The following is a 243793-nucleotide window of genomic DNA, read 5'->3' as shown; positions in this document are numbered from 1 at the left end:
CAGACACCACTAATTACATTATTTCCTGACTGTAAAGCAAGAGGATGGGCTCTCCTCTACTGCCTCCTGTCATGCTTTTAAACCATTTGTGAGCAGGGATTTTATTTTTCTTCCTGTGTGTAGTAAACTGAGGTTGAACTCTCGTGGTGTCCTTGCTCAGATTTGAACAGGTCCCCCCAGATTCACTGCTAGGGTAATTATTTGTCCAGGTCCCAAGCAGAGACCTGCACGACGAGCTTTGGCAAGGCTCTGTGCACCAGCTTGTGCTGAGAAAGTGCTTGTGGTGCCCAGGTGCTGTGGGCCAGGAGGAGCCCCACAAACCCACAGCCATCACCCCATGGCCTTTGCTGGGAGCCAGGCCCCACAGGGGTGCATGTGCAGGGCCACAGGCAGCAGCTCGAGCGCTGGGTGCGCGCCTTCCCTCTTGTACACTGAGATTTCACACAAGCCAGTGAAGACATACTTCAGTTTTATTGTTGTTTAGGCATGGATAGAAACATTAATTCTTTTGCACTCTTGGTTCTTGAAACTTGCCTATAGTGAACTCGGAGCAGTGAAAAACCCAGCTCCTCGGACTGACGATTTAAAGTGCATAGGAGATCAAGCAGAATCCCAAACGGCGAGGAGTTGTTTGTATTCCTTTTTCTGTAGCTGTGAAAGTTGAAGGACTTTGTTTTCTTCTCGTTTGCCCTATATTCCCCTGACAGTGGTATGAAAATTTTCAGCCCTTCCCTATGCTTTCCCTTTGAAGTTTTCCCTATCTTTGGAAGATTCCTCTCCGTATTTAAGCATTATTTGTAGTGTTATAAACAAAGAGAGGCAGTAGATGCAGACTCCTTCACAGGACTCTGGTACAATGTTTCCCGTTCAGAGTCATGCCCACTGAATTTGTTTTTACTTTTACAAAACAAGTGTATCACTTGGCAGTGTTCTTGCACCAAAAGAAAAAGATATATTTATATATAAAGTAACTTTTTTGTGTGTTCACGTTTTATTTTCGAAAAACAGGTGTTTAAAAATTTTAGAATTTTTTTAACAAAATTCTAAAAAGAAAAAAATCACAATATTTACAGAGATAACAGAATGGCTTAGCCATGCAAAACAAATTACTTTGGTTTTTCCCCCATTTTACTTTGGTTTAAATATTGACCAAGATTATAATTTTTTTCTTTTTGCCAAATAAAACAGTAACAAATTAAAGTTTAGAGGCATATAACAGGATTTCCCTCTAATATTTTATACAGCATAGAGTTTATAGGACATCTTATGTATTTAATCCATGCCAATGCACTACAGGAAGCTTTTATTAAGACATCAGTCACTACTGCCCAGACATTTAACATTTTACAAATTTACAAGTAACAGTGTTTTCTGCCCCCTAAATAATGCAAAAGTGGCAAAATACATTTCCTAACGTCCATCTTTTTCTTTTATTTATTTATTTATTTTTGCCTACCAGTCTATAAAAACTTACTTTTTCCCTGGATATTTGTAAATGGAAACCTGATGTTCTGCTTACTTCCACTGTTCCTCTCCATCAAAGCTGCTTGTTACCTTCTTCCAGAAACTAACTTTCCAGATAAGATGAAACTTATCTCCCTTAAGTACAACTTTCTATTGGCCATTCACCCTAAAACCTTTTCTTATCAAGTACCATTCTAAAAATTCCCTCAAGCAAAAAACATGTTTATAAAGTTACAAACTTGAATGTAACTAAAGATACATAGACATTTCATTGTTACAATTATATGTACTGTTTGATAAATTATGTACCAGTTAAAAACACTAAAATTATCTCAAGGTGCATTCAATATCTGTAGCATAGTTAACAAAAACACACAAAAAATATATATATATATATATATTCTATTTTTGTGGGAAAAAATGCAGCTTTGATATGACCACTTTTTAAAAAAAGTTTCCAATTCTGACTGGTATCTCTCTGAAAAGAAGAAAAGGTACAGTACTTTAAGGCAGCGAATAACATAAAGGAATCAAAATTAATCCAGAATTCCAGTTCCTTATCCTAATGCTAACATGAAAGACGACTGATAACCATCAATAAAATGCACGTCTTGCTCTAGAAGAAAAGGATTTTTCAGCCACCAGCTGTATGTAGGCTAGGAATTTTTCATAGTGTTCCTTACTCAATACCCAGACTTCTTCAGGGAAACTCTTTATTCCCCTTCTAGCTTGTTTAGCTTTGCATGGTTTTTTAAATGTTCACTTTCATTAACAATTTAGTTTATTCTTGTCACAGCTGTCACCCTTCTGCTTTACCATGATTTCAAAGAATGAAAAAGGAGTTTGACATTTTCTTTAAGACAATCTTACACTCTAGGTACTTGCTACAAAGCAGAGGCTTCACTGATTACAACCAGAATCAGACATGTACCTGCTCAAAGGGTGTCATAAAAACAATTGAAATAAAACCATTACACTATACATCAGATTAACAGCAACTCCCAGAACAAAGCCTTACAGTGTATAAAAATAGCTACGTAAAAAATTTACATAAAGGCAAACAAAAAGAAATCTTCAGTGCAGACATTTACAAAAAAATATTTCAAACAGAACACAACATGGTGACCTATTATCATGGCTGTTGCCAAAATTAGTTTGTGGGGTTTTTTTAGCTTGAGATAATTGTGTCTAAAATCCTTTGAAAACCTGGTAGTATGATCTGCTTAATACTTGAACCATGAATAGCTGTCACTTCTTTGTATATGTTTAAATACAATCCACGTTCATGCTTCAATTGGTCTATATGTATTCTCTGAAAATATGAAAGATAAAGCCAGTTAAACATTTTAAAATATGTTAACCATCAAAACTACTCAGTATCTATGCTGTAAATAAACAGCTACATGAAAAGTACTTTCTTCTGCAGCTCAGTAAGGTAAACACTTTCTTTCATGACAAGAATCACTGTTGCAGTATTGTTCCCAGTAAATCCAGTAAGTTTATCTGGTAAGCAATGGATTTATGTTCATTTCAGTTATGCAGATCTATTGATCTGAAGGAATACAGAGTGGAAGATTAGACCAAAGGTACAGCGTGTTTATGCTGCAACTTTTTCAAAATGCAAACTGACTTGTTTTCCATCTTTAAATCCTTCCTAGGACATCATTTTGGTATTCTCAATTCTCTTTTCCAAACTAGTAAAACAGTGATATTGCTGGTAAAGTGCCTACAACAATGCTGCATCTCCTTATATACTGTGTAACTCCTCTATATAATCCATTACATTCTAAATGCTTCACACAAAACTTGTGGTTTGTATTAGAAAATTTCAGACAATACTGACATATTGAAATTATTGACAGTTGCATTCATTTAAAGAAGAAACCTTGTTATATAAATACGAAATATCATAATTTCACATAATTCCATATGCCTTAAACCCCTGCTACCCCAAGAAGGTAACCAGTGCTATTTACTAAGATCACTGGAAATCAGGGCTGTCTACAGCTTTCCTGTGAAGGAGCTTACAATGCAAGCACCCCTGAATATGTAATACTATCATTTTTAAGACTATTTGATGACTAACTAAACAAACCTCTATGGTTAGCTGGTTTCCAGACTTTTGTGTTCATTTTAAATGACCTAAACTGGCCAGAAAAATGGTCTGACCCCCTCCCTTGGGTACCAGGAGGAGAGGTGCTGAGTGGTGTATGTATGTGTGAGCACAGGGTGGTGCTCTTGGTGCTCTGCAGTGCTCCTGTAATTCCCCACAGAGCTTGGGCATCTGCCAGACCATTTGTAAACAGTTTACTCCATACAGATCCCAGCGGGGGAAACTTTCAAACCTGTTCCTAATGTAAAGGGACACACAGTGTCTCCTTCCAGGATAAAACTGATCATCGTACAGGTGTGTGAAATCTAGACTAAGAGAATTGTTTTGTTCTAAGGGAAGGAAGTTGCATGACTTTACATTAATGATGGAAAAAGTGACCAAGGACTTGGAAACTGTTGCTTTCACTAAGGGAAGAAGTTCCTGTAAATATTTCAATTCAGAACTTGAAATCTTCTGAACTCTGTCTAAACATACTCTTCATATAAACACACACATACACATGAACAGTGGTACAGTATAAAATCTGCATTTTCCTTTCCTCAAGCACATGCAATAGGCTAAAGCCAAGTAGCAAGTTCCATCTGAATGTCAGATTTCTTTTTATATTTGTATATGAATCTCTGAATTCTTAACTGGCCAAAAGTTTGAGTCTGTCTGTCCTAAAACTACACCACAAAATGACCCCACTCTGGAAGGTGAGCACCAGACCAAGCTAGAGCTTTGATGACCGGAGAGGAATGGTGAACAAAGAGATTTTAATGCTGTAATATGAAACACTTACCTGGAATGATGACTGACACATTTTCTTTAAGTTTCAGATTTATGATTGTTTTCCTCTAGTTTTTTGTTTTCTTCTATATTTCCAAGATCTTTGTCTACATGTTTTGACGCTGTCCTACAATGTAAAGGAAGGTCATTTTTTTGCATGTCTACAGCATTTTTTTCCATACTCATATAAATGACACTGCCTCCTCCCCTCACAGTGAACAGAAAATTTTGACAGTTCTGTTCTGAGCAGAGCAACAGGTTTGCATATGTCTGTAAATAGACCAGTGACACCAGATCTCCCACTGCTGTACCACAGGAAATATTGCAGCCGGGCTCTGTGTGTTGAGCTACATCTTGAGGAATTCAGAATTATTCTGAGCTAGCAGACATTTAGTAAGGTTAAACCAGTTGTGGAGATTCATGTTTCTTGACAAAGTAACTGTGCAGCTTGTTTCAATAAACATGAGTCTGCTTTAAGGCATACTAAAGCGTTACAAGTGTGGCTAAAATATCTTGATCAACACAGCAATCTTTTGTGTATTTGTAGTAAATGACTTCAGAGCCCATGCCAAACGGAAGCTCTTCAAATGTGAAGAAATTCATGAAAATTCTGGCACCGCTGAAAAGAAAAATCTCACTCTGGCTTGTAGGTCTGTGTTAGCTATGACTGACAAGCTTTGGGTAAAGATGAGATTAAATGTTTGAGGGAGGGGAAAAACATGTAAATGTTTGAGGGAGGGGAAAAAAAGAGGTATGCCTCATTTAAAATAGCAGGTCTTAATGCAAGTAGTGGTGATGAATTAATGAGTTAAGTGCTTAGTTTAGCTTAGCACAATAAAACCACTATGCCATTCATTTAATCTGTGAGAAGCCTCACTGTCTGCCAAGGTGAAAGATTCCTGCAGTGCTGTGATAACATTTTGAAGGCCCCAATTTTTAAAATGTAAATGGGCAAGTACATTTGAGTGGGACAAAGTAAATCCCTTGTGTCAAAGCAGATTATCGCGTCCGCATTTTCTCGGCAGATAATTTGCTTCCCCTACAGAAACGTACGGTCTGCTGTGACAGACTGGTGCACATGCTCACCCTTGCTGCAGGGCACAGACCCGAGTGACGCTGACTGGCAGAGCACCATGCAGACACAGGCTGGGAGCGGGACGTGGCACGCTGACACCATGCAGGAGCGCACGGGATCGCTGCTGGAGGGGCACCCGAGCACATCCTCCATCTGAGCAAAGGCTGCACCCACCCCTGCCCTGGGCAAGGACCCTGAGCAGCTGCCGGGGCAGGGAAGCTTCCTTCTTGTCTCTGAAGGGAAGGGAAGCTTCCTTCTTGTCTCTGAAGGGCTCCTGGGGCACTGCACATGCACCCAATCTCCGGGAGCAATGCTGAAATGCTGCTCTCCTGATCGGGGAGGATGGGATTCTGCATCCCAAATCCCACAGGCTGCACTGAAAGGGACCTCTCTGAAATCTTTTCCTGAGGGGCCACAAGTTTTAATATTTTAAAGCTGCATTATCTTTTGCTGTTGGTTTAGGGTGCCTCTGTTATACCTGTGTGACTGACAGGAAGGTATCATGCTGACAACCCATTTACTGCAAAGATCTGAGCTCTTCTTCATTACAGGCAAATTTAATTTTAAAAGTGCTGAGATAGTATTACAAAGTTACTTGTTCTACAGTGGTAAATTTCTATTGCACAGTAACACTATTTTTCCTGGTATTCAAAACCTGAAACACATGACATGAATTAAAGGGAAGGACATGAAATGCAATGAAGAAAATTCAATGCTTTGGTAGGGACTGACCTTCTGTGGGCTTAACAACCTTTCACAAATCTCTTTAATCCTAACAAAAAAGAAACAACCCTTCAAAAAATCCCTTGAAAATTAGAAAAGTTTATAATTTAAAACATGTTTGGTTTAGGTTGAGCACATAATTTGGCTTGTCATGTGGCTAATGAGTCTTTTCCATAAATAGGTCTCACAAAATTGGAGACAATAGGGGAAAAGATGAAAAACTGAAAGAATCTGGACTCAGGCAATTACCTGAGCTGAAGTGAGTTGGATGTGAGAAAGCAGTACTGTGCACATCTGTCCTCATATAACTGCTAATGTCTGCTCATGGAGCCTGGATAGACTACTGGCATGGCTCACTGGGATCCTTTTTTTTGGCCTCTTATCATCAGTTTTACAGTGCCCAAATCAGACTGAATCTCATATGGCCTGACACTTAACAGCAGAGAGAACTGTCTCATCTTTGATTAGCTTAAAAGTATTCAATGACTAACATCAGGAGATCCTGCAACGAGATCAGGTTTTGATTTTTAAAGTAATCTATTTTAATTTTATATGCCGTCAAATCAAATGTCACCTTTATTTCCCTAAAGCCACCCTGGGCAAAAATGGGAGACTTCAAGGGCAACACTAACTTTGAAAGAGGCAGGTGCTCCAGAACTCTTTTGGAGGATGTTACAAACCACTTGCTTGAAATGAGAGCAGCAGTTTTTCATGTCTGACAATCAGATGGATTTTGATTCTCAATGCCTGAGACTGAAATGCAGCCATTTATTTATGATGGTTCAGTGATCCTGCTGACCTGTTTTTTTTGTTCCCCAAATGCCATTATCGAGGCAGAATCACCACCTCAGCACAAAGAATGCTGCAGCCTTTTTTAGTGCTATCTAAACAGTGCCACTGAGAGAGGCAGGAGTTATTTTGCTGGGAGGTGGGGTCCCCAGGCAGGGCTCTGCCAACAGCAGAGGAGCAGCAGCACCAGTCCCAGGGCTCGACAGATGTGCCTGGGTTTGTAACAGAAGTGTCTCAAAACATGGGTTCCATCACTTCCTGAGGTGACCTCAGGCACAGGACAAGTGGTCCTTGTCCAGCTAAACATTCAACAGCAGTTGTTCCTTTTAATGGACTTTTTCTGTGCATTAACTCTTGCCAGCTTGCTCCATCTGCAACTCAAGATCGACCTCCTCATAATATTTGAGTAGCTGGGCAATGGAGTCTGAACATATAGAAATATTCCCAAGGGTTTGCCCAAAAGGGAAGACAGCTCACTTTACCCAGACCTGGAGCACTCTCACACTGTCATTATCTACAGCTCCATAAAAAAAGCCCACACCTTTGATAGTGCTGTTCTGAAGAGTGAGAAGTTAGTTGTATAAATATGAGTTTACTCACTCTTCTTTTTTTTTTTTTCCCTTTAAACTAATTTGTAAATCATGGATCATTCTGAGCTCTTACTAAAATTATGACTTGTAGTTAATATTTATCTATGCTTGCTCTTCAGGAAAATAATTATCCTCAGGGAATCCTAATCAAAATCTCCCTGTAAGTAATACCAAAGTGAGATTTTTAGCATTCTTTGGAGTGTGTGTGCTGTGAGGCCACTATTTTCATGGCTCTTGTTCAGATACTTTCATAGCATTATTTGTAATATGAAGACCATTTTCCATGATAACTATTTTGCCTGTTGCAGTGTAAATACAGACTACATATAGGTGACTCAAAATTGCTGTATGGTTTTAATTTCTGATCTCTTTTAATCTCACAAGTCTAGGCCTTGCCCTCAACACTATTTTAGGAAGAAAGTGTGCAGTGCTGTTTGTCCCTGTTAACCAACCTTGTGATAATGACAGGTAAGATGATACACATCTGTGTAGTTCTGGGTGCTGAACCAAGGGCCATGAATTTCCTTAAAGCTACACTCAACTGCACTGTTGCACATTATTTTCTAGGAGCAAATGGTTTTACACACCCCAATCTGGACTGGCTGCAACCTCCTTACTTACTCCAATCTTGCCTTCCACTTCCTCCAATTATTTTTAAACATCCATCAGTAGGAAAAACCACAGAGATATTAGAAAAATATTCCAGCCATCGAGAAATGGGTGACCGTTTTTAATTTGTGTCACTTTTATATTAGATTTGTATTATGAGCTGACACTTTCAGAGATGTTTGGTAACTATGTCTTTTCTCTGAAAGGGAACTGAGTGAAAACTAGTACAAATGCTGAGTCTTGTTGAAAACATACTGAGTTTCTTACATCTTTGGCCCATCACATCTGACTCATATGCTTGTTTGCTATAAAATATCAGAAAAGCAGAACTTTTAAGGTTCAAGTGTTCACTTTCAGAGATGCCAGCAACCTTTGTCATTACTGTGACCTAAGAAACATTCTAAGAGCTTGATGTGCTCTGAGTGTGAACAACTTTAAGACTGCTGCTCTGATTCAGCTGGCCCAGCAGAAATGATGTCCATTGGATGTTGAACCACTTTAACCCTGATCTAGCCTTATGTGACTTGAGATTTGGGCACCTCCCAACCACAGGGATAAAAATGGGGCCAAGGTCCAACTACAAGCCAACTTCCATGACTAGAGAGCAGGGCACAGGTTGCTGAGTGCACTATTTCCTTTCTGAATCTTTCATTTCTGCCGTACTCTCAGCTGTTTCTGGCAAGGTGAAAATTTCATTTACCTAACGTGGGTGTCCTGCAATCTCTCAACTGACACTTGACACCAAAATATTACAAATATTCTAAAGTGCTGAGTTATATTCTATTCAGTACAGATTATTTTACAACATCCTTTTTGGAAGAAGGAGAAATCTGCTGAGAACAACTGTTTGGCCTTCTGCTCAGATGAAGGAGAAACAAGGCATGCTGGGGTAGGTAGCCTCAACTCTTTATTCAAGAGGAGGTTGGATGCAAGATGTGGAATACAGATGAGTCTCTGATTTATGGGATAATATTCACACTGAAAAGAATATGTGGCAATAATCAGCTTTTCCATCAAGTGAAGCTGGGGCAGTGAGTAACTGTACAAGTGATTTATTGTGAATATACTCCAAGGCTACAAGTATAATTCCTACTTAGTGTGGATGACAAGACAAGAGAAGATTATACAAACCACAACACCAATAACAGAAAAAAAGTAATGTTTTTCTTGCCTCGGCAGACTTGGAAAGTTCTGTGCTGCTGCCTTCTCAGACTTTCCTTTGGCGTCACTTTGGGGATAGAGATTAGGTGAGTTACTGGTCAAGGGTGGGTTCAAAAAAATACCTGCTACCTGCTGGCCTGGATGGAGGGGGGAATTGTGTCCGGAGGTGTAAGTTGCTTTTTGCAAGGTCTACTTTGATTGCTAGGCTATGATTCATAATGAAAACTTTGTCAGAATAGGTACTGACATTCTGCTTGCTCCTGCAAATATGGTGTGCAGAAAGCAGGGAGGATAGAAACAGATCAATTTAAAAATATACAGAGAACAGGAGATTGTCAATGATGATACATCAATTAAGGGGGTTGCAAGCCAGCAACCATGTGTCAAATAAAGAGACTATTGTTTAACTATAAAGGCATTTTTGTTTCCAGTGAACCTGTCTAATCAATTCTAGGTCTAATTTTTCCTCTAAGCTTTAGGAAGAGAAGCTGAGCATGAGGAAAAGAATTGGTGTCCATTTAGATTAAGCCATATCCTATCTTTGAAGCAGAAAACATTGTTGTAATTCATAAATTCATCTCATGCTATATTCTAAGACTCCTGTCAGCTCTCCCCACACTACTCAATGGTGCAAGAAGAGATATTTTACCTTCTCTGCCCTCAAACCACCTCATCCAAAGAAACCCAAAGCAACGTACCACAGTTTCATGACTCCACATTCACACATTCGAAAAGGAATGACAAAGTTATCTTAGACATTATTGCAACAGTAGCAAAGTGTGGGAGGAAGAGCACTATGTTGTTATTTTTAACATTTCACAAAAAAACCCGTAAGCTTTGGGAAAAAACCAAAAAACCCCTCTATAGTATCTGAGTGCGGTTCTGTGCATGGGTAATTTATAACAATTCTATATTTGGAAAACTTCAAAAACCTGATCAGTTATGGTTGAGCCAAAGTCTTTATGTATTATCCAAAAAAAAAAGAGCATTTCTTAGCAGATGGAGAATTCCTTGTTGTACTTTCACATCAGTGAAAACACATTTGTTCACAGTAAAATCCCACTGGTATATTTTAGATTTCATCTGATTCAATTTTAATGGAAGATCATACTAAAGCCAAGTGAACTTTAAGGCTGCTTTTACACCTGCACTGATTGGAGCAGGTTATGCACAGCCACTTCACCTCCCCTGCCCAGAAGCAGCTGTGAGAGCTGTCAGAAAGCAAGGCTGCTCCTGACTGCCCCAGCTCTCCCTGGAGATAAAGGTAAGGGGGCAAGACCAGATGGGACACACAGCAACAGCCAGCCTCAAAAGCATGGAGCAACACGGTCACTTCTTGACACCTTCCCATCTATTTTCAGAAGTCAGCCTCTGTGACAAGGAAGAAAGTTGAAAATGGAAAATGCTGTTCTATGCCTATGATGTGTAAAACCTGGACTGGGATGAGAGCTCCTAGATTTTTTCAGCAACAGAAGCTCTATTTTTAAAAATTTTATTTAAGAAACGTCAAAGAAAAATTTAGGGATCTCTCTTCTCCCTGAGATGGTTGAGTCTTATTCTGCATGTTATTCCATTTTCAAAGGAAACAAGGTAGCCAATTTCTAAATGAAGGCAGTTTCTGGCCCCAGTACAGCCAGACAGACTTCCACACATCAAGTTCCACAATTAAGTACTATATCTAAATGCAAGAGCCAGCACAGACTTGGCTGTCAGGAAACAGGACCTCACTACTACTATGATCTATGAAATCTCAGAACCCCACCTCCAGGAGATGAGTCCCATTAAGAATTAGGACAAGCCAACCAGAGGTACCAAGCTTCCTTTTGCTATCAAGTGCACCTTCTGTAATTGCTTTTCCCCACTCCAGAAAACTGGAATGCTCTAGAGGAAGGAAAACAAGTAAACACACATCTCTTCTTATCACAGTTCTTTTCCCAGCTTAGTATAAAGTTTTCAAAAACTTCTTACTTTGATTTCTTCACATAGAGCCAGTAGACAACACCTGCAATCAGAGCAACCAGCAGAAGACCGACCACAATTCCCACTATTAGCTTTGCCTGGTCATTAACCTTTTCACTATTGTCATCTGAAGCAAAGAAGAAAAGTTAATGAGATGACCTATGAAAAAGTAAAGCATTGCAACATTTCTAAAGAATTTTCACCAGAAACAGAAAAAGGGATTAGAAAGTTAAAAAAAGGAATAAAAAAAAGAGAGAGGAAACCATACATACCACTTCTGTCCTCTGGCTCATCATATTCTGGAATACTTACTGAAATGAAAAATGTTAAAATTGAATTAAAGACAACACAGACTTAAAAATCACCTTCAATTACCTATCTACAGCAATGACAGAGACTGGAACAGTGTTTTCCAAACAAGATATTTAATCCCATCTTTAAATAGAAGCCTTTCCTTTGTAATTATACTATATACATTAGAAGAATCCTACTCTAAACCTGTAATATTCAAGTCAGAAATATTTCTGACCGAGAATTTCTATCCTACCTTTCCATAGCTTCTCACTACCTTTCATCATTATATATTATTGAAGCCCAGTATGGCTGATTTCTCTTGGGACTCAAGTCATACCAATAAACTGTAATTTATAGACTAAGAGATACTGTTAATTTTGTAATAAATAAATATCTCTGTCTTGTAAATGAAGTATTACTTTGCAGTATTCTGCACTATTATGCTGTACTATTATTTTGTAATATTGTTTACTTTTGTAGCTAGCCAAGAAAGTCATGAAGACTAAGTGACTTATTGTAGAAAGCTATCAATAAATTTTATGTACTACTGATCCACAGTGGATTTACAATTGCTTGACTTAAGACAAAAAGGTTAAATATCTTAGTGTTAACATTACTATGCAGTCCTACTCTTCATTTGAGTGTGATGTATGGGTACTTTACGAGAAACTGTAACTTTAAGGAAATTATCTTTAGAGGACACTCACTAGCAGAGACGTTCATGGAGGTCACAGTCCTTTCTAGCTCATTTTCTGCAATGCAAGTTAAAGTTACATTTTCCTCAGGAGCAATTACAATTTTACTGGAAAATTTCCCATTAACATATTTTGTCTCCTCTGTCTGAAAAGGTGAAAAATGAAGATTAGTATCATTTAAAAACACAAAGAACAATACACGCATCACTTGTATTACACAGTGAAAATGGTCAGAGGGAAATAACTTTCAACTTATATTTCAGTTTTCCAAACAATAGCAAGAGAAATACTACATTGTTTTATGAAATGATAATGTGAATATTTGAAAGAAAAAGTTAGCCAAAATATCCAGTTATAGATAGTGTGTGCTGTAAGACCAATGATAAAAAAGTTTTTTTTCTGAAAAATTAGCAACATTCTGTATTTGCTTTTAATTCAAGTATTTAAAAAAATATTCCAAGTAAAAAAATTCTTAAAATTTCAAACTTCTAAGGTATAATTTTTTCCATCTTGCTGTTTCTCATTTATGCCACTCTAAGGGGAAGAATTTTTCCAAGTTTTCCAGTTTCCAGTTTTCCAAGCTATTTCCCCATTAAGCATTACTTTGCCAATCCATGTGTGTCTAGTAGCACCTATAGTATCTGTACTGTAATATCAATGTGTTGTTCCTTAAATTTGCTGCACATCATTCTTGGATTAATGCAACACCTAGAGAAAATGATTTGCAATCACTTATATAGCTTCAAGACTGTTCCTGTCCTATATCTACAAGTAAATGGACCAATTTTGTCAGCCACACATAATTTCTGTGGGCTCAAAGCAAAACCTAATGAAATGTAATGGAATCTACAGGAGCACTGTACATTCTCCTTCCAGCCACTGACTGTAGAGAGGTCTCATTTATTTTTCCTGCTAAGGCAAAATCTGGCAATGCTTTTCATGGGATTTGGTAATCCATATAAAAATACTTCAGTTTGCATATTTTCCAGGTATTTTCCCTGCTATATATGAGTTCTTCTTATTTATTCCTCAGGATGAATGCATAATTGTTCTGTTTCCACTGAGAAACAACAGGTATAATCATACAAAAACAACTCCAAATATTAGGATAAAAGCTGGAAAGCACATAAGGAACTATAATGAATGTAACTTCTGATTCACACATGCCAAATTTCATTACATTTCACTCAGTTAATGCCTACATGAAGTACCCATTTGCTTTCTAATGTAAGTTCTACAATTCCATCATTATTTGCAAATTCTTTATGCAATGGCAAAATCAGCACATTACCCAGATAAAACGACTAAGTACCTTCATTTAAAAGATGCATATTTCATTTGTAACCTTTTCTTTTTGCTTCCAGCTTCAGCTTGTAGCCAGCCTTTGCTATCACCTGTTCTACTCAAAAAGGTTTTATCATAAAAAAATCGTTCATGTAAGTACATGTAGCTACAGCTGCCACTTAACCTTCTCCTAAATAAACAAAAAAGACTTTTCTTCAATCTCACTACCTCAAAAATGTTCCTTGATTTTAATTTTCACTTCCTATACAGTACTTTTTGGTGAATAAAGTAATAAGAAAGATACTTGCTTTATTTAGGATGCTTCCGCTGCCCGTAACTGTCCACTGCACTGCTGGCTTGGGGAAACCTTCCACATGGCAGATAATTGTCTTAGACATTTTATTGGTGTTGGTTTTCTTGGTCATTTTGATTTGAGGTTTTCCTACAAGAACAGTATTGCAGTTAAAGATTTTATTTGAAAATAACAATTAGTAATTGCAACTATCTGCTTGCTCACCTTCCACAATAAGTTTAAGTGTTTGTCTTTTCCTCAGCCCTTCGACCTCCTGTAGAGTAGTTTCACAGACATAGTTTCCAGCATCTTGATACTGAAGACTTGAAAATGATGGACTTGTTTGCATTCTGGTATTGTCCTGATAAATTCAGGAGTTAGAAATGACAGAGATGGACTCACAATAAATTAACCCCTAATGACTACTATCAACAGAAATTTTCACATGCTTTGGAAAATTAGAGCCTCACTTTTTTAAGCTGTTTCCCCATTAATAAGTACATTTGAATATACAACATGAAAAGTGGAAACCGATGGAGATTTATAGAAGCCATCTCCTTTCTTCTTGAACAATTTTGCTTTTAAATCAAGAGCAGAGATGCGATCAGTTATTAGCTCTGAGCTTTTCTAGTAGTTTGGCCAAGACCATGAGTGATAAAACATTTGAGACACAAGTAACTCTCCTCTAGGCCAGGCTTATGAGATCAATATATGCTCATAAACAACCATTAAGCATCATTACTATAAGTTTCAAGCACTACAGGTTTTGTATAAAGCCAACTCTTCAATAGCTACATTTTTCACCATTTAACCTTTCAACCCTTGCCCTTTTGTTATGTTTATCAGAACTAAGATCAAACAAACCTCCAAAAAAATGCACCAAAATTCTTCCAAATGGGCTTTTCTTCTTAGAAGAACCTTATTCTCAAAGGGCCTTGTATGAACCATTTCACAGAAGTTGTATTTGTGTTACAATATGACTTAATTCTCCCCATTTGGAAGCTGAGCTGATAATTACAGTAACTGATTTTCAGTCATCAATGTGAGTAGATCCCATTTTAACCACATGCGTAAGACCCATTTTAACAATATTCTTTAAAAAGCCCAATGAACAACTTCCTTCCTTCCTTCCTTCCAAAACACTGAAGTAGCAGCAGTAACATAAAGAGGTGAACACCCAGATGGAGTGTGAAATAGATGAATTACTGACCTTTATCCAAAACACAGTTGCATTTCTGCTAGAAGAAATTGTGCATGACACAGGCAGGGCCTCTCCAATCTGTTTTGTGACTTCTCCACTAGGAGTGAGCTGCAAATCCAGATCTGGGATAGAAGGAACATTTGTAAAAAGTTAATCTCAGAAAGCCTGGCCCATTTCAGAGGCTTATCAAGAAAAGAAAATGTGACTAATTGCACTCATTAAATTCAAGATTTCATTTCTTCAATAAAATTCAAGTCAATTTTACAAGGAAGGGAGATGAGAGAATTATTCTAAAAACAGGCATTGCAGAACATTCATATTTTTGCTGTAATTATAGGCTAAAAGGAAAAGCAAAACCTCACTAATCACTAGACAAATGGATACATTTTTTTCACCTTGCTCTGCTGAAAGAATGGCAGAGTAGGCAGAAGAAGCTGAAGAAGTACCTCACATAACAATATGTGCATCTCAGAAAGGGATGCACAGAATGCTGTGAGGGTAGCTTACTATGGGCCAGAAATGCATCTTCAGGGGAGGACTAGTGCAGGTGGGGACAGGTTATCCTACACAGTAATTGTGGGGAGAGCAGCAAGGGTCAAGGGATGCCTTTCTTTGGTGTGGTAAAACTAGAGGATTTTCACCCTCAGAATCTGAAGGGGATGAAGAAGGTCAAAGAGGGTGTATGAGACATGATACTGACTGAAGGGGTGAGAAGTCTAAATTACAGGGTTGGGGAACTGCACATGAAGCCCTTTATTTGTTTTCATTTGTGACTTAAAATGCCACTTTTGTGTACCTCGAAAAAGAGTCCAAGCTCTGCCTGACATATTTAAGCTCAAGGGAAATTGTAGTCAGAGACAGCTGTGTTTGACACAAGGCAGGGTGACAGCCAGTGACAGAAACATCAGGGAACACTTCTCTGGATTTTTCTTAGTTTAAGGATTTGGTGGGCTGGTCGTTTTTAAAAAAAAAAATTAATCCTACAGTGAAAGAGAAGCAGAGTTTGCCCATCTTTATTTTGCTTCTCCTCTGACAGTGCCTTGCTTGTGAGCCAAGCTGCCTGAGTGAATGACTATCACAGATGTGTGCACACACACAAACACATGCAGTCAAAAGCACACATGACTTCATCTCAAATACAGTACTTGCTGGAAAGGGGCTGCAAAGCCTCCTTTTGGCTTTTAAGCAGAGTTTAAAAAAAGCTTGAGACAAAAATAACAGTGGAGGAAAGTGAGTTTTCCTTAACAAAACAGTGAACTTCACTACTGGCGTCAGTCAGTGGTTGCCCTGGGAACACCACTGTAATTAAAGGTGGAACTTGAGGGAACAACTAGGGCTCAGCCTGTACTACTGGTCTGCAGCATTATTATCTGTGTTACAAGCCCAATGACTTTTCTGAGAGGTCACAAAAAATGCACTTTCATCTGTGAATGAGTCAAAAATCTTGATGAGATAAAATGGCATCTTGTTTCTGTATTCCTATGGGGATTTCCTATCCTCCCTCCTGAAACCAGTAAATGGAACCCAACTATTCTCCTGTGGCTTCCAGAAGAAAAAAAAAAAAAACAAAAGAAATAAAACAACAAGATTCCTCCAGTGAGCAGTACATAGATTTCAATAGTGTATGGAATATGTTTCTTCTAAAACACATTCCATCAGGGCAGAGGGGTGGTTGAAGACAAGACTATTATTTTTTTCCCCTCAAGAATTTCTTTCTACACATACTTAAAACTTTTTGTTCTTTGAAGCAAGATAGCACCTCAAACCTAAGAGATCACCAAAGGCCATTCAGAAGGCATTCCTCTCATATTTGCCAAAGGAAGCAAAAATTCATGGAAGTTTTTGCCTTCATCTCAGGCAAGACTGACACTGAGCCCAGAGCAATCCTTCAGCCCAGTTTTCCTCCAGGGTAGACTGACTGTGCCCTGCTGGCCCCTTTGTGTGGTGCAGCTGGGACTACAATCCCTCCCACCACAGCAGTTCAGGAAAATGTAGAGGGTATGAGATGAGCTACATAACTCAGAGCAGTATTTGTATGACTTATAAGGCAAGACAGGATTAAGCTGCTGTTTAACATAGGATCCCCTCTAGAAGCTCTATGTGAACAACTTGATTTAGCTTAATTTTCTGCCAGTTTATCTGTAAGGTCCACAAAGTAATGTGATGTAGTTACCTTAACCTCTCTACTTAAAAAATAATCTCACTTTGGTACAGAAGTATGAGGAGAAAACATTTTCTTGCATATAGAAGACTATCAAAACCAAATTATTGTCTCCATTGACAGAAAAACTTTTCCGAGAGAATTTTCTGTACATCTCACATTTGGCTTTGAAATGTTCTTCAGAAACAAGCTCCTCATCAGGCACCATTTTCAATATATGCTAGCTCTTAATGTGGTCTCATTTGAAGTCTTGCATTGATTTCAGTGCTGCCTTTGCATACCAAGTAGGGCAGGGAAGAGACAAACAGTGCATTCTGCACGTATCACCACATCATGTGAGGGAGGTATGGAATTAATGTGGGCAAGACTGGAGCACACATTTCCGTTTGGAAGCTGTGGCACATCTAGGACAGACTCCCAGCATTTAAAGGAGGTCTCTGATGGAATACTGGGCTGCATTTGGGAAAGCTGTGCAGGCACCTCTTTGTTGTCTGAACTCCATAAATAAACTAGCAGACAACTGGAAACTTCTCCTAGTATGTGAGAATAGATTTTTCCATGCAGCATTCAAAAGGTGACTTCCCCTGTATTTTCAGTAGCTTTACTGAAAGACAAGACAAGGCTATAAAAATACCTACAGAGAAATACAAACGCTATACTCCTAAGACCTTAAATTTACTGGATGGTTTGCAGAACACATTTTAGCAGAAAGGAAAGCATCACAAACAGGAAGTTCCACAGACCTACTTACTCCACACTAGGTTTTATGTGCAGAAACAATTACAGAATCATAGAATGTTTGGGCTGGAAGAGATCTAAAAGATCCTCTGCTCCCAACCCCTCTGCCATGGCCAGGAACACCAACACTAGACCAAGGTGCTCAAATCCCCACAGCAACAGATAACGAAAGGGCACTGTGGGTTGGAAGAGTTGCTTCTTTATGGCTGAGGGAAGATACATCTGTCCTCTGCTGCTGGGTGCTTTCCTCGTCTCACTCAGGGTGTTCTTCCACACCTCTGTGAGTGGCTGTAAACAGCTCCTGCCCTGGTCCCCTGCCTGCCAGTTTTGCTCATCTGACCCTGGGCAAACTCACTGAAGGAACAGATCTGGCAGAGAATTTACAGCCTCTGTGAAAAACCACAAATCCACAACATCCATCCTGCTCTGCTGCTGCCTCTGTAGAGGGACAAATCATGCCAACCATGAGCACTCAGCTCTGCTGGACTTTAAATTGGGACCTGGCTGCACAGATCCTGCTCTGAAAGGCAAGAGCTCAGGTTGTAGAGTCTGTCTTTTATGTTCCATGGATAAGGCAGGGAATCTTTCATCCCCCCTCAATTTCCTTCATGAATAATTTCCCTAAGCATTATGGGTAACTCTGATGCTTTAATGTCAATTTTCAGCATTCTCTAAGTCTCATAATTCACAGTCAACTTGGAAAAATGGAGCTTGGTATTCTCTACAAAAAATATTTGAGGATTATGGCATAATAATGTTTTTTGATACCAGCAAGAAGCTTTCCCTACCTGGTCACCAAAAGAAATCAGTGACATTATAATGCTCATTAAAATTCATTTGAGAAAAGACACTACAGTTGAAATTTAACAAATTACTATAAATAGTTTCTCTAATTTAAATTAATTTTAAATTAATTTAAATATAATAATTAATTATCTTAAATTTATTTTAATTAATATTATTATATTGCCTGCTTTTTGTTGTGCTTGTGATTGGGTTTTTTTAAAAGAAAATAAAAAAATCTAAAATGCTGAGATTGGATGTGAAGAAATGAAAAGCCCTGACTCCTAACCAATGTTTTTTTAGTGTGCCACCACAGAGAGGAATATTTATCCATATAAAAGGTGAGCAATAGAACAAAAGAGGGAGAAAAAGTAGGATTTGATAAGCATTAGTAAGTAGTATCTGAAGGACAAACTGCAGAAATGCTTTAGACCAGCATCAGAGAAGACAATGAAGTACCTTAAGGATGGTGCATGGTCTGGACATTCAGGAATTACAGAACTATTCCAAGCCACTGCACCTCTTTTAAAAAAAAGGCTTTATTGCAGATAGAGGTGTTTTGGAAAAAAACAAAATGAACCCTAAGTAAAGTGAAGGAGTAGGGTACTGGAGTGCAGCTCTGAGTTCTGAGTAGCTGCATTAGCTGCCAGCACTGGGAAGATTCATGTCTAGAAATTACATGTTTCTCTGGCATAGCAAAGCTCTTTGAATGTGCAGACAAAATAGAAGACACAGGAAAATTGGCTTGTTAAAAATAAGTTGGAGCTGAGAAAGCCATTTTTAGAGTAATTATTTATGAAAGCAAAAGTAGACATGCAATAGACTCGGAGAAAAATCAAAGGGTCGGTTATACCAGAGCAAAGGAACCTTTGCTATCCAGCAGTGAAGAGGCAGCAGCACAGAGCCCTTTTCAGGTTTTACATGCCCAACTCTTGGCAAACAGAACAGGTGGGCAGGGTAACAATGGATGATCTTATTAAAGGCAAAATATTAATGAAATATAATAGCGTAATTAATCACGTGTAGTGTAATTAATCAATAATCACCGATATATTATGCATGTACCTCTTCCAAGACAAAAAAAAATTCAAAACCAAGTATAGAAACATGAAGTTTATTTTAATGTAAAATATAACTACAGTGGAAGCCTTTAAACTTCATTATCCTTCAGATCCCTCTGAACCTGTCAACTACTGATGATACTGTGAAGACAACAGACAATCAATGTTTTTAGGGGAAAACTTCTACCCCTGGTGTGAGCCCCATTTAACAGCCTGTGATAGTATAGCAGAGTTTGAAAGAGTTCTTGCTCTTGACTTCTGCATAAACAGATCAAAAGCAACTATTGCTTCAATGGTTCAATCAGTTCAATGGCTGTTTTGGAAGTGTTGCTGATAGTGTGACTAAACAGAATCCAGCTAAAGAAAAATTACTGAGCTCTGTAGCTCTCACGATGCTGGAAAAAGTAAAAAACCCCAACCTTTCCAATGTGAACATAACAACTTCCTAAGTTTCTTTTCTAGGCTCCTTACACATTAACCTCATTGAGGGAATGGGAAGTTTACCATGAAGAACGACCTTCAGTAATATTCTTGTGGATTAGCTTCCATGTTTGTCTACATTCTAAGGCACAGCTGGAAGAAAGTAATTTGCCCTAGATACATTCACACGAGCAAAAGATAAAATAACAAAATTTTCACCGTATGTGACAGTGTAATAGAACCAAACACTATCCAAAATTATGGGAAGTGAAACTATCCAGCCAATGAATTGAGAAAGTCAAGATTTTCAAACAGAAATACATTAGAATAAATAGAAATGTCTGGACACCCCTTCAAACCAACACTTCACCTGTAGGTAACTGCACTAAGCTGCATACACAAAGCAGAGAAACCATCCCAGGAGGTCCAAGATCAGTTTGAATCCTGCCTAGGAGTGAAAAATGCAATTACTTACAGTGCACAGTGATGGTGGTCGAGTCCATCATGCTTTTGTCAGTCAGAGAGCACTTGTATTCTCCTGTTGCATTTCGTCTCACATCTGTCATTATATAAGTATCTGAGCTTCTTATACCTTCTGTTTCTCCCTGCGAGTGAAAAACAAGACATTTACTGTACATGGGCCTGCTAAACCCACTGATTTTTGTTGAGGATTTTTTTTAATTATAAGGATGGTGAAATACTCCAAAGCACGTATAGACACAGCATCATTCAACTGTAATTACCTATTAGTTAAAGTAACATTTACTTCCTGCATGATAACATTATTTTAAAAAACATTTTTAAAAATGAAGAGCTTACTCTTTTAATTGAATGACTAACTCATTTTAAGAGGATGTTACAATACAAAATTTAAAAGTTTAGCCAAAAAAAACCAGTCTACTAACAGTAATTGCAGAAATCAGAACACAAAACAAATTATGTTTCTAAGTCTGGTTCTGATATATGCAGTTTAGGACAAATCACGAACTGAATTGTACTGCTTTGCATGTTTTCGAACAGCACAAGCACACTGGTGTTTTGAATTAGCCAGCAAATGCTGCTTTATGGCTGTCCAGTTCCCCAATTTCCCCCTGATTACTGACTTAGATCAGCTTTGAAACAAGCATAGAATGATACCCTAATTCCTATCTCTGAATCCAGAAAGAGATTTATAATACCTGTGAGCCTTTCAAAGAGATCACCCACTGCAACTCTCCTTGAGAGGAAAGAGCAGTATCAGGCAGCAGGGAGCCCACAGATAAGACAAACTCGGGTGTTTAGCTCACTCACTGTGATAGCAGAGCAAGGAGAGATACCAGACACTTTTTCACTGGCATTTAGTGACTTTCTAGGATGACTCACTGAATCTAAATGGCTGTTCTGAGATAAGGACTTCAGCTCCTAGCTCCCCTTGCTCTCTCCAACAATTCAAACATGCCAGGAGTCCAGAGTAGTGACGATTGTGTTCAGAGGGTGACATGCTGGGTTTGAAATATCTGAAAGGACACCACTTCTTTTGGCTTCTCGCAAGAGCAGCTCTGCTCAGAGCTGCAGCAGGAACAAATAAGGCATATAAAACAGGAGTGGGAAGCAGGACATGGGAACAAGGACCAGGAGTCTTAGAATATAAAGCCACATCTGTCTGTGGATTTCACCAGCACTAAGAAGATTAATGGTAACAAAGCCTTTATTTTTCTCAGTCTCTGTCTTAAGCAATTTACAGATTTGTTGTTCTGTGCTGTCACACACATTATTTTTTGTGTTGTTATGCCACCAAACAATTAACTGAAGAAAAGAAATTGCACAAAGAGTAATGTGTGAAAGTCCAAAAAATAGCTGAATTAATTTGATGTACTTTCACTGCTGGATCTGTGTTATGACAACAGATGAGATGGTTTTCTTCAAGATCAAAACTGCTGTAATCAAAACTGTTTAATAAAATACCTGATGATGAGAAGTAAAACCTTGTAATTTTTAGTAGGTCTAAACTCCTGAAAAATGTGGGTGGGCTGGGGGGAAGGAGAGTTTTTTCAAAAATATTTTGGCAACTGAGGTGAGGTGTTCTCAGAGTGTGATATAATGGCCAATGTCTATCTTCAGTGTTTGTCATCAAATTCCTTTCTTCATTTGTTGCAAAACCACATAGACACTGACATGTAGCAATGTCTGCAGGAAGGAACGATACAGAATATTTCACTAGGCAGCGACAGCAAGGCAGAACTTACTGGAATGTAAAACAGGAACTCCTGTGGAGGAGGGTTGCCATTTCCTGAGCACTTCAGGGTGATGTTATCGCCCTCTTTAATGGTACTGCTTTGTGGCAGCACTTGAATAGTCACCTTCTCTGTTGGGTCTGTGAAAATAATGTACATATTTAATAGCTTCAGCGTAATCATACAGCAGCACTATGCATATGATATTCATTGCCCAAGAAAATGCAATTTTATCATCCTGCAGCTGAAAATATTTGCATGTGTAGATCTTTTTATAAAAGAACTTGAAGCTAATCACACTTTCTATATTCTTGCCAATTAAGTGCAAAGAACTCATATGACATAAAATTAATTTTTATTCTCCAAAATACCTGTAACTGAAACAGCAATGATTACAACTATGTCGTGTGCTTTAAAGCAAAAGAAATCCTGATTAGTATGAACCATTTCATGGTGTGATTTCATTATGACAGATTAACTTGTCCTCTGTGAAATTCCCTATTTGGGGGACCGCAGCAATCAGAAAAACAACTGAAGCTCTCAACGCTGTGTATTAGTACTAGATAATAGCCTTCTGGCATTAAAAAGAAATAAATATGAACTAAGCAACTATGTTCAGCCTATTCTATATGCTGATCACTACAGGCTTTCAGAAAGATAAATCTGGTGAACATAATAGGGCCCTTAGCATAGTCAACAGAACACTAAATGTAACATACTTCTGTCATGTTCACTGAAGTTGAACTATAACTTACATTTTACTTTCATAATTTTTTTAAAGCAGAGTTTTCTTTAGCAGATGCTATTATTTCTAAGCAGAGGCCTAAACATAATTTGTAGAAAACAAAGTAAAATGAATGAAATTAAAATAATATGGGCAGATAACTCTCACTATTTTAATGTCAAAGCATAAATAAAATTCCATCAAAGATGCCAGTCGTGCATTAAGATACAGCACAGCACAACTTATTAGACACTAAAAAAGCCTCCCCAGCAGAGAAAGCCCTGGCTGACAGGTGATTTTGTGCGCTTAGTGAAGCGTGTGCTGTACAGCCCTCCCACCCTGCAGGCACTCCTCACGTCTGTCTCCTGCAGTGGGGCTCCTCAGCACCAGGAGCTGCCTTCCACTGCAGCCCTGTGTTGCAGTGTGTTGCATTTTCTGGTTTTAGACTTCCCAGGCCCTTCCCAGGTGTGGCAATACCTCTCTCTCCCTTCCCCCTCGCCCCCTGCTGGGCTGTCAATCAGTTTTAACATTCCACACATCCAGTGTGGTTGGTCACATTCAAAGGATGCCCTTCAGGCCTGGGGTCATTGGCCTGTCTATGTGTCCCTTGTCCCCCGAGACCCTGCCCCTCCCACCTGCTTGGTGCTCACCTGTCCCTTTCCCTCCCCCTGTCCCTGGGCTTAAATTCAGCCAGAACCATGTGCTCAGCATTCTGTTGGAGCTGTTACCAAGATTCAGACCTCTGTGACCATGGAATAAAACTCTGGATATTAACCCTCTGACGGAATCCGTCTCCTTTTCCTCTTCACCCTGGCCTGAAGCCTTCCCACCTGAGGTAAACTGAGTTTCTACAAGCCTGGACTTGTTTCAGTGCCCAGCTGCAACATATCCAGCCACCCAAAGGTGTCTCTGAGGTGAAATACCACAGTTGCTGCCTTTGGCCCAGCAGCAAGGGTCAGACGAGCCCAGGCACAATCTACCTGGTAATATTGGGATCTTATTCCAATATTTTGGTGCCCAAGGTGGGGCTGTGCCCTGAGAGCCCTAACACAGCCCAGCCCCTCGCCCTCCCCAGGGCAGGACAGGGCTGGATTCCAACCTGCCACAGCCTCCCTCCTTCCGAGCCTGCCTCCCTCCCCATGGAAGCACCACACGTGACCAAACAAGCTTCCACCTCAGCACCTCCAGAGCTGAAGCACAACTTTGCCTGCTTGGAAAAGGGAAGTCCAGCATCCCTGCTGGTATGGAATACAAGAGATGCAATGAGATAGCTGGCCAGGAATGCCATGCATGCCCCTCTTGGTAGCTGCTGGGCCAAAAAACTCAGTGTCAGGGGCTGCTGCAACATGCTTTTCCTTCTGTCAAGTTTATGTTAAGGTAAAGAATGTCATATCATAAAGATATGACATTAAGGTAAAGAATGTCACATCATAAAGAATATTTAGATATATCCTGGAATTGCTTAGGCTTTGTCTTGAAACTGAAATGGGAGGAATTAATAAAGAGAAAGACTTTAATTTAGAACATTTTTTTTCTCACAGAGATAAACAGAACTGGATTAAAAATGGACACACTTAAACAAAAATTATATTCTTTCAAACCACCAGGCTTTTCTCTAGAAATATCCTATCCTTCTATTTACAGTAATCAACTAAGAGCAAATTTTAATTTAATTTGCTAAACTAAAAAAAAACCCCTAATATACAGAAGTAAAGCCCACTTTAACTGTTGTCTAAGATGAAGAAGCCATTCTTCTGAGGGCAGCCTGAGAACAGGAAGATGGTGCCCAGTGCCATGCAGAGTGGTGCTTGGTGAATAATGTACTCCCCTGCTTTCACTAAGAAACAGGAGCAGCCTGGTGAAGGCACCTCTTGCCTCTCAGAGGCACACATGCCTGACTTGGCCCATCTTACTTGGTGCTTTTGCAATATGAGATTCTGCTTTCTACAACAGCAAAATTGCAGGAGCCAGCACCAAAAGGCAGCCATTTAGTAAATGAATGCTGCTATCCCAAGGCTGCCCCAGCCACTGTGCCATTTCAAGGAAAACTCCAGTGCTGGAAGCAGCCTGAGTGTGAAGTGTCCTTAACTCTAATCTGTTATGTAAAGCAGTTTATCCATAACAAAACAGACACCTAACAGCAGGCCATGACTGGGAAGCCTGCCTGACAAACATTATCTTTTTACACTGATTAATGCTGAGCAGAACCCTACATAACTGGAGCCTAGATGATTAAATATCTGAGATAATATCTAAGTGTCCAGCTCCAAGACTCCTCTCCCAGCACTCCTTGCTTTCAGAAGCTTCTTTGCTTGCAGCTGCAAAAGCAGGCATGTAACTGCTGCTAGCTGAGCTAAATTATCCTAATCCAAGCAACATCCAACAAAGCAAGAGCTAATTCACTCTTCTTCTCATACTAGGTTACAGTGGCTGGCTCCTTTCAGGATATGAACTATTAAACACTTGAGCACTAAAGACTGCACTAACTCAATGCAAAAGATAAAGTAAAAAACCAAAACAAACCAAAACATAAAATATTTCTTAGATCCTGACTGAATAGACAAATCTTTAAAAAAAATCTTCTGAAGGCATAATTTTAATCATGCTCTCCCCATTTCTTTAGGAGAAATGGATAAGTTTCAAGGAATAAGCAGCAGGTCTTTATGATTTGGTTCTGTTACTTTAGGGATGCAAAATATCAGTTTTGACAGTCAATCTAAAATAAAAAAGCTGAAAGACTTCCATCTCTTAAGAGTTGAGTCTTCCATTTCTTAAATCTGTATTATATTTGACTCATTATAAATCTGGATTATATTTGACTCATTAAAAAAATCACAATTATTGAGGAACTAATTAGGAACACTGAACTAAATTAAAAAAGCAAAACCAAATCAGATGGGTCATTATAATCAACTAACAGCAGTCATGAAATGTATCTCTTGAAGCTTGGACATCTATTAATGAAGAATTTCATAAATTAATTAATTTGGAGATGCATTTATGCAGAGTAAAGAACTGAAGTTACAGCAGATGAGAATACTCAGAAAGAAAATTCTGTAACTCAACACTCCAAAGCCAAAGTTCATACCTGAGGCCTCTCCAGTACTGAAGAATGTGCCTGCCTTCCAGTATTTGTTAATTAGCAACACACTGCTGGAATTAATTAAATTCTGTTTTACTAGACCAGAACTAGAAGAGCTAGTTTATCAAATATTAAATCTATATACAGAGGGCACACTACACGTGGCCAGTGACCATCCCAGAGCCACACAGGCTTTTCTTCCCTTCATATTGGCTAATTCTTACTTGCAAGTGCATGTAGTACACGCACCACAGAAATCTGGAACAGCCCTACCCTCAACAGGTGAAGTGCATGAGAGCAGAGGGGAAATGAGGACAGCACAGCATCTCTTGGCAAGTAATAGCAACAAATGCTTTCTGGTCCTTACGTTTCTTTCCTGGGAACATCTGCCACGCACAGCAGGAGTTAGTTATTCATGGTCATGGGGCTCCACAAATGACAGAAAAAACCTTAGTGAAATTAATTTGGTACCCCGTTTTATAAAGCAAAACAAAACAAAAAAAAAACCAAAAAAAACAAAAAAAAAACAAAAAAAAAAAAAAACCCAAAAAAACCAAAAAAAAAAAAAAAAACCAAAAAAAAAAAAGAAATCTCTCTAGCTTCAAATTGATGGGATAGCTGAAATGCCTATGGTATTCCCATGGGTAACAGCTGTCCCAGAGGTTTTCTTCTCCTTTAGTTGTGCTGGTTGTCACTCTGGAGAAAGAGCTGGTAAAAAGACAACTCTGACTTCAAATGAAAGCAAAGACCAGCTGCTCCAAGGTTTGGTTTTATTTGATCAAGGTCAAAAGATCCCCTACCCTGCGGCTCAACAAACTTTACCTGTAGAGGAAAAGCAGCTATTGCCTAGGCAGAACACACATGGCACTTCCAGCCCATGGCTTTTGTTTTCAAGGCAGTGCTGCACCCACACTACTGGGATAAATTGAGTGCCTTATTGTCTTTGTTTGCAGCTGGATTACACAGCTGTTATACAGCACATTGCTAGGACATAGATGCTGGACTGTACACTTAGACCCTATCATTCCCGAAACAGGGACTCATCTTTTACAAGATAAGGTACCAGAAGTGTGCAGAGAGGTAATACTCAACTGTACATACTGTCTGTCTCCTGTTCCTCTACATCCTGCTGTGACCTGCTGCCTTCTACAGTCCTTCAGAAGTGCCATTTTACACGACTTTGAAATGTCTCTTCCCCTGGTCTCTAAGTGCTGCCACCTCCTCTGATCTTTCCTTGCCAACAGCCTGTTTTGTTTATTCAAAGGAACATTATGATTTCCACGTCCGTCAGTAACACAGTAAGGAAGCTGCTTTAGGATTCAGTCCAGTTAGAAGCAATTATTTGCACAAATTCTTTACTTAGAAGTCTACCAATATTCAAATTATACATTTTAAATGTAAAACACTGCATCTTACAGCTGTAGAGAAGCATTTTGTGAAAGGTAGACAGCCAGCATTAACTGCTTGGTGCTGACTCCAAAAAGATGAAAAATATTTGAGTTTACTAAAAACTGTATTGTGTATTTACTGCATATGTCAGGGGGCACAGAATCACTTTTATCAACCACTATAACTTCTCTTATCATTCTCAAAAGCCTATTTCACTGTAGCTTTTTATAGCTATCACTTTTCTCTTGTCAATGAAATCTTGATATTCATTATTCCATTGCTAGGAAAAATGAAATCTCAGGCAAATCTGAAGATAATAAAAATTACCTTGGCCATGTACTCAGGCCTTCTTGATGCAAATCAGTTTTGAATAAACCATTTCAATAGCCAAGCACTCTCTAATTTTGTAAACTGTTTCTGATTTTGCTTTCCCCTGCCCTGGAGGTAGACTTTGTACAGCAAAAGATCCTTTTTGATAACTTACAGTGAACATCGAAGACAACTGGTTCAGACTGTATTGTTTTCTGGCCAGAAGGTCCATAGTAAGTCACAATGCAAGAGAACTTGGCATTTACATCTTCCTTTGTTGGCATGTACTGAAGAGACGATGTCATGGTGAAGAGCCCGGTTGTTCTGTCCACCATCTTTTGCAAATTTATGACTACAACTGAAAAGGAAATAATGTTTCAGTGTCACACACAGAATTTGAAACCTTTTTCCTGTATGTTGTTGCTTGTTCTGCATTTGAGAACAGGCTGCAAACATACATGCTACCCAAGAGATTGTACACCTTTCCTCTAGTACTGCCACTGAAGTGTACCAGGAGCATTTTAACAACAACATACTCCTAACCTACCCAATATTTTAAACCAAATCCAAACAAAAAACTAGTTGCAAAATGGTGGGGTCTTTAATACAAATCAGTCTAATTTGTAAGACAGAAAGAAAGCCTCAAAAATGATGGCAAAAAAATTAGGATGAAATTTATTTTTTAATTATTCTCTAATTTATAAGGAAGGAAAAATATTGTAGCCCTATTGGTCTGTCAAAGTTGAAAAGAAGGGAAAAAAATAGTTATCCTTACATATCCTGCAAAATAATTAGTTGTATAATATGATGGTCTGTGTGGTCCAAAACACAATATTGGACAGGTATGAAAATGAGACAGTTAATACCTTTTAAGAAGCTGGAAATTAGATACAGGTTTCTATTAGTTACATAGGCTCAAAAATAGCTTGGGGATATCATTAATATAGTAAATTCTCCTGCCCATGATGTGTATTTAAAACTGGAACTAAAAGAGAAAGATTACGTGGTGTAGCTTGGCTACTCTGAAAGGCCTGAACATCTCCCTCCAGCTGTATCTTTCCATACGAGCAGCTTTTCTCAAAGCAAGAACACATTAGAATAAGGCAGAGCCACCCTTATAAACACTGCATGCAAACACCCCTGTGTGGGTGCAGGGGCACTGCCATTCCCAGAACATACCACCATCCACGGGCTGCAGAGCTCTCCCGTTCCTGTACCATGTCACGTTGCCCTCGGGATAGCTGTCCCTGGAAACGCACTCCCCGAGCTGCAAAACACACAGCAACCAGCCACCTGCTATCTCACTAGGCTTTGACATAATTCTGGTTTCACTTACACCATTTTGGGTCTAAAGTTCTAGGAAGTTCAAATGCTTATCCTTAACTGCTTTTCTTAAATATGGCACATCGAATCAGTGAGGTACGATTTGGAGGAGGGCAGTGGGTCTAAGATCAGGGTGGCCCTTGATTGCAGATCAGGCAGGAATAAATAGAGTAGTGGCAAGGAACTGCTCTGTGCTCAGCTACAGACTCACAGACAGGTGGTTCATTCACCCCTCTGAGCCATCACCTCTGTCTGGGCTCTAAAGGGACTGCAGGCAGCTGTTGGGAACATAACTGTGAGGGAGAATACTGCTCTTACCATTTGTAGCTTCTCTGTTTCTAAGACTTTTGCTTGATGTAAGATTTCTGGTTGAGAGGGTTGTTCTAAAACATAAATAGGATAAAAGTACTGGTGAAGGGAGCACATACAGCTGTTTGAAAATCAAAAAAATACTAAAAATATGTGGACTTTTGAAATGAAACAGAATAATCTAGCCTGATACAGTCTTAGCTATATTTCCCCATTAAAAGAAGAAAGGGTGAGGTATTTCTACTTCAATATTAGCAAAAAGAACAAGAGCAAACTCTCACTTTAAACGTTTCACACCTTCCAGAATGAATTCCATGTACTCTGACAATACATCTTTTAGCCAGACAGACTAGTTCACCACCCAGGAGGAGAGAACCTGATCTGATTTATTGATTTATAGGACACACATGCTGGAGAAGGAGCCAGTAGTACAGACGCTGTAGTAACAAAAATTACTGTAGCTGAGCTGTCAACGTTATAAAGGAACAAATGCAACCTAATCATTCTTCTAATGTTTATTTTTCCTAAGTGGGATTACTACATTTAAGAAATTCAGATGATAGAGAAAAGTGCAATTATTTTAACAGATTCTAACAGATTCTGTGTTAGTTATGACTCTCTTAAAAAAAAGAAACTTTTTTCCAGTGCCAGTTGGTCTTCTTACTTACTTTTATTATGGTAGATGGATCTCTTAGCTTGCCAAAGTGGGGGATCTATCAGTGTTTCCATCATAAAAGACTACTTTCTAGGGACTATATAACTTGTCTGTTAAAACAGTTTGGCCTGAAGCCCGGAATGCAAATTTTTATCTCCAAAAGAGGCAGTTTTCCCCACAATTTTAAAAGAAGAGGGGAAGAGTGAAGAGAAAAAAATAAATCAATGTCTATACAGTCAAGGAAAGGCTCTACACCCTATCTGTACTGCTTAAACAAGCATACTTTTACAGACTGAAACATTCTTAACCATGCCAGCTTAGAGTACCCTTTCCCCAAATCAAGCTTCCTATCAAATACTGCATGTCTGTTGGCAATCCCAGCCCTAAGTGAACTTCACCACTGTCTTGCCAAAGTCTCTGCACACACTGCTGAAGTACTGAAGTGCAGATGCCCTGCTCCTCTTGTCACACAGGTAGCAAGCCTGTGTGTTTTCCCAATAATCCATTTTGTTTATGTGCGTGTTTATGTGCAAATGCACAAATACTCTTCACTTGAATGACCATCCCAGGATGGAACAAAATCAGATCAAAAGGGAAATGAAAGTGAATAAAAGAAGCTATTCATCTGACATCTTTCAAATAACTTTGCTTGTGGCAAAAAACAAAACCAAACAAAAGACACAGTCAAAGCTATACACTAAGACCGCCATACTTTCTTCAAAGGACTAATAAAGATTTTTATTTTTAGGAGCTATACGCATGTTTATTTCTCTTTTGCTAGCTTTAAAGGAAAAAGGTGGACTTTTTCCACATATGAACCTATCAAGGAAAAATTATTTTCACATCAATTCAAGCAAACATGGTTTTCCAAAACCATTAACAGGCCTTCTGGGTCAGATTTTTCGGTCCCATAAACAGGGGTAGTTGCCTGCCTGTCCCAGTCACCAGCTGATCAAGCCAGGACACCTTCCCCCACCTCAGCCTTGCTTCCTTTTGTCTCTCATCTCCCCCAGGCTGGGTCGGAGAAGACCCTGGTTTTGGTGTGTTGGACGCCCCTGCCCTGCAGTGATCCTGTGAGGGGAAGGGAGGCAGCTCTGCAGCTGCTGAGTGGGGCTCTCCCCATTCTGAGTGCCCTGTGACAGAGCAGGTGTTCCAGCTGAGAGGCTGCCACCACCTGCTCCCTGCGAGCAGCCTCCGAGAGGAAACGCCGCTGCCAGATCCCCGCACGTGCACCAAGGTAATTCACTGTAGAACACTCGCCTGGCATTCACCAGCTCAGCGTCTGCAGCGAGGAAAAAAAATTAAACTTGGCAGCAAACCTCACTTGGGTGGGTTTGCAGCTTCAGCACACTGCTTATCTCTCAGCTTAAGAGCTTGCCAGAGTACTCTGCAACTCTATATAGGCCTTATAATAGAGGGAAAAAAGAGTTCACTGCCTGCAAAAGCCAAGTGCCAGTGCAGCAGGACAGCAGCTCCCGTCTGCTGGGCTGCCCTGCTTTGGAAACTGGCTGTTTAATTCCACAAAAAAGTTGCTGACAGGATCCATCTGGAAAGCTGGTAGTGCTTGTTTGAATAGTCAGTGAGAGAGGCTGGCAGGTGGTACCTGCACACTGAGCCATTTCAGCTCCTCCGTCCTGAGATAATCAGCTGGCACAGCTGAGGACAGAACAAGCACCAGCAAAACCCAGACTCAGTCGTGGCTTCTGAGATGCAGCTGAGTTTCAGGTGCATGAGATTCTGGTTTATGAGGGTCACAGTGCAGCAGCCTAGCTCTGTACCTGTGGCTCCATGAGTTAGAAACTCCTCTCATTAAATAAATGAAGCTTGCCAGCTACACTTAATTCTTCTGCAATTAAAGTGAGCAAGTGAGCAACTAAAAATGAGAACTTAAAAACCAGACTCAAGAAAATTAAATGCAAAGAAAAGTTAAGAGAACCATAAATAAAGTTGTGAATGCAAAGTGAAAAAACACCAAGGTAATTTTTCTTGCAGCGCTAAGTTGGCCATATTACATGCGTGGCATCCTCCCTTCTTATCTTCCTTAGTAAATAGAAGCTTCCTCTATTAGAATTAATGCACAGAATAAACCAGACAAGCTGTGCTCCATGGCTGAGTTAGCATTGTGTTAATGCTTAGTAGAGTACACAGTAATTCAAGCAGTTAGTGTTTCATTTTACCATATACCACTGCTTCATCTACATATTTACTACTGTGCAATAAGTAAACATGATAATTCTTTATCATTTCCTTTGGAGCACTGTGTTTACTATGCGTGCTCTGAGCACACTCCTCCCTGTTGTCATTAATTCAATTGTTTTTGCAGTCAAATTGAAAGTGAAACAAGGGAATTACTATTGGCTCCAAATCTTGCTTTAAACTCATTTATGTGACTGACAGCATAGATATCATTGAGGACACCCTGGCACCTTCTACTCGAGAGAAGCAAAAGGCTGCCTTTCCAAAACATGAGTTTGTGTTCTTCAAGCACAGTGTGATCTCTTTGAAACTGCCCATATCCACAGTCAGCATGTTCCCACAACAGACTTACTCTGACTGTATAAATCTGTGCCTGAAGGGCAACAAAGGCCAAAAGCCATATAAAAACATGAAGCTAAGGAAGATAAGACACTGCAGTCACAGCCCTGTGTCTCTAAAAAGCCACAATGGATACCCCCCTAGGCTGACTGAGGGTTTGAGGGATTACACTCCTGCTCTGAATCAGCACCAGGAAGGGACCAGGCTTGTGTGAGCTCTGAGCTGGGCTGTGCCTCACAGGGCTGGGGTTTGCACTGCAGACCAGCCTTGCCATCGAGCTGTGGTGAGAGCAAACACTCATGGACCTTGCTGTGCTCTAGGAAAGAACAACAGACTGGTACTTCCCCTTCCTACCATCCAGCAGGGGACAAAACTAGCATTTGGGGCTGGTGCATCACTTTACAGCCTCTTGCTCTCTCCCTCACAGTGTGTGCTGTTGCACAGTAGCTGCTCAGAGCCACTTCAAACCTCCCCCCTGAAATAATCCCACAGACTGCACACGGTTAATGTTTCCCTCCTGCAGAAAAATTTGCTCTGAGAACAAATGGAAAATAATCAATGCTAATTTTACATTTTTCATTTCCAAGGCCAAATGACATCACATAAGTGAATCATTATCAAAGCCTAAAATTCTCTTTGAGCCAGCACTTATCATGAATAAACTGCAAGTGCAGGCAGTCCTGTTACATAAATGCCACCAGTAGATTACATTTTTGAAAGCTGCAGAAATTTGCTAGTCTTAGTAATTTACTGAGCCAAACTTACTTTCTTGGCTTTAATCCTGCCTTAAACAAAAGTTTCTGTAATTTATGATTCAGATGCTGATGAATGTTAATGGTAGTAACAACTAGATTTACTTACTGAAAACTTTGACTATCGTCGGCTCTTCGGAAACATCATCTTCTGTAACTAGCATACATACAAATCTCTTTTCATCACTGATTCTTGCATTCTTGATGGATAATGTATAGTTTTCTGAGAGACTCAACCTGTCCTTGTAGTCTGGTACATCATCATACTGTACATTTTTTTTTGTTGATGATCTGAAGGCAATAAATACTGGAGATCCATTTGGCATTTCCTATAATAAAAAGAAAAACACCTCTATTTTGCATAAACACTCATTTAAAAGTTCCTGAAAGTTTGCAATTGGTACAAACCTGTAATTAAAAAAAAACCTGCAAACTATCAGATGGCTTTTTTTTTTCCTGATTAATTTCTGCTCTAAACAGAAGAAATTCAGTGTAATAAGAGCTAGTTTAAGACTGTCACAGTACACATTGAGAATATAATCAGTAGAAGTTATTTCAATCCTTTGGCTCAATCTCAGCATAGCAAAGGGCTTTTTCTGATAAAAGCTGGTGTTTTTGGCAGCACTTGCCAAAAACTTGTCTGTATTAAAAACTATTTGAAATAGAAGCATGTGTGAGCTAGTCTCAACAGCTCCAATTTCCTTTTTTTCATTATTGTTTCACATATTCCCACTGTTTATTTGGGATACTTAGACTTCATTTCAAATGCAGGATTTAGTCAGGCATAACTTTCTATTTTATTCTAAATTAGTTCTTAGCTTTTTTTTTTCCCTTTGTCTTTAAAGGACCCAAGAGCTTGTAGTTGGGAATATACATACAATCAAATATTGCTAATTGCAAAGTATTGTTTTCTAGACATCCTTCTTATGCAGCTGCCATCCCAAGAAGGAATACAAATTTGATAGCCTTGCACAAATTCCTCATATTAAAAAAATAGAATTATTATGAGGGACAAAGTTAGAGGTGCAGTTTTGCAGGATTTGATTCCTTCCTCCTTACACAAACACACGCACAGAGCAGGGACAGACAGTGTCTGCCTTTATTTAAAGAGAGGTGAAGCACTGATTCTATCTTTATGTTCAGTATTGTGCTGGGTGCTGGAGAAGGTTTTAATTCTCTTTTATCCCTTATACCTTGCAGCACTGCTGTTAGTAGTGTTCCCAGCACAACACCTCAGCTAGACTGCAGAGTCCACAAAGCCCAAAAAAATGATGATGCTGTAACAAGATGAGTGGAGTCAGAGCTGAGCAGGGAGCAGGAGGCACCAGCTGCATGTGAAGTTTAAATTCCCTTATAGTCTTTCTCCCTCTCCTACTTTTAACTCTTGGATTTGTCTAATGTTTGTCACACAGAAAACACTGTCTTGACTCGATAGTCCTGACAAGAAGTTGGCTGTCAAGTGCAAGGAGCTCCTAACTCCTGCAGCCCACCCAGCTGCAAGCACACACAGGCAGACATTGAAGTGAGCAGCAACATCCATGGTGCAACTCCCCCCAGTGCCTCCAGGTCCCCACCAAAACCCAAATTGCTCCTCACAAGGCAGTACAGGAGAAAACGGAGTTCTTCCTTCTTCCAGTGAAATAATCACCTGATGAAAAAACCTAATCCAACCCTCTCTGTTGCCATGCTGTGAGCTGCCCTGGGAGAAAAGGTACCATTTCCCTTGGTTGTGTGGGTTGTCAACAATTCATACAACAGCAACTTAGACAGGTTTCTTTGTATGTTAGGTTTCATGTCCCTTTCCATTCAGAAGAAGGTGCAACATCTCCACTTGCTGCTTGGTACTTGTCCAACACAGACAATCCAAGTGGAATGGAAAGAGATAATGCATTTTGTTTTTTTCAAAATATCCTTGCATCTTCAGAGAGATGGACTTGTGTCTTCCCCAGAAAAGTCAGCAGACTGAAAAAGATATTGCAAAATGCAGGCACTCCATCTTCTAATGCTCATGTGAAACAGCTTTAGTGTCACTTTTTGAGGAAACACTCTCCCCAAACTTTTGACATCATTTCCTGAAAAGTGTTTCCAGGAAAAGAATTATTGAGTGGATGTGGGCTACAAAAGCTGCAAACTTGAAGATAAAAAGGAAGGAGCTAGGGGAGAATAGGACACTCCCCAACACTGGCAGATCATTCTCCTGTAAAAAAATAGGCTGGTGGATGCCATTTGCAAAAAGAGAGAGAGCTAGACAATTTTAAATCCACTAGAAATTATCTATTATTGCAGGTACATTTGATTTGAGAAGAGGAAATTTAGATGAACTTCCCAGAGGCAGGAAAACCATTCATCTCAATAGAGTTTGAAAGGCAAAAGGGGTTTGGTATCCCAGCATTTTTATCCAGATATGCTTCCAGGTTTCCTTTACTTCAGTGTACTGATCCTCCTTGTGACCTGGGATAGTGATCATAGACAGGAGAAGCTCATCCTGTGGTGCTCCTACTGCAGGCTGACCAGCACACACCTAGAGAGCACACATCCTTTTGCCCTGTTCCCTGCCAGAAATGGCAGAGTGAAACCAGCAGCAGCGCTCCCAAGGTCAGCTCTGCTCTCTTCTCTGCTGTGCATTGAGCACAACAAAGCCTGAAACAGATCCCAGTGACTGTCAGATGAACCACAGACGGGGACAGTGCTTTTTCCCAGGGATGGAGCACGCTCTGCTCCAGGCAGCCGACTTCCAAAGTGTTCAAATGTACAGCGATGGCTCTGTCAAGTGAGCGAGACACCGCAGCATAACATGCCAGATCCCTAATACAGGTTGGCAGAGAACTCCTGAATAATTATTTCTCTTGAACAATGAGATTAATTCCTCAAACCTCTAATCTACACTTGGCAGAAATTATACAGCTTGGAATCTTGCAGTCTTACAAACACAGGAATAAATGGCTTCATATATGAGGCAGAAATTCTATTGTTTGGAATCTTAAAATCTCTCTCACATGCATACAAAAAATACACATCATCTTATAACGGCTCTAAAAAATATAAAGATAAGATATACTTACATATTTCCATTTTCCAAACATAAGACCATCTGGTACTTCTAGAGGACAAGGCATAGTAATAGTGTCTCCATATATTGCATTTACTGTGTACAATCCCAGAGCTAGAGGAGAAACAGAGGAGAGGAAACAATTTTAAGTGTTTTCTTGAATTCCCATTGCTAGCTAATATTTGGTTTATGCCTATTGTAACAGCAGCTCCTTTGCAAATGGTTATTTTCCAGCATGTAGGATTTATCCTCAAACCTATAACAAAACAGAATTCCTGTCACTAAATTTGTTAAGTGAATGTTATGGCCTTTTTGGACTCATGCTTCCTGCCAGAGTCAATGGGAGCCAAGTGGATTTCCAAACAGGACTGCACATGCTCAATCAGATGAATATCTACACTACAATCAGGATTGTCTCAAACTTAAAATGTACAAAGGGAAAATCCCTAAACCTTTATTTTCTTCATTTGAAAAAATAGCCTGGAGAGGTTGCATTGCAACACAATATTGTGAGGAAGCCAGCAAAGAAATTATACTCTGAGTGCTGCATAACATTTAAAACATAGGAAATGATGACAGCAATGGGAATGATGATATTAAAATATGTTCACTAAAACCTGGAGGGGGGAAGAAAAAACAAGCAAAAAAACCCCAAGAAAAACTAGTCTGCACATTTAGATTTTGGAAAAATGAAGTGAAATGCTTCAATGAATTATTTAAGAACAGCTCTTTTGGAAACCTCAGCACAATGTTATTGTGCTAATGCATATAAATTTACAGAATAAAACCGACCCACTTATTTTCATTGTCCGAAACATGTGAATTGAACAAAAACAACAGACCCTAAAGTGATGAAGTGATGAAATGCAAAGAAGCTTAAAGGGGAAGAGGGTACAACTTGGTGCATTTGCTACAATGCAACTTTGCTCCTCCTTTGCTTAGCTGCCTCTTGTTTGCTGCTCCTTGTCCTGGAGACAGGTTTTGTTTGTAGTGCTTGCCCAGAGAGTGTGCTGGCTGTCTGCTCTCAGCCACACATCTGCAACTTCTGTCAGATTCTTTGCCCAGAGATTCAGGATCTCCCCCTTTGCTGTCTCTCCATTGGCAACTATAGCTTAAAGGCTTGCTGCCAAAGGAGCTGTATTTAAGAGAGTGAAGTAAGATGCTGGTGATGTAGTCAGGTGTTTCTGAGGAAAATCATCCATTCTTCTAGAAACATTAATTTTTGGGAGATTCAGCCCTTCCTTTCCATAGCTAGGAAAAGAAACATGCGCCTCCAAAGACCTGAGCCATAGACCCCTCTGCTTTCCCCAAGTCCTACGGCTGCTGCCTGGAGGACCTGACAATTCTATACAGTGCATAGATGCACACAATAGGGAGGTTTTTCCAAGGGATTGTTTTTTGTTTTACAGAAAATCATGCCTTTTCAAAGAGGCAAACACTGAATTCTTTGCCTGCAATTTAAACTAGAAAGACCCCAGAGCATTTTTCTTGCGTGCGGACTTCAGAGCTCACTGTTAACATCAGCTTGTATTTATCACGTGTATCAGAGTGACAAATGAGGCTGTGGGGCTTGTGCTGTATGATATTGAACAAAGAAACAGTATTGCAAAATCTTTCCTTAGAGAAGCTACAGTCTGGATGGCACCACATCACTAAGGCAGAAAAGCAGGCTGCAGCTTAATGGACTAAAGGAACACAGGAGATAAGAGCCACCAATACCACACTTATCTTAAACTTTCCTTCACTCGCCTCCCTTTCAACTAAAGCACTGGTAATCTTTCTGATATCTTACTTAATTAGTCACAAACATGCTTTAGATACATTTATTCACACAGTAAGGACTGGATGCTCTAATTTTCTATGTGGTTCATGGAGACCAGCTGCTTTTTAAATGACAATAGCAGTCATTCCACTAGGTGGTGCTGAGTAAGAGCAATCTTTAAAAAAAAAATTAAAAATATCAGATAACTTCAATTTCATGGAAACAGAAGCAATGCTTTACAATATCAAGCAATAAATGGAAGTAAAATTCAAAGCTGGAATAAATTGTTCCCTTGGTCCTTCTTGCACTCATCTTCATTCTAATCACCAGGAGGGAGGCAATCCTAATTTTCATTTCTTTGCTAGAGCTAGAAAAAGCTGTCCTTTTTGTCCTTTTTTGGTTCTCTCCCATGGGAGCAAAATTACAACAGACGTGCAAATATATATTCAATTAGTAAACTGGTTAGTACCTGTTCAAATTCCAGCTAAGTGTCATTTAGTAATTGAAATCTGTAATAACATTTGGCATCACATGGATAACCAACAACTGCTCCTCTGATATGAGATACTCTTTGGTATTACGGGAAATACTCCCTGTCATTAGAGGAAAACAAAATGAGCCCCTGGGATCTGAAATGCTGCTCTCTTATAGACACCCATCTAGCCCCTGCAGAATTGCTAAGGTAGCAAGTACACACTACTGAAGTCTCAACAAATAGCCTCATGAGGGTGAATGAAAATTTTTCTGGAGAAACACTATAGCATTCAGAGTAGGTAATTGGTGATTGGCCTGATAAAGGGAAAGACTGACTTCTGATTTTAGCGCTCTTTCAGCTGAAAGGCATTTCATAAATTCTGCCTATACTAAAATCACACATTTTTTTATGAAATTGTTAACACCGAACCAGAAATACAGAGGTTCTGCTTTGAATACAAACAGTCCTTGAAAGAATGAAAAAAGTCCTCGTGCAAAATATTCTCATCCCACGTCAGTAGCAACAGATCTAGCACATTGAAGGAGTGGAAATTAATTGAATAACTGCAAATTTTCACCACGGTAACTGCAGTAATCTCCACAAAATGACCCTACCAACCTACACACTTAAGAAAAAAAACCAAACACTTCAACAGAATTGGAAATTCCTCTCTCTGTTGCTATTAGACATATTTGTAAAATGGTGGGATGAAGAAGAGAAGAAAATGATTGCTCAATGATATAACACTGCTTACCACCAACCATCATATTGTCAGGCATCTTTACATAATTTCCAGCTCACTCTAAGAAAAAGAAAATGAAAGCAGGATCTACAAATACGTAACAAATTGCTGCATGCCCTAACACGGTGCAGGGTCAATGTCAGGGCCCTCATTTCTCATTAACTCTGCGGGAGGGCGCAGAGGCGGCCGCGGGGAATTGCGCTACGTCCCCGGACACCGCGTCCTGCCTCGCTCTATTCCTGGTGCACCTGTCTGCGGCTAATTAGGAGCTCAGCCAGCCTCCCTACGTGATTTTCAGATGTTGCCTTCTAAAACTGAGCTAGTGCTGCGAATAACACCACTAATTCAGAGGCAGGATCTTGTCTCACGTACACCGAGAGCAGCTCTACCTGCTAGGTCTGAACTACACCTTTATCACTTCCCTTCCATTTCTTTACATACATAAGAGGCTTGAGAAGGCTGAGAGTTACTTCATTTCCCTCTCTTTGATCCAGTGCTGAAGAAACTCTGAGCCAGATGAGACCTTTCCACAGAGGTTAGAACATGGGAAGAAAGCAGCAGCTTCATGAGGTATGATGGCTCAGAGACAGATCCCAGCAGGACACTGGTAAATTGAGATGCTTTTAATTGGAGTACTTTCCATGTCCCTGTGGCAGTGCTAACTGCATCCTTCTTTGCCCTGCTCTCTGCCTGTGTTTCACAAGGCAAGAACCAAACAGTACCCACATCTTCAAGGGACAAAACAAAAATCTTGAACAGAAGCTTAAATGGAGAGAAGGTGCTGTTGTTATTTTAGATCCTCACCAAAAGTATGAGGCAGTTCATACTTTAGAGCAATTATTACTTTTACATCAAGAGGATCATATAGGAGGAATGCATAGAAGGTGAGTTAAAAGAAAAAAGAGATTAGGAAGCTGATGTTGCTCCAGGGAAATAACAAAAGCAGCCATGTTTTCTACCTCTACGTTCTGTTCACAATACTAAAACAACTTCTTGCCACAAACACCTCTCCTAAGTGCTTAGGAGTAGTATTTCTGGGACAAATTTAAAAAGAACAAGAGCTGTTCAAAACCCTCTAGATGCAAGCCCCACGTGAGACTACGAGCCTGTATCTGAAAGCTGACTAGCACTGGCACTGCCCAGGACTCTGCACTGCCATGCACAGCAGGGCTACAGAGCAGGGGGAGTCTGGGGAGCTGAACCTCCCTCAGCACCTTGCCATTCACTGATTTTAATGATCTTTTACATCTAATGATCGTTTTACATCTACAAAGATGTCCTGTATGTTCCTTTGCACTTAATTTTTTACTGCTGATGCTTCTGCCCTGGCAGGTTCAGCAGTGCTGCTTTTTATTACACTTTCTGGACCCAAGGAGCAAAGTCTCATTACTGGAGAACAGCAGGACACGTTGGCTGCTCTGGTTCTTTGCAGCAATCAGCAGCATGAAGCAGGGAGGTCAATCAGCAGCCTCTGCAACGGCAGTGTCCAAACTCAAGAGCTATTATGTCCATTTAGCACCTACCTCAGAAACTGTAGTTAACTACTTTGGAAACTCTACATTAGGATTAACACTCCAAATCTTTTCTCCAGGTAGCCCAGACTAGCTGGTACTAAATATAATCTGGGAGGTTATGAAGCTTTGCTTCATTAAATAAATATTTTATTAAGTTGCTATTTTTCTTTCTGCCCTCCACTTCCAAAAGGTATTTCAGCTATATAGGCACACACATAGATCCTACTGGGCACTCACTTAGCTACCAGCATAAATGGCTGGTACTGACCTAATTTATTTATTTTAGGGAACATCAGTGTTTCACAAAACCATTACATGTTCTTAAGATTGGGATGGCACCTTTTAGAATCACAGAGCCACTTAGGTTGGAAAAGACTCTTTAGATCATTGAGTCCAACTGTAAACCTAACGCTGCCAGGCCCACCACTCAGCTATGTCCCTAGGCCTTTTAAAGGCCTCCAGGGATGATGACTCAACCACTTTCCTGGGCAGCCTGGTGCAGGGCATGACAGTCCTCTTGGTAAAGACATTTTTCCTAACAGCCAATCTAAATGTCCCCTGCTGCAACCAAAGGCCATTTCTCGACTCCCATCTCACTGCAATCTACATTTACGTAGCTGTAGAGAGTGATAAGCCTCCTAGTTTCCAGACTAAACAGCTCAGCTCCCTCAACCACTCATCACAGGGCTCATTCTCTATATCCTTCACCAGCTTAATCACTCCTCATTGAACATGCTTTTATTGAAAGTAATTTTTTTTTTGTTTTTAAAGACAAAGCAGTATACAAATGACAGCTGGGTGTTGGTACAATACAAAAATGTATTAGAAAAAAACTCTCCTGCTTTGGAGAAAAAAATAATTTAGGAGAGTTTACAAAATCACAGACTGATTGAGGTTGGAAGGGATGTCTGGAGGCAACTGGTCCAACTACCCTGCTAAAGGAGGGCAATCTACAGCCCTGACCTACAGCTGTCCAGGACCCCATCCAGATGGCTTTTGCACATCTCCAAGGAAGAAGACACCACAGCCTCCCTGGGCAGCCTGTGCCAGTGCTCAGTCACCCTCACAGGAAAAAAGGGTTATCTGATGTTCAGAGTAACAGCCTCTGCTTCAGATTGTGCCCACTGCATCTTGTCTTGTCACTCGGCATCACTGAGAAGATCCTGTCTATGTGTTCTTTGTACCCTCCCTGCAGTGTTTGTACACACTGGGGAGACTCCCCTGTGCCTTCCCCTCTCCAGGCTCAACAGTCCCAGATCTCTCAGCTTTATCCTACACGGGAGGTGATCCAGTGGTCCTTCCTTGGACTCTCTCCAGAATGCCCATGTGTCCTAGGGTGACATTGTGATGCTTGTATCCCCATTTGTGTGTTCTGTTTATGCTGGATATTATGTTCTGTGCCTTTAAGACTGGCTTTGAAGAGTGAAGTTTTGTTTGGGTTTTCTCATCAGCCTGGCAGGACACAGAGACAGGGCTGTAGCTAGTGCAGCTTTTGCTTTTTTGCTTTTGCTTTTTGCTTTGCTCTTTCTCTCTCTCTGGCTCTCGCTTCTGCTTTGCTTCTGCTTGCTTTTGCTTCTGCTCGTTAGCTAGCATAGCTGAACAGTCCAAATTTCTTCCTGGACTGTTTCTCCTCTCCTTTTTTTCAACCATCCCGAACCTGCTCCCGTCTGGGACCCAGGAACACCGACAGTTTGCACCTTGTGGCTGCAGCAGCTGCCCCAGAGCCGGAGGGACTGAGAACAGAGCGACCACCCCTGAGAGAGACTTTCTGAATTTGTCATCTTTTTCAGAGTGGTGCCATCCGGTATTGTTCATTTTGTGTGCTGGGGGTGCTGTGCCTGTCAAATAAACAGGTTCTTTCCACTTCTCTCCAAGGAATTCTTCCCGAACCAGTTGTGGGAAGGGGCCGTGTGGGTTTGCTTTCTGGAGGGGCCCTCCTTTGGAATTTCTCTACCAAATTTGCCCTAAACCAGGACACCATGTCTCTCATACTACAGGGCTCAGAGAGGGACATACTGCTCCAGGTGTGGCCTCACTAGCTCTGAGCAGAGGGAAGGATCACCTCCCACAGCCTGCTGGCAGTACCTCCCTAATGCAGCTCAGAATCTCACAAGCCATCTTTGTGCAATGGTACATCACTGGCTCCCATTCAGCTCTGCGTCTTCCACAGGATCTTCTCTCCAGAGCTGCTTTCCAGGCTGCATGGACTCCTCAGGTAGGGCTCAGCTTTTAACTACTCCTTCTCCCTCTCTTTTCATTGCCTGGCAAAGTCACTTTTCCAGTAAGTCATGTGGTAGACTTTCAAGACTTTCACAATAGCAGAAGAAAACCATGTGTAGCAAACATGTCATGCACCTTTTATTTCACCACCTGTGCCTGATAAAATCAGTTGAAAAACACAACTAAACCTATTTTTTTTTTTTTTTTTTTTGCTGAGCCTCAACAGCTGGGGAGGCAAACAGCACCCAGCTGCCATTTTCTCAACAAGCTCATCCTTGTGATCCAGCCTGCTCTGCTGAGAACAAGAACAAGCCTCTCCACATGAGCTACAACGGGCAGTCCTATGCACAGCTCACACAGTGCTCATTAATTTTCTAACATAGCACAGAAAACACAAGATACACTCCAGGATATCAAAATACTGTTAAAGCAAGCAAAAAAAAAAAAAAAAAAAAAAAAAAAAAGCAGCTCATGTTATCAAAACTCAAACGTAAAACATCCCTCATTTCAGCTAGTTGGGTACAATAATTTGTATGCTGGGCATGAAAATAGGGAAGCAGGGAAAACACTTCCAAGAAAATTCAAACAGTGATTATCTTCACCGTACAAATATGATTAAAAATAAAGGTGCATGTGTTTGCTAATATGTTATCTGATACAGGTTATAGAAACAATGTATTGTGTCTTATCTCAACCTATTCAAATAGAGAAATAAACACACACAAGAGCAACTAGCTCATCAAAAGGACCATTAGTTACAAAGAATCATCAAAAGTATCCAAGGGGGAAACTAATTGTACATAAACATATACATCAGTATTTAATGCACCAAACACTTTTAAAGCAACATAACAGAACTTGCTGAAGGGTTTCTTATACTTTATCACAGTATTCCTTTAATTAGTTTTAACCCTGAATAATATTAGAGGCCAGGCAATTTTAACACCAAAGGAAAAAAATCCTTTTTCAACTTATAAGCACTGATGGAACAGACAGCAATTACCCTTCAGAATAAAGACTGCTAACTTGAGCTCTTTGAAGCTGTGAAGTTAACTTGCACGATGGGGACTGGTTTTGGCCTGTTTAGGGGTTTGTTTTTTTTTTTTTTTTGGGGGGAAGGGGTGGGGAAGGAAAGGGAGAAGATCCAGCTGAAAACCTGGTTGTGACTCTGGAAGATGTTGAGCTGCTTTTGACAAGTTTGTCAGATAAACACTTCCTTAACTCCAGTGACACAAGCAGCCAAACCCACACATAGAGGAGCACTTGTGTACTTAACACTGATTTTGGCAAGTACTTCAGCAGGCTGGAGAAATGGGGCTTGGCACCCAACAACATTAAGGCACTGGACAGTCCACACCATGAAACAGGCAGGCTATTTAAAGCTAAAGAGATACTGAAAGCATCACAGAGCAGGCCAACAGAATTCAGCTATCATTACCCTACACAAGCATTAAGTGTGCTTAAAACATAGTTTTTCTGCATGAATGAGGAAAAAAATCCTGAAGGAAACATGTCAGCTCTTCAGACATCGTCTTTCTTATGAATACTAACAATTATACCTTTCTAATATGATATAAAACATGCGTTTTCCTTATCAGTACAAAGAAATAAGCCATAATTAGAAACTAGCTGAGATAACTTGTCCCATCTGACCAAGGCTACATGGGCTCTACCACCTAAATCAATGAAGAAATGCTCAGCCCACTTTTTCAAGAAGACTGAGGTCATTGCATGCTTCTCACTGGTTCTTTATAGTTCAGCCAGTCTGGAATGGCAGGGATGGACAGGTTTCCTACACATGCATATAATTTGGCTTTCTGCGTAACCTTAAGAGTGAGCTCTAGACTGAGCCTCCATGAGTTTAGGTCCAAAATCTCATGGCGCACTTGAACCACAATTTTAAAAGTCCTACATGGTGACCATACAGAGCTCTGAGTACTGTGTGCGTATTCACAAACCAAACTACTCAACTATTTTTTATTTTATTGAGAGATACTTCTGTTCCACAACCTCAAAATATCCAGCTGTTTCAGTATTTTGGTCACTTTTTTTCCCATTTCCCAAACCAGAAAACAGCTTTCCATCTCTGTGCTCCTTCTCTGTATGATTTTCATGCACCCTGATTTGAAACTACATTAGCAGAAGCTTTTGGGAAGATTGAGGGAAATTTCCCTGCAACACAGAGGTTTTAGAAAGTTATGTCCTTCCAAGAGCAGATGGTTGTGTGGTGGATACTACAATGCATAGTTTACAGGGATTATCATCACTGCAGGCTTTACCCTAGTGAGGTTCACACTGAGCATTTCCCTGAACATCTTCTGCCATCATCATTGCTAAAGCACTATGCTGGAGAACATACAGAAGAAAAGCTTTTCATTTTGAATGTACCCAAACACCTAGATTGCATCTAAATAATGATGAATAATAATCTTTTGTCAGCTTAGTAACTTCAAATATTACATATAAAGCAATAACCATGACATTTTCCAGGTCATAATCACTAAAAGTTTCTAGAATTTTTGATAGGTATGCAAAAGAAATTTGCACATAGTTATACTCCTTTAAAACGTGAATGGCCATCATAAAATGCATTATCATTGTCATTTAAAGTAAAACAGATACTGCTTTCAAGTCAGCACAGCTTTCAAATGACATAAAAGAGCTGTTCCTAGCGTTACCCTCTGCAAAGCTGGAGACTAAATGAGCAGTTCAGAGCTCAGTAACTGATGCAAAATGCTACAGCAAAATGAACTACTTGTGTCAGCACATCAACCTCCCCACCGTGCCACCTCAGCCTCGCTCCAATGCCCAGCTCCATGAAGACAAAGGAAACTGCTAAGTCCAACAGCTCTGAAATGGGACCAGAAAAGCTCCACTTTTTAATCCTCTCCCTTTTAAATCAGGAAGGCTCCAAAATCTGCTAAAGAACTGCAAGGAAAAACCCGTGAAAGCCACCAATGCCTTTGTAGGATGTGGGCTTTGTTACAGCAAGATTTTCCTTCCAAAGAAGAAGACCTAAGCTTCTTTTCCCAAACCACCACTCCAAAACATCACCTGTGATTTCAGTGGCCTTCCAATCACACTATTTTATGGAGGCCCTAGCTTTTGGCTCAGAATTATCTAATGCTGTTTCTGGAATCAGCGCTAATCCCAAATCAGTCATATTTGCGGATTTAAATTTTCAAGTCCTTTGAGTAAATCTCACAGATTTAAAAAAAAGTTACAAATATAGTAATGTTGCTGTAAATAGAAAAAAAAAAAAAAAAAAAAAAGGCAGTGTAATTCCAAGCAAATACTTACAAATTAGACTTAAGGAACACACAACTACCAACTAAGAAATGCTTGAATTAGCATAACACTAAGAAAGACGACATTTCCACAAGAAGACATACCCAAAATTGGCAAATTGGGGTCAGCATCAGAAAACCTAGCTATGACTTTTACGAGCACCATACAGTAGGAAAAAAGTTCTTTCCCACAGCCAATGCTGCAACTGAAAGACCACAGTTAATGATTTACTTTTGTGCAATTTTTAACAAAACATTGCTTAGGATAGTTCTAATAATTCAGAGGAAGAGATAAAATCACTAATGTGTCTTCTTACAAATACTTCTGCTCAAGATGTAGCCATGACTAAAGGAACTATGGCTTTTTTTTTTTTTAACACACTAAACATTTGAGAATAGTTTATTAAAATAGTTACCGACATATGGTGTGATTTTTTACAAGTGGTCAGGCACATCTGCCAGGGAAGTGAGTTACAGCTTACTAAAGTCTGATGATACAAGCTATCTGCCAAGAGATGAGAAGCAAATGTGACTCAGAGAACAGTTTCTGAGTCAATACTGCAAAGAATTTTTACTTTAAAGGGTATACCTAATTAGGCAAAATGGGATCAACAAAGCCTTTGTGGCTTGGTGAAACTTCTCAGTGTTTCTGAGGTTAGCCCCTGGCTGCTCCCGAAGCACACTTCTGATGTGCCTCTCACTTGCACTTCTAAAGCACTTCTCCGTTTGTTAAGACTACTCAAATTGGTTTTTATTTTCTCATTATGCTAGTCAGCAATGCTGATGTGTATCCAATAACTTGAAGGGACTTAAAAGTTTCTACTAAGTACAATAAAACCTGCAGTTCAAAAACAATTGCCTAAAAATCACCATTATATCGTTCCATGAATCTCTTTTTCCCTATTAAAAAAGTCAATAGACAGCATACTAAAAAAAAAGATCTTGTGCCTCTTGTTTCTTCATGATTTAATATTGACAGTATAGAGTATACTGAACTTCTTGCTAGTGAAGCTTAGTAGCAACTTATATTTTAAAAAATATGAACTTTCCAAAACAGGTATGTATTTCATATACTTATTTAAGCTTGAAGAAGTCTCAGGAACAAAATCAAAGTACCATAAAGCAAATAATATTGCAAACTATGAGGGAAGAAAAATATCACTGACCACTCTAGTTAAAAGTAAATAAATGCAGTGGACAAAAAATTAGGAATTAGGGGAAAAAGAAGGCAAGTAACACAAAAATTAGAAAAGGGATATAGTTAAATTAATGCCACCAGAGTCCTCCTATGCAAAGAAAACTCAACAGTAAACAACTTTCTTCCTCTTCTAAGCACATTCTTCCTGTGAGTTGTGTCCTTTCTGCCCAGAGTCAGAAGGAACAAGCACCTTCCACCCTCTAAGGTCTTTACAAGCTGAAAATTAGTGCCTGCCAGGTTCCAGCAATGTAATTTTTTTTTAAATCATCGTTGTTGCCCCTCTACTTCAAATCATGATCTGCTCAATCAAGGAATCCTAAAACAGAGGAAGAGGCCAGATCTCTCCTATTGACTGTTGCAGGTGTGTAAATGTACCCCTCTCCATCATCTGCACTCTGGGTGCACCTGGGCCTCTCTCCACTCATGCAAAACCTCCCTAAGGTGGCCCCAGCCTCTGCCACTATAGGCTCACTATCTGCTGTGTATTCACCTCTGCAAAAACAGCGTTCCCAGCAAGCAGAGAAGACCCCATGGGGAGAAGCCATCATTTCATGTTTCTCTTTATCAGTGCTCTGAAACATTTGCAAAAGATTTAGCTGTATTCCTATATACTCCAATAAGTAAGAAGTAAAATATTTGGTGAATGTAAGTTTGATAGGGGACTCATAGAAGGGCGCAAGGCACTGACACTCTGCCAAAATGGGCATTCAAAATTGCACATCCAATACTGTGTATCACAGAAAAGTGTTTTTCCTCCCTGCTCTTCATCAAGGCTGTAGGGTCACAGCTAATTAACTAACTATGTCCTGCCACACTTGCCTTACTGCAGTCACACTTTTACCAGACCTGCTGCTCGCTGGCAGTATTCATTTCCCAAAGAAATCAGCTAGATTTCATGACAGAGAAAATAACAACCTGCAACCCAAATGCATAGAAAGTGTACAGAATAATTTTTTCAGTAAATGAGCATCATTTATTTGTGGTGAAAACCATACACTAATCACCTCAAAACAAAAAACCCAAACAAACAAAGGCCAAAGCCTTACAGAAGATACAACTTCAGAGGGCACAGATGAAGGACAGATTTATCCTTCCATGACACTAAGTGGGTGAGAAAAGCTGTACATGCTTTCAAGAGAACTTGCTGGACAGACACCCTGCAGCTGACAACAGGCTTTTGGCTGCTCTTTTTTCCAGCTGCTTTCCCTGCTGATAAGGGAGAGGACAGAGCAGAGCAGATGAGATGAACGTAGCCTTGCCAAATCACCCACAGGTCTTTGTTACCTGGAAACGAGAGCTATCATTTCACTGATAGCACAACAACGGAGGTGTGGAAGGGGAAAAGCTCATTGAAAGTATAATGCTATAAATCCTTATGGTTTATGCTAAACTAAGTGACTGAGAGCTCCTCAGTGTGGCTCTCTTTAGATTTAATGGGCTCCTCACAGACAGTTTTTTAAATTTCATGGATGCCTGTAGCCAGCCTTGGTACTGGCAGCCGCCTCCTGCCTTAGGAGGAAGAGCTGAAGCAGATGTGCACTTGCACCAGCGGGAGAAATCAACACCACCTCAATTTCTGAAAGTTTGTCCTTGCCTGCCTTTCTTAACCAGTACACTGAAAACTCACAGGTGTGCCAAGAGCAAAAATTGCAAGCAATATATAAAACCAAATATATAAACGCAAAGTTTATACAGACTCTTATTCAATGGAGAAATGCAGACACATGGATATGGAGGTATCTGAGGCTGGTGTGACTCCAGTGCCCATCATGTCCACCTGTGGATATTCCTGACATGTGTGAGGGTAGGACATGCTGCCAAGTATCATGTTCTGCTTCCACCTCATATGAATTCACATTTCTATGTGCATATACAAACTAGCATCTGATGTGCTATCACTTTTCTGCTTTGCATGAATTGGTTATTTTTCTTACTAAACCCCCCCCCCCCCAAACCATTGCTTAATATAATTCTGCATATAGAAAACAATGCTGGAGAGGAGCACAAAACAGCAGCTCAAATCTGGTGGATGCAGTCACAGCTTACAGTGAATTTCCAATATAATATAACATTGGAAGATATAGGTACTGTCCAGTTATTGAACAACTTGATGTAAGTCTCAGCTGCCCTCTGGAGAAAACCATGAAAGGTTAGAATATGCAAAGCATGATTCCTATTAATGCTTTAAATTAATGTAGGAGCTACTTCCTAGAATTTTAATGCCTAGTTATTGCCTTCTGCAAATACAGTGTTGCTGAAAAGCAGCAGGATGCATTGCAAAGCCTGTATGTTGACCCAAAAAGGGAGTTACTTTCAGTATGTGAAAATAGAAGCCACAAAGAAGTTTAATCTTTCAAATATTTATGCACATATTTATCTTCAAGAACAAGTAGTGCCACAGCATGAGGATGAAGGCACAAGACATCAGCACAGCTACTAGAAATCTGTTATGTTGACTTGGCTTCCCCCATTACTATAATAAATCTTGTGGCAGCATCCTGAGAGTCCAGGACCCCATTTGTAAGACAATACAGAGACACAATCAAATGATTTCCCAGGAATCCAGCCCAGACCAACCTTAGGTAGACCACTTTAGGACCCCCTTGGAGTTACTACTACTTCCAGAGCATAACCCTGGCTCAATAGAACGCCCCAACTCCAGGTTTGTGCCTATGCCACCAATAAAACCTGCTATGTGGTTTGCAGGAAGAGAGAAACTTTGACTGCCTGAGCAATACACTATGCTGGCTTTAGGAAATGTGTTTTCTGCACACAACTCACGTCAGCACAGTTCAGGACACGGAACAGCAGTATCAGAAATGATAGCAACTGCACAGGCTCTGGTGCTTGTAATTTCAGATTTTGATCTGAATGGCCAAGTACACAATTCCTGCAGAGTAGCCCACCTCAGATGCACGGCTTTCAGTGCAGAGTGGCTGCATTTATGCTGTCACTGAAACTCTCTGTAAACACCAATCTTGGTGTGCAAGTCACTGCCTCCCTCTATACACCTGTCAGAAACTCTGCAGAGAAGGCAGCCGTGTTTTAGTCAGCATGACAGCTGCTACAGTGCATCATGCTCCTGTACACTGCCTTAATGCCCAACTGCACTTTTAGTACATTTGAACATCTCTGACCTACACGTGTGGGCCATAATTACCAATTTCCCTGTCCAGGTACTGCTGCTGCTGCCCATATCACCACTTGGCCCTGACCAGGAACACAGAGGATGGGTGTCCTGAGTTATTTTGATTTGTGGCAGGAGCTTTTACCTGTACAGTGCCAGTTATCCATTTTTTGACACTAATTATGTGCTCAGAGAATGACCATTTTGCAGCCATTGTAGACAAGGTGCTTGTTATGTTGGCCATACGTGGGCAAAGCACCCAAGCTACTGCAACCCTTGGCTGAAACAGATCCTGTCCTGAAGAGCAGAGCCTTCATGTGCACCTGCAGTGCTGTGAAGTGAGGTGCTCTCACTTCTCTCCTGAGAGCACTGCTGTGTTTCCTGCAGAGGAACAGCATTCACATGGGGTCTGTGGGTATTGCTTCAGCTCTGGCTCAGCTGAAAGCATCCCTGGGTCAGTCAGTTGCAAGCTGTCCTGCTGTGCTGTGCTGTGGAGATAAAGCCATCATGCCTGACGGGACTCCTAGAGCACCTACTACCTAGAGAGAGCCCTCCCAAACCACCACCAAGAGGAATAAAACCATTCTGGGTACCTGGCAGAAAACATTCCTGAAAGGCAAAGACAATCTTACAGCTACTCCAAGCCATCTCTGACCATCTGGAGGGGTGGTAGGATGGCTCAGAGGGTCAAAAATCTGACCCCCAAAGGAAAAAACTTTGTCTTCTGTGAGGATGCAGAACATCTTTAATCATCTCCAGCTTCTCTAAAAACATGCACTAATTAGCATAAATATTTTAAAAAATGCTCCTATACACAATAATTCTAAAGACAACCTGAAAATTAATTAATAGTTCTGGAGTCCTTTTTTTTCCCCCTCTTTCTGGAGCACCATCTGGTGCCCTTCCTAAAATACCAAGGCTAGAGAATTATTTATGTGAGCTTTGAACACGTCTGAACAGCTCACAGAATGATGTATGTTTTTAATGCCCTGATACTGACAACAAGCCTTTTTTCTCTAAATTAATGGGAAACAAGTGTTGCCCAGTGAAGATAAAAGTGACTTTGTGAAGTTTTTTTTCTTTAGAAGTTGCCTTTTGTAATAGATGAAGGTCTTTGCAGAAATGTCAGTGTCAGCTTGTCTGACCAAGGGGAGGGATGCCATGGCACATGTGCTATGGGTTGTGTGTGCATGGTGGGAATCGATGGGATATCAGGTTGGTCTTGATTAGGTCACAAAAAACAAACACAAACAACCTATGCCAACCCAGCCCCACCACATACAGAAACAAAAGCCTAGATCAACCCAAGTCACCCTCCAGGAAAAGAGTGTCTGCCTTTAGCTTCTCACGGGTACAAATCAGCTTTTTAGGCTGATCAGTTTAACTTTTTTAATGTTTTTCTTTTTCATAAATGCATTTGATATGCAAATTCACACTGAAAAACAGATGTTCACAGCCTAAACCAAGCCACAGAACCACAGAACAGTTTGGGATGGAAGGGACATTCAAGATCTTCTAGTTCCAACCCCCATGCCATAGTAGTGTCACCATCCTCCAGACCAGACTGCTCAAAGTCCTGGCTTTGAACACTTCCAGAGATGGGCAAAGAGGAGTGAAAGGCTGGGTTTGGAGACCCAGTACAGCTGTTGGGAGCACCAGACCCCATGGAGCAGGGCTGCAGTGCAGTCTCTGCTCTCCAGCTGGTTCCCAGCCATTCCCCCTTCTGGAAAGCAGTGTGGGGACCTTTGAGCAGGAACACACAGGGCTGAGAACCTGCACCTTTGGAAACAGGGCTCAGGTACTTGAAAGTACCTGTTAAAAACAGTCAACAAGAAAAGCTAAACTCTCCATTTACATATCCCTGTACTCACTAGCAAATCTCAAAGCACTTTCTCCTGGACAATACTGCATTTCCCCTTGTTTTAGAACAGCACAGAAAATGTCCCCAGACATGCGGTGTGGAGAGCTGCCAGCTGTGGCAGAGCTGGGATGGGGAGAAGCAGTGACAAACAGTTGGCACAAAGCAGCTTTAAACTGGGTGACAGACCACCAGGCTGCAGAGTTGTAAGTGTTTCATTTTAAACCCTCAGCATTATCCTGAAGTACTGTTTAATAAGCATCATGCCTCTGCTTTGAGGGTGAAATACCAGAAAGTCCCTGGGAGAAGCTTCACACCTGAACTCGCCTTCTGTGCACCACCAGCTGCTGCAAGAATTATTTTTCCTCTCTAGATAGTCCATATAAACACCTGAAACTGGCTGCTACAGTATTGAAATTAGTCCAACATAAGATAAATATCCATCATAGACATTAAAAAAAACAACAAATATATTAAGTGCTCTAAAATCAAAACAAGGCACTTTAAATCAAGGTGAATGCATCTGAGTAGGTTTTCATTATCTAGATTTATCTTAGGTACACGTCATTTCTGTCTCATTAAATTGCAATATAAATTGTATGCATAAAAATATTAAACATTTTTTTCTTCTCAAAATGACTAAAATGTGATAAAAGCCCACACAATACTTTCCCTTGCCTTGATGTTTGCAAGAGAGTACCATATGGCTTGTCTGAATCTCTCAACAAGAGTTTTCCTGAATTCAAAACTAATTTGATTTGGCAGCTCCTTCTTTAGAAAAATGTAAATTCCCTTAACATGTTTTAAATTATATTCTAGTTAATAAAGCATTATTTTCTTATTTGAAGTACAAGCAAGATTGTACAGATTTTTCATTTTCACCATAAAGGTAAATTCTTCATCTTTCAGAACTGGCAGTAGTATTTTTTTCCAAACAACCTTCTCTGCACATCAACAATAAAGTAATATTTCACAGCTGCCTCCATCCTCCCCTGTATCTCAACATATTAGGGCATGCCAAAGATCCAGAGTATATGGTAATCTTTTTCTTAAACAACAGAGTAGGCTAAGAAAGAAAATCAAAGGAAAAGAGCTTTGTTGAAACCCATTTTTTTCTATAGGGGAAGGTGCAGCACAAAGTTCTCATGACTGGCAAAGGGCAGGCAGCATTTGACTGGAGGAATATTCTGAGCTGGTATGCTACAAAGTTGGTGTCTTCATCCTTCCTATGACTTGTCTTCCAGAACAACCAAAGTAATTAAATCAGCAACTAAGGGTTTTTCTGAACAGTTCTGCTTACAGGCCATGTGGTATAATAGTCTGGTTTTGTCCTGGATTTCACACCAGGATGAAATCACTTTATTTTTCAGGATAGATGCAACAGCTACAAATAGAAATTGCTATTTAGTTACACTTCAGAGTGCAAAGTAGTTTATCATAGGTTGCTTCTGCGGGCCTAAAGAACCCTGGACTACAGGTTTTAGAAGGATAAAATTTTGTGTGGCTGTGTTACAGGCTTTCTTCACAGCAAAGGAAAATGAAGCTTGAGTGACTGCCGCTCACAGGTACCCCCACAACAAAACCATGAGTTAAGAAGCTGACAATTTCCACTCTGAGTTTCACAGGAATGTAATAAGTACTTCACATCAAAGGTATCAGGAAGACAGGGAAGAGGGGAAAATAAATTAATAAATAAATGAAAGATTGTGGTCAGGTGAGAAAAAGACTGCAAAATAAGCTTAAATTGACAGGTTGCCAGAGCATCCATCCTGTGCAGAAGTTTGCACAGAGAAGACAAATTTCCACAGGACCTTCCACCAACTTTGTGGACACACTGATGGGCATGAAGCCATGGGAAAATAGCCATTATGAGACCTACTGCCCCTCATTTTCTTAATTACATCTCTACACCTTTATATTCAGTCCTTTCTGTGGCTGAGGGTGACCTGCACAGACAGGGCTCAGCAGAAGCAGGCACCTGGGAGCATGAGTCCCAGAATAATGGCAGGAGGACACAAGCAAAAATCAACTCCTTCCCTGCTATGTGAACAAGTAATCAGCTGAAATGATCCTTAACAAGGTGAGCTGTAGTTGTAGACCTGCTTTTCTATCTCCAGCCATTAAGGGATAGAGGTATACCGCTCTAGGAGTAGTCTCACTTCATTAAAAGCATTATTTGAAAAGCAGGAAAACAAGAGGAAAAAAAAGTCTTCATCCCCCAAAACCAAAATTCAGGCAATTCAGAGGATGCAGCAGATTTTCTGTATCAAAGCACAGTCCTAACTAATCTTACAGAAGCAATTCTAATTAGGCAGGAAATGAAGAACAGTTCATTTCAGACTGGCTGAAAGAACAGTAGATTGATTTAAATCAAATCACTGATTTTAATCACGGATTTAAATCAACCAAGCAGGACACCTTGATTTAGCTCATCAACTTTAATCTTGTACTTTTTACTTTTTTCCTAATGAAAGCTCATTCATTTTGTTAAGATAATGTGGGGAATTGTGAAAAGAACACACTTAGTGTTAAAATGGCTTAAAATCTTTATTCTCACTCAACATTAATGACTTGTGACTTCAAAGCTTGAACTGACTATTTTTTAAACAGTTAAAAAGCATAGCTTTTAAAATTCATTCACATTTTAAGGCTCATGAAACACACCGTAAATTATTTTAGAGATTGCAATAAATCTAGATCTTGGTAAATGAAAAGATTTTTGCTTAGGTATCTTCTAAAACTGTCTGGGTAAAGCAACTCCAATTTGAGACACCACAGACTTTAATCCATTTCTGTGAAAGAACATTAGAGCCCAATAGAAGATAACACATTATGTAATTTAGGTACACCTACTAAAAATATAAAACCTGACATTGTGCAACATTATCTTAAAAAATTAAAAGCTGTCAAGATACTTTTGCAACTGTGTTAATACAAAAAATATGAGGAAAATGGTGCTGAGATCACAATGATGAACTGCTCAGAGTACTTTGAATATGAGATAGAAATCCCGATTAAATGCTACGCTAGGAAAAGAAAAAAATAATTTATGAGGGAAAAAATTTTGAAGGTAGTATCAGCAAAAAAGGAAGAGGACATGTAGGGACAATCCTTGTGCTGGAAAAGAGCTGGAGGTGACAGAAGAGCAGAGCAGATTTCATGTGTAGGTACGTGTAATACAATGTGGCAGCAGAATAGAGAACAGCAAAGTGCATTAATAAGAATGAAGAGAGACATTAAAATGAACTAAGGGATGTTTCAGGAGAGTGGACTGGGAGACACATTATTACTAGCACACCTAAATGTTACCAGTGTCCAGCAATGGTGTTTCATTCAATATGGTTTCCTTTTTTTCCCTTTAGAGCCTTGACAGAGAGAAAAGTATTAAGAAAACACACATTTGGTACCAGTGCACACCAAGACATACCTCTCCATACAAAACCCAGCAAACCAAACACAGAATTACAACAGCTAATAAATACAAGACAAAAGCACAGAGAGCTTGCAGCCGAGCAGTATCTCATTTTAATTGTCGATACAATTCTGACTGTTTTTGTTAGGGAAAGCTACAGATGAAAAATATCAACTCCTAATCTTTATGAGCTACTATTTAAATCTCCACCAGGGTGCTGGGGCTCTGCTAAAAATGAGCAATGAAAAAATGGTGATGCTTTATTCATTAGTCCTGCCCCCAGCAGGCACTCAAAGCTGAGGACTCAGAGCTGCCTATTTCCCTGTCAATGTTTTAAGCACCTTTCCTTTCTCTCCTTAGCTCTGCAAAGCTCTGAAAGAAAGATGGGGATGGAGCCCACCTCGAACCATTCTGAGCCAAAGCAGACCTAAACAAAACTTACAATCCCTTCCAAAAAAGATTAAGTATGTTTGATTTGCTTGTATTCTACCTCAGAAATCTCTGAGGATAATTTTTCCACTCTTACTGACAATGTTCCTGAGTAAGAAAAGATTTACATTTGAATTTGAAGTGTTAAGGTACTTTTCCTTACAAGCCATGGGAACCTGCAGCACAAAGTGTCAATCTGCTAGCCGAGGCAGATGCAGTGATTCTGCTTTTAGTTTTCTTTGGCACGGCAAATAAAAGAACTTTTTAAACACCACTTGAGAGCACACAAGTGATAAGAACAGTCAATCCAGAAGGAACATTCAGAAGAAAAACAGACAAAACCAAGCTACCGTGGGCAAATGATGAAGACTTAAGAAAAACTCCAGACTGCTGGTACTTGGCATACATGTCAGATAAATTAAAGTACGGCTTAAACAGCAATGTGGAATTTCCTCTGCTTTATGATTAAGAGCTTCAGCTACTTAGTTGTGTTCATTTGCCTTGGAGGTAATATTTCAAGCTGGCCCAAGCTACATAACCTGTCCACTCTTGGCAATTGAAGTTACCTACCTGCAGCTCCAAGAAGTTAAAAGCAGAACACAGCTGCGGGTGGATTTGCTGGGTACCACAGTCTTGGAGAGCTGACCACTACAAGCACATGCAACAGAGCAGGCCACACCACCTTAAACAGTTACACCATTCACATAACAGCACCTAACTGTGCCAAAAGAAACACTCTGCAAAAGCAAGGACATGATGCCAGTTAAGAGTGAAAGGGCTGGCACCAGGAAATAAAACCAACTGCATTAACTAACAACAGAGCCAGCATATTAGTCTCTAGGCATCAATTGCATGCTGTCTTCTCTCCCTTCTATCCCCTCCATCCCAGCAGGATTACCTAGTGCAGTTTACACCATGGGCCAGACGTGCTTTTGAAAGGTGTATTTGTTAATGTCACCCCATTCTCCAGTGTTATAAACCAAGTTTAGGCAATTTGGTGTGGATTGCTCAACCTTGGCCTCTCTTTCCAGCAGACGGGAGGGAGAGAGGGGGCAGAAAAGCCCTCTCAATGTCAGCACAACTTTCTCCTCTCAAGTTTTCACACCTGCACCTTTTAAATTTACAGATTTTAAGTGAAAGCAATACTCAATGCCCTCAAAATTCTGTAAAACAAAACTCTCTATGCTTAGAGAGCTTCCATAAATCACACTATTAGAGCTGGACAATGAAACTTGTTCAAATGCTATTTCAGGGCACTGAAGATGCCTCATGAGGTACTTTATCATCTATCTCATCTTAAACATAAATTTATCACTCAAAAAGAAAAAATAGTACCCAAATATACACCTACACTGCTTATAACCTTCAGCCTGTACCAGCCCCTCTAACCAGAGGAAAGCTGCACTGTCTTACAGACAATGAATACATCTTTGAACTCATATATATATATTTCAAAAATTACTAAGCTTGTTAAATTTATATATTAAAGAGAAAAAAAACATAAAACTTTTTGGTAATCAGTAGACCCCCCCCAAAGACAGAGAGCATCTATTTAGTAAAATAATAGCTATCCCAGCTGGTTTTGGCCCACCTAGGTGGGCACACCTATGCCAGCTGCTGCAGTCAGATGCAAATCAAGGACAGACTTTTCTCTGTTTTCCATCACAGCCAGAATTGCTATGCTTAGTCACTTATCATAACAGAAACACACGCTTAGGAATAATTACTAAAAAACTCCTTACTCTGTACTTTTCACCAGATTTCACTGTGCAGATTAATCAAAGCATAAAACCTAATGATAGGTTAAACCTCGGACTTAGCTGTTTTCAGAAGGACACTGGCTATGTGCTGACACGCCTGCTTTCTTGCCTCTTCTGTATTTCTCCTATTCATCTATCAAAGAAACAATCCTATTCTTGTCTTGTGGAAACAGCCACTGGAGAGAAGTGAATCATATTTTAACAAGAAGCCTTTTGGCTCTGTTCTATTCAAAGGAGCCATACATTCAAGATAACACTGAGGCAGGTTTCTTTTCTACCTAACTTCGCATTGTCATTTTTGTGAAGAATACATTTAAGCAGGCGTCTTCAGTCCTGTGGCTTTTTGAGCCTGGGTAAATTGTTGGGTTTTTTAAACACTTTATGCATTTTGTATTTTGCATTAAGAAAAAAAACAATCTTTAAAATAATTATTTCCTTAGAATTACAGTCCATCACCTTCACTTGTGGTTTGTCTTCCACTGAACACAGAATGCAGCATTTCTTATTTTCATTGTTTACACAGGACATGCCATCTTAAACAGAGTTTACATTCTTCTGTGATAGCAGTTGCTTTTCAACAAGTGTATAAAATTATTTCCATTAACAACCTGTTTTTCTGGTTTTAAAAAAAATTCAAATGAAATAAGGAGTAAAAATGTGAAATTTTGTTAAAACACTGATTATTCCTAGTTTAAAAAAAAAAAAAAAAACAACAAACAAACCCAAAAGAAAGTTCAACTAGAGATTATTAGCATTACAGTGGGTATTTCAGGCCAAACATTAACATTCTGATAGCTAAATAAAAATATTTCTGATTATAAGATTTACACTTGGAGGTTAAAAATAAGTGCATGTAAAATCTTTTTGAGAAATTGATGTTCTAGCTATCAATTTTTTGAGAGATAATTTTAAAAGTCTATATCTGATATGAGCTGGAGCTAACACATCTGGTTTTAAAGGTACATTGCAAATAATAAGTTCAACATTTTACAGATATATATGATATATTCCTAGATTTTGAATAATTTAAATACATCAAACAGATACTTTCTTCCATGGTTACAAAATTTTAGATGATCACTTTCCTGTTAAAAAAACACAAACAAACAAACAAACAAAAACGCCCCAAACAACAAAATAACCCCCCAAATCTTCAAACTTTAAATTTTGGCACATTTCAGTGTATTCTTGCTTTTGGTACTGTTGAAAAACCACACTTGTGACCAGGTTATGACTTTTCCTCTCCCTGCCACAAGTCTAAAGCAAGAAAAGGGATCCAGTTCAGCTCTTCTAATGCAATCAGTCTGGCAAGTGGAAATTCAAATTTACTAAGAATTTTACACAGTTCTGCAGAACCCTATATATAGCAAAGCGGAAGCCTACAGAGATGTTAAATCTGTCATCTATTAGGATTTCATTTCTGCATTATTCTTCCACCTCCATATTCCTGTATGATACCAATGAAGGACAAATAAAATAATTTGAAATATTCAAGTTAGCAGATTAAGATGGGATTTATCAAAATATTAAGAAACTGTAATATGCACTCAACTAGAAAAGAAATTAGACAAGAGATTTTACATTTCTGGTTTCTGGAAAGAGAAAGTGAGTTACATGTAGGGTATGTATATACTACACACACCAGCTTATGTCTGTGTTCATTCACATTATCAATATGGACAGACTGCTCAAAATCTTCTTCTCAATCTCACACTCATATATTACTTATATTACTGACACATTAAGCAAAAAAAAAAAAAAAAAACACCAAGCCAAGTCAGTGAACTCATTACAGTTTCTGGAGATTTCAGCCTTCAAGTTCCCTTTAAGTGCATGAAGAGAAGATAAAACACAATAGCTGTGGCTTGGGTTCTGATTTCAGCTGCTGCTGCATAGATCACTGAAATTTAAAAGTTGTTCCAGGTTTATACTAGAGCAAATAAGAACTGGCTCTACATTTTTAATGTCATCATGTATATTTTTTAAATCACAGTGGAAAATTTTGTTCTGGCCACCAGAAAAAAACACTGAAAGCTGATTATCTCAAATCTCCATGTCCTTGCTTCCCTCCCTGCTCAAGCTAGTCAACCAGCACAGCATTATCTTTCATGCTGCATCTAAATTTATTCTCTTAAATACACCAGTCAGCTTTCATGTAAAGCAGGGTGCAAGACTTTATGTAAACCAAATACCTTAATTTGAATAATTTACTGCTAGGAAATTATATGTTCTATATCTAGAGTAACAAGCAAAGTATCAATAGAAAGCCACAACCAACCTATGAGCATTAGAGAAAGAAAGGTCTTTTGGCTAAAGCTCTGAATAAAGAACAAGGACACATGTATTCTTGTTCTGCCACCAAAAAATTAAACTTTGTGCATCAGACAAATTGCTTTCAAACCTTTAACCAGCTCTACAGTATTTTGTGATATTACATTGTGTAAAAAAAAAAGATTTTGTGAGTATAGTTAAATGATCCAACACCTGACTACTGATACGCAGTTCAGGTTTTCATGAAATATGTAGTTTTAAACTCTGCTAGGTTAAATGCTGAGAGTACATAACAAATGATGACAAGCTGTTCTGATTTAAAGGCAAACACTTGCATTTCAATAATGCAAAACAATTACTGTATTTTCTATATCATTAGAGTTGCAGTACCCAAGGCACCATAAAGGCTAAATAGGGAGGCAATTCTCAGCAATAACTGCCTTGCTGTGTCTGTCTCCTTTCTTGATTTAAGCACATTCATACTTCACCCAGGTGCCCAAGTAGGCAGATGGAAGTTGGACAGCTGCTCTCTTACCTGATGCTTTCCTCTGATGTATTAAGGGCACACAGATAGTTTGTTAATGAATGTTGGCTTTACCTACAGATCATGAAGCAGGATGAACTTGTCCTGTAACATCCTTGAAGATCAAAATGATCTCTGGAACAGGCTGGGTTTCAAACTTACATAGTAAACAACCTGCTAATGCCCACATCCTTTGGGAACAACAGAAACCTTGACAAAAACACCACAATTTTGCCCAAAAGTTTCTCCTGCCGTCAGTCTTACCCAAGCAACTCCTAGGACCCACTCTGTTGACTCCCTTTCAGGCTAATGAATTCTTTGTTTCACAACAAACTCAGAGAGATCTAAGTGATTTTGCTGACTTTTGCCCAAACAGGCCCACACAATCAGGTTTAAGGCAGAACAGCTCAGGGAGCCCACTGAGGCACACTGAGTTTTACCTAACACTTTGTTACTGGATTGCAGCACAGGTGCTCCCTTGGCCGACCTGCATTTCCACGCTAGGGATGGTACTACAGGAGTAGCTGCCTCTGAAGAAACCACAGAACCTGCTATTTAATCCAGCTTCCACAGGCATTACAAAATAACCCCTCTCAATGCACAGTTAGTATAAAAACACACCAATTTCCACAGAAAAATCGGAAATTAGTCTGATAGCGACACCTTTGTGAGCCTTCTGTGGGGTTTTATGACACACCAGCCTTATATATCTGGGGAATAAGTAAACTGAATAAACACAATAATAATTTTTTAAATGATTCTTTAAGACATTCTATATGTATTGTAAGTAGAAATACAAATTTATAAAGTGCTTCTGAGATTCTAACCTCCAGGTTTAATTGCATGAATAAAAAAAATTGTTATCATTTGGCACCCAACTGTGAAAACAAAACCACCATTTTCTGTTTTGGAAAAACAAAACAGATTTTGCTTTCAGCTTGTTTTTCATGAAATGCAATGTGGGAAGAAGCAGCTTTAGACTGCTGTTTTTAAGTGTCACTTGGAGGCACGGCTACTTAGAAAATTAAACCCATAATACATTGTATTACAAATGCAACTCCAGGTCTCTTGGGCATTAACCTCATGTTCTAAACACAATTTAATTTGGCTCTGCTGCCTGTCAGAAAATTGAGAAGAGAAAGCAAGACTTTTCCAGCACAGCACAGGAATCAGTCCTTCTAAGAACTTGCTATTCCACTATACTCAAAATCACTGTGTGCAAATACCAGAATTACTCCTTTTCACTTTCTATTTTCTGTTCAAAAATTATGTGACAGCAAAAAGCAGTCAGTGCAGAAAGTATTAAAACACACATCTAATCTACTTGATTTCAGAGATGTCAGCATATTTTTATCTGGTGTTACAGATTTGCAATCTTCCATAGTGTTCAGATACCACAGTTTCTCTCTGCATTTCAAATGTTGGCATTGTTAGAGCTCCTATTACCATGGTATGAAGCAACCTGAAGACACAGCCTGCACTGTACCAGGTGCTGCACGTCTCTGGAGGCAGACTGCCACAAACCCTTGCACAACAAGCAAGGCAGAAGCACAAAATGAAAGGCAAAACATTTATTCTTCCACTTTTCCTCCACACTTCCCTGCCCTCAAAGAAGGCACAGGAATAGGATCCGGTGAGCAGACACTGATGCACTTTGGAGGTGAGAAGCTGGACCGTGGAGCTGGGAATGCCACTGCAGAACAGGTCACACCTGCTGCTCACCAGCAGCCTCAGCTGCACACAGAAACCTGGAAACCTCTCTCTTTGAGATGATTTTCTCAAATCCCAGCCTGAAACTGCAGAAAGGGACAGACTCATCTCTAACAAAAGGCCAGAGACTGAAATCAACTTCTTCAGTAAGATTAACCCAGGAATTCAATTGTAAATATGCCATTGCTGTGGTACCTTGGTTGGCCTGTTTTAAATGGTGAAAAGGCAGGAGATGAGAGGGGCTAAGAGGAAAGCACAGCTGGCTTCCTAGGGACAGCACATTTCACAGATTCAAGAGATCTTAAAACCTGTCAAGTCCTGGGCTCGCAGCCACAAGCTCTGTGAGCACAATAAAGGCCAGCTCTGGAGGAGTCCAGACAAAACAGACACTGAGAGAAACAGCTATTTCATGCTTTTCCAGGTCTGGCCTACAAAAATGACATTTCCCTGTAAGTTCCCCTGTTAGCAATTCCCCATGGATGCTGCTACCAAGGGCTGATGGAAAATAAAGCATAAGGAAGGAAGCAGAGTCTGCATCCACTGGTGCAGGATGATCAGCCGTAAGAGATGCACTCTTTGCTCCACAGGCCTCAACACTCACCACTCACCATATAAACTCATGCTTTTCATCTGAAAAGTGTACAGCTCATAAAGCTGCTCCTGGACAGTAACTTTCTTGTTTTTTATAGGGAGGAAGAAATAAAAGTAGCAGAAACTACAGAACAATAAGCCTTGATAAGCAACAGATATTTTACTTCAGTTAAAAATTATTATAGAACATTTATAAATCAGGGTCCTTCTCAAAAAAATTAATCAGAGATATATTTCTGTATGAGCAAGACAGCACAGACACTGGCATGGATTTAGAGAGTCAGGATTGCTTTTTGGGTGATCAAGGTGACATATAATGGAGAAATCTGATTTCCTGAATTGCCCCTTAGTTACACCCTGAGAAGATATCCAGCTTGGCATCCCAAGGCTAAGCACAACCAATTGCATTACTTCTTCAGATTATTATGTCTCTACACAGCATGAGATCCCCCCAAAATTCTATTATTATAAGTGAAATTCTGCAATCTCATACAAATCTATAAAATACTCTATTCATCATATCCGAACTACAATTATGTATTTGGACATTAAAAAAACCCAACAAATCAAACACCTAATATCCCAAATCTACCCCAATTCAGCAAATTCAGAGCTGTAAGCTGTCAAAGAAACAATTTTTTCTTATTATTTGAAGACATCTCCGAATATATCCTAAGAGGATAGCGACCAAAATCCTTCTATACCTTTAGAAATGTAATTTTTTGAATCAAAGGAACAAGGGTTTGTAATAAGGTATCTAAAATTTAAGGTGGCATCAGGAAAATCCCCAACTACAACAGAATCAGCAACACAAGTTGTTGATAGCTGCAATCCCCACACTTCCCTCCCTCTTCTCTTTCCTGCCAAGTTGCAGAGAAGTGTAGAGCACCAAGTGTTCCCTCTTTGTGTATATAAAATAAAAGTTCAGGATGTAACTCAGCCCACATTTCCCCAGCTAGAAACTAACCTGACTTGGACTCGTCTCCATCTGGAAGAAACACGTGACAGGACATTATGGGGGGAAAAACTGCACAGGGACTCATCACAGAGCCAACCCAGGGCCTTTTTCACTAACAACAGTTCTTCCCACATAATCTCATGGCACTCTAAATACTGAGCGCTATAAAGGCACTGTCTAAATACGTTTTGGCTTTTTTTGCTGTTAAACACATCAAATCTTCCATGTCACATTTAAAAGGATCAGTAAACAGTTTTTCAAAGGAAGAAGGTAATAAATGACTTATTTACTCTGCTTAGTGGGATACCCTGTCACCTCTCCAGGACTTCCATTAATGCTCCCAGTCCTCTTCTGGTTTTCCACTCATTACCTGCAGGCCTAAAATGCAAACAGCACTGTGCTCTAAAACACTCACTCTTGCCAAGCACAGGAGCATAACTCCCCCTTTTTCTGGTGTTCATCACTTATAGCTCTGTCTTATATGGGGTTTTTAGGGGAGGTGGGAACACAGACCAGCATGAGCAGAAAGTCACCAAAGATCCATCTTTAGGAATGGCCAGCTCTGGGCAGGTGTGCACCCACCATGGCTCTGAACACCCTGCAGAATCACAGGCTCATAACAAAGTCTGGGTTGAAGGGGGTTTGGGAATCATCCAGGGCAGCCTTCTGTTTAATGGAGAGTCCAGATCTGGTTATGCATGTTATATCCTGTCAAGCCAATTCTTAACTATTTACAGTGAAATACTATGTTTTTATCTAATCCTCTTCAAATCATGTAACAAGGGTAAGAAGAACACTCAAATACCAGACAGGTGTTGACTTTAATGAACAGCTTTCATTTTGACTGATTTTTACATATTAAGTTTTCCCTTCAAGGAATGATCACTTCTAATACAATTTCAAGACAGAAAGCAAATGCAAGATTAAAAGTGGCTCGCAAATCACCAATATCCTCTAGCTCTAATACCCAAATCACCCAATACCCTCTAGAGTTTTTTAATAACATGGAGATAACAAACAGTAAAAATGCAGTTCCAGAGACTTTATCAAAGCATCCTAGAGACCTTCTACTCCAGTTGCCATCTGGTGTAAAACCCAAGCCACAATATTGTTTTCCAGCTGGAGACAGAAAGAAGCTGGTGAGCTGTTTTGTAATTATTGTGTGACAGTACTGGAACACCTTGTTTGTGTTGGACTTGGATCTGTCTAAACCTTGCTGATATCAATCAGCTTCAGTGAGTGCTGGATCAGATCCACACCTGAGAATTTAAGCAATTTAATTAAGGTTTTGTCAATCTCAAAGTTTGTTCAAGAAGCATCTTGCCATTAACAGAAGTGGACAGGTTGTTCTTTTAAACTTGTAAGGATCTCCCTTGAGGACCACAGCAAACATTTTAGGTCCTTGATCTACAGCTAAGGTTAATCTGTTTTAAGAATGCCCTAATGAGCTAAGATGTGCTGGATATTGATGAGAAAGAAAGCAGAAGAGAGCCTTGATTAACTGAAGGGCAAATTAAGTTTTCAGCTGAATCCTGGGACACTGAAAAAAGAACAGGTGGAAGAAGGAGGAAAATTTGTCTCCTGAAGAATAAGGAAAGATCTGAAACTCTAACTCTCTGTGCTGGACAGATAACTACAGGAGAGGCATTTGGACAAAGAAGAATCACAATCAATCAAAACTGGAAGGCTCAAAGGGTGGTTCCATTAAGAAACTCAATATCAGATTAAGACCACAGGGAAGAAAGATCCTCTGAATGTGAGTTTTAATAAAAGGAGCATTTTAAGAAAAAAAGAAGAGAAAGAAATGTGACTTCGAGTTGTGAAAGCAGGCTCCCTGCCTACCCTGAACTCTGCACCTGATTGCTAAAATAGGTGCTATTTGCCCTTTCAGTAGCCATCTCTGTGGATTTTATCAAAGATTTTTCATGGAAAACCAGGATCACCACCTATTTGTTAGGAAGAATTACACCAGTATTGTTAGATATGCCTGAACCACCAGTCTCCAAAAGATGTCAGCAGCTGCTGAGAGGACACTTCATCTCTCGAGGCTGTGATTAACTATCCTGCATCTCATGCTGGGAAGCAAAAGTAACAGACTCTGCAGCCAAAATACAAAATCAAGAACTTAACAGCTGATTATCAAAGAAATCATTCTCTAAAACATATGCAGACAGCTACATGTGGATGGGGAAATGTTAAGAAGTAACATTTCTTGTAACATAAATTGCAACAAATCAAGGGAAACACATCACCAAAAGAATTAGGGGAAAAAATTTGCTGATTTACTACGTAAGTAATGTCACTCTAGATGGTTCTGAAATTTGCTGTTCTTGGTAAAGTTCCTCTCATAAAGTATCACTGAAAGAAGCATAACATTGAGAAAAAAAACAGCACAAAAGGTGACGAAGCAGAAACAACTGAATAACAAGAGGTTAGAAAAAAACTAAACTGAATAATTTTTAACTGAATTGAAACACTGGCAAAATTAACATGGCCCATCAAAATTGTTTTACATGACATAAAAAAAATCAAAGAACATTGAAAAAAATAAGAATCCTAATTTCTTCTGACTCTATTAAATCACAAAATGCTTTGTAGATCTTAAGCTTCCTAATCTGTAAAAAGACTTTTGGTACTATAAGCCTTTAAAAAATTCTTTGTTTTCTTAGAAAGTTATCCAGACCAGTATCTATTGTATATCTCTTCAAACAGTGGTTTGTTTAGTAAGTAGGGCTTTATGAATGTTGTTGCCCATAGCCTTAGTAATGTCAAAATCCTCTTTGTTTTTTAGCATACAAATTTATTTTGATTCATGAACAGTCCTTGAGCTGAGTAAAAATTTGCTTCTACCAGTACCTGAACCATACAGAAAACCTACCAAAAAATGCAGCTGAATACACTACCACTAACATTCCTGGCTTATCTATTCATGCTGTAAAATTTTAATTTCAGCTCCTCAGTAACTCCCACTCTCCTTTTAAAAGTAAGTATTATCAGGGCTAAGTTTGCTTTTCAAAAGTTTGACTAATTTTATTGTATGCTGATGTAAAGCTTAGCAAGCATTGGTTACAAAAACAAAGTCCTAAAGGCATAAACTCGGGATATTTATCTCACTGTATTTTTGTCACCCCCAACGGAACCATCTACAGCCATTCTCTGGCTCTAAGAAAAATTAATAAAGCAGTAAACTCTGGTAAAATTGATTTCACCTAACTGTAATTACATTCAGTGTGGGTTTTTATGCCGCTTCAGCATCACCTTTATGCTCAGAGGAGGGAAAATGGCATTTCTAGGGAACTAACAAAGAATAGTCTTGCTCACAGTGAAACATGCCCTCCTGACCATGAGCAGATGCTGTTTAGACAGCTGACTCAGATGTACACCTGCCCAAGTGGTCAGATAAACTCCTGTGATTACTGTACTCAAAATATTTGGGAAAAAAATTCCAAACAGCCAACAGTATTTTTAAGGAAGTTATTAACAGAAGCTGACAGTCTGATATTCTGAGCATAAGCCTGCAACTGTTCCAGCTCTGCCTTGGAGAGAAACATTTACAAAGCCAAAGCTACCAGCAGTCCTCCCCAGAGAGCAGGGATACCCAGTAAAATCCATGCTGGCCCCTGCTGCAGGTCTACATGGGCAGATATCCCCCCTTAGGTGGGACTTAAGTCACTTAAGTGACTCTGGATACCTCAGGAAGTCCCAACACACAAAACAACTATATAGCATAATAGAGCCTCAAGGACTGTTCAGATATCTATCAAGATTTTTTTTCCATATGGTTGTAAAAAAAAAAAAAAGCATCCTCATTTCTATCACACCGGTACAAATACTCATGATTTTGCAGTGACTGGTTTGCAAGATGAAATGCTGAATAAGCAGTTTCAGTATTTTACAATTTTTGCAGTCAAAAAGTAAAGGTTTTCTACTAAAAATGCTGACATTAACTTGCTCTAAGCGTTACCAATATTTTTTAAGTTAGAGAACCAGAGAAAAAAAACAATATTTGCAAAATCATGTAATAGATCAGTGCTGAGAGCATTACTTTTCACAGATACCATAAGTGATGGATTTTTTTCCCCAAAGATTGGAAGATATTTCCCAGACACTGCATACAGAGAAAACACTGCACAGGCATTTAATATAGTCTCTAGTTATAAAACATTCAAAATGTTTAGAGGATGTAACCATGACACCAATGTATGAAACTTTATTTCATAGAGACATTGATATTGAGCAAAGTACATATAAAGATTCCCTAGATATCTCAATTAAAAACCTACAGAATTTTTAAATGATATCACCATTACCATAAATCACCAAGATTAAAAAACCATGCAATGGTTTATGTTACTTCTTCAAGTTAATTTAATAGCTTCAACTAATAACTAGGATTTGAAGTTTTCTTGTTAGCAACTGGCAAACTGATTGTTTAGCTAGCTTTTTTGACCCATAAAATAAATAAATAAATGTATATGAGAAAAAAAAGCTGTTTATAGTTTTAAGACTGCAACAATTGAAATTGTGAGCTGATTCTTCAAGTCTGTTCCTCTGAGAAAGATAGGTCTTTTTTTGTTAATCCTTTCTTCTACTTTGTACTCTCCAACACAAGAAAAAAAGAGAGGTAGAAAGATACAATAAATTCACAGGATGGACACAGAGCTTCTGTTTCAAGGGAAGAATCCAAAATTTTTCTTATTTACTTTCAGACAAAATTTATCTAGGAATATTGTGTTGAGACTAGCCACAACATAGATAAATATGTATCTATTTATTTCTAGCTACTATCCCAAGCAGCACAGCAATCATTCCCATGCTCTCCCTTAAACATTATAAGCTACTATTCCTTATCTTTCACAGAGCTGTTGGCTCTTTATGATTTCATCATGATCTTCTCTTGATGATCTAAACTCACTTTCTGATACCCATAATTTTTAAAGCTTCCTGGAATTTCTTCAAGAAAGTCTTTGGTCAGAATCACTTAGGATGAGCTTATTTCCCACAGTAATGAAGAGCTGAGGGAATTTTCTTTGAGACACAGCCAAGAAACTTGTAGTTTCAAAGTTTAAACACGCCATCGTTGACTGTAATATGTCCTTTGCTGCAGACTGGGCTACCACACCTGAGCATGTTTGTTTTGCCAGTGAATCAGTATTACTTGAATCCTGTGCACTTGGGGGAGAGATGATGGGGGAAAGGACCTGCAATTTTGACTATCCAGCCATTCTGCCTCCTCAGGATATCAGTATTAGATATTTGGATGGATACCTATCTGCTCCACTGAACAGGGAAATTAGCTGGTATCTACTGATCTGGAGGACATGTACAGGGATTTCATTTTCTCATGTGTCTGCACAGACTGACTGACTGCTGTCACTGTTATTGATAAATACAGACTTTATTAACCACTGTGTGGCCCTTCACAGGGAAGGATAAATGCTGCCATTCTTTTTCTTTGTGAGATCACAAAACTAACAGGTAGAAATTATTATTATCCTCTACAACCATGGATAACTTATGTGGTACCATGTGTTGCTAATTGTAATGGTAAAGAATAATATTGACATGAAAATGGATTTAACACATCCTGACCTATGTCTGCATTTTCTTCCTACAGCAAAAGAAATAACAATTGAGTAGGATTCTTTATAGTATAATCTGTACTTCCATGCAAGAATCAAGGTTGGAAAAGGGCAGAGTTGGTGCAGATTATATCAACATCCTGTATTAAAGTTCTCTGGACACGTACTACCTCCAGTGTTTTATTTCATTCTTCCCTAAATCTTTGCAGTCATTTTGTGAGAATTGTGTGCAAGCCAAGAGCAAACAAATCCTTGTTACAAGCCATGTTTTACATCCCCTCTGCAGTCAGGATAAAAGCTGTCTTTGTAAGGTACATGACAACAGACTGTAAAGGTTTAGCGGTGTGACTTTACCCTGGATTGCTTCCATTGCCATATTCAGACTTTAAATTCAGGAGATGAGGTGAAGCAATAAGAGCAGTGTCTCCCAGAAGGGTTAGATGCACAAAGGAGAGCTGGCTTTTTCTTCTATGCTTTTGGGCAAATCTCTTGAGTACAGAACAGAAGATAATCACAAAGGCTGACAGACTGGGATACAGTGGGTTTGAATAAGCTTTTATTTTTTGTTGTATAGATAACTGTTTTAAGTCAATTCTTCAAGGCCATAAAAATTAAACATTTTATTTAAAACTCAAGGTAACATGCTTTTGAACGTAAAATGAGAGCCAACACACCAGGGGCTACCTCTGCCACTCCCTGCCCTTTAATTCCAGAACCATGGGAAATGCTAAAGGAAATCAGAGGAGGGAAGAGACAGTACTCTACAGAGACTTGGAACACAGCTGTCTTCTCATGTCATAAGAACTCTGGACTAAAAATCATCTAACTTTATGGAGCAACTTAAAAAAATGATTTGGGGGCACTTTTAAATGTACTGGTTGCTCCCTCAGAGATTGCAAAAAAATCAAATTAAGAGTACATACTGGCTCACCAACAGGGAATACTTTTCTCATGCAGGACAATCTGAAGGATCAATGCCCCAAGAGCAGCTGTCAGAAAGCCCTGAAGGTCTCCTGCTGGTGAACTTCAAAAGCATAACTAATCCTGCCTGATTCTGGTAGGAAGTGTTCACCCTCCCAGCTCTGCTGGGGAGGAGATAAAGGAAAAGCAATAGGTCACAGAAGCATCAAGCACTTCAGAGGGAGTCCTGTGTTTCCTGTCTCGTTTTCCAGCCCTTAATAGCATACTGATTTACCTGCTACATCTTCTCTTCAGAGGATCCCAGGCCACACTTCTTCATCATAAAGTTTCCAAGATTAGAGTGGGAAAGGCAAGAAAAAAAACCAAACAGCTCATCTGGCCACCTGCCCTCTTCCTCCTGCACTCTGCCCTCCCCAAGCAACAAACCAGACACTCTGAACAAAATGAAAGCCACTCAGTTTTCTGTGGATGTCTCTGTTCCGCCCACCAAAAGCACATACACACATTCAAAGCAGAGGACAAGGCCAGAGGTTCCACCTGATCTAGAAACTGGCTCTGGAGAGATTCATCTTAATTAATTACATCCTGCTTTATAAATCCAGTAGGCAACGTAACACATGTGCTACGCTGGATTCAACAATGCTGGAGAAAAAGAAGTAGCTGACAAAGGGGAAAAAAACTGCCTTTTCAACCTTTTGCCATTTGAAATTAATTGCAAAACATGTAGCAGTGTACTGTAAAAAGCTGAAGTCAATATAAAAATTTGCAAAATAAGGACCCTCATGTATTTGATATATACTTAATGTGATTTTATTTTGAAATAACAACATATTTTTTAAAATTAACCAGTTTACAGGCATTTTTGCTATGTACACATAGACTACCTAGAAAAGCAGTATTACTATTTCTGTTTTTCAAAATAAAAAGCTGAACAAAATAAAAAGAGAAAGATCAACTGTTTAGATTTGAGCTTAGAGAGCCTGGAGCTCATATCCAGCAGAGTAATGAACGTGGCAACCAAACATGGAACTGGAAAGTCATATCAGCCCTCATTTCAAGGTGGGCTATGTGCAGGGTCTCCAGCCTGACAGATATCTCGGGTCACTGACATCAGTGGGATGAGCAAGCAGGAAGGGAGGCGCAGCTGAAGGACCTTGTGAGGAGTGCCAGGTTCTGCACCAAGAGGAGACAGCAGCTCTTGGCAACCCAGGCATCCCCAGCTCTTCCCATTTCCAAAGCAGCTGGAAGAGGAATGCAAATGGTGACTCTAAGTAATCAGCAAAAAGGAAGTGCTAAGGAAGTTACTTCACAGACTGACATTGTTAAGGTGAATGGGACCTGACCACTCTGCATTAGTTTCAGCAGTTATCAGGTTCTTTAACTTCACACTCTGTTTCAAACAGAGTAACTCAGTCATTGCTTTCTAAAGGGGCCTAATTAGTCAGGCCAGAGTGTGTGAAACTTCATTTCAGAATGGATAAATGACATCCCAGAATACTTAGTTAACCTAAGTTAACTAATCACATACTGCCTAGATCAAAGGCCAGGAACTTGAGAACACAGCTTACATATTCATGATAAACTACAGCTCTCTGAAAGCAAGGCTGCTGGAAGACTCTGGACAATACATGCCCATGTGGCAATAAATCCATTTATGGTGCCAAATTAGCTTTCCAATTTACACTGCAGAGTTCTCAGGAAATCTTGCTCCAGTTGTTCAAAATCATCATGATCCAGCTTGAGCAGATGTTTAGCAATGAAGCAAGACACCTGGTACCTTATTTTGATGTTGAACTCAGATAAGAATGAGATTAAGCAACTGAAGCACAGAATTTCCTCAAATACCCCTGAACAATAAAGTAAAAAATAATGGCATATTTAGAGAATGTTGAGTACTATTGTCTTTAGTGATTATATTTCTAATTGTAATTGTCATCAGCTTCTCAGGAAGATTGTAAATTAACAAAGGTTTCAGGAGTGGAAATTGAACAACCGAAAAACTACAGATTTGTAAATAAAATTTGTAAAGCTTTCTAGCAGACAGACTTTTAAACTATGCCCTCTAAATAATTGTTATCCCAAGACATAGTGCAAGAACAGAAGTCTCTGGCCATGAACCCACAGGGCAAAAAAATCCAGCAAAGAAACCGGCACTTCAGCACACTTTTTCTCCTAGGAAGGCCAAAGCACACAATACCTGCCAACATAATTGCTTGTTTCAATAAAAATACTTAAATTATCTATTTTTCAGTGAAAGTCAAGGTTTTTAAAGATCCCTGCAGACTAAATTTATCAAAAAGACCTTCATGATTTTCCTTATATTGATGTTTTCATACAATGTTGTTGGAGGGAGATTCAAAGAACTCACTGCTGGCTAGGAGCAACATCACAACCGCACATTCATATATAAAACAGAGGCCACACTGAGCAAAGATCAACAATTTGGAGCATTCACCTAACAAAACACAACTGTCTTACCAAAGTATACACAGCATGCACGAGTTGTTCACTTTGTCTGCTGTAAACGATTGAAGCGACCTGGCCCAAGTCACTGCTCTGAAAAATGCACAATTGAGAAATGATTCTTAGCAAATGGAATGGGGGAATGCTGAATGGGAAGTTTTAGTGCTCTGCATGTGTCATTCATACTAAACTGCCTTTTTATGAAAGTGGACTTGTCTGTACTTGAGAATTCAAGAGTCACATTACATGTCTGCACAGAGACCCTGGGAGGTTTGGTTACAAAAGCCAGACATGGTATTGTGTATTCCCTGATGACAAGGAGTCAGCAGAGCCTATTACATCACTTCAAAGTGGCCAAGCAGAGGCAGGAAACCCCCTGACGTTATCTGATAAATTGTTTTGTAAGTTAGTTTGGCACCAGCGTGTCTGGTATCTAATACTTACGATCCACAGCCTACCAAGGACATGCTATTAGATTGCTGCTATTTTGTGTCAACAAGAAATGTATGCTGTGACAAAGGCCTTTGTAGTAAAGTATGGGAGGAGAGAAAAGTCAGAGGGGAACACTACATTTCCCAAATAAGTAAGGAAACCAATGAATTGTGCTAGGATTGACTATTGCTAACAAGCTACCATTAGGGAGAGAACCTCACAGTTCAGAGCAACTCCAAGCATATCACGTTTCATTACTAATACTTAGTTTTTAAACACAATTCACTGTTGGACAAGCCCCCCATCCAGGGTATCAAAAGATCTTTTTTTCTCTTACAATACATTTCAAGCAATCTTCAGGCATATCCAGTATCAAGAGTGTGACTGAAGAAGGGAAGCAAAGGAAAGACAATAATCCAGAGAGTGACCTATTTCACTGAATCATCACAGAGTAATTCAAGTTAAACAGGGTCCCAAGAGGTCTCTAGCCCAGCTCCTCTGCTCAAACCAGAGTCAGCCATAAGATTGCATGAGACTCCTCAAGGCTTTATGTGGGCAGATCACAGAATCATAAAAGCCCCTTCTCTACGGCTGCTCCTCACCACAACTGCTCCAGTTCACCCACATCTGTCTTTTGTCTACAGGCCCAAAATCAGGAGCAGTATTCCTGATGTGGTCCAGGACTACCAGTTCAAGGGAGTAGCTGCTTCACTTGACCTGCTGTTCTTCTCCTGTTAGTGCAGCCCCAGACAGCATCTTCTGCCTGCTTCAAGGGCATGCTGCCAGCTTGGGGGCAGCTCATCTCTTGAGACCTCGGGGAGATCCCAGTGAAAACTCAGGGAAAGAAGGTTCTCCAGGCTTGGGCTGCCTGAGGAGTTTTTATCTGTGTGCACTGCCACTCAATCTGTCCTGCTCAGCAGCAGGCCAGCATTTTCCTTGTTTATTCTTTCACTGCCCATCCAGTGGCAGAAGATTGCCTTGTGGTCCTCAACATCCCTTTCCACTTTCAGCTCCAGGGGAGCTTTGGCTTTCCTAACACAATCACTGTGTGCCATGGCAACAATTCTGAATCTCTCCTTTGCAGCCTGCTGCTGCTCCCACCTCCCCAGTCCTGCCCACTCAAAATGAAGCTCAGTTCTGATCCAGCCACTTTTTTGCTGACTAAGAGGCAGAATGCTCAAGGGAGGGAAGGAAAATATCAGCATGAAGAACTTGCCAGGTAACTTGAAATTCTCTCACAATCCTGAGCTCCATCATTTCATGGTTGATTCAGTCACTAATTACACCACCATTTTCTATTTGTTCATGAGCTACAGATTAGGAAAATATTACCCCTAGCTGGCCAATTAGTGTAAGAGTTAATAAAAAAAAGTAATTCTAAGTCCATTTCAATATCAATTTTAAGGTATTAAGTCTGATATAAATGTGGATTTTGTGAAAAAATACATTTAAACTGCCTCTAGACTTTGAAGTCTCTTAGTACTCAAATTATTTGGTTTGCCTACTTTGCTCAGTCATAAACTTGGGATAGTAAGAATTCAGATGTAGAGCTGCATTTGATACCAGTGGTCACTGTACCCAGACTTATGGCAGTAATAAGCCTTTCAATGTCTGGAGATTATTCTAACTATTAGAAAGATAATGCAATATGAACTTCCAAGCTAAGAAATAGTTCTGTATTGAAGCTTATGGCAAAGCACAGGAAAATAAAGCTTGAGCTGAAAAATACTCTCATCAGTATTTTAGCTCTTTTTACTTAGTTTATCTAAAGCAACCAGATGCGTGCAATGAATAAAAATGTCTATTTTGCAGCATTTCAGCCAGTATTAGAAAAATATACACTTGAGGACACAAATATTGGCAGAAGGAATCCTCTGCCTGAATTTGGATAGATGGTAGTTTTGTGGGTCATGCTAAACTTCAAAGAACAAATATAAAAATTCCCGAATTCTTCTTTTTAATAAACAGCATTTTTGAATGAGAAAGGCTAAAGGAGACAATTTCTTTCACAGTTAAAGCACTCTATAACTACTTCTACTATTAGCAAAAGGCTTCCCCCCACCCCCATGTCTAGACAGCAGTTTTTTATGTGACAGAGACCAAGCAGCCCAACCTAGCTGCCAGGCAGTAGAAGTAGCATCAGTCTTTTTTAGCAGTGTCATCCGTGATACTTTTTTTTGGATGAGGCTTCCATTTAACATATTCAGCTGTATCTGATGTAGATGACTGTCTGCTAGGACGAAGACAGATGACCCCTGTATATTATCCTGTAGGGGAGTTGCATTGATTTTGCAATACCACCTATTCACTGTTTCAGTTCACGGTCTGGCATTTTTGTCAGTACTGGCAGTTATTTCTCATTCTCCCTCTGTGAAGAATCCCCATCTATCATCCTGCTGGATGAAAGCCACGATAGGTTTTGCTCATCTACAATAAACACTGTCATATATGGAGCCTGGTGTCCTATCAAATCAGAGCTTATGTAAACATGGTGAGCTGTGTACGTGTCCATCCATCAGCTGAGCCCTAATTACTTCGGCCTGAAAATATCTTGGAGTTGATACACAGCCACCAGCCTCAAGGTTCTTCAGTACTTACAATTTTCTCATTTAACAGAGATAAGGACTATAAGGAAGCCCATACTTAATTTAATTTCTTCCCCTTCAGATAAATTAATTCTTCTGGCTGATTCTCCTTGGTTGCAGGTCAGGGATAAGGATTCAGGAGTTTGAGAAGGCAGAAGGGAGGTATGAGATAGGCAATACAATGCAATACAATACAGAGACTTTCCTCTACCTGCAGATGAGCATGTGGACTTGGCACTACATGTTAACCACTATGTTCTAACCAACAAGGTCAAGATGAACAGCAGCAAGTCCTGAGCTGTATTTTCCGTGAGACACTGCCCTTGACAAATAGAATCAGAAAATTTTTGTAAGAGAAGTCTGTGGAAAGAGGATGTGATATTTATTTAGCATATCTCCAAGTTAATTCAACCTTCAAATCTATTTTCTCAAAGAATTCATTGACCCACACTCTTGCAATCCCAGATTGTGCCCAAGTGGTCTGGCCAACATACTGATTCCAATGAAACATCCTGTATTGTCATTCTCATGTAAATGATTGAGGTAACACTTGTTATGGCACTGTCCTTTGCTCCCAAGTGTTGCTTACTTCAGCCTTCATAAATCTTGGGACAGGTTGCTGTTGGCTGTCCATTTCTCCTTGTTTGTTTAAAATATGTTTGCTTTTCCTTCATGAGGTCACAGGAAGGAAAAACACATAGATGATACTCAGCAACCCTGTTGTCATCGTCCTGTTGCCAGCAGAAGACACTGTGTTCTGAGTATTCATCTCTGTTGAGGTGTCAGCAGCGGATGAGCCTTCTGGTCTGCACATAAACCATATGTTCTCCAATGTAACTACCAGGAATGGTGTCCTGGGAGCAGTAGTGTCTCAGACTACTCAAACTGTGTCTGCTGTTAGCAAGGCAGGCTTTTCTTACAGTCCTCATCCTGCTCTTTTTGGTGTTCCCACAAAAACACAAACAGGCATAAACAGCTCTTCCACTGATACATCATTCATACAATCTTCATAAATGTAACTAAATTCAAAGTATTAAGACTGAAATGTACAATTTTCCTTTCAAGTTCACATAACTGTTACAAATAACCAAGACTTGCCACTGTTAAAATCAGTGCTTGTTACATTTATGTTATTTTGAGGGTCTGAATAATGTTGTAAGTGAGCCAAGGCTTAACTTTGACAAAGAGCTTCTTTGAAAAATCCCAGATCTCGAACCTGCTTTTTCATGCTCTCCTGAACACCTGTAGAAGAACTTCAAACTCTCCTTCCATCCCTGGAAGTGTTCAAATGATGATTCTTTGAGCAGCATGTCTCTTGGAAAGTTTCCCTGCCCACAGCACGGGGTTGGAATGAGATCATCTTTAAGGTCCCTTCCAACCCAAACCATTTTGAGTCTGAGATACAATCCAATATCCAAAATGCATCAGTACCTGTGCTTATGTTATTATCTGCAGTGCCAAGATGAAACCCCTCCACGCTTACTTGATGGGCTGGTGTTTGGAAAAGGCAAAAAATCAGTCCTCCCATTGTCCTTCTGAATGAAACACACAACTACAAGCAGTACTCACTAGCTACACATAGCTGTATTGGTACACAAACGTGTCATTATCAGTACACTTGAAAAGACTTATGATAATGCTTAAGGCACAAAAACTTCACAGCATTTACATGGTTTCCATGTTTCTAGCCCAGTGTTTACAATTGCCAAAAGAACTTGTACCTAGACCCCAAAAAGCTGATTAGTCCAATTAAGCTAAAAAAAAAAAAAAAAGCATATCTCAACCTTCACTTGACATTAACGAAAGTGTTTACATGGCACAGTTCCTGGCTTTCCAAGCCAGCAGAGCCTCTGCAACACAACTGATTAATTAAAGAGCTCTGAGAAGTTAACACTGAAGGTTACTGATTAATTGTATGTTAGAGCTGCCTAATCAAGTACCCAAGGCAATAAACAAATACAAAGATATATTATACACTGATTAACACAATTATTTATAGTTTTACTTTTAACTGGTTGCCTGCCACACAGCAATCTGGATAAACCTGAATAAACACTGGGGAGGGTGATCAGGATCACTTACTGTATTTTCCCAGCTGGCTATTAGGGCTGTTTTCCCTGGAAGTGAAACATATGATTATAAAACCTTCTTCATGCATGGTCATCACATGGGCAACCACACCGCAATCATTTATCATGTATTTATGAGTGCTACTGGTTGCTATGTGTGTCTCCAAGGGCTGAAATTCAGCATTGCAAACAGCTGCTAACCATCATTAAGAAAAAGTGAGCAAGCTACTCTAAATGCTACAGCCCTATTTGAGGACAAGATTTACACCTAGAGATGATCAACAGCTCTTTCTCTTATTCACATTCAGATCTAACAGCAAATTTCTCATTTCAGAGATCTTTTCCACTATGCATGAATTTCCAGTCCCAGACTGCAATACTACTTCGTCTCATAAGGCTGTTTTCATGGCCTCCTCTAAATCCATCATGTAACTCCTTTCTCCATGTCAAGAGATGAATACTAAAGTGTGTCCTCACTCCATAGTTCCTGTGTTATCTATATATATAACACAAAATAAAATATTTCCTTGCAAGCACTGGACAAGTTTATTCACCGTTAGGGAGGTTTTTTAAACGAAAAGCTGCAGGAAGGGTTCTGAAAGAAGGAAACTCTGCAATGACTCCTTTCCCCTCAAGTCAATGAAAACAACTTTGTCTCCTGCAGAAATGTCATCAGTTCTCCTCCCATATATGCCAATTCTGTCTAGTTCATCAAGAAGCCAATGATCAGACTCTGCCTCTTTTGTGTCCATTGTCCACCTCTCTCCTCTGAAGAAGAAAAGCAAGAATAAAAATGAAAGAAAAATGACCCTCACAAAAGGCAACCATTACTGAGCAAGTAATTCCCTGATACTTCCCCCAGAACTCTCATTATGCCATACAAAGTTTTATTAGCCCCTTTAATGAGCAGAGCCCTTTGTTTGCCTGCTAATAATATAGTCAGCAGTCCAAGTACAAATGTTTATTCTTGTCCTGTACTACCCTTTTGCTATAAGCCCCTTATACCTATCCAGCATGACCACAATCAAATCTGCCATTAAATTACTTCCAGCTATGAGGGACAGATCAAACTTTCCTTCTGTAACTAAACAGCCCCAATTCCCATCTAGATTACACTGGTTTTAAAAACTTCCTAACACAAGACTGGTGTAAGACAAGAGGCTCAAGCCTATTGTGCCAGCTAATTCCATGTCCTCTAATTACACACATTTGACTGCTTGCAACAAGATCCACAGCCAATCATGAAATTCCCTTTTTCCATCAAGTTGGTGTGCATGAGATCTGACAGCTCTGGCACAGTCATCTTCCTACATCCTCAGATAACTACTCTTTGAAGCTGTTCAGGGGAGATGAAAATATAATAGCCTCAGAAAGGGTTGATCAGCATGAAATAAAAGAGAAGGTCAAAAGCTGATTGATGCAACCACTAAAATTTTAATATTAAGATTCAGTCAATTTGCATTGTTAAAAGACACAATTTTCATACTAGTACCATTTATTTTTTTCCATATTAAAATTACCATTAGAATTTCTCTTTAATCTTTTTTTGTTTTTTTGAAATCTGGTTGCAATTACAATCAATCAAGAACAAACCAACCCATTCCTTATCTCCCGAATTATGGATTCTGTGACATAAGTGTAAATTATACATTCAAAAATCTGTCTGTCCTTGTTTCCAAAAGTGGTTAATTACATAATATTTTATAGTTGTCTTTTGGAAGGCTAATTTTCATAAGAATCTTTAAATGTACAACAGGTTTCTTTTTTTCCTTCTGAAACAATTTCTGCCCAGCAAAAAAGAACAGAGGAAAAGTCTTAAGAATATTGAGCTTCATTCACATATTTACCAACCCTGTAAATATTAACTTCATGTATCAACATCATTTCTCCGACCAGGAACTCTTAAACCCACTGTTTAACCCAGGTAAACACAGATCTCTTCAGCACCCTGGGTTTCCAAATGTTAAATGACAGCATGTGTCCCCACATGAAGTTTTAGATCAAACTTGAACCTCAAGCCCCTGTTCTACATGTGCCACACATACAAGCAATATGCCAAAGCAGGCACTGGACCTTCAGTACCTGTTATCATTCACTGAATAAACCAACAGGCAGGCAACAGCTGCTTGTGAAATCTGTTGAGTGGCCATCACTCTTAAAACAGAAACATATCAATCCTCAGCCATTCAAAAAATAGATCCCACTGTATGTTTGCTAAAAGTACAGATTCAGAGATTATATGGGGGCTTTTCCTTATTTTCTCTCATATACTGCTACTTAGTCTCTACTGTATTGCAAGTTTAACTGGTTTCCTTAATTTTGACTGAGAAAAGTAAGCTAATTCCATAGTAAGCAAACACACTTACTTCTTCCTTTAATCATATAACAATTTTAATTCCAGTTATTGTTAATTATCTTCCAGATTTCTGTGATCAATAAAACTCTCTACCAACTTCTTCCACCTTTTCCCTGACACTGTGTTGCCACACAATTTCCTCACATAGCTTTACACCTACTTTGTCCTAGAGTATTTCTAACACTAAAAGCAACTGGAGGCAAACATTCCAACTATTCACACAACCAAAGCTCTTTAGAAAACCTCTATCAGCATGCCCTGTAGCTGACATAAGTTCTCCTAGCATCCATGCCAAATCAATGACATCCCAAAACACTCGGGTAAGAGTAAACAGCTTCAGCAAATTACACCCAGGTACTGCTGAAGGGAACACCTGCAGTCAGGAGACTTAGTTAAGAGAAGAGCTCTTTCCTCTATCACTGCAACCCTGGAAAATGTGTCAGATAGGGCTCATTTCTATTTCAAATGTCCAGTGACACTCAGTTTCAAAGTACTTTTTAAGGGCTCATTTCTTAGAGGTCATTGCACTTCCAGAAAAAAAATGCAGTGAAATAATTCAATGAGTACATTTTATACAGACAACTGCAAATATCCATATATTTTCACTATTTGGGGGTAGAGAATGACCCTGAGCTCTTGAACTGACTTGTTTATTCTGACCTTACACAAGTTCCCCCAGCAAACCTACCTGGACAAACCCTTAACAAGAAACAAATTTGGTGCTCATTTTATGATGCATGGGAGAGAAATGTGCACTAAGTGTTAAGCTGCTCCACATTTAATATCTGGAAAGTTTATTATCCCTGTAGCACATAATCAGAGGGAAAAAAGTAGGTAAAATAATCCCCTGCTTAGAGGTTTGTATTAAGAAGATGGCAATGGTATTTAAGAATCAACACAAGGCACACTGCATAAGTAATCTCAACAATCTTAACAGCACACACAGGCTCCTCACAATCCTCATTTAAGAAACAGCAATGAGGTTGTCACTCTTCTCCAACAAAGCCATACCTTCTTAACAGCCTCCAATGGCAAAGCCCAAATATTACATCTGAGAAACATTCATGATGACATTTACATGCATCAGAGGGAAGAATTTTGTGGAAGGCTGTTTTTGCTAAAGTATTTAGGTTTTGACATTTCCATGCTGAAATTTCAAAAGAGCATATCTGTGGGTGTTTTTGATAAATTATGTATCATAAAGACAAGAGAGTTATTAAGGAAAAAGATACTGGTGAGCAAAAGATTTTTGTTTTTCATTAACCAAAAATGACCTGAAATGTAAAATTATTGAATTCAGTGTACTGTAACCTAGAACAAACCCCATAACCTTCCTCCTGCAACAAAAGATCTAATTATACACCTTGCTATGAAATTTAGTTAAAATACCCTTAGAACACAAAATTAACTTCAGAGTTATGCTTACTGTGTCACTGCTACATCACACCTGTGCAAATGCTAAGTGCTCTAATTACAGGTTTATAGGATGTGTGACTCAGAGAGTAACCACCTGAACTCCATGTAGGTGATCAGGACAATTACTCTTGTGCAAAAGCATTAACACAACACTAAAACCGCACAGAATTTCAGTTGTCTTCTGTCCAAGCAGTGGGGCTACTGTCAGGGAAAACAGAAAATCATCAACCTTCTTCAGCTTTTTTGCTCCCCTCCCATTCTTCTAATGCTGGTGCTAGACCCTCACTACAAGCTAGAAAGCGTTTGCAGTTTGTAAAATAACTTGTAAACAAACAAAGAGTGCAGAAAAATCCAAACAACATGGCATCTGGAACTGAAATCATGACAAAAATCCTCCTGCTGTCAATGTAATTGATTTCATTTTCAATTTTAAACCAAGTGTTAGTGAGTGAGAAACTTCTGTTGATTAAGGAAACTTTTGCAAGCCTCCGAAGTGCCTTAGATAAGAAGCATGTTTGTGAACAAACTGTTGCTTGCACCTCTAGAAATTTCAACTTTGTCTTTTTTCCTTTTCCTTCTTTATGTTCACAGGACTGTATACTGATGGGTTTGTACAAGCCAAAAAACACCCAACAAAAAACCCGAATGTCGCCACTGCAAGCAGATAAACTCATGTCTTTGCATTCAAATGCCTGCCCCAGTGAGCAAAGCAGCACGGGCCAGAGGCTCCCCATTGCCACCGACCCTTGGGCAGCTTCACACGTGCTCCAGCAAAGCACAGGCCCAGTCCAGGCACAGCTCCACCAGCCAGGCACAGCTCCCAGCAGCATGTTTGGCTGGTGGATCTACACTCCATGCTCTACCCCCTGCCCTTTTCCTTGGCTGTATGGATGTGGACATAGAAGGGGGGGCAGGGAGACCACAGAAAACAGCAATAACCCTAATGGGGATCAGGTGGGAAAAGCAGGAACACAGTAGGAAACACCACATCCCTAGCAATAGGAGGTGAATAAATAAGATGAGGAAATGCTGCATGAAAGAGTTCAAATATATAGTCTTTGAGACTAAAAATCATTAAAAGCCTTCCCCCCTTCTCCATGTCTTCACATTAATGCTTTAATCCCATTTGCAGAAAAAAACGAAGATGATGATCTTACAGATTTTTACTCATAAAAGTATGATCCATCTGGGTCTTTGAGTTTTATGAGAACAAGAAATAGCTCCAGCTCTGGTTGGTTCAGACTTGGGATGGGAAGAATTAATAAAGAAAAAAAACTGGGAATTGTAGACATATTGAACTAATTTTTTTTTTTTTTTAATAAACCATAAACTAAACCTGCACAATTTCTTTGCAATTTAAATTGCTGCTTTGTCAGTGCAGCAGTGAACATCTTAGCAGGACCACTTTATCCTTTGTGTATTCCCATAAATTTGACTTATCAAACTTCTAGACTTGGCATAAATTCACGTGGAGCAGATTTACAGGCTTAAGAGACTTTTTCTCCCCAATTTTTAGATACTTGATTACAACTGTACTACACTTTTTGGTACATGACATTTTTATGGGGTTTTTGCATCATAATTAAAAAAGGGGAAAAAAAAGGAAATGCAAAATCTTCTCTGGGCTGAGACTGAAAACTCCTAAGTATCAAAAGAGCTAAGCAACCCAAAATTTAATCTGTAACCCCACATGTTTAGAATTATATAAAATTGCAGCTCATATATTACTGCCTTTACCTGTTTAATGCTTCCAGTTTAATGTTATCTTGCTTGAGTGCTTCTCTTGGTACCTCTCCTAATTACTGCACACTTTTTAACAAGGGAATCACAAAAACAGATTCACAGCCTTATCAAACAGAAGGAATTCTCAGGCCTACTTTAATTTGAATAATGTGGGGTAAGTCTTTCTTAACAAACCACACACTTTTATATACTTGTGATTAGCCAACTGCAATCACACAAAATTATAGTGACTAAATACAAACGTGAAAATTCCAAACTAGCAAAGTTCTCTCCTAGTGCTTGGAGTAGCCCATTATGCAATAATTCTCATTTCTGATATTACATAGAAAAGAACTCAGACTCTGTTCAAAGCAGTAATATGAATATATATTTAAAGTTTTACCATGCTAACTTGCATGAACTCAAATCATTAAGAAGCTGACAGGAATTTCCTGAGCAAGTTCTGCATCACAAAACATACTGCTAACTAGGAATTTTAGTTTTGCTTCAATCTTAAGATTATATTAAACAAATGGCTTAGCCATTTAAAGTTCTATGCCAGGCTTCTTGTGAAGTCAAGTAAAGTTGAATGGCATTTCACTATGGTTACCATGAAAAAGAAAAGATCTATTGTTAGAAACACACAACCAATTCAAAGAGATGGTTACTCACAGCCATTTGTAGCTACAGCAAAAATTCAGAGCTTCTTTTCAGTAAGTCAGACCCTGGTTAAATGGTGGTTTTGCTTCTGTTTTTGTTTTTGTGGAGGGTTCTCAACATGTGGCAGGATCCTAAATTTATTTAGGGCTCACTAAATTAATCTGGAAACTGCTTAGGATAGAAAAGTTAGAGGGGAAAAAGAGTGGCATTTTATTGAGTTGGAAGCCCAGTAACCGTATTTGAGAGTTTGCTTCCCTTTTCTGTGTTACAAGTGCATCCCCCACAGAGCATATTTTACTCCAGCCCTCCTGATTTGAGCCAATAGAGGACAGAAAAGCTGCCAGGTTTTTTGTGCCAGAAAAGCTGCTTCAAAGTAAGAGAAAGTGTTTATCTCCTGGTCTCTACCACAAAATTTGCCAGATTCTAGACACACTCATGTTCAGAGATAAAAAAGAAAAATCCCTGTTATTTACTGCTACCCTGCCCTTCGGAAGGGCTAATGAGTTCTGCAGTCACCATCAGCCACACAGCTGCACATGCTGCAAGGCAGGCAACAATGATGACTACTAAATGAAGACTGATGACATTCTGAGGGGAACATTTCCAAGAAAAATTTCCCTAATCAAATTAAGCGTTGTGCGCAAAGATGAGATTGTATTTTTAATCACTCGTAACTGTTTGCATTCTGAACCCCACATTGCTGCACAGCCTTAGAGAAGTGGAACAACTTGTAGTTACTTGGATACACTGGAAGAATAGGGACAAAGCATGTCAGGTCACAAATGTTCTTCAAGGTTGTCAGAACCACTATTCGCATTACCTCTCTCTACTTTTTAAAAGAAAAACCAACAAAACAAAAATCAAACAAAAAGGCCCAATAAAAACACAAAATATCAAAGAAATACAATAGAATTTTTGTGGCTTTCAGCACATTCTGTCCACAAAAGCCAGCAGGCTCTTTTAATATTTTAAGTCTCAATTTCACTTGTTTATCTTGTGTACGTATGTGCTAATAAAAATACTGGAAATAATGGCAAAAGTAACTAGAATCAGACTGATGTTTCACTGGTGTGTACTTAAAAAAACAAATCAACCCCTTAGGTTCTTTACTGAAATAAAAAGTTTAGGTGGCAACTCAGAATTCCTTTTCTTTGTCCAGGGTTGTGAGTTCATGCTTAGGTGAATCCCCCTGCAAGAGCACAGAAAGATGTGACATCCCCAGACTGAAAACACTCAAGGAACTGCAGAGATACACAAGTATCTCCTTGTCAGCCAGATGTTATGTGAATTTTTTCATGCCTTGATAACTTTAAAGTCATTCACCAGACAGAACTGGCCACTGCAGGCCCTGTCCAGTCTGATATAGACACCAAGGGATCACACCACAAGTGTGCCAGAAGGCTGCCAGTGGATGTCTGTAATCTTCTCCTCCCCCATGATTTTTCACTGACTGATTTTTAAGGTTTGAAGTGCTTTCATTCATAGCACACAGTATACTTGGCATATCCACACACCACTAGCCATTTCCTCTATTAAAATATATATATATGTATATTCTTCTTTTGTAACAAAAGAGGAGAAACTGTCTACTGAGAAAAAGAAATACATTTCACTGTTTTGGCCATTGGTCAGAAAAGATCCATTCTGATTTTACCATGCTAAGATGGTATTAGAGAATTCAAAATGCATTTATAACCTAAGCATACACCATTTTTAGCAAGCTATAAAACTTAACCTTTGTAGAATATGAATAGTGCTTCACAATAGCTTTTAAAAGGGCTATTAAAACTTCACACTTCCGATAAAAAACAGCCTAATGCTCTTGATCCTGACATCGCCTTTATACAATGTATTTCTTCTGCTACTCAACTGTGTGAAAAAAATCCAACCTATATTCTAAAGATTACCTCTTTGGACCTTCAAAAAGCAATCTAAAAAATTTCTGAATCTGAAGTCTGCAAAAAGATTTTAGTGGAGTTTCTGATTTTGTGGAAAGGTTTTTTTGCAACTTTCAGGTGGCAGAGAAAGAAATATCCTCTCATTACTTCAAGGGTTTGTAACAGCATCCAAAAATTAGCTTTTGCATAACCACTGAGAAGAGAACAGAAGAAATTAACAGGCATTCCTTCTGCTACAACTGTGGGCTAGACTTCCAAAAGCTCTTTGTTTATAAAGCAAAGCCAAAAAAAATTCACTGACACTGAACAATAGATCAGAAAACCACAGCAATCTGTTAATCTACCACTGGATACAATGAAATGTTCATTTTTTAGGTCAAACCACATTTCTTTATGGGAACATAAGGGTCCTTGGACTCACCTAGGGGCAATAAAGCCTCCACAATTTATCATCAGTGTAGTGTAGAGAAAAGTAACTTTAAAAAAATAATAATAAAAAAAAAAAAAGACAAAGGGCTCATGTCCCAGCAGAAATCTCATGCCATATTCATGCAAACATGTTGCACACCACAGCCATAATCCACATTTCAGCAACAAGAACAGGATGTGTGCTGGCACAAACAGAAGGTTTAAAAGAGGAGCTATGGCTGGGCAGTAACTGCTTCATGCTTTAATAATTCTTCACACAGAAGCCAGTTCTAGGAGTAAAGACTCTCCCAACAAAATTTACTAAATGAAAGAAAAGGTAAAACACATTAAAAAAAAACCAACAACAACAAAACAAACCAAAGAGAACAACCACCATCAAAAAAAACCACGAAAAACAAAACAAACCCCAAGCAAACCCAAAACAATACTCACTAATTTTTTTTCAGGCTCATTATAAATACCACCAACCAGAATATAGGTACAGGCATGCACTTTTTATTGAGTCCAGCTTCTTTGGCTGACTGCAGCAGTGTCAGCCCATCACAGCAGCAAGCCCAGCTGTGAGACCAGAAAATCACAGAGAGCCATGACCCCCTCAGTCCTTCTTGTTGACAATGCTTCTTCAATATGAAAATTATTTCTTCTGGGGGCTGAGATACTTCCTAGGATTTGACACATGCAAGCTCCACTTCCCCTGCAGTGAACACTTCTGAATATACAGGAATGGGTGCACAGACCTTCCTCCCTACCCTGCAAGCTGGGTACTGGGAAAGGGGATTTAGAGACATCTCCAACTCCACAAAAAACCGGATCACTGCAAACAGCAACCACACTAATTCTGAGCTGAGCATCTTTATCTGCTTTGTGAAGTCACTTATTGTGTATTTGCTCACATTTTATGTCTCATTTGTAGTATATTAAAGTTAATTTTCATGGAAGAGTCTGGTTTTTTTGAGTTTCTGGGTTAGACAGCTGAAGTCCAAAAGTCCTCATCCTCAACACATATATTCCTTTTAGCAGGCTAATCTCTAAGCCATCAGTGTTACATGTGGTCTCTTCCACTTTGACCACTGTATCTCTGTCCTTTCCTTCCATGTTTCTCCCACACAAGGTGGGAGTAGGAAAAAGGCAGTAAGACAGCTCTTTATACTTGTAACAGTCTCTGCCCACACAACCATATCAACACAATTAATAATCTCAGTATTCAAGAAAGACTTCTCAAAAAATTCTTGCAATCATATGAAACACAAAAGATGTCCAGTTTTAGCCCTTCATGATTTAAGCTCCATTTCAGAGATTATTTTAATCCCTGTGATCAGAGGGCTGGAGCAGCTCTCCTACCAAGACAGGCTGAGAGAGCTGGGCCTGTTCAGCTGGGAGGAGAGAAGGCTCTGGGGAGACCTTACAGCACAAGAGAGCTGAGAGGGACCTTTCACAAGGACATGCAGTGATGGGACAAGGGGGAACGGCTTCAAACTGAAGGGGGGAGAGTTGTGTTCTTTACTGGGATGGTGGTGAGGCCCTGGCACAGGTTTCCTGGAGAAGCTGTGGGTGCCCCATCCCTGGAAGTGACCAGCCAGTCTGGATGGGGCTCTGAGCAACCTGGTCTAGTGGAAGATGTGCTGCCCATGGAGGACTTTGAACCAGATCACCTTTAAGGTCCTTTCCAACTCAAACAATTCTATGATTTTAGGATCTTAACATAGTTTTGGAAGTTTGGCACATTAACACTACACTTGCTTTACAGCAATATGTGATTTCACTATATATCCTGCCTTTCCATTATCCCTTGAATATTTACTGCAGTGTAAGAAAATATATTGTAACTAAACTTATCAGCCAGCTCCAAAAACTGAAAAGTCATATAGCTCATATTATAGCCTAATGTCTGAATGTAAAATAGAGAGATTTAGGTTTTTTTTTTTTAATAGCCTAATCTGATCCTTTCTTAAACTGAGGGAAAAACAAAAAACATCCACCCTGCTGTATAATTTTTACTCATGAAGAATGATATTTACCACTCCCCAGGAAAGTTTATATATAAATTTTAAAAATATTTTTACATTTTTCTGATTTATCTTTGGATTTGTCTTTATTATGTAAAAAAGAGAAAACCATAGCAAGCCAGCAAAACCCACTAAATTGAATAAACGAGCTACAATAAACCAGGCCTGCACTTCAAGACCACACATCCTCTGCTTTAAGAGAAATACAAAATGCACAGGGTGTCACTGTCTGCCATTGCAGGAAACTACCTTTCATAAGCAAGGAGGATGAGATTTCAGCAGGACCAATCATCTCTGCCTGCTTTGTATTTTATCATCTTGCCACCAATTTCCTTCTGCTGGGGAGAAATGAATACAAAAGCAAGACCTTCTACTTATCTTTTTTATCTCCCACATTGCTATAGCTTGTGAAAAAACAAGTTTTGATTGCTAACTCCAAAGTCAAACATTAAACTCCAGAGGAGGAAGCCTCACAGTCACCTTGTTACAGAATTGCTTGGGCTTAGCTTAGTTATTTGGGTTGTTTACTTCTTGAGGGTTTGTATTTTGGGTTTTTTGTTGTAAATCCAAAAGAAATAACTTCCTCTGTAATTTATTATGTCACTGAAACAGCCAGAGTCAGCTAGCAGTTAGTAGAAATAATATATGATAACAAACATTTTGCCTAAGTTACAGGCAGGCAAACCTGAAGCTAGCATGAGTCTCATTAAAATGCCATTTTTGGAAGCTAAGTCCAGCTGTGCGTCATTCCAAAGGATTATGCATATTCCTTATTAAAATCTATTAGTGGACAGGATATTTCTTTTCCCTCCTTCATTTTCATTTCACCACTGCATTTACACTGTGTAGGCAGTGGCAAGAGATGATGCATGTTAAGAAACAGAAAACCATTCATTCTGATTTCCTAATTACAAGGGAGTAGACCCTGGCTGTTTTGAACTATCTCTTTGTTTTGGTTCACATGTGCATTAAATGAGCAACCTTTCCTGCAGCTAAGTGAGAAATAGCAGGGCATTGCTTTCCTGGCACTCTGAAAAATGACTGCTTGCTTTCAGTAATGCCGAGGACAAAGCAACTGGTGAATTTACAGAATGTCAGAGCAAAACCATTCAGGATCATTCTACTCACAAAATGCTGGTTGGGAATCTATATTCTTCCAGTGTCTTTTTCTGTCTTTCACTGTCTCAAATACTCCCTCTCCTTGAAAGATAAGCAGATACTGCAATACTTGTAACCTTACATTTATGGAGGAAAAAAACCCCAAAGAAAAACCCGCAACAACAACAAAAAAGAGAGCAGGCAGCCTCTCGGGTCCTGAGCATCCTCCAGTCCAGCCTCCTTCCTGCCAGTCACGCAGCCACCCTCTCTCTCATTATTACTTCACTGCTCCGCTCCCTTAGAGTCCAGTTACTCACCAGCAAAGGCAACAATTTATTTTTCAAGTGTGTGGTGGGGAAAGTTGGATGTGTGAGAAAAGAAGTGCAGGTCTTTTCCCAAAACAGTTACTGACACACTAGAAATACCACTTTTGGTTTCTTCACTCAATTCAGAAGTTTGCAAGGAATCAAACTTTTCTGATTACTCAGATCCTGTCTACCTGTCCTACAAAAATGCTGTGATCTATGCCTGAAATCAGGAGATCTGACATTGATAAGAGAATATAGGAAACCACATCATACTGACTTTTCATGAGGTATTTTTCACCATTCTCACATACCTCTCCTTTTCATCTACCACTTTTGTCTCCCACTACATTACTTTTTCTACTGAGTTTACACTCCATAAAACAGTTATTTAAATCTCTTAATGTCACTGATAATTTATACCATAAAAAATTACTTTTAATAATACAGTCAGAGCAATTAAATTATGGCCTACTTTTGACATGCAATAAAAAGTGGTTACACATTTACCCTCAAAGTTCTTTTATGTTCTATGTCTCAAAAAAATATCCCCGAAATTTGTACCTCCATCTATGTGAATTCTTCAATTTTCAGTGAACAGGAGGTAACAGGGGAAAAAAGCCAAACAAAAAAACAATGAGGGGTGTGGGTCACCTTGGACTCTGCAACATCAAGGACAGTGAGATAAACTGTGTCCTAACTTGTCAGGTATTGATTCTAAGATCCAAGGCATCCTAGTTTGGATTGTTCCTTTCAATCAGCAGTAGATGATGGATATATTCTTGCATGCATGCAAACTAACAGAAAAAGAAAATTCTGATTATGAATAGAATACAAACAGCATCATCTGAACTAGTTCAGTTCTGCACAGCTATTAGAAAAGTCATGTACAAACAGATATGACTAAGTCTTTAGAATGAAAGTCCAATACTTTCATATGCCTTAACAAATATCCATCAAGTTTTCTATCCACATCCATCTTGCTTTATTCACTATATTTTGACAGTTCAGTAATTTTCTCTACTAATATAATGTTTTGTTCCAAAAACCCCACCATATCTGTACTTAGAATCTGATACCAGATGAATAAACTAACCTTCTAAAATTAAGAGGTGGAGAAAACACTGTGTCAATTATCACAACTTTAGTCAAGACAATGACACATTACAGCTCATAACCAAGTCAACAGCTCTGCTCCCTCTGTCACTGTGTTCATTTGCAAAGCAAATTTTGACAAGGATGAACACTGGCAGGCTGAGCAGAGTGGAGAGATGCTATGGTGCTGCCATCAGAACAAAGGAGAACACTGCATGGGAAGATCTGGGATTGCCTTAGGATTAGAATAAGAAAAAATGGGATGAAAGTTATAAAAATCCAAGATCTCCTGAACATCTCACGAGTGCTGCTCAAGTACACCAGCCAGGTATGACAGATAATGACACAGCAACTATGGTCTGACAGCTCAACAGAAACAAAACCCTAAATTATACCTGAGGACAAAGTATTAATGTCACTGTACAACAACCACAGTGAAACCTCAACTCAACAGCTCATTGCTGTTAAAAGTACTTTCAAGACGTGATTTAACTTGAACAAGTAAAAAGATTGTTTACTTGCAAGAAGAAAGAGCCTTTCACATGAGGGAAGACTAAGAGAGACTACTTTATTATCTAAACATACTGGAGAGAGAAGTGTTTGAGCTACAGTTCAAATACTGCCACATGCATTATTACTGCATTCTGACAAGCTGAAGTTTTCTTCCCTTCTGAATGGAAGAAGCAATGACAGAAAACAATTTTTAAAGGGAGGCAGTCAATTCATAAGTAGAATTTATATTATCATCTGCAGCTATGTGGGCACAGACTCAGTGATGCAAGATGCCCTTTCCAGCCTTAAATGTGCACCTCTGTCTTAGTAACATCACTATAAATCTTCCCAAAGGAAATTCTAGTGTGGGCATAGATCACTTTCTTCACCCAAATGTCCCATGCCCTTTAGCCCAAAATTAGCAGTTAACACCTGAACTGGAAATGCAAGACTCCTCTGAGCCTCCCTCAATTTTCCAGTCTGCTGAATTTTTAAACAAATTCCCCTATAATGAGCTTCTAGCTGCCTAACCCCTTATACATTTAATATAGATTTCCCAAGGAATTCCTCTGATCCTCTGCATCCTCCCTGCTCTCCTTGTGTTTTTACCATTTTCTTGCTTCTTGATTTGTCCCTGCTGAAGTTACTGGGCCTTACAACACACTGTAGGCCCAGCACTCGAGGTAGAAGCCCTAGAAGGCTCCAGGAGCACCAGATGTGCCTGGTACCCTCACACTTCTCCATTCAGCACCAGGGATGCACCACCAGCCTGGGAATGTGCAGATGCATCTTTGGTCACTCTTCACACTCTGCCTTCTCCTCCTCCTCTCCTGTCCTTCATTCTTCATCCTCCAATACATTTCTTTCAGAAATGTTTCTGAAGTGATGTTTTAGGAGTGACACACCACAGCTTTTCCAGCATTTAATAAGCTGGTTTAATAGAAAGTACTTATTTGCCTGTGTCTCCCACCTGCAATTTCTTAGCACTAATGCTGATGTTGCCAAGCTCTAAGGTTCCTACACATAAAAGTGGCATTAAATGAACTTCTAAATTACAGATCTTCTCCTACATGTTCTAAATATATACAGAAATACTTCTTTTGCTCAGTTGGAGTAAATTTAAACTAATTGGATTCTGTAGATTTGGGCTTGTCAGTGCCTCAATTCTGTTTAAATCACATCTCTATCACATCTCTTACCAAATACTGCTGTTTTTCAAGACCACCAGCATATCAAAACTGTTACTCTTCAGTGCAAAGAGTACTGGACATCTCCAACACTCCTGAAAAAAAGTCCTAATTAGTCTGGTAATTCTAGATTTTATTTTGGTACAGAAAAGAACTAACACACCCCAACAATATTTTTTAAATTCAAACATAATTTTTAATAAGAAACCTAGAACTTGGACTTGTAAATGTGTGTAGAGGCTACAGTAAGGAAGAATGTACCTGCATACCATCTTGTAATTGAGCATGCAATTCAAAGTTTCTACTTACTCATTCAAATGCAAATTAAAGTAGCTAAAGCACAAATGCCCAGTCTGAGACACAGATTCAATTATAACAAGTCAGTCACTGAATTCTTAACATAGATGCTTTCCTGTACTTATATTTACATTTTAATCTAGACAGAAGAAAGAACAACGACCCTGGTGAGGTATATGCAGATTAAACTTCATGGTTAGGTATATGACAAATTAAAACAAGGCAAATCAAATAGACTAATAGGAGCTCTGGGATTTGTTTTTAAGAGACAGATATGACAATTTTAATCACTTCTTGCGAAGACTTTTCCTCTGAGTGAAAGAACCACAGACATCAACCCAGAGATTTGATCTCAGACTGGTATTCCTGGCATGACCACAGGTAAATTAAAGGATAGAAGAGATTATTCATCTGAACCATGACACCGTATACTCGACTTAAAAGCACTTTTGCTTCTATAAACCTTTCACGTTTCAACTAATTAAGAGTTGAGGCTATTTGAATAATTACTCCTGCAGACACCCAAGTCAAAAGACTTTGGGAGGCTTGTTCCACACACAGGACTGAGCAGCTTCCAGCAATTCCACACACTGACTCACCCTGGCAGGTAAACACCCCACCCAAGGGCTCCGACCACTCAGAAGCGCAACCCAAATCTCCCAGTTTTTGTGGCAGATGCCCACAGCCCAAGACCAGGCAGTTCCTCCCCACAGGTTGTGTGGCTGGTTGTGGTGGGCTCACCTTCCCTGGGTACCAAGTCACTCCCCAGCCCAGCTGGAGAGAAAAAATACAACTGCAAGGTTAAAGGTTGAGGTGAGGGCAGGCAGAAATCACTCACCAGCTGCCTCCACAGGCAAAATGGACTTGATTTGAGGAAAATTAATCTAATGTATTGCAAGTCAAATCAAAGTAGGATAATAAGAAAATAAGAACAAATCTTAAAACACTTTGCCCCTACCCTTCCCTTCTTTTCTGCCTTACCTTTACTCATTAATTCTCTACCTATCCCCTCAGTGGCACAGGGCATGGAAAATGGTCAGTTCATCCCATGTTGTTCCTGCTGCTCCTTCCTCCTTAGGGGAAGGACTCTGCACACTCTTCCCCTGCTCCATCCCACAGGAGACAGTTCTTCATGAACTTCAGCATGTGAGACCTTCACACAGGTTCTTCACAAACACCTCCAGGGCGGGTCCCTTCCATGGGGTGCAGTCCTTCAGGAACAGACTGCTCCAGAGTGAATCCCCCACAGGGTAACAAGTCCAGCCAGCAAACCTGCTCCAGTGTGGGCTTCCCACAGGGTCCCAGCCTCCTTTGGGCTCTGCTCTGCTATGGGGATCTCCACAGACTGCAGATGGATCTCTGCTTCACCATGGACCTCCCTGGGCTGCAGAGGCACAGCTGTCACCACAGGCTGCAGGGGAACCTCAACCCCAGCGCCTGGAGCACCTCCTGCCCCTCCTCTTCTGTGCCCTTGGTATCTGCAGAGCTTTTACTGTCACATATTCTCACTCCTCTCTCCTGCTGAATCTCCACTGTGCAGATTCTGCTCCCTCCTTAAATGCATTATTCCCGAGGTACTGCCACCATCACTGATGAGCTCCATGGCTGTGTGGGACATGGGGGAGGTTTCTGGCATCTTCTCACAGAAGTCACCCCTTCAGCTCCACCAATACCAAAAACTAGCCTTGAAAACCCAACACACTGGTTCAGAGAAAGCCAGCCTTCTGCAGGGAATACTTCTCATCCTCTCCAACCCACATCTCACAGATATGTGCCTCAGCACTACAGATCCAATCTGTTTGTAAACCCAGTGACTGACAGCAGAGCCAAGATCGTGTGCCTTGACAGAACAAGCCTTGCTAATGCAGTAGCTTAAGCAATCCATTTTTGTCCTCATAAAAACCTGTGAATCTTGTCCAGTGCCATGTGCTCAGAGGCCAGTATGTTTTACACGATCCCCAAAAAGATGCTGTGATCTTGTGTTGGAAGCATACGGGTATCAGGTCATTTTGTTTCAGGAAAGCACCCAGATCAAAACCAAAATAGATACACCTCTTCCCATCACACACACACTCATCTTACTCCTGTTTACAGTGTTACTCAGACACGGAATTTAAAGGACTCTGGTGTCTCAGATGACCTTTGTGGTCTCGGCCTAATGTTACAGTTTGGCTGAATTTCAGGGTCAAAGGTTATACCTAAAACAGAAAAGCAGAGATAGAGTTCATGACAGAATTGAAATGGATCACATCTGATGATCCACCATGAGCCTAAGTTTAGCTTTACATCATCTAAACATCTACCCATAGACCTGGGTAAAGGTTAAACAGGTAAGCACAGCCTTCCACTTAGCCCATCACCATCAACTCCAAACTGAATACAAATAACTCCATACTAAATACAAGATTTAATAAACTGTACTCTGATGGAAGAATTTTATATGGTCCAGATTTCCTGTTGAACAGTTAGATATACTTTATCCTATAATTTGTTATTTATGTAAGTAGCAGTTTCAAGAATGTACTTTCTTTTCAGGTATCTTCTCCTGCTCTCCATAATTAATTTATTTGCATCAACATCCTCCTCCTTACTTCTGTCCTTTCATCACAAAACTTCCTGTAAAATAATTTGTAATTTTCCCACAGCTCCATGATCTCATCACTTTGGCATTAAAAAAGCAGCAGTAACAATTGCAGTGCTGTGACAGATGAAATTTGAAGAGGAGAGGAGAAAGAGATTTAGTTTGTTGCATTGTATCTTTCGCTCGGGTGCTTTCGGGAGAATTAAAGTGTGCATTAAGCTAAGCATAACACTTCTGAAAGCACACAATGACTCATAAAGGTCTCTTGTGCTTAGCTTTATATTTTTTCCCCAACAATATTTAGTGCAACTTGCAAACATCAATAAAGAACATGACACCTAAGACTATCTAACACACCTACTTAAGGCACAATATTGGCACTTACAAACTATCCTAGTAAAACTTCTGAAGGGCAAAACTAAAACAGGAACTCAGAAGTGAAGTATAGCAATCAATCTTACACAAACACACCAAGCTTTCACAGCCACCAAGACATGTTCTTGCATGTATTAGAGCAGATAGGCTATTCTGCTTTCTGCTCTAAGCACTAAAAATCCTAGAGGGGAGATTTCATACCAGACTAGAAGAGAGCAAAAATGTATAATTTAAAGTAATTTTGTCTTTAAAATACACTAGGACAGAACTTCACAAGTTTAATGGTTTAATAAAGATGTTACATACACACACAATTGTTACTGGGCCACAGGGATCTCGGGCAGAACTGCCACCTTGTAACAGCACAGAATTAGTTTGTCAGCATTAGGAATAATCAGGGTCTTCCCTGTTTATTTAGCACATTTAATAATAGTAAAAACAAAGAAATCTGGCTATTTGCAATGGTGAAACTTAACCAACCCGTATGTATGAGTTATTCCACCTTGAAAATTCACGCTGCTGAAAAAATTTAAATGCTTTCTAAGATGAGCAAAAGAAATTAAGGCAAAGCAAGCAAAACCTCAGCAGGATGGGTGATTTGATTTCAGTTGACAGAAGCTACACATCAGCTAGCTTCCACTAAGTACACCACTGCTACACTAAACAAGCCCTGCAATTTGACATCAAAGGAGTTTGGAAAGAATAGTACATTACTTGCTGAAATCACTGTTCTTCTTCTCTTCCTGACATTTCACAGCAAACTGCCCAAGGGACATGAGAGACTTCAGCATTAGTCAAATAAAAATCTGAGGGAAAAAAATTTCTGTTCTACTCATATAGACAAGTCGATTGGAAGAGCTGCTAAAGTGACCTTCCATGTGATGAGGTGTAATCAGGATGCTCCACTTTCAAAGCATGTAAATGAATTAAAGACAGAGAAGGTACTGGACAGCTGACTTAGTGCTTCAACACCCAAAGGTGTTCTTGAAACCAGCTACAATGGGACATATAGTCCATCTTGGAAGTAATTCTCTTAAGAGGACAATTCAAGAGCACACAATTAGCTGGAAACTGCATCCTGAGAGTAGTCTGGTGTGCCTCTTCATTACCCTGGCTGATGAGGCAAGGGAATATGAGAGCTGTACTGAAGTGGGAATAAAACAGCCAAGACTGTCAGGGACTGGGACAGGAGAAAAGGAAGAGAAGAAAATGAAAAATATAGTCAGGCACCAGTTTCCTCAAACTGGGGAAACGAGCAAAAAGTCTGAAGTGCAGATCTGCTGTAAAGACAAGAATTTTCAAAGCAGCAGCTTCAGAAAAAAGTCACTTGGCAGAAGGAAAAATGTTCAGGATGTTGAGAAACAAACAGCCCATGCTGGTGCAGAAACCACTGCTGTACAGAAACCACTGCTGTACAGCACAGTATGCTCTCCTTCATCAAGTTTCAATTCAAAACATTATCTAACTTTCATTTCCAATATTAAAATGCTGGCAGTAACATCAAATAATCAAGTGGTATCTTTATTTCCTTATTTTAAGGAAATCAGTCATGTTATATGAAAAACAGTGACCCATTCACACCGCTATCAATTCCTTCTGTAGGATGTTTCTACAGTGCAGTAACTGGACACAAAGCACAAAGAAAAAAGGCATGTGGAGAAGTACATGTTAATCTGCAGGCACCAGCTTATGAAAACCTCTGCTACAGTTTATTTTCCTTGCATTTGAACTCAAACAGCTTTTGAGGAATAAAGCAAAACAAAGAACTGGAATGTAGTAACAGAGAATTTAAAAAACATTCAGTCAGCCCTGTCCAAGGGCCATATTAAAGTTTGAAAAAGAAAATAATTCTATGCTTTCTTAGTGAGACAAAAAAAAAATGAGATGGCAATGTTTGGATCATCATCTCTGTTGCATTGCTCTCTTCTACTCTGTGTTCTCAAAAAAAAAAAAAAGAAAAGAATTGCCAACTAAATGCTTTATGTCCTTGTTTTAAAATTAAAAAATACCACTTTAATAACTGAACAACATGAGGAATTTATAATGAAAAATGGGCTTTAATAATATTCACTACACACAGAATCAAAAGGGTTTATTGGTAATAAAAGCCTTAATTACAGACTCAATTATTGATAGACATAAATGAAGTACAGTTATATCATTTTTATAAGCTGTGCAAAATATAAAATAAAAACCAAAGAAACCATTCCTGGGCTTCATTATTTCATGTTAGTAAGCGGCTTGTGGGGTTCTGTTGCTGTTGTTGTTTGGGGGGGGAGGGTGTTTTGTTTTTGTTGTGTTTTTTAATTTACAAAAAAACCCTAATTGCACAACAGCTATCATTCCCTCTCCTTTTCCTTTACCTTTCACTTAGCTTTTCCATCTCCATCCAATTTCTCCATCCAATGCAGGAACAGAGTCCTTCTCAGGCTACATAAATTCTTTCATTCTGCCACTTTAGATGACGACAGGAATGAGTTCCACTGAGCATTCCTGGCCAGAAGCCAGCCAGGCACCCTGCAACAGCACTGCCTCGGGTGCAGTGGCAGCATCTGATAGAGGGACAACCCCACCTGGCCAGGATGAGCTGGTGATGGCAACAAACCACAGTTTCACTCTAACACCATCCTCTCATCTCTGCAAAGCGCAGAGCTCACTCTTACATCCCCCTCCTGTCCATACAGGACTTTGAGAAAGTGTCTTGCAGTTCTCCAACCCCTTTTGTATGGCACAGGTACCTCTGAGCTGATGTCCCACAAGGTAGCAACAAAACTATACAGAAAACTGCCTTGCTGACAATGCAACTGAGCAGCACCACCATAAATCTGCTCCTAGCACATCACCACAGCTACATCATCCTTCCACACCAGAGTGCTGTGCTCATTCCGGGATCCTTGCACAGCCCCAGGCACACTTCACATCCCAGAAAACCACTGCCAGAAAACACCTGCCCTGCAATCAACCCCTGCTCATGAAAGAGCTGGTTAAACCATCTGTGTGATCTGGATCCCCCAATTTGTGTAGAATTTGGGGCAACTTGAGAAGATGCATGATCTTGGAGAACAGAAAAATAGCCCCACTAAACACAGATAAAGTCCTGACAGAGAATCGTGCCAATCAGGCCAGAGGAGGTTGCTATTCTTAGCATTGCTTCCAGTTAAATAAAGACTTCTGAGTTAAATAAAGATATCAAGTGTACCTAAGAAATTCTTTCATTTTCACTGCTGCTGTAATTTGCAGCTGGCAGCTGAGTTTCTCAGTGAGATCCTGGGAAGAAGAAAATTCTACAAACTTAAAATGACTGGACATTGCCAGAGATTCAAATGTTATATATCACTTTTACAACCAGAGGTGCAGTCAGAACACTAAGTCAATTAACAAAAAGATAATACTGAAACAGAAAATGCATTTAATGAGAGCCTGACTAATGCCTATTAAATGCTCTTTGAAAAAAGAGGATGCCTGTGATACATTATGATTCAGAAACTAACTGGTCTACATAAGCTAGCCTTGAACAAGAAATAACAAATTGTTGTGTTAAATAACTATAAAATTAACACAGATCAAGAATGTTTTTTCTTAAATTTCCTCATTTTCTTAAAATGAGGAAAAATTAAACTAGTAACACTTAGCAATATCAGGAGATTTTACCATGCTCGTGGAGAAATAAACAAAGAAAAGGTACAAGACACCTACTTTCATCAAAATTAATTTGATCTTGAGTAAAACAACCAAGAAGTACAAATAAATCAAATAATCTGGCTAGGGGAGCAACTTGATCTGACCATTTTTGATAACCGCAGTTTCAGATACTAAGAACTTTAAAAAAAAAAAAAAGAAAAGAAAAAAACCTCCAAGGATTATATTGGACAAAAGATTTTTAAAAAAGATTCAGTGAAGTAAGCTATGCAGAGGTATGCAACTCTGAAAGGCTATGCTGCCATCCAGCAAAAAAACAGAATCAAAGCCTGCATGAGCCTCCAGAAATACCATCATAGAAGAGTCAATAATCAAATACCAATTATAGAACATTTGAACAAAAATAATGGAGGTTCCTCAAAAAAAAGAAGATGAAAGGTTGCATATACACAGCAAACACTGTTCTTAAAGACTGACAATTTTATGGCATAATGCACTAACAGCCTGTCACCAGCAACAAATAACTTCTGCACACAAAGAATTTCAGATCCTTGTTGAGAACATCGGAGGAAAATAAAATCACGAAAAAAAGGAAAGTTATCCTTTGTTACCCTCCCACTTATCTGTAAATTCTGAACAATGATGTGGCTTGAATTAACCACGCAGGGATGCAAGCATTCTTTAAACTCACAAAGCTGAAAGCAAAGCAACCTATGCTTACAAGTAAAAAAAAAGGTGTTTGACTAATGAGAAAGCGCACACCATCACCTTTGTTGTGGGATGAATGTAAATGGAGCTTAGAAATTGAAGGCCTTGACCCTCATCTTTTGGAAGCCAGTCTAAAAGACTTCAGGAAAGAAACATTTCTCCCTCATCTCCCTAAAATTCAGCATGTAGAAACACATTGAGATAATGTGTAGGCATTCAATGAAAATTATTACAGCTCCTAACCTTTGCTAACAAGTTTCAGGGCTAGGTAATTGATTATAAAAATGAAACTGCATTTACTATTTGCTAACTTCTGATAAGCAGCAGCTATATAATTGATTCTCCCTTTCAGTATGCAACCAATTGCACTGGTATGAAAGCCTGTATGTGAAACGCTGGTATTTTATTTAACAGTTTGTCTCACTGCCTACTTTCCCCTCTATGAATAAAGGCTGAACTCAAATTGCCATTAAAAAAATTATGTGGACTACTTCAGTGTATTTAGTGTTATTACTGGGTAAATGGCCTGAGACAAAATGAGATGCAAGGTTATCTTAAGTTACTACTTTTCTGGGAGGAAATCTAAGAGTCAGAAGCAATCATTAGTTATTGTTCCACAAGTCTCCCAAGAAGATCTGTCACAGAAATCTGGCAAATCCCACAACCCTGTGTTTCTGTATCTCCAAGGCATAGTTTGGTAGACAAATTCTGATTAATTAGCTGTATCAGAATAGTTTGCTAATATAAACATAGCTCTCATCAGCATGTGTATTCCTGGCAGCATAACAATTCTCCCTTCCTCCTCTCCCTTGCTTGGCTTTTGACAGTGCAGTCTGCTCACGTAAGCACATCTATGCTCACAGCTGGGCTGGTGTAGAAGCACTGGGGAAACATGCATTATATTCTTTGAGCAAAGTCTGTTGGACAGCTAGCCCTGATACCTCTACCTAACACTTATCTGATGTATTTTGTCTCTAGATTGTCCCAAAACTCCTAAAGCTTGTGTTTAATGAACTACGGGGAGAAAAGAGCAGCATCTTTTACTCCTCTGCATAATCCCCTGCTGGCTTAGAGCACAAGGCTCTCCCCATGGTCACTCACAGAAATAGGTCAAGGCAAAGGACTTTGAACCCTCATCACATTCACTTCTGACTGAATGGTTCCTAGACTGAGAAATTCTGCATAGAACTCCTAGGTGTTATTTGAGACACAGATGAGCCTGTGATTAAGAGTCACAGTGTCATGCTATTGTAGGCATAGTAAAAGAAAAACAAAAAAAATATTTGTTTAAGCCCATTCTTTCTTTAGACTGAGCACAAGTTCAAGTAGAAAGCACCATGCCTAGAGATCAATCATCCACTGATGTGCCTGACCACTGCAAAGGGAACGGAGCACATGCTGGTCTTCAATAACTCCCACACTATCTCAGTAAATTTTCTATAGCTCTTGCTTCCTATCACAGTTGTATGCACCGAGAGGCAAGATTTTACAGGAACTTATTTATGTCTAGACAACTTTTTAAGTATTTAAGTCTCTTACAGCTAGTCACAGTGATCCTTCCTTCACTCACATTTTACAATTTTCCAGCACAAAGTAAATGAATGTCCAGGGTCTGGAACATCCTAAATGATCATTATTCACAACAATCTAATAAAATACGCTTCACTGAAACTTAATATTTTAAAAAATACAAGCTGAAATTAAAACTACTTGGGGAGTTTATTTTAAATAGCAATAACAATAAAGCACTACAATATCTTGTTGAAAAGTGGGACAAAACCAACACATGAATGGGACCATAACTGAATTAGTCTACACTGCAAAATAAACAAGTAATCATCACAGGATTTGATAGCCATGCATTTAAACATATCCTAATCCCAAAACTAATAAGAAGGCATAACTATAAAAATAGATCTCTCATGTTAAGTCTCATAAAAGTCACAAAATTGCAAATCTGCTCTAAAGGATTTTCTCACATTTTAATTAACTATCATAAAATATTGTGATGAGATAATCTCAGTTTATATAGAAGTATTTTCTCCATTTAAAATAACATTCAAGAAAGCTTAGTAAGCTGCCTATTCCCTGCTGACAGGCACAGAAAAAATTTATCCATTCTTATATATTCTATTTGATAGATGGGAAAACCATGTGTGTGCAATTTAAAAACGAAGGCTTTAAAAAGTCAGTCAAAAAGGTGAACTTACATCAGACTTGGGAAGACTGAACTAGACCAATCCCCTACCCGAATTATTTCTCTGCAAGTCACGATAGCTCAACATGCTCTGCAAGGAGCAGAAAGACACTGTGGCTCACAGACAGTATCCAGCATCTTTACAGCCCATCACTTTGGGTTTACTGTATCCTCCCATGCCTCCTCTGCATAGGCCCTGATATTTCTATTCTAAAAATGAGGTCCTTAAGAATCTAATTAAATACTCAAATAATTTCAAAGCTGGGTGTTCAAACACATGCTGGATGACAGCCCAAAACTATTGTTTTAGCTTAATTTCTGTATTTGGTGACCAAGCAAAGCTGCTGTTATAGGATTACAGCACCTGTCAACTACCACAAGATGCTTCTCCCCACCTCAGTCCAGATACAGCATGAACAGGCTTAGACCAGAAAAGTGGCTAACTTGCAATTTCAGCAGCAGTGGGTGAAACATCTGTATTTATTACAATATCCTTATTAAAGCACTGTAAGAACACGGGCTGCTTCCTTCCAGGAGTGAAAGTTTCTTGACTATCTTGAATGCCCCCAGTGTAAGGTGAGAGTCACTCCACAGAACATCTGATGGCCCAACAGGACAGACATAGACATTCAGGTCTGCCAGTGATTATGCTCAGCATATGACACCCTTTCTCTGGCACATTACCTCATCCACCAAGTCTCTTACAATGACTCGAAGAAAACATTCAGGGTTTTTTCCTCTGCTCAAAAACCCTGTCAAGTATAAAGATCTTTTCAGTTTATCCATCCTGACCCCTAGATGGAGAAGGGAACTGTCTAGAAAGGGTGAGCTAGTCCAGATGGTTGCCCTATGAGCACAGGCCACGTATGCCCAGTGCAGGAATGAGTCATCTTTGCCAAGCCCGTGTGGGAAGCAGAGGTGGCTTCCTGAGACAGGAAATAACGCTGAACCGTGTGGCTGACAGAAGAGGAACAACAGGGTGACGTGGCAGTAACAGGATCTTTACCAAGAGGGACATCCTGTTGAATTACTGTGACTGTCAAACCCAGGGGAGCATGAGGAGATACAGACAGGGGAGGCCAGACACTGCCTATCTTGAAATTGGGTTCTCCCCTGCTCCTCTCCCTCAAAATACTCTGCTCAGGGGCTCTCCTCAACTCCACCACTTCCAGAATGCCTTCTGCTCTCCTGTCACAAATTGTTTCGCTCACAAGCCCAAACCCAGTCGCCCTTTCTGTGCAGAGGCCTTCCTCCTCCACCCCCGCAAGGGGAAGAGGCAGCACACGCTGGCTGTGCCAGGGCCCTATCTCCTTCCCCCTGACGTGTCCTGCCCGCTCTCCCACCCCAGGCTCCCCACCACCAACACCCTTCCCACTGTCTCTGCAGCAGCTGGGACTGTGCCAAGCCAAAACCAAAAGCTGGGCTCCCCTCAGACTCAGTCAACCGTGCTCCAAAATCCCACCCACACGACACACTAGCCCCACAGACACCAGCTACAGCTCCTCCTGTCCCCACGCTGTCTGTCTCTTCTGTCCCAGCTTCCCAAATGACACTGTATCCTTCCTTCTGTTGCACACCTCTTTCTGTGATTTTGCCATAATATTTCTTTTCTTTAGGGATATACCTGGTTGAACGTGTTGGAAGTAAGTTCTTTGCCTTTAATTTGGCTCTGCCACTCTGCAGAGATGCTGATCTGTGCCTTTGGCCCACTACTGACAGCAAACTTCTCTCTCCAGTCATAAATATTTGCTTACAGAACAGTAGCAGGAAAGTGAACTTTTAAGTATGCACATTAATACATCCTGTCAAAGATCCAAAGTGCTGCTGTTGCAATCCTGGATACTCCAGCTTTAACTGTTCTCACCTCCAAAGCCTTCACTCTCCAAAGCCTACAAAACATAGAGGCATACTATGTCAATGACACAGTGAAGTTAAGCAAACAATACGCCAGCAAAAAAAGTATTTTCTATTTCTCAGCCTGAAATGTTCTCAAACAGCTTTTGATGTTCAAGTGGTATTTATAAATCCAAAACACCTCTATTATGTTCTTTTGCTTTCTTTAAACAAGAAATTCAGATCTTTTCTCTTGAATTTCAGCTGCCAAAAGAATAAAAATTGGTGGGTAAGAACTTAAGTAATCCTTGCATCTTTTTCCCTTTCCTATGATTTAGAGAAGTCAGGTTCAGACTCCCCTAAAATTAAAATGGCAGTAAAGAACAGCTTTAGCTTCCAACTCACTATACAAAAGTTTAAACCTCCACTCATGTGTCATCAGTAGATGAGAGCACACGTGGCAATATACAAATACAGCACCTAGAAGGTAGAGTTGAAGCCACACAAGGGTTCAATCCAAGGCTAAATCACAGATGGTCCTCAGCTGCAGCAGTAGCTGGTGGTACAGGCTGACACTGTCAGGCTCCCTCCAGAGTGACAAACCACTCAGCCTAGTCCCTCCCTGCAGCAGAGGAAAACAGTGTCCGACAGGAATTGCTTGCTGCTCCTGATGCAAACAGGGACCTCCCTGAGCTTTCTGACCTGGACCTGGGCTATTCCACACCTGATCACAAGACAATTTCTCTGTTCCAAGCCTTGCATGGCAGAGTTTGGCCACCCTGACACTGGGAGAGCTCTTCAACATGCAATTCACCTGTTATATCTGCAAATATAATTTGCACAAGATTAAGCATTCCAGACTCACCAACAGCTTGCTTGCAATAGAAATTACCAATGGTGTGCATCCATTGCAGAAGCAGACCCTACAAAATTATCCAGCCTTGCAGTAGCAACTAAAGCAATACCAAGCAGCCAAGGCCGTGAACTGTCCATTATGTTCGAAATACAGCACAAGCAAATGCCATAAGAAACATAAACAATTTTTTCACCTCCAAAGTACCAGAGATCACTCAAATCCTTTCAGATGAAATGCATGCTGTAGTACTTCCACCCTGACTTAACAATCCAAGAGTGCTGACATGTCCAAGGGGAAAGTGGTTCTCCTAAGCCACTGTCAGACCCAGTTCACAGCAGCTTCTACAACTATCACTGTTTGAAAAGCCTGGCATATGGTGCCACTTTTTTCAGAGAATACTCATCAATTTCCTCTTCCATTAAATTGTATTTAAAAAACAAAACAAACAAACAAAAAAACCGAACACAACAAAACAACCAACCAAAAAAAAAAAAAAAAACCCATCCAAACCTGAATCCACATCCAGTCGTCATTGTTCCCTGACCACAGGGAATTAAAGAAACTCTGGTCTTGTTTTTTTTTTAACTTTCAAGTTGCTGTTGAGGAAGATAATGGAAAACTGCAGAGCTTAGCATTCTATTAGCAGATGGAAGATTTATGTCATAACCTCACACCTGGAATTAAGCCCTAATAAAACTTTTGGTTTGTAGTAGCTATCCCTCCCTAATGACAGAATAACAGCTCAGGTCTAAAGAAGGAAAAGAAAATGCAAAAAGCATAACTAGAAGTGACTTAAAAGCCAGCTAAAAAACCCCTTTCAAACATCGTGAAAAGTTTTAACAAAAAAATAAAGGTTTTCATTGAAATAATCTCTTTTAAGTTTCTAATTTTAAATAACAAGGTCCCTCAAGTTTTACATAGAGTTTATCACACTGTCACAGAACTTGCAGTCTGTGAACCACCAACTTCCTTCTGTGGTTATGAAAAAAAAAAAAATCTGTACTGTACAGTATGTCCAAAAAATAGCATGAAGATTTCTGTAGTCTCATGACATTTTTACACGAAAATATGTACTGTACACTATGTCCAAAAGAAAAGCATGAATTCTCTATTGCATGAAGAGAGCCTCCTCAAAAGGGGTCAAGGTCCCCACATGCTCAGCGCTCTGCTCTCTCACACTTCGATGAAAAGCCTTCCAGAACAATTGCTGCTGTTTACAGATGATGACACCTCACAGGAAGTCTAGAAATCAGTTGAAACAAGTAAAAGCAACCTATGGGTGTTACTTTTGTGAGTTAGAATCCACACCTAAAACAAGGCATCCTACCATACCAAGAGGGCTAAGTTTTTATACACACTCACACAAATCTTCCAGTGTGAAGCTCATATGTGGCCTTCACGAGTAACCATAAAAAAACTATAAGAATACATCATTTTGAGAAACAGTTTGAATGTATTACTTCTGTCAAGAAAAATTAACAACCTCTTGGACTGAGCCATCAACACCAGTCTTCAAAACTACTCCCACATTAAAAAAAAAACTGGACTGAGCAGTCCAGCTAGAAATTATTCACCTGCCTCTCCTCCTTTGGAGGCGCACATCGCTCCTCCCAACACCCACTTCTTTCTGGACAAAGCTGCTGGCAGCTCACACTCAGCCATTCAGCATTCACTACAGAAACACACTGTGTTATTCATTCCTCTATGCCCTGTGCCACTGATGCAATGGAAAGACAGCCAAAGATTGTGAGTATACTGGGTGTGCTGAAGCCCATCCTTCCTTATCACTGCTGTACTTGGAGATGGACATAATGATGAAAAAGTGACCCACAGAGGGCTTCATGCACCATTCAGAGCAGAAGAAAAGTGTTACTAAATTTAGCAGACATATCTCTGCAGTAGGTCAGAGAGTAAGCACGCCCCCAGCAAAAGGTGGGAATTTCCCATGTGTGAGAGGAATAGAGATCTTTCCCCTCTTACATAGCAGAAATGAAACAGCCACCACGGACCTAAAGGTGACGACCACTACAGGGAGCTCTGGCCAGCTGGCTCTTGAGCTGCATGCTGTCCAAGAGGCACTCCCAAGCTCCCCATGCTGAGCTGTGCTGCCCTGGTGGCTGCAGCAGCCCTCCAAGGCTCCCTTGGCAGGATGATGAAGCCAGCAGGCTCTGCAGAGCCTAACACTGCCAGCATGCCCCAACACCCAGCTACATTCCCACAAGACCTCCAAAAAAACCACAATTCTCATTTCCCTGCTCCTACCCCCTTGGCTCTCAGACAGACACACCAACAGTTTTACACATGGGCCAGAAAGTTTGCCTTCCTTCTGGCTGCAGATACCCAGGGCTTAAAGCTCTTTCAAGATAAGGAAAGAACTTTCTTACAGAGCAAGCAATACATTACGTTAGGATGCATAGAAAACGCCAAAATATTCTGTGAATCTACCAAGGAGTGGTTAATCTGCCTCTAAATCCACAGTAGTCACCTTTGCAACATATCACTTATTTCCCACTATCTCAAAGTTTAAGACTATTCCCCCTGATGCCTCAAGAAGCTGTGCAGAAGTTTTGGATTTAACATGCCAAGGTACTCAAAGTGACATAAAATGACCCACAGACACAAGAGAGTCTGGACAAAAGGCCAGAAACCTGACCCTTACCAAGCCTGCAGGTGAGCTTCCAGAAAGCACACTCCAAGATTCATATAGACACTTTGGAATTTGCTGCAGTGGGGCACCTCACATTAACTGGGGTTAAATCTTTAAGGTAAAGGACCTCAACTTCAAAGCTGAGACAGAACATGTTGCATCATTCAACAGCAGCATGATGTGCAAGGTCAAGCAGAACTACATAACAGTCATCCCTCCAAAAGTCCTGTTACAGAAACCATGTCAAGAGCTAAACTACTGGAGCAAATAATTTTCTGAAAGTCTTAAATATTTAACAAAACAAAAATATTGGGGAAGAAAAGTGCAAAATACAAATTCATGCAGTGCAAAGCAGCTGTCAGTATTTACTCATACATTGGTGGCTGTTTCAAACCACAGGACTCCATTATTAACTGTAATTACTAGAATTACTTTACTAACAGTAAAGCTCTGCATTACTAAGTTCTTGCAGAAAAACAACAGTAAGAAACATATTTCATTCAAACTGGAAGCTGCTGGGACACTCATAACACTGATTTCCTTATTGCTTCTGTGTGTAGGCTGGGTTCAAGGTCAGCAGCAAGTTGTGCAGCAGTTTGAAAACTGAAGAGTAATATTAAAAATTCTTGACAAAAATCTCAGCCATGAATTATATTTGGAAAAATTATCCCCTCGCTAACCTTTAAAGCTGTCAAGTGTAAGATGCAAATGTTTTCTGGATTGATATCACCAGTTGTCAGGGCACTACTTTGCTGTCAAGTGTCAGAAATTTCCACCTTCCCAGTTTTAGAAAGCAAATCGCATACTGGGGTGTCCCTGTGTGGATTTTAAAACAACACATGCCTTATCATCCTCTCCATATGCAAGCATGATGTGCTGTATCAAAAATTAAGAAATTGATTCAGCATTCTTCTCTCTTCGGAAGTTACATGGTTACACAGCAGTTTCCCAAATCCTGCCTGAATATTCCATTTGTCCTTTCCCTGTTCCATGTGTGGTTTTGTCAGTAAAGGCCACTGAGTTCATCTCTACTCTCCAGAACAACGAGAATAAACCAACAAACCTTTGACCATCCAGATTTTATCTGAATGAGTCACAGAATCCACTTTGCTTAACACATGCCGCTTTGTATGTTTCATGAAATAAAACTCCATGCCAAAACTGATAAATGCATAGATTAATACTCCAGCTATCTCGTCAACTGAAAAATCATTCAGAAGCTGCAATTAAAAGAAACAGCATCTCACAAATAATTTTGAGATCTCATAGTTGCCTTCAATTGCCCATTTTTAAGTGTATTTCAACCCATGTATTCTCTGTAAGGTATCCAGTTACAGACGATTAAGCGGACACTTACCATTCCACCCCAGAGATAAACTGTGCCAACCCTCTAAAACAGGAGCCTTAGGAATTCTTCCTGGTCAGCATGAAAAAGTCACTCAGCTCAACAGTGAGTTCTCAAAAAAAAAAATTGTTACATTTTCTAAAAATAACAAGCAAACAAAAAAACCCAAACAAACCCAGAACCCACCCCATCAAACCGTCACATTAAAAAGCCAAACCAACAAAACCGTGAAATAAGTCAGTTTTATATAAAATGCCACACTTAAATCAAGCTGTATACAAACTACATCTATTTGTTCTCCAATATTTATGGATATTTTCTTTAGTTAAATTGGAAAAAAATGGATTAAAAAATGCAACTTCTGCAGCATGCAAAATGATAAAGTGCATTTGTCTGGGATTCATCTGATTGAAGAATAATGCTCAGTTCATTACAAGCTTACTTGAAGGTGACTAGAGTATTTTTTTTTCAAAAGTCCTGTTCTTTATTGAGACTTCATAATTAGTTTCAACACCATCTGATTAGAAATACTATTAAAAAATGAAAGTATTCAAGAAAAATATGAAGTCCCAAGTTTACAGAGCAGTTATCAACTTTCTGTATGTATGTATGCTTTTCTGCGTTAGAGACATGGAAGGGGTCAAAAGCACACACCTAAGCTGGCTTCTTTAACAATGACCACGTTTACAGAATGGCATACATATTTCCCTTAAAATAAAAAAAATCCTGGAAGAACTTACTGAAAAAACCAGACTTTTTTTTAAAAAATGCCCTACCTAACATTTTACACCAAGTTCTAACTTTCTCTCCTCCCAGCACTAAGTCTGGTACAATCATTTCCTTATCCTGTTTGTAGCCTATTTCATGCCACACCACTCTTGGCCCATTTGATCCATGGAAGTACCCTCTATTTATTCTGATTCTTTTTGGGATTCTCCATGATTCTCACCAGCTGCTTGCCTCGGCAAGAAAGTGTCACTTAAAAAAACCTGATTCTGTAGTGTATCCATCTGAAACATCAAAAGCCTTGTAGCAAAACAGAACTATCTCTAATTAAGTCATCTTTTGGGGTTTGCCTAGTACGTGATTTAGATTTGGCCTTCTTTCCCCTTCATGCAACAGGAAGCCTATGATGAAAGCTAGATGCTTTCAGTAACAAAGCCTAGCACGACAAAACACTGTGAAGAAACAAAGACTTTTAATATAACTTTCTGGCTGAAGCCAGAGGTCTGAGAAAAGCTGAGACACGCTGCTTCTAACAGTAAGGTAGCGGAGCTCCCTCTATTGAATTAGCTGCCAATATCTCTTCAAAGCTTTAAAGATGCCAACTGTGGTCAGAATCAATGTTCTGAAAAAAACCTACAACCTGCCAGCCTGGGCAGCTGGGACCCGTCATGTACACTGTATGCAAGAGACAGCTAAGGGAAGGGGACAGCCACCACACAGAGCCCATGACACATGCCAAAGTGTCACTGCCTGCCAGGGCTCCAGCCCTGGGGACTTCTGCTGTCCTTGGCTGCTGTTTGAGAGTTTTCCATCAGGTCCCAAACTGCTGTGCCCAATGGCCACGATTAACAATGCCAGGGCATACTACAGATGGGGCTACCACAGCACAAAACACAACACACGAGCACAGGTCGAGCTTTTGAAGTTTTTCTTCACAACTGGGGTTAACTGTACACACAGTACCCCCTAAACAAAATATATGGATATACAGACTGCTGAAACACTTATTAAATCACCAACTGCACTTTTTACTTCTTATCAAGGGAATGGCTTAGTATTTCCACTGCTGTTGAAAGCACTTTGAACGCTTCTACCCAAACGTTACAGAACTGTTCTAACCCCGATAACCTCTAAAAATCATACCCTGCAGGTGCTCTTTCTCTCTACACTCCTTTATCACTTTCTCCCATTTTTTACCTCCCAAAAGAAGCACATTTATTATCAACAATAAAAATACTAGTACAGAAGAAGCAGCACTGTTTTAACAAGCAAATATTTATTTGCCTTTCTGGAGACCTATATCCATGATAAAAAAGGCAATTTGATCTTAAGCTAGGCAGAAATTCCTCAAAAGAGCCAACACTGTGGAGCAGTAGATTAACATCCACTGGTGTAGGAATGATTGTGATTCAAGCCATCCTCAATAAAACACACTGGCAAAGACAAAGGAAACAAAAGCAGAGAAGAAAAAAAAAGGAAGAAACTTGATCTGATCACTGCCAGCAGTGGATTGTCAGGATACAAGGTGCATTGCAATCTCCTCTCTAAATGATGAGACTAATTTTCTAGTGTATTAATGGCAGAAATGTACAGCCTCCTTTAATATTCATCCTGTTCCCATTAAAGAAAATATACCGAGATAAAGAACATGTAGGTCAAAACCTTGTCTTCTGGGAAGATAACACAGCATTTAATATTAAGGGGAGTTGTTAATATTCAGGTTTTCCTGGAAAAATCACGTTCTGCTTAAGTAATTTCTAATTATCACCCACAGCATTTACAGTTCCTTAAGAGTCTCTCATTTGAGCATCAGTGAATGGAAGCATAACTATTTTTCTCGAATATGGAGGAACTTGAGAGAAATCAGAATATTGCAACAGGTCCTCAATTCTCTTACAAACGCGGCCTTGCAGTTTACACACTTTTTAATAAAAAATGACTGTATTACCAGAGGAAAAAGCTGCACACCAGCCAACTAAGAGGAACCCTGAGTAGCACTGAAGAGAGCCTGAAGATTACAGGGTTTTAGACATGGTAAAAATCAATATATAAAGTCTAGCCTCCTATCAGAACTGGCAGAAATAACCAAGACTGTACTACGACACCATACTATTAGAGATGTGGAGAAACAGTTTCAACAATCAGCATGGCAGTATTAAAAAGCCACAAAACTCCCATGTGTGAAACAGCAATGGAATAACCACTGGAGATCAGATCTAGAGCCAGCTTATTTGTGATCATCAGGTTATGGTCACAGAGTACAGATCACAAGAAGGGAAGACTGAATATTGACAATCTAGTGTAAGGAGATCAAATTACAAATTAGAGCTCCTAGCAAATAAGCCCATTCAGTCTCCCCAGGGTTACTAGGCTCAAAGTGCACACAGAGAGGTGGGATCCTCTGTAATCAGTTTCCTACTAGCAACCGGCTCTTACTTCACCCAAGAAGTCCAAAACCACTTGGACTAAAAAATACTCTCCAGAAAGTCCTCTGGTAGGAACCTAAAGAAGCCCACGATGGTGTGTGATGTATGAACAGACAATATATTAAAGCCAATGCTGCTACAGAAATGCTTGTTTTCATATGGCTTAGAGGGATCTCATATGGAATCAGGTATACCATGGAAATATGCAGTGAGCACTCTTACCTCTTAAGACTATAAACATCACTGCTTAAGTAAGATACTTGCCAGAAAATAGAGACCACAGTTTTAGCCTGATCATACAGATGTAATTTGCATTATGCAAAACACTTCTCCTATTTTATTTTCCCCTTTATGTATCATCTTGCATAAATATTTTAGAAGTTCTGTTCCTCAAAAATTTCTGCTGGAAGTAAGTCAACAAAAGAATTCTACTACAAAGAAGATAATATACAAACCCAGGCTAAATAATTTTAACAACCCAGGTTACTTTCAGGAAGGAGAATGAATGGTATTGCAAGAAAGGGGATTACTCTTACACAGGCTGGAGAGTGAAAATAAAATATCCTGAAATTAAATATGACTTGTGACAGATATATTTATTTCATGAACATAACAATATATATTTTCTTCAATAAAAATCACCTGGCTGAAATTTCAAGGATTTACAGACGTGGATGATTTCTGTTGTTGCCCTCTGCCTTCTCAGTGCTACAAACCCAACAGTAGAAGGGAGAGCATAAGAAAAGTAGTTTATGTTGGAAGACTTGCACATCAAAAAAAACCAAACCCCTAAATATATCAAATGCTTCCCAAAGCAATCAATCTAACAATTAAAACTCACTTGGGAATGAGTCTGGTTACCTGTATGTTAGGCCACAAATACATGGCACACTGAAGCATGTACACGTGGTGCAGATGTTTTCTGACTTCATTTTCAGAAAACCCATGTGAACTCCAGATCTTAATACAGAAATCCAGTTTCCCTTGCTCAAAGTCACACCAGATATACCAGGGAAAAAACGCAGTCAGAAGTGAGAACATAATGAGTGTCATGAATAAGATTACATGTTTCAGTCTCACTAGGCTTAGGCAATATTGGCAAAATGTAACAAGCCTAGTAATAACAGGAGAGACTAAGAGCTTCCTTGTTGTAATCCACCAGAAAGCAGGGGGAAGGGGAAAGGTCATAACTAGCTCCTGATTAAGAGTTTACTTTCTTTTCTCATACAGCCACTCCTCTAGAGATGTATGAGATTATAATCCATTTTCTCACTTATTCTGACCTAGAGTCAGTCTCTTAGTGCCAAATGTGTACTTGGACCCCCTCTCTCTTTTTAAGATGGATATCTTCCTAAGCAGTTTATTCTCTGAAGAAACAAAACCAAGTTTTCTCATATGCTTTTAATACCTCATCTATTGCTTTCCATATCCAAAGCTCAAATGGAACTCCCAAAAGCCGAGCACCATGATGGAGTAATACATCCATAATTTGTTAAAAAAACTAGCTATCATCTAAAATAGATGAGATAGCAAGAGGAAAGAACCAGTAAAACTGCAGCAATATCAAGACCTTTCTATAGGTATTTTTGCATGGAAGTATCTTTTATATTCCTCAGAATAAACAGAGAACTAGAGGCTCAAATCTACTACTGGGCTTTCCAGGCATTTCCAGTACTGCAGGGAAAGTTTGTAAGCTGAGGTGGGGCTGGTTTCTCCCCACACACATCTCCTTACAAGTCAGTCTGAGCTCCTCCTTGATGGGGCAAGGAAGGAATGAAGAGGAGAAAGAACAAGTTAAATGGTTTTGCTGACAGCCTATTAAGATCGTAGGTAGTCAAGTGACATTTTTTTATAGAGCTCCATCAACACAACCTTTGAGATAAAATATTTTATGGTTTCGCATTTTCTTCAAATGGAAAATGTAGACAGACACACAATCACCAAGATCGTTTTGTATTTACTCAGCTAAATCTCTCCACAGAGGCGAAGTCTTGCTTCTTAGAAGCTGAGGTGCTTATCCCTCTGATAATCCACATGCCTTCAAGATTTCCTAAAATGAACTATCTTTCCTCAAGACTTTCTCTGCATCACAGCAACCAGTATTCTTTGTAAGCTCTGCCACCGGGACTGGCATTTACTATGTCCAACAGTGATTATACCCTGTGTTTGCCAAAGCAAAAGCCAAGCAGCACAGCCTCACACACGGCTTAGGGTTCAAATATTGCCGTTGATTCTGTCTGGAGCTTTTCTACTATTCTATTTGAAATTACAGATTCAGCAGGCTTGCTTTACTGTTGTAGCTAGTTTTCAGTTTTCCACTTGACGCTTGTAAAGCACAAGTATAAACACACCTAGTGAAAAAGGTCTGCTCTTCTCTTTCATTTCGCCACAATCATACTGGCCGTAAATGGTTAACTGGAGAGCACGTAACAACCAGGCAGAAGCCAGGAATGGAAAACCATCAGCAGCTCCAACACTTCTGCAAACCCTCCGTTGTTGCAAAGGCACACAGAGGCAAAGCCATTTCTTAAAGCAATACAAAATTTTACCACAGGCTGACGCTCTTTCTACAAGAATAATGAGACGGTCCCCGCGCTGAATGCAGAACTCCTCACTTCACAGCTTTTCCCTCAGACTTCACTTTCACGCTCAATATTTACAAAACAAAGCCTACAAACACCTCATAGCCAAAATATTCCCAGAACAATTAGGATATTTAGCACTCTCTGCGCCTTCCTACTTCCCCAGCGCCTCTCTCAGGAGCGCTTTTACGGGCGGAGAGAGGAAGCGAAGTTACCCACGCGATCCCGATCCGCCGGAGCAGCCTCAGGCACGCAGCGCTGCCCCGGGGCTGCCCGAGCCGGGGGCACCGACAGCGGGGCTGCCCCGGCCGCGCCCGGCTGCCCGCGGGGCCGAGTGCCCGCCGAGTCCCCGGCTCCCGAAGGCAGCGGAAAGCAGCGGGAGGCCGCCGGTCCCGCGTTGTGCCCGCACGGCCACGGGCGGCACGGGAGGCGCGGAGGGCAGAAGCGGCTGAAGCGCCGAAGTTGCAGGCGGCTCGCTGCACAGACGCGCCGCTCAGCCTGCAAGTGAAAGCGGCACCGCACCGGGGCTTGGCTGCCGCTCCCGCGGGGGCAGCGCTGCCCGGCGGCCGCTGACAACGCCCTGGAGGGACCCCACCGCCGCTTCCCACGGGGAAAGATGAGACCAGCGCGTCTCGATCCTCCTCACCGCTGGGGCAGCTCCTGCCTTTCCCGCAGGAGAGACGGCATCCGCCGGCGCACCCTCGGAGGGTAGGAGAGGACCGCTCTCCTCCAGAAGCGCAGCGGGGTGCGGCGGGCACCAGGGGTCGGGAGCGGCCCCCGGCGAGCAGGGAACCAGCGGTAGGTGCTGGGGCGCTCCGGGAGCGGCGGGCGGGCACCGCCACCTGCGCCCCGGCCTCCCCTCCGCCAAGTTACGCGCGGCCGGGACGGCGCGGCCGCGGCCACCGCTTCCCGCGGGCGGGCGCTCACCTGGGGGCAGGCAGAGAGAGGCGAGCAGGAGGCAGAGCAGGGGCGGCAGCGGGCGGCGGCGGCAGGAGGCGCAGGCGGCGGCGGCGGGGGGCTCCATCATCCCGCCTGCCCGCGGCGGGACCGGGAGGCGGCGGCGGAGCGGGGCGGCGCGCCCGCGGGGGCTCTTCCCTCTCGCACCGGAGCGCGGCAGCGACTTCTCCCTCGTCGAGGCCGGGAAGAAGCAGCGGCGGCGGCTCTCTCGCGGCGGCGGGAGCAGCGGTAACTTCCCGGGCGCGGGCGGCGGGGCGGCTGCTCTCCTTCTCGGCGCGCAGCGAGGAACCACTCCGCACCGGAGCAGGTGGCGGCTCCCTTCTGGCAGCCGAGCGGCGCTCCAGGACTGAGCGCTGCGGCGGCAGAGGCGGAGCCGGGCGGCGGCGGCGGCGGGGCTGGCCCGGCCCCCGAGCCCCCGCCACGCCCGGAGCGCGGCGCTGTGCAGGCGGGGGGAGCCCCGCGGGCAGCCCCGCTGCCGCCGCCCCGGGACATGCGGGATGTGCGGGCCCCCAGCCCCGCGATGTGCGGGACGTGCGGGCCCCCTGCCCCGCGATGTGCCGCTGCCTCCGGGGCGGCGCTGTGCAGGCGAGGGGCCGAGGCTGCAGCATGCGGGACAAGCCTATCCCCCCTTCCCCTATTCCTGCTTTGCTTCTCTTCCGTGCATAGCCTGTTCTCTGATGCTGTAGGATGCGTGTTGGTTATGAGTATTGCAAATCCAAAGCTAAAATATAATTAAATAATAATGACAATGCTCGTTCTGTTGGGTGTATAGAAACGTGATTGTGCCTCCTCTGAGCCAAAATTAAAAAAAAGGAAAAAAATTTAAAAAGCAAAGAAAATAACAATCAGCTTAATCTGATTTAATGGATATAGCAGAGGATTGGATAACAGGAGAGGAGATCACAACACTCTGGTTGCATGAAGAAATGCACTGCAGGGTGAAGAGGGATCTTTCGTCACTTGTGGAAGTCGGCTGCCCTAAAGGTCAAAAAGATTCCTCATCAAAGTAATGTAATCCAGAAGCAGCGCTTTCATGCACAGTGCTCCATTCTCCTCCTGTTTCGGTCTGAGTAAGCAGCGCTGTTTCACTGAGAGGGAAATGAGCGCGCTGGAGCCGCACAGCAAGTTTCTCAGCTAACAGTTCTGCACGATCAACATGTAGCCCACGCAGTCATGTGAAGTAAACCTGATGTCCAAAATCTGAAATATGAGTAATGCACATAGTTTGGTCTTTTCAGAGGGACTTTCTATTCGTGAAATCCGAAGTGTCAAGTGCTCTATCTGACTTCACCATGTGATGATTTGAATTCTTGGACGGGAACTTCCCCAAAACTCCGGAAAATGAAAGACAAACTTAGCCAGTCTGTTGTGCTATTCTCAAAACAATTTTCTTGAAGTCTAACAATTAAAGATACTTAAACATTACAGTGATAAGTGTGTGTTTAGAAAAACACAGCCTGTGTACTTTTTTGCGCATCATGCTTGTTTTTTGTAAAGAGGGGTAAGGAATATTTGGCTTTTAGAACTTTAAGTCTAAAGTGTTGTCTTCACTTCAAAAAGTCTTTCTGTTCTTCCACAACAACAACAACAACAACAACAACAACAACAACAACAACAACAACATAATAATAATAATAATAATAATAATAATAATTATTATTATTGTTATTGTTATTATCTTTCGTATTGTGTACAGCATGACATGCAGTCAGTTTTAAAAATACTTTACTTTCTAGGCTTACTGCTCATCAGAGCTCTGTCATCCTTTGTTTTCTCAGCAAATTTCTCTTTATGGGCATATTACTAAGCAGATTAAAAAAATATTACTTTTAAGATCAATAATCTTCTTGTTTTCCTGTTGAAGCAAATTAGTGTTTCCAATTCAGTTTTGTTGGTCTGTTGGGTTTTTTTTTCCTTGCATGTTTAGAAGTTGTAGGGTAATCATTAGTAGGGAAATTTAATATTTCTCTTGCTGTCAAACCTGGAGACCTCCTCAAAATCTTGAGAGATTCTCAATAGAATTGCATTGAGATGACCATCTAACACAGCTCAAATTTTTATTCCGACTTTGGATTTTTTATAATTTCTAGAGCTTTTAATAGTATATGCTGATTTTGCAACAACTTGGGCTCCATTACAAATTAGGGCCTAATCCTCTCTCCTGCATTGATATGGGCAAGTGTTGTAGCGAGTAAAATTGTGGCTGGCAAAAAAAGGCAGAAAAGGCCAACTCTAGAAATGCTCTGAGTGTAAATAAACATAAGAAAAGGCTTGTAGGCCAGAATTCACTCTGCATTTAGTACCTGTTTGCTTTTTTTTTTTCAACATGGCAATAGCGAGATCAGTTTGTATAAAGGCAAACACATGGTTTGCTGGTGTAGGGAATTAAATAATGCCCAAGTACCTTGTTTTCAAAGCAGATGATTAACTGCTGCCTCATTTGCATCAACATAATGAGTAGTATATGTTCTCTCTCACTGGGAGAAGGGATAAGGAAATCTTTCTGAATATTATAAATAATTTCCAATGGCATGGTGCAGAAACTAAAAGGCAAGCTATAGAACTATATATTTCAGGCAGGCAAAACACACAGAGTAATTTTACAATTTGTGCTCAAGATAGTATTGTGAAAAATTATTTGAGGACTGTTTTGCTCTGAATGTGTTGCCTAAAGTCTGTAAGGAATATGAGAAATTTGAGAGATTACATTAAGGACATAATACTTTAATCAGAAGTATGATTTGTTTAGGGTTTCCCTCACTCCTTTGTCATTTATCTTCAAAGCTGTTTCTACCTTTCACATGAAAGGGGCTCTTTGAATTCTGAGTAAATAGAAAACATCTCAAGCTCAGATTGCTTAAGTGTTTTGATAACTTTACAGGATTTTAAATGTGATTAGAAATTGTTAAGATAATTATTAAAGATATCTTTATGTGCAATGTCATTTTAGCTATCCTCAGTTCTGAGACTTTATAATTAATTCTTTTAATGTCTATTAGGTTGATAGAACTTAGATTTTTTTTTTCCTACGGATTATTTTCTTGGGCCATGCTCCTCTTCCTATTGAAGTTAATGGGAGCATGAGTGAGGCACTGATCTGCTGAAAAAGCAGCAACTGCCTGGCTTTAAAGTCCAAAATAAATATTTATTTTGAAGAAGTTAAAACACTAGTACAAAAAATCTTTAGAAAATAACTATTTTTGAAAAGCAATAACACTAATAATGCATTGTTAAATGTTTAATCCTATCAAACCATAGATTTTCTATTTATGTGACAAAATGGATTGAAAGTGTAATCCATTAATAATGGTTGTGCATAATAACAAAGAGTTTTTGTTAAGCTGAAACATCATTTCCCTTTTACAACAGGTACATAAAACACTTTGGAAGCCAATTTCTAGCAAGAATAATAGAGAATAGTGTTTAATAGAGCACAATGCTCCTGATAATTTAATCTGTTGTTAATAGTGAGTGGATGACTGTTAATATTGTTTCAAGGAAACTTTGAGGGCTGGTTTGGCTCAGCACTCAAAATACTGTCTGCAAAGCGGAGATCTGTTGTTGAAACTGCCCTTGAGTTGTAAGACAAGCATTGAACACAATGTCCAGCCTTGCATTTCTGCAAATCTGATTCTGTTAGTCTAGCTGGACACTGCTGGGGTAAAGGTGTCAATTCAGAAGAGACTTGCATGGGTTTAGATTATTGTAATTTGTGTTAAAACATGATTCAGCATTATCTAACACCAAGGGTTAAGCATATGTGTAATCCATACTGCTGGTTACAACACAGGCACAGGAATTTTTGGTGACTCAGCTGGGACTTGGCTCATGTTTTATGACTCTTGAGAAATCCACAGGGTGCTTCCAGTCCCCTTAGGTGCCTTGAATACCTTTAAACACCAGGCTGTGCAAATCTGAGCCAAAGCCTGTTGAAGTCAAGCAGAGTCTTTCACTGATTTTGCTTGATTGCACTAGAAGCTGTGGTAGATGAAGACTCATGTCTGTCAGGAGTTGTTTTGCATTGCTCAGCGTTGGCACGTGAGGATAACTGGCAGTGAAGTCGATCAGCTGTACATGGTCAAGTACAACTCTAGGTTCTAAAGTATTTCAAACAGAGCATGCAGGACACATAGAAAATGGTCAGAAACCAGAGCTGGCACAAAAGTGAACTGTGACCAATAGTAGCAAAGAAGAAAGCCTACTTAATTGGGGTTTTTGCAGGTATCTCCAAACTTGTCTTTCACATAAGTAAACAAGACCCATATATTTGGAATAAATAAAAAACCTTTGCAAATTACAGTATGAATATCTGGAATCAACATTTTCAATATTTCTTCACTGCAAAAATCATACTACTCATGAACATTAGCAAATGCCTGCCAGTGTTGTTATTACAGTAATCAGTATAGCAATTAAGCTCCTGAAACAAACTTATTTTCCTATTACCCATGTCCAGTGCACCTGTTTTTTACATAATTTAACCAGAGGACCAGCACTGTACAAACATTCATTAAAATAACATTATATTTGTATTATATACAAAATACCCAGAATGCTTTCAGCTGAGATTAAATTTCTATAAAATACAAGTGGAACATGAGAATAAGGAGTTTGTAGAATAGCTGGTCATCTTTAAAAGTTTGTGATCTACCTTAAAAACAAACATGAAGAAAATAAATTTTTCTATAAGACTATAAGCAGGTTTTGTGCACAAAATAGACAAGAGTCACGTTAGATGATGATGATTGAGAAGTGCAAAAAGAGAAAAAGCAATCCAATCCTTTAGGCTGGAGCAGTATATATCAACTTTCCTGGCCACCTACTTGCCTTTTGTGAAGGCTCAATGACCTTTTTCTCTGCCTTTCTCATAAAGGTTTGAGGTAGGTAAAAGTAAGCAGTTTTCAGATTTCAGGTCTCTTTTTTTTTCATTACAAAAGCCACTTATGAGGGCAAAGAATTATTTTTCTGTAGGTATCCAGTGGGATACACTATTCCAAAGAGTAGCGCTGGTAATATATTGGAGAAGTAAAATAGCTATAGTACAAAGAATGAGATTATTAGCATAACTAAAATGCTTAGACTGTTTCCCCTTTTCTCAGTGTCCATGGAACCAAATTCTTTGACTTTTTGTGCTTGACAGTCCCTGAATGTAACAGGAAAATACCTTAATAATATAGGATCTGATGGGCCTCCTGTACGAAGGAGCATCCTTGACAAGACACATTGCATTCTGCCAGAAATATCCTGCAAGCAGTTCTGCAACACCTGGTTTGCAATGCTGGCGTGCTGTGAAGGAGCAGGAAAGAGCAGAGTGTCGTGGGATTTATTAGGATGTCACTGAGCTCCTCTGCCCTGCTGGATGAGCTCTTTACCCTTGCCCACAGCTGGCCTGCCTGTGTGCAGGATGCACTTTCCTGTGTCTCAAGTGATGCAGAGCACAATTCTCAGAGGGGCTCAGCCAAATCCTGGCTTGGGAAGTTGCTTCTTGGGCTGAGGAGCCTTTCCACAGGGCTGTTCACAATTGAGTGGAGTGCAGTTGGTGTTGGTGCCAGCCTCACCTGGAAGCAGTTCCCCATCTGTTGTCTTGATGTCACTTGTGGCTGAGGCTTGGACTGGCTTGATTCTTGCAAGGTCAGCTCTGTGATAATCTGCCCCAGCTTCCAAATCTGGGCCTGTGTTACCCAGTTCTGCTCAGTGCCAAAGCAAGTGCAGACAGCATCCTGGCAGAGCAACAGAGGGGAATGGAGGCCTGCTCTGGCCAGCAGCCTCCTTTTATCCCTGCTGCATGCTGCCACTCATTATTGCAACATTAAATCATGGCATTTTATGAGGTAGGCACTCAAATAGCTTTCACCTTTGTCCTGCCTTTCATTTGAGGGTTTCGGATTCTGTGAGAGCATTAAGTGCTTGGCAGCCTGTGACATTGGACAAGATACTGAACCCCAGAGATATGAACAGCTTTCCCAATCTGTTTAAAAAACCAATGGTGGTTAAAAGAAAGGATTCAGAGTTCCTGAGATTTCACCCTCAGCCTCCCAAACTGAAACTACTCTGTTTCTATTTCTGTTGGTTAGGGAAAGGTAATAAAAACAAATGTAAAGATCATAAGCAGGGCTGGTAGTCAATTCAGTGAAATGCTCCTGCTTGTACTAGTTAGTGTGCTCATTTTTAATTTTCAATCTTAGCCAAGGGGATAAAAGTGGAACTAACTCATTCAGAGTATGTTGGGAATTTTCTCCTTTGCATTATGAAAACAGCAGAAAAAGTAAGGATGGAAAGAAATGAGGTATATTTTATAGAAAGTTTGGAAAAACTTTCTATAAAAGATGTGGAAAAAACTTTGCTCTTTATCCACCTGGAGGATGTGGAAAAAACTTTGCTCTTTATCCACCTGGAGACCACTTGGTTTTAGGTCTGCTTGTGGCTGAAGAAAATCAGTGAAAATTGAGCAAACCTGTAGGTCTCTGTGGAAGATGGACAGGACAAAGACAGCTCAGAGCCTTTCATGCCTGCTCAGAACTTACTTGGACCAAAGGAAATTTGTTACCTCTTCTGCAGAAGCAATTTTCTTCCTTTTTGTCTTGAGTGAACCAAAGAACCTTGTTCAAGAGTTAAAGAATGATGAGTTAGTGTTGAGTAGAGTAGGTGCACCATATGCACCATACTACAGAGTTCAGGTCCTTCAAAGTACTGCTTCTTTGAGAGATACAAATAATAAAGGAGAAATGAGAAAATGAAGATGGTGATAAAAAGAGAATTGGAAAGGAAGGATTGAATAGAGAGTTAGTACCAGGTTCACACTGGTTTTCAATACTAGGACACTGGATTCTGCACATCCCAAAGCTGGGCAGTTTCCTTGTGTGACAGGTATTGCCTCAGGCCCTAGTACTCAGTTTTCCTTTACACTCTTGATGGTAGTAGCAGACTTTCTCATGCTGCATGACTTTTAACATATGCAGCTTTCATTCATTAACTTGGAGGAGAGGGTCAGCAGGAAATCAATTATGCTTTTTTTTTTCTTTTTAATGTAGCCATATGCAGAACCATTAAAATGAATCCACTGTCTGTGTTCCAGCATTGCAATTTCTTCCTTGCAACGTTTATTGCAGTGTGTCTGCCCCCAGTTGTGCTACATTAGCACTTGTAGATTAGGAAGAGTAATTCCTAGGTAAATGAAAGGAATTGGTTTTTTCCAGTCTGCCAGTTACCCAAGGTAGGAATAGGCCTGCCTCAAGGGACAAAAAGGTCACCAGTTGATTGTGTGTTCCTCAGAACCTTGTGTTGTCAGATCCCTGGAAAAAATGTAGTTGATCATTTCTCATTGAACTGGATACCTGTGTCAAGGCTAGATTTGTAAATTCTGTTTTTAAATGCTTGAAGATGGAAAGGTTTTCGAGACCAGACTCTTAAGATTGCAACACAACTTAGGTGAATAGTATTGGAATATCTCCCTTATATATGTAATGCTGGCTCTTCAGAAGGTGATACCTTTTCAAGGTACACCTTTGAAAAGGACACAGTGATTGGAACTGTTGAAAACAGAGAGTTTAATTAAATCAGCAGAAAATTGTCAACATGCTTGAAGATGTGATGTGGAGGGTTAGCCCATGGATTTAGGGAAATAGCCATGTATGAATTATGATTATGATATAACATATATGTTGCATTAGAGCAAAAAGGCTCTGAAGTGCTTGAACTCTCTTTAAGTAGCTTTGCTGTTCTGGAATAAGGAAGAGCTCCTGCTACAGGTTGTTTACAGATTAACTAGATAGGATGAGTGAAGTGTGTTTTGAAGGAAAAGAAAATTGTTTTTCTTGTACATCATCCTGGCTCAGTTGAATACATTACACTGTTGTACACATTTCTTTTTTTATGTTAGAGGAAAAAAATGTAGAAAAAAACCAAAACAAACTTGAAAAATCTTTTGATTTGCAGAAATTATAGTAGGACATGTGTTTTCATAAAAATGAACTTGTAATTACCTCCAATAAACTGTAGTGATGTCTTTGGGAAGGTGATTTATGGTGTTTTTTGTTGGCAGAAGATGTAACCACAGGTTGTTGGATTAGACACCGGTGCTGAGTCACAGTTTAGAAGGTAATACCAATTACTGGTGCATCCCTGTGAGAGAGTCTCACTCTAGCAGCTGCCCCATGTGTTTCCACTGGCTAAAATAATCAGTGCAATTATACAAGCAGTGCTGCAAGGGCCTTTTTTTTTTTTTTCATACAGAGTGCTGAGAATTTCTGATAAGGATGGATAACTAATATTTTGGCAATCTATTTAGTAGCAGTCTTCAATTCAAAGGCTGGAAGAGAATTGTTATCAGCTGTCTCAGGATCACACTCTGCAAGAGATGGATTCACAAGCACATTGTAGATTTCAAGGTCAGATTCTCATTCTGTCAGGATGTCTGTAATGGTTCTTAGTTAGGAATGGCAGTCAAAAGGGTTCAAACTTGCCTGGCATCAATGTTCTGAAAGTTTGCAGTTAGTAACAAGAAGGAGAGTCTACCTGTTTTGCTTAGGGCAAACTTATCAAGACCTCTCTACTTTTCTGGCTTTCATTTGACCTAACTTTTAAGTCTATGACATTTTTCAGAGGACAATTTATTCCCTTGACTCTGCTACCCAGAGTTTTAATTTATTTGCAGACTTGCTGTTCACCCTACTCTCTCATTGTCAAACAGTCTCCCACGTCTCACAGACAAGATGTTTCTGCTTCATCCCATGTTTGGAAGGATAGTGTTTGTATTCCCAAACCACCATTACAAATGGTGGGTCCCTGATTTCCTGGGGATGGCTGATCCCATTTCCATGTGAATTAATTCCTTGTTTTGCTTTGCTTATATGCATGGTTTTTACTTTCCCTGTTAAACTGCTTTTATCTCACCCTAAAAGTTTTTTCACTCTTACCCTTCTGATTCTCTCACCCACGTTGTGGTGAATGAGCAAATGGCTGGCTGAGCTGCCTTTCAGGGTTAACCTAAAACAGGTCTTGTTCCTTACAGAGTTGTTTCTGACCCAATGCTTGAATTTATCTTCTGTTTTGTACTTTTTAAAATTCACCCTATGCTAAAGATGTTACACAATCACTACAAGTGAACAGGCTTTGTATCGCTTTATTAATAGATAATGACATACACAAAATAGTGGTCATGCCACTTTTTCACCTACACAATTGAATATTCAATATGTAGTTCAAGATAAGAAGATTCATCTGTGTAAGGGTATTTGTTAAGTGTAAGATGTATACTGAAAAAACATTTGATCCTCAAACTAAACTTTTCCCCTGCTGTTCTCTTGTAAGACAGTTATAAAATCTATTTAAACAAACAAAAAAAAAGGATGCATTAATCACAGTTCTCTGCACCTTGCTCACATTCACTCACCCATTCTTTAAGTATAAATCTTTCAGCCTTGTTGCTTTCTCACACAGATAAAAGGTCAAAACAAAAGAAAGAGGAGTTGAAAATGGGAAGAGAGTGTAGACATTTTGTAAGTCCTTTTCTGGGAGAGATGGGGAAGGAAATTAAAATTTTCTTCAATGAAACAGTGCAGCAGTGTATGAAACTTCAGTTTTCTGAGAGTGGAGGTGAGGTTTTAGAGAGGCATAAATGAAGATTACTGAAGTGAATGCTGCTGTTAGGCAGACAGGTTTCCACTTTCTTTTGAACCACTGCAACTAATTTTGCATGCATTGTGAGCTTTTTTTTTTGCAAATCATATCTCTTTTGAAAGAGATGAACCCCTTGAAAAGCAGAGCACTCTAAAAGGCAACTAGGAGGATTTGAACCTGTAACCGAGCTCCTACTAAATTAATGTTGCATTGTCAAATGTTACTTGATGACATGGAGGATGGCACAGCCATGTAATTCTTATATTGTATGAACCAAATTCTGAGGTCTTGAGAGGTTCTTAGAGATGGCATCTATCTCACTTATAGCTAAGTGGCTCTTAAATTTAAAAAAAGAAAAAGAAGAGAATAATAGTACTTAGAGGCTGCTTCTGTGAAGTGCTCGTCATGCATAGTTCCAACAGCACTTTAAGAAAGAATGTCACTATCATTATTTATATTGAGTTTGATTGGGAAACTGAGGCAGGGGATGGAGGGAATTGAATTTCTGAATCAACAAGTAGTCTGTAAAAAACTCAAAAACAACTACAAAGTCTAGTAATGCCCTGTAATCTACAACATCTTGTTTTTTCCTCTGAATGTTCTTGAGAATAAGCTATCCTTGAGAGAAACTCTTCAAGTGGGCCACTTCATTTCTTTCAGAAATGTTGAGAAGTCTGAATTTGAGAATTTTTTTTAATCCAATGCCTCTTGGTATTGAATCCTTCATGTCCTTCCCAAAGTATATGTGAAGCCTTTGTGGAAGCCATGGATAATCTGGAAAATGGTATTATTAGGAGGCAGGCAGCATGTTGATTTAACTCCTTTGCATTCAAGTCATACACTCTGGTCTTTGTTATTTCAATAGCTGACAACCACAAGGACCAGAATGGAGAGCAGGGAGAAGGCTGAGCCAGAGATGACAGAAGGAGAGCTAATATATTGGCACAGGGGCTTTGCAATGGGTGCATTAACCTCCAGTGGCAGCAGATTGCCCTCTCAAGGTATTTGTTCACAGACATTACTGAAGCTAAGTCCTGCTGAAACATGAAGTTTTAGATAATGTTGGTTAAATGTGATTTGCATCTGTGTGCAATGAAATAAATTACGATGAGGTTTTTGGGGTTTTTTTATGAAATCATCCTTGGGATCGTACATATGCAATACATAGGATGTGTTATTTAACTGTAAATAAACTGAAGCTAGACAAAGCTATGTGGAAACCATGGGGGGCAGAGGGACTTTTCTTGTACAGGTACTCAGGTGACTACTACAGTTAATGTAATAGGCATTATAATTACTTGTTTTATGAACTTTTTATCATGAGGTCCTAAGTTCTGATCACAAGATGAGCAGTACCATCATTGTTATGGAACATTCATGGGAAAACATGGATGGAATTATGTGACTCAGTGGGGTTCAGTGTTGAGGCTGTTCATGGCTGTAGGAATTGGGTCTTGATTTTTCAGAAGGATGTCACGTTCCCCATGCAGAGCAGCTGCTTTACTGATGATTCCTACTGTTTGAACACATGGAACACAGCAGCAGTGGCTACACATGATTGTAGGTGTATGTATATAAGGGAATTAGTAGATCAGAAATAAGTTTGGAAATACCTTTGCCTTCTGAACAACAGTACATTAGATTCAGAACTAATCCACTCTTTAACAAGGTGGGAAAATTATTCAGTTGCAGCTGGTAGGAGGCTGAAGAGTAGTGAGAAACAGTTGCAGACACATATTGTATGCCCGCTAACTCACATTCTTGGTTTTGGTCCTTTTTATCCCTAAATGTACAACTATTTTATTTTAGTATAGTAGGTTTGAGGAAAAAAAATTGTTAAGCATAATACTTTTCTTACTAAGCTAATCTTTGCATAATTTCTGTCCAGAGCTAATTTATTTTTGTTATTCAAATGTACTCCAATGTCGTGTTTGAGGGGTCTTAACACTCATGTGCAACATATGCAAGCTGATCTTAATAAACAGGTCATTGTGGAGTTTATATGTCAGTATGAAATTGAGATTTTTACTTGTCATTTATTTATATTAAAACTTTCCTGTATTGTCAAGAGACACCAGTATTTTTGCATGAATTACTGCTGACCCGAAAAATTGTTTATGCACTTACTTGAGTCCATCCTGTTTGTCTTCAAAGTGAAAGAACAGTCTTGGCTGATTCAGGGCAATAGCTTTTTTGAAGAATGTGTAGTGTATCTTCATTGCCTTTTAGGCTAGATGCAGCTACCACAGGCTGCAAATGTCCTTCCTGAAATCCTGTAAGTATGGGTGAGTTGGGCTGCTCTGAGTTCCTGTTATTGTTTCTCTCAGAATCCCACTAGTACCAGCCACTGCTGTTGCAGACACACACAGCATACCAGAGTTGTCTTCCTTCAGCCATGTTCCTCTTGCTGGCAAGATGCTGTTTCTAGCAGTTCAAGTGGAATTCACTTCCTTTCCAGAGAGCTCCTTTATGCAGTGATGTCTGCAGGTCACGAGCAGCTTTCAACACAATTCTTTTGTTACACAGGTTGCTCAGCGTGCTTTCCATACTTCCCAGAAAATGGCCATATTTTCCTGGGTTTTAACCAAGCAAATTTCCTGTTACACAAGATTATGGCTTAATTAGGATGCAAAGAATTTGATCCAGTATTCCTTTCGTTAACATTTTTAGTTTCATTTTCCTCCCAATTTTCCTATGCTCTTAACTTCTATTTGGAAAAAAATAGTTTGAGTGTAAACAAAGCAAAGGATTTAGATGAGTGTGTGCCCTAGTAACCAACTAAAAACTCCTATTTTCATTGAGATTGAAACTGTGTTTGAACTCTTCACTAATGCTAAATCCATGGTTATCCTGGATTATAACTGGTTCACAATACTGTGGGAGAGAATAAGGCAACTATTTTTTTTGAGACATTGCTTGTGATTGCTGGAAAAGAGAGGCATATTAGTAACAACATTCAGAAGATTTATGGCTTGTTTGCTGGTGCATAGGAGAGTAAGTGCAGATTACTGAGGGTTCTCAGTTATGAGGGCTATGAATTAAATTTGTTATCCATAATTTATGATTCTCCATGTGCTTCCAGTCTACATTTCTTTAGAGAGAAAATATAGACAGGCAGAGTAGGGAGGAGTAACCTTGAAAGAGGAAGACTTGCTTCATACAATCACCATCTTCATCCTGTCCTTGAAAACAAATACAGAATCTTACAGTTATTTAAATGCTTGATTGCTATCTTGCTTTAAGAATTGGAGACCCATTCATTAAAACAGGAAAACTGCAGCAGCCCTCTTGCACAACTCCTGTGCCTTAACCATAGGCTCCTGTGGAAGACTAGAAAAAGCAACAATGAGCCCTGGAAAGACTACCAGCAGTAGAAACAATTTCTTCTATTCTTGCAAGTATTTGTATACATTTTTCATAGCTGGTGCTCCTTGGATTTAGTGCACAGGTCAGACCTAGTGCACTTCAAGTGCTTTTCTGAAATTGGCTAAGAAGAAAAACCCCTAGTTTGATAGATATACTTTTGCTTCCTACATCTCGGTGATTTTTCACACTGATACACATGTATGTATTTAGACAGAGAGAAAATTGTACAGCACTTCTTAAAAGAGAAGAAAGAAAATGCCTGTAATTTCTTTAAAACTCAGTTCAGGTGAACTTTATTATTAGAGTACATTGTTTAATGGTCTATCTTTTAGCCCTTATAGTAGCAGCACATCTGCTTCTCTTCAGCATGTCTTTCATTCCCCAAAATTTTAAACAAGTAGTAAGTTAATAACTTATGGAAATTGTTTTCTGTGCATCTTCTTTTTTTTCAGTGTTTTCAAATTAGCTTCTCTACTCCTGCCCATGTAATCCATGGTGCATGTTCTGCAGAAAATTAGTAACTTCAACCACATATAGATGTGTAGGGTGGCTGAATTTGTAGGTAATCATGATGTAATTAGGTAACAGAATTGTTATGTTAGAGTCTGCCTAGGCAGATTGAACCTTGCCATATTTAAAATTGTCATTAATGTTCATAAAAAGAGGATATAACATTTTATTACCTGGAAATAATTTGCATTTATTTCCTAGTTATTAATTCTTAAATTTATAGCACAAAAGTAACAGGAAGAGACCTGCCTGAATATTCTAGATTCTTCTGACACTTATCTGAGAATGGAATAAATCCCCACCAAAAGCAGCATCATTGTAAAATGAGAGGAAATCATTGGGTAGATCAAAACAATAAAACAAAAAGCTTAATTTTTATTGGAAGAATATTTCCAATGCTGCTATAGCAACTGTTGTAATAATTCAAACCTTGTGATGCAGAAAGGAAAGGGGTGGATTTCAGCTGTATTGAGGAACTGATTGAAAAGAGAACCTTAGACCCATTGCTAATGTATTGCCAAAGGACAGAGTTTATCTCCTGAACTCCAGACAAACAGAACCGAGACTCAGTTCTCATGGATGGTTGAAGACTCCTCTAGTGCAATTTACCTTGTGTATTTTTTTAGCACAGTGTAGCCACAGAAGTGTTGACATTGCTCCTTGATTTAGTTGAAATTTTGAAATTAAGTTTCGCACCACCACAGTAGTGAGATTTGTTTGGCAACTTGTTAACGCATTAAAAAGAAAATAGCTGGGTTTATTATAAAAATGTACTCCTGAGCATCACATATGCACCCTTTGTCCCTGTATTTGTTGCCTTCCTGTTTTTTTTTTCTTGCACTATCTTTCTTTAGCCAATAATATGAAAATATTTATGCATATACTCATTGTAGGTTTGAAAGTATTCCAGATGTGGCTGCTCAAATGTTTGCAGTAAGTTCCTGTGTTTGCTGAACCTTTAAGGACTCCAGTTGTGGCGACCATATAGTGGTTTGTTGTTTTTTTTTTTTTACAATGTTATTGCTGAATATCTGAAGCTATCTAGATATTTGGCTTCCCCCAAATCTAATAGCAATCAGCTTCCTTAAATACCTTAGAAAATCTGCACTTTCAATCATTTGGGGCAGAAACATTCTTTTCCCTATTTAACAAAGGAACTGTATGCCAACTTTTGGTTGAGTTTCAGCAGCAGTAAGAACACGACATGCACTCACTGCTGCTATTTTCATACCTATATAAAACCTTTTTGCTTTTACATTATTACTGGAGGACTTGTTCCATCTGGAGAAGAGAACATCTGGGAAAACATAATAGCAACTTTATATGGAGAAGCAAGGAGGTGACCAAGATGTTGGAGCCAGGTTCCTAGTGGTGAGCCCTGAGGGAGGGCAAGAGATAGGGGACAGAAGTCTAAACAAGAGAGGCTCAAACTGGATACAAGAAAAATTTTTCCCCAAGAGGACAGTAAGGCAGTGGAACTGGTTGCTAAACAAGAATGTTCAGTCTTTGTCTCTGAAGGATTTCAAGACCTGGCTGGACTAAGTTATGAGAAACATGGTCTGCTTTCAACAGAGATCCTTTGTTTGACTTCCTGAGGCCACTTACAACTGAACCTTGTTATAATCCTATGAGCATACTATTTTAATAACAGAAGTTTTTAAATACCAATACTGGAACAGGACAGATAAAAATGGCTACTGCCTTCAGATTGTGAATGAATTAGTCTAATTAAGCAGTTCTACCTTAACTACAGGACCAAACTCTTCCTTGATACTGTAAATAGGTTTCTTTATAGCTTCTGAAGCATTGTAGTGACACCACATCTAACGGCATGCAGGTGCTTGAATATATTTGCTGGAAATACAGGTTGATTTTGTTTTTGCTGTCTAGCTGTTGAGATAAAGAGGTTGACAATGACTTCATAAACCATAAGAGAAGCAACTTTAGGATTGCTAAGGTTTTAACTCTTAATAGATTCTTCAGTTTATGACAACCAGGAAATTTTTTTTGAAAAGTAGAACTTAGTCAATGTCATTTTCAAATGAGAACCTAACGCCTAAGATGTATTGTACTACAATGTTTTTATCCTCATGAGGTTTTCTCTAAACCACCTATCATGGTTAAAGACAGATGTAACTTTATTCCATCCTCTAAAGCAGCATGTCTTTATATTATACCTTGAAAAAAATCTGCTTCTATTTTTTAATTCAGAAAAGCCTCATCAAGATGTGCTTGTTTTTTGCCTTAGATAAAAATAAAGAAAGAGAGAGAGAGGGAGAGAAGCTACAGTTTTTTAATTCCTTTTTTTAGAGATTCTGATTTCAACAGCTGCAGAGAGTAATTATTATAAAGACTGTAGTCCCAATTGTTTTGAGTTGATGCTGTAGCCCTACCGTAGCAGATACTCAGCAGATGCAGACTGAAGCACACAACTTGAAACATATGGCAAGATAAAATCTGAAAGCTATGCTAGCTAGCTACCATAAAGATTTTGTGAGGGAAAAGAACTTTAAATCAACCTACACTTTTAAGGGAGGACAGCAAAAACGTTTTAGGACAGAAATGATGATACCTCTCTATCACTTCAGCATCTGTAGCTGAAATCTCTGGAAGAAGACATTACTATGTTTTATTCTAATGGAGAGAAGTTAGCAATTTTTTCAAGACTTCCAAATAACACTTATAATCTCAAAGTTCAATTATTGCACATTCTGTTATTCCAAAATCTTCATTACTGTATTGGTATTCCAAAGAAGGTAGATTAAAATTTCAGATTACCAACAAGAAAACAGATTTTAACTCAAATAGATATTATTAGTGAGTAAATCACTGAGAAAATTTCTGACTTTTGGAAATTGTTTAGGTGATTTCCCCTTGAGGGATGATGTAAATAATTTCGCACCTGCTTTTTCCCTGATGGACAAGTTCAGTTTTAATTTCTCTGGTAGAATACATTACTGAAGAGAAATTGCCATTCATTTAGTTTTAAGCATTTCAGGATAGAAACAATTAGAAGGCTCATAGAAGACTTATAAATGTGAATATTTCTAGCTATATCTATATCTATCTACATAAATATAGTAAAGAACATATATTTTATCATTAATGCTTATGACATCATAAATCTGAGATTATTCCTTTCACCTGTAGATATATATGTGCACCACACATGGACATTAAATATATGCACACAGAGTAAGAATTTGCTGTCTGTACTGGTCTGCCTGTCTTGGTTTTCCATTGTCAGCTGCTTTGTCCTCTGCCCTGTCAGCCATCATTATCACCCTGATTTTCCATCTTTCACCCTTCTACCACCCATCTTATGTAAAAAACTTCCCTGAGTTGCCTAGGCATATTGAGGCAGGTCTGATAAGCAGCAGCAGGCATCCTAGAACCACCTTAATACGTGGGTGACATTTTACTGTAAACAATGCATTTATGGCTTTTTCTCCCATATATTTTGATATAAGTATTTCTTGTTTTTATAAAATATTTACATAAATAACATCCTGACAAAACATACACTCCTGGATACAGTACAATAATTTTTCTTGTTTCAATGCTGTTTGTTTATCACACTGGTGCTTCTAGAACTGTGTGGGTGTCTCATGTGTGGTTTGCAGCAACATCTTCCTTTTGCATTTAAGCCTTTAATATGTTTCTGGTTAATGTTAATGGCACATGAGTGGGAAAGATTTCATAATACAATGTACTGTTCATATCTGTGTGTATTAAGTGCCTGAATGCATCTTCTCTTTACTACAACAGTTTTATTTTTATGAGAAAAAAAATAATTTTACTCTCCATTGACCTGTTATCTGTTGCACTTTTCAGAAACTTACCCTTAAGAGATAGCAGGGTATGGCTGTGTATATCTGAAACACACGTTCACATCTTCAGAGATAAGAAACAGCATGCATCATGACCAGCAGATATTTCATATTGGCAAAGAATGATTTTATGTCAGATTGGAAGCTGCTAGATGCTGTGAATGACAATGACGGCTCCAGCTATCCCTGGGAACAAAAGAAAGAAAAAAGGAAATGCATACGCACCATGTCAGAAACACTTACAGCATCCTGACTATGCCTGTAAATTCATGTGGAAGGTACCTCACTCCCACTGTTCAGCTGAAAGGGGTACCACAGAATAACTGTGGCAGAATAACATGTGGCAGTATGTGGAAGGTCTTTACTGAAAATGCTGTATTTCATTGCCGCTTCCTCAGCAGACCTCAGATAGACAAGGACTGTGATTGGACTGGGGCATTATGTAATCTTTGACTTAGGTGAAGTATCTGGCTTTTTTAGGAATATATAGTCCAGGATTTGGATGAATCCTTCTGATGTTCTACTAAAACTTTTTTTTTTTTTTTAACCTGAGCAGGAAAAAAAGTGCTTCCAAACATATAGGTAGGAGAAGAGATGAAGACTCTGCTCTGTGCTTGACTGTCCAGAGCTGTCAGTTTGAGTCAAATAAATGTATATGCATCATCATTAGTAATATTATTTTTGTAACTATAGCACATTAATTATAATAATCTTTAAGGTTACTAGTAGGTATAATACTCTGCTATTTTTTCCAAGACTTCCTATTTTTTAGAAATCTAAATACGGTACAATTTTATAGAAGGACTAAATCTTGTAAAACAGATGAAATAGCAGCAGGGGGAAAGAAAAATTGATTTTTTTCTTAATAGTTTGACCCAGATTACCTCATCCCCAGAATTTACAGAGTCTGCAGATATGACATCTGACTAAGAGCTCAGTTCAAACTATTGCGCAGAAGGCTGGAGCAAGCCTTTCACGAAACCACAGTCCTACGTGCTACACTTGCTGTGGTTGGGTGTTTACTCCATGGTGTTCCAGGCCAGAAAGCTGAATGCAGCACTTCCTATTTTTCACTGCTTGTAATTTGCATCTGCCTTTGAATTTGAGAAGAGGGTCCGTGTGTTTCTGAATTGTGCTTTTCTGTCTCTTTTTCTGCTCTCTTGCAATTCTACTTTTGATGTAGCTGCAAGAAGAAATAAGGGCCTTTGGAATAAGGGTTGGTGCCCCATCCTGCACAATTAACATGTGCACATATTCAGCCCTGGTTCTTGTTCTGGGGAAGTGGGGCCGTGGAGTCCCCACCACTTCCGTGGATCTTTGACTCAGGGAAGTAATGGTAACTGTGTTTGCCTTTGCTGGATTGAGAGCAATGTGCCACAGTCAGTGAATGTCTGTCAGTTAACATTTGCACACAGAAACTGTTCAGGAGCATTGTTCCCTTTCTGAAAGTCTTGCTTTCCTGGTATCTTGGAGGGAAAAAAAATTAAAATTAAATTAGAAGTCTTACTGGAGAGCTAATTTTAAGCAATCTATGCATTTTACACATATTTTTAAGTAAGCAAGATTTTTAAAATTTACATAAATAGGCAATATCTATGTTATTTGTGTCCTTGTTTCCACTCATGGTGAGGACAACACAGCCTTGTAGCTCAGACCTCATTTTTAGAAAGAAGTTCAGTCATAGTCTCACCCAATCTAGTCACGTAATCAGCATGCTCTGCAATATTGCTAGTTTAGGGGCAGTGAAGTTTATAAATCAGCAAAACTTAGTAATATAAAGCAATGTATTTTTAAAAGGAAAACACTTTATACGAATAATGATTAGGTGAGATGAAAATGATGTTACTCTTAACAAAACAATTTACTGAAACATTTTGAAAATGAAATTGCCAGGAGGCAATTTATTTTGCTTTGAAATAAGGCTCAAAATTGCCTTCTGCCATTGTGATGGCAGGATGAGGGAGGCATATATACAAAACCAGAAATATATACAGATAAACATATGTACATACACTTGCACCTCACCACATATCCCTATGTATGCATACATTTGTGCATAGAGATAATGCTTTTCTTTATAACATTGATGTTCAGCTCTTTAAATCTGATACTTGTTGTAATAACAACTGTGTCTTGCAATCTCATGGCAATTGCAAAAGCAAAGCAAGGCTCTTTTTGCAAAAATAATAAAATGTTCTAAACCATTATATTAATACAGTCTGAGTAGTACTGAAGTCAGATTGACAGAGACTCTCCCAAGCTCTATTTCCACATATGGAGCATTTCACGCATCTGGAAAAAACAAACAAACCCTTTTGGTTTGCAAGTTGTACTGCAGGGCCTACTCCAGATTGTAGTCTAGAAATTTGATAAATTCATTTTTGAGGTGAGAAAGGCAAAGATGCAGAATGGAGAGTAGAGGACAGAGACCACAAAATTGTAAGCATTTCAGAGGAATACTCCTATGAGTCAGGTTTTTCAGTCAAGAACTTAACCTCCTATACATTCACCATTGCGTGCTATTCCCTTTCTCATTTTGGCTACATGTACTTCTGATACAGTTAGTTATAAATACTGAAATCCTTTAATACCATTTTACCCAGCCTCCTACTTTGTGTCCATGGTTTTCTGACATGCTGAATTTGGCGCAGACCTGTGACTTGTAAGAATTTCTGAGTATTTTTGAAAGAAACTAAAACACTTATGAAGTGCTCGTACATGCAAAATCACACAAAACGTTCCCTGAGTGTGCTAAGGATGGGTGAGGAGGCCCCTGACAGAGGAACCTGGGCAGTGGAATTGGTTGGGGATGGTAGGGACATTTGGCAGCCAACCTCTCTAGCTGTTGTTGAAACCATTATTCCTGCTTTTCCTTACAAAGCTGTGATTTAGGTGCTCTCTGAGCGTCTCTCAGTGCTAGCATTTTTGAGTCTGCTAAGTGTTTGTTTTGTGGTTCAAATGCTGCCCACTGAGTCTACAGCGTCTGTAATTCCTGTCAGCACTGGTGGCCCTGTTTTTGTGATGTGCCACTGCCACATTTCGTCCTTCGTCAGCAGCAGCTCAAAGGAGCAGTCGTCCCTATTTTCAGCAGTTAGTGCCATCAAGGATTAGAAGATTAGGTACAAAATCAGGACACCAAGAAAGGATCCCTCTGACACTAACTCCTCTGGGGTTCTCCTGCATAACACACACACACTCATGCTGGTTGCTTGGATTTATCTACACTTTCTGCAGCTCAAGCACTCTTCTGGGCTAGAAGATTCCAGAGCCACACTGTGGGGAAGTGGCTGCTTATGGCATTGTTCCCCTGAAATTAGGACATAAATTTTGGTTAGGATGCCCAGGCTGCTCCCTGACAAGTCTGCACAAAGCATCTGTGCCAGCTGAGGATTCTGCCTGCAGCATTTTAGTGATAGGAACAAATGTACCTCACCAAGAAATGACCCTTGGGACAACAGGAATCTGTCAGAACCTCCTAACACAGCTGTTTCTGATGCAGACATCACTTTTTGCCTCAGAAAGTGAAGTTCTTTATCAGTTCTTAGACAGCCTACAAGAGCTTTACGAACTTACTGGAAAAATCAGAAAGTTCTTTGAAGACATGAGCAAAACTGATACTGCACTCAAGGCAATAATTGGGCTCTGTACCAGCTCTCTCTTTTATATTGTATTGGAACAGTGAAAGACCCTATATGCTAGACTTTGGAGATATTTCTTGATTTATTTTTCTCCTATTGTTTTATCAATACTTTTAGCATGGCTTTTTGTTGAAGTATGGAATATGTCCTCATCTTTCAATTCTTTCTATAGGTCTCTGATTTAAAGTAGAAATAATGCTGGGCTGAGAGACATTTTTAATAAATTCTATTGCTTAAAAAAAAAAAAAACTGGTTATCTGCTGCCAGCATAGAACAGATACTAAGAAGAGGTGGAGTGAATTTGTAGTAAACCAGTAGAAGAAGTCTTTCTTATAGCATCCAATTAGAAGTCTTTGTTGTAACATAAGATTATGTTTACATTATAATTAAGATTACATATCATTAAAGGGATTTAATGTAAATATCTTTTGTTAGTGAGGAAATGGCTTCTCTGCATACTGTGAAGCATACAGAAATCTGAGCTGCTTTTAAACTCTCTCGACTGAGTAGATGCCTGTACTAGCACAGTTGGATTGCTTCTATACTAGTTCACATATCTGTGCAGTATATAAGATTATTCTATAATACCCTTGAGTTATAGACTGCATACATGGACACTCTATACCAGATGTATTTCCTGTAGTGTAATAGTTTTCCCATCTGGTCTCAAAGATTATTGTGCAGATTTTCATTTTTTTCCCCCAAATAATGACCAAAATTGTAGTGTGACTCAGGAAATTAATACCAGATGATTTTCGTCAAAATACTTGGGAGTTTTTGCCATTAGCATCAATAGATCTGGAATTCCATCCACTGTGCTTTTTAGTAAAGATACCCTTGGATAATCTGCAAGGGCAAGCATGGGTGTGTCCAGTGGGAATGCTAAGGAAATCATGCTGCTCAGAAATGAAAGAACAAGTGAGCACACATCTTGCCTCCTTCTAGGAGGCTAGTGGAAAGATCTTTGGCCCCAAGTTACAAGCAGATCCTAAAACCTGGGAAACCCCCTGGGAAGTCTTATCCTGGGCTAGTTACAGAGGCTGTCCTCATTATTAAATTGCCTCCCTTGAAGTAATTTTAAAGATGAATAGAACAAGTTTAATATTTTTCATGGATAGAATTATGTTGAATATCATATCACTGTCAGTGTTGAATGTTTTATTCAACACTGAAGTTACTCTAGGTGCATGCTTGAGTATCAGCCTTCATTCTAAATAAAAGCTTACATTTTGCATGGTTTTCATGTTTTTGTTTGCAAATATCACTTGATGACCTTTTTAAATGGCAAGGCCAAAGCACGGAACACTTCTCTTGCAGGGAAGCCCTTGTAGCACTCTTAAGGCTTACAGAGCCCTTTTTAGTGGCCTTTCAGCAGCTCTGCACATTTTCTGGTGCTTAACTCACTTTTTGAAATCTGAAGAGATAACAATGAGGAACATAAAAGGAGAAAGAGAAACAGGCTGGAGAAATTCTTCAAAGCACAACTCTAAACAAAAGAAATATGGGACCCTTGTCCTGTCTGCTTCACATTCCTGTTGTAATGATTTCAGTTCCTTCTTGCTTCCTTATCTCAGAAAAGAGATAGCGTTGCTTGCTTACCGCACACAAGAGCTGCAGGAAGTAATTGATTTAGACATACAGGCTGCTTCTGAAAGCCTGGAACATTATTAATATGAACCACTGCCTGCCAAAGACATGACCATCTAACCACTGTACCCTCTGTGATTGAGCTTTATGGAATCACTGCAATTACTCCCGACCTGCAAGGATTAAGGAAGCCAGGCACAGCTTTCTCTTCAGCAAATTCATTTTCTGCTTTATCCTCAGACTATATCCCTCTTCTTGGTTTTGCTCATCAGCATTCAGCTTCTAGCCAAGGAGCCTGTGGGATCTGCCTGGCTGGCCCAGGGTGAGACTTTAAGGGGCTTCCCAGGTTTTTAGTATCCATTAGTAACTAACTTGGGGCCAAGGACCCTTCCACTAGCGGTGTTGTCAGAGCAGGAATTCACACTGCTGTTTTTAATGTCTGTAGAGCAGTTGCATGTCCCTGGGGCTCTTGCAGACATTCATCCCTCTTAGGCTTCCTTCCACAAACCACTGTTGGAGCAGCACTTTGGAAATGGCAGCTGTGGCAGGCGCCGATTCACTGTGCTTTAGTCGTGACTGTTGCTTCCCGTTTGTAAGTAGCACTGAGGGGTTGTTTTTCCCTAATTGCTTCCAGCTCACTCCTGCACCACAAGAAAATATTTCTGTGCTTTGTTGATCCTCTGGATTGTGCAGATATTGTGCCATTGGCTTTTGTATCATATTTTCTGTGCCTTCGAGCAGTTTTAGTATTTTTCGCTCCTCTCTTTCCTTCTGCTTCAAAGCTCTGCTGTTATGCTTTGCTGGTCAAGTCACATTCCAGAAAGAGTTAGAGTAAGAAATAAGTTGCTGGCAAGGATGCTTTCTCTTATATAAAATAAGTATAGCAAGCCAGCATGTTGCTTTAGCTTTCAAATGTACATTTATTCTTAGCAGTAGTTAAAATAGTTTGAGATGGACTATTTCAAATATTTATGGGAATGAATAAAAATATTTTGGTGAGGAAAGCAGTTTAATCAATGTTCTGAATGAAAAACACATTTTATGGTTTTCCTTTGGGAACGTTTTTGCTGTATTTTCTTTTAATATTAACATTCTGATTCTGCATTGTTTTGTGCCCACTTCTATATTATTGTGTGTGTGTATTTAATAAAGACTTGAATAAATTAAATTTGGTAAGCTTGTGCTACTGCTCCGTTAATGTGCTATTATTTTTTAAAATTTTTTTGGTTAGCAAGAAAAGCCCAAATTGTTATTCTTCAGTCTGAAGGTACAACAGGAGAAGAAACCATGGTGCCATTTCTCATGGACTAGAAGTGTACCAGCACATCCTGACACACAGCTCTTGGAGAGTATTTTAGATTTACCTCACTCCATTGAAGTCTCCATAAAATTCCTGCCCTTTTCTCCACTAACCAAGACTTTACATTCCACACCAGCACAATGTTCTGGGAAGGTGACTTGGGGGCAGATGTAACTTGGTCATCTCTAAGAGTGCTCTAAGCACTCTAAGAGTGCTTCCATACTCTGGGATGTATCAGCTCTGTTTTTTTTTCCCCATAGTCCAAACAGAGAGGTGTTTTAGGGATTCAGTCACACTCTGTTGTAGTCCACAGTTTTATATTCTTAACTTAAATTCTCTATTTTCACCCAGTTAAGGCTGAAAAATGGACTTTGAAATGATGAAACACTGTCTAAGCTTTTCTGGGGAAAATATTTCCATCTTTTTTTTATTCTTGTATATATAATATTAAAACTCACACAAAAATCAGAGTGAATAGGAAGCAGGAAACAATCTTCAAGCAAAATTCTTGCTTTTGTAATTCCCAGCATAGGTTTTGCTATGTGAGAAAATATGAAATGTTGGGACGAACTTCAGTTCTGCTTTGTTCCCCCAAATGGCCATCTTAGGCTAGCTCCTTATATAAATCTGGATGAGTTTAATCAGAGCTGAATTTTGCAATGTGTTAACTGAAAAGGCACACTTCTATTCTGTCACTCTAAACATGAACTGCCTTAATTTAAATTTCCATGCATAAAAATCAATTATCTTCAATTTGTCTGCAATTCCACATAACGATTCAATCCTTTTCAGAAGAATTTCTGGGATTTTATTCAAAATCAAATTATCTGGGTGGATTTTTAATAGGAAGGAAGGGATGGAAGTGTGAGTTTTTGACTCTCCACAGAGTTGTGGGAAGAACTCAGACATTTTGCAATCAAGATATTATGTTGAAATATTGCAGAGTATTACAGTATTTTGGCAACACCTTTATTAAAATGTGCAGTGGCTTTTGCAGTCTGCTTAGATATTTGACTGGATTTCAATCTATCAATTCTCTTGGAGCTTTTAATAAAAGTTAGGAAAGTTACTTTACTCTTTTCTATATGATTAGGATTTTTTAATTAAAGATTTCTTCAAATTGCTTCTTTGACATTGTTAACACAGCTCTTGTTCTGTGAATCATACAGGTAAGTAAAAGGTAGCATTATTATAATTTTTGGTTACATTTTATTGCAAGTAAATGCTCGGTAGGTTTTTATTTCAATCCGTAGTGCTTAACAGTAACTTCTAGTTAAGCCTGAGGCAGTAAATTTTTTGGGGTGTCTACTATATTGAAATATAGCATATAGACTATGAATTATTTTGAAAATGAACATGCAAATTTTTTGGCATTTTGCCTAGGACTTCAGGATCTGATAATTGTTAGTAGTTGTAATTGTTTGCATATTTTGTCAAAAGAAATTAAATATAGCAGCTTTCACTTGGGAATATACAAATCCCTCAGGAGCTCTTAGCTCTACTCACATTATTTGCCAAAAGTTAAAATTACGTCTTTTTTAACAGAGGGACTGCAAGTAGCAGAACAAAATGTAGCGGTAGGTGCTGCTTGCACACATTTTTTTCCAGGTGTTTTTGTCCCTAAATATTCCTTCTCCCACTGCAGTTTTCAGTTCAGACAACAAAAGCGTTCAGCACCTGGCTTTGGTGGCCGTGGCTGCGCCCACTTGTGAAGGCAGCAGGAGCCACTTGAGGGCTGATTTCATTCCTCTGCAGTCAGAGTGACTCCAACTGGGGCTCTGCGGGCCAGGGGCCAGGCTCTGTGCCCACGGTGGTGGTGGCTCAGCTGCCAGTGGTGCATGAGGGCTCTATGGGGCTCAGCCTGTCAATTGCAGGCATCTCTGCCTCCCCTCCTGCATCTGTGGGCTGAACCGAGGTCAGGTGTTCTTAAACTGATAAAGGAGCTCTTGAGAGATAAATTACTTGACCATCCGTATGATGAATGGCTGAGGAGAAATCAAGAAAAGCTGAGCTTCAGCTTGGCATCCAGTACAAACACAAATGTACATTTTGTGCCAGACATCTGTGTTTGTTCCAAGAAAAGCCCTAGGAAAGACGTTCTGGCCTTTTTCCACCTGGAAGTTATGAAAGAGGCATGAGAGCTCAGTTTGCTTTTTCCTTAGTGTGTACTGTGTTATGTCCTAGGATATTGGAAGCTCTTAAAATTGCAGCAGTGTATTTCCATTCAGACCCTGAGCTTTACTGATCACCAGGTGCACCATGTGGTTTCCAAACCACTATGCTAAAGGATGTCCTGGCCAGGATTTCTTGACACACAGAGGGCATGCCCTCATGGCAATACACTTCGGAACATTTACATATGCAATTACAGTGTTCTCAAGACATGTGCAATGCTCTCAGTATTTCCAATTAAAAACTCTCAATGAATTCTACAATTCCTTTAAAAGTCTACAGGCTTTTGACGTGTCCCATGTTTGATGTTCATAAGAATACAGATAAATGTTTCGTTCCCATCCCTTTGTCCTTTGTTCTTTTCTTAAAGATGATCACCCTCTTGTCCTTGTATAAAGAACTCTGGGTTCAATTCTTTGTTTGCTTGCTTGCTTGTTTTACATTTTAAAAAATCCAGATCTTGCCTATCCTGGAGGACATTTCAATTGAATGAGAACACAGTAAAACTCACATCACAGGTCATAGAAGGTTCACTTTAAAGCATTCTTGAGTTTGTTTTTGCCAGCCTCTTATAAAGAAGTAGAAGAAAAATTGCCTTTGATAAAACATTCCTTTCTTCAGTTATCTGTTGTAGGAATTCCCAGTTCACATCTCTTTATCATCCAAATGATTGTTCTACTAGAAAGGTTTCAAGCTCATCTTTTTACCTTTGTTAACTCCCATTTTATTTCTCATTGATATGAATGGAACCTTGAGACCTGGCTTGTGTTTTGGCAGTCTGAGATGATACAATGCCTCAGGATAAATCATGAAAATACTAGAAAAAATTATTTATTTAACCATTTTTAGAGCATCTGTAACAGTTATTTAACCATTTTTAGAGCATCTGTAACAGTTTGCTTCATCTTGAACACAAAGAACGTAAAGTAAAAATGTGCTAACATAATCAGGTTGCTAGGAGAGCAGCAAGATTATAATGAAACAATAACTGCCCTCATGAAAAAGAAAGAAGAATCCTGGTATATTGAAAAAGGTGTCAGGGCAGACACAGGAGGAAACAAAGCAGGTGATATCCCTAGGTTTTGGTGACTTGGAGTTTTTTTGGTTTTGTGTTGGTTTGTTGCTGATGGTGATGTGTTGGTTGGTTGGTTGGTTGGTTGGTTGGTTGGTTGGTTGGTTGGTTGGTTGGTTGGTTGGTTTTGATGCGGCACCTCAGTAGTTTCTGCTTAGCTCCAGGAAAAAATGATAATTTTGAATAGTGAGGATTCCCCAGATTCTGGCTGGGCTTTTGCAGCCCTCCAAAAGGAGTTCCAAATCAGGCTCTGGCTGAAGAGAAGACAGCTTAGCAATAGAAACAAAGCTGTAGCTGAGTGAGCCTTATTTTCCAGTTTTAATGTGTCCTGTATAAAACTACCAGGCTATATCCCCAAACATTCTTAATAAAGTGAAAAGTGGATTTTTTTCAGAAATCATTACACCAGCCCAGATGCTGCTGAGTATATGTGTTTAGTTTGTCACATAAGAAATCAATAGCAATACTGCAGTCATGGGACTGCACAATGTATAAATGTCTGCATTTGTTTTCCAAAATGAAATATTAAAAATAGGAGATGAGAATGAGATGAAACATGCCAGTGAGTAATGGGACTGCACTGGAGTTTCATAAAATTGTAACAAGTTTTGATGGACGTTTCAAGAGTTAATTTGAAGGGAAGTTAGATGTGCAGGTTCAAATGAGCTTGTAATATTGAAGGAAACTCATGCACTGTACTCAGTGTGGAATTACACATCTGCCACCAGGAAGCTGCTACAGAATGAGTCTTTGGTATGAAAGTGCTAACTTTGATTGGCAATTCTGAAGGCCAGTCCCAGATGGCCATAACCATGCCCATGGGTGTAGGTTGGCTTCTCTATGTCTCCCCTTTAAAGCAGTGCCCAAGACTTCAGCTGCCTCAGAGTAAGCGTGTAATACTTCTCTACTATATTCATTAACAAATGCAAAGCAGTGCAAAACAAGTGGATGCAGCTTCACTGTTTTGTTCAAATGAAACATAACATTTCTTAGGAAAAAAAAAAAGTTTAATCTTAAAATTATTATTAGAAATAGTAATGTCAGAAGTATTACCTTTCCTGCATAGGGGCTATATATATTTTAGTAATAAGTTGAATTTTTGTCAAAAAGCAAAATTGTGTAATGGTTAGTAGGGGGTTACATGACAGTAGTTATTTCATTATTTATCTTGAATATTAACAATTTATAAGACTGTAATAAAGGTACTCAGCTTCATCCATTGAAGACTGCAAGTTAGGTCTGTGAAATTTTATCCTTAATGCCTATTAAATGTGCAGAGTTAGAAGAACATAACAAGAGAAAACAAGCTTAGGATGATATTTCTGAGAATCTAATGATGACGAAAGAAGACTATTCATTAGGCAGTACTTAATGTTATCTTCCTTCCAATTCCTTAAAGGTACCTAACGGGTTTTAATATACTTAATTTTTTTATACTTTTATACTTTACACTTAATTTTTTGTTAAAATGAATGCACATATGTATGTTGGAGACTAATTGGTCTTTCCATTATATTGTTAGAACAAAAATGTTGACTCCATTTTTTTTCAGTGTGGATAATAGGAGCTAACTTCTCTGGAGAAATTTGGAGGGGGCAATTTGGAGGGTAATTTCATTCCTTCACAAAGGAATTTTTTAGCTCTACCTGAATTTTGCAGATGGTGACCACAGCATGCTGAAGTAAAGTGATACACCTCAAGGGTGACATTAAGGTGGGGAAAATAGGGCAAAAATCACCTGCCCATTGCCCTGCCCTTTAGACCAGAAAAGAGACATGATTGAGGGTCAGTCTTCTATCAAAAACACTGCGCACTGAAAAAATTGAGTTATTTGTCATGCTGAAAATCTCCAGAACTGTCTTTTGAACAAAGGCTAAAAATCTGCCATGTTATTAAGTCCCTTTTATAACAAGTAGCCAAAATTTAGTGGTTGCTTGTGCTCATTTTTATTTTATGAGATTGTGTAACAATGAGGAATTTAAAAACTGAACTTAATTAATATTTATTGGTGGCATTAGTATTAAAATTACCTCACAAGGGCATAGACCAGGGCAGGGGGAAGCCAGGAAGGCTAACAGTGCCCAACATCAAAACTTAGTTGTGCTTGTGCCCAGGATCTTGCCATGACCTAGGGTACATCTGCTTGTCAGTAGGAAAATGGAGGAAAAACACCTCTGCCATTTCTGAAAGTACTGTGGCTAGGAAAATCAGACACACTTCATTTCCATCTCTATTAAGCTGTGTTGACAAACCAGACTATTAGCCATATTTGAAGAGGATTAGTAATTAACTAGGTAGCCTAATTATCAGAACTCCTTTTTCCTCCCAGAAGAAAACAATTATAAGTCTATTTCCACATATTATTTAAAATAAAAATACTTCACAATGACAAATTTTATTGCTTGGCCAATGGTTTGCAGATGAATCACAGAATACAATGCACTGCTGTTTGAAGTTGCATTTGGTGGCTTTTAATAAAATCCCACTGTTTATGCATCAGATGGAGCATAATCTGTTTATTTCCTTTTTTCCTGTGCAAAGCATCACTTTAATGCCAGTCTGCTGAGACTGGCAGAGACTGACAGACACAGTTGCATCATTAGAGCAAAGGTGCCAAAAAGGCTGTTTGGCTCTTTCAGAACTCCAGCTCTTCAATCTCTTTTATGCCAGCAGGCAATATTTATTAAATACTCGGAGAACCAATTCAGCCCATTTAAATAACATTGGCAGCATAAACTTGCATGTGATTAGCAGAGAGAGCTGCTGGTGTGGGAGCAGGATGGGGTGCAGGAGTCCTTGAGGCTGATTCCCAAACTGGCTGTGGGTGCATGGCACTTCTTCAGCCCCGCCTGCATGAATGGGCACAGGCAGATCAGAGCTCGTGTTCCTTTGTGTGGTGTGGATGAAAGCCAGCTCTGGTTCAGAACCTTTGGAGATTCCCTGCCTGGATATGACGCTGAAGGGCAGAGCTGCTCACTTTACTGTGAGCTGCTCACTTTAGCTGTGGGGGCTCTGGGGTTCTCCTGCAAGTCTCTGCTCAGGTACTGGATAGCATCTTTCCTACCATGGTGCAGAGATTATGTTCCTGTCTCTCCTGTGGTGAAGCTGATGGTGCTTTTTACCTCCTGGAGTTGTAGCTGCCTGCAGTGCTTTTGTATTGATGGGCAAATTCATGCTGGGAATATTTCTCAAGGGCTTGGAAGAGAAATGACCCTCTCTGTTGCTTCATGTCCTTTAAAACTGTTGCTTTTCACCTATAAGGATGAACATGCAGCTTGGTGCTGCTCTTGAGGGCACCATTAATCAGGTCTGAGTGAATGCTCATCAGTTTAGTAGATTTATGTGTATTTATTGTCATTGTAACATTTCATGTGCAGTTACATCCATTACATGGAGTCTGTACAAACATAGGCAGATGCAGATTCAAGGCTTGTCAGGTGTATTTTTTCTCTGCTGAGTCAGGGGCAGATTTTACACAGCCAAGTCAGAGAGTCTGGGCCAGTTTTATAAATTCAGATATGTTTAATATTGATAGTGTTTAGAATAACAGGTGAGGGCACAAACTGAGCTAAGAATCTGTTTCTGGTCAGCATTGTGCAACTATGCAGCAAGAGGAGTTTTACAGTCTAAACAGGTATGTAGAGGTGAAGGTTTGTTTGGGAAAATGCTCAGAATTACAAAGTGATGTGTGCACGATAGCACAGCAGATTGGATACAGATCTTGGCTTGAACCTGTAACTCCTGCTTTCTGGGACTGTTCCCTTGTTCCTCTCCAGCTCTCCCTGCCAATATAGAGATATTATCCATACATGGACACACAAATGCCACAGCAGACTGTGAAGCCAGATCTTCAGCTCATTAAAACATCAATGCTTTTTCATTATGCCAATAGGACGATGCTGATTTACCATATATGAGAACTTGATACCATGTTTATGTTAAAGTTTTCTAGTGTTTTTAAGATTCAGAACTCAAGACTTCCAAAATTTCCTTCCTAATTTAGGCATTAAATCTATATGTGGGCTGAGAAGTGTATGACCTGATTTTTGATGAGTGATTCCAGTGTAAGCAGTGGTTGTCTGAATCCTTCACTGCTGAAATCACTCACATCACTGCCTACATATGAATGTGGGTGCTTAACTTCAGGCACCTAATTTTAAAAATTTATCTCAAGTATGGCTTTTGGCTGCTGGAGATCTCAGTGTCTCATTGTCATTGTTCAGTTCAGCCACCTATCCTTCTGGGTCTTCTTTGTTATGGTGCGTATAACTCTTGCATTAGTTTGCTCTTGTGTAAACACAACCTTCGCAAAATTCTGCTTAGTCTTTCCATGGGTTCAGAATAAGAATGGGTTAGTTTCTACTTGTGGAAACTGTTGCTAACTTAAAAGGTACAGGCAAATCATCTATAAGAGTAAATTGGCAAAAATGCCCTCATTGGATTAAACATAATGTCCTCAGGTTGGTTCTAATTAAGTGGGGTTTCTTCTAAAGTGGGGGTATTTCTGAGGTGCTTACTTTCACCTTGGGTGCCAACATCCTTTAATTCTCAGCAGTGCTTTGAAACGACCTCACAAGGTTATATAAGAAGTTTTTTACAAGGTGATCTGGAGACTGGAGAACATGTCAGCCTGTATTTCACTTGCATCTAGATGTACTGTGTGACATATTAACGCTGCAGACACATCTGCTATTCCTGAGGGGCTGGGGAAACTTCAGTCTCAGGCAGAGGCAATATGTGGGGTTGACAGAGCAGACAAAGAATCACTGCACGTTACTGCAGCAGGTGAGAGATGGACGCTGGGGAATTGAGCAGGGCTTGGTATGATTCTGCTTGCTGTGCAAAGTAACATAAAGCATGTGGCAGTGTTTTGTGGCTTAGAAATAAGGCATAAATAGTGATTCACTAAATACATATTCTGAATATAAAGCAGGGACTCTTTATGGTTTAACTTCTGTCACTCTCCCAATAGCTTCAAATCTGGTTCACAGTGACTATACCTCCATAAGTACTTCCATAATTCTACTGAGCTTGATCAAATCCACAAGACCAAAAGGGTAATTAAAAATATGAAGAGTTCCTAGACAAGTCAGAGTTTTATCTAGGAGTTCTGAAATGCTAAATCCACATAATCTGTAATATTCCATGGGGTTTTCCATTTGCTTAGTTTTAAAACTCCTAAACAGTTGTTACATGCAGCTGACAGATATGGCAAGGTTTTGGATGCCCATCTTTTATTAGTGTAACCTGCATTATTTTTTTAATAAAGAACTTGCTTCTCCTTTTCAAAAATCTTTTCAGGGTTTTCAGTTCAGTTTGAAATGTAAGTTATCTGAGGTGTAGACTAATCTTTCTGTCCTCTGACTCTGTCGTGGTTTCAGGTACCCTTAATAACCAATATAATTACAATCTTTACTCCCTTGTTCTCCTCTTGGTCTTATGTAAAACTCTTATCTCGTACCCTGTGATTGCAATTTGATTTGACTAGTTACTTAGTTTATGCTGATCATTTTCTTCCAACCGTGTTCTGTCTTCATTTTTATTTTGTTTCTAAGCTGCCTAGAGTTGAATTAAAAAAAAAAAGAGCAGTTAAGAACAGCAAGGTAGTGCCTTATCACCTTATCACATACAGCAAACAGAGTTGTTCATTCCAGCAGTTTTGGTGGCCACTGATTTGGCATTTCTGTATTTGGAAACCATTTCTTGCTAACACATGAACTCTGGAGTGTCTGTAGGTATAGGCAAAACCAGCTGCCTGAAATAGCAGATTGCTCTGAGCAGTCCTGTGGTGATGACCTCCTGATACTTTGCCCGTACCAGAGCACTGCAAAATCAGGCCAGCTGCAACTTTAAATGAACTGAAGATTGGTGGTTGATAGGCTGGGGCAGCACCTGTTGTTGGAGGTGAGCACAAGGCTTCTTCTCCCTGTTCCCTGGATACCAAAAAGATCACCAGAAGCAAATCTGCAGAGCTGTAATGCTGGGTCTCTGACCTAGTTCTGTCTTCATCTCTTTTCCTTCCAACAGCTTGGGAATTATGGCTTTGTCTTGACCCAGACACTCATTCTTTTGATGCTATTTTCCTTAAACTGCATAGAAACCCCAAGTTATAGGAGAAAACTTTTTAAAGCTCCTCAAAACTCAAGAACATAAAAATTACAGCTATTTTCAGTGTAATGAGGCTGTAAATCTTTTGGTCTTTTGAAATCTCCTCTCTCATATTTAAATTCAGCTGAACTACAGTAGCACAGCCTTGCAGCTTTGACAGTTTGCTTTTAAGGTTCACCCACCCCTGGAAATGTTCTTAGAGGAGCAGCCCAAACCATGACTGTGTCAGCAGGGCTTCATGGGAGGAAGCACCTTCTTTGGGTGCTGTCACATCTGCTGTGACTTACTGTACCAGAAACCCCTTCTATGCTGGTGCTCTCCAGGGGCATTATTCTTTCTTCAGAGGTGAAAGCCTCAAAGGCTTCATTCTTACCAATGGCCCAGGGCCTGTCTTCTGTCTGCTAGTGCACATGACATAGCACATGAGGTAATTCTGCTGCCTCAATAAATGTGGCAACAGGCCTGCAGCTGTGCTGCTTCTTCACGGACCTTATCTGCACTTAATGATGGATTAGTTTTTATTTTTGATATGTGCTAACCTGGCTGTATTTGAATAAACAGAAGAAAGAACAAGAACATAGCAACGAAGAGATGTTGCTCTGTTTGTAGCATTTGTGGGGATATGGCCTGTATAATGTCTTGGTACATTAGCCTTGAGACACTGGCAAAATATGGACGGTTTCTCAGTTATGCAAAGTATAAAAATTTTGGTAGAAAAGGAGTGAAAGCAAATGTGGCTGGTTTTCAGATCATCTGTCTGAAGGCAACAGGGTAACATTTAATTTCCAAAATTATATTGATACACTTTCCTGAAAAAAAGTCAAAGAATAGGTAATTTTCACATTTCATTTAAATTGTAGAAAGACCTTGTAAATTAATTTATTGGTAGCCAAGTAAAGTTTAATTACACTATGAAAAGAGAAGGTGGCATCTTTCTCAGTACAGCTCCTCTGTGGGTAACTTTCAGAAAGAGGTTCAGAACATCATTAAATTATAGACTCTAGAGACTGAATTGGCTCTGTGACCATTTATAATCCAATTAAGAGGAAATAAATAGACAAACACACAAACAAATCCCAAGACCCATCTGAATTGTCAACACAGACAAAAAATGCATTAAAGTTTAACTCTCCTAATTTTTTCTTTAATGAAAAGGCTGCACTAAAGTAAATGCCACAAAATTGCTGCTTTTAGCAAACTGTAGGTATTACCATATTTAGGATTTGTAACTTTTTTCTGAAGCACCTGATAGTCTCCAATATATTTCCAATCAACTCCCTGTTATTGTCCTTCTGTTTTTTTTTTTTTTTTTTTTACAGAACACAAGCAAGAAAATGAAAAACATTGAAACATTTCATCATATGCAGTAGGATTTAAAGCTGCTTTGGAGAAATTGCACCTCATTATCTGGAAATACAGCTACCCAGACTGAAAACAGCCCAAGATGACAAAATGCGGCAACTTGTCTATTTAGAAACATAGGAAACTCATTTCCCTAGTGCTCTGTTCTCCATCGGTTCCTCACTGAATACAGAATGAACTTAAAGATTTCTGCCTTATGTTCAAAAGCCTACTGAGGATTTGCCTTTTTTTTTCCTCTTAGCTGTAATAGGGACTCACTATATTAGGTAGCTTGCAAAGTCATGTGTGGACAGCCCAAACCGTGGCACCACTGAGGAAACAAAACAAGAGGACTAGATTGAGTGATAATTTTTGGGCAAATTCACAAAAGAGCTGGGAATGGAGCCAAATCTGTGACATTCGCACGAGTTTCATAGCAGCCAAATCACACTGGCTGCCAGAGATACTCAAGTAAGCACATCTTTCTCTACAAGCATCATTTTTTATAAGAATTTCTGTCACACTAGTGAAGTTTCTAATCTCAGGACGTGAAACAGGATACTCTTTTATGTCACCTGCAAAATTTTAGCAAGCAATTAGAATATCAGCCCAGGGAGATCCGTCAGACACGTTTGTTCCTTTGATTGAGTTTTCCAACAACATCACATCTTTCCAAATCTCAAAACCAAGAAGCAGATGAAAGAAGAAAAGATGCAGAGGAAATAATTATTTCCTTAAAGATCATCCAGCGTCTGGACAGCACAGGGCTGAAGGTAATATGCACAACTAGGTTGTTAAAAGAGAACATTTAGTATTGTTAAATATTAGTTCTCGTTCCTACAATGTCCCATTTGGTCATCTTGAAACTCTTTCTCATTCCATCTTCTCCATATTGAAACTTCAGCCTGCAAAGACTGCTGTGCATATTTTGGTTTTACACTTGGTTTTTGCATTTTCTGGATGCCTCCACATCTGCACCTGCATGCCCACATAGGCTGATGGCTGCTCAGAGGCCTCCTTCTGCACAAAGGCTCCCAGCTAAATGGGCTCACACACAAACTTATTTTACAACTGTTCTTCCAGAAGACCTGGGAGATCAGCCTCTTAGTTGCCACAGATTTGAACATCAAAGCTTTACTGACCAGGCACTGAGTATACTTCCCCTGTGCTGGGGACTGCACACTCAAATCTTGAGATGCAGCCTTCACCATTGATGTAGGGCCTACCTCTATCTTAGTGAGTACAGAAAAGCATAAATGTTTGTCTTCTGTAAATTCCATTAAGGAGGTAAAAGCTTACCTTAATTATGAATGAAGTGCAGCATCTGCACAACTAGGCAGAGTTACTTTTAAAGGAGTATACATTTAAATGTGTCTTTCTTTGAAATGTCAAGCTCATTGCTACTTATCTTTTTAATTAAGCAGCTACCTGTGTTGGCTATGTGTGTTGATGAGCTAGTACTTCAAAAGAACTGTGATGATAATCCATATTATGAATAAAAACCACATTTGACTGAGACAAAGCTTGAATCACATGAATATGTAACTGCATTGTAACAGATCTGCAAAGAGGTTTGGAGGATTGTAGACAGAAGATGAAGTAATTAATTAAGGAATTACATCCACAAGGTGAAAAGTCCCTAAAGATAAGTATGCTGAGAGCTATTTTAAGGAAAGGATCTCGGGTTTCTGCACCTGAATAATTTTATGCAAATCTTCAGTGGCAGTGTTTGTGTGTGTGTGTGGCTGTATTTTCCCTCTTACACAAGTGCTCTCAGTTCGAGTCTCAAACCCTTCGTAGCCTCATGCACATGAGTGGACCAGCAGTCAATGTGCCTAAAGGTCACAGGAGAGGACCTGCCAGGTGGGGAAGATCAGGATGAATGTTTGCTCAGGAAAAGGGAGCTCATTTCTTTCCTGAGCTCTGCTTAAAGACCCCTGTAAGTCACTAAAGCACTACACATAGAAAATCTAACCCAAGGTCACAGAGAGTACCAGACTGTGTCTTTCTGGAGTTGTGAAATAACCAGTTACCATATTTTAATGTCAATTTGGCACAGGTTCCTCTCATTCTGTGTAATGCTTTCCATTCTTCAGCTGTGAGAAAAGGAGATTAAAAATGTAGGTGTCCTCTCTTCCTGGATTGTATTTTGAAATATGCTGTTTGTGCTTTAACATGATTAAATGCTTGGCTTAAGGTACCTGAAATATCTTGTAATCTGCACACACACAGAGATGGTAATCTCATGTAATACATATAGAAATGTTCTCATTCTTGTTTCTATCTATTTTTAATGTCTTCCATTGTGTTACTAGGAAAGATCCAAATTTTTACTAACAACTTGTGTGCTTATTGTATTTATTTTTAAAATGTGTGGGTTTGTTTATTTATTTTGATTTTTTAGGTGAAAAAAAGATTTCTTTTATTTTGATGATCTGCCTATTATATTCAATGTGTCTTTCCACTCTTTTTTCACAGTAGATAACACCTTTTAGCCACCAATTAGAATAATCCACTATACTCCTCTATTTTAAATTACATTAATAGTGACTGTGGTTTGTTTTAGACAATAAGCATATTGAAAAGATGATTTTTAGATAATTTTTTGCCATTTGTAAAGCAAGCACGTAAAAAAATAAAAAGAAAAAAATAAACAGGATCAATTTCCTGTTTTCCTTTCAGGAATTTCTGGCGAGCTGAAGTATTTTATGTTTCTTGTGTATTTCAGTGAGGGCTTCTGCTTGTTTGGGAAACAGGTTTCTCCTGATTCTGAGGTGGAAGAAGTAAGATAAGAGGGGCAGTGTACCTTGCTTAAATGACAGAACAATCGTAACCAAGCATTGCAATACTAGAAAGCAGGGGAAAAAATATGCAATTCTTAAAATTAGATCTTTTGAAGACTGGGGACATTAGAATATTTGCCTGTCTTGAGCACGGCTTGTGTCAGATGTGTATGGAACGGTGTTGCTGTTGAAAGTTTTTTATGTTTGGACGTTTGCAGCACATCCAGATCTGAACTAGGAAGTATTGCTGGGTAATGTGTCCCAGACCATCAGGGAAACTGTGTGTATCCTCAGTGATCCTGTACCTGTGACCAAACCCAAGCTAAACGGTGCTATTAGCAGAAAATGACTGTTGATTATGATCCTTGTTTTCACACATTTTTAATGGAAGTTCCTGCCATCATCCAGGATACTTTTTTCACCTGGAATAATAAAACCCCAGGAGTGGGCTGTGAATGTGTCATCTCCCTATATTGAAACCTGCCAAGTTCCCTGCAGATCTGCTCTCCAAGTGTACCTAATTCCTTGACTAAGCTCTGGCACTTTTACCACTCATAAGGGTAAAAAAAATCCACTCTTCAATCAATGCAGCTTAGATAGCAAAAGATAAATATTCAAATTGACAGCCACAGTCTGGAATTTTAAGCTGTGTTTAAAAAAAATGCATAGGTACAAAGCTACTCAAGCAGGTCTTCTTCAACAACCCAAGTAGCCACCACTGTAAAATAGGAGCATGAATTCCTGCAGACAAGTGGCTCAGGCATGTTTTGTACGCCTGAGTGCCCAACCTAACTGTGTCTGCTCTGAACACAAAACTGAGCTGTGCTACCTCCTAACACTAATTGTAAATGGAGCTATTACAGAGCCAGGGAAGTCATTATGAGGGCTCTTTGTCTAAGTCATCTGGCAGCCTGTAAAACATGGTGTTTATGAAGGTACTAGAAGGCTCTGAGAGCTATATATCATGCCTGTTGCTCTGGAAAGGCACCTGCTGACTTTTCATATGCCAGCTTGTAAATAGAAGTATGCAGACAACTTGGCTACAAAATCTCCCTTTTATGTTTAATGAAACCCATTTGAACTACTTTGGTCTGTGACCCTGAAAATAATAGTTAAAGAATTCTTTTGAGGGTGTACAGAAGAAAAATAAAATCTTTTCTCAATGCATAACTGGTCCGAGGACAGATTTTTTGGGAAACACTCTTGGAAAGGTCATTCTGTATTTATATGCAAACTACCTTTTGATGCTTTGACACCCAAAAACCCTGCTGAACAGAAACACTTGTGCAAGTGTGCATCTAGTGAGAACAGGTGATGCAGAAAGCCAAGATCTGCATTCCCTGGCATGCCACCACTGGTGATTGCTCCAGCCCCCTGTAGAACATTCTTGCCTTGTGGCTCTGAGGTAAATCAGAGCATGGGCTACAGCCTGGCTGCTCTGTACCCCCAGCCCTGCCTGTTCCTCTCCGGCACAAAGAAAGGTTGGCTTGATCTTTGCTCTCTGTAAGTGTGCTCAGTCTTCTCCCTGCTCTTCTGGGGTCATGGCAGCATTCAGATGCAAGAGAGCCAACACTTTCCATTCAGCAGAAGTTTCTTAGGAAATGTGGTAAGTGTCCTTGCCCCTGTATTTCATGCAGAGGTGCTTGAGGACACGCATAAATAACTGCAAGGAGTGTTTGTGGGATGCATAAAGCTCTGTCCCTGGCTTTCATGCTCACTCATCCTTAACCCCTCTAGAATTAAGAGAAATACATACTAAATGATTCGTTATGAGATTGTCTCTTAGGATTTTTTAAATCTTCTCAAAGCATAGACTATGTCAATCATATGCAAAGTCTCAAATGGAATTATTTCTCATAATCAACCACTCTTAAGTTTGTATCTCATTTTTACTGTGTCATTTTAAAGAGATCTGATTATCTGTGCCTGTTTTTCCAATCGAAAGAAAGAAATAATGTATTTTTTAATCCATATTCAGGACTCAGATATATCAGCTGAACAGCCTCTGGAGTCTCAGGATTTCCAATAAACTTTCATCAACAGAAAATCAATCACCTCAGGGAAAGATACGTGCATCCCAGTGGCTGCATGCAAACACAGGAGTGGTAGTGTGTTAAATTAGATGCCTTATCAACTGGCACAGTAAGAATTGTGCTAATCTGCATAGTCCATTGCAACAATAGATGTGACACAGCAAAGTGCACTGTTAAGTTTAATAAATAATATTTTTGAATGTACAACATATTACCAGATCACCTGTGAGAAAAGTAAGTAAAAAGAAAAAAATATCAAACTTTAAAGTCTAATAATGGAAAAGACATCCAGTAATTGTCAAGGTTCATAGAATCTGAACTGAAAGTTTTAATTTAAATTCTAATACCTACGTGGGGACCTTATTGTTGAAAAATTAATGAAAAGTAGACAAAAAAGATTTTCTAAAACAACATGAGGGACAAGTATGCAGCCCGGAGTCTCTGCAGAATGAAAATTTTTCTTCTGAAAAACTCAGATATTCTTTTGTCTTAATATATATTTCTGTTCAACCTAAAACCTTTATCATGATTCAAAAGACTGATACTGATTTGGCAGGATTTTGAACCAAATGTGTTGAAAACTTTATTTCTATGTAAAACTTTAGTTATTCTGTGAATCTTTAAAGAGCGCTGTTTACAGCCAGGTCCTACACCCATCAAGACCTTCATTCACAAAAAACACACAATGAAGACACTTGTAATTTTATGTCTTCCTGGTGCCAGAACCCATTAAATGGTACTTTTTTTTTACTAAGCCATATGAGTTAAGTTTCTCTTTGTGCCCACTCTCCCTGCAGTAAAGCAATGCTGAAACACTTCTGTTCATGTTGTCAAAAAATAAAATAGAAAATTAAAATGAGCTTGGGAAAGGCCACCAAATCTGAAAAAGTACTCAGTTCAAAACATGTTCAAAGCATGTTTCCTTGGAAATTTATGTGTGCATGAAAACAAAGTGTCAGAATGACAATGCATGTGGGCCATTAAATTTCAGTGAAGTAATGGTGTTCTAGGTAGAATTATACCTCATTTTTCAGTAGTTCATTTAAGCCTTGGCACTTTAAATAATTAAATCACGAAATAAAGGAACTGAGGTAGGTATGATTTTTTACCAATATTTTAAAAATAATGATTTCTTTTATATTGCATGAGTATGTCAGTGAGCAATGAGCTAAGCACAGCTCAGCCCGCTCTCAGTGCAGACTCAGTTCATACATGCAATGAGAGCAGCACTGAGCTTTGAATCCTTTCAGCAGATGTGGCCTGGAGCCAAGATCCTGGGCAATGCAGGTGCAACTGGAGTATCTGATAATGATTTGGCCCCATGTATGCAAATTGCCAGAACCTGATATTGGCAAGAGGAGAGGAAAGGTCCCACCTGCGTTTTGTGTGCCACAAGTGCAGCTCAGTCTCTCTTGACTCACAGTAGCAAGAGTAGCACCATTATAAACCCCACCAAGATCTTTGTAAACCTTCATGCTCTGCTGCAGGGAGGGTGCAATGCACAGGCTGCTGCCATTTCCCTTTGGATTAAGCACCTCTGATTCTATTCCAGCCAAGGCAGAATGCAAAAGAGTGGGAGGTGGGAGAGTGCAGCAAGGCCTTACATCCCAAAGTCTTGTATCTGGATATGTGTTCTGAAGTCATGGAATGACCAGCTTCCATTTCCAGACACATAAGACTACTTCCAGAATGCAGAAATTTTAGGGATTAGTTTCAGGGATTTTAGGATTCCTTTGAAAGGACAGTGTATAACCAAATGCAGGTGTTAGATGATGGGTGGAGCATGCAGCATTAATGAAATGGAATGATATAAAAAAGACACTGTCTGTATAACTGCTGTTCACTAAAGGTCAGACTGTGTGGGGAAGCCTTTAATTTATAGATCATATAGAGGTGATTCACAAGAGTGAAGTGAGACAGGTCCTTACACATCCTTCTTCTCGAATGATAGAGAAGGGCATCCCAGAACCTGGTCACTTTTCCACTTTCTCCAGAAGCACTTGCAGGGTACAGAGAAAGAGAAAGACTCATTTCAAAGAAAGTAATGTATTTCCCAGAGCCTGGTAAGCTCCACATCATTCTCCATAGAGACCATTCCCTCAGACACAGATGTTAACTTGCTGTGTTCTGGTTATGTTATTATTATTATTATTATTAATCTTGAAACTCTGGTCTCATCTCTGGTAGATGATTATGTTTTTGACCTGTGATTCACCTATTCACTTCTAGTTTTCTGTGTGATAAGGATGTTGAACAGTTGCCAAATTTCATACCAGAGGTGTCTGAACAGAAATGGTAGACTAAATAATCTCTGCTAACCACATTTCTATAAAGGCTTTTAAAGCACATGAGGATCTTTTGGGATAAAAAGCAATTGTAAACTGCAGTTATGATTGTCATCCAGCACTTAGGTGTTATTGGAACAGAATGAAGAAAAAAGAAAAGCTATATAATGATTACTGACATGAATATGTGATGTGTTAACCTTTGCTAACTAGCACAGTTTCTTCCTCAAGTGTGAAGGTACAGAAATAATATCTGACTTGAGATTTAGAAGATTTCATTTTCATCCTCTAGAGGTACTAGCTTGTATTTATTTACATTTATCATTAATAAGGACCCAGAAGCACAGTGAGAAAGTAGTATCCCACAAGATATTCTGGAGTTTCAAAGAGTTTTTTTTTTTTTCTCAATTACAATGAAAATCTTAGTTAGACTAGAAATGCTAATCTATTTTATTTTGGAATGCTGAAAATTTTTATTTTAATAATGCTGAAGAAGAGTATTATATTAAATCAAATGTCTGAAGAATATTATATAAAGAATATGAAACCTTATAATTTAAAGGTATTAACAAAATTAATAAATTTAAAAAAATTACTTCCAACTTTTCAAAACACAAGGTTTTAATATGATAGAATCAAAGCAAAATGTGAAACAAGATTCAATTTTATAATTTTCTCTCAAGGTGAGTATGAGAACTGGCACTGTCTTACATTTCTGAATGCAAAACAGCTTTTGACCATGTATGAATTCTTAAGACAAAATCATGAAAAGTCTTTGCTTGGTTCCCTCACTCCAAGTAACAGTAGATGACTGCCTGCAAAGCATTTCTGGTGGCAGGTGTTGATTGCAGTAGAGGAGACATCTCTCCATGAATTCCTGCAGGCTGTGGGCCAGGATCAGAAACTCTGCTTGGCTTAGATGCAGGTCTAAAGGGATGTAGTAATTAAGCGGTTTTTTATCCTTAGGTCTTCACTTATACAGAGTTACTGCTAAGCAAAGCTGGAGTGTGGAGTTACAGTTGGTATTGTACACAACTCTACCTAAGGAAGAAAAAGGAAATGTTTGTGTGGCTTTGTCTTGTCATGTGTTTGGAAAACACAAGTACCACACAGGGTGCTATTAGCAGAATGGGAGTGTGGAATAATGAGTAAGAGCACAGATACATTTTCTTGTCAGTAAATCCAGCCTTAAGCTGGGTACTCCAAACTACCACCTTGTATAGATATTTTTATGAGCAATGAGAGAGGTAGCTTACTTGGAAATGTGCTTCCTAAGCTGTTTGGCTCTCAAAGCTATTTTGAAAGCTTAATGTCTTTGAAGATAGGTTGAAGTGCTTCATTCATATTTGTGGCATTAATAAACTTCTCACAGAGCGTGATTGTGGAATGGCATGTGTACAAACCAATAATAACTTCCTGACTTGTGCAGCCCTCTCTTTAGCCCTAATTCCCTCAGCTCAAGGCTGACACAGGCCCACTGGCAATATTGTCTTGTGGTTAACATGCCATCCCTCTGCCAGTCTCAAGACAGACTAGCATCAAGCAGCTGCCAGCAGCAGCTGTGGACATTCAGCACCTCTGAAAATTAGCTGCAGGGTATCTTAAGTCTGGTATTCCAAAAGTGGTGAATCATAAATTAAAAGCTGCAGTTGCAAACACAACTCTAGTTCTTGAATTTTTCATAAGAATTACTAGAATTAAAGGCTTACAGAGGATAAAAATAAGTGAGAAAAATCAGAAGACTTGCTGTACCCACTTGAAAAGGAGAATCTACATGAATGATACTCTAATTGTTTCAAGTAACATCTTAAAAGCAATGTTGATAATTTTGAAATAATAAAATTATTAGCAAATCATCTGTTGAAGTGAAGCCACACTGCAAGGCCAACAGTTAGAGTCGTACTACACTAAATGAACAAATGTGTTGCTTAAAACAATGAACAGTTGGTTGATAAACCTGCTGGGGACTTGGCAAGAAAAGCTGAACATCAGTAGAAGTTAAATTGGGATGAAAATACCTGAAAAAAAAAAAAATTGCAGAAAACTAAGAGTTGAAATGCCTCATTTACCCTATTTCATTTTAGTTTCTTACCTGAGATCTTCCATGCTTATCACATTTTACAGCTAACATATGTCATTCTGCTGAATAACACAGTTTAAACAAAGAGTGAAACATAACCCCCTTTCTAAATTTATATTGGTTCTTAATTTGGTGTCAGATATCACAAATAGTATTGCTAGAATCATACTACATGTCACAAACTATGCCACACAAGTTGTAAAACAACATGTCCAGATCTAGGACACCCTCTTTCCTCTAATCAGGCTTGATAAATAGGAAGTCCTTCAGCTGCTGGAGTCAGTGAGATAATATCAAAATCAGTTCATGTCACAGAGCTGTCTGAAAGATCTCTGACTCTTCTGCTTAAGACTTCATGGATGGAGCCACATTTGTGGTTCACTTTGGGGCTTTGTGGGCTGGATTTGGGGTTAATCTACCCATTCTCCATGCCTAGCAAACTTTCAAATCATGAGCAAGTCTGAGAGTATTCAAAGTGGATTTCTTTTGGATGAAACTAAGCCAGGACACATGTTCCAGTCATGCTTCAGATGCAATGAGCTCAGTGCATGGGGCCAGACCAGAAGTAATTTGAAGCTCTCTAAAGTGCAGGTCATGCAGATACCAGTTCCTAAGCACCAGCTGTTCATGTCTAAAAATCTCCTCTTGCTGGCCTTGCCTCTCTGCTTGGTGAAGCAGACATGGTTTGTCTGGCCATCTGCATTGCTGCCTGGACGCTGCCCATGGGCCAGGCTGCCTACAGTTCATGTGCTCTGACTGCAGCATCAAACCCCTTCTGAGACTTGTTTGCTTCTAAGGGTTTTGCAGAGAATAAAATGAGTGTACAACAGCAGGCAAGGAAAGCTGGAGTCCAAAAAGGGGGTAGACTTGAGACTGAGAATCTTTGATCTGACTCCTTGTGGTCCTGCACTGAGTTCTTAGAACCCACATGTCCACTGGAGCTGCAGCAAGGGAGTAACAGTGATTATGGTACTGTTGGTACCAAATGGCTGGTACATATTCCAAAAGAGCTAAAAAACATAATATGGTGTTCAGCATGTTTTTTACAGGATGCACAATAACATAGACTTTGGGGTGGGACGACTTTTTGGAATGAAAAGTTTCGGTTAAAATGGGCCTTCCAGAATAATCACCTTTTTCTGTCTTCTTCCCAGAAAAAGAGTTTTCCATGGACTCATGAAGTGCTATTGTCCCAAAAAGGCTAGAGCACTCTATTTGCTTTTAACTAAAACTTTAATGTATTTGTCAAAGCTTACCGTTGCTAATAAATATCCATATGGCCTCTTAAAAAACCCATATGGTTTTTCTATATCAGAATCAGCATGTGTAACCCACAGAAAGCATCCATCCAGTCCTTAAAAATGCATCAAGTTCTCCAGAAAGAAACAAATAATATACAGATAATATAATTGGCTGTATGGTCCTATGGAATGAGATATTGTTGAAAGCGAAGGAAGCCAACCCACCTTGTCATTGATCAGCATTGACTTCAATTTATTGATTAAATCAGCCACTTTATATAACAGTGTTAATTAACTTCATGCATATTGCAAAATCCAAGCTCACGATAGGTTAACAGAGAAAACTCTAACCCCTCCTTTTGTTTTACCATACCCATGATTGTTTATTGAGAACAGGACCAGCATTCTCACTGTGATATGAAAGGTTCCCAAAACTTCCATATCTGTTCTCAGAGTAGCTGTCTTTTCCCAGAGAGCCCAGGGACAGAATGTTTTGCCTGTTATGGAAAGACTGTCTGAGAACCTTATTGTTTATAAAGAGGTGCTTGAGAGAGCCTAATTGTTTATAGAATCAATCCTGGGAATTGCTTTACACTACCTTTTACTTTTCCCTCAACTGTATGCCTTCATGGCCTTTTTCTTTAAGCCATGCTTGAACCAGACTCTCCACAAGATATTGGTGAGTTCTCCTCTCTGGGTTCTGTCTGAAGGCAGAGAAAGTTGCTTCCCTGATATAACTTCACACTCCATACTCTGGGGTTAGGAGTGTGCAAAGCCTCCACAGGTACCTGCCCAGTGGAGAGGATGATTGTGGCCACTGTGTCATGGATGACTCAGTGCAGCTGCTGAACTGCCTTGAATATGCCCTACTCATTTTGTGATTCCTGCTAGCAGAGATTTTTCTAGAGGTTTTTCTTATATGCTGGTATTGCATCTTTTTCAGATCTACTGTATCTGTGAGCCATTGCTGAGCAGTGAGGTTGTGTGGGCTTGATGAGAAAAATGCCTTTTAAAAATGGACTGTGGGGCTATTTGTGTTCTTACAGCCCATGCAGCAGCAGTGCATATTTAAAACACAGTGGTGGTCTCTTCCTGGCACCTGTGAATTCTGAGGAATGTGAATTACTGATCTACTTTGGTAATTTTGTTTCTTTTAGAAAATTAATTATTGGTTGGTTTGGGTTTTTTTTCTTTGGTAAAATGGTTGCATTAACAGATTGTACTTCCTTCTTAGAAGCCAATTAATACTGATATTTTCATGTTTATTCTCATATCTCACTTGACTGTCAAAAAAAGTAGTATTTAGCAGTACACTTCATTTAGTGCAATGTATGACACTAGTACTATCTCAGAATAAACACATTATGCCTCTCATGCATGATATAAAATTTAGAAAGGAATCAACCACTAGAAATAAATGAATGAAAGGGGGGAAAAAAAGAAGAGAAGAAAGAAAAGCCATGGACACCCAGAAGCCAGATTGATGCAAATTTTTGTAAGTTTCATTGGAAAAAGAAAAGGGAAAAAACTCAGTTTTCATAAATAATACTCCTTCTGCTTGCATGTTGATATTGTTCAAAGGAGTGTTTATATGACTATTTGACTGGTTACTGGTGTCTTTCATTGCTTTGGAAAGGGAAGTTTGTACACACTCTGAGGAAGAAGAAGAAGATAAAAACCAGCAGCCATAAGGAATATGAAGGCCTCTGCTAGTACTCCCTCAGTACAAGGAAAATGTAAGCAAATATATGAAAAAAATGTCCAGTGTTTGCAGACTTTTTCTTCATTTCTCATAGAATTAGAGAAGAGTGGGTTAGGAAAGATCTAAAAAGGTCAGACTGTGAAATTTGAAGGCAAAAACATTTGGTGGACCATTCAAAAGGAAGCTAAAACTAAGGGAATAGATTAAAAACAAAACTATTCACAAATTATTTGGAAAAAATGAAATGTTCCTCACAGTTGAGAGTGTTCTCTGTGCTTTGCACTTGTCCCCCATGACAGGATGCCCCAGAGCCCTGATCACTGCAAATCAGTCTTACACCAGTGCTTGCCCCTTCCTTCTTTTGCAGAGAGATGTAGATCTGTAAAGTAAGAAGCACCCATGTGGACAACATATTTCATTGTGTTTAATCGACTTAGTTATTTCCAAAACAGTACAGTGCAGTATTTTCTGATACAGGACATGCAGAAATTCCTTTCACTTTCAGCCAACATAAAATTAAATATTCATTTTTTGCTTTGTGACATCGTAACAGAAAATGACACAATACTAATATTATTCTACATTGAGTATGCACAAACAGGTAAAGCAAGCTGTAAATCCTCTTTAACCTAAAAAGGTCTTTTTCAAATTTCTTACGAGGAATTTCTGTTCATAACATTTTTTTTTCAGAACACTGATGCAAAACCATCACGGGATACATGTATATTTGATATTGTTTTGTTTTGGAATGCACAATAAGTGGGAATCTCAAAAGCAACCTGGGATGATCTCATTCAAATCTTACTGTCATTGCATGTCTGCAAGGACATGACACTTTGGAAAAAATCCACCTCAGAATCACTTAAGCTGCCACATGACAGTAAATCTAATTTTAAGGAGCACTGTAGAGAAACAAAACACCACAGCCACATGACATAAAGCCCTGAAGCTGTACAATGTCCCCCTGTCAGTACAAGTTGTTAAAAAATACTAAAGGTGAACCTTTGTTTTAGCAGGGTTTAGGTCAGAAAGGCATAATTTGTTTGTTTATAGCTGGGATAAAGCTGAAATGCAGCTCAAGATGTAAGCCCCACGTTGCTGGGACTGATGTTGGTGGTTCTGTATGGCAGTAGGAACGTCAGAGTTTTTGCATTTAGTGCTATGGGAATATGGGCTCGTAGCTGGGTGGGCATGTGCTGTAAGGGCAATGGAGAGCTTTACCTTTCTGCAGCAAGAACAAAGAGAAGAAAAGCATCTTGTATCCAAAGCAGTGTAGCAGGTTCACCTATTATTTTTCCTATCAAAAAAAAAAAAGGAGCTCTTGGGAGCTTTGTGGTAGCGTAACATGGGTGAAGGAGTGCCTTTTTCCTGATTTTATTTTGGGTCAAAACAGAAGAATCACACTGTGACTCCAGTGCTGTGTTACTGTGGATGCTCAGCGCATCTTTAGAATTGAATCTACTTTACTGACTACAAAAAGATCAGCTAATGCAGTAGAATCATGCCAACTATCAAGCAATAATCTGAGCAGTCAGTGAGCTGGAGTATGATCTGCTCTGTTTGTCAAATTTGTGGAGTTAGGGCACTTTCTTGCTTTCCCTCTGCCTAGATCCATTGTAATAAATTTGGATTGCGTGTCAATTATTGCAATTTATGACTACCCATCTCTCCATTCTGAATATGTATGTGATTTTAATTTAAGGCTTCCTTGCTGTACAATATTTATTATCAGTTCTCTATTTTAGCCAGCATTGAGATAACTGCTATTTTACACTCTTCTAATGTCTTCTCTTTTCAAGGTCATCAGTTTTGCGACATCGCTGAAAATGAAGTAGGACGTATGGTTCAGTTTAATCAAATTTCATGCTCTGTTGCCTCCTTCTTATGGCCTCTGTGCTAATTGATCAAGTTTTCAATTAAAGTCCTCCATCTTTGTTTTAATTCTTTGTTAAGGTTTTTATTCCATTACATGGTTTCATGAGATCTAACTTGCTACAAGTGCAAACTGTCTCTGCTTTTTCAAGTGTCTAGTTACAATAATTTAGCTATATAGTTATAATTTAGCTATATGGTTCATCTCATTTCCCCTTTCTTTTTATTAAAACCCTCAGTGGATTAGCTTCATCTGTTGGATTTAGACTTAGAATCCAAAAATTTGATTCATTTGTCAAGACAAGATTAATTTACTTCATGAATTGTCATGGCTAAAAATCTCTCTGTATCCCAGCAGTTTCAGCCATTTTGCTTAGCCACAATTAAGCAAATTGCTGCTCCTAAAGAAATAGTGAAATGACTCTCGCTAATAAATGGGGCCATGTCAGGCAGGGGCAGAAAATTCTGCCTTATAGAGAGGTTTTCCTAACAAGCAGTGATTCTGTTTTCATTCCTTCATTGTTTTTGTATGGATCAAGAAAATGTTAATATGGTAAATGTATATTGCTAAGCGAGGCTGTTTACTCATTCTCTAGTTCATAACACCATGTTTCATCCCCTGAGTAATACTATATCAAGAGTTTTTTGAAATCCACCAACATCTTCATTTTTAAAAATCAAATAATCTTTTGATTCAAATGTTTTTTAAAAGGCCAAAGAAAATGTGCTGGCAGAATCCATATAACTACAACTTTTCTTTTTTTTTAAGGGAGGCTTTGTTCAATTAAGGACAGTTCATTTCCACCTGTGGACTTCTAACTTCAGTTCTGATGCTTTCAACTCTGATGAAAATATAGACCAGATCATTCTCTGAATAAAACTGTGATAACTGTCAGCAATCATAAAAGGTTTATGGTTTACACTCTTTGTGGTATGAAAAAAATCTCACTTTATGATAATCTTCAAATAAAGCGTGAAAGCCTATAAAACATTTTACATGCTTCTCTTTAAGATGCAAAATCAGGTTCGCTTTCAATGTCAGCTATCTGAATGTTAAAACAGAGCTAATGTGTTGATGAGACTGACTGTAGCAGACCAATTCCACAGTCATGGTGCTCCTACATTTTTGTATGCTGTTTTAGTGTGAAGTCCTGTTTAGTAACACTTCCTCTCACATTGTGTTGAAAAGATGTGTTGTGATTTAAGCCCAGCCAGCTACTGAGTACCATGCAACCACTCTTTCACCCACAGGGTCAGGAGAGAACTGTAAGAGCAAAAGTGAAAAAACCCATGGGTTGGGATAAAGACAGCTTCAGAACAAAAGCTGAGCATGAGCAAAGCAAAGCAAGGGATTCATTCCCCACTTCCCCTGGGCAGGCAGGCAGGCTGCAGCCATTCCTAGGAAAGCTGGGCTCCATCCCGTGTAGCAGTGACTTGCAAGCAAACGCTCCGAACGTCCCCCTTTCTGCCTTCCCCCATGGTGATCATGGTGCCATATGGAGTGGAATATCCCTTGGGTCAGCTGGGATCAGCTGTCCTGGCTGTGTGCCTCTCGTGCAGCCCCAGCCCACTCTCTGGTCAGGTGGTACAAGCAGCAGAAGAGGCCTTCACTCTGTGCAAGCAGCAACAACAACATCTCTGCATTATCAACACTGTTTTCAGCACAAATCCAAAGCACAGCCCCATAGCAGTTACTGTGGAGAAAATTAACCCTACCCCAGCCAAAACCAGCACAGCATGCTGCAAACTTCTGCACTTTGGAAATCTTCTTGTCCTTTCATTTTGACTATTCTGGCAGTCACCAGGAGAAAAGGTGATATGTTGGGAGGACTTGAGTCTTGGGAATCAGGTAGAATGAGGTAAGATCCTGCTTCTACTGCAGGGGTTGCCAAAACTTCTGCAGATTTCAACATAGTCAATATTCCATCCTTCCACCCAAGAGGAAATCATTCACAAATGTTGGTATCATCTATGGCATCAAATTCTGTTTGGGATCCATTGGGTTTCTTTGGGCAAGTCCACTGACCACAATAAACAACAGAAGTAACTGTATCAGCAAAAATAGCTCTATTTGTGGAGGGCCTCCTCAAACAACTGAGGCATTTTTTAAGGCGTGGTATGATTCATCTAGCCTGTAGCTGGCTTTCAACAGTAGTCAAGTACTTAATGGTTGAAAAAAATCACAATAACAGGGCAAGTATGCATCGATGCATCCCTGGCATATTCTCCCTGCTTCCAGCAATCCTTGGATATAAACATTGTTTTTGGATTTACCGTCCTTGGTGGAATAATTTTCATGAATTGACCCTGTTGCTGTTTGAACTGGTAAGAGTAAACATTATTAAGAATAATCTTGGTCAAGAAATTTCTCAGTTTAATTGTGCTGCTTATAAAAATGCCTTCTTTTGTTTGTTTCTTTTCAGCCTGTCATCTGATAATGTCATTTTTTCCCCTATTTCTTGAGCTGTGAAAAATCAAATAATTTCCTAATGATCTTCTCGATGTTATTGACATTTCTATTAATTTGTGTCACATCTACCCTTGGTTCTCTCTTTTCTCTGCAAAAGAGTCTTAATCTAGTTATTTCTACTTTGGACATTATTCTTGTCTATGTGACAAGAATATCAGGTATTATCTGAATGTTTTCTCACCCTTGTACAGCTTTTCTGACGAGCAAGTCAGAACTGCAGGCAATGTTGAGGTATGGGCACACCATGGGTTTATAAAAAGAAATAATTACATTTGAAGCTTGATTCTCTATTTGTTTCCTGGTATTTCCAAGCGTCCCCTTGTGTTTTTCTTGGGCCAACTGATGTTTTTATGGAATCAGCTGCTGCGATTGGGAGCTCTCAGTCTGGATGAAGGGCAGATAGTTCAGAGCCTGTCCTTGCACATATCAGGTTAAATTGTGTCTCCTGGTGCATCACTGCATATCTACTGACACTGCATTTTGGCTTTCATGTTTTTCTACACTACGGTGCCATACTTCTGTGTGCTTTTGCAGCATCCTTTCCTTTCCACTCTTCTGAATAATTGAGCATTAACAAATTTATCCTCTCGCTCTTACCCCCTTTTCTTTTTTGAGTATTTTTGAAAATATTTATTAAAAGCCCTTTAAGAGAGAGCTTGTTGAAAGCTTTTTGAAAGTCCTTTCACTATATGGTGAATTCCTTTGAAAAGGCTTTGTACCCTCTATGAACAATTCCTACAAGTGGAATTACCTCAAATAGGCAAATGCTTTTGCCTGAATGTCTTCGCCCTTCACTTCTCCTCCTCAGAACAACAGGTCAATAATGCCTCTCTTTTGCAAGTTATTTTAGGGTTTTGGGGAGTAAAGATCATACACATGCTGGCCATTAGTATTTTCTAATCTAGCCATTTCAGTAATGACTTACATGGTGAATGCTTGAAGGGAGCCATAGGAAGAGCACAAGCTGTTCTTTAATTGCATCGGGCAGCCATAATAACTAATAATCGTAAAGCAAACGTTGTCTACATTTGAAATATGCAACTACTACAGTGAGACAAGATTATAATGTTTCTTTGCTTTGAAAATCCCTCAAAGCCATTATATTCTTTAATAAGTATATTCTGAAGTGTATTTTCTTATGCAAGTGGGCAATTCAAGAACTGCAGAGATGAATACACTGCATTATATATTTAAATCAAGATTAAAATAAATTCAAAGACAATTGAAATTATTGTTAAACTTAATAAAGCAAATCCCTGTATCCTTCCCGTGGTTATTCAACACTGCTTAGCTCGCAAGAAGAAGAGTAAAATAGTCCATTCCCCTTACTAACAAATAAAGATGGCAGCAATAAACTTCTTTTATTGAATGTTTGATTATTTTAAGAAAACCTGCTTGTTTTTTAAAATGTATGTTCTGTTCTCTCTCGACATGGTGAGCCACAACACATAATAAATTTTAAACCAATTTTGTCTGTGAATGCACACAATCGATTTAAATAGCACTTACTTGCATTGGATTGTTTCAAGAGGACAGTAGCTCAGCAAGTAGGAAACTTTGTGAGCCTCCGCTTGGTATCTGCTGAATGCTAGGTCAAACCGAGCTGGGACTGGTCTGGTTTTCTCATCCCAGCCTGAATAAAATAGAACATTCAGCTATTTCAGAAGCAGATTTGGAACAAGTCTGATGTGTGAGTCGTAACCTGGAGGGTGCTCCCCAGCACCCCTTCTGTACCAGGTGTAGTAGGGACAGCGTGGGTTGTTTTCAGCTCTACCTTATTTCTTCACCCAGTCACATGTGAGTTGGAAAGGGCTCTGTGAGAGCTATCCATAAACACAAACAAAGCTCTTGAGTTTTCTTTGGCAACCATTAGCATCAATATCACCTCTTCTGCAGACAGAGCTTAGACAAACTCTTATTTCTTTCATTGTTTCACCTTTAGCTCTGCTATCACTCTGCATTCTGTGTATTCTAGATCATGTAGGCACTGTTCTCTGATCATGATAAATCCAACATGCACAGATGAATTTACCTTTGGCTAGAAAACAATAATTTATTTATTCCTTCCCCTTTTCATTGTGCATGCTTCTCTTACCCCTGAGATTCCTACCTCCCTTGCAAAAGAATAACAGAGAGATAATGATTAACCTTTCAGTGCCCTTGTGATCTTTAAGGGTTTGATTAACCATGGCCAGAGTGCAGAGCCTGCAAGTCTCAGATGACACAGAATGCAGGGTCGTAACAGCAAGTACCAATCACACCTCTGAACGACTTTGGATGGCTTTGGATGTGGATAGGAAACCCCATTGCATTTAAGGTTAATACTCTCATTTAGCCTAACAAACACATTTGGTACTAGCTACCCCATGTTATCTATTTATGGTGACTCTTTTAAGCTAATTTGCCACTAGTAAGCCAGCAGAAGAAACCAGGCTCCTTCTTAACAGCTGAAGAATATACTTGTAATCTCTATTTCAATGGCTGCTGTGGGGAACAGCCACATAGCTATGTCTTCTTCAATCCAGCTGGCTTCTGCTAAGCTGATGGTGTCTGTATTAAAAAACAAAATTTACTATTCTTAAATTTAGGTTTTATTGAATTTGATCATTCTATTTTTAAAGCTGCACTTCAGTTAATGGTCCAAACAGATCAATATTTATAACCGGAGTTGTGCAAATGAAATACATTAATAAGTAAAATATATACACTTGTACTTTCACATAAAACTTAATTAATCTGATGTGATTTGTAGACTTTTTAATTGGAATTATCAGCTAAGGAAAATAAAGTCTTTTCCTCTCCTTGAAAGCAAGGAGAAATTCTGGTTATTTCCAAAGAATAGATACCAGATTCTGATTTAGTAGTGCTTTATCAAAAGTTAATTAAGCTCAATTTCTTCAAGCAGTGTCTTCAATTTAATGAAGTGAAAGACCAGCACCATGCCTTTAGGAATTGGTGTCAGTAAAACTGGTCCTTCTGGTAAGGGTTGTCAAAGAGTCAGTTGAAGGTGTAGTAAATTCCTCTGAAAAGTGAGATACTGTGCTGTATGTGAGAAAATAAGCCTAACAACTCAAAAGACTGAATGTAACTCAGGTCTGGAGTTAGCTGGGTCGAACCTGGCTCTGCATTCTTTGCATGGTGCTCTTCCAAGATACGTGCAAACTAATCTGGAATAAAATTACCCTTGATATGTTTGTATAGTCACCCTCTCATTGAGATACGTCAAGGTCTTCCACAGACATGCTGAAAGTGTCAGTATACTTTGCAGTCTAAAATAAATCCATATTTGCCATATGCATTTATTTTTTTTCACATGTTTGTGGGGAGTTCTTACTCTTTCAGTTAGGCAGACAAGAATAAATTTCTGTCACCTTTCTATTCCTTCTTTATTTTGACTCCTGGGACAAATTTGTCTAATCTGTGGGCTGCTTCATTTAGGCCAGGAATACTGGATCCCAGATGCATCCCTTGCTGTTCCAGACAGTCAGACTTCTCTCTGGATCTTGGGAAAGAGAATACAGGGACACATAGTGTCAGGTCATCAACCCTGGCACTATACAGTCAAAAAATCTCCTATCAAGTGTAAAGGGTGTTACACACACTTGTGAGGATGAGGATCTGTACCCATAAGTAGGATGAGAATAAAATATCTCTATTCTATACAACCAGAAGTATGTAAGACCACAGCTCATTTGCTTTTGCATCTAGGAAAACAAAAATATCCTGTTTTTTTCTCCACTTTAGTTGTTAGGTCAAGAACTTGACAGTAGTAGCTGCCGAGTTGTCCCTGTCCTTATATACTAGGTAGTCAAAATGGATATTCTAAATCACAAGTACAGGTCTGTTCATGGAGAGATTTAATTTCTTCCTAACTGTTTTAGGGGCTGGTTTGTCCATGTTAAGTTGGTTTCACACACACACACAAATTAAAATTCATTTTCAGCAATAGTTGTCAGCAAGAGAATCCCTCCCTTTTCACCTGCCCTCAAAATCTGTTATTAAAAACAGCTGAACTGCTAATGAAGAGGAAACAAATCTCTGAGACCACTTTAGAGAATACGTTTGTCAAGTAGAATTTTAGACAAGCTGTTTCATGAAGGAGTATGCAGGGACTTGCTGCTGTAACAAAAAATCAAGAGTACCCATGTTTGCCTCCTGTCTGTAGACTACCAATTCCCCAATGCAAAAAGGAATATGGACAGAACCCTTCCCTCCTTGTTTTCCTTTAGCAATAAAGCTCTGGCATCTTATTAACTAATTAAGTTTTAGATTTCCCAGAATGGAAAAAATCCATTCTGAAATTCACTCTCAAATTAATTTCTGAAAAAGCCATGTCTGTGATGCTGGTAGAAGGCTGGACACTGTAAGGCTTTTTGCAGTTTTGAATGGTGCAGCTGGCATTGTCAATTCAGTTTAGACAAATTTAAAATACCTGAGCTTCTCTGGGGGAAGTTGTTTTGTGGTTCAGTAAGCTTGGCAGGGGTGGCAGTCTTGTCCAGGCTGCCAAATTCCTTTTGCTTACTCATGGGGAAAGAGATGCCCATGCGTGAAATGTAGCACTTGATTTAAACTAAAACAGGGTAAGTGTAGATTAGATATTCAGAAGAAATTCTTTATTGTGAGGGTGGTGAGGCACTGGCAAAGGTTATCCAGAGAAGCCTGGGATGCCCTATCCCTGGGAATGTTCAAGGCCAGGTTGGCTGGCATTTTGAGCAACCTGCTCTAGTGAAACCTATCCCTGCAGGGGAGGTAGAACTAGATAATCTTTAAAGCCCCTTTCAGCCCAAATAATTCTATGATTTTTTCCACCAATGGCTAGATAAGTAATAGTTACAGGCCAAACTTGGCAAAGAGCTTCTCCCCTTGCCAAGGTTTGCTTCTAGGACTATCAGCCCTATGCATCCTTCTCTCTGCTTTGTCTCCATTTCTCAGTCAAACACAGAGACCAAAATGTCCGTTCTTGAAATCTTGCAGTGTTCAAGATTTCATTTCCAGCTCTTATATTCACTTCAGGAAAGCTTCACTCTGCTGTCTCCATTTTTAATTCCTTATTTCCATAGTATTTAAATCCAGAGAGAAACTGGTTGCACATGTGGATTTCATTGTGACTCTTAGGTGGCAAATGGAGAAGGAAGAAATGGCATCTGTGTGGTTGGTCCTTCATGACTGTAACTGCTTGTTCCTAGAAATGAGGAACAGGTGCAAGAAATCAAGAGGCATGCAAGGGCCAAAGTCTTCCTGTTCAGTGCAGATTTCTGTGGGAAGTTTGCAGAGACCTGCAATGAGCTGTTTTGTGCCTGGCTGTCTGTCTTCTGGGATTCTTCAGCTACCCAGCAACATGGGAATCTGACCTTGTGGCAAAATTTAGCTTCTGAAATTGAGCTTTTGTAGTTTTGCTTAAGTTTCCACCTTTTCTGTTTGCACAGTACCTGATCTTAATGCAACCCAGTGCTGTATTATCTTTCCCAGCCTACACTCTGACAGCTTTTAAAAGAGGCGTGAATTTTCTCTGTTATCTCTGTGGGATGTGTAATGCCCTACACCTAAAATTCAGCTTACTAGCTCCTGCTCATTTCAGCTAATGGAGAGAGCTAATAAGGTTCTTTTACTGTATGTTCCCAGAATATGTTACATAGTCTGAGTTAGAGTCTCTGCATAATTGTTTGATGCAGGTACTGGAAGAGTGGGAGTGAAAGAACAGGCTAGGAATTTCAGCTTATTTAATGAGCTGTTTTTACCTTTGCCTGACAAAGGAGGTAGAAGGAGAGCCTATATCACAACTCTTTCCTGAAGATCAAGCCACCTACCTTATTGTGGTGTGATTAGTCTGAAATGGACTAGTTTGAAATGGAACCAGCGTTTCCATTTCTCGCTTCCAAAAATTGTTTTACCTATTTTTTCATGTGATTTTGCATCACAATGGTGACAGAAAATAGATTGTACTCAAATCCTGAAGTTTGCTCCATTTCAAAGTTAAATAGAGATAAGAGAGGGTGACTAATTAGAGACACTTTCTAAGAATGTTTGTTGAAGATGCCACAGATGTCACTGTTGCACAGGATTGTCTCACGGAATTTAAGTCCGAAGATTCAGAAACACCACCCACATTTCCCATACTGTAAGAACCTGAAGGTTTTTGTTGCCATATGGTTATGTTGCCGCTGGTCTTCACTTGGACTCCTTCAGGTGTGCTAATAAGTAATATCATGAAACAATAAAAAAATGAAATCATGGTTACTGCTGCCCAGGAGTGCTGAGCATGTGTGTACTCTTATTGCTACAACCAAAACAAATCACAACCACCTTTATGACTCTAATCTAGTTATACTTGGTGTTAATACTGGGAAAAGCTCAGGACCCCACAGACTTTTTATCAATGAAGGAAGGCACACTTTTCCTATTTTCATCTCTTTTTTTTTCCTAAAGGTACCCAACCCAAGAATTGATTGGATTTTAGCTGACATAGGTTCCAATGTCACAAAATACATTGCAGTAGAGTTTTCTGAGATATGAAGATGTGTTCTTTCTTTTTCTTTTGAACAGTCATCCATTTTATACAAGGAATTCTCAGATATTCAGACTGAGAAAAAGAGTTGGAGTATAGTATCTACATCTACCAGGAATTTGTTACTTCAGTCAGTGTTAAGAGCTGAAAAATTAATTCTTCAGAGCTCACCTGATTCAGATCCAGCTGACTGGTAGCCTAAGTAAATAAAGTAATTTCACTTCAAGAGATCTTAGAAGATCTAATTTCATCACCAATGTAGGGATTTCTGAGGGCATGCAGAACTCATATTCTTTATACATCACCTCTGATCATAATTGCTTTCCAGGAGAATGAGATTTTGTATTTTACTGTGTTACTTATATCGTGGTTTGGATGATTCAGAATGCAGAGCATGCCTTTGCTTTTGCCTTTTCTTGCTCAGAAATTCCCTTTGTAATCAGCTGCTTACTCTCATTGACGGAAATGGAAGGAAAACACTCCTTGACACAGAAGGGAGTAATGGGAAAGGTCAGGTGAATGAACAGATCTCTGGAGCAGAAGCTGGGTTTGAGGAACAGGACAAAGCAAGATACAAAGCCAGGACAAGGTGAGCATCCCAAGTGGATCTGGCATTGGCCTGTAGGCTGATGCTGCCCTGCTTCAATTTCCAGACAAGGCTTGGTTATTTGGGCAAAGGAAAGAAATCCCACCAAATCCTGCTGCTGGTAGAGAGGCCTTTTGAGTCAAAGGTCTGAGAGATGATTCTCTCATCTTAAAGGGAAGGACTCAAACCAGGAGCAATGTGCTTTCTGTTCATTCCTATCGTTCTTTCCCAATCCTAAAAAGCAATTTAACATTTCCTACCCAGGCTGAGCATCCTCAGGGTAACGAGCTGACTGACTCAGCCATGTATCAACTCGCAATGTGTATATCCTTGCAATACAACTCAACAGGCATTTGTTTTCTGTGTTGTAAAAGACCAAGGAAACATATCATTATTATTGCTATTAGTTTTATTGTCTTGTATTTTAGGCTTGTATAAGGGGACTGTGAATTTTTTATTTTTTTATTTTTTTGACGAAGGAACTGGCAAAGATTAAGTGATCTAATAATTTGTAATAATGAGTATTGCATTTGTGGGTACTGCAGGGTGTTATATTATGGCTTTTGGGACCATGCATGCATTTTATAGGGGAATAAATAAATAACCATTTGTGCCTTCAAAATGTAACAGTCTTCAGCAGGGAAGGACAGAAATGAAGGTTGATTCAGAAGGGAACTGCTGCTCCAATTTGCCATAATTTTAACAAGAAGAGATCTGTTGAGTGCTTACAGGAGAACAATGTGTAGTTAATACTTCAAGTTAAGTACTGGCTTGACTTTTTTTCCTCTTTGTTCTTGGATCCAATTATGAGCTATCTGCAGAAATAATGAGAAATTTTTTCAAGTTTTCCAAATTTCAGACCTTTTTTAAAGTGATAAGGAGCCCTACATTTTAATACATTATATCTTTCTTCACTTTTCAAATCTCTGTGAACTTCCCTATACAATTCACCTCTGAGCTTACATAGTAAAATCTGATTTATTACTACAAATTATGGCCCAGTGGATATTAATTTACACACTACAAATGATAATATATGCTAAGAGCAGTCCCATAGGGCATACTTGTACCATAAATGCAACTTAGATTTTCAAAGTCTGGACTTATAGCAATAAAATGGGTTAATTTGAAAGGCTTTATGGAATTTAGGAATTATTAATATCCCCTATTTTGGTGAAAACTAGGTTGAATTGTTCATAATGAAAATATTATTGTAACTTTTGTTGGATATGAGATCTTGCTATTTACTTTGGATGTTAAAAAAGATTGTAAGTATTCTACTTCCCTTTCTGAGAAGCAGTAATTCACAAGAATAGTCAGTGATACTGCTCACAAAGGGGAGCTGAATCCTCTTCTGGCCTTTAATAATGACAAGTCATATTGTGCCCCTGGCTGTAAAACAGATCTTCTCACTTCAGGAGGTACACTGCTGACCACTGGTGTGAAATTCAGCTTCCAGCTGGCATAGTTAGCTGTGTAAGAAGTGAGTGCAATTATAAAAATGTTCTAAAGGATTTTTTGTGGCTTTTCCTAGGCATGGAAGGCCCAACCTGTCACACAGGGAATTTCTGGACTTCCAGGTAGAGTGTCAGTCTAGATTCTTTGGTCCCAAAATTGCTCCTAAGGCAGAAAATTATAGCTTAATCTATGAAAATTATATTATCATGTTTCCAGTTCACACTAACAGGACATTTGTCCCCCAGTGAAGTTAATAACACAGTTTGAGTAGAAAATCAGTAATCAGCTGCAGCAAGTTTTTTTCTCAGGAAAAACTAAATTATATTCAGGTGTGTAGAGAGCACATTGTGCTGGTGGGGGAACATCACTTATCACTTCCCAGTGTTGCAGCCACACTTCATCACCTGTGCTGCAGCCAGGGGAATCTGAGGGAGGAGGGGTTTATATTCTAACTACCCATGGAGTGTTTTGCAGGACAATGTCTAGCACTGCACCATCCCTCAACCATATCCTACCTTTCAGGGTAAAAACTTGCAATTTTAGAATGGTTTGGGTTGGAAGGGATCATCCGGTTTCAAACCCCCCTGCCGTGGGGGTCCCACTAGACCAGGTTGCTCCAAGCCCTGTCCAGTCTGGACTTGAACACTTCCAGGGATGAGGCATCCACAGCTTCTCCAGGCAACCTGTGCCAGTGCCCCATCACGGTAAAAAATTTCTTCTGGGGACAGAAACTGATGGAAAACCAGCACTGCAGAGGAATAGGATCCTTTCATGTCAAAGTCAAGACTGGGGAGCGTGAGGTCCTCTCAGAGTGTGCCTGTCCTGCATTTCAGACCTGCAGAAAACTGCCATAGCAGACATTGCATTAGTTGGCTGGGGATCCATGCACTGCTGTCTGAGGGGTTCCTTTAGCAGTGTGGGTGCAGTTTTTGGTACTTCCCCTGATGCTGGATTTCAAGTGTATGGAAGGTGTGCTGGCAAAAGTTCGCATTAGCACTATGTCAAACCACTCCAGTTTTGAGAAAAACTATTAACAACTGAGCAGATACAAGGAGTGTCTGCCACTGGTGGCTTTGTGTGATTTATATTCAGTTGCTTAACTGGTGCCTCTTTGCAGCATTTATCGGTATTTTCAAGAGTACATTGGCATTTTGTGGTTAAAGATTAGTTCGCTGCATGGTTGCACTTGCACGTGTCCTTCCCTTTTGAGAATTCCTTGTGGGATGTTAATTTTCCATTTCTAAAATGTTATGTCACATTTTAGGAGAGAAGTATTACACAGGAACTGGTGGATACAGCCTCCAGGTGATGCATTTATCATTTTAAAGCGTAGAGATCAAGGGCAATATTTGTTGAAAGTGCCAGATAAAAGCCATTGAACAAGAAAACAGCAGTGGCACTTCCAGGGGGGTAGACACACTTGAAATAAAAAGATTTTGTGGCATCTCATACAAAGAACTGAGGGTCCTGGCCATTAGCTAATGCCAGAGTCCATGGCTCTTTCCAGTTGTGCAAAGCACAAGGGAGTCAATGGAAATGGATATCACAAAGCAAGAGAAAAATGACCAAACTTGACTCTTCTGTATACTCTGGCTCAGAGTAATTTCACTCACATCAGGGGAAATATTCCTGTCAGTATTATTAGTAGCAATATTTGACTCAAACTTTGGAAAGCAATGTAAGTCTTTGACATAGTAAACATCCAGTTTTCTGTTTGCCTTCTCCATGTTAATGTTTTAAAGTTTATACTGTAGTAAATAATACAATAGTACATTTTTATTAAATTGAGGAGACACTTTTACATTCAGTTATTAGCTATTTGGACATTGGTAAATGGGCTGTTCTCAGAGCTGCTGATCTTTGGACATCCTTTTTCTTTCCAAATTCACATTTCAAACCACATACCATTTCCCTTCTTTAAATCTTGCTTTTTCAGCCTTTTTCACCCCCTCATTTTCTGTCTTTTCTTGGATTTTTTTTGACTTGACAGGAGATTTTATTTGTATCTGCAGTTTTTCAGTGTGTTTGTTTTTGTTGGGCATGGTATGCATGGTTATTTCATTAGTGTTCAGAAGCAGCGTTTTTTATGATTCCTTATGGTTCTTTCTCTCTTCCTTCAGATCTGAATTAGTGGAAAGTAATATATAGGTAATTTTTTTTTTGGTGGTTTATGTGATCAGTAGAGAGCTAGCACAGAGCCTTCCAGAAACTCTTGGCAGGACCCTGAGATGATCATCACAGACGAGTGGCTGATTGCAGAGCTGAATAAATCTGTGATTACATTACAATATAAGGGCCAGTTTCTGCAACCCCTTATTCATGCAGGCAATCCTAATGGAGGCAAAGTTAAGAAGGAGAAGAAAGCTGAAATCATCAAATTCCTTTCAAGCAGAAAAATCATCCTGTGGAGTGAAGGGGTTAATGCCTTGAAGGCTGCCTTTCCCCCCCATTTCCCATCAGCTGTATACAACGTGAAATGAAGAGAATAAATTTAATAGTTGCTAATGGCTTAAGCAAAAGCAACCTTTGTAAAATAGGCCCCAAAAACACTGAAGGTATTGCTGACTCATTCTGCAATCCAGAGAATGTTTCCTCCAGTAATTTATTTAACTTTGAAAGGCAGATGAAAAGTTCCTTAACCAGGAGTCACTGCTACAGATGGATATTTTAAGGCATACTGATCTGAAGCATTTATTTGAAAAAAAAAATAAATTCTGATGTTATGTTTTTGATGCTATAGAAAGTATAACTGCAATTAACACATTTCTATCACTACCTCTAGCCCAGCTTAAAACTATGGAGGTGTGACATGATGAGTTGAAAAGGTGGAGGGATATATGTTTAAAATGTAGGCACAAGAAAATATATTGGATTGGGTAACATGCCTCCAACATTTCTTATTTCATTATTGAGAAAAGCATTTAAAAATCTACACTTAAACTGTGTTTTTTAATAAAGCCTATCCCTATGGAAAGCATTTCAGTTTATGCATATCTTGAAGGCTCTGGTAAAGTTGCACTGATATGAATAGAAAAGGTGCATCTAAACCCATCAGAATGAAAGCAAATATGGGCTGATGCAAAGCCCACTGATACCTGAAGGGATGTATTTAGAGCATTTCCCAAAAAGAGATAATTCATTTGTTCATTCCACAGCTCTCTAATATATTCCTAAACAAGGGAAGGGCAGTATTCAGGTGAAAAATTATACCGGGGATGCAATCTTTGCCCTATCTGACCTTAGGTTTCTCACAGGGATTGGAAAAAGTTTTTGAAGCCCCTTCTATCAGGAGAAGTATCTCTCATTTCCCCTCAACTTCTTGGTCCTGTATTATGGACAGTCTTGTTTCTGTCCAGGTTCTCTGCATTTCTGGAGACTGTCTGCAGGCAGCCCTCCAGGCTGCTACCACCAACCAGCCCCACATGTGGGATTAAGGGAGACATTTCAGGGTCGTCTTTGGGGCCCGTGACAGGTACTGAATTATCAGGACTGTGTTTACACACTACTTTGCAATTCCGTTCAAATAAGTTCTCCTCAAGTTTTAGGCATTCCTGTAAAGCTACAGCAAAAGTGATGGAGGCAGGATGTAGAAAGAGGAAGTTTTTTTAAAATTTCTACTTTTTTTAATGGATATGATATGCATATACAGGTAAGGTTCCATTTCAGCTGTTAATGTTGTCTTTTTTACTTATCCAGCACACAGCAGAGTTGCCCTCAGTGCATTGAAGAGTATTGCTCAGTATTTCCATTGCTCTTTCATTTGAGAAGCAGGTGAGAAACCATTCCCACCAGACATTGCTCCAAGAGTTCAAGAGGGATGTGTGTATTCAGGGATTTGTGCAATACAGGTACCTAAGCCTTCATGTGTTCTCAGTACTGGTCCTGCAAACTCCTACTGAAAACAACAGTCTGCTTTTTGAAGAGGCTTTAAAGCAGACTTTTGAACATGCACATACTGAAGCCATAAAACAATATGAAATGCAGGGGTTCAGGGCTATGGATAGATAAAGGGTTTTCTGACCAGAGTACAAGGATTTAAACAGCTGTGGCACACTTACAGTAGTTTCATGCTGGAATGTTGCAAATCCTGTTGTTTGTCTCAAGGTCTTGCACAGGAGAAGTTATGAGATGCAGTCTGATTCAAAGCTATGCGAGTTAGCTGAGGTCTGGCAGCCTCAGGACTGTGTTTACGCACTGCTTTGCATTTCTGTTCAAATAAGTTCTCCTGAAGTTTTAGGTATCCTGCAAAAGTGATGGTACATTTTCCATAGGCTTCATGGCTCTGTAGGAGAACCAGCTATGCAGCCTGTCTAGTGTGCAGGGAATTCTGTCATGAATTGGAAAGGAAGAATGGGGAAATATCACAGAAATAGTCTGTCCTTTGGGCTGCTGTAATTTTCTGTCACTGGCCAGTAATTGGGGGATGTTCAAGCAAAAATGACTTAGTGCTGTGCTCGATAAAATGTAGTAATCTTGACCAAGGAAATTCACTCAAAATTAATAAAAATGAAAAACTGTGGAATCAAGGCATTTGCAGATGAGTAGAGAGGCTTCATTTTCCTTCCCACAATTTACTGTCCATCATTTTTGGGGCTCAAATGACCATAAATGGATACATGGATAAATTACTATTACCACAGCACTTGGCTCTACTTTCCCTGTGAAATGGTAGGAGGAAAATTAATACAGAAACAGCAACCAGGTGAAAGCCACTGTAACAACAGACATTCTTTGTGGTGTGCTGCATCCTTAGCTGATTTTTGCTAAATGTTTTCACTTGTGTATCACTCGTGTATCACTGAGAGGCATTCGTGTCTACTGCATGATTTTGCCAACTCCTGTACCCTGAGGCACCACAAGGCACTCTGAACTCTGCCAGTAAAAGCAGATATATTCTCCGTGCAGGGGCATTGCACAAGACTCCTTCTATCTCCCAAAAGACAGCTACCCTGAAAGCCCTCAGGACTTCTAGAGTTCCTGATGTTTCTTCTTGATTTCATCTTTACAGGGGAAAAAAAGGATGTACAGTTGAATACTGCACTGGAAAGGGAGAGTTGTAAGGGGAAAATATGCCTCTAAATGTTTGGAAGGATAAAAATTGCCTCCTTTTTGCTCCATGCAGCAAATTCAGTCCAGAAATTAGTTATCCAAATTACCTCTTCCTTTTATCTAATGCAAAAACACTGTCACACTCTTAACTAATGTTTCATTTTCGTTTGTAAATGCAATATCGGATACTTAATTAGGCCAATAATTATTCACACATTAGTGTGAACTTTTTGAAGTATAATGGTAACTTGTTAAATGTGTAATTATTACTACTGATAATTAGTAACCTTTTTTTTATGTGCATCACTGGTCACAGAAAATATGTTTGCAGTAGTGGATGGTGAAATTCAGGGGAATTTACATCTCACAAAATCTTGGCCTTCCTCAGCTAGAATTTTCCATGTCTTGGATACTCAGTTATACTCTACATTTTGAATTTCCTGCTATCTTCATAACTTTCTGTTGTTTTTGAAACAGGAAAATTGCATCCTTTGTGTCATTATTATAAAAAATATTATAAACACTCCTTTGATGCAACTAGTTATGTGTGAAATCTTTGCTTTTCTGTTCCTTGGAAGTTCAAATAGTAGGCATTTGATTCCACAGCTTAAATTCTTTATGAGGAGGTATATATTTAGAGATCCAAGTTTGATGCATATTTTCCCTTTTGCTCCAGAAATTTGAATGACAAAATACTAAAGAAAACTCGAAGATTGAATATTAATTCCTGCTAAACACTTTAGAAGTACTTCCCTAGCCTGACCTATTCATTTTATTACAAGACTGTGTTGCACATAAATTTTTATGTGTGTGTGTCTATATATATAGGAAGGTACCCATCTACATGTGCTCCCTATATATACAATTTATATGACCATTATGTGCAGAACCATATGTTTTAGAATACTATGGCTTCTCTATTATTCAGTCAGAAGTGAAACATTTCAGAAGCTGAGGTGCATCATGCAATCATAGCTGTGGTCTTTTGCCTATGGCAGTCCTTAACAGCGTAGTCATGCATTACTTCTCAAATAATACATCCACGTGCAGCTTTATATTTTTAAATGTGATGTATTTTGAACCTAAAAAATTCTCCAGGTTCTCCCCCAGGAGTTTATCTTACATGATTTGAAGTCAGTAAAAACATTCCTACTGATAACATGCAGAACTCCACTCCTTAAGCCTGTCCATCCTCTATGCAAAGGAAACTTCAATGTGGTACTTCAAACCCTGAACTGTCAAACTTTCCCTTCATTATTCCACAGGTATAGTATCATTTTCCTGAGTTTTATTTTGAACCACTTATTCCTTTTTAAAATAAAAATTATTCATGAAAAACATTTACTGGGACTGCTGATCAGTTCCTTTCTGATGATACAGAAGACTCCTATATTTACTCATCTTTACTCATAGAAAGGGGTCATAGTAAAACAATTACTATCTGATTTATAGAGGAAGCTAAGGTTTTTATTTTATTGACATACATTTTCAAAGGACAATTTTGACTTTAGTTTTTAAAAAAGCACAGCTACAAGACTGTTCTAAATAAAAATGTGTTTATTAGGTTGATTCACCTTAGTCCTTAGTAGAAGTCATAATTGAACCCTTTTAAATTCACAATTCTCTTTTCTGGGATTATCTTCAGAGATGTAATCTTATTCATATTGCATTTTCCTATTGTCTTCCATTTCACCTAAGGAGAACCTCTTGTGTGCCAAAACCTGAGTATCCAGCTAGAGAGGTCCCAATATTTAAAGCTACTTAGATTTGAGAAATAGTATGGACCCTTAGAAAAACACCAGTTATAAATTTTGGATAAATCTTCAAATTTGGATTGCTTATTTGAATGAAATATAAAGGACCTTAGAGGTGTCATCTAAATACAGTGGTTCCCTAACCAAATTGCAAAGAAGATGAAAGGAAATAAAACCAAGAGAATGATCAAGAAGAGCAATGAAGAGCTAAATAGTTCCCTGTTTCATTAGAGTGGCAATAACTTTTGTTGCTTTGATTTGCAGCTTTGTAAATTGGGAATATCATGGCTGTTTGTGATGTTTACACAGCACTTAACAGATAATTAAAACTGTCTACATGCTAAGTATTTCAGGCATACATGGTATTTTAATGGCAATACCCAGATATGCATCTCAAAGCAGCATAAGACCACAATTTTTTTGTACTTCATCTGGGCAAAGAAAGGATGGCTTTTTTTCAGTTTTCCATAACCCATTCTCTTTGCTCTGCTTTGAAAGTATGAACTTGGATGAGCTGTACCTGGAGCCATAATGGAATATTAAATACTGCATGTAACCACTGGCCTGTATTTTTTTATTTTTTTTTTTCCATAAGGGTGATATGCCAGCAAGCAGATAGTAGAACTTCTTTTTAACTCTTTCAGCCTTGCCTGTTCTTTGGCTGGCTTGCTCCTCTGGATGGCATTGTGCTGTAGGAGATTACTGCCTGTGCAAGCTTGGCTGGCAGCAGAGCACTCTATCACCACGCTGAGCCCTAGTTAATATATGCTGCCTCTTAGTAAACCTTGCTAATTTGAGTTCAGCACTGTGCTAACTTTAATTAAATGGCTTCTAATTCAGAGTGGTTCATACCTTGGCTTTTATCCCCATTCATGGGAAGAGTCAAATTTGTCTGCCCATGGTGATATGACAAATCCCCGCAGTTATTACTGAATTCTTTACTGAGTTGGTTCAACTTGGCACTGCGACTATAGTGGCCTGGCTTACCAGATCAGTGAGAATGTTTATTTTCCATCAGATGTTTAGGAAGTCAGGGAAATGTACATTAAAATAGATCATCCTTTTTTCAGAAACATAAAAAAAAATATTGTATCTCTTCCACATTTACCTACAGAAGTTACCAATACAACAAGACAAACTTTCTGATTAAATAATATAAACATAGGAGAAGAGCAGCCAATAGCGTAATAAACTTAATAAGAATATATTTTTATTTAGACTGGAAATAAGGTAATTTTCCAATTTTTTTTCCTTTCAATTATTATCATTTCTGTTTTGAAATAATGATGAAAGCAATTGACATCTGCCAAAAGCAAATGATATGCCAGCTTACCACAAATTGCTTGTCAAGTCTAGGCAAGTGTAAAAATGCTAAATGTAACATTAATTGATCATTTTAAAATACTAGAAATTCTAAATTGCTCCATACGATAAAAAATTCTCATTTTTGCCATGTTTAGAATATCCTTTTCTAGGGCAACCACTTTACCACTGTTCAATGACCATGCAATAGAAATTAATTTCATATTCTTTCTCCATCATTGCAAATTATTTTAATTACTTCTGCAAAAGATTATTGGCACAATCATCAGAGGTTAGCAGATAATTTGGGAATGTTTATTTTGCCAATTTATCCATTCCTGAAATATCAATATGAAATTATTTTATTTTTTGTTACAAATATCTATGAAAGAGTTGTAGTTTATGTGAGTGTTTTCTAGGAGAACCTGTGACCTCACGGTTCACGAGTTAATACATTTGTTCTGGCTATTAAATCTTAACTGAATATTAATGCAACATTTCAAATACTATAATCTGAAGGCTTTTGTAAAAACAATATTTTTGTATTCTACCATGGGACTGTAGTTATAAAATGAGAAAGCCCAATGTGTTCAAAATATTGAAGTTCTTGACCTCCTGCTGTGCATTTGATATCGAAATATACTTAGTTATAGACTTTGAAATTGATGCCCCTTTTCATTCTGGGTTGAATTTGCACCTTTGCTACAGTAATTTCACTTTGCATCTCTGCACATAATTATTTTGAGACTGATTCAACAGGGGAACAATAACGACAGACTTCTGCCTGAACATCAGACAGTATTATTTTAATGAAACTTGAAAGTTTGAGGGACTAAAGCAATAAACACTGCAAAATGCCCAAACCAGGACTTCAGACAGACATTTTTTTGGTTGTTTGTTACCCCAGCAGTATTTGGAGCTGTATTTCTGTAAAGTGAGGTATAATGTAAAAGACAGCAGAGGTTTGGCCTCTGTGATCACTCCTGCAGCAGAGCAAGGAATCCTGTATCAAGCATCCATCACCTGCAGCCTCCAAGCACTTGACTGCTGATAGGGACACCTGAATAAGGAAATGCAGCAAGGGTGTAAGAAAGACTTATATCTCCCGAATCCCAAACTCAGTATCAATTTCTCCTTATGCATTCGTTCTGCTGAGGACTCTTAATTAACTCCCAAGGCAAATGGACTCAAGAAGGTGACTGGCTCTTTTCATTCTGCCCTGAATCATCACTGTCATAAGCAGCTACAATCTTTTGCTCGGTGAATGTGAGTATATTTTTATTGTTCATGTCACTGCTGAAGTGCCCTCAAAACATTTTTATATTGCATTGGGATAATGAGCATCTCAAGGAGACATTCATAAACCGAGCAGATCTTTAGGCCCTTGGAAAGTGTTGCAATGTGAGCACTTTGAGGACATGCCATTTTAACAACACTCTGAAATTTGGGTGGTCTCCCAGAAGGCATTTCATTTTGGTGGCTTTCTCACAGAGCAGTTTGCACAGACTGTGCCCACGGGACAGTCAGACCCCAAGCATAGTCCAGCTGAGAGATTTGTTGGCGTCAGGCAAGTTCTTTCCATCAAGTCAAGAGTAGTGCATTTGTCATTCATGAAATTTTGGCCCCCTTGAAGCCAATAGGTGTCCTACTGTCATCTTGCAGCATGAAAGGTGTTTTAGCTCTGAATCTGCAATAAGATAAGTGGTTGAACCAGAAGGAAACCTGACAAATTTCACAGAAATTGGTAGTCATATGGGATTAGTCGGGTTTTTTTGGGAGGGAGGTTTTCCAACATACTTAGAAAGTTACTCCCATTTCAGCTGAATCTAGCTACTGAATTTCTTCTTTGTATAACAGCAGATCTCTCCCAATGTCCTTATAATGGTTCTTTTAATACAAGAACAAGAAAAGCGTACGCAGAGGTCCAGGTCCAGCTGCTTGGGCACTGTCAATTCATGGACATCAAGATCTGCTGAAAATTCAAACCATGCACAGAGAGGTCTTCAAATTTGATGTATAATTAAATTTAAAAATTAATAAAAAGTCTGCCAGTTCAAATGCTCATGCTGCAAACTGACATCAGTAAACTGACATGCCAGCACTGATGTTGCCAGGCTTTCATCTGTCACCAACCTGATTATCTCATGCATTGCCCTACTGATGCCAGAAACATAAAATGAAATTCCAGAGAGTGAAGTTTTTCAGTGTGGTGAAACTAGAGGCTTTCCAATTCTCATCAGATCACTTTCTTAGGACACATCACCTTCTAAAATTTAACTTTGATTTTATGACTTGGCTCACTAAGGGGGCAGAGTGGCCAACGTGATGATGATGGATTTTTATACTAAGTCAGTATCACTTAAGCCTATTGTTAACTTTCTCCCATCAATTTGGACATTCAGGTTTCCTACAAATATTTCTCTGAAAAATATCTTCTTTAGATATTAACAGTTCCAATGATATTTCACAAAACATGTTTCCAATTTCTTTTTCCTTAGCTTCAGTAATGTTGTAATCAACTTTCTTTGGAAAAATACTAGGGGCTACATTAGTTTCAGGTGGACCCCAGTAACAGCAGCTGTGACATGTTGTGAAGGAGGGACTGGGTTGTTCCACTGCTGGCTTTCATTTGGCCCTCTGACTCATAAGGAGCTTTTGGCATAGCTGTTTTCAAATTGCAGTCCTCTTCTTTTCCTTTTTTTGCCCAATGCAATTTCTGTACACTTGCCTATTGATTGGCTTCTCTTCAATAGTTTTCCTTCTGCATGAATATAGGGGTTTATATTCCTGTCGTATTTTCCCTGACTTTGCATTGCTGTCTTCACTGCCCTTCACTTTGTTGAACCCATTTACATCTCTGTAAGGAGTGAGAGTGAAATAGCACCCTTCAGTGCCCCATTTGCTCATCTCATTGCACAGGTGTAAAAGACAAGATATGAGATTGTCAGGAATTAGGTCTGGCTCAAGCTACTCAGGCATTGAGTTATGCTTGCAGTTTGAGGTTTAGAAAACATGGAAACCGTCAATTTTCATTTTATGCAGTTGTGCAATGGTATGGAATAGCATAAAATCTTACCTTGATCCACAGTCATTACTCACTTCTGTGCTGTAGCAAACTCTGGGCAAACATGAAATTAAATGCATGTTTGTAAGCCCTGAATTGGGCAGTATATGGTCTTTGAGACACCAGGTTTTGCTGCAAACAATCCATGCTACTCTGTAAAGCAATTCAGTCTTTTGGAGGCCCCCAGGTATAGGTTAGTACTGCTGGTATGAAAAAAGTCACCTCAGCTGGCCATTCTTCCCTCATTACAAGGGCATTCATTTGCTCCCCTACCAATTTCTGAGCTGTGCAATTAACAACTTGATAGAAAAGTGGGAGCCCTGTTCACTGTGATGGTTTAGAAACTGAGATCACCCAGCAACTGCCTGGAGAGCACCTGGGGTTTGTGTGGACATGGAGGTTTGGAACCTGAGAGAGAACAAAATAGACAGCTTGAGGAAGGCAATCACCACAACTCTTGGCTGGTAAATCAAGATCCTAACGTGTGTATATTTTGAGATCTTTCTTTATTTTGAATTCATGAGTTATTCTGTCCATTTATCCAAGCTTTTATTCACAAATCCAGTGCATTTCAAAGTGTTGGTTTGATGCTGGTTTACGGATAAAGTTATTACACTGAATCACTTGAAAAATGTTGAGAACTTTGCACTCAGACTAAGCTTACACAGTGATCAGAATGACGTGCAAATGTTTTGTCCTGGTGTGAAATTTATCTGCATTCTGTCCTTGGAGACACACAGACCTGGCTCCTGTGGGGTTCATGACGTCGCACAGTGGCTGTGGTTGGCAGGGGCCCCTGGAGCTCTCCTGGTTCCAACCTCCCTGCTCAAGCAGAGTGATCCAGAGGCTGCTGGCCAGGACTGTGCTTCCCGTCCAAGGAAAGAGACTACACCACTCCTCTGGGTGACCTGTGCCAGGGCTCAGTCACCCTCACAGGAAAAAATATTCCCTGATGTTCAGAGAGAGCCCCACGTGTCTCCATTTGTGCCCATCTCCTGTTGTCCTGTCTCTGGGCACCACAGGGAAGATCCTGGCTCTGTCCTTTTTGCACCCTCCCTTCAGGTATTTGTAGACATTGATGAGATTCTCCTGAGCCTTCTTTTTTCAGGGCTAGACAGTCCCAGCTCTCTCAACCTTTCCTCATAGCAAAGGTGCTCCAGTCCCTTAATCCCCTTTGGCACTGCACTGGACTGTCTCCAGCAGCTCCTAATTTGCAGTCACCTACACATTTTTAGAGTAAAATTTAGCACTGTGGTTTTTTTGTTTATTTATTTGTTTTAATAATTCTGGCTATTTCAGGAACACTTAAAGTGGAAAAGTAATGAGAAAATAAGAATATCTAATTTACCTTCAATTTCTTTTTTCCTGCTAGATCTGCTTAAGAGGCTGTGGTCTTGTTCTAAGTCATTTAAGAAATGAACAAAGGAACAACTTATATGGGAGATTAATGAGTGTAAGGGACTTTGGTAATATGGTGGTAAGTACAATAGAAATGTTATAAATACCTAAAAAACCAGCACAGAGAAGTATGGGCAAAGCTCCAAATGGTTGTCACTGTTGTAAGATGGAAAATAAAACCCTTAATGGGCAAAACCTCTGTCTTTTATTGGTAAGAAGCACTAAAAGTAGCCATTCTTAGGAGCACTTGTGGTTGACTAGTGCTTGTTATGCTACAGGAGAGGAGTAGTAGTCCTGAGGAAGAGGTTTTTCTTTGTCATATCAGCAGTTTTAAGTAGAGCACACATACTTTATGCTTTCAGGCTTGGTTACATTAGAAGATGTACTGAGTACCATGCAGAGGGTTTTTTTTTTTAAGTAAGAGGTGTGCTAGGAATGAATAGTGTGACTAGTGAAATTTTGCTTCTTTCATTTGTAAAAAAACACAGCCACTGGTCACATTTGCACGTTTCCAGTCAAAATAGGTGCCAAGTCACCTTTTTTCCCAGAAGTCAAACAGGCCAGAGTGTATAATAGCAATTAAGTTTTGAGGGTGCATATGAGTAATTAATTAGTGCCATGGGAAAACATATGTTTTGGCTTCTTCCTGGAGCCAATTACCACATGCCTGTGTTCTAAGGCAGAATGAGAAGCAGCCCCATGCTGAAATAGAAGTGTGTTGCAAAACAACATTGCAAAGAAGGAAGGAGGTATGTGCTGACCAAGCCAATGGGTACAGTGACAACAAAGGAAAAAAGTATCTATGAAACTTCTGCACTGAAAAAAAGCTCAAGCTGCCTTCAAGGGACAGCTTCAGATCATAGGTGCATACCTTTTGAATTAATGTACAATGCTTAAACATATTCAGCCCATGGAGCCCATGGTGGAAACAATATATATATATATATATATATATATAGTTGGAGCAGAGATAAGTTTTATACTTCAATTTTTTCTTTGTTTGAGTTCATATTCCTGTATTTATAGTGTCAATTTAATTTACTCCATACTCATTCCTGAAATGTGCTTTACATCGTTGCTTTTGCAGCCTCAAAACATCTCCTTCCTCCTGAGAAGGAATCTGAGGAAAACTGAGCAGATGTTTTATTCAGCATCAGTATTTTCATATGCAATGGGTTTTTGGCCAGGATGCTTTTAAGGAGTCAGTAAGGATGCAAGTCTAGGCTCACCAGCTGACCCAGGGGCTGGGATTTACTCCCTTCTGCACTTCCCAAAGACAGCAGAGATTTCCCAATTCTTCCTCACTTTTAGAGGATGCAGGTGGTCCCTTTGTCAGTCTTTATTCTGCTGGTATTTCATTATCCTTGGAATATTGTCTCCTTGAAAGATGCTCCTTAAAAATGAAGCAGAGTTGCAGAAGTCAGGTACAGTTATAGGTCTTGGTTACATCTGCCATGTAAATTATTTTTCAAGCAGGATTAAGAGAATGTCAGGTCATTGAGAATGTGGACAGAGTTCAGCTGAAATTTGGTAGCCAAATGCTGGCAGAAACTTTGTGCCATATTCATTGAATATTTGCATAAACTGGGATTACGTCAGTAACAATGGCACAAATTTGTAAATTAAATACAGGAATGCCTCCTAGCAAATGACAGAGCAAACTCTGTGATTTGCTTCAAACTTAGATATTATCTTACCCAGCTCCTGACATGAAAATGTGGCCAGTGCAAATATGTTTAAAAAAAATAAATCTCTTCAGAATTCTTTATGCTTCCATTTCCACTTGCATGAAGACATCTCACCAAAGACATTGCTGCTCTATGATAATTCTTTCAGACCTAACTGAACAGGATTTAAAAAAAGCTTTAGCATGGCTTTATGGCAAGAATATTCATGAATACAAATCTATAGTTTGCTCACATCTAGCATAATCCAGGTACACATTTTTCCTGTGCATTCATTCATGGAAAATGTAACAAAGATGAAAATCCCATATAGAACCATAGTTTTTATATTTGACCATCTGTGCTTCTTGCTGCCAAGAAAATGTCCTTTGCCTTTTCTCCTATCATTTTACTGACACTCTTGGCAGGTGGGGCTTTTATGACCATTTTATTATTTTACCTACTTTTAGTCCTTGTTTCCCCTCTTTAGGCTGTCTTAGATGGAAGTATTTAAAGAGTATGCTCCCCTATTTCCTGCTGCTTTCTTGCAACAGAGCATTCTGTTCACTCATTTTGTTTCTCACCATGACAGATGCTGTCCCCTCTGGCTTTTCTGCTTCCACCTTGTGGCTTGTTACGATTGCTGCTTTAAAAGTGAGCACTCCTCATTCCTCCCCCACCTCCTGTGCATTGACTCTGGGAATCTGTTTATCCAGCAGGCAGCCTGCTGGAGCTGTGGATCTCCAGGGATCACCCCGCTGCATTAGCATCATCCTCGTGTTTGCTCATGGCAACTGTGCTGGTTTCAGCCGGAACGCGGCTCTGCCCCGAGCTCCCGCCAAAAAGGGTGGAAACTCAGTCACAGCTGGAAGAGCAAACACAAAGAGGGAAAGGAGGACTGGCCAGCAGTGTGGAATTGACCCCTACTTCTGTTTCTGGGCTTGTTGAAGACCTTTCTGTGTTTTCATAAGCACAACCCACCTGGATAACCCAGAGGAAGCCCAGCTCAGGCAATGACCCATTCTTCCCAGCAAAGTCACTCAGTCTTTCTGGTGGAGACCTCTCTTCTCCAAAGGAGGGATCTCTGGACATGTCCCAAGCAGCATGTCACTGTCTAATTTCCACACTGCCCTGCCAAGGACAGGCAAGGATGCCTGATGGCTTTGAGGGCTGCCTTTGCTGGTGCTCTGCCCCAGGTGTGGTGCTGGGCAGAGATGAGTCCAACCAGGCTGCACTGGATAGAGTCAGTGCTCACCTGGAATCTGGTCCTTAAGGTCAAGCTCTGAGCCACCTCCACCCCTTGGCTTTTCATGTACTAAGTGCTGCTAGTCATGTTCTTCAGCTTTCACTTGTACTTCCAAACTCTGTTGGCAGGGCACTGCCTTGTGCATTTTAAGATGAGCCTCAAGAAGGTATTAATAATACTACATGAAGGTGCTGGGCATAATCAGGAAAGGCCTTTGCTTTCTTTCAAAGAGCAAAAATTCAGTTTTGATCCAAACCCACAGTTGGTACTTACAAAATCATCATGAAAAAAGTTGCCCAAGCTCTGATCCATATACATTCCTGTACTGTTTCTTGGTACATCTGTAATCGGAGGGATGTAACAAATGGGTAAACAATTTGTCACATCCTTAATAAACTGCACAAAAGAAAAATCAAGATCATGTTCCAAACCCATTTAACAAAAACTCATCAAATTATTTAGTGTAATTGTGGTCTCCTGGATTTTGATTTGTTGCCAGACTATATTATTTAATGCACTCAGAAATGAAGAATTGGTATTCCACTGGCACAATGTATCAGAGCAACATCAAAGACATTTATAGCTTGTGTACTGAGTTGCACATGAGTTTCAGGAAAATATTCTGTTTAAACACACTTAGTTGTGGGGTTTTTTTTTATATTGAGCATTATCAGGGATAACAATATTTCATTGGAGGCAGATGACTATCCAGAAACATAATTAATCATGATTATTTATGCCATACCTAATTATCAGGAAATAGCCCCAGGGATACACTTCAGTTATATTTCAGAACCTTCAGAGTATAATTACTTTGCTTTGTATTAAATATTCTTTCCATACTCTTGAAGAAGTTTAGAATGTATTTATTAAAAATAAGCTCACAAGAATAGAAATAAATAATGTGCAAGCAAGTAATGAAAATATGTGCATTTGGGGAAGTTCTGAGTTATTATGAGGAAGTACAATAATTTAATTCTCTTCATAATTAGGTAAAAGAAATAGCTTTCTACTGTATTTTTAAATATGTGAGCACAGTAGCATAACAGCAAGGACTTTAAACCATAGACCTTTTAAAATTCTGTTAATGTGGTGCAAAGTGGATTAAAAGTTGAGGAAAAAGTACAATGCTACCTAAGGGTTTGAATGCGCAAAGACTTTTAATTTGTAAATTTTGAAACCTATTTTTCAGTGAAGACCTTTCATATACTAAGGAATTTTATAGCTTCTGGTGTTGCTACAAAAATATTTAGATGCATTTCTATCTTATTATTTATAACCCATTGTGTGTAATTAAAACATTTAACAGGAGTTGTAAAATTAGATAGGCAATGTACATGAGTGTGTATGTCTATAATTTACATTCCTGGTTGTTAACAATATTGAATACCTTTAAAATGAAGAAAGGATAAGATTCAATATAAGACCTCAAAACATGCACACACTTGTGGACCTAAGCTATAATTTTATTGAAGGACATACCACACAACAAAGTCATTCCTGTATAAATGAAAACCTGGACCTTTTTTTTTTTACAAAAAAAAAAGGGTTTTTTCACTGTGTTTTTTTGGTTTTTATGAAAAAGTCAACAGCATATTTTCAGCACCGCTATAGCCAGAGGCTGTTTTTGGGAACATGGTTCTTGCGTAACAGATTTGCAGAACTATGCTGGAATGCATGTCATTATACAGTCTGGGTAAGTAGGCTGGGGGAAGAGGGTTAGTTTTGGTGGGGGTATTTTTTGTTGGTTTTTTGGTTGTTGGTTTTTTTTTGTGGTGGTTTTTGGTTGTTTGTTTTTCTTTCGTGCTTGTGTCATGATTGGGAAATTATGTATGTCCAGGCAGTACATTTAGTAATTTTATTAGCTGGCAAAATATGAGCTTGGAGGAACTCATTCAGTGCACCTTTTGGGTGGTGCTCCTGACCTCAATTCAGGTTGGTCACGGAGATGTTGGTGGTTAAACCTGCCTTGTATCAGCACCAAAAGCCTCAGCACAGCTCAGTGAACTGCCCTGGGAGCTTCCATGGAGTGAGTGCTGATCTCTGGGGCCTGGCAGGAGTGCTTTAGGGTCTCTGCAGTTTCACTCCTCAGCCTTATCTTACCCAGGTCCCACCACTTTGGGGTCAGGTTTCACTGAGGCTCCTGTTGAGGCTTGTCTGTGATTCAGTGAACCACAGGTGAGGTGCCTTGGCAGCCACATCACTGCTGTACTTAATGGCCATAGCCTGGTTTTAATGCCCATGTGGTTTGTGACACAGTTTTGAAACCTCTTCAGGGTTTGTCATTGCAAGAATCTAATTTCAGTGAATTTAGAGGATTATGCTCTTTGTTAAATTATTCAACCTGCTTAAATATTATGAAGAAAAATAAAAATGGGTATTGTTTTAAAATGCTAAGGAGGACTGCCTGATGTAAGAGTTGAAAGTCAGGAATCTCCTTTCAACATTGGGCAGACAAATACAGACATTTGCTAGAATTTAACATAGAGACAGCCCTCAGATAAAGTCCATTGTGGTTTAATGACAGCACAATGTTTATCTAAACCAGTGATGAAAAACAATGTGTACATTTGAACTGCCACCCTATTCCTCATGTGAATAATCTTATGGGAAACTGACTGTTACTTGGTGAAGTATTTCCTTAACAAATATCTGATTTTTTCCCATCTCCTATCCCAAATTTTTATTCTCTCTTTGTTTCCTAGCCTCAGATGGACTATTTGTTTTGTTGGGGTTTTTTTACCTATTATTTGAAACAGCATTAGCATAGAAGGCAAAGTGTTTTGGTAATTGAACATTCAGTTAATTAAACCAACTAACACTGAATGCCAGTGTTATGAATTGACCACTTTCCCTTGGCATTTTCTCCCTGTAAATTTATCCACTTCCCTGAGATTTCTGAGCATTACTGTTGAAGTGTGTGCTGCTTCTTGATGCTGATGAGCAGAAGCAACCTTCCTTTAATAAGGCACTAAGGTGGAAACAGTGATCAAGTGACTTTTTAGAGAATATTAAATGTTTCATTTTAATTTATTCCTCCCAGTATACCAGCCTCCAAAGGCAAACCCTAAGAAAGATGCAGCAAAACTTATTTATCTGATGTTGATTCAGTTTACACTGAGGTGAGCCCAGGTATTTCCCTGAGCAAATTCCCTGAAGCCGTGAGTGGTTAAGGTGAGAAGCTATCCATCTCCAAAAGGCTTAGAGGAGCTCAGCTGCCAGCAGCATGTGGGAAATGAAAAGAGAAAAAAAAAATAAAGAGAGGAAGAGAATTCTAGGAAAGAGAAACTGTTCTTCATAAAATCTTAACATGTTATTTTTTTCAGAAGGAGCCATCTTGTGTTTGTCTAAATACCTTCCCTACCATTACATGGCTGGTTTGATCCGGAGTTTCTGCATAAATTCCTGGGCTTGGCCAGACACCTCAGCTTTTGCCACATCTTCCTTCCCCAGTCTGAAAGATATTTCTTTCCTCAGCTGATTTGAAATGAGTGCCATAGCCTCCAGAAAGCCTCAGTTCAGATCTGGCTAGAGAGGAATGGAGGGCAGGATAGCTGTGAGGGAGAGGAGTTTGCTAAGCTGGGAAAAGTGGGCACTGGAGATCTGAATTTTCTCAAGTTTTGATCTGGCATGTTGGGAAAAAGGGGAGAGATCAGGGTTGCTTTTCCCAAGGACACAATAGAAGAAGGGGCATTATTGTTTTATGCATCATGCACATGAAACAATCCACAATAGAAGTTTCTTATGAGATAGACATAGAATGTTTTAGATAAATCTTTTCCTCAAAGAGAAATTCTCAATCTTGTTCTAGTGTTGCTGGTAAGAGCCTATGGCACATCCTCTGGTGTAAACAAATACACACTGCCTTCCACTGAAGATTTCAGGAGAAAACAGGTTCCCCCCCAGAAGCACTGTTTTCCTTTATTTGGAATTGTGAAAGCAGCTTCTGCATTATTAAAAGAAATTATTCCTTGACCATTTATTTTCCTCACTTTCCATTTATTATTTTACACCACCTCTATCTCCCAAGGGTTTTTTTACTGCAGGAGGAGAGATTTGGCTTATGGTGTCCATCATGTCTAATTGATCTCTGTGGTTGTAGACCCTGGAGTGTGACTTCACTGAGAAATACACTCCAAGCATAAGCTGGGAAAATAATCTCCTTTCTTTCAAGAAACTGCAAGCTCAGTAGGGAAAGAATGACAGAATTCTGGTAATTATTCTGCTGTTTGCGTACATATTGTTTCCTGGCGTTTTATTTCAAATTTTTTCAGAGTGGAAGTCCATCTTTTAGCAGCCAATTCTCTCCTCCAGTCTTGCCAAGCCACAGCAGAATCGAAGAACTATTTTTAAATTACCATCTAATCAAATTGTTTGAAAACCTATTAAAACATTACATATAAAATTTGGAGATAATTTAAAATTCTTTCTGGAACTTATTTGCAATTGCTGAGGCTCAGGAACAATCCAAGGGAAAACTGCTTTTATATGGTACCAAGCTGCCTATTTCTTACAGCCATTTTAGCCACTGTAGGTAATCTCATATTTGAATATTCGGTGCACAGTAGAAACATCAGTACAGGTATTCACTGCACATCCATCCCAAAGGAAGGAAATAGGGAAGCTTATAGACATGAGCACCTTTGTACCGTTGTTCTGTTTTTCTGCCTTGTCCTAAATTCAACCATGACCTTGGTTTATTTGCACTATGCATGGCAGCAATGACCTTGACCTCCAGTCACCCCAGCTACCTCAGGTCATTTGGAACAGGAAGAACCTAAAGGTCACGGAGATGTGCCCTTAAAAAAAGGCTTAGGTTCCTCTGTATGAATCCTCATTTAGCATGTAGATGTCCTGTGATCCTGTAGGATTTCTGTGTAATTTTAAAGACTTTTCTGTAAGGTCTTAGTGATGGTGATAGACTTTCGTACTTGACCCTGTTTCCAGTTGCTTGCCAGACACACCCCCAGTTATCTGGCCACTGCAGGCACCTCAGCTGTGAAGACAGAAGAAGTAATCCCTACAAATGGCAGCTGAAAATTTCTGCAGGAAACTTGCCAATAACAGGGCCATGAATATGAAGGTAATTAAGGATGGCCTCTACATCCATGCTACATGTGAGAATATGAAGACACCCATCAGTACCATGACTTTTCTCACCTGATAGCTGGCTCAACTACTTTGCTGAGGTATGTAATTTTTTTTTTTTTTTTTTGTAACAGGAGAGGCTCATTTTATGACATCAAAAATATGTGAAGGTATTTTTTTTCATTTCAATACTGAAAAAACCTAGACATTTATATCTGACATTTTTAATAAACCTTTCCCTTTAAAAAAATCTTTTAAAATGTTAATTTCCATTCAATATTAATTTGGAAATATTTTTCTGGTTTTTTGTAGAAGGAATAGCAATCTTTTATAAAAAGTTCTCAAATTGTAATTTAAAAATCCTGGTTTGGGTAAAATGAAATATTGTATTAAGTGATTTTTTTTTTATTTTTGGGCTGTTTGATTCACTACAAATTGTCATCAAACTGTCAAGAACAGCAGCAGCAAGAACATCAAAGACAAGAAGCAGCACAAGAAGTGTTATCTGCCAAAAGCTGTTTAGACAGGAAGGTGTCTTTATTTCTAATGTGTCTAGGCTAGGTTTTCACTTTCCTTTTTCTTACCTTTTATTCACTCATTAATAGTTGCATATTTTGCTAAAGAACTCTAAATGCTGGTTTTTCTTTTTATTAGTGTTAAATGCAGAACAAATCCAATCAATAATTCTGTCTGCTGTTAAATAGATGTAGACTCTGGGTGCTGTTAAGAGTAGACAAAATGAGCATTACAGATTAACAAGTATTTTGGTCACATTGCTTGTTAAGTTCAGCTAAAATACAACAGCATTTTGTATGCTTATACAGGACTTTTAAAAAAAGAAGAATATACATCATACCTGGCTTTTGCTTTTTGGCTTCTGTCTTTTTAATTTCATATCTTTGCAGGTGTTACACTCTTTGTTTTCACATAGCCACTGCAATCATCCATTTTCTGTATTTATTCAGCATTTGATTTCTGTATTTATTAGCATTTAGATACAGGGGGTACTCAGGCAGTCAGTGCAATAATTTTGAAGAGCCTCACCAAAACCTATTGAAGTCAAGAGAACATCCTACATTGGCCTCAGCAAACATGTTGTTTAGGAAGAAGATGAAGATGCCAATTGAGCATTTTGATAAAGTCTTTCAAGTGTAAATTCAGTAGCTGCATGTCCCCTTCTCTTCATGTCACTTCATTACATCTTCCAAGCAATAGTAAGTGATACATTTCCTTTTATTAGGGAGCAGTGACAAGGAGCTGTGGCTTATGTTTGTTTTGGCCTGACTGTTACTCCCAAAGTCACTGAAATACAGCATGGAAATTAAAATATTGAAAAGAAAATACAATAACTGTGAGTTTCTGCTCTTATCTACTGAAAAGTGAGACATTTCTAGAGGCTGTGCTCCCTGTGGCTGGTGAGAAGCTCTGGTTAAACGTGAGTGAACATTAGAAATATCTTTGGTTTTTAAGCTGAATCTTTATATCTGAATAATTAGGAAATCTCCAGGGCAGGGAATTCTTCCAATCAAATATATGCATCAGAGAAAAATATTAATCCCACAAACAAGACATGAGATAGCTCATCAGTCTGTTTGTAACTCTAACACATCAGACTCTTTCGTAACTCTGTGATAGTCTTTTCCTGACCCATAAATGTCGCTCAAGAGCACAAAGTATTTTCCACTTCCTAAATCACAGACACTTTACATCCCTATATCTGAAAGCTTTAATTTTATAATTCTATTACAGTCTGCATTAAAGACTTGAAAATTCAAAATCCACAGTGAAAAGGGGCGTTTACACAAAGTTTATTGTTAAGTTAGGCATAGCACTATTCTTTTTTGTAAAACTGAAACACTGTGCAGGAGTTTGGACCCTTTTATTTTATCTTGTGTCACGCTACTATAGCATATGATGTTATGTAATTTATTCTGAAATATGAATTTATTTTGAAACCCAGCCTCAAAGCATTTATTTCTGGAAAAGAAAAAAAAAAAAAAGAACCTCTAATTTTACTGTGTCAGGAAAAGATAATTTTTTTCCCCAAAGTCAAAGCTCTTCTCCAGAACAAGTTTGAGACCATCACGTGTTCCCTCCAGTTATTTTCTAGTAGGTTTAGTGTTTTGACTGCAAAAGTTTTGCACAGAAGTTGCCTCCATCCTGATCTGGATTTTAGATGCTGCCAGAGTGTAAGTAAGAAATAGTAATAAAGTAAAATAACTGTAATCAGAAAAAGTAAGAGAAACAAGGCAAGTATGCATTTGCTTTAGTGTAGGCAGCAGCATGCCTCCACACATTCAATTCCCCCGTGGCCAGGTTCCATTTAGCACTTAGGCTGCTTTCATACATATATAAGTTTTTCCTGAGCTACCAAATATTTCCTCTTCTCCTTAAGGATGACTTTTAGGTGTAAATGAACATGAAGATGTGAAAGGTGTGACTTTGAGGGTAGCTGAGCCCTTTGAAACATTTAAAAACTAGCTTAGATAAGTGGAGGTGAAAAAGCTACGACAGTAATGTGACACTGGGCAGCAGAGAAGGCTTTGAGGGCCTCCTCTCTAAAGGAAGAGTCAGCTAAAATTCCCTATTGAACTAGTGGGGAGAGAATGCTAACGAGGAAGAACAAACAAATCCTGCCTGGTTTGCCAATGTCCTGATTTATGTACTGCATCAGGACTGCCTTTTTGTTTCCCCTCATCTTTCCAGATCTATTGATGTAGATGAAGAAGATTTCTATAAAGGAAGTGAGCAGTGGAATTAACCTTGTGCCCATGAATTAAGCAAAAAAACCCCCAAAACCAAAAAACCCAAAAACTAAACCAAAATCACCAAAACCCCCCAAAAACCAACCAAACAAAAACACCCCCAAAAAAACAATCAGGAAAAAGATAAAAGAGAGAGACAGAATGCAAAAAAGACAAGTGAAACAACAGATGAAGTCAATTGGTTGACTCAGGTCTTTATTAGCCAGAAACCATAGTGATCATTTAGCTGTTGGTATTTGAAAAGAAACAAACTAGTTCTGTACAGATCAAAGCACCAAGGAGAGAAAAGCAGCAAGGAAAGCAAATTCTGGTATTACCCAGCCACTTAAAATGCCTGCCTTATCAGAACATCCACCCAAAATTTGAAACTAGCAGCATTGCAAAAGTGGAAATAGGATTATTTTCACATTTAAAATAGACATAGGTATTTCTGATTGCATGTGACTGTTCCTGCAGGCAGCTGGCAGGGAGCAGCCACCACCCAAAAATGTAGTGAGACATCAGCATGGCCATGTGGTGCATCAGGCACAGCTGCCTCACGTGGTCCCACGATGTGCTCTGTCATTGTGCCAACTCCGCAAGCACTTCTGAGCTGTAAATTGATTTAAAAACACTCATAATGACCTGCTTGCATCAGATCAATCAAAATTCATTACCGAGGTAATAAAGGTGCCTTAGAAACTGTCATGGATTTTCTTAATCACTCCCTTGGATTTCCAGGTCTTTGGCATTCAGGCACCTTTTCAGCAACTGAGCACTTCCTAGTAACTGTGTAAAGTAAGTGAGTGGAGGTGGGTCCAGAAAAACCACAAAAATATCACACACCGAATATTCAACAGGCTGCTTCTAGGTTACAGAACAGCTGGTTGGAAACAGACTTGGTGGTGCTGTGGTACATAAGAGTGAATATTTAAATGGCGTAGAAAGCCATGCTGAAAAGGGCAGGTCCCTCTGAGAGCATGCTGGTGCCAGGGAGTGCTGGTCTGACCTCAGCACACGGTGCCTGCACATTTGGCATTGACTGATATTGACACAGCGATGCATTTCCTTGCATTTTTCCTGCACATGGTGATATTGCTGCTTTCAGCCCAAGTCAGTATAAAGAACTTCAGAACCAAATCTCCCCCACTTTCATGAGCTTTTTCCACTTCTTCCTTTGACTCCAGTCTAGTCACCTCTCCTTGTTAGTGGCAATTACCAGCAAGCTGCCCAGTTTCACTGAGGTCACAATGCTCACAGAATTAGGACATGCAGTTTTTTTCTTTTTGGCCTAACACTGAGCTTCCTTCACTAGGCAGAGCTGTTTCTAGATGTTAGAGTTAGTACAAGAAACCTGGAGGTGAGAAAAGGAGTCTAGAAATGCTGAGTGATTTTGGGGTGGCACTGAAAAATGTGGAGGAATATGGAAGAAGAAAAGGATAAGATGTAGGGAAGACGATAGGGACAAACAGAGAAGTCTGTCTGTGTTTGAGGAGTGTGGAGCTACATGTTTTTCTGAGAAAAACAGGAAACATTGTATGTGTTCAAAGGTCAGGGGTGCATGGTGAGAGCTGGGGAAGGTTTGAATGGCCTAGGGTGGGAGGCTGAGAAAAGACAACAGGGCAAAGCAGCAGAGGTAAATTCAACTCCTGGCTCTTTTATTGGCTCTTGGCATGAACCAAGACACATTGTTTAGTCTTCTCTTTATTTTGCCACTTCTGATGTCCTTATTTTGTGAAGTCTTTGGGCCAAGAAATATGCATCAAAGATTATGAGGCATTCAAAGGGCTTGGATGCAACAGCAGCACAGGTAAATCCTGTCTGTGCAGAGCTCCTGTAGCATCAGGTCAATGCCTGTCCCTGAGGAGGAGACAGAGGCCCATGGCCCTGGCTAGCAGATCTGGAGCTGGCAGCCCAGGCAGCAGATGCTAAGATGATCAGAATGGAAATCTTCAGTTCTGAAGACCTAACCTGGCTATGGAATTCTGCAATTAAAATAGGAGAGGATAAGGCATTTAATACCTTTTTCTATCTCTAGCCAGTAGGGAAAAGTACATGAGTCTGAGCATGAGTAAATTTGGTGGAAAGGGAGTTTGCAGCTGTGAGCAGATTCTGGGGCAAAGCAGTAATGCCTGGGAGAGAGTTTTACATGTTTAGTGAAGAAAAGGCTGCCAAGAAAGAAAAGTGTGTCTGAGAGGAGGCAGGGATCAGCCTTTCTAAGGCTATGAAAAGATATCTTGTGAGAATTTTGGTAATAAAGGAGATAGGGTAAGAAAGAGAGCGAAGTGTGGTAAAAAGAGAGTAAGCACAGTGAACCACAAAATAGGAACATGAGAGCAGAAAAAGAGTTCTCTAAAAGGGGAGAGAAGTGTTGAGAAACACTGGGAAAAAAAAAAAGAGGAAGAAAAAAGGAAAGATAGGAAAAGAAAAAAAAAAAGAACAAATGGCAATTAATTCTGCATTGGATAGAAAAAAAATGACCATAAGGAGAAAATTAATTAGAAGGTATCTGCAAAGATAAAAGATGATGAGAAAAGAAAGAACAGAATAGAATGAAGTAGCAAAGAGAAAGAGGGAGACAAAGTACATGTAAACGAAGATTTTAATTAGCACAAAGGATAAAGATATCTACAGGAAAAAACCATATATATGGAATATCAGACACTCATTTATGTAGGTCCCTTCAGGCTCAGATTTTTATGCCTCTTTTTCACTACTGACATTTTAAAGTTGAACACAATTCTCTCTTGGTCGTTCTGACCATTTTATTCCCCTTGTGACTATATCATTACTTCAGTACCACAGAATGATGTAATACACATCTTAAACATTTGTATTTATGGTTTTGCTCATTTTTTATCACTGTTTTCTACTGACACTGATTTCCTCATTAAACCAGGTTTTTTTGTATCTATACTGACAGTGTGTTTCTGGATGACAACTTTTCTTTTATCTGGGGAATGTATTTTGGTAGAACTGTTGGTACCCTGTCACTGTGCATTTGCACTGCAACTCTCAGCATCACTTACCACATGCACCTCTCAAGGAATGACAAATCTTTCTAAGGAAACAGCAGTGGTGGAAACTTATTCAGACTATATTTGCCATGAGTTTCTTCATGGGCAATATGTTTTATGAATATTATTGCAGTTATTTTTCCACACAGATGACTCCTATGAATTAGCTTTTGTCAAACAGACACAGAGTCATAAGTTCCCATTTCTGTCCCTGACACTAGCACAATCTGTGAATTTGAACTCTTCATTAAAGAAATTGGATGATAAAATACATCTGTCTCAGAAAGCTGTTTAGTTAATGGTGGTAAAATATAATGAAAATTTAAAAGGCCTGATAACTTTTTTTTCCTTTTTTGAAAAGCTTGACATGCTGTTTTGTATTGTAGCTTCCTTCGATTCCCTGTTCTCGTTAGGAAAGCTGGTGTAATGAGGGAGGCAGAAGGGGGGATAATAACCCTGCCTTTAGCATCTGGATGGCAGTGTAGATTTAAACATAGTTTTAAAAGGGTACCACAAGTTTTCTTTGTGGTTGTTATGCTTTTTCAGGCTTTGAATGAATTTAGTATACACTATGAAAAATTTCTAAAGCAAACTTTGCATGGAAGGTGTATAATGAAGGGACCATTTATCCCATATCATTAAATCAAATGGGAAACTTGGGATCACAATTCTGTGAATTTTATATGTTTTAATTTAAGGAATGACCCCAGAATGGGCAGGTGCACTTGCACAGACTTTGGTCTAGCTGGCACAGGAGGAAATACAGTGGAGATGTGGTAGTCCATACCTCAGCACTAAATAGGTCCTGGAAACTTTGTCCAGCGCATAGCAAAGCTCGTGTCACCTTGTCTTCTTGGGCCCTGCACATAATTTCACATGGAGGAAAAGCTGTAACTAGCCATGAATAGAAGATAGAATTTCCAAATGGCCAGGGCATTCCCAGTGTTCTTTTCCCCCCCATGCTCAGAGGCAGTGAATGATGCTGTCCTGAAGTGCACATCATGCAGAGCAGGCTCTGCTTCTGCCTGGGCAGGTTTTAACAAAAACAAGGCACCTTGGACTTCAGCTGTGATTAGTACTGAGCATGCATGCTCATGCAATTCTGTGCTCTTTGCTTGGGGCTGAAGGTTCTACTCCCTTGGCAGAGTCACCCAAATCATGGAAATACCTCGGCTGTATTTCCATGATCTTCTGCCACCACCAGCAACCTTCTTATGTGATGTTGCTGGAGTTTTTTTTCATATAGGTGGAATATCTAAACCCTGCCCTTCAAACCAAGAGGAAGGAGACCCAGGACTGCAGTGAACTTGGAAAAAGCTTGCAAGGAATTTTCTGTTCTCAATAGGAGGACCATGGAGTGGACAGTAGATGTGAAGGAAAGTGAAAGCTCCAACCAGCCAGCTCATGGTTCAGGTTCTGAAGCATTGTCAGCCAAAAGAGAAGCCTGGGAATATAATCTTCTGTCAAAGATCTCCCACAGCAACAGGGTTTCAGACCTCCTTGCCAAACCACAGTAGATGATTGTCATGTTTGGAAGGGGATAATTTCTTTTCCTACTTGTAGTCTTGTTTTGTGTGGGACTGGTGAGGGAGGCAAATATATTAGAGGGGGAAAATGAATGTTCAGTCCTGCAGGAGATGGATATTCTTTCTGTCTAGGGTTTAATTACTGACAGCAGTAAGTACTGTTAGATTTACAAAGAAATATGGACTTGCTTATCATCACCACAGGTAAGATGACACATGAAAGCTTCTTGAAGACTGAAGAAGTAATTCTGCATGTCACAGAGACAACATCCTTATACATATACATACAGACATAATACCTTCCATTAGGCTAAAGGAAAAAAAAAGTACTGTTTTCCCATTCCCACTCTTCTAACTGTGCAAAGGTAGCAGCAAGTAGAGTGAAAAATAAGTGTCATTGGTTTTACATGTGCACAAACACATTTATTGTGTGAATGTGTATGTATACAAAGGGTTCTACTAAAATAAAGCCAGCCTGGCCAAACTGTTTATCATCCCTGGGAGATTTTGTATTAAGTCTTGTGTTCTTACTAGCTTCACAACGATCTCAGATAAGGAAACTGCACCTTTGTGAACAGAACAGAAGAAATCTATTGTTCTGATGTTTATCTATTTGCATATTTGGAAAGAAGTGTGACCTCATTCTCCATTCATTGCTCTGTTTTTTTCTTCAGTTATCTCTGAATATATTTTCTTTGACCATCTCTCTGATGCAGATTACTTAATCTTAATGAGTGGAAACTCACTAGTTATTATTAAAACTGTTTAGGCAATGTAAGGTTTCATTTTCTTGTGTAGGCTCCTCATATTCTTAATTGTAGGGATCTTATTCCCTTAAGTATCTGTGTTTCCATTATTAACTCCTATTAATAAATTGTATTAATAATGTACCACCCAGTCTGAGCTGAAACACTGCAAAACAAACCAAGGCAGGGAGGAAACAGTCCTCATGTTTTGTTTTAAAAGAACCAGAAGTATTTAATTTAAAAGTAAAGAAAGCCAAAGACAATATTGTACCAGATTCTCCATTTTGCTGACACCTTACTCTTCTTGTCCTACCAAGAAGCACTAAACATGCTCTGAATAACAGCAGAGAGACCCTGCTTTGAGAGGCTGACACACTTGGGGCATGAATTGAGCATTAAGGTCAGACTGCCCTTGTGCAGAGCAGTGCCAAACCTGCAATCCTGACTGTGGGATCTTCAGTTGAAAAAAATTGTAATTCTGCCCTGAATTTCTCAAAGTTCACCAGCACCAACTCACAGAGCTGCAAAACATGAACAGCAATTACATGGTAAGGGTCTGCATCAAAGTGTCACTGCTGTGCTGCTGTAGACAAGCACTGCTGCAGCAAGAGGCATCCCCGGGCTGGCATCCCCTCCCTGCAGCTGAGGGAAAAATTTACTGCATGGAGGAACCAAGCTGTGGATTCCTCATGCAGTGGGAGGAAAAGATGGGATGGGAGAGGTGAAAGAAGCCTGGGAGCAGCTACAAACTCACTGCTGTCCTGGACATGGAGGCAGGCAGAGCTTGCACCACGGGCAAGGAAATAAGTGCTGGACCTTGTCCTGTGCACACTGGGGCAGGAAAGAGGCACTGAAGTGTCCAGGTGACAGGGTGGCAGAAGGAAAGCTGTGCATAAACCTTCATGAAGTGTGGACAACATATTTTGCTCCACTAGGACGTAAATACTTTTGTAAATAATTGTTTCTAAAATTAATGTTCTGGATTTTTTTCCTGTATTAGTTTCATATATTAGTTTTCCAGTTCTAAATATGTAGGTGGACAATTTCAGCATGTTGCCTTTTTTGTTGGGTAAAATTTTTCCCCATGCGTCTTATGAGGGCTTGAGCCTGCCTTTCAATTTTAAGTAGCATTTTCGCAACATTCCCTTTCAGCATTGCCCATGGTGATGCTGGGCAGAGAGAAGCAGGGAATGATCCCATACAGAATTACTGTGGGGCAGCTGAGAGAGCCCTTGTTGAGCTCAAAGCTCTGCTGACTCCTCTTGCCAGGGAAAGGCCTCCCTGCCACGTGTCAGGGAGCCTGGACATGTCCTGCAGGATGTGTTATCAGCACAGAGCCTCCGCTTCCACCGCTGGCAGAGCACAGCGAGCGCAGGGATGAGCAAACGCCAGAGCCTGTGCCTGGTGCAGAGCTGATCCTCTTGGCTCTCCTGCTAAATATTTCATTTGAACCAAGTTCAGGGCTCAGCCACACTGGCTCCAGAGCCCTGAACATGGCCTGCATGAATGAGATGACAAACTCAGCTCAGCTCAGATTGGCTCAGCTCATGCTTTCCAGATCAGCTCAGCTCATGCCTCCAAGAGAGCACTCGCCGCCCCAGCTCATTGGAGTGAGGAATATGCAAGGGACAGCTTGCTAGCTTTAGTGGTGTCCCTAATAAGGCATTTCCTTCTTTTGTGTCAGCTGTTGCTTCTCCCTTTTAGGTCTTTTCTCTCTCCCCTACAGTGTTTCTAGTTTGCTTCCTCCTGAGGCTTTAATAAGAAATGAGGTTGAGGGAGGCAGAAGTAAGAACAATTGCACAGGAAGGAATCAGGTATCTGAATTCCTCTTGCGTAGAAAAGCACTTCTTAGCAAATACGGTCAAAAATGTTTGGTGAAAGTGGCTTTATGTTTGATAGTATCAGCTTGTTATAACTGGGACATTTTGCAGGAAATATTGATTATAATGATATTTCACTTTGAACAAAATGGAAAGTAATGAAGCCACCTTCTCGCTTTCTGTAAGGCATCATTTCTCTAATGTTTTGAAATGACAAGCTGAACAGACTGGAACCCCTTGGCTCCATTTTGGAGGGTTTTCTCTGCAAATTTTCCTTTTAAATGAAAAATTCTAACTGACAAATGTCAAAATAGAAAGTAACATTTTAATTAAAAACATTTGTAGGGAAGATTCTGAAAATAAACATTCTGTTCTGATCTAATATGGAAAGATTCAAAGCCCTGGACTGTCTCTGAGACAGAAATTCTGGCTCCTGCACAGCTCTGATAATATCCAGAGCTGAAGCAAAGCATTGATCCTGGATTCCTTGACCAGTAAAACTGCTTTTGTCTGTGTGTGTGTGTTTTCTGCAGATGGCTTCCATCCCTCTTTATTGTAGCAGTTCCTAATATCAGCCAAAAATATCTGCACAAAAGCCTCTGTTATGTCTCTGGGCTTGAATTCTGGCCAATGTTACATATATGGAGAATAGAAACCCAGTATCTTGAATGGCTATCTTTTGCATTGCACTGACAGAGCCCGAGCTGGATAAAATGCAGTGTGCAAACTGAAATTGAATGAGCCATAAAGTCTGAAATTATTCATTTGGGAACTATGTTCTGAGCGTCACCGCCACCTTAGAGATCAGGGAAAAATAAATAAAAGCATTTTCTCTTTTGTTATTAGTTTGTATCTTTGCTTACTGAACTGTGTGCTGAGAAGCCAGAAAGGTCCAGCAAGGGGCAGAGAACATAAAATTTCCATTATGCTGTTGCTCTGTGGCAGCATTTGGTATAGGTGAAGTGCCTTCTAAAAGCAACTTCTGCACAGGGCATGCAAAATATGAAGCAGCTTGCAAACTACATGGCCTTGTCTTTCATTATTGCAGAAATAAAACTTCCTTTCAGACATTGCCACAAAAACAGTAGTTCCAGATGCAGTTTTGTATTACAGACTAGCAACAACAAAGACATGTATTTCCTAGAAATGCCCTTTTCCATTCCAATAACCCTATTAAATTCTGTAGCTATATGTGTTCCTTATTTTAGAATTAATATATCTGAGAAGAGGATTGCTTGTCTGAGTCCTTTACAGTGCAAGGGAAGAAAAGGTGTCGGTTTATAGAGTAAGATGCCAATTGGAGTACTTGGGCTTTTCTAAGCTACATGCATTTTTAAAAAACGTCTATCTGGTAGTCACCAATTACTTGCCATTGCCTGTTGTTCATAGGGCAGGAGAATATACAGCTTGAGAAAACAAAGCTGAAACTATCTGTTCATTATTCTACAGATTTTTGCTGCCTTTCCTTACAATATCAAGGGGTTTCCCATGGCATTTATCTCAATAACCTCTGCTCAGCCATGCAGGACTGCTCCTGGCAGGTGGGCTGCTCTCAGCAACAGGGCAGCCTGGTCAGCACACAGCCTCCTCAAATGGTTGGGTGCCCCAGCAGCCGAGGATGTGCCTGTCCATCAGCGCTCCCCAGACCTCCAAAGCTGTCCTTGCAGTGCTCCTTGCTGCAGCCCAGGCTCTGGGATGGGGCTAAAGGGTTGACAGGCTCAGGCATTGCACTGGTGGGCTAGTGATGGTTACAGATTGCAGCAAACCCTGTGGTACTTGGAGCATGTGCAAGCTCCAGCTGAGAGATTCTCATCCCTTTTGCTCAGCTGAGCCCAGGGGATCCTGGATCGTGTAAAGGACTGAAGAGTTTAAAGTATTTTCATATCTCTCGATTATGTTTGGAGAGAATGGTCTCATGCTGAAAGCTCCAAACCAGCATGGAGGAGAGCAGTTTGGGCCTGGCAGCAGGAGGGGATTTGGCCTTAGAAACACATGCACAGGCACCAAAGAGAGCCTTGCTCTCTGTCCAAATTGCAGTGCTGCCCTCGTGGGAGCCCACTTCCCCCCATCTGGGAGAGGCTGCAGGAAGGGATGGCACAAGACACCTTGTCAGACATAAGGTTTCCAGCACACTGTAGTGACAGGGAATTTTTCTCTGTCATGGGATCAGGCAGCAGCTCCTGTTCCACCCACCTTTATCATTAAGGAAACAATGGATGGCATATCTTGCCTGCTATTGTCTGGGTGGCAAATACACATCAGAAAGGGAATGAAAAAGCTTGACTGCTATAATTGTCTCCTATTAGCTTAAACATTTCTCCCTCTTTACTGCACTTTGATCCAGACTAAAGATAAGGGAATGAGTAAAGATGTTATCTGGGGTTGGTTCACTTCCTTGTTTTGTGTCCTGTTTGTTGTTTAAATTTCTATTTTTTAAATTGGAAATGAATATTTATACTATCCAGTATCAATTGTAGTTTCAATGAAAACAAAATCCTTCAATGCTTTTACCGTTGTTTTAATTTCTACCAGTCCCTAGGAAGCTCCCCTCAACAGGCTAAACGCTTAGATTTAAATGACATTTCCTTGTTCACAAAAGCAATGATTTCTTATGTGACTCGCGTCACTGGGAAAAGTGACATAATTCTTGGGAGGAATGGGATCTTGTAGGTTAGGTTATATTAGTCTTGGGTTATCACATGAATCTTATTATTCTGTGTAAGTTCCTCATCTTTTTTTTATGATTCCATCATATGCCGTTGAAGACTTTGATGTGCATTCAGAAGCAGATTGAACTGTGGCAGGCAGTTTCCCTCTCTAGCTTCTGCCTTGCCCTTTTCAGGGAAACGTCTGTCCCCACAATATGCACTGTGGGGCTTCTCCTCAATTTGTGCAGTTAACTGCCAGGCTTCTAAAAGGAGATTTTAATCTGCTTTGATTCGTGGCAACATACAGCCCTGCACAATGTGATGGTCAAGAGGTGGCTCAAAAGCCACCCAGTCACCTCAGCCACACGGACAGCAGCTTTCAGGAGGTGACAGAGTGGGCAATGAGAGAGTAGAGACCCCTTCAGCAGCAGGACTTCAATCTGACAGTAAATGTGTGGAAGGATCCTTAAAACCTCCTGAGGAACAAAAGTTCCAGGACAACAAAATATTCATATACTTGCTCTCCCATCAATGCAATGCTTCTTTCCACCATGTGCCTGCAGAAGTTCTTGGTCTGATGACAAGGATGGTGTGGAAAGCTTAAGCCATTTTCTTAGGATGACAGTCATCTTCAGCTCTTTCCAATAATATTCAAGTATAAAATCCAAAGGAGGAACAGCAGCATTGTTTATCATATGCAGCTTCTGTGAAATTGCGTGACACTAAAGCACAGGAAGGAAAACAAAATCTTGAAAGCTGATAATCTCTGCACGTTGTTGGTTACAGAAAAGCCAGGTTAATCCCAAAATATTGCTGCTGTTTCTGGTGCTGACATACCATCTGCTCTCCTTCATGCTAGACTTGACCGGGTATGAACTTTAAAGCCCTTCTTGTAGATTACACTTATTTGTGTCTTCAGAAATTCTACCTGCTTGTAAACACGCTTTTGCTGTTGGTTGTAGAAACCCATTTGCTTTAATGATGTGATAATTAGCAGCAGCAGACACTAGGGGTTGGTTTTGAATTCTTTCTGGAAGGCTTTTGGTGGAGCCTGTCGTTAGCTCTCAGGTGCAGCAGTGCGCTCTCCTGCTGGCTTGGCAGTGTGTTTGCCTTGCTCCCAAGGGGTAGACAGAACAAAGACCATTTTATTTTGGCAGCTATGAATAGGAATGGGTAAAAAGTCTTGCTGCAAACCGGCTAAAGTGCTTAGAGCAGAGACCCCAAGGGCTGATGGGTGAATCCCCTGCAGTGGGCTGTCTTTTAACAGAAGTTGTACAAGGATAGTACAGTGCCATTTCAAACAAGAGCTAATATTAAGCCGAGCCAGACTGCAAGTAACCCAAAAATTACTCTGTTTCTATAGTAGGACGCATTTTGAATGCAGCTGCCTGACCAAATTGAAATGGAAGCAAAAAAAAAAAAAAAAAATTCTTTTGGCTTAAAGGAAGTTAAATTCCTTTCTGAGATCATTATTGCATCTTGCTTTAGAAAGCGTCCTATTTTTGAAATTTTCTATAGCAATAAAGCAATTTATTAATTTATAGCAGAACTCCTTCTAGCAACCCACAACCCAATTTTCCTTTCTCATTACAAGTGTTTATGACAAACACATCACCCAGGATTTTTCTGTGCAGGCAGACATGAATACAGCTTCCCTAAGTAATGGGATTGCCTGTTTTATGCCAGATACACATTTAACACATACATTTGTAATGCAATTATTGATGTAAGGGATTAAATATGGAAACTACTAAACCCTAGAAGAAGCTAATTTTCAATCACTGATAGGCTAGAAGGATAAGCTAGGAGGAACTAGTGCAACAAATAGAAAATGTAAAGTGTGACAGTATTCCTTGATTTATCAAAATTATTGGAATAAGTCTGCGTGCCAAAAATAGACCAGTTCAAGGCTGTATTAAATCACAATGTTTTAAATAAACATAAATGCAAGTGTGTGCAGAAATTATGTTAAAAGAATAGTTTTAAGATTGCAGTCACTTTACCAAAAAATCAGGAAGTATCAGAATTACAATGATTATCAGAGATAAATGTCCACTCCACTGCATCTATGTATCATGGCATAGTTTTTAATGACACAGTTGCATATAGATTTTTTCCAAAGGACCATACCTCATTCATCATGCAGGATGGATGCTGCTCACTTAATCAGCAGTTATTCAGTCTCTTGTTTACTCCATATTACACAGATGAGAGGACTCAAGCCTTATTTGCTGCACACTATTCAAAACCTTCTCTAAAGACAGAATTTTCAGTTGCCTCCTGGGCTTTTCTATTGAGCTCATCCCTCATGTGGTATCTGAGCACTTTGCAATGAATGCATTTATTTATACAAGACCCTTGTGAGAATGAGAGATATTATTAGCCCTATTTTACAGATTCACAGACAAAATTCTCCTTTTTCAGTCTGAGGCACCTATGGCCAGATTTTTCCAGTGTTCTCAGCTTTATCTGTTTAAAGCAGAGTTCAGGTCCTATTGAGCTCAGCTGCAGCTGGAACACTCAGCATTTCAGGAAATCAGGCTCCAGAGTATGAAGTCAGATACCCAGAATATAAAACACAGAGAATTTCTTTCTGCTTAGAGGAGCTTTGCTTTTGGCTGTTCCTGACTTCTTGTCCAATCCATTCCTTCCCTCTGACCCCTTTCCGTGACTGCTGCCCTGTCTCCTCTCAGGCACAATGAGGGGAACAAGGGTCAGGCATGGTCAGGAGATGACTGAGCCATGCAAAAGGCTGAACTCAGAAGGTAGACAGCAAAGCGGGGCTCAAAGGAAGGATTTAGAAACTTTATCTGGGCAGGTAAGCAGTGTTAGAAAAGCAGTGCTCAGATGGAGTTGATAGATGTGAAGGACATCAAGGAAAACAACAGAAGTTTCTGTGCAACTCAGCAGTAAAAGGATGAACAAGAAAAACGTGGGCCCATTGCTGAATGTGCAGGTGATTTAGTGAAAGGAGATGGCTTTTAGGCTGGATATAAGAAAAAATGTTTCCCAGTAAGAATAGTCAGAGGGTGGAGCTGGTTGCTGAGAGAGGCTGAGTAGCCGACATCCTTGGAAGTTTTGAGGGAGTTTAAATGGATACAGCCCTGATAAGCTTGGTCTGACTTCTTGACTAACCCTGCTTTCAGCAGGACTTCGGACAAAGGAAATTCATGATGTCTTTCCCACATAATTACCTGCAGTTTCATCACCACTATTTCACAAGCACGTTTTTCCCAAAAAACAAGTCATCTAAGATTTTACTGTGTTCTTTTTAAAATTTGAACTACGGTTTTTCAGAAACTTTACTGCAATAATCACACTTTATTCCTGAGCTGGCTCATGTCCAGCAAGGCAGGCATTTGGCATTTACTTAAATTTTCCGTGCAGTTATGAAAAGAGAGATTCTTTTCCTTTCTTGCAATGAGGTGAAATTTGGGAATTGTATTTGCAAGAAGAGGAAAATTACGTTCCTGACATGAAGACCACAGTTCCTTTAAAATAGGAGGAAGAGGGTACTTTTCAAATTGAGTTTGGGTGAAGGTGCCAAAAAACAAAAAACCCAAAACCAACTAACAAATCAACAACAACAACAACAACAACAAGAAATCCCACAAAAACAAACAAACAAACAATCAAAAAACAAAAAATCCAAACACAAAACCAACAAAAACCCAAAAAAACCAAGTCACCACCAAAGCCCCCCCAAAAATCCAAACCAAAAATCAACAGGGGAAAAATTGTTTTCCTCTAACCTCAGATAAGGAGTAATCATATTAACCACAAATAAAGAAAACCACTAAGCACCATCACCACCACCACTAGTGGAAGGAATACTTTCACTGAATAGTTGTAGCCTCACAAAGCTGTAAGGTATCTATGCTGGTACTGCCTAATGTTGAGAAGAGTCTTAAAATATATTGTGACCACCAAGCCACCTAGGACAAGGGGTTTTGTAGGAATCTTTCTGCACATTACTTTCCCATGATAAAGATACACCAAGCAGGAAACACACTGCCAGAAAAAGAGTGACAAATGGAAATCTGCCTCAGCTGTGGTTCTCTTGAGTGCACAGCCTGAAGCATCTCCTTGTTCTCACAGAAATATTTCTGCATATTCTCTTTTTGTGTGCTGTACTGTGGATCAAATGAAAATAAGAAAAGTCCTTAAGAATTTTTCCATCTATAAATGGATTTCGGAAATTTCAAGTGCATTGCCAATAAAGATGTAGTTTAAAGGTTTGAAAGTACAGAAGATTGCATAAGTGCAAAGTTGTGCCCTATCGAGTCCTTGCTCATTTGCTCTCAACCAATAGAATGGTTTTAAGCTTCTGTGAGGGCAGAGAAGATGTTATTTCTGTATGAGTGCAATTTACTTTAGTTATGTATACATAAACATACCACACACCCACACACACACAAACACATGTGACTAAGCAGTTACACTAAACTAAGAGAAGGCACATTTACCTGAGGAACACATTAGAGCAGACAGATTTCCATCACTAACTAAGCCAATTTAAAACCCATTAATGTTTTTCACCCTTCAGGAGATGCAGTGACATAAATATTGCTTCCTTAGTTGGTGCTGAAGTCCATTAGGCAGTCATTTCTCTTCCAAGAGGAGGTCCCCGCAGAACCAGTGTTGCTGCTGGGAAGCCGAAATCCTCCTGTAGTGACATGAACCTTTACATCTCCTTTCCACTCCTCTCCTAACATTACCATTTTTTAACATGAGCAGTGCTCTCAAAGTGGATGTACGTGCGAGTCCAATGAGATCGCTGGGATCTAGATGGGGCTGCAAAACCTCAGCTCCTCAGCAAATACCAAGGCAGTCAAGTTGTGGGCAATATAATCTTCACCAACACCCTCAGGTTTTAACATTTACAGCTCTGGTCACCATGAGCAGTGATGATGCCCTTTCTAGCCCACACGAAATAAGCTGGGACACCACTTTGTCCCTTTCTGAGATGAGCTCAAAATTTCATGCTGGGCCATGCCCTGCAACACGACTGAAGTTCAGCCAGGAGATGAATGAATGAATGCCTAGATGTCACAGCAGGCTTAATCCCTGTAACTTTAATTTCCTTTACCTTTATAGACTAGCAAAAGGAAGATGTAACTTTTTAATTTTTTTTAAAGGAATGAATCCTGTGGCTGTAGGGGATGGCCTTCATTGAAGTAACTTTTTATTTACTTTCAAAAAAAGAAAGCTTTAGGTATATTGGAATCATTCAGTGAAAAAGCACAGAAAGAACAGGTCATCCTCTTATCTCTCATTTCCTCTGCTTCTTTTCTACCCCCTCATATGGCTTGAAGAAGACTTTTTGACATCTGGCCTTCAATTTGGGGCTGTTTTCGGCACTAATTTTTAGTTTCACTGGGAGCATTTGAACTCTTGAATAGCATTTCTCTTATCTTCACCACACCAAGTAGTTACTGCTACAAAAGGGGTGAGATAGAGAGAGTACTTCCCAGCTGAGGCAACTGCTGCTACTAACTTGCTTTTTGTACTGAACACTGAGTCATGCATGAGGGTCAAAACAAGATTTATTTTTCTGAGTTAGAAGAAATAAATAAAAATTGAGAACAAACAGACAGTAGTCGTTGACAGTCAGTTGGTACCTAGTGAATTATATTCTTCAGTTAGCAAGGATTCATATGTGCACTGAGAAACATTTTTCCTAAGTGCAATTACTCTTGGAGACATCTGTGATGGTACTAATTCTATAATTATAACCTTTTCTATATCTTAAGTCTCTTCACTTTCTGCTTGATAATTTTGCATCTTCAGAGAAGGCCAAGGAAAAGATCTGTTTTTCACAAGAAGGAAGGATCAAGTGCATCGTGAGCATCTCACTGACATGTGGCTCCTAAAACCTGTGGCCTCATAGTCAGTTTACAACTCTGGGTGGGGCACATACAGCTTGTCAGACCTTGCTGGCGACTTGGTATGGACATTTTTCAGGGTTTTTGGTTGTCAAAGTGCATTCATTAAAAAGATGAAAGCATTTAATGAACAATTATTTGTTACAATGCTGCTTGCTGTTTGTGGATCCCTCTTGGCCCAAGGCAATCAAACGAGGGAGAGGGCTGGTGTGGGATATTGCTGTGAAGAGGAAGGTGCTGGAAAGTCATGTGGCTCTGTGCTCCTGGAGAGATGATGTTGGGGAAGAGAAAGGAAAATGGCCAGGCTAGAAAGGTTTCTTCAAATGGCAGGTAGATAGCTGAGGAAAGGTTTATAGGTGGAGGCTGTGCAGCAAAGGGAAGAAAGATTCACAGTAGTTTTCAGCAGTAATCTTGTTCTTCGTTTTTTAAACAAATGCCTTTGTTCATTCAGAAGAAAAGATGAATAAGGGGTACGATGGTAGTATAGAAAGCAGTGAATGCTAGAGGAAAGGTAAATCAGTTGTGGCTACTTACTGTAGTACAAACACACAAGATAATAGGTATTGGAAACATGTCTGTCAAAGCAAAGAAGCCACAGAGAAAGGCCAAGTACAAGTGAGAGGTACCTATTTTCTGAGTTCAGTATCCATAACAGGCATTCATGAACAAGCCTAGAATGTTATTTTTAAGGTCTGCAATACAGTTATTGCACATCCCATTGATGCCTGGGCAGAGGTGACTAGGATTTGTAAAGGGACAAAAGTGCACCAGCTCAAGGTGACAACTCAATTGTCTAGATCTGTTCAAACATGCTACAAAGGCAAAGAGGATGTGAGTGACATCTTTGTAATGTGGTAATCCAAGGTCCCTGTACCAGCTCTTGCAGGTACAGAGAGGCCCTTGGGCCTTTGCTCTGTGGAAGTGTGTGGAAGTGTGTACTTCATGGGGGGCTGCTGTGGAAGCTGGAAGCCACCCTGTATAGTCAGCAATCTCACAGGTCCCCATGAAAGGCTGTTCTTGGGCAGAGAAGAAAAAAGGTCCTAACCATGCAACAGGGAGGGCAGAAAGATTGCTTGGGCTTGGGCTCTATCTCCACACTGCCTCATGCATCAATACAGCTTTTGTGGGATGCATCTGCAGCTTCCACAAAGCCCTTGTCCAGTCTGGCACAGCAGCCAACAAAGGGCAGAGGGATGTTGGGGAGTTACTGCTGCTGCAGACCCTTGATCTGAAGGGAAGTGAGTGAGATGCTGCCCAGAGGGCCTAAAAGGGAGTAGAGGTTTATAGAGATGACATTTCACTTTATGGGAAGCAAAAGGAAGGACATGATGTAATCACTTCTGGATATTATCTTAAAGGCTCCTGGACTCTAGTGGAATGTAGAAAAACATAGACTGTCAAAAGTGAGGTGCTGGCATTTAAAGTATATCACTGCTGAATCTGGCTGGGGAGCAGATCAGCACAGGCACTTTTTTCTGAAAACCCTGATGCAAGCTTTAGCATGTTCCTGAAATGGACACTCAGAGAAATAAAGAGCTCAGAAATTATGCTGCTTGGGAGCTTTGATTGGAATAAATTACAATCAGGAACATTATCTTTCATAAAACAAGCTCTTTTTGGTTCAAACCCCTTCTGCTCCTTGTGAAGCATCAGAGAGCAGTAGAATTACTTTGGTGTAAAGTTATTTATTTCCAGACTTCTGGTAGGCTGCAGTGAATTATAGTTACTGAACCAGCTTTTATCTAAGGTTCCTGAAACTGAGCAATTAACTTTCTGACTTTTACACTAAAGCAATTCATGTAAACAGATTATGGGTATGAAGCAAAATGTTTAGCAAGTCATAAACTGTGAATCAGTTGTTGATTTGTCCTTTTTTTTGTTTCTTTTATTTTCTGAACAAAACATAAATTTTCTGTCTGTAGTGGAATTTTTTTCTAATGTGTTGAAATGTGTGTATCTTTGGGGTGTAGAAGAATCCCCAGAAAGAGTCTCAACCCCTGGCAGTTTACCATAAGGGGTGAGAGCATGCCTCTAAGGAACAGGCATTTGGGGAATTGTTACAAACAAGATTCCATCGGTTATGATGGAATACAAATTTATAAGCAGGAAAATATTACCTTGCATTTACCACAAACAAGAAAATGTTGCTGTGCGCTTAATATGAGGTAGGTCAGGCGATATAAATGGATCTCCTTTCTTATCCTTCCTACTTCAGTGAATAGCCAAGCCAAGAGGATAAGTAATGTATCTCCTTTGCATGATGATACCTCCAATCCTTTGTTCTTGCTTTGCAGAGCTCAACAGTATTGCCACATAAAGTGTCATCAATATCATAGAAGCTTGTCCCTTTTGAATAGATGGGACACCTTCAGAGTCCCTGAAGATACAGGCCTTGTTTAATGTAGACCTTGGCTCACAGCTGCCAGGGCTACCTCGATGGTAACTTCTAGAGAATAGTAATATGCCTATTGACTTCTCTAAGACTGGTCCTTGCACCCTCCCCGGAAGATATTGCACTATGAAGATTATGGAGCAGAACATGATAAAAAGGACTTCTCTGACTCCTTTGACTGCTTAATAATTAATTATATGACCTCTGTTTAGAAGAAAAGCCAAGCTAATTAATGCATACTTCAATAGATTGTATTGCCTATAACACAACTATGATGTATGATGTAAATTTAGGAAATATGAAGATGGAGTGTGGATAAAATGTTCCATTGTGCACCATCGCAAGGATTTTAAGAGCACTTCTTTGCAAATGTCTTCACTCATTCATTTTATGGCACTCTGCATCACTATGTAATCATGTATAATTGCTTGAAAAAACACTTAGACTTCTGGCCCCTTGGGGTGCAACTGAGTCATAGAGAGACTAAAAAAGGTCAGTGTTTGAGCAAGGTCTGAAATTTTCTGCAGTAGTACAGCATGTTCCCTGGAAGTGGAAGTGTTTCTGCAATACCTCCCGCAGGAGGGCTCATCCCAGCAGTCTACACCCTATGTACTTTTTGTCCAAATCACATAGCTTTAATCCAAACTTGAAACCTTTTCTGCCACCTATTGCTTTTGCATTATTTTTGTACTGTTATCTGAAAAAAAAAAGTGCTTCTGATCAATTAGAAATGTCTTCTGTCTAGTTTCTGAAAGCAATTTAAAAAAATCTTCACAATGTCAAAGGGAGTAAAGCAAATGTTCTTATTTCCATTTTCAATGTAGAGATGTGGAGGAAAAAGTGGAATTAGTTTTCTCTGGGTGCAGGGTTGCTGCAGGGCTGAGGATGATCTGTTGTTGTTGAATCCTACTTTGGGTTGGACCAACAGCCATGCTCTTAAACTCTCTTGTGAGTTCATACATTGTCTCCATGGCAGGTTGGGCGTTTTTTTCCTTTAGGTACTCTTAGAAGCACAGAATTGACTTTCTGTGATGGTCAGCTGGAGCCTTTTGGCAATTAACTGAATGGTTAGTGTGGGAAGAGAAGATAGGGTCCTTTTTCTTTATGAACCTTTTCACAGGTGCAGACTATCTCATTAGTTAACTTTGTTATTTGACAGTTGTGAAAAGTGTCATGAGGTCTGAATGACTGCAATTACTACTCACCTTGTTCTCTGTGCCTTGACTCAAATGCCTTTAGGTAATTTGCAAAATCCCGAGATAAAGGCTGATATGCAAACACCATTCCTGAGATAAATGGCAACAAATGTTCGGTATGACAGGCTTTATTTGTGAGGCACTCAGATAACACAGTGATTGGTGTCTGGTGAGACAGATGGGGTTTTATTATTTTTCTCTGATCCTTTAAAGTTGGATATTCTATTTTGAAAACTGAATTGACACCTGGTCAGACTGCTCAAACTAGGGGCTTGAGAGAGAGGGTAACACCATTTCAGTGTTACAAAGGCGGGCAAAATGCACAAGAGTGGTGAGGGCTAAACTGCACTTGCCTTGAGGAGTGCCAAATGACATACAAAGCCCAGACCATATGAAATCTAGGCTCAGTATGTCCTGTCTGGGTGAGTGAGTGGTTAGAGGTATCTGTCTCTTGGCTGCAGGTCCCACCAGCCAGCAGTGATCAGGGCTCTGTGTCAGCTTTTGGGCTTTTGCCTTCATCAGGAGCCCTGTGCCTGCAGCTCGGCTGTGCTGAAGTGCTGACCATGACCCTAAGACTGTGCACAGGAACCACCCTGGTACCTGCAGGCAGGGATGAGCAAATCAACACTCACACCATCCAGCCTGACATCTGGCCAAGTTCTGCATCTGCAGTCCCAAATCAGAGCATTCCATGCAAATATGAAAACTGTTTCAAGGTCAACTCTTAGTTGTTCACAATCATACCATTCAAGTCAGAGGAGTGGTGAGAATTAGCTGTGTCTCAGATGTAATTGCCTTTTTTCTTCATCCAGCTTTGGAAGACATTTCTCAAGCAGTGTTTGTGTTGTGAATTTGGAGTGATAGCCCAAAATGAGGAAGCCACCTCTTAAGTTATTCCTGGTTAATGCTTGGTTTTCTCTCTAGACTAAGAGTAACCCCGTATTTATCCCACTTTCCTTTCTCTGTTCCCACAGAAGAGTCGTCTCTAACTTTGTAATTGCAAATCCAAATCTGAAATCTATGACAAGATCCTTTCCCCACCAGACAGTGGTTGGCCCTGTAGTGAAGTTCCATGTTGCATGATTTGAACAATAAAAAATTCTTTAATCCATGAGGTTTAATGGCCTGAAGATATGCATGGTAGGCCCATGGTGATGAAAATGTTGCAGCCATTATCTGTTTTGGTTTTGGTAAAACAGGCAGGGGTGTCAACCTAAATGTGTGTGGGAAAAAAATATGTTTTGCATGCTAAAATTAAAATGGGATAGTAGGACTATGCTGTAAGTTCCTTCCTTCCTTCCTTCCTTCCTTCCTTCCTTCCTTCCTTCCTTCCTTCCTTCCTTCCTTCCTTCCTTCCTTCCTTCCTTCCTTCCTTCCTTCCTTCCTTCCTTCCTTCCTTCCTTCCTTCCTTCCTTCCTTCCTTCCTTCCTTCCTTCCGACACTTCCTTCCTTCCTTCCGACACTTCCTTCCGACACTTCCTTCCGACACTTCCTTCCTTCCTTCCTTCCTTCCTTCCTTCCTTCCTTCCTTCCTTCCTTCCTTCCTTCCTTCCTTCCTTCCTTCCTTCCTTCCTTCCTTCCTTCCTTCCTTCCTTCCTTCCTTCCTTCCTTCCTTCCTTCCTTCCTTCCTTCCTTCCTTCCTTCCTTCCTTCCTTCCTTCCTTCCTTCCTTCCTTCCTTCCGCCACTTCCTTCCGCCACTTCCTTCCTTCCGCCACTTCCTTCCGCCACTTCCTTCCGCCACTTCCTTCCGCCACTTCCTTCCGCCACTTCCTTCCTTCCTTCCGCCACTTCCTTCCTTCCGCCACTTCCTTCCTTCCTTCCGCCACTTCCTTCCGCCACTTCCTTCCTTCCGCCACTTCCTTCCGCCACTTCCTTCCGCCACTTCCTTCCGCCACTTCCTTCCTTCCGCCACTTCCTTCCTTCCGCCACTTCCTTCCTTCCTTCCGCCACTTCCTTCCTTCCGCCACTTCCATCCTTCCTTCCTTCCTTCCTTCCTTCCTTCCTTCCTTCCTTCCTTCCTTCCTTCCTTCCTTCCTTCCTTCCTTCCTTCCTTCCTTCCTTCCTTCCTTCCTTCCTTCCTTCCTTCCTTCCTTCCTTCCTTCCTTCCTTCCTTCCTTCCTTCCGCCACTTCCTTCCGCCACTTCCTTCCTTCCTTCCGCCACTTCCTTCCGCCACTTCCTTCCGCCACTTCCTTCCGCCACTTCCTTCCGCCACTTCCTTCCTTCCTTCCGCCACTTCCTTCCGCCACTTCCTTCCTTCCGCCACTTCCTTCCGCCACTTCCTTCCTTCCGCCACTTCCTTCCTTCCGCCACTTCCTTCCTTCCTTCCGCCACTTCCTTCCTTCCGCCACTTCCATCCTTCCTTCCGCCACTTCCTTCGTTCCGCCACTTCCTTCCTTCCTTCCGCCACTTCCTTCCGCCACTTCCTTCCTTCCGCCACTTCCTTCCTTCCGCCACTTCCTTCCTTCCTTCCGCCACTTCCTTCCGCCACTTCCTTCCTTCCTTCCGCCACTTCCTTCTGCCACTTCCTTCCGCCACTTCCTTCCTTCCGCCACTTCCTTCCTTCCTTCCTTCCTTCCTTCCTTCCTTCCTTCCTTCCTTCCTTCCTTCCTTCCGCCACTTCCGCCACTTCCGCCACTTCCGCCACTTCCGCCACTTCCGCCACTTCCGCCACTTCCTTCCGCCACTTCCTTCCGCCACTTCCTTCCGCCACTTCCTTCCTTCCTTCTCTCCCTCCCAAAAAAAGAAGAGTTGAACAGAGATACTTTTTCAATCTCAGAGAGACAGCTCTTCCTCCTTTTTTTTTTTTTTTCTATTAGCCTACAATAATTAATTTCAGCAGAGTGACACGGTTTTAGAGGTCACACCAATGAATTTCAGACAGCTGAGACATGTCTAATTTAGCTGGCCTGTCTACATGGGCCTACTGCACATAGCCTTTTGGAAGCCGAGATGCCTTTGCAGGGGCACCTGAAATTTGAGTCACTCCCGGAGGAGTTGTCTTTCTGGGTTAGTATGTTGAGGCTTATGAACACAGTGCTGGTGAGCACCCTACTTTCACCTGAACAAGAGCTTGCTTCTATATCTTTCATGCCAGTTATTTTTTCTTTTTTCAGCCTCTTCTAACATTTTGATCAAATGAAAAAGCAAACTCTGATAGTTAAGCAATATTGATATACAATATTACATTTTACTGCATTTCTCTCTAGTTTTTCTGGCTAAAATTATTTTATAAAACCTGTGAGGGGTTTTTTGTTGCCTTGGAACTCTGTTTTCTAGCAAAGTCACCAGTCTGATGTCAAAATATTCATGGTTAAAGCCAAGTATAGAATAAAGCAGATAGCTTCTGTTTTTCCCATCATCTTGTTGGACAAACACAAATTCCAGTTTCTCAGGCTTTTAACTTGGCATCTTTTACCAGAGGGGAATTCAGAGAGCATATGAATAAAATGCCAGATAAACAGAGGAGTATCTTTTCCCTTTTAGGATGCTGACCACACCTTGGTCAATCTCCTGGGAGGGAAGAGAGTTGAGTGTACAAATGACAAAGTGGCAAATGTGCAAACTCCCTCAAGGAGCACTTAAAAAGCTGCTTCATCACAGCAGTGTGACACAGACATGAACAGGGGATTGTTCTCTTACTTCAGATTCCAAGCAGCCATCAACTTTACTGCACATTTCTACCTATGTGAATTACAAATTAGTGACAAATACATTTGAAAGCTAGTCATTACCTCAATCAGTCAATTATTCAAAAGATGTATCAGTGTGATTAGTTGCTCTCAGTTAATTGCAGGAACAATAAGTAGCTAATAAAGCAATGCCATCATTCATATAATATGGATTTTCATTGTTTTGGAGATGATAATTTGAAAAGTCCTTTGAATCTGTATATTGAGAAAACACCCAAAAATACTTTTAAAATAACTTTTTTAAGGCTACAGGCAGAGTTTTACTCTCTTGCAGTACTTTCAGACAAACTTATGCTTCTGCCATCTTCTCAGCAGTGTTGAAAAATAATGAAATGATCTTCAAATGTAGTCTTAGTAGTGAATTGCATTAAGAAGGTTGAGTGAAGGATGATTAGACCACTTGCTGCTTTTAATCACTTCACTCCCGTCCAAATCTAAACTGATGCCAAAAACTGGCAAAGAAAGATGGCTATGTCAAAGACATTGTATTTCATTCCTATAAAAACACAATTTGCTCTGAAATTACAGATGCAATACTGTAGGATATCATAATTCTCCTACCTAAAATTAGCGCCTGAGGGAGAATGCGTGCTGAAGGCACTTTTTAAAACAAGATTGTCCCAGTTGGTTCTTTATATTTTGTATACCCTGTACTTTCTTCCCAGGACCTTCAGCCCAACTTGGTAGATCTTTATAGCTCAGTCACATTCCCAAGCTTGAAAAACTCTGAGATAAGATGCATGGGTCCAAAAAAGCCATCGTGACACCCCACAGGGTCAAGCTAAGGACAATAATCCAGCATTGGATGATGGAGCCACTAGAGATGACTTTTTAGAAGACCTTCCCCTTCTCCCCAACTCTCCCAATATTTAAAAAACTGTATGATTATCTAAGGTTTTTTGTTTTAATATTTTAATTTTCATTTCACCTCTATCTTTACTCTGAAATTCTCTCTTGATTCCTGTTCCAGTTCTAGCTGCCCTGGGCAACAACTCCATGAATGTACCCTCCATTTATTTATTAAAAGGAAAAAAAAAATTGAAAAAGCCCAGTTCAATCTCAGTAGACTATGATCATCTTTAACTTAGCACAGTCTAGTGGTTAAAGCAATATAATAGAAGGCAGGAATATCTGCACCTGACAAAAATTTCCTCAGAAAATCATATAAGCTCTGTATCTCAGCTCCTTTATATGTAAGGTAAGATTTATACCTGACAAGGTGTTGTGAAACATCTATATATGGCACGCATTATTTTGCCCCTCTTCATAACCTTATTATGGCTGCTGAATACTAATTTCATGACTTGGACTCATGGTTTTGGTGAATCCCCTTGCATGATTTTAGAACAAAATCACCCTTCATTATTGGTTTATCTTTCTCCATTGTACCAAATAAAACATTGGAGGAACACAGAAATTCTTCTGTATTGAACTAGTACCTAATCCATTAATGCTTTAATCATCAAAAACATAGTGGATATATAGTTTTCAGACTGATTTTAAAGAGGTCTTCTCCAAATAATGAGAGTAATATAAACCCTTGTACATTCAAACTGATGTTCTTCAATGCATAGTTCAAACCACAGCATTGCACTGGATTCTTTGTAAAAATTTGCAAAAGCCTTCAAGTTTCATCTGCATAAAACACTGCAGAAAAGTGAAAATTGTAGGGCTGATTTGAGCATTTTTGGTCATTTTGTCTGGATGGATGTGACTCTAGCAAAATTGCACTGCCTCTGATTTCGCATTACTGCTGTTGTTTTTGTTCCTTCTATTTTCTTTTTTCTTTTTTTTTTTTATATATTTCATGAGGCAGGCATGGAAGGACACTGATGGCAGGTATTAGTCCAGGGAAGTGCTACTGCTGCTGCGAAGGTGAAACGTGTGTCACTGCTGAAGAGAGGGACTGACAGATGTGAGTGGAGACATCACCATCTCTGATACTGGGTACATGCAGGGCAGAAGAATACAGTGTTGTACATGATAAACTGTTGTAGGAACAACAAGTACATCATTCCCCTTGTACAACAATGCAAGGGAAAAGGACTAAATTAATTCTTTTGGAAGCTGATGTACTCAGGATATGGACAAATTGGGGTAGTCAGAACCAAATTACACCCCTACTGCCATTTCCTTTATACAGCACTTCAGGAATCACCACACTAATGAGACTCAACATCTTCCTCCTGGCTGTACAAAAGTCCTTTTCCAGGCCAAATTTATTATCTTCTCACACTTCTTCCTGCTGGCCCACTCCTGAGGCAGAAGTACATCATTGAGTAAACACTAAACTCAGTCAGTACCATTGCTGCAAATGCTCATATTTGTCATGACAGTGATTCACTGGGATTTGAAATGATGGCATATTCTGAGCTCCCTGAGCATTTCTCTTGTACAGGGCCTGTGGCCTGACTGAGGCCAGTCTTACTCACTAATCTTACTTCTCTTTGCCCAGAAGGCTGTACACCTGTATGACTAAATGAAATATTCATTTCTTTTCCTGCAAAAGCATACCTTCTTATGCTGGAAAACAGAAGCAATTCAAAGTGTGATTGGATCAATTTGTTTCAATTACTTTGTGTAATCTTGGATTTAATGTCATTTAGAGAAACTTAAAAGAAATTCTGAATTATTTTTCCTTTCTCTTCCTTCCTACGCTCAGTTTTGACACTGGAAAGAACTAATTTTGTATTTTTCACCAAACAATTGTGCAAAAATACTTAACCTATTTTAAACGCACTTACATTTATTTTATCAGGAGTTCCTCTTCTTCCAGATGCATTTATAAATACATACAAAACTCCATCCATTTAATGTGGACTAGACAAATACTCACAACATAAACTTCATGTGTAAAAGATTCCCTATAAATCAAATCCTTCTTGGATGTTAGAACAGCCTCTCCAATGAGGAAAAAAGAGAATAATGATCATGTGTGACATAAGAACCTGAATAAACAAAAACTCTGGTGTAGCCATGATATTTTCTGAAAAATCCTCTCCTTAGGATTTTTCCTCCTGAGAATCTGAGAGGCCTCAGGAACAAAATGTAAACAATAATGATCTGAGGCTGTGGAATGCAACAGGTGGATCTGTGATTGGTCTCATGCGGTTGTTTCTAATTAATGGCCAATCACAGTCAGCTGGCTCGGACTGTCTCAGTCACAAGCCTTTGTTATCATTCCTTTTCTATTCTTGGCTAGCCTTCTGATGAAATCCTTTCTTCTATTCTTTTGGTATAGTTTTAATGCAATATGTATAATAAAAAAATAAATTAAACCTTCTGAAACATGGAGTCAACATTCTCGTCTCTTCCCTCATCCTGGGACCCCTGCGAACACCACCACACTCTGGCATGCTAAAAGACAGAAGAATGAGGAGAAAACAAGTCAAAGGCCCCTCTCTTGAAATCTCTCCTGACTGGCAAATCACTCCTATACCATTATGTTATTGCAGCACCACGAGGAGACAGATGCTCCCTGAAGCAGTCAGCCTCCAAACAATTCAGTATATTTTAGGCCAAAGCAAATAACCTGGCTTCTGCTAGAAAACTACCCAAACTCCAGAACATTTCATGGTAAGCACATCATCTGCTTCCTCTTCAAAGCACTATGAAACAGGCAACCCTTTTTTCAGACAAGAACAGTACAAAATGTAATTATTGAATATTTTAGATTAAAAAAGACCTTTCAGATCATCAAGTACAATCATTAACCCAACACTGCCAAGTCCACCTCTGAACCACGTCCCTAGCACCATTACTGCACATCTTTAAAATATTTACAGGCATGGTAACTCCACCACTTCCCTGGGCCTTGTTCCAGTGCTTGGAAACCCTTTCTGCATAGGATTTTTTCCTAATATCCAATCTAAATCTCCCCTGGTGCAACCTATCTCTGCTTCCTCTTATGTTGTCACTTGTTATCTGGGAGAAAAAAGCAATCCCCCACCTGAATACAACCTCCTTTCTGGTACTTGTAGACAGCAACAAGGTCTTCCCTGTGCCTCCTTTCCTCCAGGCTAAACAGGGAGCCACAGCTCCCTTAGCTGCTCCTCATCCGGTTTGTGCTCCAGACCCTTCACCAGCTCCATTGCCCTGGTCCTGCTGGTCACATTATTTTTTGATACAGGTCAGGGTGCCTTCTGTCCCTTTTGGCCACCTGAGCACACACTGGCTCACATTCAGCTGCTGTTGACCCCCATGCCCAGGTCCCTCTCCTGTAGCCCTTCCTGGAGTTGTTGTGACACAAACAGCACTTGGCCTTGTTGTACCTCATGCAATTGGCCTCAGCCCATGGATTCAGCCTGTCCAGATCCCTCTGCAGAGCCTTCCTGCCCTCTAGCACATCAACATTCCCACCTAGCTGGGTGTCATCTGCCAACTGACTGAGGGCACACTCAATCCCCTAGCCCAGATATTGATAAAGATATTAAACAAGACTGGACCCAATACTGATCCCTGGGGGATGCTGCTTGTGGCCATCTGCCAGCTGAAGGCAGCACTCTCACGCCCCTATCTGAGCCCAGCCAAACAAATTTTTACCCAGAGAAGAGCATGCCCATCCAAGCCCCGAGCAGCCAGCTTCTCCCGGAGAATGGTGTGCAAGCTGGTGCCAAAGGCTTTGCTGGAGCTCAGGTACACAACATCCACAGCATTTCCCTTACCCATCAGGTGGGTCAGTGTGTCATAAAAGGAGATCAGATCAGTCAAGGAGCACCTGCCTTTCACACACCTGTGTTGGCTGGGCCTGATCCCCTGGCTGACCCATACATGTATGTGGTGGCACTCAGGATGATCTGCTTCATGATCTTCCCCAGCACCAAGGTCATGTGGACAACCCTGTAGTTCCCCAGATCTTCCTTCCCGTCCTTCTTGTAGATGAATACTACATTTCCTAACTTCTGGTGAACTGGGACCTCCCCAGTTAGCCAGGACTGCTGGGGAATGGCAGAAAGTGGCTCTTCAGCCAGCACCGTCAGTACTCTTGGGTGGATGCTGCGTGGTCTCATAGACTTGTGCCTGCCTAAGTGGCATATTAAGTTGCTGACTGTTTCCTCTTGGATTAAGGAGTCTTAATTTTTCTCTCTTTCCCTCACTTCCAGCTTGCCAGGGCTGGGTGTCTGAAGAACAACTGGTAAGTTGTAATAGTAAGACTGAAGCAAAGAAGACATGAAGCACCCCCACCCCAGCCTGTTCCTCAGCTTTTGTCCCTACGTTTCCCATGCAGCCAATAAAGGATGGTGATCATCCTTAGTTCTCCTTGTGTTGTTAATGTATTTACAGAAATTTTTAAAATTGTCTTCTACAACACTAGTCAGATTAAGTTCTACTCTCTAATTTTCTCCCGGTATAATCTCATAACATCCTTGTAGTCCTCCTATGCTCCCTGCCCTTTCTTTTAAAGTACAGGGATCCCTTCTTTAGAAGTGTATTTTTTTCCTGAGTTCCAGACAAAACCTCCTGTTTAGCCAGCCTTCCCATTTGGGACTTGGGGCCAGCCTGCTCCTGTGCCTTTAAGATTTTCCCTCTTGAAGAGTGTCTTGCCTTCCTGGACTCCTTCCCCCTTCAGGACTGCTTCCCATGGGACTCTGCAAACTAGTTTTCTAAAGAGGCAAAAGGCTGACCTTCAGAAATCCAAGGCATTTGATACCTCCTCTCCTTACTTCTCCAGGAATCAAAATTGTGATTACTATGCCCAAGCTCCAGCCCTTCCCCATTCACAGCAGGTCCAGTGGGATGCCTTCCCTAGCTGGCTCCCTCACCAGCTGTGTCAGCTGCACATAGAGCATTTTGCCTGCCTCTTCATCCCGGTTAGGTGGTCTAGAACAGACTCCCAACTTGATTTCTGCCTTCTTGGCCTTCCCTCTGATTCCTGCACATAAACATTCAGCCCTATGGCCACCATGACAAAACACAGGGCTACCCCACTACCCCTCTTTCCTTGCCTATCACAAAATCACAGAATGGTTAAGGTTGGAGGGGGTCACTGAATGTTATCTAGTCCAATCTTCCTGCTCAAGCAGGGCTCCCTAGAGCACATTACTCAGAAATGTGTCCAGACAACTTTTGAGTATCTCCAGTGAGGGACACTCCCCACCCTCTCTGGGCAACCTGTTCCAATGCACAGCCACCTGCACAGTGAAGCAGCTCATCCTCATGTTCAGGTGGAACCTCTGCACAGTGAAACAGCTCATCCTCCTGTTCAGGTGGAACCTCCTGTGCTTCACTTTCTGCCCTTTGCCTCTTGTCCCATTGCTTGGCACCACTGGGTCCACCTTCCTGACACCCTGCTTTCAGATACTTAGAGACATTGATGAGGTCCTGCCTCAGCCTTCTCCAGACTAAACAATTGTCCCTCCTGAAGAGTTTATAGCCATCCATTGCAGCACTCCAGGCTGGGCCTCAAAGAAAATTGTCATTTGATGGAGAGAGCAGAGCATGCTGTAAGCACTGTTGGAGTGCTCCTCCACATCATCGTGGTGAGCACTTGCACAGCAAAGGACAGAATGGGTCCCTCAGCTGAGGGACTGGCATAACTCTAAGTTTGGTAAAACAAATGTGTATTTTTCAAACACAGGACATTTCCTATGTTGAAGCTGGTCTAGAAGAATTTCAGCAAACTCTGTGAGTGCGAGACACTTTAGAGACCATTCAGTGGCATTCACATGTCTCTCCAAGCTATTTCATTTACTGCTGTCACATAAATGCTTTAGCAATTCTGGAAATATTTCTTTATGCTGATATATTTTGGCAGCTGTAATAATTGATGTCTCTGGAATAAAAGGTATGTCTATAAATTGCTGTATATTTTTGTGTAGGTGGCTGCGCATGAATGCAACCACAGACATTTGATAATCATAAAAATGTGTGAATGCTGAGTTCAGATCCAATGTGCCTATTGATTAAAATGCCAATAACAGCTATGTATTGTAAAAATTAGGGACAGATTGCAAGATTATACATGGAGCACACAAGGAGATTACTTGTTTAGATTATGTTATTATCTCTAGTGAAAGTAGTCCACATAATTGTTCTGTCAAGTAAGATTTTTACACCGCAAGTTAGAAAAGTGTGGGGGAACCTGTTAACCCCACTTGTCTGACCTGTTCCTGTCAGAACTATCTTTAGTTGGAGCTTCAGAATGAACAAACCACATAAAGTCTATACCCCCTTTCTAACATTGTTATCCCCCCCGCTGGTTTAATTTATGTGTTTAATTTTGGTTTGCTGGGTGCAATATGGCTAATTGCTTGAGAACTGTGCAACCTTACAAGTGAAATTTTGCTTTTATAATTTGTAGCACATCAAGTGTAATAATATTCATTTAATTTCTGAAAAAGGTAATTATGCTAATAGAATTATTTGAATAAAAATTCACATAGTACGCAGGATAATGTCCTCTACCTCTTAATTTATACTAATGTAGGTCTGCAAGGAATTTTTAATAAGGTACTTCAACCCAGGGCTAGGAAGGGTGAGACAGAAACAAAGGACTGACAGGTCTTAAATGGGACATAAAGGCAGCAGAGACAGAGGTCTTTGCAGCAAAATCTGTCAGAAATGACGGAGGTATTGAATTTGGATGGATGCTGCAAGATGCAGTAAGCAGCCCCTGGTCACGTGGGGGGATGTGGTCTTGCTATGTTTAGCTAACAAAGCTAAAGTAAGGGAGGAAAAACAAGACACTGCAGGTCAGCAGTTGCATTGCATGCAAGCAGGGCTGGCAAGGTGTAACCCTTGGTGCAGACAACCCAAAGTGTGTGACACCTGAGAGGGGACAGCGCTGTGTGAGACTGACCATGCAGAAGCTGCCACCCAAGAGGACGTGGCACCCAGCTTCTTCCATCACCCTGGAGAGGCAGCTGGGTGGGAAGCACAGTGGCAGGGGAGGAGCAGCGCCTCCCTTAGTCCCAGGGAAGTACAATCTGGTTTTAGAGCCATCCACTAGGCAGCATTTAGGCATGATGGCTTGGAAATGGCTCATAGGGTACCACACATACTGCTCTCTGATGCCCAGACATTTTCCATGCTGGACAAACTCTGTTTCAGCATTTGGGTGGTGTCGTCAGAAGCAATGTTGACCCATAAAGAAGGTTTTAGGGCTGAGAAGGGCCATTCTGAGGTGGGGTTAGCCAGGGGTTGTGCTAAGATATAGCCCAGAATAAGCCAACATCTCATCTGACCATCAGCCTGGGAGATGCACATTCAGGCCATTCCAAGCCCCCAAGCCACAGCTGAAGCATCCTGAGAGATGCCTTAGAGCCTTTGCTCTTCAAGGATGGACATCAATTTAATTTTCCTGAAGTCAATAGGATTGTTGCTGCATTGGGTGACTGCTTGCAGTGGGGAAGTCATGCCTTCAGCTACATTCTCTTTGCATTCAGCCTTTAGGATCCCTATGCAAGTGAGGTGTTAATGCAGCATAGTTTGCTGTATTTTATTTAGGAGGAGATCAATTATCAGTGTGGCCAGATCTAAAAACATGTGATCTCCATCTCTTCCCAGAGTAAACTTGTGTCCCCTGCTCTTGCACGTGTTGCTCAGTGAGAGGCTGGTGTCTGTCAACATCAAACCACACTAAAATCTCCTGCAGCAGTGCAGAGCTCTTGCTTTTAAAATTGTACTGCTGGGGGTTTCCAGTGTTGATTACTGCATTTGTAGCAATTTCCGAGACCTGGAATGAGGAAACTGTTGCAAATCCCCTGGGAATGGCTTAAACAGGGAAACATGATGTGTGAAAGTATCTAAAGGTGGTGACTTTCATACTAGGGTAACATAAAATACTGTGATTAATTCCCAGAGTGTCAGTTCATGTTTTCTCCCTGAATTATTACAGGAGAGTTTTTTTACATGCCATTACTATATTTACAGGTGATAAAAGAGCAGGATTGGCAGCCTAAAAGCTTGAAGAGACTGTTTATCCATGAAAGGGGTGTTGTTATGAGGGGCAAGTTTTGCACAACTCTCTGTTTTTTCCTTTTACCAGTGCTCTTGTCCTCCTTCTCCTTCTATTCTAAGTTAATCATTCACAGAATTGGTGATTTCAAGGTCACAAACAAGGAGACACTTTTTGCAGCTTCTCGTTTTTGCTGGAAAAGAGGGGGTACTGAGGTCAAGCCTATTCATTTCCCAAATGCTGGCTGACATTAATATCTGAATGCTTTCTTGATTTCCTCTGTTGGGTACGGGAAATAGCTTTAATATCTTGTATACCACAATGTGGTAGCTATTGCCTTTTAATGTTGATCCCTATAGACCATCAATCCCTAACTAGTGTGGCTACTTACTGAAACTGAGATGGTTTCACACTGATTTATAGGTAAAAGATTCCTTGTGTCATGACTAATTCTTCAAGTTGTATGGTTCTGCTTAATTTTTTAAATTTTTTAAATTCATTTGGCCATCAACCACCTCTGATTTTTAGGTAGAACTCTTCACTGATTTGATTGTGGAGTACTTAAGAACATTACTGGATTATATGGCCACATGTTTTTATGGAGCTGAGTTACTTAATGATGTCAGAACATTTGTTTATGAGATTTTTTTTTGGCTTTGTTTTCCTTTGATAGCTTTAAATACAAAGTGCCTTATAACTGGGGAAGAACAAGTTTGTATGAAATAAAAATGGCTATGGATCTTCACTGAGAACACATAGTGAGGCTATTTTTACTTTCATTGCTGAGTTTTGCAGAATAAACAGATTACAATAAACAGAATACACAGAGATGATAGCATTATTATTATTATTTATACAGCACCATAAATGTGCATTCTGCTTAACATACAGATAAAAGATATCTCAGGAGATCACTTCAAGTTCAACTCCAGCATAAAGCACAACTTTCTCCTGAACATTTCCTTTTTTTCACAGTTGTTAAGAACAAGTGTTTCAGACTGGAGTACATTAAACTGAGGAACTGAAATCCTTGCCTAGGCTCAAAAAGAACGAGATTTGATCATATTGCTTAAGTGTATAAGCCTGTGCTAAAAAATCCTCCTGACTGCAGGGAAGGCCAGGGTTGACACAACATTCCCACTAAAGCTGCTGGAATCCAGCAGTGCTCTGAACTTGTGAAAATTAGGAAGATTGTTAATGCTTTTAAAGGTGATGCCTCACTGTAGGGCATAACACCTCACAAAAATTATTGCAATATGTCAAACTCTGTATTAAACACATTGCTCACAGTGCTCAATGAGAACCTTAATAATTTTTAAAAAAATATTCTCTTATTTTTTAAAGAGAATAAACATAGAAATGATTCAGGCCTACAGAAGTTCTGTGAGAAAGGAAATGTTGGAGACTGAATAAATTTAGAAACCCCACTTGGAGCACTGATCCGGTGATAAGGTGTGTAAACTCATCTCCCAAGGCGTTCAGAGCATGTACATGCACTGCTGTTACCCATAGACATGAGCTGGGAGCCACAGGGGTGAAGGGAAAAGCTCACTCCAGAGGAACAAAATATTCCAAATGAACACTTTTAAAGGAAAATCAGTGAAAATACTAACCAAGTAGCACAACAAATTAATTGAAAATGGAGCATTGAAAATACTCATTAAAATAAATGTCTATATAGTATAGTATTTACAGATTTCAAAGGGAAGAAAGAATTGTTGTTGGAAAACTTTGTAATTTGCAAGGCAATAAGAGACACTGGCAGGTGCCAAGCCTCTTGGGGATAAATCATGGCCAAGCTTCAGAAGTCGGGAAGGAATATAAGTTTCAGTGTATCTGCAACTAGGATCTTTGGCAGCATGCAAAGTTTTGTGTAACAAAGGGACACCTCTCCAGAACAAGTTCTTTCTTACAGAACTTAATTGTTAATGTAAAACCCCATTAATAAAATTGTGACAGGAAGATTTATCTAACATTAATGTCTTGACAAACAGGGTAGTGCTTCTAAATAGCCTTTTTTTTGACACCTGTGGAAATTCACCCAATGAAAAAAAAAATCCAACTTCCATCCCTTTGAGCAAATAAATTGTGCTGCTGTTGGGGTGCTGAACATTTACTGCAGCAATAAGCAATGAGAAATAGTGTACCAGTAAGAATACCACCCTAATCATACAGCTTTTCTTCATGACACAAAGATAAACCAATCCAAAACCTTTCCCCTGAATACAGATATTCAGAGCAGGCTCCCAGAGCCATCTTCATCTGTTGTCCCTGTTTTCTCACACACAGATGTCACAGGAATGCTGAGGCTGGAATTTTGTAGCTCCCCTAAACATGAGATAATGCTATTCTTTCTAATCATCACTGTCAATTAGAATTCCTGAAGTGCCAGCTAAGCAGTGGTGGAGAATAGACTTGGATACATTCTAAATCTGTACTGGAGAACAGGAGTACTACATTTTTCTCTGTGCAAGAGTTTGCTTTGAGCGTATGCACTGTCCATGTCCTGAACTCTTGATAAACTGCAGGAGTAAACAGAGAGTGCTGCATTACAGTGTTCAAAGAATCCTCCAGATACTGTGTTTGTCTTTCAGCCATGAACAAAATTGATTTGTGAAGTCTGTATTGAATACTTCAATTAAAAACAGTAAGAACCTGTGGAAGCCTATTTTTTAAGAAATGGAAGGAAAAAAGGCAAAGTCCTTGCTTCCAACCAAGTAAGACCTGACACAATTTCAGGTAAATGTGAGTGGTAAAAAGACGTTCTAGCACTGCACTATATCCTCAAGCTGCAAAAGTTAGTAGGTTGGAAATGTGCATTGTTCCAAGTCTGAATGGATGAAAGGGCCTTTGGTTCTCAAGGATTTGTCCATAACAATTCAGACCACGTTAAAGTTTGGGAATTTGTCCTTTTCTATTAGTTTGACCCAGGGGTTAGGAAACTCTACTGGAAAAGTTTCTAGACTCTTGTGAATTTAGTAGAACTTTTGTAGTCAGCCGTGTCTGGAGTGGGATTTTCTTGATCGTCTAAAGCAACTGGAAGCAAATAGCGTAGTCTGAAGAAAGTTCTGTAAAACCAAGAAGAAAATTTCTCTTCCAGATATTAGAAAACACAGAGGCCAATTCTGTTGAATTGAAGCCCATCTTTACAGTCCTTCCCAGTGTGATAAGTGATTTCAAATAGCTTTTAAAAACAAGGGATGGCATCCAAAAGAAAGGCTCTCTGGTATATCTGGCTGGCATTTATTATTACAATCCAGTTTCTGAGGGAATGTTTTTGGACAGACTCCTTTTTTTAGCTGAAAAAATAAGATTTGGAAGACTATAAAGTAATTTGAATGAGGGAAATAGAAATTTGTCTGGATATTTTGTTTTAAAAGTCTCAATCAACAAATAGCCCCTAAATCAACAAATAGCCCCTAAAGCTGTTAGAAAGCCTAATAAAAAATTTCTGTTCAAGAGCCAAAGGAAATTCTTGTCTGTGCAAAGGGGTTCAGCTAGTGTCTCAAGGTCTGTTCCAGGTGTTTTTAAATCTGCATGTTTTAAATCTGCTTTGCCTTGATAATCCTTCCCAAGACTATCCAGGAAGAGGTCCGGGTGCTCTGAGAATTCAGAAATAAAAAGAACTCTCCAAAGTGATCTTAGTGCTAACTTCAACTGCCTCTGGCCCTCATCCAGCAAAGCACTTAAATCTGTTCTTCCCTTTGAAATTGGCTTGGCAATGTCAACAGGGCTTCTCACATATCTGCAGTTAAATACCAGCATAAATGATTATTTAGATCTAACCCCTCTCTCAAGGCTTGAAGTACCCACAGTAGTCACTGTAAGAGAGGGCTCTGTTTCATATTTCTGTTGATCATGATAACATGTTACTTTTCTCTTTCTACTAACTTGTTTGACTCGCCACACACTGCTCTGGTTCATGCTCCAAAGCTTCTTTGGCCCAAATTCATCCCCCTCAGCCTAAATATCCCCACTCAAGCCCTTCAATCACCTCCTTGGTACCCACACATATTTACTGCAATTGCCTGTGTTCATCGCTGGGGAGTGCTGACCTTCAGTAGAGCCAGAAATGCTTTTACTAATTAAAGAACAACTCACCTTCCCTAGCTTTGCCCTTCGATTCCTCCTAGAAATCCTTTTCTCCTTAACAGAAAAACGTCAGGATGATGGAATAAAGCACAGCTGTCTGGTGACCCTTGGTTGCGTAGAAATCTAATAGCTGTCTTACAAGCTGGGAATCCACCTTGGCTTTCTTTTTTCCTTAGAACTTTGGAAAAGCTAATTGGAAAGCAATCACAGCCCAACACTTAATAGACTTCCACATTTCAATAGCAAACAATTTTTTTCTGTGTTCAAGAGGCATACTCTGGGCAATTTGCTCCCTTTCATAGAAGGTAGGCAGTTTGATCTTAGCTAGGGAAGAAGGGTACAGCATATCACTTTTATTACCTCCTTTATATGAGAATAAATGTTTTATAAAAGTTCAGAAAATAATTTCTTATGTCAGGGAGAAAGAAACTTAGTTCTAGTACTCAAAATGCTTTAATTAGTTTTCCTTGAGTCTGTTTTCTCTGTTATCCCACTACAGCTGAGTCCATTTTATTATCTTGAAGAAATAATTTGCTCTTATTAAGACCAAGTACTCTGTTCAATAATTTAATATGTTACATTCATCTTTAACATTAAAAGGGCTGAGACAAAGTTCACTGAAATCAATGGAGAGTATGCTAGGGACACCAAATGGCTTTGGATCCTTTTAAGGGAGTTTTAGTCTGAAGAAGCATTTATATTGTGGTTATTATGTGCAGCATTTCTAGCTTGGATATTATTACAGGTGTAATTATGGTAGTCAAGGGCTCTGTGAGGCCAAATGGCAAGTATTTATGCAAGTCCTTTAGCAGGTGGAGCCTTTTTTAGTCTGAGTTCTTTGCTGCCATGGTTACACTACTACAAATACCTGCCCTTTTTACCTTAAATTTCGTTTACTTATGGTTACACAAGTTGAAGTCACTCCAGTATAGCCAAATTTACTCTCCCTAGAGGTTTCTTGTGTTATGGTGATTTCATCCCTTAAATCAGAGGTATATCTCTGTCTGGTTTTCCTTCATCGCTGGCTGGATCACACTACTGCTCGTCATCAGTCGCCCGTAACAGACAGTCTTCTCTAGCAGTATTGTCATTTCCACTTACAATCTATTTTCTCCTTTCATTACTCAAAAAGGTCTGAATACTCCTCCTTTTCTGATAGGTAATTTTTGTTCCTAGCCACCTGTGTTTCCCTCATGGATCTGTTAATGGCAATAAATTAATCCCTAGATGCATTATAGCATGGTTGAGCACCATTGTATTGACAAGTGAGCCAGAAAAGCCCTTCTAGCTCAGTTCCTCAGAGACTGAGTATAAAAAGCTACCCTAGAACATTCAACACTGATATTAGGCAGTATAAAAATCGTGGTGTGTGCTGGAAATATGATTCTCCTCCAAGTGATAGTGAAGCCTAATGATTATCAAATGTATTTTGGAAGTGTCCAGTACACTTGTCTGTCTGAGAATCACAAGCAACTATTTTAATTTCAGGAGAAAAATGAAAATGCCTCAGTAAGTGTCTTAAACATTTATTTAACAGGAGAGAAAGTCCCTTATCATGTTCATTGATATTCAAGAAGGCAAAATCTGATGTCTGTAAGTAATCTTATGTACTCAACTACAGTCTGTTTTGTTTTGGTCTTGTATGTCCAGTTGAAATTCCTTCACCATAATCTACTGGGACATTATTGGCCAGATCCAAAGCTGGATCAGATCAAGATTAATGGCTGAACTCAATCTTAGAAGCCGTTTGTATCTTCAATGATCCTGTGGTTCTAAGAAGGGGCAACTTGAAAAGTTTATCTTTTTTTTCTCTTTTGCCTTGTACACTATTTCAAAATGCAATGAAAATTCCCTAAGACAGGGAATTTTGTGTCCTAATTTTCCATTGCTTTAATTTTTATTTCTTTTTTTTTTTTTTTTAAGCTTGTGAGAATTCAGGCTAGACATAAACAATTTTCTTTAAGTTTTTTCACAAGTATGAAATCCTTAAATTTTTAAGGAGTGCTCTGAATCATGTGAGGGAAGCATAGAGTAATCTGGCTACAAGAACTGGTCTCTTGAACACTGCAATTAATTTTAAAGTCATGCTACTGGAGCCCTTCCACCATCTGTGTTCTCAATGTGTGGACTTCACGAGAAGTATTGCTACAACCTCTAAATGGAAGGAAAAATGAGGGAACAAATTGAGCAGTTATTAAGAACAGAGCTATTTTCCTGATGAAACATGACTCGTGCTGACAGTGGAGTTTTAAAGTACGCTGCAGATTTAATAGTCATAAGTAATATTTCACTGGTGATAAGTGATGCTTGAGAAAGATAAATTTTGAAGGGAAAGAAATTCTGCCTGAGTTTGTTCAGACACTTGTGTATCTTTTTTTTCTTGGATACCTTTACCACTATATCTATAAGGAACCAGTGCCTAGGCTTTGGGGGCAGCTGAGCTTAATTTCTAAGCCTAATGCATGTATGCCCAAATACATTGCAGTTTTGTTCCATTCTCTTGTACCATTTTTTTTTACTTCAGAACAAAAGGAATGTAAGAATATATTGATATGCCTACACAGATTAAGTGAATGACTGTGATACAACCAATTAATAATGTATATTCTCACTTGAAGTGTTAAGGAAGGCAGCTCTTGATTTATAACACTCAGAATACCTGATGTGAAAGCGTGAGCTCAGGAGTCAGAGGAAGATTAGGCAGATTTCATGTCTTACTGCCTATTCTTCTTTGGGAGGCTCTGAAATATGATTCAAAAAAGATCTTATCATGAGTGTATGTAGGTGAAGATAGGACTTATTATGCATTAAATATAATCTACCACAAGCCCATCAGAAGGCTATTGCTGGGCCAAAGAAAAATGCCTCTTTAATGTAATCTTGATGGCATACGAATCTGTTTCATAGTTCCTGCTATGTATGTAAAAACAAGTGTATTACTGTATAACTGTATTAAAGTAGCGTTTGAAAAACTTCTCAGCTTTTCCACAGGGTTTTAAAAGCTAATATCAGTGTTGATGAAATATAAAAGAAAGATTTTGTTCTTACACTTTTTAAATGTGAAGTGCACGTTTGATATTCTTCATACAATACTGGTTTTTAATGAGGTAAAATCTGTTCAAAGTGTCTGTTTCTTGACTGATAGAAAAGCCACAGAAGAAATTAGTATTGTGAGAGAACATTATTTGCTTCTCTTGGCACTATTTTTTGGTCTTCATAGCTGAATCCTCTATTATTTTCATCCTTTCTCTATTGAAATCTTAGGGCAGGGAATACTTGCGGAGCAGGATATACCTCCAAGCACACACAGGTGTACTGAAAAGCCTTATGTGTGAGCTCCTGCAGTGATTCTTTAAATCCTTAAGCTAATCTATTGTCCATCTTCTCTATACCCATGTGCTGTTCTTCTTTTTCTCTGTTTTTAAGTTGGACAATTCTATTTTCCGCTTCACCGAAATGAGAGTCAAAAGCCTTTGATTTATACCCCCAGTTCTCTCATTTACAGATAGTACCATTACAGAGATTTTTCACTAGCCATTCTGCTTTCAGGTAAGGTTAGAATTCTGCTCTGGATCTTGACAGCTGTGCAGCAGCAATAGGCTCAGGAGAGCTGCAAGAATGAGTCATGTGTTCTCCAGTGGCAAGTGGGGAGGAATTTGTATTCTCAAGATGTAAGAGGTGGTTTTCTCCTCTTTTATTTCAAAACAAGATTTGTTCCTAGTTGTTCTAGCCAACTAAATTGATCAGCAAAGCCACTAGTTTTAGGTCAAGACAAAAAAAAAAATATTTTGAAGCGCAAAAAAATGTGTCACCTCCTTTCCAATAGGAGGACAGCCACACTTCTATCAGTGTTTCTTGTAGGTTACTCCTCTTCCCTTTATCTCCATGGCCTGCTGGAAGACCTTGCTGTTACCTGGGGTTCCCAGAAGAAAGTGGGTGCACCCCTTCACTCCCATGCTCCTTGTCCATCCAACCTCCTTCCATCTGTGGTCCCGGAGGTGTGGAGTGCAAGCTGTTCTTTAACAGCTGTACTTATGCTGTAAATATAACTGTAAAAGTTTCTTATCCAAAGCCAAGAGCCATTGGTGAGCGTGCCTTTACTAGCAGTGGGCAGCAGAGTGTTTGCAGAAAGGGACAAGCATCAGGTGATGTAAATGTGGAGAAAATCTCAGAGAGATGCCCAAATGCTACTGAAAGTTGGTAGGAACTAAGCACTTAACAGATCCTTTCTGCTCCAGCACACCTTGTCCTGAGATAGAGATGTATTACACATGCAGGACTCAGTTCTTCTGAGTGTGGTTTGTTCCTGTTAAACATGAAAGAAAGAAAGGAAAAAACTCAATGACACTGCTTTCTACTGAGTCTAATCAGATTCCTAGTTCATATTTTTTCCTAGCTAGACTCTTAAATATATTTAGAATGTAAACTACAACAGAGAAAATCAAGGGGTTTAATTTCAATTCCCTGACAACCTCTGATTTAAATTCATTGTACTGATACATTTTAAAAAATTAATTTTCGTGTATTTAAAAGGGTTAATAAATGTAGTAAAAGCATTTCTGCTTTACAGATAATGATAGCATTTAACAGCTCCACAAGTGCCAATATTAATGCTATGCTGAGGTAGATGGCAATAAGGAAAGCAAAGTTTTTACTGCTTCTCTTAGATGTTTTTTACAACCAACACTCAGCCAAACTGGGAATAAGATGGCAATGCCACATTCCTTTATGTCCTGCTAGCTGCATGACACCTCTGTTTAATGCACCCACCTCCAGCACACTGAATATATCAGCCTCTTTTAGACACAGCTGCCAGAACTAATGTCAGGAAGGAAAGTGGAAGACCAGGCATAGGCATATCTTTAGGCTGGCAGTCAGAGAAAAAACTCTTTCTGGAAATTTTTTTTGAGGACAATTTATTTTGTAGCATCTCTTTAGGGCAACAGGAAGGGTCAGAGGTTAAATGAGAGCAATTGGTTGACAACATGGGGAAAATGCTGCTAGTGGACTTTGAAGTGGGAAGTGTTTCTTAAAAGCAGACCAGATGGAAGTTGATCATTTTGATGCTTGCAGGACACCGAATAGACATATTGTCAATTACCTAAAAGACTGCACAATTTATCAAATATGAGTTGGACAAGAAGTGAAAGAGAAGTTGTCCATATAAGGGAGTTCAATGAACAAGTTAGCCCAGCTGAGTGAAAATCTCTAGCAAGAGATTTTACTTTAAAGCATATTTTTGATCTCAGATAAAAGATTACACTACGCAGTGGTGTTTTCTCTTGGTCTTGTTTTTAAGCTGGATTTCCCAACGAAATGTTGTTTAAACACTCAGCTTGTCTACTTCTTTTCTGTTATCATGCCTTGCCTTTTAAATCAACTGGTGATTTTTGACAAAGGGTCAGAGGTCTCAGATATGTTCTCTTCCTACTCAACTACTGCATACAGACAGTTTGATAGAGAGCTCCCTGCTAATGTGTTCTTGTTGCAGTAGGAGCACAAACCATATCAGGCACCAGTGAGTCTGTACTGGTACCGTGTGTCCTGAGAAACAAAGCCAGAGAAAGGCAGGACTCATTCTTTGTGCTGCTTATGAAGTTTTATTTTTTCCACAATCTACTAAAGTCAGTAGCCAGTTTATGCAAAAAGACTATCATATTTATAAAAGGGCATAATTAACAAACGAATTCATCATCATCATCATCATCATTATCATTATTATTATTATTATTGTTGTTGTTGTCATTTAAAATATTTGAAAACTTATTATGTTACAGACTTACATATACATCTAAGCATCCAAGGAAGAAATGGGCTGATTAATTTTCTATATAAGTCAAACGCAGCAGTTTATTTGCCTAAAATACTGAACTACATGAGGCCATTGTACATGATACTATACAGGAACTAAATGATAGGTGAGCTTGTAATGTTGGCCATGAGCCATCAAAAAATGTGAGTCTATGCGGTTTTGACCAAAAAAATCAAGGTAAGTATATCAGAAAAGCCTAACAGATAAGAAACATAGAAAGGACTCCTTAAACATTAATGCATTTATACATAGAAGTAGGAATAAATACATATGAGGGGAAAAAGGGGATGATTTTGTTGTGTCTGGGAGCCACACAATTAGAGATGCATAAGCCAGCAAGCTGGGATATTAGTGAAAGATATGAAATTTATCAATCTGACCTAGAGACAGTACAAACAAACTAGTTTAGACAGCATTAGCACCCAGCAAACTGAGCTCTGTGTCTGTGTGTGTCTGTGAGTGACTGTGATACACTCAAGAAGAGCCAGATTGGTGTTAAACTGCAGACCAGTTGTTTATAGCTTAGGAAATTCTTAGCATAAGACCAACAAGAAGCCTGTGGGATTATCCATACAAGCACAATCCTTGGAGTATCACAAACATCTTTGCATAAAGCAAGACCGGCTGGCAGAAAGGAAGAATAATTTTCTCTAATATTTGTATTTATTAGCCATAAAGAAAGGCTGACAAGAAATGTGAGGCATGACCATGCACAACAGGAGGCAGAGGTCAAACAAATGCTGCAAATTCTGAATTCCACAGGAAACATTCCTCCAGAGGACAGCAGGTACAATCTTCAGGGACTGCACTGATTAAAATGAAAGAAGAAAATACAAAGACAGGAGCAGAGGCAGTAGCAGAGAAAGCCAACATATTCTGAGCAGGCTGCTATCAATCAAGTTAGTACATTGCCCCTTAATATCTGGAAATTCAGTTTTCCCTCAGCAGAACTGATTTTCTGTGTATATACTTTCTGTGTATATACTTTCCCAGTCTACTGCAATGGAAAGTTCAATCACCTCCAGAAAGCAAGGTGCAATCCTAAACAAATTATATAATTAAGAAATAATTTTCAGAATGCTGGTCTAAATTGTTTGAGACGCAGCCCTATTGAAATTTTTGTCTCTAAGCATCCTTAGTCTCTCAATGAGGTTTAAGGGATTATTTAAAAATATAGATATTAGAGACCATGTGAATATGGCAAATATTCCACAATGTCTGTCCTAAGGCTACAAACCACCAGGCTATTCTATCTAGCAGAAAATAATAAAAAAGCCATTAAACTCAGACCTCACTGAAGTCAAATGAAAGAGAGGAAAAACACAAACCCTCCAAGTGTTGATGTGTTCAATGATGTGTTTCAGTGAGTGAAATGACTGAATTTTGTACCCTCTACATTTGTATACTAAAGCACATATCTAAAAAGAGAGGAAGCATAGGGAAAGAAGGAAAAAAGGAGAGACCTGAGGGACAAAAAAGAATAGCTTTGTCTGAGCATCTCAAAAGACACAGTGACAAGATCCAGATACACAGAGCTGGAGGAGCTCTTCAAAGTCACCGTGAGAAAACCACTTTCTACTTAAGACTATGCTGCCCACACATCCACAGTGATTTTTCTCACACACAAAGCCCAGACCCTGCAAACTGAGTTGGATGTAGGGGGTGTGGGTGGGGGCAAGTACGGCAGGCTGACAGTCTGAGCACACCAGTGATGAGCAGGAGCTCACCCACCTGCCACTGGCAATATCCTCTGCCCAGGAGGCACTTCACATGAAAGCAAATGAGGTGTTAGCTGACTCAAGCAGTGCAGAGGTCACTGCTGATGAAAGACTAGTGAGCAGGAATTCAGAGGAGCAGCTTGACAGGAATGCAATGGCATGACAGGAGCCAAAGGAGCTGAGCATGCTGCCTGCATCCATTCCTGAAAAACAGAACAGAGGAAGGTGAAGAGGCTCAGCTGCTTTGCATATAACCTAAAGAGAGAGGACTCGGTGAAAGAGGACTGAAGATATCAAAGGAAGGTTTTCCAAAAGTGATGACAGTGGCAATGTGCTTTCTGCTGAGCCTTGTCCCACCATTTGCTGAGGGCATGCAGTCCTGGGGCTGTGCCCTGCAGCTGTGGGCCCACACAGCACCTCGTGTGCTGGCACAGGGAGCTCCAAGGGTTTGCAACCACAGCTCATCACGTTATTGTGGGAAGGGAAACCGCTGCTGGAGCACACGGGCTCTCTTGAAAGCAGGGAAAGCTGGTGAGAAAGAAGGGTAAGAACAGACTTTGAAACAAGGCAAAGTTTAGTTTTGCTCCAAACTTTTTTGCCACTTTACTGACAGAAAACAGGATTTTCAGCTAGTTTATATATTCATGAAAAGAACTGATTTCTATAAAAAAGCTTCGTATTTTTAGGAGGGGATTAGGAGAAGATGAAATTTTTCATGCAACTGAAAAGACTACAAACACTTCTTGATTGCACTTAATGTTGTCTCAGTGTAAAGAGCTGCCAAAATTTTCCCTATCACCTCCATGATTGAGCACAGAAATGAACCGCAAGCCAATGAAATCTATTTTAAACAAAGCCTAGTAGTCAGCAGTGCCAAAACACATCTTTATCTTTAAAATAATAAATAACATTGACAAAATTTGCAAAAATAGGAATGATTTTGATGTCATGGCCCAGTTCAGGGAAAATATGTGTCAAAATACCTGAATGACCTTTTGAAAATATTTTGTGCAAAAAAAAAAAAAAAAAAGTTGAAATCATATCCTTATCCTTAGTTAGTGTCACTGTGTACAGATAAGAAACAAACCACTTGTTCCTAGGTCTGGAAAAGAATGCAGGCAATAAATATCAGATCCATTATTTCTCCTTTAACAAGCAGTGCAATATTTCAGCCAAGAATTCTCCAGCCACTCTCAATTGTTGCTAGCAGCCAAATCTAATCTAAAGACGGAGGACATGGAAGAA

General features: G+C 39.7%; 1 protein-coding gene and 1 long non-coding RNA gene across 5 annotated transcripts; one reads left to right on the top strand and one right to left on the bottom strand.

The window, feature by feature from the left end:
- Positions 1–437: 437 nt before the first annotated feature.
- ALCAM (activated leukocyte cell adhesion molecule) lies at positions 438–116327 on the bottom strand. 2 transcript variants are annotated; one of them, XM_063148176.1, is made up of 17 exons: positions 116213–116327; positions 36534–36634; positions 33581–33800; positions 29539–29603; positions 29077–29164; positions 28073–28255; positions 22406–22533; positions 20656–20785; positions 15027–15139; positions 14042–14177; positions 13829–13966; positions 12253–12381; positions 11524–11562; positions 11261–11378; positions 9303–9359; positions 4359–4472; positions 438–2776 (listed from the first exon to the last, which is right to left on the bottom strand). In XM_063148176.1, exons 1-16 carry the CDS (start codon positions 116310–116312, stop codon positions 4385–4387), a joined length of 1833 nt encoding a protein of 610 aa, XP_063004246.1. In that variant the 5' UTR covers positions 116313–116327; the 3' UTR covers positions 438–2776; positions 4359–4384. The 2 variants fall into 2 exon arrangements, with proteins under 2 accessions (XP_063004246.1, XP_063004247.1); XM_063148177.1 differs by lacking the exon at positions 9303–9359.
- Positions 42498–52789, top strand: LOC134415092 (uncharacterized). 3 transcript variants are annotated; one of them, XR_010026931.1, is made up of 3 exons: positions 42498–42817; positions 43011–43228; positions 52772–52789. It is a non-coding gene; the product is annotated as an uncharacterized LOC134415092 (long non-coding RNA). The 3 variants fall into 3 exon arrangements; XR_010026930.1 differs by lacking the exon at positions 52772–52789 and adding an exon at positions 43460–43622; XR_010026929.1 differs by lacking the exon at positions 52772–52789 and adding an exon at positions 43451–43622.
- Positions 116328–243793: the final 127466 nt, after the last annotated feature.

This window comes from Melospiza melodia, chromosome 2, assembly GCF_035770615.1.
Source record: "Melospiza melodia melodia isolate bMelMel2 chromosome 2, bMelMel2.pri, whole genome shotgun sequence".
NCBI classification, from domain to species: domain Eukaryota; kingdom Metazoa; phylum Chordata; class Aves; order Passeriformes; family Passerellidae; genus Melospiza; species Melospiza melodia.
This window is presented reverse-complemented; position numbering and strand designations above follow the sequence as displayed.

Excerpts from the sequence above, each read along its gene's own strand:
- ALCAM (XM_063148176.1), bottom strand. The coding sequence starts at position 116,312 with ATGATGGAGCCCCCCGCCGCCGCCGCCTGCGCCTCCTGCCGCCGCCGC. Across the intron at positions 36,635-116,212 it reads CTCTCTCTGCCTGCCCCCAG|CTCTGGGATTGTACACAGTA; the intron begins GTGAGCGCCCGC and ends TTTCTCCTCTAG. Across the intron at positions 9,360-11,260 it reads CTCTATGTGAAGAAATCAAA|TGACGCCAAAGGAAAGTCTG; the intron begins GTAAGAAGTTTT and ends CTATCCCCAAAG.